Source organism: Leopardus geoffroyi, chromosome C1, assembly GCF_018350155.1.
Source record: "Leopardus geoffroyi isolate Oge1 chromosome C1, O.geoffroyi_Oge1_pat1.0, whole genome shotgun sequence".
Lineage (NCBI taxonomy): Eukaryota > Metazoa > Chordata > Mammalia > Carnivora > Felidae > Leopardus > Leopardus geoffroyi.
In genome coordinates this window covers 29,933,238-30,187,579 of record NC_059328.1, presented here as the reverse complement: position 1 = coordinate 30,187,579, position 254,342 = coordinate 29,933,238, and the positions used below count along the sequence as shown (strand labels likewise).

At 44.8% G+C, this 254,342-nt stretch overlaps 4 protein-coding genes and 2 long non-coding RNA genes across 13 annotated transcripts; 5 read left to right on the top strand and 1 right to left on the bottom strand.

Annotated features, from left to right (window-relative positions):
• The first annotated feature begins 17,523 nt into the window (after positions 1-17,523).
• Positions 17,524-72,293, top strand: RHBDL2 (rhomboid like 2). Of its 7 annotated transcripts, XM_045476808.1 has the most exons (10): positions 17,651-17,764; positions 21,683-21,776; positions 35,076-35,215; positions 40,954-41,220; positions 44,875-45,023; positions 48,784-48,896; positions 62,412-62,512; positions 64,979-65,039; positions 69,021-69,082; positions 70,306-70,872. In XM_045476808.1, the coding sequence occupies exons 4-10, from the start codon at positions 40,975-40,977 to the stop codon at positions 70,483-70,485; spliced, it is 912 nt and encodes a 303-aa protein (XP_045332764.1). In that variant the 5' UTR covers positions 17,651-17,764; positions 21,683-21,776; positions 35,076-35,215; positions 40,954-40,974; the 3' UTR covers positions 70,486-70,872. The 7 variants fall into 7 exon arrangements, with proteins under 7 accessions (XP_045332768.1, XP_045332764.1, XP_045332763.1 ...); XM_045476807.1 differs by lacking the exon at positions 35,076-35,215; XM_045476812.1 differs by lacking the exons at positions 21,683-21,776; positions 35,076-35,215 and having other exon boundaries at positions 17,524-17,764.
• LOC123597663 lies at positions 62,033-90,627 on the bottom strand. The gene is made up of 3 exons (XR_006712201.1): positions 90,299-90,627; positions 66,067-66,223; positions 62,033-62,692 (listed from the first exon to the last, which is right to left on the bottom strand). It is a non-coding gene; the product is annotated as an uncharacterized LOC123597663 (long non-coding RNA).
• GJA9 (gap junction protein alpha 9) lies at positions 77,165-79,479 on the top strand. The gene has a single exon (XM_045476804.1). The coding sequence runs from the start codon at positions 77,234-77,236 to the stop codon at positions 78,770-78,772; it is 1,539 nt and encodes a 512-aa protein (XP_045332760.1). The 5' UTR covers positions 77,165-77,233; the 3' UTR covers positions 78,773-79,479.
• Positions 79,976-87,656, top strand: LOC123597662 (MYC binding protein). Its single transcript, XM_045476813.1, has 5 exons — positions 79,976-80,110; positions 80,306-80,378; positions 84,759-84,807; positions 85,052-85,181; positions 86,431-87,656. Exons 1-5 carry the CDS (start codon positions 80,027-80,029, stop codon positions 86,473-86,475), a joined length of 381 nt encoding a protein of 126 aa, XP_045332769.1. The 5' UTR covers positions 79,976-80,026; the 3' UTR covers positions 86,476-87,656.
• Positions 90,628-90,768: 141 nt separating the features above from the next.
• Positions 90,769-105,608, top strand: RRAGC (Ras related GTP binding C). Its single transcript, XM_045476805.1, has 7 exons — positions 90,769-91,112; positions 92,882-93,085; positions 94,076-94,275; positions 96,811-96,925; positions 97,924-98,066; positions 99,761-99,909; positions 104,067-105,608. Exons 1-7 carry the CDS (start codon positions 90,876-90,878, stop codon positions 104,216-104,218), a joined length of 1,200 nt encoding a protein of 399 aa, XP_045332761.1. The 5' UTR covers positions 90,769-90,875; the 3' UTR covers positions 104,219-105,608.
• A 33,327-nt stretch (positions 105,609-138,935) lies between these two features.
• LOC123597657 lies at positions 138,936-225,955 on the top strand. 2 transcript variants are annotated; one of them, XR_006712199.1, is made up of 4 exons: positions 138,936-139,241; positions 142,437-142,676; positions 182,519-182,653; positions 225,698-225,955. It is a non-coding gene; the product is annotated as an uncharacterized LOC123597657 (long non-coding RNA). The 2 variants fall into 2 exon arrangements; XR_006712198.1 differs by lacking the exons at positions 182,519-182,653; positions 225,698-225,955 and adding an exon at positions 167,192-168,799 and having other exon boundaries at positions 138,949-139,241.
• The last annotated feature ends 28,387 nt before the right edge of the window (positions 225,956-254,342 follow it).

Here is a 254,342-nt window from a genome sequence, read left to right as displayed (position 1 = left end):
GAGTAAAAACGCAACTCACAAAACAGGAGAAAATATTTGCAAACCATTTATCTTGTAAGGGATTAATATACAAAATACATAGAGAATTTCTAAAACTCTACAACAACAAAAAAATGTGATTCAAAAATGGACAAAGGATTGGAAAAGACATTTCTCCAAAGAAGATATACGAATGGCCAAGAATCATATGAAAAGAAGGTCAATATCACTAATGGTTAAGGAAATGTGAATCAAAACTATAATACCAGGGGTGCCTGGGTGGCTCAGTTGGTTAAGCATCTGACTTCCGCTAAGGTCATGATCTCACAGTTTGAGAGTCTGAGCCCGGTATCGGGCTCTCAGCACAGAGCCTGCTTCTGATCCTCTGTCTCTTTCGCTCTCAGCCCCTCCCCTGCTCCCATTCTTTCTCTGAAAAATAATCACCTGCATCTGGTGAGCCCCGTTTCTCTCTCTCTCTCACCCTCTCTCTGCCCCTTGCTCACTTGTGCCCTCTTTCTTTCAAAAAACAACAACAACTACAACTGTAATACCACCTCATACCCATTAGGACAGCTAATAGAAACACAGAAAATATCAAATGTTGGTGAGGGTATAGAGAAATTGGAACCCTTGTGTACTGTTGATGGGAATGTAAAATAGCATAGCCACTGAAGAAAATAGTATGGTGGTTGCTCACAAAATTAAAGATGGAATTACCACATGATCCAGCAATTCCACTTCTGGGTATATACCCAAATACTTGAAAGCAGAGTCTCGAAGAGATATTTATACACTCATGTTTGTAGCAGCATTATTTCACCACAGCTAAAACACGGAAGCAATGAAAGTGTCCATTGACCGATGAATGGATAAGCAAAATGTGGTATATACAAACAACACAAGGCTGAATATTTTCAGCCTTAAAAAGAAAAGAAATCTAAAAAATAAAAATAAATAAAAAAACAAGAAAAATTCTTTTAAAAAGGAAGGAAATTCTGCAATATGTTACAACATGGATGAACTTTGAGGATATCAGGCTAAATGAAATAAATCACAGAAAGATAACTACTGCATGATTCCATTTACAGCAGGTACTTAGAATAGTCAAAGTCGTAAAGACAGAAAGTGTAATGGTGGTTGCCAGAGGTGGAGGGGAGGAGAGATTGAGGAATTATTGTTTAATAGGCATGGAGTTTCAGTTTTATAAGATGAAAATAGTCCTGGAGATGGGTGGTAATGATGGTTGCACAGCCATGTGAATGTACTTAATGCCATTGAACTATGTACTTAAAAATGGTTAAGATGATAATTTTAGTTCTTCAATTTTTTATTTTTTAAATTCCAGTATAATTAACATACAGTGTAATATTAGCTAAGATGGTAACTTTTATGTGTATTTTGCCACAATAACAAACAAACAAAAAAACACCTAAAATTAAGTTGAACAAAGTCAGGGGGCCTGGGTGGCTCAGTTGGTTGAGCGTCCGACTTTGGCCCAGGCCATGGTCTTGTGGTTCTTGAGTTTGAGCCCCACGACAGGCTCTGTGCTGACAGCTCAGAGCCTGGAGCCTGCTTCAGATTGTGTCCCTCTCTCAGCCCCTCCCCCACTCATGCTCTGTCTCTGGTTCTCTCTCTCTCTCTCTCAAAAATAAATAAACATTAAAAATAATAATAAAAAAATAAAAAATAGTTGAACAAAGTCACAGGTCATATATGAAGAACATGGTGAAATATTATTGAACAACACAAAATTGGAGCTAGACAAAAAAGCAAGTTTTTGTTCTTGGGTAACAATGTTATGAAAACAAAAAATATTTTTATTTTTTAAAGTTTATTTATTTATTTTTGAGAGAGAGAAAAAGAGAGAGAAAGAGAGCTGGGGAGGTGCAGAGAGAAAGGGAAAGAGAATGCTGTCAGCACAGAGCCCGATGCAGGGCTCAGACCCACAAACCACGAGATCATGATCTGAGCCGAAACCAAGAGTTGACGCCTAACCCACTGAGCCATCCAGGAGCCCCCATTTGGGAAATATATTGAATTGAATTGTTAAAATAATCTTAAATCCATATGGAAGAATATAGGCCTTAGAATAACCGAAGAAAGTATGACAAAGTACAGTGAAGGGGGACTAGTTACTTTATCAGATGTCAGAGTATTCATAAAACTGCTGTAATCAAATTAATATAATGTTGGTATAGGACTAGTTCGGTGGAAAATAATAGAAATCTAGAACTAGATCTTAGTGTATTAGACAGTTCAGCATGTGACAATGGTATCATTTGTCATAGAGGGAAAAACATGGTTCCTTTAGTAAATGATGCTATTGAGCTGGCTCTGTATATGGAAGAAAATAATTTGACCCCTATCTTGTACAATTTTGAAAGATGACTTGAATATTTACAATTAAATATAAATATAAAATAATAAAAGTCTTAGAAGAAAATGTAGGAAGGGATCTAATGTACAACATGGTGATTACAGTTAGTATTACTGTCATGTATACTTGAGGTTTGCTTAGAGTAGGTTTTAAAGCATTTAAAAACTTTTTTTCAACTATTGAATACTTTTTTAAATTTAAATTCAAGTTAGTTAACATACAGTGTAGTCTTGGCTTCAGGAGTAGAACCCAGTGTTTTTGTCTCTTACATATGACACCCAGTGCTCATCCCAAAAAGTCCCTCCTTAATGCCCATCACCCATTTAACGCATCCCTCCACCCGCCTCCGCTACAGCAACCTTCAGTTTGTTCTCTGTACTCAACAAGACTTTTTTAAACCTTATTTATTTATTTTTGAGAGAGAGAGAGTTGGGAGGAGCAGAGAGAGAGGGTGACAGAATCCCAAGCAGGCTCCGCACTGTCAGCACAGAGCCTGATGTGGGGCTCAAACTCACGGAAGTGTGAGATCATGACCTGAGCCGAAATCAAGAGTGGGGAGCGCCTGAGTGGCTTGGTCGGTTAAGCGTCCGACTTCGGCTCAGGTCATGATCTCACGGTCCGTGAGTTTGAGCCCCGCGTCGGGCTCTGTGCTGACAGCTCAGAGCCTGGAGCCTGTTTCAGATTCTGTGTCTCCCTCTCTCTCTGCCCCTCCCCTGTTCATGCTCTGTCTCTCTCTGTCTCAAAAATAAATAAACGTTAAAAAAAAAAAAAAAGAGTGGGATGATGAACTGACTGAAGTACCCAGGCACCCCTGTTCTCTGTATTTAAGAGTCTCTTATGGTTTGCCTATTTTTAAAAAAATATTTATTTATTTAAAATTATTATATATTTTTTACATTTACTTATTTAAAAAAAATTTTTTTTACATTTATTTATTCTTGAGAGACAGAGAGAGACAGAGCACAAGTGGGGGAGGGGCAGAGAGAAAGGAGACACAGAATCTGAAACAGGCTCCAGGCTTTGAGCTGACAGCATAGAGCCTGACGCGGGACTCAAACTCACAAACTGTGAGATCATGACCTGAGCCGAGGTCGGACACTTAACCAACTGAGCCACCCAGGCGCCCCTGTGTTTACTTATTTTTGAGAGGGAGAGAGAGACAGAGCATAATCAGAGGAGGGGCAGAGAGAGGACACAGAATCTGAAGCAAGCTCCAGGTTCTGAGCAAGCTGTCAGCACACAGTCCTACGCAGGGATCGAACCCACTAACCATGAGGTCATGACCTGAGCCAAAGTTGGACACTCAACCGACTGAGCCACACAGTCTCATTTCTATTTATTTTTGAGAGAGAGAGAGCACGAGCAGGGGAGGGGCAGAGAGAGATGGGGACGGAGACTCTGAAGCAGGCTTCCCACTGTCAGCACAAAGCCTAGTATAGGGCTTGAACTCACGAACTGTGTGTGAGATCATGACCTGAACCAAAGTGAGACACTCAACCAACTGAGCCCCCTGGGTACCCTGCTTAGAGTAGACTTTAAAGCGTTCTCATCACACACCATGACTATGCGAAGTGATGGATGTATTAATTACCTCAGTGGTAATCATTTCAAAATGTTTACGTATATTAAATCATCACTTTATACACTTTTAAAAATTGTATTGTACAACCTAAAGATACAAATGTGTATGTCAATCATACTTCAGTAAAGTTGAGGAAAAAAAAGTCACCTTCCCTGATAAAGTACCTGCATAAACTGCAGATGCTCAAAACATTTTGATAAAATTTGGATATGTTACATAATTTAAAGAGGAAAATATTTATTTATTTTATCTATTTTTTAAATGTTTATTTATTTGGGGGGGGGAGGGGACAAAGAGAGAGAAAGAGAGAGAGAGAGAATCCTAAGCCTTGCTCTCAGCACAGAGTCCTATGTGGGATTCGAATCCAGGAACAGTGAGATCATGACATGAGCCGAAATCAAGAGTTGGATGCTTAACCAACTGAGCCACCCAGGTGCCCCAGAAAATATTTTTTTTTTTTAATTTTTTTTTCAACGTTTATTTATTTTTGGGACAGAGAGAGACAGAGCATGAACGGGGGAGGGGCAGAGAGAGAGGGAGACACAGAATCGGAAACAGGCTCCAGGCTCTGAGCCATCAGCCCAGAGCCCGACGCGGGGCTCGAACTCACGGACCGCGAGATCGTGACCTGGCTGAAGTTGGACGCTTAACCGACTGCGCCACCCAGGCGCCCCGAAAATATTTTTTAAAAAAGCAACTATTTGGGGGCACCTGGGTGACTCAGTCGGTTAAGTGACTCACTCTTGATTTTAGCTAAGGTCAGGATCTCATGGTCATGAGATTGAGCCCCACATAGGGCTCTGTGCTGACAGTGCAGAACCTGCTTGGGATTCTCTCCTTCTCTCTCTCTCTCTCTCTGCCCCTCCCCAAATCACATGCACGCATGCCCTCTCTCTCTCTCTCTCTCAAAAAATAAGTAAGTAAATAAATAAACATTAAAAAAAAGAAAAGGGGTGCCTGGGTAGCTCGGTTGGTTAAGCGTCCGACTTTGGCTCAGGTCATGATCTCATGGTTTGTGGGTTCAAGCTCTGCATTGGGCTCTGTGCTGACAGCTCAGAGCCTAGACCCTGCTTTGGATTCTGACTCCCTCTCTCTCTGCCCCTCCACCACTCGCACTCTCTCTCTCAAAAATAAATAAACATTAAAAAATTTAAAAAAAAAAACAAGAAAAGAAAATGTAGGAGACCATATGTATAACCTAGGTATGAGGTAGACCAAGGCAGCAAACTCAGCTGTTAGAAAAGTAGGGGCGCCTAGCTGGCTCAGTCTGCAGAACATGCAACTCTTGATCTTTGGTTGTGAGTTCAAGCCCTATGGTTGGTGTAGAACCTACTTAAAAAGAAAAAAAAAAAGTAGGAACTACTTGACTAAATGAAGCTTTTTGAATGAATTTTTAAAACAGGCAACAAATTTGGGGGGGGGAAATGCAAAGAGTGAACAGACAGTTAATATCTACAACATAAGAGGAATTCTTGCAAATGAACAAGGGGACTAAGAACTGAATAGAAAAATGGACAAACGACATGGAGAAGTAATTCACAAATCTAAATGCACAAGAAGCATAGAAGAGTGCTCAGACTCACAATGACCAGGGAAATGCAAATTAAAGTAACAGTAAGATTTCACTTTATACTTACCAGATTCTGAAAATTCAAAAATTCAGGTGATATTTATTGCTGATGGGATTACTAAAAAAGAGGCATTATTATATATCGCTGTAAAGTAGTATGGCCTTTTTAAAATTAGGTAATCTCTATGCCCAATGTGGGGCTCAAACTCATGACCCTGAGATCAAGAGTCACATGTTCTATCAACTGATCCAGCCAGGTGCTCCTGCTATAGCTTTTTTGGAAAGCATGCCAGCAACACATATTAAAAATAAAAAACAGGGGTATGTGGGTGGCTCAGTTGGTTGAGTGGCCGACTCTTGATTTCAGCTCAGGTCATGACCCCAGGGTCATGTGATCCAGTCCACGCTGGGCTCCGTGCAGAGTGTGGAAACTGCTTAGGATTCTCTCTCTCTCCCCCTCTACCCTTCTCCCCCACTTGTGCACTCTTTCTCTACAAATAAAATAAAATAAAATAAAATGAAATAAAATAAAATCATACCCTTTCATCTACAAATCCCACTTCTGGGTAGAAAAGCACTGGCTATATCTATAAGGATGTTTATTGCAGCATTGTGTACAATGGCCAAACACTGAGATTAAAGAGAATGTTTATCTTTCAAGCAGTGATTGGAGAAAGTATGCTACATCTAATATAGCTATTAAAAAGAATGGATCGGAAATATGCATATTTACACGGTAAGATTTTAAAAAGGCAACTAAGATATGGGGAGTGTATGTAATTTCTCCAAGATCGCACAGCTAGTAAGGAGTAGGGCCAGAACTCAAAAGGTCTGGGTCCAGAGTCCATGACCTTCGCCACTGTACTATGTTATTTCTGAGGGGAAGTAAACAGAAAGTTGGTGGAGGATGACAAATAAAAGGGAGAAAAAGAAAGATAAGCTAAATACCACAAACGTCAAAGGAGCATAGAACAAAAGGGGAATAATCATCTGGTGGCAAATGTTTGCTCCCCATCCCCCAAGACAGGATGGGATAGCAGAGGCCACCCTCCCTAACTTGCAATACGGTATGGGAATGGTGACTTTTCTTAGGCCACCAGAAGACATTCTGGCTTCTTTTGCTGAGATGTAAACCCGTTTTAGCAGGTATTAGCAATTTTAGCAACAGGTATTAGCAACAGGTACCGCATAGCAATTTTAGCAACAGGTGTTATTAGCCACAGGTACCGCAATACTTTGCGTCTTCTTGCCATCCCTCCCTGAGCTGAGCCTGAGTCTCCTCTCTGCTGGGGTGGCCCTAAATGCCATTGCTGCTGGCAGCTGTTCCTAGAAGTGGGATGCAGCAGAGGCCTCTCTTCTCTCTGGCCAAGAGCGGCATGATGTGGCTAAAACACAGATCTGAGGATCCGGCAGATGTGGGTTCAAATCCCAGCTCTGGTTTTGACCGTGTTGGGTAAGCCTAGGCCAGTTGCCGCCTCTCTGAACCCAGTTTGCTCACCCGTCAAATGAACTTGTATCACTGGTGAATTACCAGAATTAACTGAGATAATGCGTCTCAAATGCCAAGCACAGCTCTTACTAATAAAGTCAGAAAGTATCTCTCGATGCAGCCACTTATATTCAGCTAGTTTTCCTTTACTTTTCAACTCAGCTCTCCTTTTCTTTCCATTATTTGCTGTGGGACCCCAACAAAGAGAGAAGCTGGACATAGAACCACCTGTTTTGCTTATAACGTCTGAAACAGTCTTGAAAAATTGTGTACTCCTGTACATACGTTTTAATTGACATTTAAATTTTTTCATTCTAAGATTGAATACTGCAAAGGAGAGGATTTCCAGCATTTTGCAAATAACAGCATTTGAAAATTAAAAACCATTATGTAGCTGTTTTTTGATATATTGAGTGCAATCTAAACACTGTAAAGTGGCCTAGAAAGACAGCTCTAACCAATAAGGGTACCAGATCAGATAGTGCTTGACCAACCTCACCATATCCCTTTTGGGGACATTTGACTATGCGTGAAACAGTAGTTGAGACACAGAAGGAAAAAGTTCTAAGGAGAAACCATAAGATAGTAGCATCCATGAGAAAGAAGAAATCAAGCAGAAGATGGAAGAACAGGGTCAGAAGAGATCAGTAGAAGCAGCAGGAAGAAGCAGGGGCAAGGACAAAGATCAACTGTGTTCACAGAATGGAGGAGTGACTTGGGTAGGAAGCAATACATAGAGGACCTCCTGTGAATGGGGGAAGGGAGCGACCACTGGAGTCGTGTTTGTGCGCTAGAGCTGTTACTGTCTCTTAAATGGCAAAGAACCATGGTTCAGTTGCACAAAGCCTGAACGTACAGCCCAGGATGGTTTTTGTGCTTCTTATCTGTGAATCTTAACACCAATTTCCCATTTCCTGTGGTAAGCTAGGGATGCCTTTGTTTCCTGTAGCCTAGAAGAAGTTAATGCAGAAATCAGCACCCCCAGGAGGGTGCTGTGAAGAAGTGAATGTGGCAAGCGCAGCACGTTGGTGAGCTGTGAGAATCTTCTTTCTGTTAACTATAGGACAGTGTAGCCATTAGGAGCGTAGGCTCTGGAGCCGGGTAGCCTAAATGTGACTTTGTCCTTGTTGCATGATTTGGGGACAGTTCTGGGCCTCAGTTGTATCTTTAAATGAGATATGTTGGTTTCCGATGGCCGCTATAGCAAATTGTCGCAAACTTGGTGGCTTGAGACAGCAGGAATTTATTCTCACATAATTCTAGAGGCCAGATGTTGGAAATAGGTTTCACTAGGTCAAAATCAAGAATCAAGGCCTTGGCCAGGATCTTCTCGATCTAAACACTCCAAGGGTAGAATCTGTTCATCGCCTCTCCCAGTTTCTGCTGGCTGCTAGCATTTCTCAGCTTGTGGCTACACTAACCTACTCTTTGCATCTGTGGTCACATTGCCTTTTCTTCTTCTGCCTGTGGCAAATATCCCTCTGCCTCCCTCTGCCTCCCTCTTACAAGGATACATGTGATTGACTTTAAGGTCCACTTGGATGATCCAGGTGGATTATCCTTATCTCAAGATAGCTTTAATTTAATTACATCTTTTGCCATATAAGCTAATATTCTGACACCAATTCGTGCACTAAAATAAAATTCTGGCACTACCCCTCAGGAGTTAGCACAGAACCCATGATTAAAAGGCATGGTCCCCAACTGCTTTCGCTTCAGATGCCACCCAAACTTCAGTCATCCCCAGGCCACCCCCAATTAGTATGAACTGGTTACAAATGTGAGGGTTCCCACAGCCCCCTCCAGTTTGAAAATTTGGTAGAATGACTCAAATAATTTAGGAAAGTTCTATACTTAAAATTAAATTTTTATTATAAACAATACAAGTCAGGACCAGCCAAAAGAAGAGATTCAGAAGTCAGGATGGCCTCAAATGGAGAACTTTCATGCCCTCTACCTGAGAAGTCAGGGCGTATCACTTCCTGACACATCAATGTTTGCCAGCCAGGGAGGTCTACCAAGCTTCAGAGTCCAGAGTTTTTACTGGAGCTTCATTATATAAGCAGATTGATTAAATCATGAACCACTGGTTGTCCATCAGCCATTGGTGGAACTCAATGTCCTTTCCTCTTTTGCTTCCCTAGAGGTCAGGCTGATGTCAGGTGGGTATCTCACTGGGGTTTTTATTTGCATTTCTCTAGTGACCAATGATGAATGATGTTGAACATATTTTCATGTGCTCATGTCATTTGTATATACTATTTGGAGAAGTATCTATTCTAATTCTTTGCTCAATTAAAATTTTTTTTTATAATGTTTGCTTATTTTTGAGAGAGAGAAAGAGATAGAGAGAGAGAGAGAGTGCATGCAGGGGAGGGGCAGAGAGAGAGGGAGACACAGAACTCAAAGTGGGCCCCAGTCTCTGAACTATCAGCACAGAGCCTGACATAGGGCTCCAACTCATGAACTGTGAGATCATGGCCTGAGCCGATGTTGGAGGCTTAACTGTTCTTTGCTCGATTAAAAAAAAATTTTTTTTTAACGTTTATTTTTGAGAGAGAGAGAGTGAGGATGAGAGGCAGAGGGGCAGAGTGAGAGAGGGAGACAAAGGATCTGAAGCAGGCTCCGTGCTGTGAGCACAAAACCCAGCGTGGGCTCGAACCCATGAACTGTGAGATCATGACCAGAGTCGAAGTTGGACGCTTAACCGACTGAGCCATCCAGGTACCCCTCTTTGCTCAATTTTTGATTGAGCTTTCTGTCTTTTTAATTCTTGAGTTCTAAGAGTCCTTTATGTATTCTGGACAAACCCCTTATCAGATATATGACTTTGGAAATATTTTCCTCCCATTTTGCGAGTATTTTCTCTCATTTTTCTTTTTTGGTGGTATTGTTTGCAGCACAAACATAAATTTTGAGGTAGCCCAACGTACCTATTTATCCTTTTGTCAATTGTGCTTTTGCTGTCACATCCAGGAAACTGTTGCTTAACCCAAGGTCACAAGGACTTTACTCCTATTTTTCTCCTAGGAGTTTTATAATTTTAATTCTTATACTTAAGTCTATGATCCATTTTGAGTTCATTTTGTGTATAGTGTGAGCTATGGGGCAAACTTCATTTTTTTGCATGTGGATATCCAGTTGTCTTTGTACTACTTATTAAAAATTACTACGTTTTTGAGCCAGTTTCGAACAGTTCCAGAGTGCTGGATACAGGAAGAAAGGTTTCCTGCCACACTTCATGATGGTTCTGAATTTTATTTTAATTTTTTGATTTTTTTGATGGTTCTGAATTTTAAAATTTGCTCTGATCTGGGAAATTTAAACCAAAATTTTCCCTGTCTCGCTGTGGGTAATATAATCAATTATCTCTTTGTTACATTTTCCAACTTCATGAAATTGTTCTAATCATGTCCTCAGTGTCTAACGTCAGGGGGCACATCATCAGGAAGTCTAATAAGCACGGTTAATTAAGTGTCACAAACAGCAGACCAGTAGAATTCCAATAAATATTAATCGGGGTTGTCAGTTGCAACAATAGAAGCCAAAAGTGGCTAACTTAGGCAGAAATGAATTTATTAGAAGGATATTACATAGCTTATAGAAAAGAAGGGAAAATAGAAGAAGTAGGCTTGGAAAAGGAACAGCTAAAAAAAAAAAAAGCTAGACAGCATTGATCATTTCTCTCTCTACAGTAGAGTCTGACCACAACACCACCACGGGACATTTGTTGCTTCCAGACACTTGACATCATTGTTACAGCCCTTAATGGTTTCAAATTGAGTCTTTACAAGACTCCAGTGTCACAGGTATGAGCATCTTATTGGCCAAACCCTGGTTATTGGCCCATGGCCTGGATGATAGGAGATAGGAAGGGCAAATATTTGTCTCCCCTCAAACTTTAAAAAAAAATTTTTTTAACGTTTATTTATTTTTGAGAGAGAGACAGAGACAGAGAGCAAGCGGGAGAGGGGCAGAGAGAGAGGGAGGCACACAATCAGAAGCAGGCTCCAGGCTCTGAGGTGTCAGCACAGAGCCTGACGTGGGGCTTGAACCAACGGACCACGAGATCATGACCTGAGCTGAAGTTGGACGCTTAACTGACTGAGCCACCCAGGTGCACCTCCCTTCAAACTTTCGTAACACAAGTTGGGTTTCTCCCTTCTACTGAGACCAATAAACGAAACCATTTCTCAAAATTAGAAGGGTGTTCAGACATGAGATGGCTAAAAAACCAATAAGGTACATTATCGAAATGAATAATAATAAATACAATAGCCAACATTCTTTGGGAGCTATGTATGTACAAACTCAGATACGGCTCAAACCAGCTGTATGAGGTATGTCCCATTATTAACCTGTGTGGTAGGCTAAATAATGCCCCCCCAAAGATATCCACTTCCTAATCCCCAGAACCTTGTGCATGGCAAAAGGGTGAATATTACCTGTCATATAATGAAGAATTTTGGGGTGCCTGGCTGTCTCAGTCAGCGGAACATATCACTCAGGGGCATGAGTTCAACCCCTACATTGGGCATAGAGCCTAGATGTAAACAAATGATAAAAATTGATCTGCATTTGTCTCTGTTATGCCAATTGTGTCTCAACAAGCTGTTAGAAAAATTTATTAATGCACGGTAAAATTGCTATGGAAGATAAATCTGACTTCACCATGAAGGTAGATCTGTGGCTGCCAGCAGTTCCAGACTCCCGTAGCCACAATTTTTTTTTTTTTTCTTCCAGAAAGGAAAAGAGCATATTCCTCCCAACTTTGCTTTGAAGAATCTCAGGGAAAATGCTGATTAACCTTGTCTTGGGTTATACTCCCATCCTGTTTCCCAGGGACATCACAGGTCTGTGATCAGGAAAGAGGAGCCTAAGAACAATCTGGGACAATGAAAACAAGATTCTGCTGCATTAGGGAATATATGCAGTGTGTATTTACAAAGATTGGTTCCCGGCCAAGCAGTGCTACAGGGGTGATGAACAGCCAGTATTCAATGCCAAGGGTACCACTGGCACAGCCGCGTGTCCAGAGCTCCGCAACCACAGCAGGTGTCCTTACCACCAGTTCCATTCTGCAAGTTGACTTTGGTTGTTTCTCATTGTGTAGCCCAGAATGTGATTCTTCTCTTCAGTCCTCTCCTTAATTCTACTAGCTACTTAATGTTCTTTTAATAAATTGCTTTTCTGCTTAAAATACCCAGAGTTGGTTTGGGTTGCTTTCAATTTAGAATCCTGATGGATGCAGATAAAGAAGACAGATTCTCCCTCTTGCGTAGGGCTTTTGAGCAAGATTTTCGGTTTAAGGAACACCCTCTGCGCTGACAGAGTATGGCAATAAGTGATAGAATGGATGCCTTGGTGCTATCAGATATCTTGTATTAGGGCATTCCAGATATAGACAAACACATATATGATAATTTTTTAATGTTTATTTATTCTTGAGAGAGAGAGAGAGAGAGAGAGAGAGAGTGTGAGCAGGGGAAGGGCAGAGAGAGAGGGAGACACAGAATCCGAGGCAGGCTCCAGGCTCCGAGCTGTCAGCACAAAGCCCACCCAACATGGGGCTTGAACTCAAGAACTGTGAGATCATGACCTGAGCCGAAGTTGGACGCTTAAGCGACCGAGCCACCCAGAGGCCCCTGTGATAATTTTTAAATTGAAGTATAGTTGACACACACAATGTTACACTAGTTATATAGTGATTGGATAAGTCTATTCTATGCTAGGTCTATTCCTTATGTTAATGCTCATCACAAGTATAGTTACCTTCTGTTACTATACAATGCTATTACAATACCATTGACTATATTCTTTATACTATACTAGGTTTTTCTTTTATAAGATCCTAATAACAAAGTTTTCCTATATATGTCTCTAGGTATCCATCTATCAATCATACATTTGGAATTATAGTAGATTCTTGGTAAATCAAAACTCTTCAATTTATAATAGCCCTCTTTATCTCTGATAATTTTGTTAACTTAAATTCTATTTTGTGTGACATTAACATAACTATATGAACTTTCTTTTGGTTAGTTTGACGATATGCTTTTAGATGCTTTAAAAAAATCTTTTGTGGGGCGCCTGGGTGGCGCAATCGGTTAAGCCTTCTACTTCAGCCAGGTCACAATCTCGCGGTCCGTGAGTTCGAGCCCCGCGTCAGGCTCTGGGCTGATGGCTCAGAGCCTGGAGCCTGTTTCCGATTCTGTGTCTCCCTCTCTCTCTGCCCCTCCCCCGTTCATGCTCTGTCTCTCTCTGTCCCAAAAATAAATAAACGTTGAAAAAAAAAATTAAAAAAATCTTTTGTATACTTAATTAAAAAAAAGTTTTTTAATGTTTATTTACTTTTGAGACAGAGAGAGACAGATAATGAGTAGGGAAGGGACAGAGAGAGAGGGAGACACAGAATCTGAAGCAGGCTCCAGGCTCTGAGCTATCATCACAGAGCCCAACATGGGGTTTGAACTCACACACTGTGAGATCATGACCTAAGCTGAAGTTGGACGCTTAACCACCTGAGCCACCCAGGAGCCCTGAAAAAGAGAATCTTAAGTAGGCTCCACACTCTGTGTGGAGCCCAATGTGAAGCCCGACACAGGGCTTGATTCCCTGACCCTGGGATCATGACCTTAGCTGAAATCAAAAGTAAGACTCTCAAGCGACTGAGCCACCCAAGTGTCCCTCTGTGAATGGCTTATAGGTCTTTGTTTCATAAACAGAATACCTTTTTAAAAATTTATATTTCCTTTAGACATATAATGCTAAAACCGAGAAGGAAAGCTAACTTAATGGGATATTCATATTTGTAGTTTATCTAACATATTTAGGAGAGAATTCAGCATTTGGGAAACATGCTCCAGGGAATCTGGAAGAACATAATGAGTAACTTTATGCAGCCTAGATTATATTGCTTCCTGTTGAGTGGCCTGATACTCTGGGGCCTTGAACTATCCCACAGACTCTGCACACCTCTAGGGAACAACCTGCAGTTTTACCACCCACTATGGATCACAATTCAGATGAAGAGCTTGATGGCCAGAAGCTACAGAGATATGTCCTGACACCTGCTGGTGGCTGAGGGAGCCTTCACTTGCGACAGGGGGGAACTGTTGATGCTCTTGAGTTCAAAAGTTAAACAAGCACTTACTGTTTCATACTTTGGTGTCATTGCATGGATACAAAGTGAAACAGAGTAGGTGACTGCTCTTGAAGAATTCATCATCTCAGGACATGCCCTTTAGCAGGGAAAGAGAAAGACATATACACAGATAATTTAAATGCATTGTGGTAGGTGTTACAATGTGTGTAAGATAATAAAAAATATATACTGGTCTCTCCCAAGTTCCTGGCACAAAGCTCCTAAAACCCTTGTAAGTTCCTAAGTGATAAGGACACTAGGAATATCTTTTGTTCTATTGAGGCGACCCTGGGTGGGCTCCTGGATGGCTCCTGGTTGGGGCTGGCCACCAGAAAGAACAAGCCTTTTGAAGCTTGGAATTTTCAGCCTTGCCCCTCGCATTTCTGTAGAGAGGGGAGGGAGTTGGAGCTTCCAGGTCGGTGAACCAACCATGAATTTGGGAGGGTACACACCCCTTCTGTTTCCATGAGGAGAGAGCTCCTGTGCTTAGGACTCTCTCAACTCTGGCTTGATGTATCTCTTCATCTGGTTATTCATCTGCATCCTTTATCATATCCTTTCATAAACAGGTAATGGTAAGTATTCCCAGGAGTGACCCACTCTAACAAAACTAATCAAACCAGAGGAGAGGAGTATGGGAACCTCTAATTTGCAGCCAAGTAGAACAGAAGTTGTGGGTGGGGCACCTGGATGGCTCAGTCGGTTGAGCACTCTTTTTTTTTTTAATTTTTTTTTTTTACATTTATTTATTTTTGATAGACAGAGAGAGACAGAGCACAAGTGGGGGAGGGGCAGAGAGAGAAGGAGACACAGAACCCGAAGCAGGCTCCAGGCTCCGAGCTGTCAGCACAGAGCCCAATGTGGGGCTTGAACTCACAAACCGTGAGATCATGACCTGAGCCGAAGTCGGATGCTTAACCGACTGAGCCACCCAGGCGCCCCAGTTGAGCACTCTTGATTTCAGCTCAGGTCATGATCCTAGGGTCTTGGGATTGAGCCCCTCTTAGGGCTCCACACTGAGCATGGATCCTACTTAACATTCTCTCCTCCCCCTACACCTTTTTCTCTCTCTCCCTCTGCCCTCTCCCTCCCTCCTAAAATTAAATTTAAACAAAAAGTTAAAAAAAGAAGTTGTGGGTAACATGGGTACTGGTGATGGGCATCTGAAGTGGACAGTCTTGTGGGACTGAGCTCTTAACCTGTGGGATCTGATACTATCTCCAGGTAGACAGTGTCAGGCACTCAGCTGGTGTCTCAGAGAATTGCTTGGTGGGGGAAGACCACATAGCTGGTGACCAGAAGTGTCAGAAGTGAAGCATCATGTGTGAGTACTAAAGGAGACACACAGGAAGGAAAGACTTTTCTCCCCAGATGATATGGTAAACTCAGAGTGCACGGAGATTAGATATGGTAAACTCAGAGTGCACGTGTATCTCCACATGAGGAACTCTCTATAGCTCCCAGATTTACTGCTTTTCATTTTAACTACAAGAGTAGAGTCTTTCTGCCTCCAATGCAAATTTTTAGGAAAGGGAAATGAGTTGGCCATCCCCTGATGGTCAAATGTCCTTCTCTGGTCCAATCACTATGACCAATGTTGGTCGCAAAATACATATACGACAGCCAGTCCCAAGGGATGGTGTGGGTAACAGCAGTTCTCGGAGATTTGGTGCTGGGACCCTGGTGGCAGGGTGCTTGGCCCTTGTCTTTCTGTACTTCTCAAACCTGAATCAATCCTACCACCTTCTTTGCATAAGCAGCTAAGAGCTGCTGTAGGAAAAAAAGCCACACAAACATTTGTAGAAACTTCAAACGGAACCTCCAACTAGGAAAATGTCCATGATGGTGGTTGGGTGGGGAGGGATGGTGCTAGCTGGGGTAGCATTGAAAAGACTGATTTGATGGCTCCAAAGGGACATGATCTTGGTGAATTCAACAAGTTCAGGGTCAGGCTCCGAATTTTGCAAGCTTAGAAACATGAGCATAACATCTCCGAATTGAGATTTGTAGGTACTGATTCACATTAACGAGGGTCACAAGCAACTGATATACAAATCCTAAATGAGAATTTATTAATTTACAAAGAATATTTAAGGGCATATCCTTCCCCAGCGCCTACTACACTTGTTGCAGGATTTTTTACCACAATACCTGAGATTCGTTGTCTCACCACTTGGAAGAATGAAGAGGTGGACCCAAATGAGCAGCAGGCAAAAGTTTGTTACAATATACGATTAGAAAGAAAGAATAGTAAGAAAGCTCTCTTTACAGAGAGGGGTCATTGGAAAGTGAATGCCTGCGGACTATAGGAAAGGTTCCTCGATTTATAAGGCTCTGGTGCTCCCCCCCCCCCACATCCCCCCCTCCACATCCCCCCCCCCCTTACTTCTCAGGTTCTATCCTTATTGGCTAGATAGCTTTAGGTGCTGGGTTGTCCATTCCTGATTGGCTGGTTTCCATTGTAGGAGGGGTGGTCTATGGCCATATCGTTCCTTGTGGGTCATACATTCTATGGCCTACTACTTATTTTTAGTTAGGTCTTTAGTCAAATTCCTGAGGGAAACCTGAGGGGGGAGTAGATGGTGTCTGTTATATTCTTAAGGGGAACCTTAAGCCGGAGGGGGTTTGCTGTAGTCAGAAGCTCCCAGCACTGTTTCAAAGTACGTTTTTCCCACCCAGGGACCTCAGGTCCCAACATTTCCCTCTCTGCCTGTTTTATCCTATCTTTATTATACAATGAGAGTTATTCCCAAAATGCATTGAATGAATAATCAGAAACTGGTAAACCTATTTCACCAGGGGCCAAGATAGAACTAGTTTTTTTTTTTTTTTCTTGTAGTTAAAAAAAAATGTTTAATTTAATTTTAATTTGATTTTGAGAGAGAGAGAGAGAGAGAGAGAGAGAGAGAGAGAGAGAAGCTGGGGAGGGGCACAGAGAGACGGAGACAGGATCCAAAGCAGGCTCTGCCGTGTCAACGCAGAGCCCGATGCAGGGCTGAACTCCGTGAGATCATGACCTGAGCCCAAGTCTGAAGCTCAACCTAATGAGCCACCCAGGAGCCCCAGAATGCGTTGGCCAGACGGAACCCAGGGGCCTTGTCACTAAATCTCTGCTGAGGGTCATCGAGTCACTGCACTCTGGTGTCCAGTACCAGATCTGGCTTCCGGCCACAGCACAACCAAAGACCACCCTGCTGAGGTCTTCCCCGTGGGGGCCGAGTAGGGAAGGAAACAGACGCAGACCTAGCGCAGGACGGTAGGAGGAACGGAGTTCAATGCCAGGGCCACAGAGAAAGAGCAGAGCCTGTCACAGGCTCCCTGGCTCAGTCCCAGGCAGGCGGAGGGGAGGACTCATTCATCCAGGGCCAGCCCAGGAGTGAGACTGCAGAGCTGGCTGGCCCGGCCCAGGCCGGGTGTCAAGGCGGGGAGGGGATTTCCTCAGCCTCCCTCCCCCTGGGCTGGGCGGCTGGGAACCTGTTGGGACGATTTTAGTTTGGGGGAGGGACCAAGAAGCTCCTGGCAGGGCCGGAACTTCAGGGCAAGGGAGGCAGCCCCTTGGCCCAGGCGCCCTGGAACGCGGGGGTGCAGCCTGTCCGGGCTGGGACTGCCGTCGGCCTCCCGAGGTAAGCAGCGGGAGCTGGGACGGGTGGAGGGAGGTCCGCGGTGGGGAGGAGGCTGCGGGGCAGGAAGCGCCAGGGGGGTCAAAAAGGCCGGAGGCCGCGGGGCTCTTGCGGGAAGGAGCCGGCGTGGGGTACTCTCTTGGCAACCTCTCTCCGGGAGTATCCTTCAGGATGGCCGCTTGGGATCCTGCAACTTTCATTTTAAAAGTAACATGTTGAGGGGCGCCCAGCTGGCTCAGTCCGGGGAGCATGCGACTCTTGATCTCAGGTCGTGAGTTCGAGCCCCACCTTGGGTGTAGAGATTCCTTAAGTAAATAAATAAGCTTAAAATAAATAAATAAATAAAAGTAGCATGTTGAGTCAGGAGTGGGGGGGGGGGGCTGTGTCTGGCTTCTCCCCCAGGGACACGGTTGGCGGCGACCAGGTCACGCCACTCTCCTTCAAGGTTCTGGTCGATCACGGGCTTTCTCTCCCTTCTTCACGTTTCCCCCTGGAAGCAACCTCCCTCCCCACGTCTGTCCCCCAACTTTTTTCTCCCTCCAACCAAGCCAGTTGCTAGACCTCCTTCCCCACATTAGAGACCACAGCCGTGGGAAACAGCCTCTCCAGCTTCTTCCTGCTAGGCGCCTCCCCAACGTTATTTGTTTCCTCCTTCCTGGTACCGGTATCTGAGGGATTTTGCTCATTCATTTGTTATTATTCATTTGTTTATTCATCACTGTTTGAGCCTGGATTCGGGGTGGGGCGGGGGGACACAGTCTCTGGGAATAGGAAAACTGGTATGTATTTCACACGCGTTTAATAATTATAAGCTGGTGGGCAGCCTGGCAGAGTGGAAGATTATTTTGGGGTTGCTCAGACACTTGGATTCATATTCCAGCTCTCCTGTTCACTTCCTGAGCCCCGGCTTCCTCATCCCTAAAGTGGTGTTGTTATGACCGCAGGAGACAACGCATATCAGGCACCCAGCTGGGTGCCCAGGAAGTAGTGGGGGCCTCAATAAACGCCTGTGCTCTTTCCTTCTTTGGCTCCCTCCCTGCCCTGCTCCTCCCTACCGCCACCTCCCCTCTCTGTAGGGTTGTAAAGATCTGTGAGACAACCCCTGGCCTTGAAAGCACTTAGGCAGACTTGTAAACCTAGAATGGGTAGCGAAGGGGAAGGTGGAGATGGGAGAGGGAGGCTCAAAAGGGGTAGGGGTGGGACTGGGTAGGGAAGAACTGGACCAGGGCTGGGACTGCAGTGGAGGGAAAAGATGTTCCCAGCAGGCTCTCCTGCAGTTTCTGAATTTGCACTCACATTGAGCAAGCGATGGGAACTACCAATTCCTAAAACCAACTCTGCCTGGCCTCAGACTAAGGGCTTTTAAATTAAAAAATAAATAAATAAACATTTTTAAAATGTTTATTTATTTTTGAGAGGGAGAGAGAGAGAGTGAGTAGGGGAGGGGCAGAGAGAGATGGAGACAGAATCTGAAGCAGGCTCCGGGCTCTGTGCTGACAGACCAATGCCGCTTGAACCCAGGGACTGTGAGATCATGACCTGGGCTGAGATCTGATGCTCAGTCCACACTGAGCCACCCAGATGCCCCTAAGGGCTTTTAAATGCATTATCTCATTGAATCATAACCCTTGTTATGATATTATTATTATCCCCATTTTACAGATGAAGAAATGAAGATACTAACAGGCTAAGGGATTGCCTAAGGTCACATGGCTAGTAACTAATGGATCCAGAATTCAAGACTAGGTCCATGCTAGACTCCATGCTCTTTGTTCAACTCCTTGTCTTTCAAGTTCCTCTGTACGGGGAAGAACAAAAGGACATGATCATTCTCCCAACTTCCTAGACACCAGTTTCTTAATTCCTGGACATCTGCTGCTCTGGGCTGCTTCGTCCCAGCGGGGAGGAGCACACCTCTTCCTGATTCATGAATTCATTCACTTATTCATCCATCATTCATTCAGTCAAGTGTTCTGTTGGTCCCAAGAGGGCAGGGACCATGTCTGTTTGTTCACAGTTGTGTAACCAGCACTTTGTATATCCCTAATACAGAAGTGTTTGGGGTTGCCTGGGTGGCTCAGTCGGTTAAGCCTCCTACTTCAGTTCAGGTCATGATCTGACAGCGCAGAGCTTGCTTGGGATATTCTCTTTCTTTCTGCCCCTGGCCTGCTTGCACTCTCTCTCTCTCTCTCTCTCTCTCTCTCTCTCTCTCTCAAAATAAATAAATATACTTTTTAAAAAATTAAAAAAAAAAAAAGAAATATTGCATGAGTCCTTTGTGGCTAAATGGCTCCAAGAAACATTTTTTGATACATTCTGTGGGCTCCCTGATAGGGATTCAAAGATGAATAAAACTGAAGTCTTATCCTCAAGGCACTCACAGCCTTGTGGAGGAGATGGTGATAACACAAAGAAGACATGGTACCCTAGACAGGAGCAGAGCCTGGAGAGGGAACTATGAGGGGCATTTAATTCTACCATGTTGGCTTTGTTCTCTACTGTAACCAGGGCCTAGCCAATGGCAGGCTCATGGTCGATGTTCGGTAAGGCTTTGCAGAGGAGGTGTTTAGGACAGGGTCTTGAAGGGGTTGTTAGAACTTCACCAGGTGAACAAACTGGGGAGGGAAGATTCTGGCAGAGAGAGATGCTCATGAAAAGGCTTAGTGCAGGGTGGGAGCTGGGATCACTAGGGACTCAGTATGGCTGAAGCAGAGAGTATATATGGAAGAATGGCAAGAAATGAGGATGGATAAATAGGCAGGGTTCAGGTCATGAGCCTTCTCAAGGACACTAGATTTTATCCCAAGGGTATTGGGTAACTATTGAAGGGATTTAGCAAAAGGAGGACACCATCTGATTTGTATTTCAGTAGTGTGGCTGATGCATGGGGGTCACGGAAATGGCACTAAGATCTCTAGGCCTAACAGAGTTCCTGCCTGTCTGAGCAAATGAACCTTTCTTTTTAGGATCTGGGTTAGGACTTCCTTTTTTGGGCTTCATAATGGTTCATGAAGGGCCTCCTAACTTGCCTTGTGTCCTGATCTACTGGTGCTTTGTCCTCAGCTGTTTGCTGGATTATAGCCAATCCATTCTTTTTTTTTTTTTTTAAAGTTTATTTATTTTGAGAGAGAGAGACAGGGTGGGGGGGGGAGAAAGAGAGAGAATGAATGGGGGAGGGGCACCGAGAGAGGGACAGAGAGAGAATCCCAAGCAGGCTCTGCACTGTCAGCGCAGAGCCTGATGCGGTGCTCGAACATATGAACGGTGAGATCATGACCTGAGCCAAATTCAAGAGATGCTTAACTAACTGAGCCACCCAGGTGCCCCGATCTATTCTTTCTAATAAAAGTATTGAAATATACAAATGATTTACATTTGCATAATTGGGAGCAAATTTTGGGGTATACTGCTTGCTAATTTGTGCTTTCTTACATAAAGGAGAGAGAAGGAGTTGTAGGCGGGACACCAGGAATTATATTAGACTCTGAATATGCCCTGGAGTTTGTGTTAAATATGGAACTGGGGGTACGTGGGCATGGATAGCTTTCAGAGAATCAGTTTCCAGACCTTCAGATTCTATAGGTATTTCCTAACAGCAATCTGCTTGACTGGATTCTTTTAAGTTATCCTTGTGAACTCTCTTCCTTCCTTCCTTCCTTCCTTCCTTCCTTCCTTCCTTCCTTCCTTCCCTGCTTCTTCCCTTCCTTCCCTTCCTTTCCCTTCTGGCTTCCCTTCCCTTCCCTTCCCTTCTGGATTCCCTTCCTTTCCCTTCTGGCTTCCCTTCCCTTCCCTTCCCTTCCCTTCCAGCTTCATGTCCACTGTGGGGCTTAGACTCAAGACCCTGATATTGAGAGTCACGTGCTCTACCAACTGAGCCAGCCAGGAAACCCTAACTCTGCTTTTGTTGTTTCCCTTCTCTAGCTTTACTAGATTTGTCCTGAATCATTCTATGGTGCATTGCTTGGAGATTTAAAAACCAGGACAATTGGAGAATGCTTTGTTCCTGAGAGATTAGGTAAGATAAACTGAAGGGGTGGTGCCTTACTACAGACTCTTAGAATTTACTTTTCATTTGTTTTATTATTATTTTTTAAGTAAGCTCTACACCAACTTGGGGCTTGAACTCACAACCCCTGAGATTGAGAGCTGTGTGCTTTACTGACTGAGCCAGCCAGGGACCCCAGCAACCACAGATTTAATAAGTCACCCAAGGTCACAGAGCTATTAAGTGGCAGAATCAGGACTTGAACTCCAGAACCTCCCCTCTAGAATTTGTGCTTTTAACCATTATGCTACTCTACTTTAAATGTATGTGCCTTAGCTCTTTTTCTATTGTATCGTAGAGTTAATTGGGACCTGAGTTAATTGTCATGGGGATATAGATAAACTCATTTGTAGAAATTTTAAAAATGAAGGTGGATTTTCTTACAGATAGAGAATTATTCTGGTTTGGCAGATTGGTTTGACAGTAAGGCCTGACTTTAACAACTGGATTACATGGCAGACATTTTTCATAAATTGAGTCAGCTAAATCTATAGCTTCAAGGTTTAGATGCATGTTTCTAATAAGACTATGCCAGAAAATTCTCTCTTTTGGTATTTTTAAAAGATTTTATTTTTAAGTAATCTCCACACCCAACGTGGGGCTCGAACTCACAACCCTAAGGTCAAGAGTTAACTTGCTCTACCAACTGAGCCAGCCAGGCACTCCCCAGAAAATTCTATCTTGGAAACTATTTTAACTTGTGAAAAATAATTTTAGTCATTATCATAAAAATGTGTGAAAGGGTCATAGCTTTTTCAAAATCTGATGGGGGGGGGGCACCTGGGTGGCTCAGTCAGTTGAACCTCTCCCTTCGGCTCAAGTCACATCTCATGGTTTGTGAGCCTGAGCCCCGCATCAGGCTCTCTGCTGTCTGCCCAGAGCCTGCTTCAGATCCTCTGTTTCCCTCTCTCCCTGCCTCTCCCCTGCTCACGCATACTCACTCATTCTCTCTCTCTCTCAAAACTAAATAAACATAAAAAAAAAAAATCTAATGGGGATTCGTGAGCAAAACAATGTGAAGACTTCTGGCATATGGTATACATACACATCACTGGCCATGTGCATCATGGTGGTGATGAGGTTCGTGGTCAGGACTCAGGAGCTGAAGTGGCTTGTCCGCAGGTAAGCAGAGGCAGAAGTGAAGCAAGATCAGGGTTTTCTGATTGCTGTGATTTCTATTACTCCATACTTCCTTCCTTCTCCATTTCTCGATGGCTTATTTAGCAAACTTTTACTGAGCACCTACAGTTGGAGTAAAAAATACACATTTTCTATTTTTTCTGCAGTTCATATTCGAGTAGAAAAGACAGACAATGAATAAACACATCAGATATTTTTAGATGGTGACAAGTGCTGGGAGCAAATAAGCTGAGGAATGTGATAGAATATCTGGGGTGAGCAGAGGGGTGGGTCAAGGAAGACTTCCTAGGGAGGTGCTCTTTGTTATGAAGGAGGTAGCCTTGTGTATATACATTAGGGTGTGTGGGAGGGGTGAAGGGGTGAGGGAGAAAGGTTTAGGTCAAGGGAACGGCAAGTGCAAAGACCCTGAGGCAGGAGAAAGCTTGGGGTGTTCCTGGGATAGAAAGAAGAACTTGTGGAAAACATTACGGAATTTCCTAAAAAAAATTAAAAATTGAAATGGCATGTGATCCAGAAATTCTTATTCTGGGTATTTACCTGAAGAAAATGAAAACACTAATTCATTTTTTTTTAATGTTTATTTTTTTTATTTTGAGAGAGAGAGGAGCAGAGAGAGAGAGAGAGAAAGAGAGAGAGAGGGAGAGAGAGAATCCCAAGCAGGCTCCAAGCTGTTGGGGTAGAGCCTGACACGGGACTTGAACTCATGAACCATGAGATCATGACCTGAGGCGAAATCAAGAGTTGAATGCTTAAGAGAAGCAACTGAACCACCCAGGCACCCTGAAAACACTCATTCAAAAAGATGCCCACACCCCTATGTTTATTGTAGCACTATTTACAATAGCCATGATAGGGAAGTAATCTCAGGGTCCACCAGTAGATGAATGGGTAAAGGAGATGTGATATATATAATGGAATGCTATTCAGCCATAAAAAAGAATGAAATCTTGCCATTCGTAACAACGTGGATGGACCTAGAGGGTATTATGCTAGGTGAAATAAATCAGACAGAAAGACAACTACTTTACTTATTTGTGGAATCTAAAGAACAAAGCAAATGGATGAACAGAGAATAAACTGGTGGTTGCCAAAAGCAGGTGGAGGTGGGATAGGTGAAATAAGTGGAGGGGATAAAGGGGTACAAATTTCCACTTATAAAATAAGTCATGGGGATGAAAAGTACAGCATAGGAATATAGTCAATAGTACTACAGTAATGTTATATGGCGACAGGTGGTAACTACACCTATTGTGGTGAGCATTTTGTAATGTATATAATTGTTGAATCATTATTTTGTATGCCTGAAACTAATAATACTTCAATAAAAATAATATTTCATTAAAAAATTTTTTTTTAATGTTTATTTATTTTTGACAGAGACAGAGACAGAATGCGAGGGGGTTTGGGGGCAGAGAGAGAGGGAGACACAGAAACAGAAGCAGAAGCAGGCTCCAGGCTCTGAGCTGTCAGCACAGAGCCCGACGCGGGGCTCGAACTCACCAGCTGTGAGATCATGACCTGAGCCGAAGTCGGACGCTCAACCGACTGAGCCACCCAGGTGCCCCAAAAATAATATTTCAATAAAAATACATATATATAAAAGGGAAACAGTGTATAAAAGAAAAAATAGAGGTTGGGGGAGAGTGGTAAAATTCTACAAAGAAGGCAGAAGTTAGGTTGTGCAGGACCTTACCAGCCTTGATAAGGATCTTGTATTTATCTGGAAGACAGTGGGAAACCATTGAGAGGTGTTTTCTTAATGTTTATTTATTTTGAGAGAGTGAGAGTATGAGAGTGCGAGGGGGGGAGGGGCAGAGAGAGAGGGAGAGAAAATCCCAAGCAGGCTCTGTGCTGCAGCCCAACATGGGGCTTGATCCCACGAACTGTGAGATCAAGCCCTGAGCCGCAATTAAGAGTTGGTCGCTCAACCATCTGAGCCACCCAAATGCTCCCCTTTAAGAGGTTTTAAGGAGAGAGTTGCTATATTCTGCTAGACTCTGATTTATAGTTGTGCTTGTTTTGGAGGGCGGGGGCAGGAGTGGAAACTGAGATGGAGACTATTTCAGGTAAGACATCAGCAGTCTACCCTCTGGAGGGATACCAAGATGGACAATGCTAATGGGAAGGTGGAATGGTATGGGACGCCATTCTGTCTTTTAGTTCTGGTGATGTATGTTGGTAACTATTGCTGTGTTAACAAATCACCCCAAAATGTGGTGGCTTAAAACAACAATCATTTTATTTTGTCATGATTTTGTGGGTCTGGAATTTGGGCGGGGTCCAGCTGAGCCGTTCTTCTGCCCTGTATGGTATTGGCTGGCGTCACTGACTTGGCTATATTCAGTTGGTGGATGAGCTGGGCTATAAGGTCTAAGAAGGCTTCACTCACTCATAGGTCTGGCACCTTGGTGCTCTTCTACATGGTCTCTCTCTCCATATGAGTAGCTTGGACTTCCTCATAACATGGTGGCTTCAGGGTAGTCAGCCTCATTATTATTAGTTTTTACTTTTAAAAAAAAAAATGTTTACTCATTTTTGAGAGAGAGAGAGAGAGAGAGAGAGAGAAGGCTGGGGAGGGGCAGAGAGAGAAGGAGACAGCGGATCCGAAGCAGGCTCTGTGTTGACAGCAGAGAGCCCGCGGGTGCGGGGCTCAGACTCATGAACTGAGAGATCATGGCCTGAGCGGAAGTTGGATGTTTAATTGACTGGGCCACCCCACGTGCTCCTTTATCTTCTGTTATTATTATTTATTTGTATTTTAAAAGTAAGCTCTATGCCCAACATGGGGCTTAAACTCAGGACCCCGAGGTCAAGAGCTGCATGCTTTACAGCCAAGTGCCCCAGTAGCCAACTTTCTTATATGGAATCAGGTTTCCAAGAGGAACAAGAGTGGGGGGCTGCAGGCTTAAGGCTTGGCCTTGGGAGGTGCTACTTCTACCATGTATTATTGGTCAAAGCCTGTCACAGGGCTAGCCCAGATTCAAGGACGGGAGAAACAAATCCCACTCTATCTATCTATCTATCTATCTCTATATCTGTGTATCACACTAGGTTTCTGTGAACAGATTAACTGTAATCACCCTGCTGGTGCTGACTCACTTTATAAATCTAAATCACAGTATACCGTGTTGGAACAATGTGTAGAATTTTATTCCTTTCTGGGTAGGGAGGGCCTGGAAACAGGAAGTATTTTGTTTTGTTTTGTTTTGTTTTGTTTTTTTTCTTTGTGTTTCCAGAGCCCAACATACAGAAGGCATTCAGGGAATGCTTGTCCAGTGAATGCATACATCATGTAAGAATTCATTGGTCATTAAACCACGGTGTACCTAAGAATCCCCTGGGGAGCTGTCAAAAAGGCATGCCGATTCCTGGGCAAGACCCCAGCCCAGACCCTCTGAATCCAAATCTCTAGGGTATGAGCTTTCAGTCTGGGTTGCACATTAAAATATACAGTATCCAGGCCCTCGCTCCAGAGGCTCTGATGCCATTGTTCTGGGGTGAGCCCAAACATCAATATTTTTTTATAATCTTCTCAGATAATTCTGATGTGTGGCCAAGGTTAAGAACCACTGCCGTAGGATTAGAACTAGCCACTTTCACCTGACCTCCCCGAATGATTCTGATGTAGGTGGTCTATGACAGGTGACTGTCCTCAGTTTGCCCAGCACTGTCCTGATTTTAGCGTCCCAAGTTCTACATCCCAAGAAATCCCTAGTCCCGTGCACACTAGCACAGTTGGTCATTATCAAAAGACCACTGTTCAAGAAACATTGCCAATGAGGTACTAAAAGACCTTTTGAAAAGTACCTACAAATATCTAATGAAAGCAATGATTCTGCCTCCTTACTTAAGGCACTAACGTAGTAGTATCATAATGCTATCAAACAGAGTCCTCTCCTTGAATTAAGGAAGAGGTGGCTCAGGGTCAGTGTCTCTCTTGAGCCCTGCACTCTGGTATGCTAGGTCTGTTAACGTAGCTAAATAGGGTGTCCATCTCTGGGAATTCTTCCATATTCCTTAGTGTACACGAGGCAGCTTTGAAAGCCTGACCACAATCAACAAGGATGATGTGTTGAGGACACTATGAGGTACAGGATGAGGTTCTTGTGTCTCTACACCAGTGTGTATTATTGTTACTATTACTTACATTACAATAAGGTACAAAAATATATGTCATATCTTAGATAGCTCTGGGGAAAGTAGTATAGTATAGTGGAGAGCTCAGGATCGCCTCAGAAAAATGGCCTTATGTCCCAGCTTTCGTGTGACTGGGTAGGTATATGATCACAGTTGCCTCTCTTGCTTTCATTGCTCATCTGTAAAATGGGAATAATAATGATGTCGTCTTCACAGGGCAGCTAGGAGGATCCACTGAAATGGTATAAGTAAAAGTGGTTCTGTAGACTAGGAAGGGGGAGATATTACAATTGCTGTTAATGGGAGAGACACAAAAAGACATTTTCCTATTGAGAGGCCTGGCCCATGACAAAGGCCCCGGTTCCCCACCCCGAATCGCAGCCACGGTTGTGTGGGATTCCAAGGGAGAAGCTTTTAACACATAGTGGGTGTGCAGAGACCTTGGGAGGCAGAGTGTCTCTGCCTTAGTTACCCTCAAAGTTGAGTGCAAGTTTGCTTTGCTTTAGGAATAAGAAAAACTTCTGGGAAAGGGGGTTTGTGAAAGCATTTTTTGTTTTTAAATCTTTTGCTTATTTGTTCCAAGTGTATCCTCAGAGATGTAGCAAAAAGAAAACAACCACAGCCACAAACCCATAATATTGAAAGGCTGGTTCTTAATTTCTGTAGCTAAAAAAGCGCTCTTTCAGGCTAAACCACAGAGATTGCTGCAGGCCCCTGGAACTGGGCATAATGATGGTTTGCAGTGCGATGAAGGAGGCTGTTAATCTCTGTGGCCCAGAAGCCCAATCTGTGGCCTCTCCAATTACCCAGGTTGCCTAGCAACGCCACCAAAAGCCTCCCCGCCAGGTCCGGCTGGGCAAAAATTGGATACACCCAGTACTGCCTGCCGCCCAGCCTCCTGGGCTCCCAGGCCACATCAAGGCAGGACTCAGCCTTGGCAAGGGCCGGCCTGGTACCAATGAATGGGTGGGGCCAGCTGTTTAAAGAAACAATTCAGATATTCAAAACCTACTCATTTGAATGCAACTAGCAAAACAGCACAAACTAATGATCGAAAGTCTCTTTCTGCCAAAGAGGAGTTGTCCTAAGGCGGGTGGCTGTGCCTGTGCTCTCCTGGGTGAGATGAAGAAGGGAAGGTGAGCCTGACTTAGTCCTCTGGGTTTTCAGAGAGGCAAATCCCATCCCTTTCCTGGGTGCCTATTTCCATCTTGACTCCCTGTGGCAGCAGTGGGAATGGTGGGGATTCCCAGCCCCATCCTCTGGGCTGATGGCCTGCCACTTGGAAACCCCCAGGCTCTGGTGTGGGTCTGTTTGGGGAGCTGGGGGAAGAAGAGGGAGATTAGGGTAGAGGGAAGGATGGGATGAACATAATCAACATAAAGATGTACGCTTCTTTAACACCTGGTGCACAGAAATCACAGGGCCGAGGAGCACACAGGGTCTGTGGGTCAGACACCCTGGGTTCCTCTCCCAGCTCTCCCCTCACTGGCTGCGTTACCTTGATCAAGTTACTTTGGAGCCTGAGTTTCCTTATCTATAAAATGGGGGTGTTATTATCCTGTTTTATTAAAAACAATTTTTTTTGTTATTATCCTATTTTATAAGGTCGTGAAAATTAATGAAGAGAATGCTCATTGAGTGCTTAGCATAGAATCTGGCAGGCAGTAAAGTGCCCACTCTTATGGCAACTCTTATTTCATTTGCTTCTTACAATAATTCTGTGAGATACTAAGGAGAGAAAGGGGGTCTGTTTGACAGCTGAGGACACTGAGGCACAGAGAAATGAAGGACTATGCTGGGAGCAGAACTCGATCTTCACAAGTCGGCTGACAAGTCCTTTTGTAGCCATGAGGGCGCGGTGGCTCTGTGGGTCTCCTCTGACAGGTCAGCGATGGGAATGATAATAAGATGGAATGTAGAGGAAAAGGGTAGTGGGAGGCGCTTTTCAACAAAAAGTGATGTAAGAGTTTTGGTTAAGGTGGTCTGGATAGATTCCCCTCTCCTTCCTTCCAGCATCCGTTTTTTGTTTGTTTGTTTTCAATGTTTATTTATTTTTGAGAGAGAGCAAGCAGGGGAGGGACAGAGAGAGAGAGGGAGACACAGGATCTGAAGCAGGCTCTGTGCTGTCAGCGCAGAGCCTGATGCAGAGCTTGAACTCAGGTGAGATCATGACCTGAGCTGAAGTTGGGCGCTTAACTGACTGAGCTGCCCAGGCTCCCCTCCTTCCAGTATTCTTTGAAATAAACTTTTTATTTTGGAATAATTTTAGATTTACAGAAAAGTTGCAGAGTTTGTTTACCCTTTACACAGGTGTAAGTATTTTCCAAACACCTCCTGTGTGCCAGGAACTCTCTGTTGGATGATCACAGAGTTTGTCAGAGGACTGGACCCTGGAGTCCTTACTTTGTGGTCTCCAAGGTGCTGCTGTCTCTACATCACTTGTCAGAGATCTGCTAAATCTATCCAATTAGTGTTTTCAGGAGTGGGGCCCAGGAAGCTGTATGGAAACTGATGTTGAAAAACAAATGCTCAAGGAGATTCTAAGGCATAGCCAGTTTAGAGAACTACTGGTCTGGGGGGCAGACTGTCCAATTCACTGTGCACGTGAGAGAGAGCCATGGTTCAGAGCATGGAAGGGACAGGCTCCAGCTCACACAGCCAGGAAGTGGCAGAGTCTAGACCAAAAAACAGGTCTCCTGGTTCTGTGCTCTCCTTGCACTGTGTCTCCCTCACACAGAACAAGAAATGAGTTTAACTTATAACAGGAAGACCGCAGGTAGAAGAGTTTCTTGGCTATTCAGGTGTTATTAGGTTCTTGGTTGCAAGGGCAGAGAGTGATTCAGGTTGATTACACCAGTAAATAAATTTTATTGAAAGCACATTGGGTGGGAAAATAAAAACTATTTCTCGACTCCTATTCACACTTCTGACACCAAATATGTGGGTTTTTCACGCCAAGCAGTTCTGCCACTAACTTCCCCACTGGCTAAGGGCTCAGTTTCATATGACTGCTCCCCACTTCAAACCCCAGTTGCAAGTCTGGACTTCCAGTACTTTTGATCAACTGGCTATAATTTGGGGTTTCTGTGACCCCCTCCCCCCGCCCCACTTCCTTGGGCTTAATAATTTGCTAGAAGAGCTCACAGAACTTAGGAGAGGGCTTTACTTATTAGTATTGGCTTACATAAAGGATACAAGTCAAGAGCAACCAAATGAAAGAGATGCATAGAGCAGGGTATACAGGAAAGGATGTAGAACTTCCATGTCCTCTCTGGGTGTTTTGTTCTCCCAGCGCCTCACTGTGGTTACCAACCTGGAAGCTCTATGAACCTTTTGCTTAGAGTTTTTATGGAGGTTCCATTACATAGGCATGATTGGTTATTGACTGTTGGTGATGAAGCTCCATTTCTAGCCCTTCTTCCATTCCTAGAGGTGGGCCTGCAAGTTCCAACCCTCTAACCTCTAATCCCGTGGTCATTTCCTTAGGCAACCAGCCCTATCCTCCAAGAGTCACTTCATTAGCATAAACTCAGGTGTGGTTGAAAGGGGCTTATTACAAATAATAGAAGATGCTCCTCCCACCCCTGTCACTCAGGAAATTCCAGAGGTTTTAGGAGCTCTGTGCCAGGAACTGGGTGGGAAAATATTTGTTTTTTAGTATTTCACAGTATCACAGGTAGGTTACAAAATCACTGGAAGGCTGCAGAAACAAGGTTTGGGAAATAAACCGAGACCAAGGGAGACCTAAGAGTTGTCCTAAGGCGGGTGGCTGTGCCTATGCTCTCCTGGGTGAGATGAAGAAGGGAAGGTGGGCCTGACTCAGTCCTCTGGGTTTTCAGAGAGGCAAATCCCTTTCCTTTCCTGGGTGCCTGTTTCCATCTTGACTCCCTGTGGCAGAGAACTACACCAAAATCATCACAGAGCCAGGTAGGTGAAAATGGCCCTATTGCCTCTGCAGCTCCATGTTCATTGCTGCAGCCTGTATCCAAGATACAGCTGGCCTTGGATGCTGGATGTCAAACTGACCCAATGGCGAGGCTGGACAGTGGACACTGTTGCCCCTGCTTTATCGTCACCACTGGAAAGAACTTAACCAGTCTTGAAGCTCCAGCCTCAAAAATCCTAAGCAAATGCAGCTAATGGGTCAAGCCCAAGTTACATACCTGAACCCCAGTTGCCTAGGGACCTGGAACAGTTAGGATTGGGAATTTTTACCTTCCGTAGTGGGAAGTGGTCCCTGCTGCCCATCGGGATTCATGAGATTGGGAATTCTCCAAGAACCCTGACAAATGACCATTATATAAGCATTATCAAAAGAATGTACTGGGAGTCCTTGACATGTGCAGATTCAACACTTAACAGTTTTCGTATTTCATTAGCTACCCTCAAAGGCCCGTTGTGAATGAATGTGAACTGAATGATTTTGCTAGTCATTTAGTAAGTGAGCCAGGCCCATCATTCCACTTTGACATCTCACGTGACTTCACTCTTCTCTACTAGTTACAGCCTTTATGTAACCTGCATGTAGTGACTAAAGTCTTTGTTTCTTGTTGGAGTAGAAAAGACTCCTAAAAATAAATCACTTGGTAGTGCCAGAAATAGAAATGAGAAGAAAGTGAAGAGGTTTGAGAAAGTGACTTTTATTTTTTATGTTTTGCCACAGGTAGAAGTCTTGGGTACATTGGCATGGAATGTCAGGTTCAGTGGTGTCTAGGATCCCTGACACCAAGAGATGTATGATGTGCGTCACATAGATACAAGGAAAAGTGCTTTGGCAAGTTGTTTTAATGAGTGCTTCTGCCAGTGAAGAAACTAGTCTTCAAGAGAGAGGTTAAAGTTTACATAAAGACGAAAGAGGCACAATTAATGAACCAATGTTCTATTTTCTTTTCTTCTTTGGGACCTTGGGTGCAGAGTGTTGAACATAGTTAATTGATATTTCTCACATAACAAACTTTATAAATAACCTTACACCTGCAATTATAGAATTATTTAGGGTCTGAAATGCAATCGCTTAAAATTTTTTGGCCATAATTTTAACATAATTTTGGGAGACACTATATGGTTTACTAAGGCTCTTGAAAGGTCTTTAAAAAAATTTTTTTTTTTAATGTTTATTCATTTTTTGAGAGACAGAGACAGAGTGTGAACGGGAGAGGGGCAGAGAGGGAGGGAGACACAGAATCCGAAGCAAGCTCCAGGCTTCGAGCTGTCAGCACAGAGCCCGACACGGGTCTCAAACTCGTGAACGACAAGATCATGACCTGAGCCGAAGTCAGACACCTAACCCACTGAGCCACCCAGGTACCCCAGCTCTTGAAAGGTCTTTGGAAAAATCTCTTGCCATTGTCAAGGGTCTCCTGTGTAAATCTCCTTACGGAAATCTCTCTCTACATTAAAAAAAATTTTTTTTCATGTTTATTTATTTTTGAGAGAAAAGAGAGACAGAGCGTGAGTGGGGGAGGGGCAGAGAGCTGGAGACACAGAATCTGAAGCAGGCTTCAGGCTCTGAGCTGTCAGCACAGAGCCTGATGTGAGGCTCAAACTCACAAACCGCTAGATCATGCTAGATCATGACCTGAGCCAAAGTTGGACGCTTAATCCACTGAGCCACCCAGGCGCCCTCTACTTTTTTTTTTTTTTTTTTTTAAGGCAGAAGAGTGTTCTAGGTAAATGAGCATTGCCCCACCCTTTCCAATCCTTGGCCAACACAATGGCTCCATGATTCATATCATGAGCAATGCTTATTCCACACAAAGACAGGATGTAAGGAAGTTCTTTTCAGTTTTCCTCTAATTTCTTTTTAAAGTTCATTTATTTATTTATTTTGAGAGAATGAGAGAGGGCCGGGGGAGGGGAGAGGCAGGGCAGAGAGGGAGGGAGAGAGAGAGAGAATCCCAAGTAGGCTCTGCACTGACAGTGTGAAGTCCGATGCAGGGCTCAAACTGAAACTGTGAGATCATGACCTGAGCGGAAACCAAGAGTCAGACGCTTAGCCGGTTGAGCCTCCCCACTTTTCCTTTTCTTGAGAATCCTTGCTGGGGTACCTGGCTGGCTCAGTTGGTAGAGCATTTGACTCTTGATCTCAGGGTTGTGAGTTTGAGGGCCACATGGGGCATGGAGCCAACTTTAAAAAAAGGAATACTTGGCAACCATGAAGAGAAAGTCTTTGATGCACAGGGGGAATATCTTCATTTTAACTTGAAGAACATGAGTCTTTTCTACTCCTCCAACATTCTTTTTAACAGTCCACCTTCGTTGTTCCATACTGGTAGGATGAGGACTTTTCACAGCAGCGCCACCTGATTTTGATCTGGGTGGGGGGGTGGGGCGGAGAAGGAGAGAGAGAGAGAGATTTCAACAGAGTTGACAGCCACCTGCTAAAGATAAAAGGAAGGAGGTGAGGCACAACATCAAGCCAACATTAAAGAAAGCTCAAGAAACCTGGATGATTTTTGCTTAGTAAGAAACACAATCAGTGCAGTAAATAATGCCTCTCAATATATCACACTGTGATGAGAGTGACAAAGTGAATAATTTGATAGCTGCAGATGCATTTATATCTCTTTAAGACTATGATGTGTTGTATTCATTGCTGACTTGTTTTGAGACTCCTGCTTTATTTAATTGGGCCTCCAAAAATTCCGCTAAAGTATGCTTCCAGAGACCCTACCCCAACTTTGACCTGTAGAGCCCATGGAATATCCGGGCCACGCCCATGCAGGGACAAAATTAACGCCATAAACTTAGATTAGCCTAGGGAGGAAAACATTGGACCCGGGAGCAAATGTGCTGGTGAGCAGATTTCAGCACAGTGTAAGGAAGAACTAACTACCTAAGGATTGGAACGGGCAGGAAATGCAACAACCCAACTGAAGTACATTCTAGTTCTTTGTGATTTTTCACTGCTGTAAATAGTTCTGCACTGAACATCTTTGAAATATAGCTTTGTATACTTGCTCAGATACATTTGCAGGATAGATTTCTAGGAGGAGGGTGGTTCTGTTGAAAGATATATGCTTTTCTATTTTGGGCAATTACTGCCCAGTTGCCTTCCCAAAAGGCTGCACCTGTTTCCCACAGCCCCAAAAGTATGGATAGTCTTTTCATTGTTTGATTAGTAATGTTTCCAGGGTGGTGAGCTGTGCTCAGAAATTCAGGTGTGGGAGCAGAAGATAAACAGGAGTGGGAGGGACAGGGAATGTCAGAGACTGGAAGTATTGAGCAGCAGATGTTGGAGAGATGGATGAATCAGGGAGAGGCCCCTGTCTCCAAGCAACAGGGCACACAGATGGGGAGGGAAGTCAGAGTGTGACCGTCATTGAGAAGAGAGGTAAACCCCAAACCCTGCAGTGGCCACCAACGTTTTCATCTGTTGCAAGAGGCTGATGTAGCTAGAACTACATGTCAGATCTGTCTACTCTCCCTGCCAAGGAAGAAAGCACACCCACAGTGAGTCCTGCCTAAACCGAATGGGGCAGATATCTTTGCAGCACAGGAAATACATGTCATTAAAATACCTAAAGTGGTGGGGTTGACTTCGTAAAATTTCTGGAAAGTTTGAAGTCTGGAGAAAAGAGAAAATTTTGAGGAAATGTAAGCCTTAGTTTTCTAGTTCCTTTTATAGCTATCGAGTTATATTAACATTGTAAAATTTTATTTCCTCATAAAGTGATCATGTATGGTATTTCAATTTACAGTAGAGCTTATTAACACAATGTTAATCATCACTAGTTGAACTTACTTTTAAAATGCTTTAGGGGTGCCTGGGTGGCTCAATCGGTTGAATGTCCGACTTCAGTTCAGGTATGATCTCACAGTTTGTGAGTTTGAGGCCTGCGTCAGGCTCTGTGCTGACAGCTCGGAGCCTGGAGCCTGCTTCGGATTCTGTGTCTCCCTCTCTCCTGTGCCTCTCCCCTGCTTGCGCTCTGTCTCTGTCTCTCAAAAATAAATAAATATTAAAAAATTTTTTAAATGCTTTAATATTTGCAGTTAAACACTGTGAGTCTCCAACCCACACTGTGTTTTGCCAATCGTGAGAAGTCACAAAGCTGGAAATAGTCAACAGCATTCAAGGAAAATTAATGCAATAATTAGGTCTCCAGACTTAGTGTCTGTCCCTGGGAGGCTGGGTGAGTGGGAAGGTGGAAGATGTAGGGGAGGGAGGAAGACTTTCTTTTCAGAAAAGTTGCTGGGGGAAAAGTCACATGGAAGGGGAATTCTCTTCTTCCCTAAATTTTCTGAATATAACCTATTGTAATGTGGGAACTGCCTAATGAAGTATTTTTAAGAATAAATTCAGTATGAGTTGATTTCCAGTAACTTGCAGTATGAAAATAGGCCCTAGACTCAGCCCATCCCTTTCATCTTTCCAGCCAGCCAACCATCCATCCATCCATCCATCCACCCACTCATCTGTCCATAGCTAATAATAAAATTATGGAGTGTTTCCCATGTGCCAGATACTATTCTAAGTGCTTTACATGCATTACCTCAAACAATCTTTTCTTAGGATTTTTCAAAATGCTTGTTTATTTATTTATTTATTTATTTATTTATTTATTTATTTATTTGAGAGAGAGAGAGAGAGAGAGAGAGAGAGAGAGAGAGAATGAGTGAGATCATGACTTGAGCCAAAATCAAGAGTTGAGGCTTAACTGACTCAGGAGCCCCCATTACCTCCAACAATCTTTCCAACAATGCTACAAGGTAAGTTCTATCATTATCCCCACTTTAAAATGGAATCTGAGAGTTTCCCAATAAGTTAAGTATAGAATTACTATATTAATTATTATACTTAGTTATATACTTATATTAATTATACTTATTATTACTATACTTAATTAATTACTATACTAAAGGAATGAAGTCCTGGGGCACCTGGCTGGCTCAGTAGGTGGAGCATGTGACTCTATTTTTCCTTCTTCAAATTTATTAAATTCCAGTTAGTTAATGTGCAGTGTAATATTAGTTTCAGGTGTAGAATTTAGTGATTCATCACTTAAATACAACACCCAGTGCTCATCACAACAAGTGCCCTCCTTAATACCCATCACCTATTTAACCCATCATCTCCGCCTAGGACTCTTGATCTCGGTTGTGAGTTCAAGCCCCACATTGGGTGTGGTACCTACTTTAAAAAAAAAAAAAAAAAGGAATGAACCTTGAAGACTTTCTTCTAAGAGAAGCCAGACTCAAAAGGCCACATATTGTATGATTCCATTTTCATGAAGTCCCCCAAATAAGTAAATCCATAGAGACAGAAAAGCGGTTGCCATGGGCTGGAGGGAGATGGCAATGGAGAGATTGCTTAATGGGTTTGGAGTTTTTGTCTGGGGTAATGAAAAAGTTCCTGAACTAGATGGTGGTGATGGTTACATAACATTGTAAATGTACTTAATGCCACTGAATTGTATACTTTAAAATGGTTAAAGTGGTAATTTTTTTTAAGTTTACTTGTTTATTTTGAGAGAGATTGAGAGAGAGAGAGAGAGCGAGTTGGAGAGGGACAGAGAGAATTCCAAGCAAGCTTGCACTGTCAGCATGGAACCCAACGCAGGGCTTGAACTCGCAAACCCATGACATCATGACCTGAGCTGAAATCAAGAGCTGGATGCCCAAACAACTGAGTCATCCAGGCGCCCCTAAAGTGGTAAATTTTTATGTTATGTGTATATTAGCACAATTAAAAAAAATGTAATCTGAGGCCCAGAGAATTTAAGTGATTTACCTAAGTTTAAAGTTCATAATGTAGTAGAGCTGTGTTTTAATCCCAGTCATCTGGCTCCGTGGGTCATATTAAAAAAAAAAAAAAAAAAAAAAAAAAAAAATATATATATATATATATATATACACACACACATATATATATATACACGTATATATATATGAAAAATAAATATATATAAATATATATATAAAAAAATATATATACACATATATATATACACGTATATATATATATACGTGTATATATATATATCTCATTGATGAAGCACATATGGGTGATACACTGTATCTAATCTTTGCAATGACCTTCAAAGTTTTGCATTATTGTTTTGTGTGTGTGTGTGTGTGTGTTGGGGGTGGTGGGTAGAACGTACATAACTTAAAATTTACCATTTTAGCCATTTTTAAGTATACAGTTCATTGGCATTAAGTACTTTTACATTGTTGTGAAACTCTTAACACCATCCATCTCCAGGACTTTATCTTCCTACACTGAAACTTTGCACCCATTAAATCAGACAACTCCCCATTTTCTCCCTTCCCCCCATGCCCTCGCAACCACCATGCTAGGGTTTATGGTACCAGGCCCGCGGCCATTGCCTGGGGTTGCAAAGAAAAATAAGATGGAGCCATTCCCCAGTCTGTCTAGCGTCAAAGCCTGTGTTCCTGTCCTCTAGTGACCTTGCCACTAGTTCCTCTTCACCGAGTTAGAGAAGTCCAATTGCAGGACAAGAGTGTTGTTGAAGCATGCAGAGGGGATGCCTGTGGCTTGGGGGCGGGAGAAGGAAGTCAGTGAATGAAATATGGTTGAGATGAGAGATGGATGAAAGAAGGTCTGTTAGGAAGGTTGAAGATGAGGAGAATTGGGAACATAACCCTTGCCTTCTTTTTACTTCAGCTTATTCTGAGGAGTATGTGAGATTTTGCGTGGGTATGTGCTTTGAAATGCCAGCGGTGCTCTGCCTACGTGATTGGGACTCATATCACTCCTTAAGTGGATTTTTTTAATTAACTTTTTTTTTTATTTTTTTTTCAACGTTTATTTATTTATTTATTTATTTATTTATTTTTTAATTTTTTTTTTCAACGTTTATTTATTTTTGGGACAGAGAGAGACAGAGCATGAACGGGGGAGGGGCAGAGAGAGAGGGAGACACAGAATCTGAAACAGGCTCCAGGCTCTGAGCCATCAGCCCAGAGCCCGACGCGGGGCTCGAACTCACAGACCGCGAGATCGTGACCTGGCTGAAGTCGGACGCTTAACCGACTGCGCCACCCAGGCGCCCCTTAATTAACTTTTTTTTAATGTTTATTTATTTTAAACATTAGTACATGTTTAAAGTTTATTAAATTTAATAAATTAGAGAGCGAGACAGACAGACAGAATGCGAGTGGGGCAGGGGCAGAGAGAGAGAGAGGGAGACCTAGAATCTGAAGCAGGCTCCATCTGGGCTCTGAGCTGTCAGCACAGAGCCCGATTCGGGGCTCAAACTTATGAACCCTGAGATCATGACCTGAGTGGAAGTCGGGCGTTTAACCAACTGAGCCACCCAGGCGCCCTTGAAGTGGATTTGTCTGAAGGGTGTAACTCAGGAGATCATTCCAATGGAGGATGCAGATGGCCATCTGGTTAGGGGTACAGACTCCTCCTTCAAGATATTAGGCCACAAAGGGGAGGGGAGAAATAGTACAGTAGTTGAGACTTTAGGATCAAGTCAAGGTGTCATAGATATGGCTTTATTTATTTCTTTTCTAATTTATTATTATTTTTTAAAGTTATTTATTTATTTATTTTGAAACATAGAGAAAGCTTGAATAGGGGAAGGGCAGAGAGGAGAGAGTGAGAATCCCAAGGAGGCTCCACGCTGCCAGCACAGAGCCTGATGCAGGACTGGAACTCATGAACTGTGAGATCATGACTTGAGCTGGTTGGACGCTTAACTGGCAGAGCCACCCAGGCACACCTTTATTTGTTTTTTGTTTTTTAATTAAAATAGTAATAAAACCTTTAAAAGTCAAATATAAACAGAGACTGCCTCTGAAGCTAATAAAAGCTTAAACTTCAAGTCTCTTTCATTTCCATGGGCTCCTTCAAAGGCCAGTATCTACTTTTGCAATTTTTATATTTTGTAACTTTAATTTTATATTATTTTTTTCCAAGGAAAACCCCCCAAATTGTTTACACTTTAGGCTCCATAAAATCTGGGCCCACCCCTGCACAGGAGGCAAAAATCTCCTGAAATCCCACCCACCATGCAGATATAATCATGGTTAATTTTCCAGATTTCTTCCTGTGTATCAGTATGTTACTTTTTGTGTGTGTGTGAGGTTGACTTTATTTATTTATTTTTGTTACTTTATTTTATTATTACTTTTTAATTTACATCCAAGTTAGCATATAGTGCAATAATGATTTCAGGAGTAGATTCCTTAATGCCCCTTACCCATTTAGCCCATCCCCCTTCCCACAACCCTTCCAGTAACCCTCTGTTTGTTCTCTATTTTTAGAGTTTCTTATGTTTTGTCTCCCTCCCTGTTTTTATATTATTTTTGCTTCCCTTCCCTCCTGTTCATCTGTTCTGTGTCTTAACAGTATGTTACTTTTTACAAAAATTGGATTGTACTCTACAACTATTTTGCAACATTTTTTCCCTCACTATTCCAGCCCTTCCCCCCACTTTTGACCACAGAAATATTTGAATGATTTAAGTAGTTTAACCAGGAGTAAAAAATAACAGAACTAGGAGTGCCTGGTTAACCAGGGTGGCTCAGTTGGTTAAGTGCCCAACTCCTGTTTTCGGCTCAGGTCATGATCTCACATTTTGTGAGTTCAAGCCCCGCATTGGGCTCTGAGCTGACAGTGTGGAGCCTGCTTGGGATTCTCTCTCTCCCTCCCTCTCTGCCCTCCCTCTGCTTGTGCTCTCTCTCTCTCTCTCTCTCTCTAAATAAATAAATAAGCATTAAAAAAAAAAATAACAGAACCAGACCAACAGGGAAAGGACAGTGCATGGCACAGGGATAAGAAAGTATGTGGATCAGCCGTCTCTGTTACAGACATGCTGCCTTGGTATCTCATACACCTGCTTGGTGTCCCCTATCACAGTGTAATGATACAATTATTTGTATGATTTTTATTGACCTCTGTTTCCTCCATTACATTGTCAACCCTTTGGACTAGGGATGGTGGCCTGATACCTAGTAGGTGTTCCATAGATGTTTACTGAATAAATACTTGAATAATTGAATGTTGAGGATTGAATTCAAGGGAATACCTGATGTGGAAATTAGGAAGAACTCAGCCAAGAGCTTTGGATGTCAGAGCATCGTTGGGGAGATGTGTTTCAGCAAGGGTATTGACCTTGTGCCTGGAGGACCAGCAAGGAATGGCCTTCCTAACTCGAGTGTGCTACTGAATGGGCAGTGCTGGTTTAGGAAGAGAGCTGGTAAGATGTAGGTTTGATTCTTCTTTGGGGAGCAGAATGGGCAGCTCAGTTTTTTTATCCATAAATGGGACTACAAATCCCCACCTCCTGGGGTTATTGTGGAAGTCCAATGAGTCAATAGATGTGAAAGGCTCCAGCATAGTGCCTGATACACAGTAGATGCTCAGTAAACTATTTTTGATTCTGAGTCAGAAATCTGAGACCTGTGTTTGGCCTGGGAGTAGAAGCGAGATGAAACTAAAATGGGAAAGGAGACCATTCACTTTAGCTGGACGAGACCGGGTTCAGTTATGCGGTGTGCATGGTTTGGGCTCTGAGATGCATCACTTCATGGCCAAGGCATCTCTTACACTGATGGTTGACTTGACAGTCAGTGGCAGAGGGGAAGGAAGGGACATACAAGGTAGGGTTTCTATTCCAAGGCTCTAGTCCATTCTTTGGGTGGTGGTGATAGAAGTGACCCCTGGGAGCCCTCTCCCTCATTTGGGGAGACCCTATTGCTTTGTCACAATTACATGCTAGGGATGAGGGTATGGATATTGTGAGTATGTGGGCACCAGATCTTCAACTGCCTTCTATTAATATCCAGGAAAGGCCGAGGAAACAAACCAGTGGTTGTACCAGACAGCTCAGGAAAGATCTGTGGCCCAAGGACTATAGAGTCATCTGTTTTTCCTTGACATTCATGTCCCTTTTAGGTGGAGGGAAGACCCAGGACAATGGCTGCTGATCGCGATTTGGAGATAGAGGATGTGACTCTGCATTTGGATGGAGACATGAAAGGAGGGCTGGAAGAAGAGAAGGCAATGCGAGAGGATGGGGGAGGTAAAGATCCCTTCAAGAATAAAAAGGTCCACAGGGTTGTCTCAAAATGGATGCTTCCTGAAAAGGTTCGAAGAACATACTTGGAGAGAGCTAACTGCCTCCCACCCCCTGTGTTCATCATCTCCATCAGCATTGCTGAGGTGAGTGAGGTGGGTGGTGGGCACTAGTGCAAGTACCCCTGGGGAGTTGCAAACACACGGGGGCTTCGATCACATCTAGAGAAGAGAAGAGAGCTTGGTGGTGGCAGGCACAGCCCACGCAGAACTCAACTTCACCCTCTCTGAAGTCTCCTTAGGTCCTTCCTATGTTCCCAGTCACTTTCAGCCAAGGGTGAGTTTTATTTTTCAAGCAAGTCCCCTTCCCAGCTGTGACTACTATTTCTGTGGCTTCATTTCATTTTAGATGTTGGGCCTTTAGAAACCAAATAATCTTGGGGTCACAGATTGGTTTGATCTCATGAACTGATCGGTTCTATAGACTATAGGCTGCCGCCACATTTCAGTAGGGAAAAAAAGAATGGAATCCTCTAATGATGTCTACTGTGGTAGCATGTAGTGTGTTTTCAGACTCTGATCAAGTAAGCTCTTTTATTTTCCAGAAAAGAATACAAGGCTCAGAGAGGTGGAATGAATTGCCCAAGGTCACATATGTATGACTGGGCCAGCACTGGGCTTTTCCTGAGCCTCATCTTACCTACCTTTTTCTCCTACACCATGATGTCTCATAAAGAAATTGGCAGAAGATGCATGTGTGTGGGGGTGTGACTTCAGGGACATTAGGAAGTCTCTGATCATTCCCACTGATGTCTCCACTTCCTTATCAAGAATGGTATTAGTCAGTGTTCTTTAGAGAAATAGAAGTAATCGGGTGTGTACACACACAAACACACACACATTATCCATCCATCCATCCATCCATCCATCTCTACATAGATATGGAGAGAGAACTTGATTGATTTTAAGGAATTGGCTCATGTAATTGTGGAAGCTTGGCAAATTCAAAATCGAGGGTAGGCCAGCAGGCTGGAGATCTAGGGGGATAAGAGTTGTAGTTGTAGTTCAAAGGCAGTCATACTTTCCCTCAAAGGCAGAATTCCCTTTCCTTCAGAGGAGGTCAGTCTGTTCTATTAAGGCTTTAAACTGATTTGTTGAGACACCACGCTATGGAGGGTAATCTGCTTTACTCAGAATCTATTGATTTTAACATTGATCTCATCTAAAAAATATCTTCACAGAAACATCCAGAATGATTTTGATCAAATATCTGGGTATCATGGTCTAGCCAAATTGACACATAAAATGAACCGTCATAGGGACCTAGCCTCTTATGGTTCAGATAAAGAAAAGGGTAATGAGTAAACACTCCTGGCACACTCTACCAGGTTATCCTTCCAGCCTATGGATTGGCTGCCTGCCCATGGTCCAATCAGGTGTGTGAGTGCTGGAGGTCTGGGGGAATTGGGGCATAATAGGATAAGGTCACGTGATATGAAACATGACTGTTGTAGTCAGTGCTGTGGAAAGGGCAGTTTTCCCAGGAAGGGTTGTAGAGTGGGTGCTAAGATATCTGTCTCTCACAGAAAGATCAGTTTCTTTTTTAAAAATCATTGATTGATTGATTGATTTTCAAGTAATCTGTACAACCATTGTGGGTATTTGTCTCTCACAGAAAGATCAGTGTCTTTTTTTAAAACTATTATTTATTTATTTATTTATTTATTTATTTATTTATTTATTTATAAGTAATCTCTATACCCAATATGGGGCTCGAACTTAGAACCCTGAGATCAAGAGTCTCATACTCTACTGACTGAACCAGCCAGGCACCCTGAAAGATCAGGGTGTTTTTTTTTTTTTAATGTTTATTTATTTATTTTGAGAGTGAGAGAGAGTGAGAAAGAGACAGAGAGAGAGAGAGCAAGTGGAGGAGGGATGGTGAGAGAGGAGGAGAATCCCAAATAGGCCCTGAGCTGTCGGTGCAGCACCCTGCATGGGACTTGATCCCACAACCGTAAGATCATGACCTGAGCTGAAATCAAGAGTTGGGCGCTCAACTGACTGAGGCACACAAGTGCTCCAAAATCAGTTTTTAAAATAAAAGCTTTATTTTTTTTAATTTTAATTATTTTATTTTATTTATTTTTAATTTTTTTTTAATGTTTATTTATTTTTGAGACAGAGGGAGACAGAGCATGAGTGGGGGAGGGGCAGAGAGAGAGGGAGACACAGAATCTGAAACAGGCTCCAGGCTCTGAGCTGTCAGCACAGAGCCTGATGCGGGGCTCAAACCCATGAACCATGAGATCGTGACCTGAGCCGAAGTCGGATGCTTAACCGACTGAGCCACTCAGGCGCCCCTAATTTTTTTATTTTAGAGAGAGAGAGCATGAGCAGGGGAGATGGGCAGAGGGAGAGAGAGAATTTCAAGTAGGCTCCATGCTGATGTGGGGCTTAATCCCACAACCTTGGTATCATGACCTGAGCTGAAATTAAGAGTTGGATGTTCAACCTACTGAGCCACCTAGGTGCCCCTTAAATAAAAGTTTTTATGTATGTATGTATTTAAAAAATTTTTTTTTGAACATTTTAATTTATTTTTGAGAGACAGAGCATGAGTGGGGGAGGGTCAGAGAGAGGGAGACACAGAATCCAAAGCAGGTTTCAAGCTCCAAGCTGTCAGCACAGAGCCTGACACGGGGCTCGAACCCACGAACCGTGAGATCATGACCTGAGCCGAAGTCAGTCGCTCAACTGACTGAGCCACCCAGGCACCCCTGTATGTATGTATTTTTAAATCTTTCTTATTTTAATGTTTATTTTTTGAGAGAGAGAGAGAGAGAGAACGTTAGCAGGGGAGGGGCAGAGAGAGAAGAGAGGGGGAGAGAGAGAGAGAGAGAGAGAGAGAGAGAGAAGACAGAGGATCCAAAGCAGGCTCTGCGCTGAGAGCAGATAGCTGGATGCAGGGTTTGAACTCACAAACCATGAGATCATTACTTGAGTCTAAGTTGGATGCTTAACTGGCTGAGCCACTCAGGCGCCCCTTAATATCAATTTTTACTAGCTTTCCCATTAATGTCCTCTTTCTATCCCTTCTGTATCCTGCAACCCAGAGTTATCACATTCAGTTGTCATGTTCCCCCAGTGTCCTCTAATCTGTGACAGTTTCTCAGGCTTTGTTTTCATGACTCTGATAATCTTGAGGAGTATGGGCCAGGTATTCTGTAGATTATCCCCCAATGTGGGCTTGTCTGATGTTTTTCTCATGATTAGACTGGAGTTACGGGTTTTAGGGAGGAACACGCAGAGGTGAAGTGCCTTTCTCATCCTATCACATCAGGGAGTAGGGGACCTCCACATGACGTCCCTGGTGACGTGAGCCTTCATCACTTGGTTAAGGTCTTGTTTGCCAGGCTTCTCGGCTGTAAAGTTACTATTGTTCCCTTTCCCTATTCTTTGGAAGCCAGCAGTGACTTAATATTACCGTGTAAATGAGAGACCAAATGGGAATGGAAAGATGAGGGCAGAGGGTATTTAAGGGGGGTAGGGGGCTCGGAAAGCATTTTCTTCGTATTTGGTGTGGGGCTGCTCCTACTCACTGGAGGAAGTAGGCTATGACCACGGTTACGTGGGCAAATATGCAGCAGGGAAATTTAATTCCTGTCATCTTTTGAGCACTTGCTACGGAATGCCCCCCTTGAGAGCTAATCATTTGGAACCAAGGTAGTGCCCGTGGGCTTTAATGGGGCCACTCTCTGCAGAAGGTGGTTAACATTCCTGTCTGCCCCTCCCGGTCAGCTGGCAGTGTTTATTTACTATGCTGTGTGGAAGCCTCAGAAACAGTGGATCACCCTGGACACAGGCATCCTGGAGAGTCCCTTTATCTACAGTCCTGAGAAGAGGGAGGAAGCCTGGAGGTTTATCTCCTATATGCTGGTGCATGCTGGGTAAGGAATGCTATTAAGTCGCTGACGGAGGAGGTTGACTGTGAGCACTCGTCACCCCCAACATTTGGTTGGTGCTTTATTATTGATAAGACACTTACATGTCCATAATCTAGCCAGATCCTCACAGGAACCCTAGGAGGCAGGTGTTATTACTGCTGCGTCGTGTCTGAGGCTTAGGGGATGTATTGCTCGCGCCAGGTCACGTGGCCACGTGGCAGCGCTGGAACCTCAACCCATTGGTGCTAACCCCCAGTCCAGTGTACTTAGTGTTGCGTATGGCTGCCTAATCCTGGTAATTATATAGGAACAGTAATGAGAAGAGACCCGATCATTACTCAACCACACGTATGTTCCCACACGTATGTTGTTTGATGTTGTTAAAATGTTCCCTTTAGGACATGAATCATCAGTCCCTCCCAACCCACCCCTGCCACACACTTAAAAAGAATTAATTCACGAGCATTTTGCTGAGTGTATAGTACTGTTTTATTCCATCTGGAATAATACAAGCAATGGGCATTGGTTTTCGTTGATAGCTTCTTCTACGCTAGTAGTCTTTTTATGACCTCACTCAGAACCCACGACTCAGAACCCACCGCAGACAGTGAGCAGCTTGCTGCTGGCCCCCACCCTCCCCACTGAACGCCTGGGGCTTCAGATGAGGCCAACTTCACCTATGTGACCTACCCAGCCCTGGACCTTGAAGGATGACTCTGGCCAATGGCTAAATAGGTATCCATGGCAGGACACAGGGCTCAGAGGCTTGACAAGTCAAGGACAAAATTGCTAATTGCTCAGTTTCTATGGATACTTTCAGTTTGGTCTTCCATCTACCATGTTCTGAACAAATGTGGTTCCTGTACCACATTTAAATTTTATTATGAGGGGGACAGTCAGTTAAATAGTAATGCAAGGCCACATAGTATTACAGAGTAGTTACTTAACATCTTGCTGCCTCAGTTTCCACATCTGTGAAGTGGGGTAGTAAGTACCGACCTCACAACATTGCTGTGATTAAATGAGACACGGTTATAATGTCATTTTTGCAGTGCCTGATACATAATAAGACCCTCAGAAAGACTTCTCAAGGAGGCGTAGGACAGGTCACATATGGGATTGTATAAGTTAGGAATGCTTTTGGATGGAAGTAATCAAAAATCGAACGGGGGCCCGAACAAATGGAGGTTAATTCTTTACCGTATAAGAAGCCCAGAGGTATGTGGCTAATTCGTCAGTTTAATGAAGCCAAGACTCTTGGTTCTGTGCTGGCATCTCTGCTTTTCCCTTGACCTTTCTCTCATGGTTGCCAGTCGGCAGCTGTAACTTGGTATTAAAAGCAGGAAGGGGAAAGGTAGTACCAGGTGCTGGTGACATCAATCCCTTTTGTCAGGAAAGAAGCTCTCTTACCAGTCCCCCGTCAGCGCCACTCGTACCTGCATATCATTAGCCGGAACCATGAGACACAGCTACCCCTAGCTAAGAGAGGTTGGCAAAGTCAACATTAGTTCTTCCGGCATCACTACGGGAGGCAGACAAGTGGTAAGGAAATGGATATGGGATTAGCTACTGTAACATAAACAGAAAGATGGAAAGATTGGGATGGGGAGGGTCTCACAGATGACATGTATTCAAGTTGTACCTGGAAGGGTAGATAAAATTGGGCTGAGAAAAGTTGGGATTTCTATTCCGAGTATATGGCAGGATCTCATCTTTATGCCACTTCTACTCTTGCTATTGAGCCACAGAAAGAATGCTGAGGGTGATTCTTTGTTTTTTGTTTTTGGGTTTTTTTGGTTGCTGTTGGTCACTTTATCCTCAAGCTGTTCCCAAAGGATAAGATGAGATGGCTTCCTGTGACTTTGCTCAAATTCACAAACTGCACGTATTTCCAAATGCTCTTTCTGAGGTCTCCTTAAGACTAGTGTAACTGTCCTTGCTAGACTATTTTGTGCTGAATTACATGTTACTTCTTGGATATCTTTGGAGATGACTTGGACAGTGATAGTTGTGGCTGGGTACACATGTGGCCAAGGAGGTAAGTAATCTGTTCTGCAGGGTGTGCCCTGAGAACCTCTGCTGGGTAATTTGTTAAGTAAATTATAACCCAAAAACACAATCCCTAAAACAAATATGAAAGCTCTTGCACTTTGTGGAAGATCCAACACCTATTTTGTTTAAAAAAAAAAATTTTTTTTTTACATTTATTTATTTTTGAGAGACAGAGGGAGACAGAGGGTGAGCAGGGGAGGGGCAGAGAGAGAGGGAGACACAGAATCCAGAACAGGCTCCAGGCTCCCAGCCGGCAGCACAGAGCCTGATGCGGGGCTCGAACCCATGAACCGTGAGATCATGACCTGATCCAAAGTCAGATGCTTAACTGTCTGAGCCACCCAGGCGCCCCCTAACCTTTTTGGTTTAACCTGAAATCTCCTTTAAAAAAAAAAAAAAGTCTTGTGCTACATAGCAACTAAATTAAGGATTACTGTAATATGGGAATGTACCAAAATACATTCAGAGATTCTCCAGAGATACCTGTGGAGTTTGACAAGCAAAAGAATACGAATTTTTTTTTTTTTTCATTTATTTATTTTTGGGACAGAGAGAGACAGAGCATGAACGGGGGAGGGGCAGAGAGAGAGGGAGACACAGAATCGGAAACAGGCTCCAGGCTCTGAGCCATCAGCCCAGAGCCCGACGCGGGGCTCGAACTCACGGACCGCGAGATCGTGACCTGGCTGAAGTCGGACGCCTAACCGACTGCGCCACCCAGGCGCCCCAAGAATACGAATTTTTTAAAAAAATATTTTTACCTATTTAAAAACTATAATAAAAACCACCTGTATAGTCAGTTATGTTCTATGCAAACTGTAGTAATGGGAGATACTAAATTTAGCTAATATTACTGGGTAAACTTTCTTTTTCATTTTGGTAAGCTTTGTTTTTCGATTTTTTAATGTAGAAGTGGGAATAGGGGTTTCTCTTGCCATCTCTATTTTATTAAAGAATAGCCTGGGGCGCCTGGGTGGTGCAGTCGGTTGAGCGTCAGACTTCAGCCAGGTCACGATCTCGCGGTCCGTGAGTTCGAGCCCCGTGTCAGGCTCTGGGCCTATGGCTCGGATCCTGGAGCCTGTTTCCGATTCTGTGTCTCCCTCTCTCTCTGCCCCTTCCCCGTTCATGCTCTGTCTCTGTCCCAAAAATAAATAAACGTTGAAAAAAAAAATGAAAAAGAATAGGCTAAGATTGCAAGACTTGTTTAAAAACCTGAGCCTGGCTGGCTCAGTCTGTAGAGCGTGTGACTCTTGATCTTCAGGTTGTGACTTCAAGCCCCATTTTGGGTGTGGAGCCTACTTTAAAAAAACAAAAACAAAAACAAAACAAAACAAACTATTGAAATTTAAACTCAATATGAGTGAATTAGGATTTTCTCAATACCATGCAACTGAAACAAAATCAGATGCTGGGGCTGACGTAAGATGGCAATTGTCATCTAAACCTAAATTCAAGTTTATGTTCCCTAAGCTAGCCTCATCACTCTCTGTTTGACGTTGTCAGTTACTGTTATAAAATAGAACCTATAAATGTATACTTCTAAAATGTCCTTTAATCTTACATATCGAAGCTCCGTGTTGAGATTTTATTTTTAAAAAGTCACCTAAAAAAATTAGAGAATGGAATTTGAGTTAAGCAAGTCTGTAACTACCTTGTTAATGTCCCAAAGAAATAACTATGTGGGTTACTCATAATGTGTTTGTCTCCACAGAGTTCAGCACATCCTGGGGAATCTTGTTATGCAGCTCATGTTGGGTATTCCCTTGGAAATGGTCCACAAAGGCCTCCGAGTAGGGCTGGTGTACCTGGCTGGAGTGATTGCAGGTTAGTGTTCTGAGGGTAATACAGAATCCGTGTCTCTTAGGAAGCAATAAACAAAGCAAAAAGTAATAAACATTTCAGTCAAGATTTATTGCACTCCTAGTCTGTGCTAGGGAATTTGATAAGCGTTAGAAATAAATTAATTAGGGGCGCCTGGCTGGCTCAGTCAAAAGAGAATGTGACTCTTGATCTCAGGGTCATGAGTTTGAGCCCCATGTTGGGTGCAGAGATTACTTAAATAAATAAAGCTTTAAAAAAGAAAAAAATAAGTTCGAGGGTTGCCTGGCTGGCTCAGTCAGAAGAGCATGTGACTCTTGATCTCAAGATGGTGAGTAAAATAAATTCAAAAAAAAAAAAAAAAAAGAAATAAGTTGATTAGAATTAAAATATTTGAGGTAAAGTAAGTAGATAGAGGGGCGCCTGGGTAGCTCAGTTGGTTGGGTGTCCGACTTTGGCTCAGGTCATGATCTCCTGGTTCCTGGGTTCGAGCCCCACGTTGGGCTCTGTGATGACAGCTCAGAACCTGGAGCCTACTTTGGATTCTGTGTCTCCCTCTCTCTCTCTGTTCCGCCCCCACTTGCACTCTGTCTCTCTCTCTCTCAAACGTGAATAAAGATTAAAAAAAAAAAAAAAGCAGATAGAGGGGCACGTGGGTGGCTCAGTCGGCTAAGTGTCCAACTCTTGATTTTGGCTCAGATCATCATCTCATGGTTTTGAGATTGAACCCAGCATCAGGCTCCATGCTGGGTTGCAGATTCTCTCTTAAGATTCTCTCTCTCCCTCTTTCTCTGCCTCTGTTCTGCTCATGAGCTCTCTCAACAAAACAAAACAAAACAAAACAAAACAAAACAGATAAGCAGATAGAAGTCGTTGTGCCTGTCCTCAGGTATGTCACAGTCAGACAGGGTTTTGTACAGTTGGAAGTCATGTGTAGTTTGGTGTCCCGGCACATATATTGGGGAGAGACCTACAGCCAGATCATGAAGGCCCAATGTGTCAGACTAGTGATCATGGGAAGTAACATGAGCAAATTTCCATTTAAGAAAGAAAGCTTGAAGAGAATGTAGAGAAGAGCTGGAGGGGCCCAAAACCTCAGTAGGAGCTAGCAGCATATGCCTGTGATCTCTGAAACTGGGTGTGCCTTAAGATGACCCACTTTGGTCTGAGCAGAAAATATTAGAATTTCCATCCATCCACTTATTTATTTATTGTAAACATTTTTTTTTTTTTTTAGTTACACTTTTTACATCACAGTTGTAAGAAATAATACCTAGGGATCTCATGTATCCTTTAACCAGTTACTTCCAATGGTAACAGCTCGCAAATTATGTACAGTATCACAACCAGGAGATCCACATTGAGACAGCCACGGTGCAAAACAACGGATTCCTCACGTTGCATTTTTACAGCCATACTCTCTTCTTTCCCACCCCACAGTCTCTTTCACCCCTGACAACCACTAATCTGTTCTCTATTTCTGTAATTTTCTCACTTCAAGAATGTTGTATGAATGGAATATATATGTATATATACATATATATACATATATGTGTATATATATATATTCCATATATATATTCCATATATATATTCCATATATATATATTCCATATATATGTATGTGTGTGTGTGTATATATATATATATATATATATTGTGTATATATATATATATATATATGTATATATATATATATATATCACCTTTGGGATTGGCTGTCTTCACACAGCATAATTCTCTGGAGATTCATGTGGGTTGTTGCATATAGCATTAGTTCATTTTTTTTTTTGAACAATTAAAAAAATTTTTTAAGTTTATTTATTTATTTTGAGAGAGAGAGAGAGAGAGAACAAAGAGGGGAAAGGCAGAGAGAGGGAGAGACAGAATCCCAAGCAGGCTCCGTGCTGATAGTGCAGAGCCGAACATGTGGCTTGAACGCATAAACTGTGAGATCATGACCTGAGCCAAGATCAGGAGTCAGAGGCTGAACCGACCAAGCCACCCCGGTGCCCCAACAGTTCATTCATGTTTATTGCTGAGGGGTATTCCATGGCATGGATGTACCACCATTTGTTTAACGCTTCATTCGTTGGAGACTACCTGGGTTGTTTCCAGTTTGGGGCTATTACAAATAAACCTGTTAGAAACCTTTGTGTACAGGTTTTTGTGAACAGAAGTACAGAGTTTCGTGAACATAGGTTTTCATTTCTCTGGGATAAATGCCCAAGAGCACAGTTTTTAGGTTGTATGGTAGTTGCATATTTAGTTTTTTAAGAACCAGCCAAAATGTTTTCCAGAATGGCTGTTCCATTTTGCATTCCTCCCAGTATTGTATAAGTAATTCCGTTCTCCACATCCTCATCAGCATTTGGTGTTGTCACCTTTCTTATTTTTAGCTGTGCTCTGTGTAGTGATATCATGATCTTAATTTGCTTTTCTCCAGTGACTAATGATGTTGAACTCCTTTTTGTGTGCTTCCTTGTTATCTGTATAACCTCTTTAGTGAAATACCTGTTCATGTCTTTTGTCCATTTCCTAATTAGATTTTTTTAAACCATTGAATCCTAAGAGTTCTTTACATACTCTAGATCCTAGCCCTTTACTGAATATGTAGTTTACAGGTACATTTTTCTCAGTGTGTATTTGTCCTTGCATTGTTTTAATAATCTTTCATGGAGCAGAAGTTTTTAATTTTGATTAACTCTGATTTATCAATTTTTCCTTTATGAATCATGCTTTTGGTCATATCTAAGAATTCTTCACTGGGCCCTAGGTCCTGAAGATTTTCCATTATCTTCTAAAGTTGTAGTTTTACACTTTATATTGAAATATGTGACCCCTTTTTGAATTGGCTAATTTTTGTATAAGATGTGAGGTTTAAATTTTTTTTTTTTCAACGTTTATTTATTTTTGGGACAGAGAGAGACAGAGCATGAACGGGGGAGGGGCAGAGAGAGAGGGAGACACAGAATCGGAAACAGGCTCCAGGCTCTGAGCCATCAGCCCAGAGCCCGACGCGGGGCTTGAACTCAAGGACCGCGAGATCGTGACCTGGCTGAAGTCGGACGCTTAACCGACTGCGCCACCCAGGCGCCCCAAGATGTGAGGTTTAGATTGAGATTCTTTTTTTTTTTTTTTTTTTTTTTTGATATCCAATTACTTCACAACAATTTATTGAAAATTCTACTTCCTTCATTGAATTTTTTGGGCCTTTGTCAAAAATCAGTTGGCTGTATCTGTAAATAAATAAATAAATAAATAAATAAATAAATAAAAAGAAGTATACCTTTGTACTTCAGGGTTGTGATATTTAATGAGGATTTTAAAAAAAGAATGAGGCTTATTTTAAAAATCTGCTCATTGAAAGATTTTATAAGTTATTTTGATTTTTTAGAGTGGTTTTAGGTTCATAGAAAAATTGAGAGGAAAGCATAAGGATTTCCCCTACATCCCGTGCCCCCCCCACATGCATAGCCCCCCATCATCAACATCCCCCAACAGAGTGGGCATGTGTTACAATTGATGAACCTCCATGGACACATCATAATCACCCAAAATCCAGAAGAAAGTTCACTCTTGGCATTGTACATTCTATGGTTTGGGATAAATGTGTAAAGGCACGTATCCATCATTTTAGTATCATACAGAGTATTTTCCCTGTCCTAAAAATCCTCTGTTCTCCACTATTCACCCCCCACCCCCAACCCCTGACAACCACTGATCCTTTTACTGTCTCCATAGTTTTGCCTTTTCCAGAATGTCAGATAGTTGGAATCGTACAGCATGTAGCCTTTTCAGATTGGCTTCTTTCACTGAGCAATATGCATTTACGTCTCTTCCTTGTCTCTTCATGGCTTGATACACATTTTTGTACCATTAATAAAGTAGAAATGATTTAAAAATATCATGTAGTCAATGTTTCATCCTTTAAAAATTCTATTTTTATATTAAAAAAAATACTAGTCTATGAAAGAAAACCAATAAAATGTACCCACCATTAACAAACCTGCATGAGTGTAGTAGTACGTATATACACATACTAAGTCCATAAATAAGTTCAGATACTTCTACTGCAGTGGGTGCTTGTATACGTTTCCTGGGGCTCCTATAACAAAGAATCACACACTGCATGGTTTAAGCAACAGAACCACACTGCCTCACAGTTCTGGAGGCTAGGAGTCTGAAATCAAGGTGTCATTTAGGGCCATGCTCTCCTCTGATACTGTGGGGGAGAATCCTTCCTCTCTTCCCCCTGGCTTCTGGCCGTGGCCATCAGTCCTTGGCACCCCTTGGCTTGCAGACGCAGGAGTGTGATCTTTGCCTCCACTGTCACGTGGAGTTCTCCCTTCATATGTCCCAGAGGAGTGGGGCCACAGAGCAGGAAGCATTCATGAGATGTGTTAAAGGCATAGAACTGGCAAATGCTTAGTGATACAGCTCACCATCCTGCTTCCCTCCTACTTTTGTGGATCCTGTTTTTCGACCTTCTGTTTTCCATTGCTGCGCACACCTGTTTTTCCATTCCTGTGTACATCCTTGAAAACCTTTGTGCTGATGGGGTCCTGCCTGGCTCTAGCATCAGTGCCCGTTTCCCCTGCAGCTTGATTTCAACGTGTGGACTCAGCCTTTCCTCGGTTTCAGAGGAGGGAGAGAAGAGAGAAGGTGAATAACCTGTTCACATCCTCTGCCTATTTTTGCAACAGCTTTTTGGCAGGTATCTCTTTGCCATTCCAGTCTACCCTTCACACTGTTGGCTGGGTCACCTTCCTCAAACATAGATTAGATGGTATTATTTGCTTCCTAAAACATTGCCAGTGCCCAGAAGAAAGTCAAAACATCCAAGATTGCTTGTCACCCTCCACTATGTGGATCCATTGCCTTTCACTTCTTCCCTTTTCTTGGAAAGCATAATCTTTATTAATATTCCAAAAAAGAAATTATACATGAAGAGGTTAGGGGGAACTTGATGTAAAATGTTTTTTTTTAAATAGTTTTTTTGAGGTATAATGAACAGACAAAAATCGGTACATATTTAATGTATACAACTTGATGAGTTTGGAGATAAGTACACACCGTTGCTTTTTTTCTAGATTCCTTAATATGTCAAATAACTTTCGTTTCCCCATCCTTGCTCCTGGCAAAGGTGGTCCATGGAGCAGCAGCATTGGTATCACCTGGGAGCTCGTTAAAAATGCAGACTATTGGGCCCCACACCAGACCCACTAACAGAATCTGCATTCGAACACATCCACAGGTGATTTGTATGCACATTTAAGACTGAGAAGTGCTGTTCTGCAGTCCCACCCGTGTTCCCCAGGCTGACTGATCATCACATCACCTAGAGAGCTTGTCCTAGCTAAAGCGACCCGGATCCCACCCAGATCTACTGAATCAGAATCTGTGGGCATATGGCCCTGGGATCTGTGTTTTTGTCTTGTTTTCTATTTAGTGGGGTATAATTAACACATAATAAGCTGCACACATTTAAAGTATATAATATGGTAAGTTTTGATATGTGTATACAATCAGGAAACTATCACCACAGTGAAGATAATAGACATATCCATTGCTCTTTATGACCCTTGGGAATCTCTCTCTATTGCCCCTCCTTGTTCCTTCCCTGGCAGTTACTGGTCATTATAGATTAATTTGTATTTTCTAGAATTTTATATAAATGCAATCATAGAGTATGTACTCTATTTTTGTCTGGCTTCGGTCCATTGTCATAATTATTTTGAGATTTACGCATGTTATTCCGTGTATCAATAGTCGATTCCTTTTTGGGGCACCTGTGTGGCTCAGTCAGTCGAGTGTCCAGCTTTGACTCAGATCATGATCTCATTGTTGGTGGGTTTGAGCCCCATGTCAGGCTCTGTGCTGACAGCTCGGACCCTGGAGCCTGCTTTGGATTCTGTGTCTCCTTCTCTCTCTGCCCCTTCCTGCTCATACTCTGTGTGTCTCTCTCTCAAAAATAAACAAACATTAAAAAAATTTTTTTTAAATAGTTGATTCCTTTTTATTGCCAGGGATATACCACAGTTTGTCCATTCTCCTGCTGATGGACATTTGGGTTGTTTTCAGTTTGGGGCTATTGCAAATGAAGCTACTTAGAACATTTGTGTGTATCAGATAGTTTTTTTTTTGGGTAACGAAGTATTTGTGTAATCAAATATTTTTGGGTTTCTTGGGTAAATACCTAGGAATGGAATGGCTGGATCCTATCAGAGGATATGTTTAACATTTAAGAGACTGGTAACATTTTATTTTATTTTATTTTATTTATTTAAAAAAAATTTTTTTTAACGTTTATTTATTTTTGAGACAGAGACAGAGCATGAACGGGGGAGGGGCAGAGAGAGAGGGAGACACAGAATCGGAAGCAGGCTCCAGGCTCTGAGCCATCAGCCCAGAGCCCGACGCGGGGCTCGAACTCACGGACCGTGAGATCGTGACCTGAGCCGAAGTCGGATGCTTAACCGACTGAGCCACCCAGGCGCCCCGAGACTGGTAGCATTTTAAAGTAGATTTACTGAGATGTAAGTCATGTATCATACAATTCATTCATTTAAAATCTATAATTCAGGGATGCCTGGGTGGCTCACTCAGTTAAGTGTCCAGCGCTTGGTTTCAGCTCAGGTCATGATCTCACGGTTTTGTGGGTTCCAGCCCCACATTAGGCTCTGGGATGCCAGCACAGAGCCTGTTTGGGAGTCTCTCTCTCTCCCTCTCTCTGCCCCTCCCCCACTTGTGCTGTCTCTGTCTCTCTCAAAATAAATAAATAAATAAATAAACTTAAAAAGTATATAATTCAATGTGGGTTTTTTTTTTTTTTTTTAATTCACAAGGTTATATACCCATCATCACAATTGAATTTTACAACATTTTTGTCTGCCAAAGAAACCCTGTACCATACCCCCTTCCCCAGTCTTAGGCAACCATTCATCTACTTTCTGTCTCTTTAGATTTGCCCATTCTGGATATTACATATAAATAGAATCATGCCATATATGGTCCTTTGTGATTGGCATTTTTCACTTAGCATAATATTTTCATTGTTCACCAATGTTGTAGCATATATCAGTGCTTCATTCCTTTTTATTATTGAACAATATTCCGTTGTGTGGTTGTACCACATTTTGTTTTACTCATTTGTCAATTGATGGACATTTGGGTTTGTTTTCACTTTTTGGCTATTATGAATAACACTGCTATGAACATTTGTGTACAAGTTTTTGTGTTGCTTTCTTGGAATATATATCTATAAGTGAGATTGTTAGGTTATGTGATACATGGTATAGTTCACCCTTGAACAACTTGATGGGTAGGGGCACTGACCCCCCTCACACAGTTGAAAATCCACATATAACATTTGACTCCCCCAAAACTTCACTACTAATAGTCTACTGTTGACCTGCAGCCTTATTGATAACAGTCAAATAATGCATATATACATACATATATATGTATGTATATATGTTAAGTCTTTATTTTGATAGAGAGACAGAATGTGTGGGTGCACGAGCAGGGGAAGGCAGAGAGAGAGAGGGAGCAAGAGAATCCCAAGCAGGCTCTACACTCAGAGCAAAGCCCATGAGATCATGACCCGAGCCGAAATCAAAATGCTTAACTGACTGAGCCACCCAGGCACCCCTATATTTTGTATATGTATTATGTACTGTGTTCTTACAATAGAGTAAACTAGAGAAAACATCTTGGGGTTGTGGGTTTGGGCCCCACATAAATAAAACTTAAAAAAAAATCATAAGGAAGATAAAATACGTTCACAGTACTGTACTGTATTTAATGGAAAAAAAAAAAAATCTGCATAAGAGTGGACCTGAGCAGTTCAAACCCGTGTTCTTCAACGGTCAACTATAGTACCATTTTGTTTTAAACAAAAATTTTTTTTTTTAACGTTTATTTATTTTTGGGACAGAGAGAGACAGAGCATGAACAGGGGAGGGGCAGAGAGAGAGGGAGACACAGAATCGGAAACAGGCTCCAGGCTCTGAGCCATCAGCCCAGAGCCCGACGCGGGGCTCGAACTTGCGGACCACGAGATCGTGACCTGGCTGAAGTCGGACGCTTAACCGACTGCGCCACCCAGGTGCCCCAACTATAGTACCATTTTGTACCTCCACCAGAAGGTCCATCTCCTGTACATTCTCAGCAACACTTGGTATCATCATTCTTTTTAATTTTAGCCAATCTATTGGGTATATAATGGGATCTCACTGGGTTTTAGTTTGCATTTCCTAACAATGATGGTGAACATCTTCATGCACTTGCTTGCTATCCACATGCCTTCTTTGGTAAAGTATCTATTTAAATCTTATGCCCATTTAGAGGCACCTGGGTGGCTCAATCAGTTGACAATCTGAATCTTGAGTTCGGCTCCTGTCATGATCTCAGCTTGTGAGACTGAGCCAGTGTCAAACTCTGTGCTGATCATGCAGAGCCTGCTTGAGATTCTCTCTCTCTCTGCCCTCCCCCATGTGCATGTGCTCTCTCTCCCTCTCAAATTATATTTAAAAAAAAATCTTATGCCCCATTTAAAATTGGATTGTATTTCTTATTATATATAATAATGTATATTCTGATTGTAAGTCTTTCATCAGATATATGACTTGCAAATATTTTCTCCTAGTCTGTTGCTTGTCTTGTCATGCTTTTAATGGTATCTTTTGAAGAATAGGAGTTTTAAAGTTTCGATGAGGTATGACTTATCATTTTTCAAATATTAGGAACTGTGCTTTCAGGGTCAGCCCTTGCACATTTTGGGGGGATCAGATTTAACTCCACATTTCATATTTTTGATGTGCTGTGAATGGTACTGTTTAAAAAATTTTCCATTTCTGGTTCCTCATTGCTATGACATAGAAATAAAGTTGATTTTTTTTTTTTGTACATTGATCTTCTATCCTCCAATGATGACAAATTCACTTATTATTTCTAGTAGTTAAGTAGGTAAACTGTTAAACGGGTATCTTCTACAGGGCTTCTTATTAAATTAATTAATTAATTAATGTTTTTATTTATTTTTGAGAGAAAGAGACAGGCAGAGTGCGATTGGGGGAGGGGCAGAGAGAGAGGGAGACACAGAATCCGAAGCAGGCCCCAGGGTCCAAGTTGTCAGTACAGAGCCCGACCTGGGGCTCGAACTCATGAACGGCGAGATCATGACCTGAGCCCAAGGCGGACACCCAACCGCCTGAGCCACGCAGGCGCCCCTCTTCTACAGGGATTTAAGTAATAAGTCAAAATCTTGTGGGTTCGACCATGTTCTTACCACTTCCGGTGCCCTTCATTCCTTTGTGTAATTCCGTATTTCCATCTGATATTTTTCCTTCTGCCTGAAGATTTCCTTTAACATTTCTTCTATGGGTCTGCTGGTTATCCATTCTTTCAGCCTTTGTGTGTCTGAAAAAAGTTCTTATTTTGCCTTCACTTTTGAAATATATTTTTACTCGGCATAGAATTCTAGCTTGACTGTACTTTTTGTTCAGTAGTTTAAAGACAGTGCTCTCCTATTTTCTCATTTGCATTATTTCCAATGAGAAATCTGCTACCTTTGTTCCTCAGTATGAAACATGTCTTTTTACTCTGGCTGCTTTTAAGATTTCCACTGCTTTTGAACAATTTGACTTTGTTGTGACCTGGTGTAGTTTTATTCATGTTTCCAGTGCTTAGAATTTGTTGAGATTCTTGGATTGGTGGGTTTATAGTTTTCATAAAACTTTGGAAACATTTTGGCCATAATTTCTTCAATTATTTTTTCTGTACGTGACTTCTCTCCTCTGCTTTGGGGACTCTAATTATGTATTTAATAGGCTGCTTAAAATCGACCCACAGATCATTGATGCTATATTTCTTTTTAAAAATATTATTCTCTGTGTTTCATGTTGGATGCTTTTAGTGCCATATCTTCATGTTTGCTAATCTTTTCTTCTGCAATGTCTAATCTGTAATTAAACTCAACCAGTTTATTTTTTTTCATCTTAGACATTATAGTTTTCTTTATTTTTAAAGGAAGTTTTATTTATTTATGTACATAATTAATCTCTACACCCAGTGTGGGGCTCGAACTCATGACTCTGAGATCAAGAGTCACATGCTCTTCTGACTGAGCCAGCCAGGTGCGTCAAGACACTGTAGTTTTCATCTTTAAAAGTTTGAGTGTTTTATATCTTGTATGTCTCTACTTAACTTTTGAACATATGGTATACAGTTGTAATAATTATTTATTAGCATTATCTGCTAAAACTTACACTTGTGTCAGTTTGGGGAGGTTTGAATTGATTGATTTTTCTCTTCATTATGGGTCGTAGTTTCCTGTTTCTTTGCATGTCTGATAGTTATTGTTTGGATGCTAGACATTTAACCTTTGGATGGTGAATATTACTGTATTCCTATAAATATCCCTTGAATGTGTTCTGGAACACGGTTACTTGGAAGTAGTTTGAAACCTTGATAAGATTTGCAAGGTGAAACTGTGTTTTTGAGTCATGTTTAGTGCTATTACCCACTACTGGTGCAGGACTCTTCTGTGTACTTTAACCAATGCCCCAAGAATTATGCAGTTTTCCAGCTTGGAAAGTTACTTAACCTCTCTGGTGCTGTGAGAGCAAAGCTACTTACTCTTCCCTTTACTCCTTTCTGGTGGAAGTTTCCTTGGCTCAGGTAGTTTCCTCACATGCTTCTCTCTGTGCAGCTCTTTTCCTCTCTGGTGGTCTCTCTTGCAAATTCCAGCTGCCTAGCACTATCTGGACTTTATTCATTTTTTAGTTATTTAATATTTGTTTTACTGTTTATTTTTGAGAGAGGGGGGGAGAGAGAGAGAGAGAGAGAGCACATGAGGGCAGGGGAGGAGCAGAGAAAGAGGGAGATGCAGAATCTGAAGCAGGCTCCAAGCTGCAGCTGTCAGCACAGAGCCCGACGTGGGATCTGAACCCATGAACCATGAGATCACGACCTGAGCTGAAGTCTGACGCTTAACTGACTGAGCCACCCAGTGCCCCTTATTTATTTATTTTTAATGTTTATTTATTTTTGAGAGAGAGAAAATGCGAACAGGGGAGGGGGAGAGAGAGAGGGAGACAGAGGATCTGAAGCAGGCTCCAAGGTGTCAGTGCAGAGTCCAACATGGGGCTCGAACCCTTGAACTGTGAGATCATGACCTAAGACAAAGTTGGACACTCAACCTACTGAGCCACTCAGGCACCCTACTATCTGGACTTCAAACTCTATCTCATCAACTTAAAGTTCACTGAGATCTACCTGGATTCCCCCTTCACACATTATAGCCTGTAATCCTCTCTCTCAAGGCAGTAAGCTGGGTGATCGGAAAATTCACCTCATTTATTTCTTGCCTCTGAGGGTTTACTGTCCTTTCTCATCTGATGTCCAATATTTTGGAGATCACTGTTTCATTTTGTCCAGTGCTTTTAACTGTTTCAAGCAGGAGAGAAAATCTTATTCTTGTTACTCCATCATGGCCAGAAGTGGACATTTGTATCTGTATTTTATTTTATTTATTTTTTCAAAGTTTATTTATTTTGAGAGAGAGAGAGTGACTGAGTGGGGGATGGGCAGAAAGAGAGAGAGAGAGAGAGAGAGAGAGAGAGAGAATCCCAAGCAGGCTCTGTGCCACCAGCCCAGAGCCCAATATGAGGCTCGAACCCACAAACCGTAAGATCATGACTTGAGCTGAAGTAGGTCATGTAACAAGTTGAGCCACCCCGGCACCCCTGTATCTGTATTTTATTTTATTTTATTTTTTGAGAGAGAGCATGAGTGGGGGGTGGTGGTGGTGGCGGGGCAGAGGATCCGAAGTGGGCTCTGCCCTGACAGCAGTGAGCCTGATGCAGGGCTCTAACTCACTAACCGCGAGATTATGCCAGAAGTCTGACGCTCAACCGACTGAGCCACCCAGGTGCCCTGTATCTGTATTTTAAAAATAAATTACTCATGTAATTAAGATGCAATCACTCCAATCCTAGTCTGAAGGTTAACATTTGAGGACCACTGCCCTAACCCTACTGGACTCAATGATCTTTAGTCATCCATATACCTTTGTTTCTATGCCTTTGCTTTTCCGGTTCCCTAAGTTCTGAATATTTTCTCCTCCTTTGTTTTCCTTCCAAATCTTAAAGGTATTTTAGGTTGTTTTTCTTTTTTTTTAATTTTTTAAACATTTATTCATTTTTGAGAGAGAGAGAGAGGGACAGAATGCTAGCAGGGTAGGGACAGAGAGAGAGGGAGACACAGAAACTGAGCAAGCCCCAGGCTCTGAGCTGTCAGCACAGAGCCTGACGTGGGGCTCGAACTTCCGAACAGTGACATCATGCCCTGAGCCGAAGTCGGTGCTTAACCGACTGAACCACCCAGGCGCCCCAAAGATATTTTAGAGTTTAACCAAAATGTTATCTCCTCCTTCTCAGAGTGCCAGGGCCTCCACACCTCTGCTGAAAAAACCATTCCTTCCTAAGTGCTTCCATAGCAAATTCATCACATTTAAGAAATCACAGTAGTTGTTTTATTCTGCATCTTATGGTAATTGTTTACTCCCCTGTTTGTAGGATTCCTAAGGCCACTTTGTCTTTCTTGCACGAAGTAGGTATCACATAGTATCCTAAGGAATGAAGGAAGGTCTTCAAAGCAAAAAATCGAGTAGTAGAACCGAGCGGTACAGAGAGAACATCTTAGAGTTTGCATAAAGTGGTTTTAAAGCCTTTTTTGGGTTAGTAAACAGTTTCATCTTTCTTGGTGGATCTGATTGAATGCTGTGTTGAGAAGGGTTCCGAGGCTACATCTTGACTCCATGAGAAAGCTAGCCATTAGATAACAAAATGTTGGAATATCGGGGAGCTTGGGAGGCTCAGTCGGTTGAGTGTCCGACTTTGGCTCATGGCATGATCTCTGGGTTCATGAGTTTGGGCCCTGCACCAGGCTCCCTGCTGTCAGGGCAGAGCTTGTTCCCTTCTCTCTCTGCTCCTCTTGCTTTCTCTCTCTCTCTCTCTCTCTCTCAAAAGTAAACAAACATTTTAAAAAATGTTGGAATGTCTCAGGTATTTTGATAGTTTTGGCTAAAGGTATGCAATATTTTGAAACAATAACTAATAAGTACATAACACGTCAGGCAGTGTTTACATCAACTAATTTACTTCCCCGACAATGCATTGAGGTAAGTTCTATTAATATCTCCATTTTTTAGGGAAACGAAGGCGCAGAGAGGTTAAGAAACTCGCTCAAGCCACACAGCTGGTAATTCTGGCTCCAGAGCACCAGAGTCTGTGCTTTTTGTTCTTGTTATTCTGTCTTCATGTTGTTTAATATTTCAGAAAAAATGGAGGTAGTTAGCCCACACGTCTATACCTTTATAGTATGGAAGGGACGAACAGAATAAATTTGTTGCTTGTTAATATGGTAATGGTCCAAACGTCCCAACTTCTACATTATAGATTTGCTTTTCATGATTCTTACAGTTATGTCTGATCCTTTGTGTTTTTCTTTCTTTAGGGTCCCTTGCCAGCTCCATTTTCGACCCACTCAGATATCTTGTGGGTGCTTCAGGAGGAGTCTATGCCCTGATGGGAGGCTATTTTATGAATGTTCTAGTGGTAAGAACTTTGGGAATGGAATCTATGGACTTTTTTCTTTTAAACGATAACTGGTATTTGGGAATCATGGTATCTTCATTTATCAGTATTCGCGGAGCACTTATCTTCCTTCTTGGCACCAGAATTTTTCTTTCATCTTTCATCTTTATTTTTATTTCCTGACCTCAAAAATTACGCATACTAAAAAAAAAAAATTTAGTTGAAAAATAGAAAGTCAAAATCTCTAACACAGTATCTGTTAACAGTTTCATATACCTCCTTTCAGACCTTTTTCTTTTCTTTTCTTTTTTTAATGTTTATTTTGGAGGGAGGGGTGGGAGAAGAGCAGAGATGGGGAGACAGAGGATCCGAAGTGGGCTCTGTGCTGTTAGCATGTGGGGCTTGATCTCATGACCTGAGCCGAAGTTGGATGCTTAACTGACTGAGCCACCCAGGCACCCCTCAAACCTTGTTCTGTCTGTATTCAAAATCCTGCCAAAATTAAGGCTACCAAAATGGACCAACTCTTAAAGATACTGTTGTACATCTTAATGTAGAATTATCTTGGCCCCATCTACCCATATCAGTACACAGAAATCCACTGCAGCCTGTTCAAGGGCTCCAGAGCATACTGTATAGCTGTATCCTGATTTAATCCTTCACCGAAAAAAAAATTGAGGTGACTAGCTTCTCACACTTGTAGATAATGCTGTAAGAATGTTCTCTTATATTTATCTCTTTGTATTTGTGATTTTTTTTTTAAGATAAATTCCTAGAAGTGGATTTATTGGATGAAGGCTTTACATTTTCATAGATAAATGCTAACTTGCCCTCCAAAGTTGGCATACCATGTTATACTCCCGTGGTATAGTATGTGTGAATGCCAACCACTTTTATTTATTTATTTATTTATTTATTTATTTATTTATTTTGAGAGAGAGAGAGAGAGAGAGCGAGCAGGGAGGGAGGAGAGAGGGACAAAGAGAGAGGCAGAAAGAGAATTTTAAGCAGGCTTCATGTTCAATGTGGAGCCCAACTCAGGGCTCTATCCAACAACCCTGGGATCATGACCTAAGCCGAAATCAAGAGTCGGACACTCAGCCAACTAAGCGACCAAGGCGCCCTGCCAACCACTTTGTCAAAACAGCCTCAGCCTAGTGTTAAATCCTGATTAGTTGTTAACCCGTTAACCACATAGGTATACTTTAAAAATATTCTAGGAGGAAAAATATGAAGCAGTTATAAAACTATTCCACAAATATGTCATTTAGAAAAGTGTTTTTCAAACTTTGGATTGCAATCCCATTAGTGGTTTGAACATAGTTTCAGGGATTGTGACCAAAAATTAAACAAAAAGAGGGGCACCTGGCTGGCTCAGTTGGTAGAGCGTGCAATTCTCAGTCTTAGGGTCATGAGTTCAAGCCTCATGCTGGGGATGGAGCCTACTTGGAAAAAAAATAAGAAAGTAAATAAAATAATTTAAAAAATTTAGTTTATAGCACACGTAATACTGTTTGATTTATATGTGTCCTGGATTTTTATGCAAATTGTTTCCTACTGTAGGTTGTGACCCCAACAGTTTGAAAATAATTGATTTAGAATAAACATGGATATTTCACTATCTTTACTCTTCAGGAAGAGAATTAATAACTTGGAAGGGAGATGTAACTCAATAAATTTTAAAGTGGAGATATCTTTTTTTTTTTAATGTTTATTTATTTCTGAGGCAGAGAGAGACAGAGCATGAGTGGGGGAAAGGCAGAGAGAGAGGGAGACACAGAAGCAGAAGCAGGCTCCAGGCTCTGAGCTGTCAGCACGGAGCCCGACGTGGGGCTCGAACCCATGAACTGTGAGATCATGACCTGAGCCAGTCCTTCGCTCAATCGACTGAGCCACCCAGGCGCCCCAAAAGTGGAGATATCTTTCTGACTCAGCAGTTCTTTGGTAACACAGGAGGATACTGTAAACTGGATTGAGATTTTTCAAAGCTAAAACTTTATTTTTTTTAACCAATATTTTAAATTTGGGGGAAATTATCTAAAAAAATTAAGGTAATACTCAAAGTTTAGTTGACCCTTAGCTAGCCCCTATTTGGAAAGAGGATAAAGCATCGAATGTATATTAACAAAAAAAATCATATTTTCTCAGACTTAGTTTGACATCTATATCTATCAATCATCTCTCTAACTATGACATGTTAAGTGTTGATTTCATATTATTTATATTTAGATTATTTCCTGCTAATTCAGTTATGTGTAGTTTATATCACAGAGTTAAATATCATGCTTCATTTTGTTCTCCAAAGGGCACCACCCTTGTACTTCCCAAATGCGTTTGAAAACTGGGCTGTTGCCGTGTTTCTTTATTTTGTAAATACTGGACACTGAAACTTTAAACAAAAAAGTAGATGAAGAGAGAGCACAGTTGGGGTTTCACTTGCCAACAGATAGCTCGTATTATGACTGTTATTATTTATCTCTTTGCAAGAATTTTCGAGAAATGATCCCTGCCTTTGGAATTGTCAGACTCCTGATCATCATCCTCATAAGTAAGTTTGTTTTGTGAACACTTCGCACCTTCCATTTTATTGGTTTGCCCTCCAGGAGGCCTCAGGCTTCCTAAACACTGGCAAGGAGTGACAAAGAATTGTGGCTCCCTAGCCTTAAGCAGAAAGGTAAATGGAGGAGTTTTCACAGAGCTTCATGGGTGGTTTTTAGCGGTGCCTCAGTAATGAGGTTTTGCTTTTTTGTTTCTTTCTGGAGTGGGGGAAGTCAAGAGAGTCAGATATTTTGTCTACTTCAACCACAATAACTTCCTGTTTTATATTCTGGATTTTTCTCATTCGTACATTGGATTCTGTATATGATCTTGTCTGAGGAGGGAAAGCTTGAAAACCACTGACCTAATCTATTTTTTCTTCAATTTCTAAATTCTCAGATTAAAAACAAACAAACAAACAAACAAAAAACCCCAAACAGATCTAGGATCCAAGCATGGGGTGCTGGCTGAGGGCTGAAGACAGGAGCAGGGGGTGAAGGATTTGAGAGGTCAGGGAACTAGCAGGACGGCGGATGTGGCTTTGGAAATCTCCAAGAATTACAGTAGAGAATTACATGCTGAAAAAATTTAGGAAGAGTGCTCAGTCTGGAGTGGAGGTGGAAATTTTAGCCGGGTCTGAACGTCAGGGGGGATCTTGGGTGGTGGCGGGGACACACTGGGTAGAAGACAAAGGGAGCCAAGGCGAGCTGGGGCCTTGTGTCTCTGAACCTGCTCCAGCTGAAGCCGGAGCCGCACAGAGGGTGTGGGGAGAAGGCAGACCCGGGGGTTGGACTGTAGGCTCATACTTGATGGCCAACACGGAGGTGACGCTTGATAAAACCCAAGATCTGGGCCGTCCCCATGGTAAGCAAAAATGGTTCTGCTAATTGGTATCGAGTTCAATTATCCACATTGCTGGGAACAGGGCCAACTACCTCTGAGGAAAGAGACTAAATCCAGTTTATGGACAGTTTAGCTGTAAAAACAGTATTTCATCCTGGGAGAAGATAAGTGACTTGTTTATAGCTTATACATACTCTCTATACTATTTTTGTCCGTGGGAAGCTGAAAATGTGAGGTAAAGTTGTGAGCACAGAAAGGAGAGTGAGCGCCTGGGGTCAGTGAGGAGAGTTGCTGTGGAGAGAGCGGTCACCTGAGCTGTTGAGCGTCACTATCAGGACCAAGGGACAAGTCCTGTGACAAAAAAAAAAAAAAAAATGTTGCTACACACAGGTTACCTGGGTTTCAGTCTGTTTCTTTTAGGTAATTATGAATGACTTTTGTAAAATGAGCCTCAAACCCTTGATGGGGAAATGGTTTTAATACTCTTCAATGTTGGAGTAAAAACCCTTTCCTCATGCACAGGGAATCTCCAAAAATAGTTTATGTAACATTTTGTCATTCCCAAGGGAAGTAATAAAGCGGCTTCTTTATCTTACAGAGGAGGTAAGAGCCGCTAATGTTAGCCTTCCCCACCTCCTGGCACGCTTCATTTCTAAAGATTCTTCCGCCTGGTTTGCCTACTATTAAAGATGAGAAAAGTTAACACACGCCAGATTAACAAAACACAAGTACAGTTTTATTTTAAACCTGTTTCCTTGCGAAATGTATAGTTTTAAAACAAAATGTTTAAAAACTGGTAAATATTATTCTTAACTGTGAAGGACAGTTGGCCTGGCCTTGAGGACCTTCCTTCCTGAAGCATTATTTGTTGGATATGTCTTCTAACAAAGCAACTGAGCTAACCTTTGGAAAAAAGAAAGCTCACATTTTCTCTCTTCGAAAAAATCAGCATAAAGGCAACTCTTTTAAAATTAGTGACAAACTTTTAGCAAGGACAATAACTTGGTTCATTGGAATAGGGGCTTCTTTTCAGGTGGGAAGACATGTCTCAGTGTAGAGACTGCAGCAAGGCAGAAGCAAACTCCCCTAGGAAGCAGAAAGAGCTAGGCAGAGATCTGCAGGAAGGACATGATCAGAGAGAAATAGATTGGAGAAACTGACATGCTGAGGGTTACAAAAGCTTTTTGAAAGGAGGCTTCCCACTGTGCAAGACTAGACCAGAGGAACTGTTTCCAGTTGTTACCCCCTCCTCCAGTGGTTTTCTTCCACTTTTCTAGTTCTATCTCTGTTATTTATACTGGATTAAGAAATTCAAATGATTGAAAATAGGACACAGCCACATTTATCCAGCATTTATGTGTACTAGTCATTTATAGTTAAATTGAATACTTCCTCGACCTCAATTCCTGTCTAGTCACTTGAACGCTGATCAATACGGTATTGAAAGGGGAACTGGGCAGAACACATGGTCCTGATGCTATTTTCCCAAAGGCAAGGACTGGGTCTTTCCATCTCCGAGGACACAGTGGTTCACTAAGTGGAGCACAGGGAGTTGCGGTGTGGAATGTGACAGCTGCATGAGATGTTTCCAAGTGCAGGGCACATGGAGGGTGGACTTCTAGGCCAAGAAACCCCAGGAGCTCTTTCTGCATCATGGATCTGACTTATTTGAAGAATGTCTAAGTTCTGGGCTCTCACTGTTCCACTGGAGAATGTGGACTCATTTCCTTTCTTGGCCTGGTGGTTCTTAGAGGCAGTTGGTGCGGTGGGTGAGAGGCAAGCCTCCATAGCCAGACTTCTTTTTTTTTTTTTTTTTTTTAACGTTTATTTATTATTGAGAGAGAGACACACATACACAGAGCATGAGCAGGGGAGGGGCAGACACAGAATCCGAAGCAGGCTCCAGGCTCTGAGCTGTCAGCACAGAGCCCGACGCAGGGCTCGAACTCACAAACCGCGAGATCATGACCTGAGCTGAAGTCGGACGCTCAACCGACTGAGCCACCCAGGCGCCCCTCCATAGACAGACTTCTTAAGGTTCAAATCCTGCCCTTGCCTCTGAGCTGTGTGGCCTTGGACAAGCACTTACCCTCTGTGTTTTTGTTTCCTTATGTATAAGATGCCACGGTAATTCCTCACTTGGATTACGGCAATATCAATAATCTAGGTGGTCTTCCTGCCCCTGGCCTTGCTCCTTTACGCTCTTTCCTATATAGCAGCCAGAATGATCTTTTAAAAGCGTAAGTCGGATCATATCACTCCTGTGCTCAAAGGCTTTCAAAGGTTTCCTACCACTTGGAGTCAAAGTCCTTACACTGGCTCCTTAAAGGCCTTCCATGATTGGTCCCCCGCCCCTCACCTATAATTTTATCCCAAACTGTAGTCTAGAATCACCTGGAGGTCTTGTTAAAACAGATTTCTGAGCCTCATCTTCAGAGTTTCTGGTTCAATAAGGCTGGGGGTGGGCCTGAGAATTTCAATGTTTAGTAAGTTCCCAGGTGAATGTTAATGCTTGGAGGGGCAGGGAATCATGCTTTGAAAACCACCCATCCAGCCAGCAACTCTGCTTTGGGATTCCTCCAGCACCCCAGGCACATTTCCTGCCTCAGGGACTTTGCACCTGCTCTTCCCTCTGCCTGGAAGACTCTTATTTCAGATGTCAGCATGGCTTGCTCTCTTATCTCCCTCAAATGTCATATTCTCAGTGAGACTGTCCCCGACTCTGTTAAAAATTACACCCTACTCCCAGCATTCCTAATCCTCCTTCCTCTCATTGCATTTTCTCTATAGCCCTTACCACCATTTGATGTATTGTGTGTTTTACTTATTTGTGTGCCTCCCCCGCGAGACTGTCAGCTCCATGAGGCAGGGCTGTTCACTGCAGTATCTCTACCACCTTCTCTGGCACAGAGAAGATAACCAATAAATACTTGTTGGATGAATACATCTGTAAAATGGGATAGTGATATACTTATTTCCTAGGGTTGTTGTGAGGATTAGTGAATACTCATAAGGTTCTTACTACAGCACCTGGCACAGAGTAAGTCTCCATAAATGTTAGCAGCTACCATTGTCAGAAAGGAATCAAAAACATCTGGTGCACTATTGTGGCGATTCTGGGGCTTCACCAGGTTGTTTTTCTTTCTAGTTGTGTCGGATATGGGATTTGCTCTCTACAGAAGGTTCTTTGTCCCTGCAAATGGGTCACCGGTGAGTTCAGTTTATTATCATTATTATTTTAAGTTTATTTTGAGAGGGAGTAGCAGTGGAGAGAGAGAGAGAGAGAGAGAGAGAGAATCCCACGCAGGCTCCATGTTGTCAGCGCAGAGCCCGACTCGGGTTTTTTTTTTTTTTTTTTAATTTTTTTTTTTCCAACGTTTATTTATTTTTGGGACAGAGAGAGACAGAGCATGAACAGGGGAGGGGCAGAGAGAGAGGGAGACACAGAATCGGAAACAGGCTCCAGGCTCTGAGCCATCAGCCCAGAGCCTGACGCGGGGCTCGAACTCACGGACCGCGAGACTGTGACCTGGCTGAAGTCGGACGCTTAACCGACTGCGCCACCCAGGTGCCCCCCGACTCGGGGTTTTATCTCACGAACTCGTGAGATCATGACCTGAGCCGAAATCAGGAGTCATACGCTCAACTGGCTGAGCCACCCAGGCGCCACCAGCTTATTATTTTTTTAAGTGAAAATTGTTTATCAGTAGCTTAAAAGGGTCAGCAAATGGGGACAACAAGACTATGACTTAGGGCAGCCAAATTTCCATTTGGAAGTTAAGCAAATTCCTGAAGACTTTTGGATTGTCCTTTTCACTTAACTGTCTCAGAGCCCTGACGTCGGCTCTGCTTCCCTGCACCTGACCTACGGGTGGCTATTGGTAGCGAAACAGGAGAGAAGGGATTTTACTGTCCCTAGAGAATAAAAAGCAGATTGAAAACAGCAAAGAAAATTTGGGTCTGGATGAATTTGCAATACAAAGAAAACTGACAAAGATTTCCAGTTTCGTGGTGATTAGTTTTTGAATTTGGTAGTTTGTTTGCATATTTGTGTGTATATTATCTATGTTCTCATTCTGACATTCCATTTATGTGGGGTCAGACAGCGCTCCCACAGAGATCCCTTGTGGCGATGCAACACATTCTCTCAGGATTATGTAGAACCATCCCCAATGCGATGATGATAGAGAATGAGAAACACGGCTCTCTTGTGTACTCGGAGAGTTGATGAAATAACATGTTTTAGCTTTGTATGTTTTTAGAACATCTCTTTGCACATGCAGCTTTGTGTCTCTTTGGCCTCACTGCCTTGTTCCTCAGGCTTTTAATGCTCTTGTTTGACTCTGATGGTACTTGTTTTTTTAGAGATGCAATTGAAATATGCAATTAGCATGTTCTTCACTTATTTCCATTTCTTCCCCCTTCCTCCCAAGGTGTCTTTTGCAGCCCACATTGCGGGTGGATTCGCTGGAATGTCCATAGGTTACACTGTGTTCAGCTGCTTTGATAAGGCACTGCTGAAGGACCCAAGATTTTGGATAGCAATTGCAGCTTATTCAGCGTGTGTCTTATTTGCTGTGTTTTTCAACATTTTCCTGTCCCCAGCAAACTGACCTGCCTCTAGTCTAAGCCAAATAATGAAAAGAGCTATCTGGGAAAAAAAAAAAAAAAACTGAAGTCTACGAAGAGACAGAGAAGTCCTTGCAAATGCTAACAGTTTTATAAAGAGGTCAAAACATGATTCAAGTCATCAGTTGCAAAGACTGTTTACAAAGGAATCAGGGTTAGGGAAGGGGCTTCTGAATGCAGAGGGAGGGAAAAGGAAGAGAGAAAAGGGGAGGGACAGAAAAAGCAGGGGTTGGCTCTTTCCAGACATGCGGTGTGCATTGTATGTATCCTCTAAAAGAGACTTGGTCTCCTTGGAGGATATATTGTAGAGACTGCTTGATATAATCCACAAATACTGTACTGTGCTGATAATAAAAACTTTTTGTACCTGTGCCAGACTATTGATAATCACTTTCAATCACCTTTGGGGTGGATGAGGTGCTTTATATACATTATTGCTAATCTTTTCAACAACCCAGAAAGGTGGCTATTACTCTGCATCTAGAGAGGAGGACATGGAAACTCATTTAAAAAAAAAAAGAAAATCAAGTAACTTGTCTAGGAGGGAGCAGGATTTAAAGGTTGGTAATGACTCAAAAGCCCATACTATCCTTCCTTACTGGTCTAATGATGCTGTGTTCCCCAAACACTTAACGTTGAGAGTATCTTGGAGTATACGAACAAACATTACTGAGAGCACCCCATGAATGGTAGAAATACCTTATAAAAGAAGACTGAAAATTTCCCGGACTGCTAGTTTAAGATTCTAGAAGTATGTCTAGGATCCCAAGGGACCTAGAACTAGCTTTCTTGTGCACACTGGGTACCTGGACTTTTGGTATTCTCACCCATAAGATATTTTCATCCTTTCCATGGCTGGTGGCTTTCCTGGGAGTGGGCAGAATTTATTTACAAAAGGTAAAATGTCATGTCTGAAAGCTGAGTAGCCTGTCTCCTTTCCTATTATAGAACCTGGATTGTTGGCCATTCTCTTTCCAAAATGGTAGTTTGGGGCCACCTGAACACAGGGAATACATGTTTTTTTCTTTCATCATTGACCTGTTTCATTATTTATTTATTAAAATTAAAAAAAAATGTTTATTTTTGAGAGACAGAGACAGAGGTGAGCAGGAGAGGGGAAGAGAGAGAGGGAGACACAGAATATGAAGCAAGCTCCAGGCTCTGAGCTGTCAGCACAGAGCCTGACGTGGGCCATGAACCTTTGAACCCACCAACTGCGAGATCATAACCTGAGCCGAAGTTGGACACTTAACCGACCGAGCTACCCGGGTGCCCCAACATGTCTTATTTATAAACAACTAGCTAAACACGTTGCTATATTCTGAAAGGAGCATCCATACTTACTTAGATATATTGAGAAAAGTAGTTCAACATTTTGAGAAAAACGGATCTGAGATTTGTTAAAAACATATTCTTTGAGCGTGAGAATATGCATGTGTTTTTGCTTAAACAAAGATTCGAACAAGAACTTAAAAGATAAGAGTCCCTTTTATCTTCCCGTCCCAAACCCTGCTCTTCTCCCTTGGTGGTGACCGATGTCAACAGCTGGGTGTGTATTCTTGCAGACCTTTTTCTGTCCAGCGTGTGCAGAAAGGATTTCGTTGATGCCTAATCACTCACTGCGCTGAATGGCACTGAATCTGCTCTGTACCCCCAAAGGGACAAGTTCAGAAAACAAGTTGAAGATGACTGTGATCGAACTTCGAAGGAGAATTTGCTTCTCGGATTTACCTCAACTAAGCTTTGGGTTAATCTCTCTGTTTTAGCTAATTAAATATACATATGAAATGTATGTTTTAACGAGATAAGTGAGATTATACTACATGGATTGTTCGGTCACTTGCTTTACAATGTGACATAGGGACCCTATTTTCGGAGTTGCTGAGTGAGAAAGTTGTACTGTAGTTATTTAACCACGTCTCTACTGGACATTGAAGTTGCTGCTTTTGTACTATTGTCTACAGTGCTAGGTGACCTTCCTAGTACATGCAGTGTGTCTTTGAGTATGTTTGCTGAGTGAATATTTTGAACATCCAGAAGCAGAAATGCTATGTTAATTTTGATAGATTTTGGGGGCACGTGGGTGGCTCAGTTGGTTGAGTGTCCGACTCTTGAACTCAGCTCAGGTCTTTTTTTTTTTTTTTTAAGTTTATTTATTTATTTTGAGAACTCAGCTCAGGTCTTGATCTTAGGGTTGTTGAGTTCAAGCCCTGCGTTGAGCATGGAGCCTACTTAAAACAACACCAATGACAAACAAAAAACCAACAAAAAACTGCCTTTTAAGTAGCTGCATCCATTTGTTGACAGTATATGATAGTAACAGATTCCTTACACTCGTGCCAAGAGCAGGTATGTCTTTGAAAAAGACGTCAGCCCAGAACCCACTTTGGATCCTGTGTCTCCCTCTCTCTCTGCCTCGACCCTGCTTGTGTTCTCTCTCACTCGCTCTCTCTCTCTCTAAAATAAAACATTAAGATGAAATAGCCAATGTCTAAAAAAATTTGCACTTTTGATAGTTAAAGAAATACTTCATTTAAATTTGTATTTGACTACTAATGAGGCTTAGTGTTTTTCAAGTTTATTAATAATTTATGCATAGTTTATGTATTACACATAATATGTAAGTTATATAACACATAAATACAAATATGAATATATATGTATAATTTTTTCCCCTATGAAATAGTTGCATTTAATCTGAAAAGTATGTGTTAGTTGGCAAAGAAGCCCAGGGAAGGAGCACCTGGCTTGCTCAGTTCCTAGACCATGTGACTCTTGATCTTGGGCTTGTAAGTTTGAGCCCCATGCTAGGGAGTAGAGGTTACTTAAAAACAAAAAAAAATCTTAGGAAAAAAAAAAAAAAGCCCAGCAAAGAAATAGTCTTTTGTCATGGCCATGGCCAACCCATCAGGTCACTAGCTCTGAAGAGAGACCTTTAATGACCTAAATGGAAATGTAACTGTATGTAACAGAAAACTAGACAGAGAAACAGAATTCATTTAACTATGAAATTGGACATGACCCATTGATTATTAAGATTGATGACTAAGAAGTTACTATTTAGTCAGAAAGACTTTTTGGTACCAGCCACATCGTTCACATAACCAAAAACAGTGATATCTAATTTCCCCAGGAGGCAAAACTACTGTAAAGAAAAACAAAATCACCCAAACATCTGGTGTTCTAAATTTAGCATCTCTGAATTATAGAGGAACCACCTATTCAGCTTAATTTGGGGCTCGTAACTGTAGTCTTCTAAACTGCTGTGTTATTGGAAATATTGGAAATATTCTTTATCTGTCCTGTCCAATAAAGCAGCTACTAGGCACATGAAGCTTTTAAATTTTAGTTAAAATTAAATAAGATAAAAAATTCAGTTCCCGTGTTACACAGACACAGCACAAGTGCCCGGTGACTATACATAGCTAGTGGCTACCTTATTGGACAATGCAGAGTTAATTTCAACATCACTGCAAAAGTTCTATTGGATGCAGCCAACTTAGAAGGAGGAGCACAAAAGGATCTTAGCTGATGGCTGACTCAGTGCATGGAACTGAACCTCTCTACACCTGCAAAGGGGGGCACATTCAGAGAATAAGCATGATTTGCTTCTCAGATTTATCTAAACAGGTTTGTGTTAATCTCTGTTTTAGCAAATTAAGAAAGAGTTGTTTGAAATGTTTTTATTTTTTGCTTTTGGGTTCTATGGGATTGAATCTATGTAGACTAGTATTCATGTCATTTGTTATGAAAGCTTCAGAACCTAAGATTTGTAGCTGAATAATTTACTGCTCCTTCTTTCAGGAAATATTATGCTCTTGTCCCTTAAGGAGAAGAAAAACATTTTTTTGTGTGTGTGATTATAAAAGTGCTCATGGTAAAAACAAACTAAAATACATATTACAAAAAATTAAGTTAATTGTAATCACACCATCCAGAGATAATCATAGTTAATATCTCGATGAATATCCTTCTGGGCTTTTTTGGACGCATCTCTACCTATAAAAAATATATAATTATGGGGTCATACTGTTCTATTTTATAAACTGAAACAATTTATCAAATGTCTTTTTATATTAGTATATATTTATCATTTTTATTGGTTGCATAGTACCATACCATGGATGTACTGTTATTTATTAAGTGCAATGCTGTCTTTCTTGTATTGATAGTTATTTTGGACATTTTCAATTTGTGAGTATTATAAACAACACGAATAATACCAATTTCTTACACTTGAAAGTGTTTTGGATTGTTGGATCAAAGAATATACTACTATTAACATAATAAAATAGAAATTTTCTCTATCTCAGGAATACAACTAAATTTTAGAACATTGATGGTTTTGAATCTTTTCAACTGTATGAAGCTTTTAGAAAAGGAACTAAATAAAGACTTTTGAACTAATTGTTTAAAAAGCCCAACTACCACTATTTGACATACCTAATTTAAATAAACTTAAGGGAAAACAGATGATTTCTTAATGTTTCAGTGCAAAGAGGAAAAATAACAGTTTAGGAGAATAGGAACTGATTTTAGAGCTACACTGATTTTTTTTTTTTTAAATGTTTATTTCTGAGAAAGAGAGACAGAGACAGAGCATGAGAAGGGGAGGGACAGAGAGAGAGGGAGACACAGAATGGGAAGCAGGCTCCAGGCTCTGAGCTGTCAGCACAGAGCCTGACGTGGGACTCTAACCCACAAACTGTGAGATCATGACCTGGGCCGGAGTCGGATGCTTAACTGACTGAGCCACCCAGGCACCCCTACACTGATTGAGTTTTAATGCCAGTTTCAGCTGTGTGACCTTGCGTAATTTAAGGTGTGCCTCAGTTTCCTTGTCTGTAAAATGGGGAAACAACATATCTACCTCATAAGATTTTTATGATGAACATGTCGTGTAGCTACAGTATCCCAGGATTTTACTTGCATATGTAACATTTCCCTTTAGATGAGGGATATAGGATATATATTGATATATATATTGATATATATTTTTTTCAGTTTAATTTTTTTCAAAATTTTATTTAAATTTTAGATGGGGCGCCTGGGTGGCGCAGTCGGTTGGGCGTCCAACTTCAGCCAGGTCACGATCTCGCGGTCCGTGAGTTCGAGCCCCGCGTCAGGCTCTGGGCTGATGGCTCAGAGCCTGGAGCCTGTTTCCGATTCTGTGTCTCTCTCTCTCTCTCTCTCTCTCTGCCCCTCCCCCGTTCATGCTCTGTCTCTCTCTGTCCCAAAAATAAATAAACGTTGAAAAAAAAATTAAAAAAAAAAAAATTAAATTTTAGTTAACATACAGTGCAACATGTGTCAGGAGTAGACACCACACTGATATTTTATACCTAAGTGATGAAACCATTCCCTCTTTTTAATCTTTCCCATGGGATATATTTCCTCTTCGATACCCTAGTATATCTACCTTACTATGGAACATACTATCTGATAATCCAAGCATCTGAATTATGATTTACCCACCTGCTCCTTCCTCAAAAGCAAGATATATGTCTTAAATATGTCAAATATTATTACAGTGAAAGTATGTATAATACAACCACCACATCAGCCATCTATTTATTTCAAGAACTATCTAATAACATTCTGGTGGTACAGAAATAGTTGAGAATTTTTGGAGTTCATTTTAAGATGATAAAAATGTACAAAATTTTTCATAGATAATTAAGAATTTTACGAATATTCATAAATATTACTGAAATTTCTGATTTCTGAAAATGCTCAACAGCTGCCAGAAAGCAATTTAGACATTTAAATGTGGATTAAAAACAAATCTAAATTCCTATAGCAAGAGCCAGATCTGTTTTCTCTGGTTTCGTTAAATGCTGTATCTTAGTGAACTGTTAAATGAAACACGTTCATTTTCCTTTGTGTGTAAATGAGATTTAAAAATCACTGACTTTGGTTATAATTAAAAAAAAATTTTAATGTTTATTTATTTTTGAGAAAGAGAGACAATACGAGCTAGGGAGGAGGAGAGAGAGAGAGAGGGAGATACAGGATCTGAAGTGGGCTCCAGGCTCTGAGTGGTCAGCACAGAGCCCGATGCAGGGCTTGAACTCACGAACAGTGAGATCATGACCTGAGCTGGAATCAGACACTCAACTGACTCAGCCACCCAGGTGCCCTGGCTATAATTTTTATATAATCTTAATAAATAGGTTTGTAAGATCATGTCAGTAGTTTTAGGAACCTCTTCAGAAGTTCTCAGTTTAACAAAGTAAAACAGTAAGCTTCAGCTAATAATAACAAGACTCCTTTCTTGTAGGGAATCCTACAGTTCTATTCTTTATTATTATTTTTTTAATTTTTATTTACTTAAGTAATCTGTACACCCAATGTGGGGCCCGAACTCATGACCCGCAGATCAAGAGTCGCATGCTGTTCTGACTGAGCCAGCCAGGCACCCCATCTACGGTTCTGTTCTTCATACAGAATATACACAACCCCTCCTCCAGGTATCTTTTTTCCCCTTCTTTGTTGCAGTATGAGGTCTAAACATAAGTGATTCAAAATTCCTGGTATCTTAAATATATTCTTCATAAGATTATCACAGATCTCTAGGAAAAAATTAAAGCAACCAGCACACTAAAAGAGTGATGCTTTGTTCATGTTTTAGCCATAGGTTTGCTTTACGGAATAGCATGCCCTTCAGAATGGAAGAATGTATCTGCCTCCTATTTGATGGGATTCAGAGCTAAGATGGCTGACTAAATAAACATGGGGAACTGGAATTTCCTTGGAGGCATCCTGGAGGAAGTTCACATCCACTCCACCATAATTGGAAAGATCTGGCTCACTATCCTGTTCATATTTCGAATGCTTGTTCTGGGTGTAGCAGCTGAAGATGTCTGGAACGACGAGCAGTCTGGCTTCATCTGTAATACAGAACAACCCGGCTGCAGAAATGTATGCTATGACCAGGCCTTTCCCATCTCCCTCATTAGATACTGGATCTTGCAGGTAATATTTGTGTCTTCACCATCCCTGGTCTATATGGGCCATGCTTTGTACCGACTGAAAGTTCTGGAGAAAGAGAGGCAGAGGAAGAAAGCTCAGCTGAGAGGGGCACTGAAGGGGATGGAGTGTGAAATGCCCTGGGACAGGAGGAGACTGGAGCAAGAACTTTGTCAGCTGGAACAAAGGAAACTAAGCAAAGCCCCACTCAGGGGGACCTTGCTTTGCACTTACGTGATACACATTTTCACTCGCTCTGTGGTAGAGGTTGGGTTCATGATTGGACAGTACCTTTTGTATGGATTTCATTTAGAGCCTTTATTTAAATGCCACAGCCACCCATGTCCAAATATAATTGATTGTTTTGTCTCAAGACCAACAGAAAAGACAATATTCCTGTTATTTATGCAGTCTATAGCCACCGTTTCACTTTTCTTAAATATTCTAGAAATTTTCCACCTAGGTTTTAAAAAGATTAAAAGAGGGCTTTGGGGACGATATAAACTGAAGGATGAGCACAATGAATTCTTTGTGAACAAGTCAAAACAAAATCTTGCCAAATATCAGAGCACATCTGCAAATTCACTGAAGAGACTCTCTCCTGCACCTGATTATTATTTGTTGATGGAAAAGCAAACACACACAGCAGTGTGCCCTAGTTTAAATTCACCTGCATTTCAGGCAGATCCTGACCATCACAATGGAAATGATGAGAAATGCATTTTGGATGGGCAAGAAACTGTACTTTCTAATGAGATGTGCACACTTAGCGCAACCTGTAGTCACCTTCAACACATCAGCTCATGTAATAATGAAGACAGTCGCAAAATATTTAGAAAAGAAGTGGGTAACCCATTAAAGGGAAAGAAAGAAATCGATGGCAAAGACAGCAAAAGGAACCACTACTCTAGAGGTCAAGGTTCTATTCCAGGTGTTGCTATAGATCCAGACGACCACGTGGGACAGTCGCCTCAAACAGCTTTCTCTCTGCCAGCTAACTGTGCTTGGAAACGGAGGTGGCTTAGTGCTACATGGGGTCCCTCTACAGAAGGTGAAAATCGGACGTCACCTCTTAAAGGAAACCTCAAGGGCCATTTCAGAGAGGGCACAAACAGAACCCTTCCTCCTTCCCAGGGAGACTGTCTGGACATTCCAGACACTCCTGATTCTTCGGGACGGTTGTCCTTAGAATCTGATTTGATCAGAAGCTGCAATAATTCTACTGCTTGCCCTCCAAATCATTTAGCGCTGCTGACAAACAACCTCATCGGTAGGCGGGCTCCCACAGACCTTCAGATCTGAACAGCTGTTGACTTCTAGACATCTTGCATATTATAGTACCCTAGCGTGGTGGTGGTGGTGGAGCAGGCAAAACAAATAAGGGCAGCTCTAAAGACGAGCTGTTTAGGCAGACAATTGCAAACCTACTTCAAAAAGGAAAAACACATTAATTCTAAATGGTGATGGGGCAGTTTTAAATTCAAGGAGGGCTACCGGATCAGGATTACTTTTTTTCACAGGCTCCCTTCAGAATTCGTGAAAACTGATTCCGGGAACGTCACGTTAAGAATCCAGGCTTAATGGTTTGGAACTACGTTTTTCCTTGATGGGAGCAGAGCCTTAGGAGACTATACTGATTCTACATAAGTCTCCCTTTTAGTTACTAATCTTTTATTTCTGGACAATGGTTAAATTGTTTGTCCCTGGGACTTAATTTCGTTTCCTTATATAGACTGCAACCTGATGTCTCTTGAGTATAATCAAAATGTTGCTATCTAGTAAATAAAATTTTAAAATGATTGGTGGCTTTAAAACATCGTGATTCAGTGTCCAGATTGGAGTTGTATCTCTACACTCCCTAGTCCTCTAACCTCGACACTTTACTAACTGTAGCTACCTTACAGGGATAGTGTGAGAATTAAAATAAGAAACGTTGTGTTTAGTACAGTACCAGGCACACAGAAAGAGCTCAAAAGGCCTATTATTAGCACGTTACTGCTCACCCTCCAAAGGCCCACATCAAGCCGGCCACAAAACAAACTGCAAAAGTAAAAGCTGGAGCCGAAACATACGACTCCAAGCGCTCTTCTCAAGCCACTGGAAACCCAAGGGGCGCCCTGCGTCGGTCGTGCGCACCTTTTCGGGACGAAAGCCAAGAAGCCAGCACGTATAGGCTACCACACCTAATAATGATGAGGCCCGGGTTGAGACTGGTCCGCTCCCACACCGCTGCCCAGAGATCCCACCCAGCTAGTCCCAGCGCTCCCGGACTCCGCAGGCCGCGCCCCCGGGCGCCACGCCCATCCTTGGCCCCACCTGGACACCCTCCCCGAGTTACCAAACCCTCGCCTCTCGCTAGGCAACCGAATTGCCGCGAGGACCGGAAGAGGAAGGAGAGGTGTTGAGCCGGGAGCGGAGAGGCGGGCGTACGCAGCCTCCCTCGGCTTAGCTCACTATGGGGCAACCAGAGCGTCCTGGTCGCCATGAAAACAGGCCACACCCCCGCGAGCTCACACCGTGGTTCGCAAGTGCGCAGGCGCGCGCGGCCTTCCGCGCATGAGCAGTGCTGCTCAGAGCCCGCCAGCCACGGTCTCGGGCGCCAGCTACGCCGCTGCCGCTGTCACTATGGCCCATTACAAAGTGAGGGGGGCGCGGCGTGGCTGGGGGCGTGCGGGCGGTAGCCAGCCGCTGGTCGGCTCCGGGTGGGAATGGGGGTGCGCGCGCAGGTTTTGGGGGCCTGCGGCAGCGAGGCGGAGGCGGGGTTGCCGGACTCCCAGCGCCTTCTTCCTGCTCTGGCCCCTGGGCTTCGGCTACTGACCCGCCGTGTCTCCTCAGGCCGCCGACTCGAAGCGGGAGCAGTTCCGGAGGTACTTGGAGAAGTCGGGGGTGCTGGACACGCTGACCAAGGGTGAGCATGGGCTAGGAGAGGGTTCCTCGTGTCCACGTCGTGCTCCTCGGCGCTGCGTCCCTGTCGGGCCAAGGCGTGGGAAAGGAGGGAGAACAGGTGGGACCTGTCTGGGGTCCAGCAAGGTGGGCCTCGGGGTCCAGTAGGGACTGGCGCACGTCTGGCTGCTGGCTGTCGGACGCCGCTCGAGTGGGATAGCCTTGCTCACGCTACCACCCTCCGGGCGGGGAGTGAAACTCCTGCAGCTGTTGCAAAGTCCCTCCAACTTCCGTTGCTTTGCCTCGAGTGGCCGCAGCGAGTATGTTTGATAAAGACCTTGAGATCCTAACTCCTCCCTCCTTACAGTTTTTGCGGACCCCAAATTACGTAAAGAAGCATTTTCCTTCGAAAAAAGGGCAAGTAGGAAAATTAACCAGATTTCAAAGCTGTCTATGAAATAACGAAATGAACTCAGTCCCCAAAGTAGGCGATTCATAGTAAATTTGGCTGTGGTTTTCAACCCCGGTTTCGTAGGCTATACCAATTCCTACTTTGTGCAGATTTCATAAGTAGGATTACAGTTTAAAGAGCTTGAGGACACATAAAAATGGTTATATTGTTTTCACTTTTTAAAATAGAAGCTATTACACTGTATCTGTTTCTGGGAGGGGGGGTTCAAGACCTAAGATGAGTAAGGAGCTTGAAACTGGAGAGTTCCAAGAGGTGGTTGGGGGTACTACTTATTTCATTAGCTCAGCAATAACGTGAATGCCTGCTATGCATCATTCAACTCATTGGCTAGAACTTGCAAGGGTGTAGAACAGAAGAGCTGTCAGGGATAACGACGTGGGTCCACATGAGAGGTGTCTGGGAAAGAAAGAATTTGGTAACTGCTCTTTGGCCAGAAGCAAAGGTTAGGAGACAATTTTGGGAGAATAATAACTTTGGGTCTTAGCAGAAAGCAGGGCTTTTAATTCCCATGCATGGGCTGGTAATTTTGAATTGCTGCCTACGTTAGATTCAGGTACCAGTTTCCCTATCTCGTTGCAATTACACTTCAGCAAACATACAGGAGTACCTATGAAAGTGCTATGCTCTGTCCTCTCTTGAAGTGTCACAAATGCTTGAAATTTCATTGACCCCCCCCCCCTTTAAAAAATTCTGTGGGTTCATTTCTTTCATTTATTTAACCATTTTATTCAAGTCTCTGTTCTAGACACTGGGGATACAGCAGTGGAAAAAAATGTCCCTGCTCTAAATGAGCTTATATTCTAGTTGGGGGAGACCTAATAAATAAATACATAGTGCCAGCCACTGTCAAGTGTTATGAATAAGAAACATAGCAAAGGAGGGGCGCTTGGCTGGCTCAGTTGGTTGAGTATCCGACTCTTGATTATGGCTCACGTTGTGATCCCAGGGTTGTGGGATCGAGCCCTGTGTTGGGCTCTATGCTGAGTGTGAAGCCTGCTTGATTCCCACCCCCCACCCCCCGGTTCCTGCCTGTATTCTCTCTCTAAACAAAACACCAAACCAACCAACCAACCAACCAACCAACCAACCAGCAAAGGGGATAAAGAGCTATGGATGTGCCATTTCATAAGAGGTGGTGGTTACTTCTCTCTCAAGAAGTAACATTTGAGTAGAGACCTGAATGAAATGTGATGTTAAGAGTTCCAGGAAGTTCAAGGAGGCTGGAGTGGCTAGACCGAGTAAAAGAATGTTAAAAGGTAGAGAAGTGACCTTGGCAGGAGGTAACTGAAGATGTACAGCCTTGTGCCATACATGGATCTTCCTTCATGAGACTGGAAACCACTGAAGGCTTCTTTTCCCTTGCTCACATCCACTGGCATCTAACTCCTCAACCACTGCAGATTTCCAGTCTCCTAAATAATGCCAGACAACATAGTACCTACTGATGTGACGTATTTAAAATCTGATGTTTTTCAGCTTCAAACATATGTACTTTACACATATTTAATTTAGAATTTTTATCCGGCTTATTTCCAAGAGGATCTGAAATTGCTTCTAACATTAAAACACTATATGGCTAAAGATAAAGATAAGTCATTTGGAAAAAGAGGCATTTGAGTTATTTTGAGTACCATTTCAACCTCTAAAAATCCCGGCTGCTAAGGCAAAAAAGGGAAACGCGGGGTATGGCATGCTTCTTGTCTGATTAAAAGGAAGTATATTTCATCTATAGAAAAGCACAGGAAACTTGCTATTTACATTATGTTCTGTAATTATCAACCTTGTAGTACCACTGACCAATTTAGAAGCTGAAAGAAACGGGGTGGGGAACAAGAGGTAGAAAAGGTAAGAGTATTCATGTCTTAAAAGTTAGTTGGCAGAGATCGGTGGAAATCAGTGGAAGAAAAAAACAAGTTTGAGTATGTTATTTAAAGAAAAACACTGAGAAATGGGAACCCTCTTGCACTGTTGGTGGGAATGCAAACTGATACAGCCACTCTGGAAAACAGTGTGGAGGTTCCTCAAAAAATTAAAAATAGACCTACCCTATGACCCAGCAATAGCACTGCTAGGAATTTACCCAAGGGATACAGGAGTACTGATGCATAGGGGCACTTGTACCCCAATGTTTATAGCAGCACTCTCAACAATAGCCAAATTATGGAAAGAGCCTAAATGTCCATCAACTGATGAATGGATAAAAAAATTGTGGTTTATATACATAATGGAGTACTACGTGGCAATGAGAAAGAATGAAATATGGCCCTTTGTAGCAACACGATGGAACTGGAGAGTGTTATGCTAAGTGAAATAAGCCATACAGAGAAAGACAGATACCATATGTTTTCACTCTTATGTGGATCCTGAGAAACTTGACAGAAACCCATGGGGGAGGGGAAGGGAAAAAAAAAAAAAGAGGTTAGAGTGGGAGAGAGCCAAAGCATAAGAGACTGTTAAAAACTGAGAACAAACTGAGGGTTGATGGGGGGTGGGAGGGAGGGAAGGGTGGGTGATGGGTATTGAGGAGGGCACCTTTTGGGATGAGCACTGGGTGTTGTATGGAAACCAATTTGACAATAAACTTCATATATTGAAAAAAAAAAAAAGTAAAGAGAAACACTGAAAGGAGGGGGGAGGAGAGGGTGGTGGTGATGTAGACATACCGACTTCTCAAAAAATAGTGTTGTAAGTACACTTAGAAGAGTAACTATCAGAACTCAGTGCTGGTTGTTAAGTCATTGCCATTTGATTTTTTCTGTGTATATTTTGATGAGTTATTAGAGCTAAAAAACTAAAAAGGAAGAGTGTTGTCTTACAACAGTTTCTTGACTTGGGGTCTAGAGATGCACATTTTTTTGTGTGTAGTTACATTTTTTTGGCTTTTATCACTTTTCAGAGGGTTCTTTGCACAAAAAAAACCTTAACTACTGGTTTAGAGAGATTTATATCTGAGTAGTAAATCCTAGGAGGAATTTATTCAGTAGAAGATGAACAAGTCAGTGCTGATGTAAGCTTTTGGATATGAACTGAAGTATGTATTTTAATGTTGATTTAAGCATGTTGATTACTGGTGAAGTTTTTGGTTGGTGGTTATTTAGCATGTTGTGTATGAAACTCTATCCTTGAAGCATATTTTCAATTCAAAGCTTCTTCCAGTAATTATCATAGCCCTGTTGATTCTCTCCAAAAATTTTCTCAAATTTATCTTTGTTTTCACCCCTCCATCACTCTAGTGCAGGTTACTATCTTTTTCAGCTGAATTACCACATCTGCCTCTTAAACTGCTCCTCCTGCCTTTATCCTTGTCCCACCCTGGATCTTCCACACAGCAGTCAAGAGTGATCCTGTCACTCTCCTGCTTAAAACTGTTTAATTATATGCCTGTTGTTCTTAGGATCAAAGTCCAACTGAACTTGCAGGATCTTCCCTGGTCGGCCTCCTGACCACCTTGCCAGCTTCCTTTCCTGCCACATTGTTCACAGCTCCATCTAGCCATACTTGAATTTTCAGTTCCTCAATATGTGTTCTCTTGCCCTCCCCACCCCCTCACCTTCCCATTTTATCTGAAACCCTCATAGCCCAGGTCTCAGGTCTTACTTCCCCTTGTTAGGATGCCTTCCTTGGTGCCCTAGGCTGAGTTAGGTGTTTTTCCAATGTGCTCCCATAATCCATCATCCTGTATTGACACTTGATGCTTCTTCTTCTTTTTTTTTTTTTTTTTTTTTTTGGTTTAGTCCTTTGCTTATCTTCTGCACTAGAGTATAAATTTGTTGAGAACAGGGAGGTTATCTGCTGTGTGTGCCATGGCATGGCAGTCCTATCAATGTGCTTGGCGTATAATAGGCACTTAATACTTACTGGGCTGTGGAATATAATTTCAGTCATTCAAATTTAAGACTTTAATTATTGCTTTTTCTGCTTTTTGATTTGCAGTATTGGTAGCCTTATATGAAGAACCAGAGAAACCTAATAGTGCTTTGGAGTATCCTTTTCATCTTTCAAGTCAGAAAAAGGACTTATTTTTGGAACTCTTGTTTTTTCACATAGATACTATTTAAAATATTTTTGATGATTGAAAAAGTTACTTTCTGTTAAGTTTTGCGATGATGATCTCTGGGTAAATGCTGGCGGTAAGATGCGGTGACTGTGATCAGAGACATTGATACTACTCTGAGCTATTTCATTAGTTTCATTCAGCTCAAGTAAATTCTTAACTTTGATATTAGTTTTTTAAAGCATCACTTAGGAGCTGCTACCCCAGAAAATCCAGAAATAGAGCTGCTTCGCCTAGAATTGGCAGAAATGAAAGAGAAATATGAAGCTATTGTAGAAGAAAATAAAAAACTGAAAACAAAGGTAAATGTTTTAAAAGAATTCATGTTAAAAATAATTTCACCTTTAATGATTATAAGATCAGAACCTCACTAAAATGGATAGTAGGGGAGGGAGGAGGAGAAATAATCTCAATTAACTGCAAGGCTGAACTGACGCCCTAATGAGAAAACCACAGGCAGACTGTAAATAGGACAAGCAAAGTGTAGTCAAGAAGAGGTTCTTGGGAACCTGCATCAAGAAAAACTTGAGAACATTGGTTAATGCTGCTTATGAGTAAATGGAAATTTTGGGGAATCATAAGCAGTTGATGTAAGTAGGTCAGTGTAGGGTCACTGCTTTGTGAAAGGCACCTCTTACAGTTGTGTAGTGTGCAATGTGCACAGTCGTATTGTGGTGGCCCTGTAATGTGTTAATTTGTTTGCATTGAGTTTTGTCTATTGCTCAAGTTTTTTCTTTGTTTAAATTCCTGTGAGAATCTTCATAAGCTTCAAATTAGTCATCTCTGAGCCTTTGAGGTTTTACCACATTCTGAATCACATAACTTATTTTACATTAGGCAGTTCTCATAATGTGATTTATCTTCTCAACAACCTTGCGAAGTAAGTGAGATAGGGACACAGACCATTTTGTAGGTGAGGGAACTAAAGCACAGCAAAGTCTCTCTTCTCGCATCTGACAGCTAATTCGAATAATCTCAATCTCAGCCTAGTGTTCTTGCAGAGAACCAGTTTAGAATAATAGAAAATGCAGTACCTTAAATTATTCAAGATTCCACAACACAAATACCAGTTAACTTCTTGGTTAAGTTAGACCTTTTAAGTCAGACATGAGCTGCTTTTCATTGACTAGCTAGATTAATATATATTACATTATTCTTTTTTTTTTTTTTTTTTTTGCTTTTTGAGAGAAAGCTCAGTAAAACTTTGGTAAAGACGAAGAAAGTACCTTATCAGAAGCCACAACATCCTTGGGAAGATACAGATAGGTTGTTGCCTATCAAGTATTTGAGCAGTGCGGTGTGAACTGGAATTCAATTTTGGGTTCCCAGTAATTTTAAAGGTTTATACGAAAAAGAGTTTTCCTCAGACCTGATTGCATTAAATCTTAAAGTGTATTAATTTTAAGTGGCTTAAAGAGAGTAGAATATTCTTATAAAGTTACTGATTCAATAATTAAGTTGAATATAATAGTTAACTTGTTTTGTTATTATGAAGTTTTTTACCCGATTTAGAATAAGATTCACCTAAACTCCTCTGTCTTTGCCCTATAGCTTGCTCAGTATGAACCACCTCAGGAGGAGAAGCGTGCTGAATAGGAGTCTTCTCAATTGAAAAGACACTGACAAAATGGTTTTGTATGACTTGAATAGTTTGTATAGTATATAATCTTTTCTGAACAGATGCTATAGAACTCTTTTAATATGTTGAATTCACCTACCACACTTTAACTGTTATAAACACATATACTTAGAATCACCAATAAAAACTCAATATAACTTTCTTTGGGTCTTAAAAGCAGGAGAATCCAAAGTGAATCCTGAAAAAAAATCTAAACACAGCCATCTAATTCATTAACTTAAAAGACATTCTGTTTATTAGTCTGACTAGGAATGATGGTACTGGTGGTATTTTAGCCAAGGAAGTTCAGCATGGAGCTGTTCCTTGGTTTAGTTCAGGATATGAGCACAGGTACCTTCATTCTTTAAAATGAAGCCGACACTGTTGTTTATATCCTCTGTAGGCAGCTGGAAAGATGTGTGTGACAGAAGATGCTTTTGCACGGGTTCCCATGAATCTTCTGCTCTTGTTTATATAACGTGGAACAAATAACTCTTCTTTGCCACCACTCTGCCTTAGATAACTGTGTGTGTGCCAGTGTGAACTCTGACACCACGTGTCCTTCTATGCAATCATGCCCTACCTGATAACGTTGCCTTGCTTTGCTCTGTGCTTCAGTGGGTCCTAGCTGCACATTGGCCTGTGTTGTTTTTCGATTTGCCATACTAGCAGTTATCCTGACTGTAATTTATAATAACTTAAAGCAGGATCACACTGTTCCCCTGCCTTACTTGTTGCTTAGCTGAGCACAGAACAGAGGCAATCTAAAATTCTGGGTTCATGCACAAGCTGGGATAAGAAGGGGAATGAGCCATACATCGTGGAAAATTATAGTTTGCGGGTATAATTATACAGTGCTTTTTCCCCCTCAAAGTATTTTTCTAGCCTTGAATTCATTTTATCTTCATTATCCCTGTGAAGTAGGTAGGGCAAGTATGAGGGGAGGTTGGGTGCTGAATTTTTAGGCCAAAGACTGATATTAATACAAATTATTTACTAACTGTAGAACCTTGGGCACATCAGTCAACTGCTCTGAGATTCACTTTCCTCATATGTTAAATGAGAATAGTATCTGTGCTGCCTACCTCACAGGGTTGTTGTGAGGGTCAAATGGAATGTATGTGAAGATCTGTAAATGGTAAAGCACTATATTCTTGTTTGTTAGTCTTTTTCCTTTCTTTTAGAAGACCTGCAATCAGGTGTTTCATTTTATTGGTCACTTATTTTCCTTATTGCTGACTGACATTATTAAGAATCCTGTTTCATATATTCTAACCCTATTGTTAGAGAACCTGTCTTTACGCTTTGGTCAAAACACACGTAGAAAACAAAGCGAACCGATGACAGCTGATTTAACTAGCAAAAGCGTCAGCACTTGCTGGAAACTGTGACCAGGCAATTGTAAGGGCATTTTAATCAGTCATGTTGGCAAGAATGTGGCAATGGTCTGTCTCTTTTAGTCACAAGTTCGTTTTTGGAGGGGGGCCAGACACTACTGGAAGAACATTCACTGGAATTGGTTTATCTTTTACCAATTTGAGGGCCTCCTACATGCTCAGCAGTGGGCTGAGTGCTGGGTATTATAAAGATAAATGACTTGAAATTAGTTATAAGACATATACATAAGCAATTACAATGTGGGATAGGAAGTGCTGAGAATCATAAGAATAATAAAACATGGCCCCATGGGGATTTTGGAAGGGAGGGAGACTTGGCTTCTTTAAGCAACTGGTATGACAGCCCCTTTGTGGAATACAGACAAGCAGATTTTTTTTTTTTTTTTTTTTCTGGCAGCCAACCCTCATTTGCTTTTTTCCCATGGGACTAGTATTACTATTTATGTAACTCAGGTTACTGTCTCTTGTACTATCCTTTTGGACAGAATGGCAACCTGTGGGTTGGTTAACTGCACTTTTACGGAGGGCGGGGGGGAGCTGACCTGCTTCAACTGCTGTACCAGTCAGTGCTATTTAAGAACTCAGAGTCAGCCTGGCCTCTGGAGATCTTCTTCATCATTTCTATCAAGGATCTGGATGAAGAGACTATACAAGAAGTTGCTCAGTGGAGTAGAAAAAGGATCTCATCCATTCAGTTCCTGCTGTACTTTAGCTGCCTTGTCCATACAATGTAGATTTCATATCTTGCCTACCTCACAGGGTTGTTGTAAGGTTCAAATTAAATATAATGGATGAAAAGTGCCTTGTAAATTGTAAAAGACTACACATGGGTCGCATGGTGTAATACCAAATCTGTAAATGCCACAAAGTTGGCTGGTTAGTGGACTATATTGAAACAAACTTGAAAAGAACAACTTGGAGTACCCAAAATTCGGGGCCTGCACCAAAAAGCTGAAGTGTCAAGTCTTATGTTTAGGTTAAAAAAAAAAAATGCAGTAATACAAGTCTAGGCACTAGGATTGCTGACAAAATACTAGTTCCAGTGATTATCAGTATGAGCCACATATACTCTGGATACATATATTAAAAAAATCCATTCTGTAAAGCATAATAGAAGTATTGTCCAGATGCTAAACAGTCATCCTGACGGCTGTATTGGTCATTTTGCATTGTGGGTGCCAGACATTTGGTAGATGTTGACAAGCTCACGTGCATGTAAAAGACAGTGAGCGATCAATAGAGAGAGGGCTTTTGAAAATATAAGGTTGTGCTGCCCAGTATGGGAGCTGCTAGCCACATCTGGCAATTAAAGTTAAAAAAATTCAGTTCCTCACAGTAGCAACATTTCGAATGCTCAGGCCACACTGGCTTCTACATCGTTGCAGAACATTTCTATCCTCACAGAAAGTTCTATCGGACATCACCATAGAAGCGATGGTCGAAAGAACAGAGTACGTTTTATGTGGGACAGAGAAGATTTAGTGGATAATGAAGACTGCAATCTAATATTTGAAGGGTTGTCATTTTAAGCTCCAAGGAGTGTGATTTTTGGTCTGAATAGGAGACTTTCAAACAAAATCCTACCTCAGTGGAAGCGGCTGCCTTTTGAGATAGTGAGCTCTCCTCCCTTGGAACTATTGAGGTGCATGTTGCATTATCAACAGCCACAGGTGTCATAGGGTGGATTCTCTTTAGGCGAGAGATTGGACTAGATGACTTCTAAGGATGTGTCTGTCCTACCTTCCACTTACAGATTCAGACGTAGCCAAGTCCCAGACTTACAAGAACATGCTTTCTTTTCACAATCTAGAAGTTCGTTTCTTTGGAAATTCAGTGCCACCACCACCACCTCCATTTTAAGAGGATCTTGGTTCGTCAAATTTCCAATTCTAACTCCTGACAAGGATGAAAAATCCTCTAGCTATCTCAAACGTATTTGGTGAAAGCATTGGCTTTAATTTGCTTTCATTATTCATTCCTTTGGTTTGTGAACTGAAGGTCATAGAAGATGCAATGTTCTATTGGGGGCGGGGGGTAAATTACATGAAAAGTAGACTGACTAGGTGGGAAGGAGGGAAAATTGAGTCCTATTGACTTTAAAGTGGTGGTGGTATCCACTGTCTGTTTTGCTGAAGGAGGATAAGCAGTTCTAGCTTGGCTGCATTTGCTCTCCTCTCAGGGTCCCGCTACCTGCTAGAAGGAACTGCATCACACCCATGGCTCTGCCTTTGGTTGAGGCTTTACCCTCACTCAGACTGGCTGCTCCTCCCTACCTACCAGGTCCATCCATCTAGACCTCCTGAGACACCACCTCCTTACAGACTTTCTCACCCTCCCAACTCCCGAACATTGTTATCTTCACCTTTGACCTTTCCATTTCATACCTCGTACCGAAGCTACTTACGCAGAGATCCGATCTCTATCAATCTTCGAGCAACTTGAGGGAAGGCAGGGTCCGAGTCGGTTTCAGTTTTGTGTCCCTTGTCCCCCCAGGGCATCGCGGGCATCAATAAATACTGGTCGGGCGAGTACCATTGTAGGAGCACAACTAGTTCTTCCCCCAAATGCCCAGAGAGCATCTCCCGTTGCGATGGCCTCCAGAGCTCCTAAGAAGGCAGGGGAGCGGCGAGGAGCACCGCGCGTGGCTGGGCAGCACCGGGGTGCTCGCTAGGGCGGAGGGCAGAGGGCTCGGCCGGCCGGGCCACCCTCCTCGTGACTCCTCCTCCCCCCTCCACCGCTCCAAGTCAGGTGATTCCGGGCACGTGACGGGCACCACCTACCCTGCTGCTCCCGAGTGGCAGCTCGGGCGGCCAATGAGAGGCTGGGCCTCGGCGCGGAGCCTATGAGAGCCGGGTTCCAGGGGGCGGGCCGCGCGGCGGTGGCGGCTGCCGGGGGCGGCGGCGGCGGCGGACTGGGGAGGCGGCGGCCTGGCTTGGCCTGGCCTGGCCTGTCAGGGCGCGGGCGGCGGCGGCTCCAGCACCATGTCCCTGCAGTACGGGGCGGAGGAGACGCCCCTGGCCGGCAGTTACGGCGCGGCGGATTCGTTCCCGAAGGACTTCGGCTACGGCGTGGAGGAGGAGGAAGAGGAGGCGGCAGCCGCGGCCGGTGGGGTTGGGGCGGGGGCCGGCGGAGGCTGTGGCCCGGGGGGCGCTGACAGCTCCAAGCCGAGGATTCTGCTCATGGGACTCCGGCGCAGCGGCAAGTCCTCCATCCAGAAGGTGAGTGGGGCCGCGCCGGGTCCCCCAGGCCCTCTCTCCCCCTCCCGGGGGCTCGGGTGGCCGCCGGGCGGGGGTGGGGGGCCCCGAGGAGGGCGGCGGCCGGGCTGGCCGGTAGGGCTACCCCACCGCGCGTTTTCTTGTCTTCTGGGGAGCGGGGCCAGAGGCACGGCCCGCGGAGGACCCCGACCTGAGAGTCCACGCCCAAGTCAGCTGAGGCCGAGCGGGTCCCCGAAAGCGAGACTGGCTGGAGGGAGGCAGGTGCCGGTGCCACCACCCGGGACCTCCGCCCCCTAGGACCCAGCCCCTGAGTGCTTTTCCGAAACTGGGACGTACACTCCGGTCCCAACTTGGAGAACTTGTCCGACTCCCTCCCCTACCCGGTTTTTGTGTATTCCTCTCACTTCAGGTGGCCTGAGTTTGCAGGGCTTCCCAGGTGAGCCCCAGGGAGCAGCGTCTGGAAGAGCTGTGACTAAGTCACTGGCCATCTTAATGCTTGCTCTTCTTACTACTACGAAGGAGAATTTAACTTTCCTGGGGCTCGGGGGCTGTTATTCCTCCAATTTTAGTACTGGTGGCCAGGCGAGTGTAGTTACTCGTGAAGTCCTCCCGTATGTGTGCCAATACAAAAATCTTCTGAGACCTCGAGAGTATTTGCAGACCTAGGTCAGCCCATTTGCTTTCACTTCGGGTCTGCCAGGAACAGATGGAGGGCTAGACCCTTCTTAGTAAGGGGGAAATTGAGGCAAGATTGACCACCTCCCCTAGCCGCCACCCCCCACCCCCCACCCCAACACACAAGTGAGCTGGTATTAAAACGCCAGATATCCGGTCTGTTGCCCTTTCCAGTCTGTTGCAAAGGTCTGTCCACAATAAATCTGTGATATTTTGTAAACGTGATGGCTTTAAAAAGTAGCCTTCTTCCGAAATTACTGGATTACTGTGTTGTGTTTACTTCCCAATTTACTGGATTGCTGGGTTTTATTTATCATCTCACTTATTGTAGCAAAATGTGAGTACATTTATGGTAGGGCTTTAGCAAACTGCATTTCATTCTTCTCAGTTGTTACTCATTGACTAGACCTTGGGAGTAACCACCTATTTTCCTTTTCTAGAAAGTGACAGGGACAAATTAGCTTTATGTTAGAATTGTATGGATTGTGATTATCCTGATTCTTAATCATTACCTTTACTATTTCTTCTTTCATGGGAGCTGTTTTTCCTTGTCACCTCCCCTCCCCCCATGTATCACTATTTCCCCCCATATATCACTTTCTACTTGGTATAATTACTGTCTGTTTTATTTCTTCCACAAGACTGCAAACTCAGTGAAGACAGAGTCTAGTCAGTTACGTTTCTAATGATTTCCCAGAGCCTGATATAGGCATCCCAGTAAGTTTTCAATGAACAAAAATTCTTAAACTTTAGCTGTAAGTTTTTGTAATCTTAAAGCAGATTTTGGCAGAATTAATAAGTTTAACAGAAAACGAAATTAACACGAGAGACATGGCAACAACTAGGATTGAATATGGCGCAGAGAAAATAGCAGAAAAGTTTAGCTCCAAAATAGGCCTGATGGAAAGTAATTTGGTGTCTTCTCATCTCTCAGAAGCCAAAGGGTAGTGAGTACTGATGGATACACCATTCACTTTTTTATCTCTTTAAACATTTTTGCTGTAGGATCACGTTTTTTATATGTAAATTCAGAGTGGAACTTTGACCTTGAAGTACAAAGTTGAATAGTTATAAAATTATCTTCTTTCTTTTAACAGGTGGTGTTTCATAAAATGTCACCCAACGAGACCCTCTTTCTGGAAAGTACCAACAAGATCTATAAAGATGACATTTCCAATAGCTCCTTTGTGAATTTCCAGATCTGGGATTTTCCTGGGCAAATGGACTTTTTTGACCCAACTTTTGACTACGAGATGATCTTCAGGGGAACCGGAGCGTTGATATATGTCATTGATGCACAGGTAGTTAGGAATAATGATGTTTACTTCTTTTTTCTGCTGTCAAAAGATGTAGAAACAAAGGAAAGTTGTTTATCTTCTTTTATCATGTGCTTCTTGCTGCTTATTTCTTTGCCTGTAGATGTCTTTGCGGTACGAGAGATGCAGCCACAGAGGTGTGTTGGGAGCAGGCATGCCATTGTGCGAGTGCAGAATAAGAGATGATGAGGAGATAGTGGCTTATTTATTATCTTTGAGTTCCAGTTAATGAGCAGGTTTCCACTTTTATTTGTTAGTAGTGGATATTGCTGTACGTCATTAACTATTATAATAGTGATGTCACTTGCTGGAAAAATCTCCTCTTTGCCCTTAATATAAGGAGGACGAGGAGAACTGAGTAAATATTAAAGTGACTGGTTTCCTTGGCTGTCCAAATTGGGTTTAGCTCAACAAGCATTTATTGAGGGCCTAGCATGTGAAAGGCACTGAGAAGGATGGGACATGTCCCTGTCCTTAAGAAGCTTACTTTATATAAGCTTAAACATCAGTCGGGAATGCTTTCTGAGTGACAGGCTCTGTAATGGATGCTTCCACATACCTGGTCCAATTTAATTTATTCTTCACGATGCCGTGAGGTAGGTATGGTAAGGCCAATTTTTATGAAGAAAACTCAGATCACAAGTTTAAGCAACCTGCTTAAAGTCACACATCTAATAAATGGCAGAGCTGGGATTACTTTTAAAAAATTCTCTTGGGAAGACATGTCCATTTCCTTATATTACCAATATTTAAAAATTGCAAGCTTTAACTTGGTAATTACATTTTTTATCTGGAGAGATTAAAGATTTAGAGAGATTAAAGTATGTTAGTGTATTTGAATGTTTTGAGTATTTGTGAATAATTAGAATAATATATTTTCTATGGTTGGGGAAAGAGGTGGTTTGAGGCTTTCTTAACTCGTTACTGACTTTTACAAGATTTCTTTTTAAAAAAATATTTTGTTCTGACTTACAGGATGACTACATGGAGGCTTTAACAAGACTTCACATTACTGTTTCTAAAGCCTACAAAGTTAACCCAGACATGAATTTTGAGGTTTTTATTCACAAAGTTGATGGTCTGTCTGATGATCACAAAATAGAAACACAGAGGGACATTCATCAAAGGGCCAATGATGACCTTGCAGATGCTGGGCTAGAAAAACTCCACCTTAGGTAACAACATGTGTGTTTGATATGAGAGCCCTGAAAAATGTGTAAATGTATTCCCATCTCTGTCATTACAAACACGTAGTTTTCTGTTACTGGTATATCCTTCCCAAAGCTGTAATGTTCTTGATCTCTTCTATGTCGAATTCAGTTTTGGGAGCCTGATGTTATTGAGAAGTTACTTTCCTGGTTTTTTGCATTTTCCTGGAGATTGAAGTCATGTTAAGTGTTTTCGTTGGTGCTTGTAGAAATTCAAGAGACTGGGATCAGCCTGTTTCCTCATGGCATAAATCTGCTTTGGGACTTCCCTCTCTTGGTTTCATCTTTTTTTTTTTTTTTTTCTTTCTTTTTGCCTTCATTCAAAGGCTCTCTGTCACATTTGTTGTAGAACTGTGTAGCTTGATTCTTCACAGTATATATGTATATGTATATATATACTTTTTTTTTTTTTTTTCGTCCCCAGTAGGAAGGGTCTTTTAAAGAGGATATGGTTTCAAATCTGGACTCTAATGTATCTTTTGTATGTTTTTAAAACCAGTTTATGCTTTTATGAATCTCTAAAGCTTGGGTTAGGTGAGTTTAGTCTATAAATCTGTTTAGGGCTCCTGTTAAGTTTAAAGAACTGATTCGTAGTTAAATGTAATTAAAAATTATTACTTAAAAAAACACCTACTAGATAGGATTGATGGTTTATGTGCTTGTCTTCTGAAAGTATATGAGGGATATTCTATATTTTGTCATTTTTTGGTGGCATAGGTAGATACGAGTGATAAAAAGTACCCAAGAAAATGTTCTCTTGATGATGTAAAAGCTTAAAGAGGAAGCAGGGAGACACACGTGTAGCTATTTCCTTATCCCTGGTCTGTTACAGTGACTTCCTTATAGGCTCAAGCCAGTCCCCATCCCTATCCCTAATATTCCCTAGGGTCTCAGGCTCCAAGGTCTTTCAGTTATTTTTCTAGGAGGTCCTGTAGAAAAAAACCTCATTGGTCTATAGTTTGCCTGGATTAAAATTTTAAAATATTTATTAGTAAGTCACACTTAAAAAAATATTCAACGTTTGTAAGAGAAAATGAAAATGCATCCCTATTAAATTCCTCAATCTTACTTGTTGGGAATCTACTATTAACAGTGGATTTTAGGCCGTGATTGTCCTGTGTTCCCTAGTGCCCATGGGAATTCTAATCTTTACACTACTTCTGTGTCCCTTTCTGGGGCAGCCCACCCCAGTGGTACATGCCATCCCTTTCTCTAGTTCCTTATAGGGCCTTAGGCCTTGTTAACCTCTGTAGAATTTTGCATCTAGCTTTTGTTAATTACTAGCATACCTGCAGATTAGGCTTCATTTGATTTCCAGTTACTAGAAACTCAGCTTACTAAATGCCCTGTGTGTCTCAGGTTCTCCATGTCCCCATCTACCTCCAGGTGTCACAGACCTTGCAGGATCTTCTCACATTGCTAACCTTCTTGCCTACAGGAAACAATAAAATACTCTTTTGTCCTTAGTGCCTTTAGGGGCTCATCTTGGTCTCTCTCTTTCATTGCTCTAACATCTAAAGGCAAGCCCCATCTTGCGTAGGGTTAGGGTCCTAGGTCAGCTCCTTGAAAGTATTTTTAAGTTACCCGTAAAGTGTGAAATCCACAGTTCTGTGTTTCTGACTTTAACATAAGCTTGTAAATAAATAGAACAACTGTGTAATGAAAAGTATACTTCCTGACCTAAAAAGCAGGTGAAATTGTATTGTTTAAAATGTTAAAAAGTGTCTCTTTCTCACATGTGTTTTGTTAAATCTATAGATACTACTTCTCCGCTGTATGTCCTTTTAGGCTACCAGATTCCTGTTCCATTCTCAATAGGGCCCTAGCTCCTATCTTTCTAAATATGTTATTTATATAAATTCTAAGCATCAATTGTGTTCATTTGTGTATTGAACAAATATTTATGAGCACTGTTGAGGGCATTGGGGTTATAGCTATGAGCAAGACTGTCAAATCTCTGTCCTCGTGAAGCCCGCATCCTGATGAATAAGACAGCTCAAAAGTACTTACAAATAAGTGTATAGTGTAATTTTAGGTACTTAACAGTGCTATGAAGAAAATTAAATTAGGTGAAAGGGGTGCTGTTTTAGGTGGGGGGGTGGTCAGGAAAGAGCTTTCTGAGGAGATGACATTTTAGTAGAGACATGAATTACATTCTTATTTAATAAATGTCACCCTTCTCTGTCATCTCTTTTGGTTTTTATCTTGGTTTTTGTCAGTTATTAGCTTAAGAAATCAAGCTGTTTGGATCAGGTTGCAAAGAATTAGGTGAATATTCAGGTTTCTGCATCTGGAAATGCTTTTCTGGGTACTAGGGAATTGCCCTCTGTGTAAATGCAGTAACGGGATGGATGGTTACAAACCAAGTGGGGAAGCTGCATTTGTGTAAAAAGGCTTTGTCTCAACTTCCTGAAATGAAATGATAAGAAACTTAAAATTTTATATTTTATGATAATTGTCACTTTATTTTCCAAAATAATCAAACTGTGTTGTGTTTTTCAGCTTTTATTTGACTAGTATCTATGACCATTCAATATTTGAAGCCTTTAGTAAGGTGGTGCAGAAACTCATCCCACAACTGCCGACTTTGGAAAACCTATTAAATATCTTTATATCAGTAAGTGAGCTAATTCACTACAGTCTCTGATTCCATTTTCTTGAATATATTTGTGTTATCAAATTGTGTCTCCAAAAACTGGCTTGAATTAGTCTGAATCAGGCCGAAAGACTAATGACACACTTAACATGTAAAATAAATCATAAGAACATTAAAAAAATGGCTTGAGTTATTTTCTGAGCACTTTAGTGCTCACCCTTTTGGTCTTAAAATGGACTAATGAAAAATTTCTTCATGATTTCTTAATTAATAAAAAATCTTCATGAAAAATATCATAATATCTGTTTCCTGCGTGAGGAGTAGTAACTGGAAAAGACTGGGTTTTGGGAATTTGACGCCTGCTTAATCTCTGCTTTATTGGAGGTCACATTGAAAAATTGATCTTTTCCTTTCCTTGCTAACTGTAATCTTAGTATCATATTTCACCTTTCTTATTTTGAGGATTCAGCTTAATAAAACAGGATATTCCTTCAATAAATTTAACATTCAACCTTTATATTTCCCAGACATTACTTTGAAGGACTCAGCATGTAGTGATCCCCAGTTCTTTGGGGCTTTGGGGTATGTTAGATGTTGACATAATATTAATTCTTTTATGTTTTGCTAATTGCCACAGAAAGTCTTTCTGGTAGCAAGGTCATTCAAATCAGAGATTGATTATTGTAACAAGAGAGGATTATTGAAAATGTAGGATGGCTTGATTTTTGGAGGGTTTTTTTTTGTTAATTTTTTTGGTGGCGTCTTAGCAAATGATCCATTTAAGTAAAGGAGGAAGAAGAAACAGATTTAGTGCAATCAAGTTAGTAAATCAGAGCAGAGAAATAATTCCACTTTTATTCCTTGGATAACAGAAGTGTCTCTGAACCAAATACCTTTTGATTTTTTGGTATGGGGTGGTACATTTAAAAATGTCCTTGTGTGTTAGTCATTCAGGATATTAGGTAAATTACAAATTTTGATTCTTAAAACTGACACTTGCCCAATTTTGTTTTTCCAAGAATTCAGGTATTGAAAAAGCTTTTCTCTTCGATGTTGTCAGCAAAATCTACATTGCAACAGACAGTTCACCTGTGGATATGCAATCTTATGAACTTTGCTGTGACATGATTGATGTTGTAATTGATGTATCTTGTATATATGGGTAAGTTACGTACATATTTTTGCAAGATCTCAGACAGATGGAAAACTACCTGTTCAGTTTGTCAGAGGGATTAATTTCTGAGGCTTCTAGCAGGTACTGTGTGGAGTGGAATTGTTCTGACCATAGTTCTTCAACTTGGAACGTGATTTCTCTGTAGATGGACTGCTATGTCTTACTCCTTCAGAGAGGATGGATAAGAGCAGTTGAAAAGGTGTGCTAATGCCAGACTTCATTATCACTGAAAGTTTCTGCCATTATTTGGGGGCTTTGCACTGTGTCTTCTCCCTTAGGGTCTTAGCTAGATCAAAAAAGTAGATTTATTTATTAAAAACATTTGGAATAACAGAGTAAGTCCTGGTTCCTAATTTAACTTCAGGCTTTGTGGGAATGAGGGATCCTTAATCTTTCATAGAGCTCAGAAACAGGAAATCAGAATTTTGGATGTCAGAAGGACTCGCAAATAGAAAAATTTGACCCACACATCTACGTTTCCAAAATAAATGTCTAAAAAAGTGTGTGATTTTATAGAATAGTCCAGAGGATGAGTGAAAACTCTGGAGAATTACTGTTATTTCAAAAGCCAACAGCCTCTGTTGCTTATAATAGCCCTGATCCCCCTTATGTATTAACATCAACACTCTCAAGGCACTTTCTGACGCTCTGACATTACCTTTGTTTTCTGGTACCTGTGTCCTTTATCTGTTCCTCTCTCCACCTGATCTGAACTCTTTTTTCATTGCTCTGTTCCTGCCCTTCACCTTGGTCTCTCAGCCTGATTTGTCCACGTCTTTCTCCAGCTGCCTCTGAGGAGGAGAATGCATTTCTCTTACCTGTTCTTTACCTGTCTTCTATTTCTATTTTCCACTGTTGTGCTTACAGGCTCTCCTTTGTTCTTTTTTTTCCCCATAGTAAAAACGTGATTTTTGTTTATTATATTATTCAGGAAAGTTTCTTGTTCCCATTCCTAATTTTAAAAATGGACAAATAGAACATTTGCTTTTTCTTGAAAATAAAATTTCATAACCCCTTTTTTTATAATTTAAAAATCAAATTTAGTTGCAAAAATTTTTTTTAGTGTAAAGTACATTGTAAAATACATTATACATCATAAGGCATGTTATAAAAGAGAAAATCTCCATTATCATTCTTCATACAATCCATGCACACACTTTGGTGTGTTTTATTATTATATTTGCTTCCTACTTGACTCTTGATTTACATCTTTTGAAGGATAACTACGTATAATTCTGACAATTCTAGTAAAATAAAATAGGTTTCAGACCTGAAGGCTCGCTTCGTAAGCGAGGATTAGGATTCCATGGTGCCTTTGACAGACTCTATTCATTTTAGTTTTTATGCTTCCTCCTTTTTCCCCGATGGCAGCCCTCTTATGTTGGGGCCTTTTTTATTTGCATGCGGTCAGCGCAGATGAGTTATGACTGACGAAGATTTGAAACCTGTTGAACTCCATGTATCCTAGGTAAACAAGATGATGGTGTGAACACGTGGAATACTGCATCCTAGTCTGAGAACCGTATTTCTTAAATGAGAAGCTCTGTTCCAGCATATTTAAGCCAGTAATTTTTCTCAAAAGACACTTGGGAAACTGGGTAGAAAGACTCGTCATTGTGCAAATTAAATGTGACAGAACACCTTGCTGGGAAACCTGTAATGAATATTTTCTTTTTAAACAGGTTAAAGGAAGATGGAAGTGGAAGTGCTTATGACAAAGAATCTATGGCAATTATCAAGCTGAATAATACAACTGTCCTTTATTTAAAGGAAGTGACTAAATTTTTGGCACTGGTCTGCATTCTTAGGGAAGAAAGTTTTGAACGAAAAGGTAATGGCATTTTAAAAGGTTGTTTTTATTGGAAGTTCTTTGTCCTCATTTGTTAGGCTCTTGAAATAAGGGAAAATAATATTGCAGTGTTAGAGGATTATCAGCTCAAACTACTCTTGTCCCTTCCTTTCCATGTATAGTCCAGACTTTATCCTTCTTTTGATCTTTGATGTTGAATCAAGTGTTTAATTCCAGCCTTTCTTATTTGGGGTCCTTTTAATACATGTCCAAGTGCTTGTTGTTTGGCTTCCACCCGAGTCTGTGCACCGAGGTTTCTTTGGCAGGTTCCCAGGTCCCTTCCTGCTACGCACAGTGGCCTTTCTTCATTCTGTAGCCTCTTCAGCCTTCGGAAGCATATGGCCCTGCCAGTCCCTCCTTTCTGTAAGTTTTCCTCTCTGTGTGCTTCCCTAACGCTGAGCTCTCCAGGTTATTTTATGTATTTGTTTCTCTGACCACCTCTCAAGTTTCTTCCGGCCATTTTTCTCAGCCTGAACATTCTTCAGAGCCAAGTCTTTCTGCTCGCTTCTTCACTTTCTCTCCTGGCCAGCGCATGCAAGCCGTGGCTTCAGTTAATTTTCTCTATGTAGCTGATTGAAATATTCACATCTCCAGCTCTGACCTGGGCCCATATTCCAGTTCCACGTTTGGAGCTGTCAGTAAGACATTTTCACTTCATTTGACTATTATTGTACGTGGTGTCAAAACTGATGAATACTTTCACTTCTGTTTCATGACCCTCTTGGCTACCTACTTTTGTTACTAGTTATGACGGTTTCTGGTGTCCAAGCTCAGATATCTTGTAGTCAGGTAACTGTGTGGTGGCATTGCTGAAGGGGCCCTTGCACATCATTTCACAGAAGGTATTCTGTGTTCTCTTTTTTCTATTTTCCTATACTGTTGACATTGAATTTTCACCCAATCTTACTATTTGTTTCTTGGGTTTCCTTTCTGTTGCTACTGTCAGTGACTCCAATCCAGGCCTGTGGTGCTGCAGTAAAGTCCTGTTTGAGGTTATGCACTTGGCATGTGTTTTCAGAGCTTTGGTATGTGTTGTCTTTTATTCCAAAGGCAGACTAGCTTTCAGAAAACGACTTTCATCATGTTGTTCGAGTTCTCATGGATCTATAATAGCTCTCTGCTGTTCACTGTAACAAGTTCCTGCTCCTTCTGCATTTTTAGTAGTAATTTAATGTTGAATGAGTGAATATCATTTCACTAATGTTACTAAACCACATCAGATACACAAAATTTTGGGGTAAAACAAAAACGTGTGTATTCACCTTTGAGCTTCAGAACTAAAACATGGTAGAGACATACTTGTCTTTTATGTATTTCTCGCTTGAAGTCTCCTTGGCACTATGTTGAATGTAGTATTTAGTTTTCCTATGTATGGTTTATTCTTTACTTTGTATCTTCCTTAACATAGAGCTTCGTATTGTGTATCTTTGTGTAAATGATGTAAAAACGTGAATGGTCTTCGGCAACTTGCTTGTTCTTTTCACTCAAGATCTTTTTTGAGATTTATTTGTATTGATAACATGTATGTTCAGTTCATTCATTTTCTCTCCACACCATACTATATGGATTGAATATACCACAATTTATTTTCTTTTTGCTGGACATGTAGATTATTTTTAAAATCACATACAGTTTTGCAACAAATATGCAGATGTGACAAATGACCACATTTGCCTTTGCATGTGTGGAGAATTTCTCTTAGGTTGTATTTAGTAGTGGAGTTTATAGAGATGTATTCATACAACCTCAGCTTTATTAAACATTGCCTTCCGAAGTAGCTTTACTAGTTTCACCCCTGGCAGGACTGTGTGGGTGGGAGTTCTTGTCACTTCATGTCCTTGGTAATGCCTGTCAATCTGGTAGGTGTGAAATGGTATCTTATTTGGTTCTAATTTTTACCTTAATTACTGGTTAAGGCAGACATTTTCTTCGTGGCAAGTAGCTTTTATGCCAGTTCTTATAAGTGCTTCGTTTTTCTCCATTATAATCTTAAAAAACAAAACCAAAGAAAAAACAGCCAAACTTGGAAAAAAGGGGGTGCCTGACTGGCTCAGTCACAAGAGCGTGTGACTCTTGATCTTGGGGTCATGAGTTGGAGCCCACATTGGGTGTAGAGATTACTTAAATAAAACTGCAAAAAAAAAATGAAAAAACAACCACTTTTTGGTTATGGAAACTTTCAAATATATGCAGAAGTAGAATAACACAGTGAATGTCCATGTGCCCATCTTCCTGCTTCCTGCTTTTCTGTTTATCCTACCAGCCAAATCGTTATTATTTTTTACTCTCTTGTTGTGGAAACTGTCAAAAAAGTAGTGAAGATAACACAATGAACCCCTTTTATTTATCCCCCAGATTGGATGATTCTCAAAATCATAGCCAATTGTACTTCATTTCTGTACTTCTTTCCCTACCGGATAATTTCGGAACAAACCTCTGGCTTGATCAAATAATTTTGTCTATACAGATTTCAGCAGGTATCTCTAGGAGACAGTGTCCTTTTAAGAACATAACAGTAACATTAATAGACATTAAAAAAAATGAACGGTGGTTTCATAATATCACCAAATCTCTGGCTAGTGTTCAAGTCTCCCTGATCGTCAGTTTTTTACCGTTTTCACAGAAGTCTATTTTAATGTAATTGAACTTATCAAAAACTTTTATAGTTTTTTTTTTTTTTTTTCTGAGTCTGAGAGACCTCCCAGATTTGGCTGTAATCTCCTTATTCATACTTGATTCCAGCTGCTTCCCAGTGATAATTCTCTGTCCCTGTCTGCGGTCATGCCAGCGTCTTCCACCTGTGCTGTCTTCTCACTTCCAGCTCCCTGCTGGTTTTTTGGTGATATTGCCCCTCTTTCCTGCTTAATTAAGTCTTGCCTGTACCCCCAAAGTTCTGCCTCCTCCCTGAGGCTTTTTCATTGGCTGCTTTTGCCCTGCACTGGGCTCTCCCTCTTTTAGACTTCTTTGACATTTGTAGTCATTTTGACACCATATCGTGTGTGTGTGTGTTTTAAGCAGTTTGTTTATTTTGAGAGAGGGTTGGGGAGGTACTGAGAGAGAAGTAGTAAATGTAGGGAGAGAGGGAACCCCAAGCAGGCTCTGCGTGGTCAGCACAAAGCCCGCTGCGGGGCTTGAACCCACAAACCATGAGATCGTGACCTGAGACGAAATCAAGAGTTGGACCCTCAGCCAGCTGAGTCACCCAGGCGCCCCTGACACCATGTTGTTTTGATTGGTTTCTTGTGTGGTTGTCTGTATGTCACACTGTTCTCAAGGGCATTGATGCTTCTTCTGACCTCTGTTCTTCTCACTGGCTCCTATTCTCAGCTCAAGGTCACCTCATGGTCCAGAATGGCTCCTGGAACTCTGTATTCCACACAATAAGGAGGAACAGGGCTGGGGAAAGAATGCATCCTTTTCCTTCTAAGGAGATTTCACAGAGGTCCCACGTGCTTTCACTTATCTCAGTGGCCAGAATTGGTCATGTGGCCGTACATAACTACAGGGAAGGCTGGGAAATGTAATGTTTTAGCTGAGCACCACTGTGCTCATCCAAAATTGGGTTTCTTTTACTAAGGAAGAATGGATTTTTGGTAGGTAACTGGCCATTTCTGTCACAAACAGAACTGTTTGACCAAAATCTTGTTTGGAAACCATTCAGGAAACAGATGCAGAAGGCGCTGCCTTGCTGAGGAGCAGGTGGAGGCTGCCTGAGGATCTGCCTGACGGGCCTCTCTGGTACCTCCCAGACCCCAGGCGTCTCCCGAGCAGTGTGCCAGGTTGCTGCGCCGAGCCGTCCCCTTCAGCCCTTCGTTGGCCACCCGAAAGACTTGTAAAAGGCAAAGCCTGATAATTTGAAAAATGTGTTACTTTCACTTTAGATTTTATTGTAAGCTTTCTTAGCACATTTACCTTCCTGGTTGTTTTATTTATTGACCTGCTTTATTCCCAGGCCCCAGAGGTAACGAGTGTTAACAGTTTGGGCACATGCTTTAGCATAGAAAATTCCTCATAAAATTCCCATGCTTTTTTTTTTTTTAAATACATACCAATTATTTTCTTTTGTCGCTAAATATTTCCTAATGGATAATTTCACCATTGATGTTCAGGGGGCCTGATCTTCTTTTTCTCTCTTGCAGGTTTAATAGACTACAACTTCCACTGTTTCCGAAAAGCTATTCATGAGGTTTTTGAGGTGGGTGTGACTTCTCACAGGAGCTGTGGTCACCAGACCAGTGCCCCCAGCCTGAAAGCATTGGCACACAATGGCACGCCGCGAAATGCCATCTAGCCTGAATTCCAGCTGTCGGGGCTCTGTGCCAGCTTACTCTTCACTCCAGGGTCAGATGCCACGTGCTACAGGACATGGGAGTTGCCGCTTGTGGGAATCCTGGTGCCTGTCCCACTAGAGACGAGGGGTCGAGTTTCTCATTTGGATGAAAACCCCTTCAACCAGTGGTGTGCAGCTGAAGCTACTATTTCTTTTTTTTAAAAATGGCAAGAAAGAATTCTAAAGACCCCAGAACTCAAGTGTGTCATTCTCCTCTTTGGGGTCCTGTGTTAAGTAGTTGGGATATTTTGGACCTGGAGATAACACCACTTACCCATCCTTACCGGAGAATGTTGCTGTCAATTACCAGTTGGAAATAATAGAAAGAACTGAATTTTTATATGCTTCACTTAGGTTTTCATTTGAGTAGTCTCTAAAAATCCTGCCTTGCTTAAGTTCTAACACTGCCTCTCAGATTTCAAGTTTGGACGTTGCACACCTAAGACCTTTTAAATGCATTTGCTTGCTAACTCAGAAGACACATGGTCTGACCGCAGCAAAGGACATTCCTGTACTTGTTACCGAAGAAATGAGAAGGTTTTATGCTGCATCAGGTCTAGAGCAAGGCTCCACAGTGGCTGCTGCATTAGTTCTCTGGGGAGTGTTGAGGAAGAAACTTTAAGACAGAAGACAGATCTGCACCTGTGTTTCGGGTACCAGATACCTGGGTTCTTTCTCCTCCATTAGATAAGTGATCATGGTCGGTGTAACAATGGGAATTGAACAAATTTGTTTTCCCCACAAGCTCCTCCTGCCAGGCAGGGGAGAAATTTCATCATGTCGTTGAAATACTTAGCTCACTTTTCTTTAAACTTGGTACCAGCCGCTACACACCTTTTGTTCTAAGCTGTTTAGATTCTTTAAGAATTGCTGTTTTGTTAACCATGAATGACCCTAAGGCACTGGTGGGCCGTCCACTGGGAGTCGGAGAGAGCACATGGCGCCACAACATGTGTCATTAAACATACTTTGTCTCCAGTATTCTGACACCAAGTGTCAACTGTGGTACTTTCTTCGCTTAGGATATTAATTCGTAATTGTTTCTTTTTGTTGATGGTTGATACCCTGTCCGTTGATTTAAAGTTACACATTATTTTTACTCGACATGCCCAGTAGTCCTGTATCCAAAGCCACTGGACCACTTGAGTACATAAGTGCCACTGTTTAATGAAATATGTATATTCAGGTCTGTAAACCTAACAGTGTGACTTGAAGTGCTTCCTGCAGATGATTCTGACTGTTGAGTATTTACATGGACCATGGCGATATCCAAAAGAAAACGCTTTTATATTTATAGATTATTTCACTGAAGTATATAAAATGGGTATCAATAAATGTATTTACTCCAAAACCTGTTTTTTATTTTGCCTCAGCCACGAAGAGGGTGGGGTGATGGAGCGTTGGGTTGTCTCATTTTACCCATTTCTTTTGCTGCCACGTATGGTTGACATGCCATATGTTTTCGGATTTCAAGCTCTGTCCTGATGCAGGAATTTCATACCTGTGTCCAGACCTCTCTCCTGGCCCCTTTCTGCTTAGGGTGGGGAAGTCTAGGCCTCCGTGAACGTGGTTTTTTGGTTGTGTTTCATACCAACAAATTTCTCTCATGGTGGGGAGTATTCAGGGTTGGCATGACTGATGTGTTCTATCTAAAGCCAGGAAGGGGTAAGGAGATGAATTAAGTACAACGCCGTATACAAAATTTGTGCCAATTCCAGGTTTGTTCATTTCTTCTAGTGACTGGGATACTCTTCTTTTTCTTTCTTTCTTTCTTTTTTTTTTTTTTTAAATTTTAGAGATGGAGGGGTTGGGGGGAAAGCAGGAGATGGGGGAGTAGAGAGAGCATCCCAAGCAGGCTCCACACTCAGCGTGGAGCCTGATACAGGACTTGATCCCACAACCCTGGGATCATGACCTGAGCAGAAACGAGGAGTTGGACATTCAACTGAACCACCCAGGTGGCTCGGGATACTCATTTTTTAATTTTTATTTTTTTCAGTGTTTGTTAATTTTGACAGAGAGAGTGCAAGCATGAGTGGGGGAGGAGCAGGGAGAGGAGAGAGAGAAATCCTAAGCAGGCTTTACATTCCATACTGAGCCCAACGTGGGGCTTGATCTCACCACTGTGAGATCATGACCTGAGCTGAAATCAAGAGTCAGATGCTTAACTGACTGAGCCACCCAGGTGTCCCCTAGTATACTCTTATTGACCCTTAAATGTTGGTTATGTTGATCTAGTTAGGTGGGATCTAAACTGATTGGGGTATACATTCATTTATAGAAGGGAGGAAGGTGGATAGAAGTTGAAAGATTAAAAAAAAAAAAAAAGTTTATTTTTGAGAAAGACAGCAAGAGCGGGAGGGGTAGAGAGGGAGACACAGAATCTGAAACAGGCTCCAGGCCCTGAGCTGTCAGCACAGAGCCCGACGCAGGGCTCAAACCCATGAGTCGTGAGATCATGACCCGAGCCGAAGTTGGCTACTTACCGACTGATCCACCCAGGCGCCCCGAAGTTGAAAGATCTTTTAATTTTCTTGATCAGATGACTTTAGAATTCAGTTTTAAGACTTTGAAACGGAAAGCACATAAACATTACAAAAAGAACCTCCTAAAATACCTCATCCTGTATCCTTTTTCAAATTCTGGAAACTGAAGTCCAGAGGAGTAAAGAATCCTTGTCTGGAATCGCAGATGGGATGACCATATAAATCAAACTCCAACCCAGGATGCTGTTGAGAGTGGAAGGGATGCCATCAATAATTATGCCAGAGTGATGGGTGTAAACTGGCACTGCCTTGGTAAACCAAGGTTGGTCAACGAAGTCCTCGATGTCATTAGCGTGCCATGGGGCCTGCGTTCCGGATGTGATGGCCCAGGGCTGCCTGCCCGTGTCTCCGGCCTCAGGCTTCTATCGGTTAAACAGAAATAATGCCTCATGATGAGTACACCATGGCCCACAGGCGCCCGAGAAAAAATTTTCTCCTACTGCTATGGAAAATTATAAATTCAGGAGTGACTAAGGAGAAAAGTTGAAAAAGGGTGACATAGAGACAGTGAATGAGGGAGACAACTCAGGATGTTGAGGAAATGGAAGAATCCTATAAAACTATTAGGAAGGGGTTGCCTGCTTATCTGTTCCAGGCTACCTCAGAGAGAACTGCAACCTCTCTCTCTCTCTCTCTCTCTCTCTCTCTCTCTCTCTCTCACACACACACACACACACACACACACAATGAAGTCCCAATATAGATGCTGAAGGTATTTGTCAGTTAATCTACCTTCTACATTTTGAGTTCTGTGCATTCACAGAGAAACAAATGATTTTAAAGCTAGAATTATGATATTTGCAAGCTTTATAGTTGGGGAAAGCAATGCCTGTGATTTGTGGATTTTGTTAGGGTTCTCTATTTGTCCTGTTTTGCAAATGCTGAAAGCCTTTCTGGTTTATCCAAAAGAGGTTATTCGTGAACGTCATTATTTTCCATCTAAGCTAGTAAAGTAACTTAAAGCACTCCCCTGTGTCCCCCAGAGACCCCCAAAGGAACATAGTTTTTAAAGGGAATTGGGCAGCAGTTGGGCCTGGCTGGAGTGTTTCTGTGAATAGCATTTTCCCTGAACTGCTGGCCCAGAGTTGGAAGCCTGTGGACATGAGGAGCCGCCAGGAGAGACATGAAGGGGTAGCCACTCCTACCAATTGTTTTAGGGGGTATATGTGTATTACTTCGTGGAGGTACTCTATTCCTTGTGAAGGTGGTACTATATTCCTATTTTGAGGGTGGAAAAAAAGGCATAGAGGGACTCCATGGTGGGTGGTGGAGTTAGAATTGGAATCCATGCAGCTTGATTCTAGAACTTGCGTCTTTAATTTTTTTTTAATGTTTATTTTTGACAGAGAGAGAGAGAGAGACAGAGCATGAGCAGGGGAAGGGCAGAGAGAGAGGGAGACACAGAATCCGAAGCAGGCTCCAGGCTCTGAGCTGTCAGCACAGAGCCCGACGCAGGGCTCGAACTCACGGACTGCGAGATCATGACCTAAGCCGAAGTCAAATGCTCAACCGACTGAGCCACCCAGGCGCCCCTAGAACTTGCGTCTCTAAACCACCACTTGGCCTTGCTTCCCTAAGTAGGGAGGCAGGGTTTGCCATGGGAATGTTTTGGGGAAAAAGAATCCTATAGTCAAAATTTGGAAGGAACATTCTGTAGTCTTTTGGAGAATGACTATTTTCAGTCAAATATTAAAGGTTCTGAGAACACTGCAATAGAGAAGCTTTTTACGTTGGTTTATACCCCATGTTCTTAAGCTTATGTGACCCTCTAAAAAATGCCTACTCGGGGTGCCTGGGTGGATCGGTCAGTTGAATATCCAACTGTTGATTTTGGCTCAGGTCATGATCTCAGGGTTGTGGGATCGAGTCCTGCATCAGCTCCGCACTGAGTGTGGAGCCTGCTTAAGATTCTCTATCTCTCTCTCTCTCCCTCTGCCCCTCTCCCCTGCTCACTCACTCGCTCTCACCCTCTCTCAAGGGAAGAAAAAAAAAGGAATGCCTACTCAAGCAGTGTGTAATGAATACACTGAAGGGCACCTTACTGAAATGTTTTCGGTGGGTTTGTAAATAGGAGTCCATTTCCAAGTGTCTTTAAAAAAATTTTTTTTTTTCAACGTTTATTTGTTTTTGGGACAGAGAGAGACAGAGCATGAACGGGGGAGGGGCAGAAAGAGGGGGAGACACAGAATCGGAAACAGGCTCCAGGCTCTGAGCCATCAGCCCAGAGCCTGACGGGGCTCGAACTCACGGACAGTGAGATCGTGACCTGAGCTGAAGTCGGACGCTCAACCGACTGCGCCACCCAGGCGCCCCCATTTCCAAGTGTCTTAATACAACCTTCGGTGACCTGGTTGTGTAAGAGAGTAAAGCCTGTATATTTTCACAATCGCGGTTCTTTCAACCTGGAATCAGCTTCCCGTGAGCTGTAATGCCAGATCCTCCGTAAAAAGCACTGTAACCACTGCCTTTTCATCTACTCCCCCATCCCTGCACCTTGTCTGCTCCCCGGCCTTTTCTTGGTGATTTGCTCAGCACCTGCTCTTGTCCGTTGTGATGGGGGAGGCATATTTTTCTACTACGCAGCACTTCCTCAATATCTCATAAAAAAAAAAAAAAAAAAAAAAAAGCCTGTGCTCATTTAAATCGCCTTTCATTGCCACTTTGATGCGAAGGAGGGGTTGCCTCTCTGGTCCCGGTAGCGACAAGCATAACTTTTCCCTTGGTTTGGCCCTTGTGTCCAATCCCGAAGGGTTTGACCTCTAGGTGGCGGTGTTGTACTATTTAAACACAGCGTTTCGCTTTCCTGCTCCTACATTTTTGCCCTGCCTGAAAGTTTAAATTGTCTGGATCACCCAGGTGTACATCCAACTTAGAGATCCAAAGAATTGCTGAAGTTATTTCCCCTGAAATAACATTCAGGACTGATCTGAGACATTTTAGAAGGGCAGCAGTTTGTGATTTTCACTTTTTGTATCTACCATCAGCTTTTTAACAAGGGGCGGGATAGGCCAGAGGTCATAACATCATTCACTTTGGGGATTATGAGTTTCAAAGGGGCTTTAACAAGGCGGCTTTCTCCACATTCCACATACAGCAGACAGGACTACGTGCTTCCTAAGCCATCTGTCGTGGATGTGTGTGCTCTTAAAAACTCCCATGGAAGGAAAAGCCACATATCTGAATTAAATTACCTGCTTTCATCAGTTTCCTTTGCCTCAAATGAGGTCTGTTGTAATTATTTCACTCTTGAGAGCTAAAACACTGCAAGGGAAAAGGCTGCAATACATTATTCTTCCACAGCCTTTGTTTTTCTTTCTTCTGGGGCCATAGCATCTCTCTCCGATCCCCAGGTGTGACCCTGTTCTGCAAAGACAGATTAAAAAAAAAAAAAAACTTTTAAAAAACGTTTATTTTTGAGAGAGAGATAGAGCACAAGTGGGGTTGGGGGCAGAGAGAGAGGGAGACACAGAATCCCAAGCAGGCTCCAGGCTCTGAGCCGTCAGCACAGAGCCCGACGCAGGGCTTGAACCCACGGACCATGAGGTCATGACCTGAGCCAAAAAGTCGGATGCTTTAACCGACCGAGCCACCCAGGCGCCCCTGCAAAGACAGATTTTAATGTAAAAAGAACTAGATACATCGGGGCGCCTGGGTGGCGCAGTCAGTTAAGCGTCCGACTTCAGCCAGGTCACGATCTCGCGGTCCGTGAGTTCGAGCCCTGCATCAGGCTCTGGGCTGATGGCTCAGAGCCTGGAGCCTGCTTCCCATTCTGTGTCTCCCTCTCTCTCTGCCCCTCCCCCGTTCATGCTCTGTCTCTCTCTGTCCCCCAAAAAATAAATAAAGGTTGAAAGAAAAAAAAAAAAGAACTAGATACATCAATTTATCTTCAGAACTGTTTAGAATTGTGAAAATCGCAAAAGGACAGTTATAATGAGGAACTGAACTGAAGGAAAATAGTGGAAGGAAACCACCCCCCCACCAGACCCCACTTCAAAGTGCCTGTTACTCCCAATATGTTGTTACACAAGTGTTATAACTTCCACTTTAAGACATTTACACTTTGTTTTTTATTTGTTTGAGAGAGAGAGAGAGTGTGTGTGTGTGAGTGGGAGGAAAGGGGCAGAGGGAGAGAGGGAGGGGGAAAATCCCAAGCAGGCTCCACACTCAGCATGGAGCCTGACTCGGGGCTCCATCCCCCGATCCTGGAATCATGACCTGAGCCGAAATCAAGAGTCGGACGCTCAACCGACTGAGCCACCCAGGTGCCCCAAGACCCTTACCTTTGAAAAGCATCTTTTGAGCTAAAGTGACCAAACATCAGAAGGCACACGGCAGACAATTAATTTGGTTTATTTATTTATTAAAAAAAATTTTTTTTAACGTTTTTATTTATTTTTGAGACAGGGAGAGACAGAGCATGAACAGGGGAGGGTCAGAGAGAGGGAGACACAGAATCTGAAACAGGCTCCAGGCTCTGAGCTGTCAGCACAGAGCCCGACGTGGGGCTGGAACTCACGGACCGCAAGATCATGACCTGAGCTGAAGTCGGCCGCTCAACCGACTGAGCCACCCAGGCGCCCCAATTAATTTGGTTTAAAACAACATAACCTGCAGAACAAAAAAGCTTGGGCTACTAAAATGGAATATTAATCTTCTACAATGTTGTTATTAAAAAAGTTTTTTAATGTTTATTTATTTTTGAGAGAGAGAGATCGAGCATGAGTCGGGGAGGGGCAGAAAGCGAGGAGACGCAGAATCTGAAGCAGGGTCCAGGCTCTGACCTGTCAGCACAGAGCCCGATGTGGGGCTCGAACCCACAAACCGTGAGATCATGACCTGAGCCGAAATCTGACGCCCAACTGACTGAACTACCCAGGCGCCCCTGTTCTTTGTTATTTTTAAAGACAAGTGCTGGTACATTCACTTTGGTAATGGTCCTCCCTTTCCTTCCATATCCTTTCTCCTCTCTCTATTTAAATAGGCAAAGCAAGCTTTGTGTTCCAGGTAACGAGTCAGCTGAGAAGGGAGTGTTAATTGTTTTGAGCAGACTGGGCTTATCTTATTCTGAAAAGCTGTGCTGGAACTCTCTGTTCTGGGGCTTTGTCCCAGAAAAGGCATTGGCTTTACAGCTTTGGAAGATGAACTGAGAAGTAAGCTTACAGCCCCACTGGCTATTTCCCTAACACCTGTCTTGACTTTGGAAATGGAACTGTTTGCCATTTCTGTGCTTGGAGGGTGCTTTTGTGCTGCACTGTAGCTCCTTCTGGTTAGGTGTCTAAGACCGAAGGTTCTTTGGGCTCTGTTTCCTCACTATGTGACCCCAGTGGCCGTCTATTGATGGAAATGGCGTAATTGAGAAAGGCAAGCTATTTGGCAAAAAGGAACTCATTCAGGTGCCAGGGGGCCCAGGATCTCAGGGCAAGTGTTCTCTGGAGCTGGATGGAGGGGAGAAGGCTGAGCCGAATGAAGACTGAGCTGGCATACTGAGGGGGCGGGGGCAGAACCTGGGGAAAGCCATGGTCAATCAGCAGGAGGAGGATGGTTGGGAAAGAAGTCAGAATAATTCTTGCAGCAAGAAAAAAACAGGTAGACTGTGAAATGCGAAATGCAGCGCAGATACCTGAGGATGAGAATAAAGAGACCTTAATTTTGCTTAGGGGTATTGGTGACGTTGAAAAACCTCCAAACTGGAGATCTGGGCCACTTTATGCTTTTGTAGGTCCTCGACTCTCCTCTCGCAATGTGTTATTGGATCCTTAAATTATTTATTCTTGATTTCTTTCAGATTCAAGAGAATGGTTATAACAGTGCTTAATTGGTATTCTTCTTCTTCTTCTTTTTTTTTTTTTAATTTTACCCCAGGCCAGACCCTTGTCACATTTTATCTCAATTCTTACAGGAATCTGTGTTTGTCTCTCAGATTTGTTTCTTCATTTTCAAAGCCTATAAGAATGAGAATACTCTTTTTGTTATAATTATTAGCAGTAGCATTGGCACTGTAATATTTGAGTGCTTACAACTCACCAGCCGTTGTACTAAGAGCTTTACTTATGCCTTCTCATATAATCTACCCGATGTCCCGAAGTTAGAGCTATTGTCGTCCGTTTTACAGTTGAGAAAACTGAGGCACAGGGAGGCTAAGGAACTTGTAGGGACATATTGCTAGTTACCGGTAGAGCTTGGGCTTGAAGTCCCATCTGTCTGACGCCAGAGCAAAGGTCTGCCTTCTTAGTAGTAGCAGAGCACCTTAGAGGCTGAGTCTACAAAAGGAGGAAGGAAAATGTCTACTTGAGGACTCTCAACAGCTTTCCCCAGAGCTCTTTCAGAGTAGCTGTAGGCACCCTTTGTGGCAGAGGGAGGACACCTGTTCAACAAACAGGCTGTCTCTTCTCCTTGGGCCCCGGTTAAACATTTCCAGCCTCCCTTGCAACTAGGGAGGGTCAGGTGGCTAAGCTCTGGCCAACACAATGCAAGCGGAAGTGACGTCCGCTTCCGGGCCTAGCCCATCAAAATCCTCTCAGGCATGAGCCTCCGCGCACGATGCTTTCTCCTTCCGCCGGATTGCTGCCGATGAGTACAACGCTGTCACAAATGCAGAGCCTCGACATGGAAGGAACCTGAATCCCTGGATCACCCTTTTGGGAAGGGCCATCTGATGACCAGAAGCACTTGCATCGAGATGTTACATAAGCAGTGAATAAACGTCTCTGATGTGAGGTCTTGGGATTATGAGCTTTGTTTGTTACAGCCGCTGGTGTTGTCCTGATGTATATACACCGATGCATTACGTAGGTCATGATTCTTGGCCGGGGGCTCAGTTTGGTAGTGAGTGAGAAGGCAAATAATGTCTGGAAAGAAGTGAACTAGAAAGATCCAGTCTCAGGGCTCCTGGGTGGCTCAGTTGGTTAAGCATCTGACTCTTGGTTTTGGCTCAGGTCATGATCTCATGGTTTGTGAGTTCAAGCCCTGCACAGGGCTTTGTGCTGACGGTGAGAAGCCTGCTTAGGATTCTCTCTTTTTATTTCTCTGCCCCCTCCAGCTCACATTTTCTCTCTCTCAAAAAAATAAATAAACTTAAAAAAAAAAAAAAAGATCCAGTTTTTGTAGCCAGTTGTGAAATGCCAAAAGAATAATGTTTTTCAGGCCATGGAAATTATAATGATTACAGAATTTGAAGTCTGGGGTTTGCTAGATATTCTTCAAGGCAAACTTCTTTTTTTTTAAAAAAGTTTTTTCGTGTTTATTTTTGAGAGAGACAGAGACAGAGACAGAGACAGAGTGCGAGTGGGAACCGGCAGAGAGAGAGAGGGAGACACAGAATCCGAAGCAGGCTCCAGGCTCTGAGCTATCAGCACAGAGCCTGACGTGGGACTCAAACCCACGAACTGCAAAATCATGACCTGAGCCAAAATTAGACGTTTAACCTACTGAGCCACCCAGGAGGAGCCCCCAACGCAAACTTCTAATACAGGAAGCTCATTGCATGACCCTGGGAGTCAGTGGAAGTGTTTGGAGAGTCCTGAATTTGTGTGCAAAATCCCATGTACCAACTAAGGGAACCTGGCCTTCCCCTCATTCCCCAAGCGGTCTGCACTCAAAACAGTGAAGAACCAGTTGTAAGCTGAACACAAACCACTGAGGAGTCTTTTTTAGAACAGAAATTAAAAACCCAACTTGGCTGAATGTTCTGGATTTCACACGTTTTCCTGGATTTTCCATTTCTCCCCCTGGTATATGTAAAAGTATAAAAGGAGAGATTTTCTTAAACCCAATACATTAGCATGTGGTACAAGTGTCAATGAGCAAGTTAAATCGTCCGGATGAGGGAAATCATGAATATAAAACATAATTGCCTTGTGGTCAAGAAGGAATAAAAGTAAGCCTAGGTCATGGTTTTCCATCTGGCCTACCAGCTTCCTCTCTCCTATACCAATAGCTTTTCTTATCCACAGGAGACTCCCAGTGGATGCCTGAAACTACAGATAATACCCACCTCTACACTTACTATGTTTTTTCCTATCTGTACGTACCTATAAGAAAGTTTAACTTACGAACTAGGCACAGCAGGAGAGTAACAATAACTAATGATAAAATAGAACAACTAGAAAAATATAATGTAATAAAAGTAGTGTGAATGTGGTGTAGAGATCTCAAAATATCTTACTGTTCCACACTCACCCTTCTTGTGATGATGTGAGATGATAAAATCCCTGTGTGAGGAGATGAAGAGGGGTGAAATGATGTAGGTGTTGTGACATAGGCTACTATTGACCCGAGGATTCGTGGAAAGGAGGATCATCTGCTTTGGGACCATGGCTGACAATCGCCACTCCCCTCCCCTCCCTCCCCTCCCCCCTACCGCCTGGTAACTGGACGCTGCAGAAAGGGAAACTTTGGAAAGAGAAACCGTGGATAAGGGGGGACCCCTGTGTGTCTTCGCCCTTCAAATCCCCTGGTGGGCACCTCCTTCTGTAACACGCCTTCCCTGATCCTGTTTTTCCCTTCCTTTTTTTTAAGCCTATTTATTTATTTATGTTTGTTTGTTTGTTTGTTTGTTTTGAGCGAGTACTTGTGCACGAGTAGGGGAGGGGCAGAGAGAGACAGAGGGAGAGAGAAAGAGAATCCTGAGCAGGCTCCATACTGTCAGCTTGGAGCCTGACCTCACGAATCATGAGATCATGAAGACCTGAGCCGAAATCAAGAGTCGGATGCTTCACCGACTGAGCCACCCAGGTGCCCCTGCTTTTCCCCTCTTGATCTCCTGGCCCATCTCCTCCCCTTGTTTAATTGTTCTGTATGTACAATGAAATCCCGCAAGGGCCATCGCCAGGCTGAAGAGCTGCCGGGTCTGTGTGTTAGCCCTCTTTTGTATCCATCAGGGGTGCTCAGGAGAGGCCTGGCCTTGCACTCCACGCTCAGTCCATACGTCACTGTGGCGGGGCATCATAGGAAAAGTACAAGCAGCAGGACTGGGAGATACAGCTTCCGATCCTTGAGGACCTCTTGGGAACAGCGCAGTCCGGGATTGCTGTTGGTGACCAATATTTACTGCCTGCCTGCCTGCTCTGGGCTAGGGTCCAAGCCAGATGCTTATTCATTCAACAAATATTGAGTGCCTATGGGTGCAAGGCTCTGTTCTAGGTTCTGGGGATATATCAGTGAATAAGCTAGCAAAGTCCTCGCCATTAGAGTGGTGAATTTCATCCTGACAAAAGTTAGCAGGCAGATGGGCAAAGGAGAGGCTCCGGAAGTGAAGGGCGTGCCCTAAATCACGCAGCAGGAGAGTGAACCTTGATCTTCTGACTCCAAGTCCCAGGGGCTTGTCAGCACATTAGGAGGGTAGGGAAGAGAGAAAGGAAAGATAGTAGAGGCAATTTAATGAAGAGTTCTGTTTATTGTTCCTTTTTTTTTTTTTTAACATAAGAATGAAAAACTGCTTGGGGCGCCTGGGTGGCTCAGTCAGTTAATCATCCAAGTTTCTTTTCGACTCATTTAAAAAAAAAAAAAAAGAATGAAAACTTTTTAATGTCAAAATAGACTACTATAAACAAAACAGGAGAAACTAGGCAAACCTGTTTGCTGAGGTGTAATACACAAAGTCAACATTCTTTTTTTTTTTTTAAGTTTATTTATTTATGTACTTATTTAAGTAATCTCTACACCCAACCTGGGGCTTGAACTCATGATCCCGAGATTAAGAGTCATGTGTGCTCTTCCAACCGAATAAGCCAGACATCCGCAAAGTTACATTTTTTTTTTAAGTTTATTTATTTATTTTGAGAGAGAGAGTGTGAGAGCTCATGCGTGTGAGTGTGGGGGAGGGGGAAAGAGAGAGAGAGAGAGGGAGAGAGAGAGAGAGAGAATCCCAAGTAGGCTCCACATAGTCAACAAGGAGCCAGACTCCGGGCTTGAACTCACTAACAGTAAGATCATGACCTGAGCCGAAGTCGGAGGCTTAACCAACTGAGCCTCCCTGGTCCCCCAAAGTTAACGTTTTTAATACAGTTTTACAAATCAGTAAGAAACACATTCCAAAAGAAAGTAAGGAAAAGATATTAGTGTGTGACATGTATGTACAAAGAAGCCAAAAATATGAAAACTGATAAAACCCCACAAGGACGAGAAGAAATGCAAATTAAAATAGCAATGGGCTTCCCTTTCCCTTTTCAAATGGACATTTCTCTAAGTGGTGATACTCAATGTTGATGGGGGTACAAGAAGAGGACCTTTCGTTCCTGCTGTAAGAATCAAATTTAGGGTGTTTCAAACCGATTGATTTTTTTTTTTTTAATTAATTCATTTTTGAGAGTGAGAGAGACAGAACATGAGCGGGGGAGGGGCAGAGAGAGAGGAAGACACAGAATCTGAAGCAGGCACCAGGCTCCGAGCTGTCAGCACAGAGCCCTGCGTGGGGCTCAAACTCACAGACCGCGAACTCGTGGACCGAGAGATCATGACCTGAGCCGAAGTCGGACGCCCAAGAGCCACCCAGGAGCCCCTCAAACTGATTGATTTTTATACCTCTTTAAAAGAACAGGGATTTGAAAAGCCCCTTTTTCCCCCTACCTTTTTAACAGTGTTTTCCAATTTTTTTCTACAATGAATATGTATCCTTTTCTATAATTAACAATATACATACATGCATTTTAAAAAATCCTATAAATATTGAAGAGAAGGTGAGAAGGAGATTTTATTGGTTTCTTAGTAGAGCATGGTCCTAGCCTCAGAGCAGGGGAGCAAATTTATCGTCTGCAGTTTCCAGTGTAACCATTTGCCCTTCTTTTATGCATCCTCATTTGGCCCAGTCTGTGGCTCTCTTCCTGAGAGGTGGTTCTCAACCCCAGCCACACTCCAGAATCACTTGGAATGATTCTGAGAAATAGTGATACCAGGTCCGTTCCAAACCAGTTAAATAAGGCTGTCGGTGATTTAATGTTAATTAGTGTTGTTGAGAACTACTGGCCTACAGGCTGGACCCAACCACTGGCCTATAGGCTGGACCCAACTACATCTAGTTATTTTGTGTCCCCGGGCCTAGGTCATGTGATATGATACAGGCTTGTTGCATTGAGTTAAATAGATCTGGTTTCCTTGGTCCTCCAGCATAAAGAATTCTGATTTTGCTGCTTCTCCCTCTCTCTTTTTTAAAAAAATGTTTAGTGATTTATTTTGAGAAAGAGAGAGAGAGACAGTGGGGAGGAGCAGAGAGAGAGAGAGGGAGAGAGAGAATCCCAGGCAGGCTCCACACCGTCTGTGCAGAGCCTGATGTGGGGCTCAAACTCACAAACCACGAGATCACGACTCGAGTGGAAACCAAGAGTCAGAACACTCAACCGGCTGAGCCACCCAGGCGCCCCTCCCCCTCTCTCTTTTTTTTAATGCTAATCCAAGGGGTCAAACAGGGACACACAAGAGGTGTAAGATGTCTATCTGTTAGTACACCATTTTTTTTTTAATTCTAAATTCCCGGGTGGTAATAGCTCAAAGCACCTGCAGTTAGTCCCAGGTTTTCTGTGAAAATTTCAAAGCAAGATGAATTTTGATTCATTTGGTTAAACAGGGAAGCTGCACGGCACTATTTGATAGTATCAGCAGCCACCAAAGGGGGGTTACTCTGTCCATCTCTGGCACTTGGTAGGTGCCCAATAAATACAAGATGAATGAATGAATGGATGGATGGGTAAATGACAAAATGGAAACCAGGGCAGTACAGCGTCTTTAACTTCAGACTTGTCTCTTAGAAGGGTTTCTAGCTCCTCCAGCTACTTCCTATTCTGTTCTTCACCACGAAATTGTTACTTGGAACTTGAGTTGAGTATCACTGTTCCGGTGAGTGTGTTACTCAAAGCAACTTGCAAGCACTAAATCTTGTCTTCCAAGCAAACCAATTTAGGGGCTAGGACAATGTCCAAGAGCATTCACTCCAGAACCTGGGCACCTGCAGACGATCGGTCAGTCTCCCAAATGCCAGCATTTGCTCTGATACAAAACTCCCCCTTCCTCTCTGCTCTGATCAAAGCCTCTAAAGCCCAGGTATGAGCCTCCCCAAGTTTCTCTTGTTGCATCTGTCGACAGGCATGGCACTCTGAAAGCAAATGTCACTGCCGCAGCCATAATTTAAGACGTCCTTTTAAAAAATTTCAATTTCATCATTTCACAGAAGAATAGATCAATATTTCTACAGTTAAGAGTTTAGTTAAAAACCCTGCTGTGCAATGAAATAATGCATCTGCTATTGGCGTAGAGCGACTGGGATGTTAATTCTCTGGTTTTGTGTCAGTTAAGGGCAAATTAGCCTTCCAGCACCAGTCATGACTCATTATGTCATTATGTGGAAGGCACTTACTGTACCTCCACTACTATGCAATTTAGATCCAATAAAAATTGTGACAGCGTTTTTATCCACTTCATTAAGCTACTAATTTCTTGTAAAAAAATGTACATTAATCTTTTTATAGCTTCATGCAGAGTGGCATATTTTTAGACTCTAACATTGATTAGGTCCTGGTTAAGAATAATTTTCACAGTACTTTTAAGAAATGTAAATAAAGTTACAATAATTTAATTTTTCAACATAGTTATGACAGTATTGATCTTAAAATGAACATGTTGGCTGAATTAAACGTGTAGCCCAAATGAAATACAGACTGAATATTTAAACATGCAACAAATTACAAAGCGTGGCTTAACAATACCCTGCAAACAGAATGAAGAGAGGGAGCATGAACCTCCATGGAAAATATTAATTGCTCACATTTTAAAAGATGTAAATGGGGATTTTTTTTTGACATCTGACTTTTCTTACCCAAATGTTTAAAAAATACAGTAAAAAATTGTCTCCCTCCTTTGATTTTTCCGTCTTTGTTAAGTATTAATGGCTCTTTTGCCTGAATGCATTAGGGAAAAGTAGAAAAGGAAAAAGTTCCCTCTGCCAAGGTTGTGCTATTAGTAGACGGGAGTCAGAGAAGATGTGCCCGAGGTTTACGGAGGGTTCTGTGGGCAGTCTAGGGTACTTGGTGGCCAGAGCCGCTCTTAGTCACTCCAAGCACCCACCCTCCCCGGGGTGTTTTGAACAAGGCAGACCAAGCCCTAAGTCATGTCCTCACTGGCCATCAAGGCGAGTTCTAAATGCTGGCTGCCATTTGATGCAAGCATTTGGACCTCCCATTAGATCCTGGACTGCCTTGCAGGACTCAACTCCTTGCTCTGGACTCTTTGAGCTGTGTTCTGACTCTGCCTTCCTTCTGCTTTCCCACACCAGGGAACCCCAGCTCTGTCCTGGCCTCTGGATCTACTCTGTTCTGGCTCCTTGGCAAGGGTCCATCCACCATGTCAGCCCCAGGGGGCCTGCAGGGAGGGGGAGAGGGTGTGGGGCTGTTTGACATTATCATAGGGGACACAGTGTGAACAGTACCGCACCGGAGTCTAAGACTTCCATTTTCCCAGAGAAAAGCATTGTCCCCTCTCCAAGCAGGTCCCCATCTCCTGTAAGGAGGCTTTGTGCTGGGTGAGTACAAAAAGCCGCTCTAGGACCAAAGTCCTGGGACCGAAGGCCTCCCTCCCGATGTTGGAATTCTTCCCTGGGACATCCCTGGCCGGGTGTGTGGATGCATCCAGTGTTGGGAAGCTCACTTAAAAAAATTTTTTTTTTAATGTTTAATTTGTCTTAGAGAGAGACAGAGCACGAGCAGGGGAGGGGCAAAGAGAGAGGGAGACACAGAATCCAAAGCAGGCTCCAGGCTCCGAGCTGTCAGCACAGAGCCCAACATGGGGCTCGAACTCACGAACTGCGGGATCATGACCTGAGCTGAAGTTGGACGCTCAGCTGCCTGAGCCACCCAGGCACCCCAGGAAACTCTCTTAAATTTTTTCTTTTGAATTTATTGAGTCCTGTGTCTTTCTGGCAGGATTTAAAGTCGGGGTAGAGAGAGCTTCTTGCCTCCTAACATCCTCACGTTCACCGAGAGGGTGCAAATCAGAGTAGCTAAGTGCTGCTGGTGGCCCATCACGTCTCAGGATGCAAGATACTGCAGCTGCTGTGAAGGGCAATCGTATCCTGTTACCACTGCCCAGGTCCCTGGTTCTGACCAAGGGTGTGGTTGCCCCCAAGTGGGCTTGTGTGGGGCCAGAGGCATGTCCTTAGCCCCCGGCCCAAGCAGCATCTCTCTAAAGAGCCCCAGTGCCTGGAGATGGTCACTCTGATCTTTGGCTGCCCCAGACCCTGGGCTTGTGCAGAGCCTCCTTCCCAGGGGTTTCTCCAAAGCCACTCCTCTCTGCTGCTGCCACTTCCCTGCTGTTTGCGGCTGATCCACTCTGCTCCTGATAGGGAAGCTCGTTTCATCGGAGCAGGCCTTTACCCATTAGGAAGAGCAGTCAGGCTCAGCCCTCTTCTCATAAGAGCATCACTGCCTCTCTGGGAGGCAGCCAGATAAACGGAGACCCAGAGAGGCAAAGTGACTAACCTAAGGTCACAAAGCTAGGAGACAGTGGAGCCAGGACTAGAACCCTGGCCTTCTACCTCCAGATCCTGTGCTCAGCTGATCAGAACTTACAAAATGCTTTTGGCAGTGGGGCAGGATGGTGGTCAAGAGCTTGGGCTCCGAGGTTGGGTAGATTTGGGCTCAAACTCCAGCTTCCATTTACTAGTTTACTTGGCTCGGGTAGATTACCTAACTTCTCTGAACCTCTGTTTCATCTGGTATGAAAAGGGGATAAATACTTTTTAACTTCACATGGTTGTGGGGAGGATTCCACAAGATACAATGCAAAGCCCTCAGGCTCATACCTGGCGTGCCCTGAACCCAATAAATGGATAGCTGCTATTATTATTGTTACTATCGTTACTATTATTTCATCTGAATCTCACCATAACCCCATGCAGCACATATTTATTTGTAGATATTCATAACTGTAACAGCTGAAACTGACAGGGCAAGACAAGGCTCGGGGTTTGTTAGGATCTCCCTGGAGCCTGCTCCTGTATTTCTTCCTGCCTGTGGCCAGCACCACTTTGTGAAACCCCAACCCTAGAAGGCTTCTGTCTTCTCTCTCGCACACACTCAGGCTCAGGGACGCCGGGCTACATGGCTAGGCGGCCTCTGGTTCTCAGGAGGCCACCTGGGAGGCACGGATTCAGTGGCTGGGGCAGCAGGATCCGGCCCAGAGGAGGAGCTCAGCTGTGCCCCGCGCCCCCCAGCCTCTCTCTCCAGGAAGAACCAGTGTTCTGGGGTCAGGTAATTACTCCCCGCAGAAATCTCTTTCAACTTAAGTATAGGGTTCTGTGTGTGACGCTGTCTGCCAGGCAGCTCTGAGGACCGGCGGGAGGTTAAGTTCCGTTTCTCTTCAAAACAATGATCTCTCTGAGGTTTTATATAAATACTCAATCAGTTTCCTATTATGACAATGGGAAGGAGCGCTTGGTTGCATCCTCATAATTAAGACTTGAAGAAAAGTCAATGACAGTGAATAAATTAGGCTTGGAGTTTTGTCGCCCTCCTTGTCCGCACCCCCCCCCCCCCCCCCGCCCCGCCCCATACACGTTGGTGCCCTCCGGGAACCAGCCTGCGGGCCAGGCCCTGAGCACAGGCTGAGTGGGCCCCCTGCCCTCTCTCCCCACCCACCAGACTTCAAGTCCCGGAGTAGGAGGAGCTTAGGCCTGCAAAAGCTCTTTTGCCAGATGGCATTTGATACGAATATTGATGTTAATGGCGTTTGGATAATGACGCTGTCTGTGGCAGGGGCTTTATTACTGTTACGAACGGTGCGGTCCTGGAGGGAACCATTCCGTTTAGTTACCTTTGTGTGCGAGTTGCAAATGTTTAACAGATAATTGTCGGGAGACGGTGTTCTAGGGGATTTGGGTTATTCCTGGATTCCCAGGCAGAGTCTGAAATCGGTGCACGCCGCGGCGCTCAGGCGCCTTGGAGGAGTGGGTCGGGGCTGCCCGAGATCATTTCCCTTCTGCAGAGACCGGTCACCCTAGTCTTTCCCATTGTCCGAGGGTCCGCTTTGTCGCAACCTCTCCATTCCAGATACATCAAAACCCTACCTTTTACACTTCCTGGGGGGTTTGAGTTTCTTCCTGTTAAAAATGAATAATAAAACCCTCCGCTTTCATCCTAATGGGGTTAGTAGGAGGTGTTTAGCTTTTTATAGCTACCTAGATGATTGAAGGAGGCAGATGAAGCCATCACAAAATTAAGGAAGAGGTCATCATTAGAAGGCCAGAGACCCAAGTCTTTTAAAAGCATTTCTGGTCTTAATTCAAAGCGCCTCTCTGGAGAGCCTCAGTGAGCAGAGGCTGTGGGTTTCCTCTGTTAGAACCAAAGCTTTGGCAGGGTGGGGACCGTGTGGCAGGCTTCTCTGCAGGGCCTGTGAAGGGCCAGTCCCTTTAGAGCAAATATGACACTTGAGAGACGGATTATCTGGGGGATAGTCCGGCCTGTTGCCCTACATCAGGCAGAAGCCTCCTGCCCTTGTGAGAAACAGATGAATCAATGAGTGGAACCTCAGGTGTTTTTGGGGTCCTGGAAAATAGCTTCAGAGGCCGGGCTGGTAGCTGCTTCGGACAGAATGCTCCCGGGATCTCAGATATCTGGCAAAATGGGAAATTGGGAGGCTGAGCTGAACTTCTGGAAACAGCATAAAAATGGATTGTTGTGTGTGCTCCCAGCGCAGCTCTGAATCTGAATACAAAACAGAGAAGATGCTCTTTTGCTCCTTTCAGACTAATGATTTTGTCCTTTTTCCCTCTCCTCCTCATTTTATTTCTTCATCTATAACAGCTGCAAGAGGGCAGCCAGACTAATAAAACAGCGCTAAGCTTGCCTAATGCCAGCCATTGATCCAAGGGTGGGACCCGATTAATCAATGGGATTTTAGCGGCGCTCACGTCCCCAAGGGACATCAGGCCCAAAGACAGCTCTTGGCTCTGCAGAGGGGAGGAACGAAGCGATGGAACTGATTCTGCGTACGGGTTCTAGGAGGTGGTGAGAGGTGGGGTGCCCACCCCCTGGGAACAGCCTTTGAGGCAGTTTCAGATTGCCACCTTGGATGTTTGTTTGACGGCCTGGCTTTTGGGATGCTTGCTTGCTCTGCAGTGTGATCTCCCTGCAGGATTTTCTGGGCTCCGGGGGTGGGTCCTGCAGGAGGTGGGAAGAGGGTTCTAGAACAGAGAAAACCTCACCCAACATACTGGGCACCTCTCACATAATTACAGGCCTGGGGAATCATCTCGGACCTCCTTGCTGTGCAGTAGAAGAAACAGGCCCTGGGAGGGAAGGGACTTGCCCAAGGTCGCACAGCGAATTGGAAACACTGCAGAACTAGAATTCAGGTCTCCTGGGCCAAGCTCTTTGCCTTCCCTCTGTCTGTAGGACTGAGTCAGGAATCTGTCGCAGCTGCATGAAAGACTGAAAAGCGTTGATACAAGTGGTTATAGAGAATTCAGGCAGGGTATAGACCCCCAAACTGAAGAATTCAGTTTGAAAAAATTGTAATATATTTAAAAGCTACGCCAGGTAGTCCTTTTCCTTTTCCTTGAATATGTTTTTCTTGTGACTATGCTTTCTAATATGTATTTTTATGTTTTTATATCACACAGACATAGAAACGTCTATAAGACACAGATACAATCCGGCAAATCATTTCTAGAGGAAATACCTTTGCAAACGCCATGCAGTTCAAGAAATAGAGTATTGTCAGAGCCCCCCCTCAAGCCCACTGTGTACCCCTCCTTTATCTCAAAGCCCCTCTTTCGCAGAAGTAATCCTTATCTTGACTACTTTGAGGACCACTGACTAGCTTTTCTTCATAGATTTTCAACCCAAATAGTTTCTTGCTAGCTCCTGCTTTAAAAGCAAAGTTTAAAACTTTATATAAATGGAACCACCCGTGATGTGTGTGGTCTTTTGTCTTGTTTCTTTGATTTAACATTATGACATTTGCCCGTGTTATTGCCCATAGCTGAATTTTATTCATTTTTTTTACTAGTAATTTTTTTTACATGAAAATTATTTTAAAGAAACCACTGGAACTCTGCCCTGTGAAATAAAGTGTGATTTTTGATATAGTTCAGTCTTTGGGGTGGGTTTTGGGACAAGGGTACCCCGAGGAGATTGGTTGGTTGGTTGGTTGATTTTTTTATTTATATTTTGGTTCTGGTTGCCCTGACCAAATACCGATCTCTTTTTATAGTTTTCGGGACTTGTTTTATAAATTCTCTCAAAACATACACTAATTTCAGCTTCACAGGATTGTTCTGGGATCCACTGCTGGGCAGGGGAGGGAACCCCAGAATTCCTCACTTTGCAAATTGAGGTGCTTCACTTAGACTGTGAGCCCCCTGGGGGCAGGGGCTCTTTGATCCTTCTTATATCCCCAAAGCCCAGTAAAGAGTCAGTCCCTAGCAGGAGATCAATAAATATTTGTCCAATAACGAAAGAATGAACGTCATTCAGAATGGCCCTTCGCAGGGTGGCTGAATTTCCTCAACAACATGGTCTTGGTTGACCAGTGACCAAGGAACTATTTCGTTGGACTTACAGAGATCCCCCAAATGCAAGAAGCCAGCTTAATGGTGTAGGCAGGAATCCTGATCATCCTTAGTACATTTGTGTCTTACATTCAAAAGGACCTTAAGAAGGTCAGCGTTGACCAGAGATTCACCAGTTTTCAAGAAGTCACGTCAAAGAGAGTGTGGGAAGAGATACGCATTAAAAACAGTATGTAATGTGCATTTGCAGGTTACTGCTGCACGGCTGGGTGAGGCTGCTCTGGGTCTCCCCTTCTGAAGGGTAGGATTTGTGGCCACTGTGAAGCTTCTCTGGGTGGCTCTGAGCCTCTAGGAGGGTCTTGCACACCTCCTGCTTAGTCCGCAGAGGAAGCTGGAAGTGAGGCCATCTCTGCTGCTTTGGTGGGTTGGACTGGCTGGAGAATGGTCTGCCCTTTCTCTTCGTTTCTCTTTGCTTTACATCCCCACCAGCTGGTGCTCAGTGAGCCTGCTTTACCCAGCCAGGTCAGACATCATGGCAGCTGCAGATACATATGCATATTGTTTGAATTATTTTTGTTTTTAAAAGCTCATTATTTAAATAAATGCCTTAAAATATTTAGGACACTAAAGGCTTATTGCAGGATCATGCCTATGCCATCCTTAGGGCCCATGGAAGCTCTCACAACTTTCATGGTATCCATACTGGAAGTTAGAAAAAAATCTGTACTTTTTTTTTTTTTTTTTTTTTTTTTTTTTTTGAGGCACTGACTGTGATTTGCATGTATTTATTTGTGCGATTGTTCACTAAATCAACCTTCCCCACCAGATGTGAATCTCAGGTCTGTTTTGATCACCAGTATTCAGCGAAGGGCTTAATAGGTACTTGGTGATGGGTAAATATTTGTTGAATGATGGGTGAGTGTTGAGGGGTTTGGCTCAGTTGTGGATTGAAGGAGAAGGATGGGTCCTCCTCTGACCCCATCCAGGCCTCAGTGAAGGAAGGCTCAGAGCTCTCAGAAGATAACCACCGGCCCCGGAGCCCCCGAGAGCCCTGGAAGGCGCCGCGGGGAGGCCCGCCTTCCTGGAAAGCCTCTCTTGGAATTGTCTTCAAAAGCTGCGACGCAGCCCCCGGAGTTTGAGCACGAATAAATCATTAGCATTTTATTTACAATTCTAGGTTTACAATTCCTAGAAAAGGATCCTGCTGTTCAGTGCGGATTCCTGCTTTGCTGCCTTCCCGCAGCGCCTCCTTCGTCTCTCGTCTTTGGGGGAAGGCGTTATAGCTCAAGGCTCATTTTGGACCGGCGTGGGGTGTGGAGCCGACGCACCGAGGGGGTGGCCTCGAGGTGCGCCACTTTGGGGGTCTCGCGTTTCCCGACGACCCCGAGCGGAGAAGCCCTATCCTCTCCCTTATCACCGGGAAAGGAGGTTTGATTCCAAGACGGCCGGAGACTTGTCCAAGGTCACACAGCTCGTGCTGAATTTGCAGCCGAGTCCTTGGCCTCCAAGCCCAGCCTCGCTGCCGCAGACGCCCCGAGCCCTCTCCGCCCCAGCCTGGCTCCAGTCCCCCCGCGGCGCCGGCCCGTGGCGCCCGCTAGATGGCAGCCTTGGTCTCCGCCGCGCAGCGCGGGCCGCGAGGGGACTCAGCGGGCGCCGCCGCCACGCTCTGGACCGGTTGGCCTCGCGGGCTGCTCCAAGGGAGGCGCCTCAGTTGGCACCCAGGCCCGGGGTTGCAGGGTCCATGCGACCAAAGGAAGAGAGTTGCTGGAAAGCAGTCCAGGATCCCCTGCCTGGGCTGGAGCGAGGGCTTGCTCCAGGCTTTCCCGGCGCGGGGTCCGAGGGCTCCGGGAGCGCTGCGGGGCGGCGGGCGCTTCCAGCCCCGGGGCAACCCCCTGGGCAATGCGGGACGCGAGTCCAGGGCCTGGTTGGGCCGGCCCTCGAGGCCAAGCTGGGTGAAATCGGCGGCCGGAGGTCACCTGGCCTAACCCGATCGGGCCCTTTAGACGTGGCCTGGGGTTAAGCCTGCCTCCTGCTCTCATCCCCAGACTTGGTTGTGAGGAGTCTCGCACTAGCTGCGCAGCGACCTGGGGTTAGTCACCGCGGGCCTCTTAGCCACAGCGACAGTCCTCCCACCCAAGAGCCACAATGGCAGGTGGAGTCATACCTGCCCCTCCCCACGGTCCAGCCACTGGAGAGAGGCGGCCGTTTGTGCAGAGGAGGCAGCCTTGGTGCTGGTGGTGGCGACAGTGGGGCAAACGCTGCCTTTCCCAGAGTAGAGAGAAGGTGGGGCCCAGGGGGCTGGGGTCAGTCCTGTTGTCCCTAGAGAGTATGATAGGAAATATGGATTGATTTTATTGCCCCTTTTCTTTCAGGCTCCAATTCTTAGGGTGTCTGCCTTCCAGGATCCTCCATTACTCTGCTGGGAGCTGCCTCCTGGGCAGGTGAGGTCTGCAAACACCTCCCACCTCCCTTCTCCAGGGAAATTCTTCCTCTGGAGGTAGCTTTTGTGCTTTCTAGGAAGGAAGGGGGCTCAACCGGAACTTGTTTTGACCTAGTGGCTGTTCTTATGCATCTGTCGGTGACATGGCTTCCGGTTCTGGGACACGGGGCCTTGCCTTGGGGCTTGGACATGGGGACACTGAGGCCCAGAGGGGGAACACCTCTGTCAAGGTCACTCCAGGGCAACCAGGTGTTTCAGTCTGGGATTCTTGCTGCCAGCAAGTCTTGCTCAGAAGGCTTTTCTATTTAGTCCTCGCCAAGTTCTGCAGTTTGCATTGATTTTGAGAAGCATGGAGGCTTTGTCCCAGAGCGAACGGACCATTAGGGCCTAGGAGCGGGGTCAGGCATTGAATGGGCGTCCTCTCTCCTGTGGGCCTCTAGGCCACGCCTGGCCCAGTGGGGCCCTGCAGGCCAGGTCTGATGAGGGAGGGCCCGCTGCGCAGTTAGGGAATGGTGGTGTGAACGTCCACTGATCCTGTCACCGGGGAAGGTGGCCTGCCTGGCGGTGGAGGGAGTACCCACCACTTGCCCCTCTGTTAAGATTACAATTTCCATGAAGGAGACGCTTTCTAATGGAGGCTGTCAAGTCGGCTCAGGCCGCAATGGTTCAGAGCACTCCCGCCACCGAGAGCCCCGCGACTCCAAGGGGATCCCAGGCGTTAACCGTGCCTTGCGTACCAAGGACGCAGAAGGCGGCCAATTTCGATTTCGAAGGGGACTCGGATCTGGCACCTGTCAGGCCCGCCGTCAAATTACTCGGTAATTATTCCGCACAGCCGTGCAATCGGCGGGGTCGCGGCGAGCCCGCCAGCCACGGAGGGGGGAAGGCGAGTGTCCCCGAGGCCCCGGGGCGCGCTCGGGCGGAGAGGGGCCTCTCTGGGGCCGCCGGGCAGGGCCCCCTTTGACCGCGCGCAAGCACCTAGAGCGGCCGTCCTTACTGGCAGCGGGAGAGTCTGTGTGTGTGTGTGTGTGGGGGGGGGGGGAATGGCAAAACTTGTGTCGGCGGCGGCGTCAGTCTTGCAAAGGGGGGTAACCAAGCGGTTTGCAGCGCGTTCCGTTCCCCGCGCGGCCGCCACCGCCTCTGCCGCTCCGCGCCTGCAGGGGAGGGGGAGGGGGAGGAGGTGACCGAGTTCACGTCCCCACCGCTGCCTCTCCTGGAGTGATGGATGGCTGTCTACTCAGGCGGGGGAGCGCCTGCACAGCTTCCTCTGCAGGGAGCCGCGCTCGGCCTCCCACCCCCGGCGCTGCGGCTGCCGCAGGCTCCCGGCCCCGAACGCTCGCGGAGGCCTGGCCCGGGGTCCCTTACCCAGGTCGGTGGTTGTGCGTTAATGAGACCCGTCGTCTTTGGTTCCATCCGAATCCGTGGCAATCTTGCACAAACGTCCATCCCGTCTTCCGGGCTCCGGGGTTTCGGGCCTAACCTTTTACAACAGACCCACAGTGGGTTTTCCTTCCTCACGTCTCCGACGTGGAGGAGGTGGCGGGACTCGCCCGAGTTTTCTCTGGGTGGCATTTTGTGCTTGGGTTAGGGAACAACTTACCTCCTGGGAGACAGATCACAGAGGCTGGCTTTTTGTCCCTCTCTTCTTTAAAAGAGAGTACACGAAAAAGTCCATCAATCGGAGGCTGTGGCTAATCAGTTAATTGTAGGACTTCGATTCGATTTTGTCTTTCTCCTCTCCCTCCCTCAAATGTTCTTTGTATATCTTCTGTAGTTGGGACTTCTGAAATCAAACCCTGGGGTGGGGAGGGGAGTTTGGGTAGATTGGATTTAGAGGTAGATTGGGGAGAAGCCTCTCCTGTGGGAAGGGGCCTTTATTTTGCAGTTTGCTTCATTCAGGGGATCCTTGGGTCCAGTTCATGATGCAAAACCAAACCCCAGCTGGGGCTTGAGGGCAGGATGGGTAGATGCTACTGCACCTGGGGCCCAAAGTGCTTTAAAAAATGCATTAACAGCAACGATGATGCAAATAATAATGCAGGGCAGCCAGCATTTCTTGGGCACCTAGTATGTGTCAGGTACTGTGCATTTAATCTCCATTATCTTCCTTAATCTTCAGAGCAGTCCTTTGGACGTAGGTGCTATCGTTCTTCCCACTTGGTCGAGGAGGAAACTGAAGCTCAGAGAGGTTAATTAACTTGCCTCAAGTGACACAGCTGGAAAGGGACAGAGGCAGAACTCCGCCTAAGTTCTGACTTCAAAGCCTTGGACTTAATTACTCTATTATTGCAGAAACTTGGAGTCATCTTGCTGCAAAGCACATTTGTATGTTGGGAAATACCCTTCAAAATTATTTTACGGTTTTGCAATGAGTGGATATTTGGCTTTGCTGCTTCTCTCTGTGTTTGAAAAGCAAACCCAAAACCATTCTGTCACTCTCCAACGGGTCAGCCAGGTTAGAGAAAGAAACCGCTGCATTTCACTGCTGGCTTACATAAAAGAGAAGTTGCCCTAGAAGTATTTGTCTTAAGAAATGATGCGTTCATGTAACTAATATTTAGTGCACTTACTGTGAAGTCGCCTGGAGTGTCTTCCTTTTCCACCGTCCTCTCTTCCTGGCGTGCCCCAGGATCCCGGACAAATCTCTTCTCCCTTGGTACCACATTGTACCTGCCTTTCACCTTCTGTGAGGACGCAGAGGGCTATCCCATGAGGAGGCTCTGCACGGACTGCTCAGCAGAGTTGGCCCAGAGCCACGGAGAGTGAGAAACTTTCAAATTTCAAAACTGCCCTGGGCCAATTTAATAAACTCTTGCCACCTCCATTCTTTCCACATTTTTGAATTCTCAAAAATTCACTCCCATCTAAGATGCGTACAAGAGTGGAAGGATTTTGGAATGTTAATAATGCAGAATTTTATAGCGTAGCAAGGTGAATTCTCAAGGGGGTAGTGGTTAACATCTGCTTTCTCTTCCCAAGATAACAATGGGGGAAACCTGTGCTCTGCACACACACACACTAAGCCAGGATTGTGAGAGCTGAGTTTCCCTCTCTCCTTCTCAGCAAAGAGGTAAATTGTCCCCAGATCCAACACTGGGAACAATAACCAGAAAACTTGGATGTGGCAAGAGTGACAGTGATAGGACACACACACACACATACACACACACACACACCCCCACCCACCAGTAATCCAAAACAAAACCAAAGCCAAATCTCTCAGGGGCACTTCCTGGGCTGTGAAAAAGACTTTCTTCCAGGGGGTCTGGAAGATGGCAAGAAGCTCTCCGCTTCGGCCCAGTGAGGCAATTCTTAGCAATCAGCATCAGAGCTGTGGTCCTGACATGTCACCCTAACCCTAACCCTGGGAAGTAGCAGGATGCTTTGTGACTGAGAGAGCTCAGTCAGTCTCTGGTTCTAGATACAGGCTCTGGAGCATTTGGGGAAGGGGTCCTGTGCTTGTCCTCTGAAGGTCTGTGCTTCTGTCACCCTATCTGCCCTCCACCGTGACAGATAGCGACTGCCAGTGAGCTCTGGAAACAGAGGCGCCCAGGTCTCAGTTTCACGTCTGCCCATGTGAGCCTCCCAGGCTTCTCATTGTAAAATGGAGGTAATAGGACTGGCCTCATGGGTTTTGGGTTGCTTAGCATGGCTCAATACATGGTAACTATTTTAAAAACACACACACACACACACATAAATATAGTCCACACTTGTTTTCTAAGACCCATTTCACACCCTTTGAGCTGCTCATTTTAGGGAATAAAGTGCTCTGTGACTTGGAACCAGGCGACCCAGAATATAATTTCTGATCTAGCCTTGCCCTATAGACTCGCTTGGATAGCTCTATGGAAATGATCCAGATTCAAATCTAGGACCAGTGCAGACATGCTTTTTTAAGGGAATCTCTTGGTTAGTTTTATCGGTTAAAAAAAAAAAAATGACCCAGAAGTTATTTTTAAAAATGAAGGATGCCAACCTTTTGCTTGCAGCTACCTAGGGATTTTTATCACGGGATTTGGGAGCTGAAACAAATGTTCCTGTATGTTGCAACAATATCTTCCAGCTGGCAGAAATGCAGGGAAGTGGCCAGGGCCTCATTGTGTAGATACCATTTTAGCCGAATATTGGAAACCCTGAACTGGTGCACCCGCCCGCTTCTCTCTGTCGCTTGCATAATGCAATTTAAATCCCTTGTTAATTTCCAGGTCGAGTTTCATTCATGAGGATAATCTTTAATTGATGTTAAATATAGGGATCAAGTTAAGTGCATTATTTCTTTTTTACAAAGTGCTAATTGTTCATGTTCTCATAAATTATTTTCTCTTCTCATGAAGCAGGTTTTATGAAAGAACTTTTCAGCCAGTGCTTTTAACCTCATTGTATGAATATTATCCTGTAATCAGGAGGTCGCTCAGGTCCCTCATGTGCTGATGATCTCTATGTCACCCTTCGGAGCAGAAAGGAGAAGAAAAATGAGCTCGTTTTGAGCGTATCTATATATGGGTGGCTCACAGACATTAAAACAATATTTGTACTCAAACATTAAAAATTTTTTTAATGTTTATTTGTTTTTGAGAGAGAGAGAGAGAGAGTAGGAGAGGGGCAGAGAGAGAGGGAGACACAGAATCCCAAGCAGGCTCTAGGCTCTGAGCTGTCAGCACAGAGCCCAATGCGGGACTCGAACTCACAAGCTGTGAGATCATGACCTGAGCCAAAGTCGGATGCTTAACTGACTGAGCCACCCGAGTGCCCCCCTCAAATGCCGCTTACTCATTTGTAAGTGTACAGTCAGCAGTGAGTACATTCACAGGGTGCCACCAATCGCCAGAATGCTTTTCATCTTGCAAAACTGAAACTCTGTACTCATTAAATAGCTCCCCATACCTCCCTTTCCCAGGTGATGGGCACTGGGGCGGGGGAGGGGGCACCTGTTGGGATGAGCACTGGGTGTTGTATGGAAACCAATTTGACAATGAATTTCATATTAAAAAAAAAAGAAACCACCATTCCACTTCTCATGTCTATGAATTTGGCTACTCAAGGTACCTCCTATAAGTGGAGTCATAGAGTATTTTTTTTTTTTTTTAGGTGACTGGCTTATTTCACTTAGCATAATGTCCTCGGGGTTCATCCATCCATCTGTCAGAATTTCCTTCCTTTTTAAGGCTGACTACTATTCTGTTTTATAACTATGCCACATTTTGTTTTTCTACTCATCCACTGATGGACACTTGGGTTACTCCCACCTTTTGGTTGTTGTGAATAATGCTGCTATGAACATAGGTGTAGAGCCTGAAACTATTTCTGATTGTTTCATTTATTCTAAAAATGTTTAACCATGTTCAGGAAGCCCCTGTGCTCAGCTTCCATAAGGAGATGAGAAAGACGGTATGTCTGCCCTCAAGGAGCTTGCAGAAAAAGAAAGACCAGACGATAGTATTACCAACTACTTCCCGAGTTCTTACACGCATCGTCTTACTTAACCTTCTCTATGACCCTCTAAGGGAGGTACTGTTTTATTCCTATGTTACACATGAGGTAAGTGAAGTTCAGGACCATTAAGTCACTTGCCCAAGATCATCGCACTTGAGGGAACTAGGACTTGAACCTAGGTTTGTTTGACTCCAAATCTCGCCCTTAACCCAAACAATATCCCGCCTCGTATGGGCATAAAGCCCCATAAAAAGAAAGTAGGGGAACTGTGTTCCTCAGGATGGTGGTGGACATTGGGCTGGGAGGGCTCAGACGGGATGAGATGACTCCTCTTGGGATCAGAGCAGGCTTCTTGGGGAAAGTGATGTTTGGGCTACAGCTGGGAGGGGGAGGAGAATGTGGGTGGGCAGAGATAAGAGGGAAGAGGTTTTATGGGAAGGGACAATGAGAACAGAGACCCAGGGGAGAGAGGGCAGGAGGAAAGGAAGGAAAGCAGTTTGGGTGGAGTATGAGGGCACTCGCTGGGAGATAAGGCTGCAGGGATGTGCCTGGAGTCAAGCCATCTGAACAGCAAGGGCTGAGAGATGCGACTCTCATTGGGGAAGCCGAGGACCAGGAGGAAAACCAAGTCAGGTCTCCAGACTCTAGGCCGGTGCTTATTCCACGGGAGTTGGGAAAGGTGGAGGGTCTTGTTATGGAGGTGATGGGAGAGCACTGAAGGTGCTTTGGCAGAGGGATGATGTGGTTAGGACTGTCTTGGGCATTTTGACCTTGTATACTGAGCCCCAGAACCACAGGGCAGTCTTAGATGTGAGGATGGTGTCAAGGGCAGTGGCACCTACTCAAGGGCCCTGCTGGTTTTGGCTGTGGGCCTATGCTGGGCGGATGGGGCGGGCCCTTCCCTCAAACTGCTGGAAGCCAGTAATTGTCTCCCTGCAAAGCTACTGAGTTTGCTCCTTCCATCATGGGTAAATTTCCAGACCTTTTTTTAAAACAACTGGAGGCAGTTGGTGGAAGGGTGGTTAGGAGCACAGGCGTTGGAGACAGACAGGTGTAGGTTGGACCCACCTCTTGGTGCTATAGCTGTCTCAGTGCAAAAGGAAGAATGCAGCAGGACTCAGGTGCAGATTGAATGCAATACAGTGTGGACGCAAGGAGGGGTTTCTGGCTTCAGGAAGCACTCGCTCAACGCGAGTACTACCACGGGTGTTCCCAAGATGGCTCAACCAAGTGTTTTCTCTTCAGTAGCAGCCCCACTGGGGGTGGTCAGCACTGGCATCCATGCTGCAGATCCTGCCCTTGATCTAGAACAACACAGAAACCAGACAGGGCCAGAGGCCAATGGTGGGTGTTAAGCATCCAAAACTGGATTTTGTCAGCCCTGCTCACTGGCCGATCAGGAAAGCTGGCTGTTTGGGACTGAAGAAGTCAGACCTTTCTGTTCGTTCATCCATTCCACAAATTATTATTGGTCAATGGCCTGCTTTGGCGGAAATTTCCCGAGTGATATCTGCACGTGGAGGTAGGCGAAGCCCCACACAGGCTGGCCTTGGCATTGTACCCAACTTCTACCCAAGGCTTGGCCCTTCACAACCCATTAAGGCTTTTTGGTGCATGCTTGTGGCATGATGTATTTTTGACATATGAGTGCATCTTGTTTATTTTTTTTTTCTATTCCCCGATCTCTGTGCTCCAGTAGCCTGGCCCTTCGAATTCCTCTGCCTCATGGATTCTTGCACAGGGCAAAGCAAGAATAAAAGCCAAGGCTCCTTGAATAAATGGTGTCTCACAGAGTGGGGATTGCATTGGAAATCATCAAGAGAAGACGGAGACTTCATGGAGCTAGAAAGGGAGAGAGCAGGGGGTCCCTCCAAGAGAATTGCAGGGCCCCATTTCCAAGAGAGATAACATGACCTCAGAAGGCTGGCTGTGTGGCCTGGAGATAGCAGAGCTGGTGGGGCTGTGAGGTTGGGCCTCCCCGGCATGTCCTTGGGAACAAGTAGGGCAGGTGACTGCTGGTGACTGGGGGGGCCTCTCTGAGGCCCAAGACCCCAAGACCCCGGAGCAACCCCGGGGCAAGGAGAACCCCAAAAGTGAGTGATAACATCGCCATGGCTTAGAGGGCTGGGCCTTCAGAGCTGGGCTTAAACTTATTTAAAGAAAAGACATATACTCCTTGGACACTCGAGTTTGAAGATTGCACTGAGTATCTGCCACACTCCACCTTAGCCACACGGCCCCCAGAGGGAAGCCAGGCAGGCATCGATGGCCCCTGGGACTCGATGGCTCTGGGGCTCTGGGAGGACAGAGGTGGAGATGTCCTAGGCTGGAGAGGGATGGAACAGGCCGGGGGGGGGGCAGCGGGGAGGTTGGAGGGCTGGTTTCCAGAGGCTGTGGCGGCACAGGAAGGTATCAGCCAGGTGGATGAAAGGATGATGGGAGGTCCCGGCAGAAGGAAAAGCACGTGTAGAGGTAGGAGAGGGTAGTGTGTTGAGGGATCTGAGGGAGACCAGGTTACGGGCAGTTGCAGATGGTGAAGGTACGGGAGGGTGTGAGTCCGGGTCCGTGCGAGTGCGTGCCTCTGTCCCCCTCGCACGCTATTCTCCAGCCCTTCCGACTTCCTCCATGTCCCCCCCTCCACCGTGTGGCTCTTCTCTTGCCGTCAGATCTTGGATTCACACGTGCCGTTCCCTGTGCCTGGAACTCACTTCCTCCTTGTCCCCCAACCTGCCTAACTTTGAAAATGATTTGTACTGGCACAAGTAATGCTCGAATCCCTCCTCTTTTCAAAGATAGTTTTATTTAGATATAATTCACATACCATAAAACTCAGCCTTTTAAAGCCTACCATTTAGTAGTTTTTATATATTTACAAGGTTGTGGAACTGTCCCCACTGTCTAATTCCAGGACATTTTCACCACCACCACCACCACCCCCCCTCAACTCCCCCAAAGAAAGTTTGCACCTATTACCAGTTATTTCCTGTTTTCTGTTCTTGTCCCCATCTGAGCGAATGCCCTCTCCCCAACTCCTGGTGACCACTAATCTTTCTGTCTTTATGGATTTGTCTCTTCTGAACATTTCATATAAATGGAATCATACAATACGTGGGCTTTTCTGACTGGCTTCTTCCACTTAGCATCATGTTTTCAAAATTCTTCCATGTTGTAGTGGGGGGTCAGTACTCCATTCCTTATTGTGGCTGAATAATATTCCACGGTGCAGATATCCATATTTGATTTATCCATTCATCAGTTGACGGACTTTTTTGTCCACTTTGGCTATTGTGAAAAACGCTGCTGTGAGCATTCACATACAAGTCTTTGTGTGGACCTATGTGTTCAGTCCTCTTGAGTATAGATACCTAGAGGTAGAGATGCTGGGTCAATGGTAACTCTGTTTAACTGTTTTCCAAAACAAGTTAAATGGCTGCACCATTTTGTGTTCCTCCTGGCAGTGTTGAGGGCTCTAATTTCTGCCTGTGCTGTGGGTCTGTTTGGTTATCGCCATCCTAGTGGGTGCGAAGTGGTATCTCCTTGTGGTTTTGATTTACATTTCCCTAATGACTAATGATGTGAGTTTCTTTTCATGTGCTTATTAGGCATTTGTATACCTCTTTTGGAGAAATGTCTGTTTATATTCCTTCCCCATTTAGAAAATTCAGTTATTTGTCTTTTTATCATTGAGCTGTAAGAGTTCTTTATATATTGTAGATACAAGTTCCATACTAGATATGTGATCTGCAAATATTTTGCCCTATTTGTGGGGATTGTCTTTCCTTCCTTTCCTCCTCCCTTCCTTCCTCTTTTTTCTTTCTTGCTTTTTCATTCTTTTTCTTCCTTCCTTCCTTCCTTCCTCCTTCTCTCCCTTCCTCTTTCTTTCTTTCTTCCTCCCCCCCTTTGTTCTTCCTTTCTTTCTCTCCTTCCTTCCTCCCTCCTTCCCTCTCTTTCCTTTCTTCCTTTCTCTCTTTTCTCACTTCTTTCTTTCTTTCTTTCTTTCTTTCTTTCTTTCTTTCTCCCTCTCTTTCCTTCCTTCTTTCCTCCCTCCTTCCCTCTCTTTCCTTCCTTCCACCTTCCCCCTCTCTCCCTTTCTTTCTTTTTCTTTCTTTCTTTCTTTCTTTCTTTCTTTCTTTCTTTCTTTCTTTCTTTCTTTCTCTTTGTTCTTCCTTTCTCTCCTTCCTTCCTCCCTCCTTCCCTCTCCTTCCTTCCTTCCTTCCTTCCTTCCTTCCTCCCCTTCTCTCCCTTCCTCTTTCTTTCTTTCTTCCCTTCTCTCTTTGTTCTTCCTTTCTTTCTCTCCTTCCTTCTTCCTTCCTTCCTTCCTTCCTTCCTTCCTCCCTTTTTGCAGCATGGAGGCTTTTAATTTTGGAGCAATTCAACTTCTCTTCTTTGTGCTTGTGAGCTTTTGGTATCGTACCTAAGACACCACTGCCTAACCCGAGGCCACAACTATTTACTCCCATGTTTTCTTCTGAGTTCTACAGTTTCAGCTCTTATATTTAGGCCTACGATCCTTTTTCAGTCAACTTTTGTACACCATGGTGTGGCTACCCCATAGTACCAGTACCCTTTGTTCAAACAACTGGTCTTTCCCCACTGAGATATCTTGACACCTTTGTCAAACATCAACTGGCCACAAATGTCAACACTTAATTCTGGACTTCTGATTCTATTCCATTGATCTGTACGTCTATCCTTATGCCACTGTCACACTGACTTGATTTGTGGTACGTATGGCCCCCTCCCCTCTCTCCCGTCACCCCCAGGCAATTGCAGTGCTCAGCACACACATGGCGCATGAATGGTAGAAAGTGACAGCCATTCCCGCTGATGCTGGGATACCAGGTGCCTGCACGCATACACCCGAACCTCAGGGCTCCTTAGCTTCTTCTTAAAAGGTGCCACCCGGAGCACAGGCTCCTTCTCCAGCCTCCTCTTTTGAATTCACTCGTTCCTGAGAACCTTCCTGGGCCAGAAAACTTTAGTCCTACGAAGTGCACGCCTCAGTCTACAGAGCAAAGTCCCAGACAGACTTTGCTCCCGGCTGCTTCCCCCGGCAGTGCGCGAGCTTCCTGGCTGTCAAGACCTCTGCCACTTCACCCCTCGGAGCCCCGTTTACCGTGACAGTATTAATACCCACCTCTCAGGGTTGTTGAAGAATAAATTAGATAACGTGTCAAGCACTGAGATAAGTGCTTTCACAAGCATGGACTCCTGTGAGATACGTACCCAGCTTCATCTGTAAGGGTGGGGAAACTGAGGCACACATAGAAGAGGTTGTAGACCAGGGCCCCGTATCATTGCACTCAAACCCGCGCCTGGCGCCAGAGCCTGTTCGTCCGGTCCGGAGCTGCAGGGACGGAGGGCAGGGGGCTTCCCGGGGAGAAGACCCCCGATCGGGGTAGGCTGTGGGGCGAGGCCTCGCCCCTGCCCCGGGCCCTTCCGGCCTCTCCTTGCCTGGCACGCCGTCCCAAAGTGGGGGGTCTGGCCGGACAGGGAGACGGCAGGGGCCCCCCAGAGGCAGCCGCGGGCCGCTGCGTTCCGCTCTCGCTCTCGTGGCCCCAGCGCTCAGTCAGCGGCCCGGGACTCGCGGCGCGTTCGGGCTGGAAACTGACACAAAAGAACAAACAGGGAGGCGTCTAAAATGCTAATGCGGCGCCCGCGCGGCTGGCGGCGGCGCAGCCCGGGGCCGCGGTCACGCCGCCGTGGCTCATTATTGCCGCCGGGGGCCCGCGGCCGGGAGCAGCGGGACGCGGGGCCGCACGCGGCGCGGCTGATGGCGGCGCTGATGGCGCGGTGGCGCGGCCCGCGGGCGCAGCGGGCGCCGGGCCTGCCGCGGGCTGCGCGCTCCGGGGCCCCGGGCCGAGCGGCGGGCCCGCGCCCGCCGCACTCCTCGTTCCCAGTCATTTTCTAATGAAAAAGCCTTGGCTTCTTTGAAAATCCAAAGGGCGCCGGACGCTAGCGGAGAAGAGCCCCAACAAGACGGCGAATGCAGAAAGTAAAAGGCCGGCGTCCCTCCAACCCGTCCTTCGCAAATCTCTCCAGAGAGATCCAGCCTTTACAGATCGGAAGGTAGCCCCGCCGACTTTTTTAATGCTCATAACAATTGGATTTAAAACAAAAATCAAAAGGGAATCGTAGTTTATTTCCCTCACCCCTAAATGCAATCCTGATAAACATTCTGGTCTCTCACTTGCTTTTTTTGAAGTAAGAATGTGACTGGAGATCTTAACCAGGTTATCAGGCCTAGCTCGATCTAATTCTCCCCAAAAGTCCTGTGATATTCCAGGGTATCAGGGTACAATAGCCAATATAACCTTTCTTCCGTTGCCACGAATTAAATACTTGCTACATGCCAGGCTTTTGCATAAGCACCTTACCTGTACGGTGTCATTTTTTAAGTTATTATAACAGAGGCAAGTGTAATAATTCCCTTGAATTAATGAAGAAAGGGGCACAGAGAGGTGAAGGAACCTGCCTGAGGCCACACAGCTAGTCAAGTAGCAAAGGCAGGAGTGAAGCTGGGTGGATTTGACTTGGAAGTCTCGCCCTTCTCCCAAAGCTCAGTGCCCAGCCAGGTGGATCATTCAGGTCACTGAATACTGGTAGGGGGCCCTTTCCCTGCTCTGGTAGTTCTTTTCCCACAAAGTCTACTTCAGTGCTTCTGTGGGATTCTGCTGATTTCTTCCTGGTGATTCTACCCCAATTATTTTGATCTGGGGATCAAAGCATTGAAATTATATATATTTGGTTAAAAACAAGTCCTAGTGGCTATGAAGTGAAAAGTGGTTCTACCGTCCCAGATTTCCAGCTTCCTTTCAGAGGAAACCCTTGTTAGCAGTTTTTGTGTGTCTTTCTAGACATTTGCAGTGCCTGTGCTTTCCCATACAAGTGGTGGCATACGAGATAGGCTTCTGTAGCTTGCTTTTTCCAATTAACATTATATTTGCAGATCGTTTTGTATTGGCAGAGATAGATCGATTCATTCTTTTTCTTGTTGTTCTAAAATTCAGTTTTGCTTTTTGCAATAGATAATACATTCAAAGCATTCAAACATCAAAATAGTAGAAATAAGAATGCATTGAGAAGTCGATTCCAGTCCCTGTCTCCTCTGTGGGGGTTCCTCTCCCACCTTGGGCATCTGCTTTTATTAGCGTCTCTTTATACAACATTTACTGTACTTCTGATGTATTTAACTATCCTATTGGTGAATGTTTAGGGCTTTCAGGGTTTTTTTTCTTTTTCTTTTTTTGGCGATCGCATAAAGCTGTAGTGACTATTCTCGTACGTACTTTTTGCACACGTTTGTGAGTGTATTTGTAGGAAACATTCTTTAATTTTAATTTTTTTAAATGTTTTACTTATTTTTGAGAGCAAGTGAGAGACAGTGCATGAGTGGGGAAGGGGCAGAGAGAGAGAGAGAGAGAGAGAGAGGAGACACAGAATCCGAAGCAGGCTCCAGGCTCTGAGCTGTCAGCACAGAACCCAATACAAGGCTCAAACTCAAGAACCCGCAAGATCATGACCTGAGCTGAAGTCGGTTGCTTAAGAAGTTGGTCGCTTAATCGACTGAGTCACCCAGGCGCCTCCTGTAGGAAACATTCTTAGAGGTCAAATAGCTGTATCAGAGGTGCCTGGGTGGCTCAGTTGATTAAACATTTTACTTCGACTGAGGTCATGATCTCGCGGTTCGTGAGTTCGAGCCCCACATTCGGCTCTGTGCTGACAGCTCAGAGCATGGAGCCTGCTTCGGATTCTGTGTCTCCCCCTCTCTCTGCCCCCTCCCCTGCTCACACTCTGTGTCTCTCCGTCTCTCGATAATAAATAAACGTTGAAAAAAGTAAAAAAAAAAAAAACAAAACACAAAAAGATCACTGCATCAAAAGACACGTAGGTTGAAAATTTTCAACTTCTTGCCAATTTGTCCTTCAAAGAACTTGCACGAATTTACACTCCTATTGACAGTACACGAGCATATGTTGGCATCTTCTTGTTTCCACCTGCAAATGGTATTGTTACACTAAATTTTTTTTTGCCAATCTGATAGATGAAAAATAATCTGTTGCAGTATTTCATGATGATCGAAGCAGAACATCTTTTCAGGTGTTTAAAAGTGATTTCTATTCCTTTTTTTGTTTGTCACCATTTTTCTTTTTCTTAAATTTAATTAATTAATTTATTTTTACCATTTTTCTATTGGGTTGTTGGACATCTTCTCGATCTCTGAAAGTTCTTACATCATGTGGACATTAGCCTTCTCTCAGTTTGCCATTTTCTTTTGCGTTTGTATTTGTTTTGTCTGGTAGACATTTTCAAACTTTTGTGTAGTTATATTCGTTAGTTTTGAAATAATTCGTGGAACATGTATCTCACTTAGATCTTAAAATCTTTTCAAAATTTCAAATGTTTTTCATGTTTTCTTTTGTATTTTTATAGTTGTATTTAATATTTAGATCCTATATCTATCCAGAATACGTTTTAGTATAAGAAGTGAGGTCAGGATTTGACTTTTCCCCTCAGTATGCATAGCCAGCTGTCCCAACACTAGTTATAAAATAATAAAAAATTTCCTTATTGTTTTGAAATGCCAGCTTTTTTAATACACCAAATTTCGATATGTGTTTATTTCTAGACCCTCTATTCTTTTCATTGATTGGTTTGTCTATTCATGATTCGGTACTGAATTTTTTTTTTTTTAAGTTTTTATTTATTTATTCAAGTGATCTATCCCTACACCCAACATGGGAATCGAACTCGTGACTCTGAGATCAAGAGTTACACGCTCTTCTGACCAAGCCAGCCAGGCACCCCCAGTACCAAATTATTTTAATTACTGATGCTCTGTAATACGTTTTCACATGTAGTAGGGCTAGTCCCCATACCCGTTACTATTTCTTTTGCCAGAATTTTTCTGGCTCTACTTACATGTTTCTTTTTTCACATGAACTTAAGATTTACTTGTTTTGTTCCAAGAAATATCCATTGGTACTTTATTTATTTATTTTTAAGTCCTCTCTACACCCGACGTGGGGCTCGAACTCAACATCCGTAGATCAAGAGTCACATGTTCCACAACTGAGCCAGCCAGCCTCCCCTCCTGTTGGTACTTTAATTGGGATTATATTACACTTATAGCATTAACTTAGGGAGAATTGATATCTTCCGTGAGTCTTTTAAATCAAGATCACATTATGACTTTCATTTACTCTGGGGCAGGCGCAGTAAATTCTCAGCAAGTATTTAATTCATTCCTTCTACGTTTTGCAGCTTCTTGTACATGGCAGGGCTACATACCTGGTTCTGGCTGGTGAAATATGAGCAAAGGTGACATGTGACACTTTGGAGCTGAGGCAGTGACAAACCCAAGCGTGGTTCTCTGCGTTCTCTTCCCTTGCTTTGGTGATCGTGGGAGCATGAGGCATCACGGGATGAAGGCAAGCCTATTGCTGAGCCACACGTGGAGGACAACTGTCTCCAACTCTCACCCAGATACACAGCTGAGTTCAGGTGAGAAAAATAAGCTTGTGTTGTGTTAAGCCACTGAGATTTTGGTGGTGGTTGTTTCTGCAACGTTTAGCCTATTCTTTCTCTCTTTTTCTCTCTTCCTTCCTTCCCTCCTTTCCCTCTCCTTTCCCACCCCTCCCCTTTCTTTCTCTCCTCTATGCCCAACATAGGGCTTGAACTCACAGCCCTGCAATCAAGAATTGCACGCTGTACCAGCTGAGCCAGCCAGGTGCCCCTAGCCTATGCTTTCTGTTACACCCTCAGTAGAGTTTTAATGTTTTACTCATAGATCCTGTGCATTTCTTATTAGGTTTATTTCCTTTTATTTTACTATTATAAATGAGGTTTCCTCCCTTCCTGTATATTTTTCTAATAGCTTGTGGTTTATGTATAGGAAAGCTATCAATTTTTATGTATTACGTCTGTAATCAGTCACCTTACTGAAGCTCTTGGATTTTTGAATAGATTTTTAGTTGATTCTCTGGGGTTTACCTTTCCTTTTTTCCTTTTTATTCTTATCTATTTGCTAGAATGGAGGTTGAAAACTAACTGCTGTAGGACCAGGTGTATTTTCTGTATTTGCAAAATAATTCAACCATCTTTTTAAAAAAATCGAGAGTTTGTGCCGATATATTAAAGCTGAAATTCCAGCTTCACTTGAAATTTTAGGTGGTTAGACAACACTGGGCTGGTATTCCTGCCGGGAAAAATACACTGGAGCGCACGAGCCTCTGCCCTGAGATAGGTCCTGATTCTAGAGTTTAGCCAGTCCCTATTTTTTAAATTTAATTTAATTTTTTAATTTTTATTTTTGAGAGAGAGAAACACAGAGCGTGAGCGCGAGAGGGGCAGAGAGAGAGAGGGAGACACAGAATCCAAAGCAGGCTCCAGGCTCTGAGCTGTCAGCACAGAGGCCGACGCGGGGTTCGAACCCACAAACCATGAGATCATGACCTGAGCTGAAATCAGATGCTCATCTGACTGAGCCACCCAGGTGCCTCTAACTAGTCCCTGTTTTTAAAAACCTAATTATCTTCACTTTTAAAAATTACCTGCATGACCCCTGAAGGCATTTGAGTTTGTAACCTTGCTGGCACTTTCAGAAAGAAATTAAATAATACTGGTGATAGAAAGTATCCTTGACTTATTTCTGACTTTAATGGCAGGGCTTCTAGCATTTTACTGTGAAGTATGAAGTTGGTTCTTTCCTCTAACATTTTATTATGAACAAATTCAAATACAGAAAAGTTGAAAGAATTGCGTAGGGAACACTCATTCCCAGCTCCTACTTGGCTACAATTAACATTTCATTATACTCGTTTTATTACATTTTTATCCATTTACCCTTCCCTTCCATCCATCAATCCATCTTATTTATTTATTTTTGATGCATTTCAAAGTAAATTGAAGACATCAGTACACTTTACCTCCAAAAATTTCAGCATACATGTCATTAACCAGAGGTCAATATTTGCTTGTTTTTTTTTTTTGAGGTAAAATTTACGTACAACTTAATGCGCAAATCTTAAGTATGCCATTCTATGAGTTTTGATAAATTCATGTTCTTGTGTAACCCAAACTCTTATCAGGATTTAGAATATTGCTATCATTCCAGAAAGTTCTGTTGTACTCTTTCCCAATTCAGTCCCTATCCCCCAACCTCAGGCAGCCACAGTTCTGATTCTTTTTCTACCACAGATCAGTTTTACCGATTCTAGAACTTGCTATAAAAGGGATTGTACTCTTGTGTAACTCTTCTTTCACAAAGCGTGTTTCTGAGACTCATCCATGTTGCCACAGATATCAACAGTTCTTTTTATTGTTGAATATTGTTTCATTGGTATGGACTGAATGTTTGCATCTCCCCCCAAATTCACATGTTGAAGCCCAAACTCCCAATGTGATGGTATTTGACTATGGGGCCTTTGGGCGGCAATTAGGGTTAAGTGAGGTCATTAAGGTGGAGCCCTGGTCTGATGGGATCAGTGCCCTTACAAGAACAGACACCAGAGAGCTTGTTGTCTCTCTCCTCCATGTGAGCATGCAGGGAGAAGGCGGCCATTTGCAATCCAACGACAGAGCTCTCACCAGAACCTGACCATGCTAGCGCTGTCTTCTTGGACTTTCAGCCTCCATCCAGGACCATGAGAAAATACATTTCAGTTCTTTAAACTGCCCAGTCTATGGTATTTTGTTATGGCAGCCTGAGCAGATTCAGACACGCATTATATGACTATATCACCATTTGTTTAACCAGTATCCTGTTGTTTGGTCCTTTCCGGTTTGGGGCTAATATGAATAATAGTATTATGAACATTTATGTATAGGTCTTTTGGGATATTTGCTTTCATTTCTCTTGGGAAAATTCTTAGGAGTAGGATTGCTGGATTGCAAGGTTGGTGTATATTTAGTTTTATAAGAAAGTAACAGACATTTTCTCCCTTTTTAATTTTTTTTTTTTTTTGAGAGAGAGCGTGTGAACAGGGGAGAGGGGCAGAGGGAAGGAGAGAGAATCCCAGGCAGGCTCCATGCTCAGTGTGGAGCCTGACGTAGGGATTGATCCCACAACCCTGAGATCATGACCTGAGCCAAAATCAAGAGTCAGACAGTCAACCGACTCAGCCACCCAGGTGCCCCCAGACCTTTTCTCCACGTGTTTTGCATGTCCACCAACAATGTGTGGGAGTTCTGGTTGCTCTGTGTCCTTGTCAACACTCAGTGTGGTCTGGATTTTGTTTTGATGCTCAAGGTGTGTAAATCATGTTCATGAAATACCCATCTATTCCTATTTTATTATGAGTTTTTTTTCCTCTGTTTTTAAAATCTGGAAAGAATGTTGAAATGTATAAATTCTTTTCTAGCATCTATAAGATGATCCTTATTATTATTTTTTATTTGTTGTTATAGTGAATTACAGTAACAGATTTTCTAAAATTGAACCAGCCTTGCATTCCTGGGATGAACTCCATGTAGTCATGGTGTGCTGGCTTTCTTTCTTTCTTTCTTTCTTTCTTTTTTTTTTTTAAAGATTTATTTATTTTTGAGAGACAGAACGCAAGTGGGGAAGGGGCAGAGAGAGAGGGAGACAGAGGATCCGAAGTAGGCTCTGTGCTGACTGCAGTGAGCCCAATGCAGGGCTCAAACTCAGAGCTGTGAGATCATGACCTGAGCCGAAGTCGGATGCTCAACCGATTGAGCCACCCAGGTGGCCCTGTATGCTGATTTTCTAATATGTGGCAGCACTCTGGTCGCTCGTCCTCTATTTAGATTGTTAATCACTATTTGTAAGTAAGACAAACCAGCTTCATGTTGGGTTTTTCCTTTGTGAGTTTTTAATGTTATACTGGCTTTGAAAATGGATTCAGAAGCTTTTTTTTTTTAGCATCCTGGGCTCTGACCCGGTGATTTTGGACTTGTGGTTTCTGTATGATTTTCTGTCTGTCGGTTGGTTGATTTTGGCATAAAAAAAATAAATAAACGTTACTAGCAGGCATGCTACCCGTTGTGTGGTCATCACACAATATGCTGTAGCCACAATATGCTGGGGCAGCACAGCTATTGGTTAAGAGCACAGGCTCCGAACCCTGACGGGGCCACATTCTAGCTCTGCCGTTTTCTGGCAGCGTGGGGGCAGCTGGGGCTCCAGGAGCCAAATGCCTGGGGCACGGTAAAGAGACAAAGAAATTCTCATCTATGACACGGGGACAGTAATAGTATCTACTTCCCAGGGGGAGTTAGGGGATGGATGCAGTGCCGGGTGAGGGTACCAGCTGAGAGCCTGGTACACAGTAAGCTTGTGGGAGACACTATGGTGAAGCTGGTTCTAACCCCTCAGTCAAGTGGAATCAGTCAAACACTTGCAGTTCTCTGTCAATCCACAGAATTCATGTCCTTTCCTTGGGAGCAGCTTTTTCTTACCGTTTCCCCTAGACACAGGGTGAGGATGTGAGAAGAGCCAGCCCAAGTTCCCCGGGAAGTTCACCTGGGTTGGTGATAAGAGCCGTCTTCTAGATGGGTGCAGCCAGACTTGCTCGGACCCACAGAGATTAGGTACCAGGCGTGACGTCTTCTCTGTCACCCATTTCCTTGCCCCGCTCCCTGCTTTCCTTGAAGGTGTGAAGCTGACGAGTGCTCTGGAGCAGGCTAGGTTCCTGGATGTTGCTGGATTTTCTGTTTTTTTTTTTTCTTCTTCCTGTATCGAATGATTCTAGTTAATTAAAAACGTTTTTTTAAATGTTTATTTATTTTTGAGAGACAAAGACACAGAGTGTGAACAGGGGAGGACAGAGAGAGAGGGAGACACAGAATCGGAAGCAGGCTCCAGGCTCTGAGCTGTCAGCACAGAGCCTGATGTGGGGCCCTAACCCACAAACGGTGGGATCATGACCTGAGCCAAAGTCGGATGCTCAACCCACTGAGCCACCCAGGCGCCCCAGCTAGTTAATTTTTTTAGAAGCTGGGTTTAAGACTTTCCTCTTATCATCCTGCCTCGGCAGGGTGGGGTGGGGGGGTGGATGGCTTCCTGGCTCTCCCCACTGAAGAGGCAAGAAAGCATGGGAGGTGGAGGGGGGACAGAGGATGCTTTGGAAGGGCATGAGCCCTCTATCCCAGCAGGTCTTTGAGAAGAGGCAGGACGGCCACTAGATATGGACACTGCGGTAGGGATTCAGGCAGTGGATGACGGGGGTGTCTGGGGAGTGAGGTGGGGGACTGTGATTAACTAGTGGAAAGGTCTTAGAAGGTGGATGGAACTGGGTACCTGGGTGGCTCAGTCAGTTCAGCGTCCAACTTCAGCTCAGGTCACGATCTCATGCTTCGTGAGTTCAAGCGCCGCATCAGGCTCTCTGCTGTTAGTGCAGAGCTGGCTTTGGATCCTGTGTCCCCTCTCTCTCTCTCTCTGCTCCTCACCACTTGCCCTCTCTTTTTCTCAAAAACAAATGAACGTTAAAAAAAAAAAGGTAGACAGAACTAATAACACATTCCATAATACAATAGTGTGATCTCTGGCAGGTAACTGCTTTTCCGTGCTTCAGTTTTCCCATCTGTGAAATGGGTACAATAATGGGCTAAAATGCTGTTTCTTTTCACCCAGAGATTCTGTGAAGCAGGAAGGATTTTTCTGATGTTTAGCCAGAAGAACCCTTGTTTTTAGCACCTGCCTCACCTTGCAGCTCACCCCTGTCTTTCCCACGAAGCACAGAGTGTGCTTGGGTTTAGAGGTTTCCACCTTAGAGATGATCTGGGGGCTATGGCTACAGGGCCAGGGACACATGTCACTGTGAGTGCGTCCTGCTGTGGATGCAGGAGGTTTCTGTTATATTTGGCCTCATTGACTACTTCCCCCCAATTCTGTAAATCAGATATACGGGCATCATTGGAGTGTCCACTTTGGCAAAAAGACCTTCCTTAGACTAGAAATGCAGCTGCCTGGTGGCTTCCTGGGGGCCTGAGGAAAGTCAGGTTTGCGTGTTCATTCCATTGTGCTGGGGACAAAGAGAACACAGTTGAGGACCAGTGCGAACCTTTGCATTTTTGGGTGTTCAGCTGATGATTTACGATGCAAAAATTTCCAAGAGAGGAAAGATTTGGAGCTTGATGTACAAGCCTGTCTTGAGGTTTGATGGTTAAACGTTATATTCTAGAACTACAAGATGTAATAATAAAAAAATTTGGGAAAATTTCCCTATAATGGCAGATGGAGATTAAAATGCATTTGGGGACATTTCCAACATACATGAACATAGTGGATGAAAGCAAGTCCTCAACAAGCTAACCTGTGGGAGCCAAGCTCTGCCCTCACACCTCCACCTGAGGGGGCCATTTAAGAAGCATAAAGGCCTGTAGTTAATTAGATTGTAAGGGAGGGAGGGGTAAGAATCAAACAGTCCCCAGGAGCAGGTTGGTGAGATAAAGCCATCCTGAGACAAAAGTAGTTTTGGTTTGGAGTTTCGGAGTATAAAAGATGCCAGTGAATATCTAACCAGAGCCAATATGGACAGAGAATGTTGCCCATTCTGCAGTGGCGGTAAACCGAACTTGGAAACACAAAGATTTCTAGAGGCTATCTAAGGAGTCAAGTGTCCTTGAGAAAATCATGCCCGTCTCTTTGCCCCGGACTTCCACATGGATCCTCTCCATCTGGATCCAAGCACCCTGTTATTCAGGCTGGGCTGGCACGAACACCACCAGGATTATAGAATCACCTTCTGCAGGTGCTAATTAGCAATGTGGAGGAGAGAAGCCTTAAATCCTAGCCACTGGCAGTGTCCCATGAGCCGCATGGGAGGGAGATCTGGCTGTACCATCAGCCCCGATCCCTAAAGCTGCCCCCCCCCCCCGGGAGGCTGCAGGTGTGGATGATTCAGGGTGCAGAAACAATTCAAAGACATGGGTGCCTGGGAGAGGAGGCATCGTTGGGGTGGTGGGATCCTCATGGCCGCTTGGCAGCTGTGAGATGCTCCATAAGCTGGGACTGAGGGACGGCGTGGGGGCACGCTTTGTGCTGCCTGATGCGGCCCCTCCCTCTCCCCACTTCTCATGCCGCTCCCAAATCTTCATAAATTCTACTGGAACTCGTCAAGTGCTCGGTGTGCATAGATTTCCAGGGGACTCTGGTCAAGGGGCTGAGTTTTGCACCTGGGGGGATGTGGGACAGAACACCGACATCAAGGGGAACAGAATCTGGACCACAGGCACAGTTGAATCTGGGGACTCAACTCACATCCTGGGAAGGCTTGAAAAGTCCCCATGTATGTAGATACGTATGTAAACCCCAGGCTGGGACTGCACCTATGTTACATTATCAATACCCCCCCCCCCCCCATTTAGAGTGGAGGAATCGGGAGTCTCGAGAGGTTGTTAGCTGGCTGGCCATCTTTTCCCATCTGGAGCTTTAGATCCGGACAGCAACACTCTGGCCTGCCTCTCCTGAAAGTCCTCATGCCTGGAGAGAGAAATTGGCCTGCTGTTGGGGGCCAAGCGGAGACCTTCTGAGAGGTGAGCTGTGAGAGCAGGGAACAAGGGAATTCAGGAAGCAGGACTTTGTTACGGGCCAAGGCCACTCAACTCGCTGCCATCTGTGAGGATTTTGGAGGCTGCTTTCTGGAAGCCCAAAACACAGCTTCCAGAGGATCTCATTGTTCCTGGCTGGCCAAAGGCCTGACCCCTCCAGCAGCAGCCTGGGCCTCCTCTCCCTCTCTTTGTACCTTGGGCTTCCAGCCCTAGAGGTTAGCTTCCCTTCCCAGTATCCTCAGAGGCCTTACAGGTATGCATTTCAGTGCCCACAGCAAAAGCACTACAGGACAGGGGACTCTTTTCTCTAGAGCATTTATTATTAGGGGCCAACGGTACCCGGAGAAAAAAAAACCCACCGACTTCCAAATTCTGCTCTGGAAACCAAACCTAATTTAGGGAAGTACAATGTGCTAAAGAAAGATTGCCTCTTAATTTTAGATTCATGCGGAATGCAGGCAGGAAGGCAGAATCCCTTAACATAACACAGGCTTTTTGGTGGTGTAACAGAATAATAAATCCTTGAGGAATTCCCCAAGCAAGGTAAAGTAGGATAATATACATTTCTTAATATTGCAGAAGTTCCCTTAATCTTATTGTTTAAACTTTTCAATAAACCGTAATGTTTATTAGTAGTTTTTCATTTCCAACTGTCAGATAATTCCTCTTGCTAAGTTGGGATAAACAGGGTCCCCCAGTGCCTCTGGTTTCAGTTTCGTGTGATATATATCTGACCAGACACCTGATATAATAGAGAAGTATTGTGTTTTCCACTGTGTTGAACTTCGAGGTTCAAATGTGTTAATGCAATTGAATTGATTGTAATATTTTATAAAAGTTTCTCCAACGGAAATATGGTTAGCGATCTGAGTTGTCAGAGGTTATGAGAGCACAGAGAGACTTGCTTGCAGTGCTAGAAGCTTCTGACTAAGTACTGGGGGAGGGGCAGGGAGGCTTGGTGTCGGGGAGTTCGTTCCTTGTCTTCTAGGAAGAGATTCATCCGGGGGGAATGATGGCCAGGTTTTCCCCCAGAAAGGTCTGCTAGAGGGACAGAATGCATTTGTGTTGTCTGAAGGGCATGCATTTGTCCACGGTGAGCCTGGCACGCTGGTTCCTCCCCGCAGCTGAACACCCCGAAGTGAGGGAGTCGGGGAGTCCAGGAGGCTACATTAAGCTGGAGACTGAATGGAAGAGTTCTGAGCCCCTTTTGCAGGAAAAAGTGGGAGATGGCAACGTTAATCGCCACAGAGAGAGAACTTTTTTCCTTATCAAATGCCCCAGAAGTACTGTTACTCTTTGCTGTATTCCCCGCAGGGGAAAATCCTATCTTAAGTGATCAGCACACACGATGAAGAAATTCATTTGTTACCCTCTCCCTGACTCTTTTTTTTTAATTGATTTTTGTTCCCTCTCAGAAATGGCAGTAATCTAACCTTGTTGCAGAATTCCTTCCACTCAGTAGTAGAGGGAGGACCCCCACCCCCCGTGCCCCAGCCCCAAATCACAGTAAGGAAAAGGCGAAAATCCCACCTGGCTAATGAGGTCTATAACTGAGCCATTAGTTCTGCCTAGAGCCCCGGTCAGCCTCAGATGAAGTCGATGGCTCATCCCGGTGTTCTCAGATGCCTTTGGTAGCACGCTCCACTACCTGCGGGGGGTGGGGGGCACCTGCAGGGGGGCTCCTGCAGTCTGGTCTCTCAGAATTAAAGGACAGACAGTTGGCCCGGGATGTTTTCTGCTTTCTGGGCAGATGCTGGGATGATGGAGAGGATGCTCAGGGAAGAAGCCTGTTGGATTTCTGACGCTGAATTCCAGCTCCCCGACCTTCTTTTTTTTTTTTTTTTTTTTTTTTAATTTTTTTTTTCAACGTTTATTTATTTTGGGGACAGAGAGAGACAGAGCATGAACGGGGGAGGGGCAGAGAGAGAGGGAGACACAGAAGCGGAAACAGGCTCCAGGCTCTGAGCCATCAGCCCAGAGCCTGACGCGGGGCTCGAACTCACGGACCGCGAGATCGTGACCTGGCTTAAGTCGGACGCTTAACCGACTGCGCCACCCAGGCGCCCCACCCCGACCTTCTAATATTTAGCGAGAGAAGCAGTCTGAATATAATTTTCAGAAAAGACTGGATTGAATGGAGCAATCAGTAGGGAAGGGTTACGTTTTGTAATTTCTTCTTTCCCCTTCTTTAAGTGATGTCCAAGCTGTTCAGGACCCATGGGGACTGGAGGCACAGAGGTGAGCCTGTCATCGGTAGGGTTGTCCTTGAGCAACCTCTTTTGAAAGTCTCTTTTCTGCCTTAGGACTTAGAATCTGCTCTAAGGGCTGAAAAATGGAAATCTGTGCTGTCCAATATGGTAGCACCTAGCCACATGTGGCTGCTTAAATTTAAGTTCAATTTATTTATTTATTTTTATTTTTTTAAAATATGAAATTTATTGTCAAATTGGTTTCCATACAACACCCAGTGCTCGTCCAATTTAAGTTCAATTTAATCAAAGCAAGCTAAAATGAAAATTTAGCTCCTCAGTTGCACCAGCCACATTTTAAGTACCCAGTAGCCATGGGTGGCTCATGGCTACTGAATTGGATAGCACAGAACATTTCCATCATCACAGAAAGTTCTAGTGGACAATGTCTGCATGAAGCCCCAGGTCCGGTCACCCGAGCAGGAGGGCGTGAATACACTTGGGGCATAAAACTGGCGACTCCACAGAACCGGATGTTGTTTAGACAGCAAGTCTTACTGTTTATTGGCCGGGAGCTGGAAGGAACCCATAGAGAACCTGTAGAGAAAAGAACAGATAAACCCGAGTTCTCCTCCAGCAAGGCTGCTGGCAGCCACAGGCTGGGGTACAGTGGGGCTCTGCCAGGTGACCATGATACGGTGCTGTGATTCATTTCATCCCAGTTGGCCCTGAGGATTCCTAGCAGGGGGAATGGAATACACCAAGGCCCTGAGGCAGGAGGAGTTTGGCGTATCCCAGGAACTGGAGGGTGTCTCTCATCTCAAGGCACTGGCAGGGTAAAAGCCGGCAAAGGCATTGGCTGTGACCGAATCCACTGTGTACAGAAGAGTCGGAGCGTGATGTCAAGGGAGCGTCCTCAAGACCTCTTCCCACTCAGGGTGTCTGTCCTCTGTGTGATCTTCAACTCAGATCCCAGTTTTTCACCCAGCTCCAGAGCTGGAGTCACGAGCCTTCCCTGACAATGGTGTGTGTCTGGCTTCCAGCCTCCAGGACAGTGCTCGTAGCAGGCGTGACAGATGATGATTTCCAAAGATGGCTACACCAGTATACATCTGACCCATGCTCTTCTTACAATGTGAGCTTGATTTTCCTCTTGAAACTGGCCGGAGCTTTGCAACTGCGTCGATCAAGAGAGTACGATCAAGGCAGCACGAAGTGAGGCTGCCTGACTTGGGACGTTAGGTCATAGAAGGTGACGGGTGGCATCTCTTCCTCCTCCCTTTCCCTGCTTCTTCTTCCCCTTCCCTCCCCAGCCTCTCCTCCCCATGCCCATCGGGAACCTGGGCTGCAGTGTAAGCAGTCTGACTACCTTGGCGCTGATTGGGTGCTGGAGAGATCATGTGAAGGGGCTACAAAGGAGACAGATGACTGAGGAGCCCTGGGGCTCAAGATGATGGAGCAGACAGGAGCCACCTCCACAGTGTTCTGTCTGAACTCCTGACCCGCGGAACCCAAGAGCATAATAAATGAATGTTTTATACCACCTTGTTTGGGGATAATTTGTTACACTGGCGTTGTAACTGGAGCAGGGGGTCTGGTGGGATCTTTGGGGGTTAGGGAAAGCACCAGCTTTTCATCTTGGGTGGCCTGGAGCATCCCCGGCAGGTGCTGGAACCGGTGGGGTGCTTTTGCAAATGCAGTCAGATTTTGTGATTTTAGAATTTGGAATTTGCTTTGTTTTCTAATCAGGGTTGGGCTAGAACTCCCCAGAGCCCCTTCCTTCGAGAAAGCAAATAGGAATGGCAACCGAAGTGAGGGGGAGTGCTTTAGTTGCCTAAGAGGACAACTGATTTTGAAGAGACCCAGCCACAGGTGCATTACTGTTTACACATAAACGATTGATATGCTTACCACAAATCCTTGTCAATCCACCAAAGCAGGCCCCTGAGGACCTAGTTATGGGAGCTACAGCTAGCTTTGTTAGGCTTAGAGCTTGGCTAACGTCAATATAGTCACTTGCACTTAAAAAAATAATAATTGATGAGCATTTCCCAGTAGATCTTAAAATCCAATTTTTACTTTTTGAGATGAGACCAGCCCCTGCACTGATCTGGTGTGAACCGTCGTGGCTTTTATTTATTGAGACCTTCGAGTGTGCCGGGCAGGCACCATGCTGGGTACTTTAACCTGGAATGTTCTCGTTGAACTGTTGCAGCCCGCCTTTGAGGAAGGTTCTGGAGGTATCCTTGTTTGGCAGATAAGGAAATCATGGCTCAGAGAGGGAAAGTGACTTATCCAATGGCACCCAGCAGTCTGGACTCCAGAGCATGAGTGGGTGGCCGCCAACGCTGGTTCAGCCGCTCCAGGGGACGTTTGTCCATCTGCCCAGGCGGTCTGGTGGAGGACAGTGGGTGCAGCAGCCAGGAGCTCCTGAGCTCCATGTATGTGCACCGGCGAGAGCTTTCCCTGGGGTGCCGGCGCAGTGGGCTGTGTGACCTCGGGCAGGTCACGTGCCACTGTGGGGGAGCTTGGCCTTGAAGCTCTCTAAGCCCCTTTCCCAGTCTTGTCACGGAGAGGCTCTCTGAACCCAGGGTAGCAAATATCCCCTTAGGTTGCAACTCCTGTTTGCAAAGCCTGCTACAGATGCCTTAATTAATTATTCAGGCTGACACATCTCCAGCTCCAAAATCAGAGGGTTGAGAAAAGATCAGAGGAATATAATCAATGTGAACTCGGCTGATAATCGCCGGTCCCAGGGTGGTGTGAAGAGAAGAAAACCCTCCAAATTGGTCTTCTTTTACACTTTGGCCCTGTCTCTGCCAGCGGCCAAGATACAACCGTCCTTCCTCAATAATTAATGAGCGGCAGCGCCCCCGGCCCTGGGGCCCCGGGAGGAGGCCCCTCACGGTGGCTGCCCTCGGGAAGCACGCGTGCCCGTGCGCACCCACGTGCGCCAGGCAGTTGGGGGCGGGGTGGCGAGAACACTGAGTCACGCCGGCTGACCCAGCAAAGTGCTGGGAGTGTGACCGGAATGAAGGGTTGCTCTGTCTGTCTCGGAGGTGGCGTGGCAGATCAAATCACAGCGGATCAGGCGCCGAGATGTTGCCTTGCTCTGAGTGACAGAAGTTAATAATTAGTGACAATGATTGACAGATACACTCCATCTGCTGCTCCGACGCCTAGGAGCAGTTATTCCACAACTGTCTGCGGGCACAATGAACCCCCCCGGGAGCGCGGGCTGGCCCGTGATTGACAGCTGCCTCCAAGAGAGACAGGCCACTGACGGGAAAGTCGCTGTCAGCAGAAGCGCTCAGGTCCCCCCACCGCGTTCCCGGGGAGGCTCAGTCTCTGTATACATTTATTCTGTTTCATTTATCATGTCAGCCGTGGTTTTAAATAGATTACTAGCTGGCCTGTTTTTTTTTTTCTTTTTCTTTTTCTTTTTTTTTTTTTAACTGGAGAGTTTTCTATCGGTAAATTAGAAATATCCACTATGTCGACGACTCCCCGGGACGCACGTCTTCCAATACTTTGTTCTCCTGGTAGATGGAGGAGGGGAGGTGGGAGCTGGCCTGGGTTGGAGATTTCACTGATCTCCCCATTAAAATCAAAATGGAATCTTTAACCAGCGGCCCCGTAAAATGGTGCTGAGCATTTACTTGGTAAACTCGGTCTCAAAAGTCCAAACGGAAGCTCTAAAGTTCCCTGGTTTTTTTCTCTTGCTTTCTCTTTTTTCCTTAAGAAATAAACATGTCTCTGAGGTGCCTTTCGATGACACAACTCACAGTTGCTCCTAAAACGATATTTGCATTTTTTTAGACTATGGGAACAATTCCTTGGCAGTTCAGAATCCCCGCTTTCTCAGGGCGAACTGTTTATTCCCTGGTGCCTTCCTGGTCAAAATCTGGAACGTACTAGCTGGGTAATCTTGACTGTGGGTTACCGTTCTATCTAGACCAAAGTCCCTGCTCCCGTTCCCTGAGTATTTTTATCCTAAATTAAAGCTCGGCCTCCGTGCGGCAGTAACCGGAGGACTGACACCTTGTAGCCCTGTTATAAATAGGAACGCAGAAATATATATGCATTTTTACTAGCGGAATTGTCATTACCTAATTGTTCCTACTTATAATTTGTTTAGCTTTCTGGAAAAATGCATTTCAATTTTGCTTCATTTAGGATCCGGCAGATAGGCTTTCCGGACCATCACTTAACTTCTCTCGCTCCTTTTGTCCCCCTGATGCTTCAGCATAATTTAAAGGACTGTCCATTGCCGTTATGAATAAAAGCCTACTTAAGTCTTGCTATTTAAAATACAGTGAACTCTGCTTATATTGATCTCATTCAGAATGTTCTCCCGCATATGATGTCCATCTTTTAAAGTATGGGTCATGTTTCCTCTTAAGATGTTTTCTTATCTTATTCCTCTAAAATGATATAAACAGTTTCAGCATTCTTGATGATTGGGTATGCGGGTAAAGAAAAGACATCCTGCTCTTTTTTAAGTTTTTAAACGATCAGGATACCAGAAAATGAAGTCATAGGGAGCACAAATGTTTGCCTCTCGTCCAGGGGTCTGTTCTCCTCCTTGTTTCTGTAACAAGATGGTACTTAGCCGACCTCAGGCAGGCCTGAGCTTGCCTCGGTGGTGCCCCAGATGGTCCTAGCTGCCCTGCCCCAAAGGCTTAGAGTAGGAGTGGGGTGTGGGGGGTGGTGCTGAATATCGGAGAGGAAATAACGAAGTATGATTGTCCCTCCGACTGCCCATCCCCATCCTGGAGTTAAATATGTACCCACCTGCTCTATGATAAATGCATGCACAAGTTTGTGTGGTTGGTGTCTCTCATATCTTTAAAAAAAAATTTTTTTAATGTTTATTTTTGAGAGAGAGAGAGAGAGAGGGTGTAGGCGGGGGGAGGGACAGAGAACGAGGGAGACACAGAATCTGAAGCAGGCTCCAGGCTCTGAGCTGTCAGCCCAGAGCCCGGCATGGGGCTCGAACCCACAGACTGCGAGATCATGACCTTGGACGCCTAACCAACTGAGCCACCCAGGCGCCCTCTCCTACCCCTTCTAGGGAGACTTTGCAGAAGGTGTGTTGATGGAGCTTGTTTGTTTAGCTGTTTATTTTTGGCCCGTCAGCTGGAAGGTCAGCACGCTCCATTTTCTTACTTAGACTCTGCCCCAGTTAGAGCTACAATGGCCTTAAATAGCCAGGCACTGTGCCGGTTCCAGAATGTGGTGGGGAGCACGGAGACACCCTCAGTAGCTTACCACCTGTTGAGGGACTGGACCAGCGAACAGGGATTAGACATCTCATGACCGATGCTGAGATGAGGAGGAACAAGGGCCGATGGAGCCCAGAGGAGAGGGGCCCCCTCTGGGTGTGGGGGTCAAGGAAGCTTTCCAGGAAGAAACTACTGAAGGGGAAAGCGGTGGGAGCCCCGGGGTGCTTCGGGCACCAGGAATGGCACGTGGCAAGGATCTAGACAAAGCTCGGCGTGGTCACCACACGCCGCTGGAGCAGGTCACATCGTCTGGGCCTTCTCTGTCACGTCGAAGAGCGTGGACTTCATGGTAAGGATTTGCGCTTCAGGAAGATCTCTGTGCGGTGATCTACGGAAGGGCTTGGAGGCGGTGGGAGACGGGAGGCAAGGAGTGGGTAGGAGGCTGTCGGCCCAGGTTAGGGCAGCCGCAGAAAGGAGCTGTGCAGACAGATGGCAGAGGCCTCTGGGAAGTGGACTCCATAGACTTTGGCGACGGGGCTGAGGCGAAGTGTCGCACAGTGTAACTCGGCTGACCGGGTGGATGGCGGGATGTTCTTTGAATGAGGAACTTACGAGAAGGAGCGCGTTGGCATGCGAGAATGATGGCGAGTTAAACCTCGGACTGGTTTGAGTTTCATGGCTGCAGTCAAGGCTGGCTTTGTGGGTTAGCAACCTTGGGCAGTCGCCCTGCGCTCAGAAGGGTTCTGCACTTGGTTCAATGCTCTGCTGCCATGGTCTTGAAATTCACAATAAAGTTGGAGCGAGGGGCCCCGTGTTTTCATTGGGCACAGGTCCTGTGTACAGCTCATCCAGGCAGAAAAGTCAGGGAAGCAGCTTGCTTCCCCGGTGGAGACAAAGGGGTCCGGGAGGCTCCAGCACAGGGAAAGGTATTTAACACCCGGGGAGGGTACTGGCTCAGGAGGGAGAACATGAGGAAAGAGAATCCACGGTAGGACCCTGTGACACACAGCCTTTTAGGGACAGGACCGAAGGGGGAAGAACCTCCAAATGCAAAGACCCTGTGACCTATTGCCATGTTTTGCCTTGGAGGTGGAGCGTGCAGTGAGCCGTTGCCTCAGGTCTGAGGCGTGTCTGGCTGTGTCTCAGGTTATCAGCTAAATGCAAACTCAATCAGCGAGTGCAAAAGAATCTTACCAACAACTATCTATGAGTCATTATAGACATTTGTAACTTTCTCCAGGTTCCAAAGTACTTTCATTCATTCCTTCAGCAGCTATTTAGATATTTACTGAGCACCTACTGTATGCCAGGCACTGCGCTGGGTGCTAGGGATGCATCAGTGAACAAAGGACACAAAGACCCTACCCTTGAGGAGCTTACATTCTAGGGAGGCGACACAAACAGTGAACAATAAACATGATATGTAGGTTAATCGTATAATAGATTAGGTGGGGACTGCAGTAGCCACTTAGGTTGTCCGTGCTTGGTAACATTTACCACCTGGCTAAACGCCATCATGGGTGGGTTCCATAAGGAGAATTCTCCGCCGGCCACCCACCTTATTATCATTTGTGAATTCATCTCTCCACTAGCTCTTCTTGGTGACGGTAATAATGTCCCCTTCTTATTAAGCCCTTACTGCACACTGGATATTATGCTAAGAGCTTTACTTGCATTGTCACATGTAATCCCACCAGCCACTCCAAGAGGTAGGTACTATTTCTAATCTTTTACAAGCGCTCCGGCGGAGCCTCGGCGGGATGAGGTAACTTGCGCTCAGTCATGGGTAGTGAGTGGTAGAGAGCCTGGACTTAAATCCAAGTACGTCTGGTTCTCCCACCCAGGTTTTTAACCTCTGGCAGAGCAAAAGTTTTTCTTTTTCCTTTTAAAGGAGAACATGAAAACTAGTAATGGAGACAAAGTATGGCTTGTCACTTTCCCAAACCCTACAAGCACTTTTTTTTTTTTTCTATTTAAGGTGGAGTCTATTCCTGCTGGGAATAGCAGCCATCAGTTTAAGTAGCAGAGCGCAGCTAATGCCTAACGTGACAGAGGCTCAGAGCCAAAGGCCTTGATAAGGTGTTTGGTTCAAAGGCACTTTGAGGCTGTGGAAGCGGAAAGCTACAAAGCCCTGGGACAGAGCCCCTCACTACCCTGTGGGCTGTGATGTCCCTGTTTGGAGGGGATTTATGCATCTGTGTCAAATGCACGGTGTGTGCAAGGTTTTCCCGGGCTTCACTGTCATCAAAAGTGCCAAGAGAATTACTGACTCAAAATAATCATAACAGCTACCACTTATCGAGTGCTCCTGTGCCGGGACTGGCTAAGAGCTTTATGTAATTACCTCCTTTAATCCTCATAAGAGTTGGTGGGAGAACAGAGGTAGGTAGGTCCTGTGAAGTAGGCACAATTACAATCCCCAGTTGAGATACAACAAGCTCGAGACTTGCTCAGGGACATTGGAGATGACCCTCTAAGGGTGACGGTGTCTAAGTGGTGGAGATGGGATTTGAACCCGGGAAGGGCTGCTGTCTTAGCCACCGCCCTGTGAGACCTGCCGCAGGCCCGGAGACACTTGCGAGGTCGCCGAGGCTAACGAGGCCAGAGCAGGGCAGGGGCCTGTTCAAGGTTGGGAAACAAGCCTCGGGCAGAATGGGGGCAAGAATCAAAGTGTCCTGACCCCTTGTCTACACCCTTTCAACATGCTGTCGCGCTTCTCTAACAGCTTGTGCAGCAGGGATTCCTAAAACTGACCTAGAGGAAAAATTGAGGAGAGTTCTATTCCTAAAACACTTCCGTAGCTCTATATGCAATTAGCCATTATTACTCAGAGAGCTTGGCTTTGACCCTGCCCACTGCCCTGCATTTCTCAGCTGTTGTCGATGACCTCGTCTACCTCGTCATGAGCTCATCTTTGTTGAGAGGCAGTGGTGTGCTCGGCCAGCGAAACTTCCACCCTGTGTGCACCATGTTGTTCCCAGCAGGGAATCTCTTTGGGGCTCCAGAGACCAGGCCCAGAGATACGGTTCTAAAACAGGCCACCGCTTCTGTGCTGCTTTGTCACTGCGAATGTGCACACTGCCAACAGCAGCCAGTGTTTATTGGCGGTTGACTATGTTTCAGGCTTTCTATAGAACGCTGTTTAATCTTTGCAACTGCCTTTGGAGGAAGTATCTCTTTTAACCCCATTTTACAGTTGAAGAAACTAAGGCCCAGAGAGACGATGACACTTGCCCTAAAGCATGGCCGGGAAGCAGCAGATTCAGATCTTGACCCTCTAGGGTTTGTATGACTTAAGAGTCTGTACTTTGCCCCTTGACTCTTTTTTTTTAATTTTATTAAAACAATTTTCTTAAAAAAATAAATCTCTATTTATTTTTGAGAGAGAGAGACACATAGAGTGAGAGCAGGGGAGGAACAGAGAGAGAGGGAGACGCAGAATCTGAAGCACGCTCCAGGCTCCGAGCTGTCAGCACAGAGCCCAGCGCGGGGCTTGAACCCACGAACCGTGAGACCATGACCTGAGCTGATGTCGGACGGACGCTCAACTGACTGAGCCACCCAGGTGCCCCGCCCCTTGACTCTTGACTATACTTTTGGGAAGGTTGTCCCAGATTCTGGGGGAAAATCTAGGGAGCCATTTTGCTTGCACATGGCTCACCTTGTTCTTTGGACACGAGGCCAAGGCTCCTCCATGCCCTTGAACAAGGACAAGCTGATGCACCCGAATTGTCCACCTCAACACTTGAAGATGACTGAACTGAATTGCCAAGCTCGCGCTCCTAGACCTCAGTTAAGTGACCTTATGTCTTCTCCTGGAACACCCAGCAGCTACTATTTAAGGCCCTTGCATGTGGTGGGCACTGAAGCAGTTACTGGGGATGGTGACAAGGTTCACGCTCCCTGCTTTCCCTCAGCTCATAGCCTGGTGTGGAAGACAGACAATGAAACAAGTAGTTTCAATATTGCGGGGTGAGTACAACAATGAGGCAAGGACAGACTGCTCAGAGGCACACAGCAAGGAAATTGAACCCAGCCTGGGGGGTGTCATCAGGGAAGGCTTCCTGGAGGAGGTGAGGTTGAAGCTGATTCCTAAAAAAAAGTCAGGCCAAGAAGGGATGGAAGAATGTTATAGGGAAAAGCCTGGGGTGAGAGAAGATGGGGGGCTCCTTTTAAGACAGTCCATTCCATCTTTGCTGTATCTTTGCATGTTCTTAGCTTGCCTGGGGTCATACACCTAGGAGGTCAAACTGTTTGTCTCCGGAGACAACGCTTCTAGCTTCTCTACTCCTTGTGCCCTTTCTTCCTCTGGAGATTGTTGTGTCTGCCCGTGATGCCTGGGACTGTTGCTGCTGTCTTGGCACCATGAGGGGAGCCAGCCCGAGGGCAGATTCACTGAGAGGGCACAGCAGAGAGATATAAAGAACCTGAGTTCTTTTTTTTTTTTTTTTAATTTGTTTAAATGTTTATTTATCTTTGAGAGAGAGAGACAGAGCACGAACAGGGGGAGGGGCAGAGAGAGGGAGACCCAGAATCTGAAGCAGGCTCCAGGCTCCGAGCTGTCAGCACACAGCCCGACGTGGGGCTTGAACCCACAAACCGTGAGACCATGACCTGAGCCAAAGTCGGAAGCTTAACCGACTGAGCCACCCAGGCGCCCCAAGAACTGAGTTCTTGGTGCCCTCATGTAGTTTCTGAGTCAGCCAGCTCTGGACTCTGGCTCACCTCTGCTGCCCTCAAGTGACACAGTGCTCGAGAGCATAGGGGGTACCTGCCTGCTCTGTGCCTCGCTGGTCATGTGACTTTGGGCACGGTAACTTCTCTGAGTCTCAGCTTCCTCATCTCTAAGATAGGGATCATAATAATTGATCATAGTTGTACTTACCCAGCAAGTGACGTTGTGAGGAGTACATGTGTTAATGCATGTCACGAGCTTACAATAATGCCTGGCCTTAGGAAGTGCCAACAGATGGAAGCTATTAATATTGCCAACACATATTTCCGTAGTCGGCTCACACTCCCAGCCTTTTTGAAGCTCTCAATTAATAACAGAGAGACTCGGGCTAATCACAGTGCAGGTTGATCAGCTCTGTGATAGAGCCCAGAACGGGGAGCAGTTAACTTTTGCAGGAGGGAGCAGGTGAAGGTCCATCGAGGCCATGTGTTTGAGCAAGGGCCTGAAACATGAGTAGAAGTTTGATGGCAAAGAGGAGGAGGAGAGGCGTCCGTGGCGGTGGGCGCAGCCTGAGCAGGGCATTGAAGCCTTTCGAGGGCTTGGTAAAGGGCAAGTAGCTGGTGCGATTAGGACGTCACGAGTGGCCGCATGTGGAAATGGGGGTTGGGGCTGGGTGTGGAAGGCCTTGAGTACCAGACTAAGGGGTTGGTCCCAAACAGGGTCCATGGGATCATAGTCCTGAAACAAGGGTTCCGTGGCGGTCAGGTCAGGGATGGAAGGGCTGCACACATCACAGTCCCAGCAATGGCCGGTGCTCATTAGCATAATAAGGGCTCTGAGAAGTCCTGTAGGAAAACCTGTCTGACTTGGTTTCACCCAGTGTTTTACAAACTTATTCGCAACAAGGAGCCCTTTATTTGCCCAACAGCCATTGCTGCAGGTCACACTTTGGGGGATGCAGTTCCAGACGCTGGGGAGCTGACAAAAGGTTTGAAGCATGGGAGTGAGGGGGTCAATTGTGTTTTCCAAAGATTCCTCCTAATGATTTAAACAATAACAGGTCAAATTAAGTCAGAAGTAAGCTGTTTCAAAGAATTGGCTTGCTCGGCTGAGGATCTTTAATTTTAAATGGGTGACTTCTCTCGACTGTGTCCCTCTCTGAAAGTCTTCTACCTTTCAAGTATCCAAAGCAGAAAAACTTCCTGCCACGTACTGTAGTTTTCCTTCTGACCTTTTTGCTCTGGTTCTTTAAAGCTGAAGGTTAGATAATTCAGGGGGCTCAGCACTTGGATTGACACTTGAAAGCTGCTGTGATGCTTTTTTGGGGGTTAGAGGTTAGAGTCACTGGAGCTGCAGTCTGACTTGAAAAAATTTTTGAAGTTTTTAATTTTCATTCCTTTCTCCTCTCCTCTCCTCTCCTCTCCCCTTCTCCTTTCCTCCTCTTTCTCCTCCTCCTCTTTCTTAACATAAGGGACAGTTGAAAATGATGCTTTCCAACTCGGCAACTCCTGCTGAAGGCAGAACGTATGATAAACATGCCCCTTTGGAAGACTTTGGCTGAGGTTGGGATGTCTCAACTGCTGGGCAGTGGGGAGGGGGACTTATGAAAAATACAGATTCCAGGGAATCTGCATTTTGGGTGATTTGGATGCACAGTAAAGTTGAAAACTACAGTTGGAAAACTTCAGATGTTACACATCCGACTTACAGATACTCTCTAGGTGGGAACACCTCTTCCTTATTCATGTCCCCTCCGTGCTGCCCATCTGTCCAGCCTCCAGCCCCAGGGTGCTCCCCTAGGATGGGCCCTATCCCAGACCACACAGACTCTGGTCCCACCCCCTGGATCTCTACTCCCCTTCCCTGCTCTCTCACCCCCCTGCTGTAGCCAATGTCCTTGCTCCTAGGGTGGTGAGGAATGAGGCTCAGGTGCAGGAGCAAGGACTTGGGGTGAGGGAGGTGGTGGTGAGCATTTTCAGGGACTAACATCATCGGTGCTGGTCCAGCCCCGGGGTGCTCTAAGTGGTTTCACGTTATGGGTATCTGACTCCCATATAGCTTCTGCCCTAGGAATGGCCACGGGGAAATTTTCTCTGTTTGGGATCTCACGAGCTCCTCTTCCCTTCTGGCTATATCCTTCTCCCCTTGCTTTTTTTTTTTTTTTTTTAACCTTTTCATCACTGCAATATTGCCTTTTTTCTCTACACTGTGACAGATCACCTCCCGGGGCTAAGTCACTGGTGACAACACTGGTGACAACAAATCCTTATGACTATTCTCATCTTCCACCCCAGTTCTGCTCTTAAAAGAAATATCCTATCTCCTGCCACACCAGGATCCCCACTTAGGAGGCCTTATCTTGGTCCTTCTCCAGGAGAGCCATCCCAGCTCTTGGGAGGAAAAGCTCCAGGCTGGGTTAACTACTAAAGAGATCAGTAATACCTTCCCCAATGGGAGGTGTTGGTGCCCTGGAGCTTTTGGTCTCTGTCTTAGCTGGGGCTCTCATAACAAAACACCAGAGACCGAGTGGCTTAAACAACAGGAAGTTGTCACAACAGTTCTCACTGTTTTGGGGACTGGAGAGTCCACCATCACGGTGCCAGCAGGGTTGATGTCTGGCTAGGGCTCTCTCCCTGGGTTGTAGATGGCCACCTTCTTGCTGTGTCTTCACACGGCCCTTTGTCAGTGTGTGTACACGGAGAGAGAGAGGGAGAAAGCTCTTGGTTGGTGTCTCTCTCTTTTTAAAAAAATTTTTATGTTTATTTTTGGGAGACAGAGACAGAGCATGAGTGTGGGGTGAGGGGGAGCAGAGACAGAGGGAGACACAGAATCCGAAGCAGGTTCCAGGCTCTGAGCTGTCAGCACAGAGCCCGATGCGGGGCTCGAACCCACGAGCCATGAGATCATGACCTGAGGTGAAGTTGGACGCTTAAATGAGCAAGCCACCCAGGCGCCCCCAGCCACATGACCTTATAAATATTATATATATTAGTCAGGGCTTCTGATTGTGAGCAACAGAAAGGAACTCTGGCTGCTGTGAGCAAAAAGTAGATCTACTGAAAGGCCATTGGAGCCTACGTGGGATCTAGGAGACCAGGCTGGGAAAAGACGTGGGACTTTGTAGTAGGAACTGTAGTGAAGGTCAGGCCTTGGTGAGAGTCTCCGCCTCACACACACTAGCCACCACCATGACTTTGATCTTGGAATGTGCCTTCCTTCGTTGAGGCGCTTGCTTGAGCTTTCAAGAATCAGGAATGAGGGTCTGATAGGCCGAACTTAAATCATATGCCTGCCTTGGGAAGTCGGTGAAGATGCCAAGGTTTTCAATGACCCGACCGTCTCTTCCCCAGCTCAGTCCTCAGGTCAGGGCTGCAGTGGACTGGGAATTAGCCTCCTGCCGAGTTGATAGGAGGATTCTATTATTAAAAAGGAGATCTGGGTACTTTTTGGGAAGAAGGTGGATAGTTGGATTTCAAGCCACAAAGCAATAAATATGCAGTATTCCATTTGTTTGCAGAAAGCTCCAGATTTGTACCTTTAGCTCTGGACTCTTCCCTGAGGCCCAGTGCCCCTAGGATGTCTGATAACCACCTTGGACTTAACATATCTGAACTAAAACATTTGATTCTCTTGCTCTTGCCCAAATCATTCATGCCCACCCCCACCATCTTCCCCATCTAATTCCACCATTTGCTTAATTTCTCAGACCAGAACATGAGGAGTCACCTCTGATTCCTTGCTTGCTCTTGCTTACTACATCTGTCCATTGGTAGGTTCTGTAGGCTCTACCCAAAAGATAGCTGTGTATCTTCCACTTCTTGTCATCTCCATTGTTTTGTTTGTTTTTTAAAGTTTATTTATTTTGAGAAGGAGGGCGCGGTAACAAGAAGGGTAGGGTCAGAGAGAGAGGGAGAGAGAGAATCCCAAGCAGGCTCCTCACTGTCAGCACAGAGTCCAGTGTGGGGCTCTATCTCACAAACCATGAGATCACGACCTGAACTGAAATCGAGCCAGATGCCCAACTGACTGAGCCACCCAGGCGCCCCATCATCCCCATTGTTACTACTCACATCCAGACAACTACTATCTCTCATTGGACCACCTCAGTAGCTTCTAACCTGGATTTCTTGGTCTCTTCATGCTCCCCTATAATCCGTTCTCTATGAAGTGTGATAAGGCATGGACCATATCAGGACTGTCTCTCATAAACTCCAAGCTTTTGGCCATGGCTTCAAGGACCTCTTCCTGATCTGGCCCTTCTCCATTTCTCCGACTTCTTTTCACACTGCCTTTCCCCATCCACCCTCCTATTTGTTGCTCTCCAACCGTGCCAGTCTTCTTTCCATACCTGTAATATGCAGCCTCGGCCTGGCTCAGTCCTTGACTCCTGCCATTGTCTCTGGAATGCTCTTACTCCAAATCTTGGCAGGGCCCCTTTTCATCATGCAGATCTAGAATCAAATGTTTCCTCCTCGGAAAGTCTTCCTCTGACCACCCAACCAAAGGTGCTCCCCATCTGTACTTTCTGTCATATTACTGTTTTGTCACCTTATGGCACCTATCATTATCGGAAATTATCTTATTTATAGTTTACTTTGGTTATCTGCCTCTAATTAAAATATGGACTCACCCAGAGCCGGATTCTTGTCTGTTCACTGCCGTGTTCCCACTGCCTAGGAGAGTGTCTGACACATGGTGGGCACTCAGTTGCTATTGATTATTTGTGAATGATGGTCCGGAGCCCTCCAAGCCAAGGGTCCCACTTAGGGCGAAGCCCCATGTGTGTAAGGGGGGGATGGATATGGCAGCAGCCCAGAGGGTGCAGCCCCAGTCTCTATCCAGCCATATACCAATAGCCCCATCTGGACACTGTCCCCTCAGTGCTTCCCCGCCAGCGAATGGCCCCATGGTCTCCATGTTTGCCCAAACTTGAAGACCAGGTGTGACTTTTAATTCCCCATTCCCCACATCTAATCAATCACAAAGTCCTAAAAATCAATAAAAAGACAAATAACCCAACAGAAAATCAGATTAAAGCTGTAAACAGGCAGATCACAGAAGAGAAATACAAATGGCTATAAACACATGAAAAGATGCTCAACCTCATGAGAAAGGGCTCAGTAAAATGAACTTTCTCTTACCCCCTTAAGACTGATAGAAATTTGCAAAAATAGGTAAAATATCTAGTGTTGGGAAGGGTTGAGGAAATGAGTGCTCTCATGTACTGTGGGGGTAATATGAGCGGGTTGAGCCTCTTTGGAGAACCACTTAGCAGCATCCATCAAAAATCGAAATGCATGGCGAGCATGGTGCAACTGGGAGCAGCTCTTCCTGGCTCCCTAGGGAGCGTCTGGAGGAGACAAAATATCCCAAAAGGCATAAGAAGGATCTAATCCAGAGGTCTTCCTTCCCTTACAGCCAGCCAGTTGAAGAAGGATCTAGTTTCTTTGGAGACTTGTTTGGTTTGAGTGTTCTTCCTCCACCTCTGTCCGCTGAAAATCAACACATCCTGAAGTTGGAGATGTGGGAAGACCCTGAACTCACTTCCTGCCGTGGACACACCAAATCCATAGCTACGTCTAGAACAGTTGTCTCTGAAAAAGACCTGAAAGCTAGCTGCGTAGCTCCTCCACAGCAACGGATAAAAAGGCCACACTGAGATGGATAGAAAAGACAGAGATATGGTCTTGCTAAAGACCCCACTCCCAGTGCAGTGACCCATAAGCAGGAGGGTGCCCACCCATATGCACAAATATGGTGCATATCCCTGAGAAGAGAATTTGACCCCCACACTAGGCACCCCAACCCTTTGCTGAACATCCGGCTTTGAAAACCAATGAGACTTATATCCAGGAGACCCAAGAGGTTGTAGGAAACTGAGACTCTGCTCCTGAAGGACTCAGACACAGACCCACTTGTCCTGGGACCCCGTACCAAAGTAGCAGGTTGGAAAATGCCCAGACCATATGTGAAGGAGGTTCATTGGCTAAGCTTAAAGTATCTGCCAGAGGGCCAGGGGTCTGTTGGAACTCTCTCTGGGGAGGGAGGCTCTGGTGGGTTCCATTTTTGCACTCTGTATTCTACTTTGCTAGTGGACACCATTTTTGCACTCTATCTTGCTAGTGCCATGTCCCCTGGCCCAGTTCTGTCCTGTGGTCCCACCCTTCCAAACCTGGTGGGCTGGCTCACCCTGACCCAGTACACCCCCGTGTGAGGCTGCTCCACCAACCTGGTGGGCAGATGTGGCCCCACCACTGCTGACAAGTGCATGCAGTCCACACAGGGGATGTCCCTTGAATGCTTGGCTCTGATGGCCAAGGGGGCTTGCATTTCTGGGCCCCATGGGACTGAAGCAATTGGATAGACAGTTTTGGGCAAGGGAGCACCACAGGGCACTGAACAGACAGCAGACTGAAACACATTCCCAGTTTTCCTGTGATCACTCCTTCAAGACTGGGAGAGACAGCCATTTCACCTAATGCATAGAAAGAGACACAGAGAGTCAAGCAAAATGAGGAAACAGGAAGATGTTCCAAATGAAAGAATAAGATAAAACTCCAGAAAAAACCCTTAATGAAATGGAGATAAGTAATTTACATGGTAAAGAGTTCAGAGTAATGGTCATAGAGACGCTCATTGATCTTGGGAGAATGAACACAGAGAGAACTTCAACAAAGAGACAGAAAATAGAATAAAGTAGGAAACATAAATCTCAGAGCTGAAGAATACAATAACTGAAATGAAAAATACACTGGTGGGATGCAACAGCAGACTAGATGAAACAGAATATGAGATCAGTGACCTGGAAGGCAGGGCAGTGGAACTCACCCAAAACGGAGCAATAAAAAGAAAAAAAGAATTAAGAAAAGTGAAGCTAGCTTAAGGGACATATAAACAACATCAAATGAAACCACATTTGCATAATAGGGGCCCAGAAGGAGAAGAGACAGAAAGAGGACACTTATTTGAAGAAATGATGTGTGCAAACTTCCTTAACCTGGGGAAGAAAACAAGACATCCGGATCCAGGAAGTCCAGAGTTCCAAATAAAATGAACCCAAAGAGAATCATACTAAGACACATCATTAAAATGTCAAAGTCAAAGACTCTTAAAAGCAAAAAGAGAAAAACAACTTATAACATACAAGGGAACCCAATAAAATAATCAGCAGATTTTTTTTTTCTTATAAAAATTCAAATTTTATTTTATTTTTTTTTTGTTTTCTACAACCTTTATTTTTTTTTTTTCTGGAGTTTAATTTTTTTTTATTTTTATTTTTTTTAATATATGAAATTTATTGTCAAATTGGTTTCCATACAACACCCAGTGCTCATCCCAAAAGGTGCCCTCCTCAATACCCATCACCCACCCTCCCCTCCCTCCCATCCCCCATCAACCCTCAGTTTGTTCTCAGTTTTTAACAGTCTCTTATGTTTTGGCTCTCTCCCACTCTAACCTCTTTTTTTTTTTTTTTTTCCTTCCCTTCCCCCATGGGTTTCTGTTAAGTTTCTTAGGATCCACATAAGAGTGAAACCATATGGTATCTGTCTTTCTCTGTATGGCTTATTTCACTTAGCATCACACTCTCCAGTTCCATCCACGTTGCTACAAAAGGCCATATTTCATTCTTTCTCATTGCCACGTAGTATTCCATTGTGTATATAAACCACAATTTCTTTATCCATTCATCAGTTGATGGACATTTAGGCTCTTTCCATCATTTGGCTATTGTTGAGAGTGCTGCTATAAACATTGGGGTACAAGTGCCCCTATGCATCAGTACTCCTGTATCCCTTGGATAAATTCCTAGCAGTGCTATTGCTGGGTCATAGGGTAGGTCTATTTTTAATTTTCTGAGGAACCTCCACACTGCTTTCCAGAGCGGCTGCACCAATTTGCATTCCCACCAACAGTGCGAGAGGGTTCCCGTTTCTCCACATCCTCTCCAGCATCTATAGTCTCCTGATTTGTTCATTTTGGCCACTCTGACTGGCGTGAGGTGATATCTGAGTGTGGTTTTGATTTGTATTTCCCTGATAAGGAATGACGTTGAACATCTTTTCATGTGCCTGTTGGCCATCCGGATGTCTTCTTTAGAGAGGTGTCTATTCATGTTTTCTAATCAGCAGATTTTTTAGCAGAAACTTTGTAGGCCAGAAGGGAGTGACATGATGTATTCGAAGTGCTGAAAGCAAGACTTACAATCAAGAATACTCTACCCAGCAAGGTTATCATTCAGAATTGAAGGAGAGAAAAAAGTTTTCCAGATAAACAAAGACCCAAGGAGCATATCATCACTAAAGCAGCCTTATAGGAAATGTTAAAGGGACTTCTTTAAGCTGAACAGAAAGGGCAGTAAGTAGTAACAAAAAAATATATATGAAAGTAAAAATCTCACTGGCAAAGGTAAAATATATAGTAAAGGTAGTGGACTAATCACTTATAAAACTAGCATACAAAAGTAATAAAAGTAACTATAGCTATAGGGGTGCCTGGGTGGCTCAGTCAGTTAAGTGTCCAGCTTCAGCTCAGGTCATGAGCTTGCAGTTCATGGGTTTGAGCCCCGTGTTGAGCTCTGTGCTGACAACTCAGAACCTGGAGGCTGGATCTTGCTTCAAATTCTGTGTCTCCTTCTCTCTCTACTCCTTCCCTGGCTCGCACTCTGTCTCTCCCTCTCTAAAAAAAAAAAAAAAAAAACATTAAAAAATTTTAAAAAATAACTACAGCAATTAAAGTATATACACAGAATAAAAAGATGTAAAATGTGACATCAAAAACAAATGTGGGAGAGTGGGAATAAAAATATAGTGTTTTATTTTATTATTATTATTTAAATGTTTATCTGTTTTGAGAGAGAGAGTGCACATACACGTGCACGCAAGCACGGGAGGGGCAGAGAGAGAGGGAGAGAGAGAATCCTAAGCAGGCTCTGTGCTGTCAGTGCAGAACCCAATGCAGGGCTCGGATTTCATGAACTGTGAGATCATGACCTGAGCCAAAATCAAGAGTCAGACACTCAACTGACTGAGCCACCTAAAAAATGTAGAGTTTTAGAATGTACACACACACACACACACACACACACACACACACACACACTTAAAATTACTTAGCCATATAAAAGAATGAAATCTTATCATTTGTGACAACATGGACGGACCTTGAGGGTATTATTATGCTAGGTGAAATAAGTCAGACAGAGAAAGACAAATACTGTATTATTTCACTTTATGTGGAATCTAAAAAACAAAACCAATGAACAAACAAAAAAAGCCAAACCAAACTCATAGATGCAGAGAATAGATTGATGATTGCTGGGGGGGGGGGGGGTAGGGGGATGGGAGGGTGTAAGCAAAATAGGAGAAGGGGACCAAGAGGTACAAATTTCCAGTTATAAAAGAAATAAGGCATGGGGAGGTGCTGTACCGCCTGGTGACTTTAGTTAATATTGGATTGCATATTATGTAACTTTATATGCTGTCAGGAGGAAAGTAGACTTAGTGTGGTTACCATTTCATAGCGTATCCAAATATTCAGTCATTATGTCGTACCCCTGAAACTAATGTTATATGCCAATTACATATACCTCAATAAAAAAGGTGGAAATGCAAAGAAGAAATAAAATAAAATAAAATAAAAATGCACACCCTGCAACTTGCCCATGCCACCTGTAGTTATCTTTCCCAGAGCAATACTTAGGGAATAATCAGAGAGCAAAGATGGTCACTGCAACATGGTTTATAAAAGCAAAAACTTTGGAACAACCTAAGTACTCACCAAACAGAGGTATAGTTAAACAAGCTGGGTACTTCCCTCTTATGGTCAGTAGCCAGTGCTACAGTGGTTTAAAAAAGAGTAAGATACATCTTTGAATATTGATGTGAAAATGCATCCAAGAAATGCAAGACACATTGTTAAGTAAATCACACAGGTTGCAAGGGTGCCTGGGTGGCTCAGTCGGTTGAGCGTCTAACTCTTCATTTTGGCTCAGGTCAGCATCTCAGGGTTGTAGGATCGAGCTCTGTGTCAGGCTCTGTGCTTAACCTGGAGCCTGCTTAAGATTTTTTTTCTCTCTCTCCCTCTGCCCCTTGTCCTGTTTGCACTCCCTCTCTCTAAAAATAAACCAAAAACACGGGTTGCAGAATGTATTGACAGTATGATATTATTTATGTTAAATAACCACACAATGTATATTTATACTAATAGCTAATATTCACTTGTTAAGTAATAATAACTGGTAATATTTACACAGTGCTTACTCTGTTCCAGGCACTCGTCTAAGTGATTTAGTTACACTAACTCATCTATTCCTCATAATAACTCTTTTTTTTAAAGGTTTTTTCTTTTTCTTTTCTTTTTTTTTTTTTGAGAGAGAGAGAGAGAGAGAGAGAGAGAGAGAACCAGAAAAAGAGGGAAAGAGAGAATCCCAAGCAAGAGAGTCTGATGCAGGGCTTGAACTTACCAACAGTGAGATCATGACCTGAGCCGAGATTAAGAGTTGGACACTTAATTGACTGAGCCACCCAGGCACCCCTCCTCATAACTCTATGAGGTAGATACAATGGTGAACATCAGCCCCACTGCTAGATGAGAAAATTGAGGCACAGAGATGTTAAGCGATTTGCCGAAAACTGCATAGCTAATAGGTAATGGAGTTGGGATTGAAAACCAGATTGACTACTTCTTTTAACTATTGCACTGGTGTAACAGGCACTGTGAGAAGCACTTGGTATATTTTTGTTGGTATTCTCCTATTTATAGAGATAAGAAAACTGAGCTACAGAGAGGTAAAACAGTTCACCCAGAGTCACCTGGCTTGTGAGTAGAGTCAGATCTGAACCCAGATGTCTTACATCAGCACCTGGGTTCTTAACCACTACCCTCTCCGTAGTTACAAAGATTTATGATAAAAGTCTAACTTCCAAACAATTGAGAAGAACAAAGGGTAAAAAGAGATTGTGTCTTTTTCCTCCTTCCCATTTTTCCTTTCTGTCTTAGAATTCTGGAGGGAGCCAGGTCAGGCAGGACAGACATTTGCCGCCTCAGCCGGGCAGAGGTGGGGCTGGGGCTGAGACTGGAGGCTGGGGTCAGAGTAGACCTAGTTGGTCCTGGACCTGGAAGGACTGTCTGTTGGTGGCTGCCCACAGTGGGAGGGGCCTTGTCAGTGTGATTGGAGCCCTGGGGGACCTGGCAGGTTGGGCAGGTGGTTGATACAGAAACACCATGGGATCCGGGAAGTGGGTGAGAATATGACTGTCCAGTGAGGCCAAAGAGGGATCTTCAGGGAGACCAGTGAAGGCCCCTATGCCTCAACTTTCCTCAGGGAAGCTTCTAGAAAAGGCAAGGAAATGGATTCTTCCATAGAGCCTCCAGAAGGAACCAGCCCTACTGACATCTTGCCCTTAGCCTCGTGGAACTGACTTCAGACTTCTGGCCCCCAGAGCTCTGAGGGAATGAATTCGTGTTGTGTTAAGCCATCAAGAATGTGTGGTCAGTTATTAGAGCTGCTGTAGGAATTGAATACAATCCGTCTTTTAGGTGCCTCTTCAGTTTGTCCTCTTTTGCCCCATTCTTGCTTCCCCTCACGGTCTCATCCGTACCTGTCCCTTAGTCTCACAGCAGACATCCTGTGATGGCTTTCATGACCCATATTGACAGCAGCCCCTCCTACTCACAGCCGAGCCCCAGCCCCCTGATGTGACATTCGGTGTCCACTAGTTTCCGGCCTGTGGTCCCAGCTTCATCTCCTGCCTCACCTTTGTGATTCGGCACAGCCATTCTTAACCTGGGGTCCATGTACTCACTCGCTTCCTCCCCGCTCGATTTTTTATGACTAGCTTCAGAAGGTCTGTGAACCTCCTGGAATTCAGAGCCATACTTGCCACGCACACCTGTGCTCATGTGTATCTCCTGGAGACAGGATCTACAGGTGGCCCTAAGCAGGTTCTCATGCCCCCAAGACAATGACATGCTGGTGACAGGTTCTTGTTCCCAGCAAGCATCATGCTGCTTCACCCAGCAGCTTACTCCATGTTGCATCCATCTGCAGTGCTCTTCCCCCAGAATTCTTTCATTCCATTCATGTCTCTGCTCTGTGCCCCCTCCTCAGAGAGGACCCCGGGGGGGAAGCAGTGAACAGGAGGACCCTCCCTCCCCTCCCCGCCCCCCGGAACACAGGTAAGAACTCTTCACCCCTCCCTCCTGAATCTGTGAACCCCAAGGGAGGGACCTGGGGGGCTAGAGTTCAAGGTATTTTCCCAAAGGACAACATTTTCCTCCCTAAGAGAAATTCTGGTGTCAGCCGCTAGATAATAATTTCCCCACCTCATTACCTAAACCATAAACCTGGACGAAATAAATGTTACAATGCTGGTATTAGAGCTCTGCTTTGGAAGCGAAGAGAATTGGGTGATTAGTTCCAACCTGGGGAATTATGGCAACTCCACGGAAGAAATGTCATTTGAGCCATTTCTCATTGGAGAATGGGAAGGATTTTCAGAAGGGGAAAAGCAAGACAGAAATGGGAGGAAGAAAGGCACGGGGTGGGGGGGGGCAGGACAGTGCTTGGCATGGGGGCCAGTGAGTTGTCTTGTGATGGCTGAGCCTTTGGGTTCTTGGAGGGAGCTGTGGCCAAAGAGGTGACCCTGTGGCCTCATCGTGGGAGTTCTGGCCTGGGTTCCTCGGAGCGTGGGCTTCACGGTGAGGCGGTGGAGAGCCATCACCAGGAAAGCAGTAGACGCAGCTCTGTGTCTTGTTTGCTTTGATATTCTCGTCACCGAACAAGGTGTGCAGTGCATAGTAGGTGCTCGAGAGATGCTTTGCCCGAGGGAGTGAGTGTGTATGGGAAAGCTGATTTCGCGGGAGGTGAATTGAGTTGGGAAGAGGCTAAAAATGGAAGCACCAACTGAGAACAAACTGAGGGTTGATGGGGGGTGGGAGGGAGGGAAGGGTGGGCGATGGGTATTGAAGAGGGCATCTTTTGGGATGAGCACTGGGTGTTGTATGGAAACCAATTTGACAATAAATTTCATATATTAAAAAATAAAAATAAATAAATAAAAACAAAAATGGAAGCACCTACGAGATGCTTTCCCAATAGTTCAGATGGGAACGATGAGGCTGCCCCAGGGTGGGCACGGGGTGGAGAGTGAGGAGCACGCAGGGAATTATCACAGGAAAGACAGGACTTGTTGCTTTTGGGGTGGGGGAGCGGTGGGGTGGGGGAGGGGGAGAGACTGGGGCAGGCTGAGGTCTGTGACCTGTGAGGGGTGGGTGGTGGCATCATTCACCAGCGGGGACCCAGGAAGAGGAGCACATTTGGGGATGGAAGGGTGGAGAAGAAAATGAAGCCTTAAGGAGGCTGGTGTTCTGAGTTTGCTCAGGTGTCGGATGCACAGGGTGGGGTTGGTGCAGGGAAGGCAGGGAGGTGGCATTGTCAGGGGTGGGGGGTGGGAGGCGGACAGTGGTGTAAGTTTTACAAGTGATTCAGGTTATGCCTGCCCTTCCCGGTCTCTCTTCAGAGAACACTCTGAACGGTGCTTTTCCAAGGGCGGAAACCTTATTTGTTCTATCTCAGAACAAACCAACACCAAAACCAGCTGGAAGCAGCTATTTTTCATCCCTGTCCTCAGCCACCAGCTCCTCCTGGGAGCCCTCATCCCGTTATCTCTCAGCTTGGCATGACCATCAGTTTGGACTGGGACAAGGCACTGTATCTCATGGAGATTTCCCTGATATGCTATCAGCAATGGGCTTTCACTTCGAGTCACTGTGCTTCGAAATGTCCATGAGAGGACCAGGCCAGCCTGATGGCATGTTAATTATTTGGAGATCTTGAAGGCATTTCTAGATCATAGTTAAACTATGAGGTAACCCCTAATTCCTTATCCTGAATCTGCCCCAAGAGCCCCAAGGCAGTGCATAGGGAAAAATCATAGCCATTTGGGGGGCATAGACAAAAATCTTGGGGGTTTTAGAGGGGACTGTGGTTCAAACAATTTCCCTGGGGTAACCCTGGGTATGAGCTAGTGATTTGCTTTTTTTCTTTTCTTTTCTTTTTTTTAAAAAAATTTTTTTTAACATTTACTTATTTTTGAGACAGAGAGAGACAGAGCATGAACGGGGGAGGGGCAGAGAGAGAGGGAGACACAGAATCCGAAGCAGGCTCCAGGCTCTGAGCCATCAGCCCAGAGCCCGATGCGGGGCTCGAACTCACGGACCGTGAGATCGTGACCTGAGCTGAAGTCGGACACTCAACCGACTGAGCCACCCAGGCGCCCCACTAGTGATTTGCTTTTATTCGTATTCATCCATCCATCCATCCATGCATCCACTCACCCTTTCATTTCACAGATGGTCACAACAGGCCCATGCTAGGTACTAGGAACACACATGTGAGCAAAATGGACTTGTATATTTTGTTGCTCAGGCAGAATGAGTAAATGAGTAAACAGGCCTTTATAGCACTGAGTACTGAGATGTCAAGTGTAGATCTGGCAGGAGACGGGGGGTGGGGGGGTGGAGAGAGAGAGAGAGAGAGAGAGAGAGGGAGAGAGCTAGGGACCAAGGGGTGAAGGGTAAAGTATGCTCCATAAAGAGGATGCAACAGGTACAAAGGCCCAGTGGTTTGGGCAGTGTGAGGTGTGAGAGAAGGAAGCATGATGAGTTCAGGAACTCAATATGACTAGAGTGTAGTGGGCACGTGCACGTGTGTATGTGTGGGTATGTCACGCCGGGTTATGTGTTCATAGAGGCACACCCACTCGAACATGCATATGCACACATATGCATATACACACACGTGGACTAGTGTGTGTGCACACCTATGTGCATGCACGTGTGGCTGTGCACACACGTACGCACACATGTACATGCATGTCTGTGTGTGTGCCTGTGCGTGCACATGTACCTTGGGTAGGGGGACTGGAAAGAGAGGAAGCTGGATAATGTGGACAAGGAGATAGTTATAGTCTCTTTTCCTCAAAGAATTCAGGATTTAGGGGCACCTGGGTGGCTCAGTTGGTTGAGTGTCTGACTCTTGATTTGAGCTCAGGTCATGATCCCAGGGTCATGGGATTGAGCTCTGCTGTGAGTGTTGAGCCTGCTTAAGATTCACTCCCTTTCTGCCTCTGCCCCCTCCCCAGCTTGCGCTTTCTCTCTAAAAAAACGAAAAACAAAAAAAACAAAAAACAAAAAAATGCACTACAACCCCCATCCCTCTGCCCCAAACAGAATTTAGGGTTTAAGTAACAAAAGCCAGGAAGGGGATTGTTTTGCAGGTAAATTTCTGCCCCCTTTCTGGACCTCTTGTGGTCAAACAAAGCTCCCCGAGGAAAGGGGGCACTGAAGGACCTGGCCACCTTCATGGCACGATTAGATGGAGCCCAACAATACCCACAACATAACCACTCAATACATTAGTTTGCCCCACACCCCTATCATTGCAAAAGGAAAGAGTTAAAATATTCCTGGTTCCTAATTTCAACCCTTGCTCTTGGGTTGCATGAAGACCCATCAAGTGGAGCTCAGAGAGCAAAGGTATGTCAGGTCTCTGCCCCAGGCTGTTTCTCTCAACAGAAGAGAATGATGTTGCTAAACAGAAATTTTCCAGGCCAGTGGCTGACAACCCAGTCGTGCATTTGGACAAAGAAACAAACGCAGACCAAGCTCCTGCTCTGCTCCAAGCACGGCTCCTGCGCATGCAGGTTAATTGTTTGTGTTGAACATTTCCTCCGGAAGGCTGATATCTTAGCGGGGAGCAGAAAAGGGAGGGGTCATGCCACTCAGCCTCCCCAGCCAAGCTCAGAGGACTGACGGTGGCTAATCCCAGGCTGCCGGTGAAGGTTGGATGGTGGCCCCCACCTTTGTCTTGAGAATCAGAGCCCCAGTTTCCACCCCCAACACTATGCCCACCCCCTGAGCACCAGAGGGTCTAGCCCTTACTCAGCCTTTCCTGGCACGTGTTCTGGGAACTCACTTTATGGCCGGCCCTGTGGGAGGCCAGTGCTGCCTCCTTGGCGTTGCTCTCCTTGAAGAGATGGGGGAAGAGGCATGTAACCAGCTAAGTACAATATAGCATGACAAATGCCATGGTGGGGGGATGGTAAGGTACAGCCCCAGGAGGTCCAATGACAGTATCAGCAATACGATCTCATGAACACTTATTTGCAGTAGGTATAGGCTGGAGGTTGGGAGTATAGCAGTAACGATAGTTAGTATCTGTTGAGGGTTTACCAAGTCCTGGCCATTGGGCTTAAACTGCTTACATGAATGATTTTATCTAATCCTTAGACACGATCCCATGAGATACCTGTAATGGGCAAATTAGTGGCCCCCAAAGATGTCTACGTTTTAACCCCCAGGACCTGCGAAAATATTGTCTTATGTGGCAGAAGGGACATTACAGATGCGATTAAATTAAGGATCCTGGGGCGCCTGGGTGGCTCAGTCAGTTAAGCTTCCAGCTTCAGCTCAAGTCATGATCTCATGGTTCATGAGATTGAGCCCCACATTGGGCTCTGTGCTGACAGCTCGGAGCCTAGAGCCTCTTCAGATTCTGTCTCTCTCTCTCTCTCTCTCTGCTCCTCCCTTGCTCACGCTCTGTCTCTCTCTCAAAAATAAATAAACATTAAAAAATAAAACATAAATAAATTAAGGATCCTGAGATGGGGGGATTATCGTGGATTGTTTGAGTGGGCTCAATGTAATTACAGTCATCCTTTTAAGTGAATGTGGGAGGCAGAAGTGTCAGAGTCAGAGTACTTCCATGTGAGAGGGATGTGGCTGGCCATCACTGGCGGAAAGGTGGGTATGTTGTATGCTTCTATTTACATTTGGAAATATAGAGTGTATCTAGGGCTGGCAAATAGTTTCATAGTCAAATAAATAGTCTGTAACAATTGCTGGGAACACTGTGTTGAGAAAGATTGGACGGCTGTGTTGGAGCGATGATGTGGTACTCAATTAGCAATGTCTGGCTTGGATGTGGAAAGAAAGAATGGGGCATGTTTGTTGGCTACTTGCCGTCCTGTGATCACTGCACTCTTACACAGATGAGAGAAATGGGACCCAAGTAAGGAAACTGACTTGCTCAGGCCTTCGCTTGTCCCATAAGAGCTGCATATTGCTTGTGGTGACCACATACTCCTTCCTGTCTGGAATGCTGGTTTAAGAATGGGCATATCTCAGGGTGCCTGGGTGGCTCAGTTGGTTAAGTGTCCGACTTCAGCTCAAGTTGTGATCTCACAGTTCAGAAGTTTGAGCCCTGCATTGATTGGGCTCTGTGCTGACAGACCAGAGCCCGAAGACTGCCTTGGAATCTGTCTTCCTCTCTATCTGCCCTCTCCTGATTGCTCTCTCTCTCTCTCTCTCAAAAATAAATAAACATTAAGAAAAATAAGAATGGGCATATCTCTGTGCCATCAGATTCTTCTAAGTCTTGGAATCTAACACCCACCTGCGTGGGCTGAGGGCCATATAATCTCTGTCCCAAGACTTCTGTGGTTTTCTGTCAGAGCTTCTCCAGTTGAGGCTGGTCTACTGTGAGGTAGTGAACTGCTTCCCAGCAGCTCGGGAACCATGCAGGGAGTGCTGGACTTGGTTAACGGGTGTGGGTTACTACCTAGACAAAGCGCTTGTTTTTTCCGGGCCTTGGTTCCTTGTCTGTAAAATGAGACTGATGATGCTAATCTAGCAGGTGGCCAAGAAGATTGCACGTGATGACTACAAGTGGAGATGTCTAATGCAAAGCTTAACACACAGTGGTTGCTTAATAAATATTTAATTAAAAAAAATCTTAGGGTGCAGTGGAGAAGAGCGTGGGCTTTGGAGTCCAATCCTGGCTTCAGCTGAGTGTTCATGGGCAATTCATTTAATTCCTCCGGGCCACAGTTTGAACTCTGTCCTGTGAGGTTAACAGTGACAATGGAATGAACACCACAGGGCTGTGGGGACCCGTGCTTGGGCACCGTGTATAAGGCACCTAGTCCTGTCCTTGGCATATTGTGCGTCTCAGTAGATGTGAGTGCCTTCTTCCTTTTCTGGTCACTGGAGGAGTCAAGTGAGGCTTTAGAGAGTCCCAAAGCTTGGATTTGGTGACCTTTGACATCCCTCTTGTTTCTGCACAGAGGAAACAGACAGGCCCCTGGGCTCAGCCCACCCTCTCCCAGCCTCTCTTGAAGTCATAGCTTGCCTGGCTCTCCGGACCTCAGCTTTCCTCATGGCTTCTGTTGAATTCATCCCTACTTCCGGTGTTCCAGAGTCTCGAGTGAGGCTTCCCCGAGCTCCCCTGGGCACCATAAGGTCCAGCTGGGTCAGGCCAGCCTTCCCCACGCAGGCACTCAGAACTGGATTATGGGGGGGGGGCAGCAGGGCAGATGGCAGCTGTATAAGGGGCATCACTGGAACTGGAAAGTGATGGAGAAAAATCGCATCTTCTTGAAATCCTCTTGGGAAGAGGACAACGTAGGAATACTTTGGTAAGCTGCTTGTTGGTGGGGCTGAGACCACAGGTGGCATGCTGATAGAACAGATGGTCTCCAAATTGTCATCTAAGGGGGCTGGCCTGGGTAACTGCAGGGCTTTGACTTTGGGACTGAGGAATGCAAGCTCAGGTTTCTCTTTTTTTGCTTTGCTTTCACATGGTACCTGGTTTCATGGGGGTTGAGAAAAGAGAAGAGAAAAGAGGACATTCTTGGTTGAAGGTGGGCATAAGCAAAGGCCCAGAGGCATGGCCACTGGTGGAGGTCTCATAATACACGGCAACCACCAGAGCTAGTATAAGAGGGTGCCAAGATGGTACCCCATTTTGGCATATGGTCTAAGACAATCAAGAAATCGTTCTCCTGAAAACGTTTTTCGAGTGCTATGGCATTTCCCCCCAGTGACCCCATCCATAGAGTGGGGTGTGTGTATATATATGTGTGTGTGTGGGGGGGGATTATCCTAAGCCTAAGTCTAAAAAGAAGACCTTACATGCCCCTGGAGTTTGAGACACAGTGCAGTGGTGATCAGCATGAGCTTAAACATAATGTACAGCTGCAAGGCTGGTAGGGGTGGCTGTGACCACACTGAGCTTCCACAGGCCAGAGGGGTGTGACCAGGAGCCTATGTCCCATGTAGCAGGGACATTTAAAAATAGATACCACCTGTAATGGTTGACTTTGTGTTTCTCCAGAGAACTCTGACTAATATACCATCCACAGGGCTTCCTGCCAGGGGTGAGGCCATCTCAGCAGAAAAGGCTGGAGGGGTAGTGCTGGATGTAGGTTTGCAGGGGGCGGTATATGGGCCATCCATATAAGCATCCACTGGGTGACCAGTTGGATGACTGGCATTTCCTACATCGAGGGGTCTGCTCTTTCGTGTTCCCAGTGAGAATCCACTGGGAAAGCCACTCACTCAGGATGGTTTGTGAGAGAAATAATCATCAGGAGATGGGACATCTCACAGGCCCCAACAGCAGCAGGCCTGGGGAGGGGTCTTGAAAGAGAGGCAGGAAGCCCGACCCATCCTTTCTCCATCTCCATCCTGTGGTTCTTGTGTTGCTCTCTCTGTGAGGTGACTCTTCGCTCGCTCGTCATTGTACCTTGCCTCAAAATGTCTTCTCCGTTTGCGGGCTCAAGACTGTCTGCCTACTAACTGTCACTTGTGTCTCTTAGTTCAAATTTTCAAGAGAAATCTGATTTGCTGATGGTTAGCTAGTGGCCTGTCTCCTCTGTGTCAGGAGCTCCCTTCCTCCTCGACAATAAGCAGAGGCTGGGAGGTAAGCCCCACCTTGCAGTGGATGGTGCGTGGGGCTTCTCTCTCCCAGGGCTCTGAGTGGAGCAGACTGAGTGAACAGAGCAGGTGAAATGTGGCAGGAAGATTACCAGTGGTCATCAAAGGTCCGGCGTGGCTGCAGCCTGCACACCATGGAAGGTTGTACTGAAAGATGAGGTTATGGAGGGCATTTGAAACTAGCTCGCGGAAGGTCTTGAATACTGTGTCAAGGACTTTGAACTTTAACTCCTGTGACCAGGACCTGCGGAGTAACACTTATCACCAGCTCCATCCTCAGGTCACTGCCAAGTGGCCCATTTACCTGGCTAAGTAGTACGATTTGAAGGTGGCAGATAGCTGGGGAATGCTCTGAAGAATGTGCTTTTTTTGATGGACGCTTGAAATGATGCTCAGGCTTTGGAATGATTCACTTCAAGGACTCTTGGCTTTTGTATGTTTCAACTCTCAATTGCAACACTACACTAATGTGGTTTTTTGCATTGAATTAAAATTAATCTAATACTTGACAACTCTGGCTGGACGCCTGCCAAATATGGAGACTGGAGATGCTTCCTGTAAATTCTGCCACAGAGGATTCTTACGATTCAGGGAACATCCCATTTATCTCACTGCTATGCACTCATGACCCTAATTCTCTAGAGATTCCCTTCGTAAGATCCTCTTGCATAAACGTGAGCGTGTTCCTTGGCAGTTACTTTTTCAAATCTGTATAATCTCTGGGGACCAGGATCATCTGAGGTGCAGGGAAAGGGTCATTTAGATGAACCAACTCTGCTCAAAGTCAGTCTTGGATTTTTTCCAGTAATAATCTCTTTCGTCATTAATGGCCTGCTGGGTGAATCTTATTACATCTCCTTAAAATAATTTAGATGCTAATATCTCCCATTGACCATTATGTGGGGAACGCAGGGCTGGAGGTGGTGGTGAGGACTGAAAGCTGTCTTAATTCTATGCTCCTTTTCACAGCTGGAGACTCTCGGCCAGCCGATGGGCTTGGAAAAGCTGCCTTAGCAACCAGGATTTTCACGCCTTTGCCCTTAAAATGCCTTTGATCGCTGTCCCAAAAGTTCTACTTTCCCAGATGAGGAGCCAGGAATCTGGGTGAGCAACCCAAGGGGATTCTGGGTGAATATTCCAAGAGGATTGTGGGTAATCAATGGAAGCGCAATTGTATTTTTGATCAGACGTGAGCTTGAGGGTGGGCTGGGGGAGGCATGAAGGGAGAGGAAGGACCTGGTAGTCGGGAGGTTTGACTTCCAGTTCTTGGTTTGTTTATTTATTTCTATTTATTTTTAATTTTATTTTTAAGTCATCTCTACACCCAGTGTGGGGCTCATACCTACAGCCCTGAGATCGAGTTGTATGCTCTACCCATTGAGCCAGCCGGTCGGCCTCCAGTTCTAGGTTTATTATGACTAGATGAATTCCTCCCTCCCTTCCTTCCTTCTTCCCTCCCTCCCTTCCTTCCTTTATTTATTTAGCAATGATTGATGCCTACTCTGTGTTGGGTCCAGTGCTGGTTCTGAGAAAGCAGAGACTAACAAGCCATCATTCCTGCTTCAAGGAGATCATAGTTTGCATATAACTTTCTCCTTCTTGGGTGTCAGTTTCCTTATCTGCACAAGGAAGAAGTTGGAGAAGTTTTCAGAGTGTTCTTCCAGGGTCCGTGTTTGGGGACCATACGAGCACCTTTCCTTTGGTCTCCTTCACTATGATCCCCCATGCATTGCCTGGGGGGCCAGGGATCCTGGCTTGCCATCAGCATCTTGCTCTTGGGGAGCTCAGGGTCAATTGGAGCAGTGTTACATGGCCTGGGGGTAATTGGGCCAGTGCGTGTTTGTGCAGAGCCCCGTGACAAAGCTGAGGAGGGAACAAACTGCTTTGCTTAGAGATGGTGCTTGAAAGGGTTCCCAAGCTTCATGGGTCCCGACCTCTAAGAATGCCCAGAAAACCCCAGCCTGCTTCCAGCTGAGCCTTTAACTCTTTTTCACTGGATGGAGGGTTTGTGTGGCTCTTTCTAACTCTTTGGAACTCGGTTTCTGATTCAACTCTGGAGAACAGGCTGATTCTGCACCAAGGTTCTTGATGGTGAGCACTAGGGAATATGCCACCACTTAGAAAGAAAGTGATAATGCTGTTGACATTTTCACAGAAACATTTCTTGTTGGGTGCTCGAGAGTGCGCCAGTGTTGTCTTCTTAGAACAGGAGGAAATGTGAGGTGTGAGTATAAAGCTTGGTTGTGTAGCAGATGGGCCCTGCCAGCCAGGGGGGCGGGGTCAAGATGGCATCCCAATATTGTCCTGAGGGTGCTATGTCCCTGGCTCTGTCTCAGTTCACCTGGGGGGACTCCAGGTCTAACCGATTCATCCCAATATATCCTGGGAGTTCCTGGCTGTCTGGGTTTGGGTTCCCCCAGAAGCAGAATCTGAGACAAGGTATATGGGTGAAGCCTGTCGGAGAGGTGCACCTGTCACTGCGAAGAAGCGAAACACAAAATGCATCTCCTAGTGGGGGTTTGCCTGGATTCTGACACACTCTGTCTCTGATTTTTCTTCTGGAGCAATACATACCCACATTTAAGGGAATTATTATAAGGACCGACCGGACCTCACACATTGTGGGAGTCTCTGTAAGGCTGTGATCGCTGTGCCTGATACTGGAGGCTGAAATCCAGCAGGCAGACAGGAAGGGAGGATGGATGGAGAGTAAGGGACAGCAGGAATGAGCTGGAACCCTATGAGAACTCTGGGAAGTTGGGGTCGGTTCTTGTTGCCCCTGATGGTGTGGGGTGTCCTGCAGAAGCCAGGGCCCCGTATCACAGCGCCGAACACGTGTGCATGAGCTGGTGGTCAGAGAAGCTGAGGGGAGGTCCAGGGAGAGTGCAGCAGGTGTGGACCTTATGCCAACGGGGCCCAGTCACAGAGTGTGCGAGCTCCAAAATGGCTGTGGCTTCCCTACTGCCCTCCCAGTCTTCTGTAAGAATTCCTCTGTGGCCCACATTGGCCGGAAACATCCAGGAAATGGAATTCTGGGAAGTGTAGTTTCACTTAGCCTGTTGCCCCATTACCAAGTCCCCAAACAGGGATTCAAGTCCCAGTAGTTTATTCAGGAGCTGATCCCAGGAAACATGGGAGGGGGACAGGGAAGGGGAAGGATGGCCAATTCCACTGTGGGCACCTGGAGCCTGAGCCCCCTGGGAACTCTGGAAGACAGTCTGCCCACGTCTCAGAGCTATCTCGCTTCCTGGCTAAGGAAACTGGGTATTGTCTCCGTCATCGGTTGAGGGCTGCTTCCAGCCAGAGAGAAGGTGTTTGTGCAGAAAGTCGCAAGTGTTTGTGATATGCAGCCTTTGGGGGGCAGTGGGGCTGCAGGAGGCCATGCTGGGAGAGCCCTCCTACACGGGAGCGTCACTTCTGTGTTCTCAGCTGCCCAATGTCCCTCCATTTCCTTTACTGTTCTGTCCTCAAAGTGGGGCTGATGTGAGTTCACCCTCAGGCATCACGGAGATTTTAGGGTAAGAGTTTAGTATGTATCAATGTGTCCATGTCTGACTGTCTCCTGGACCCGGCCAGGCTCAGGAGCGGAGCCAGGGACGTCTGCTGGTGGACACGGTTGTGTTGTTTTCAGAACCGAACCTCTTTTCTGAGCGAGACCCACTGCCCATGGGCTAAGGGTGCACTCTGTTGGGCAGATCGGGGCTCCCCTCCACTCAGGGGGAGCAGGACCACAACTCAGCGGAGACTTGGGGTGTTAGAGCCCCTTAGAATCTCAGCATACTAGAGCTGGAAGGGGCTGTGCCCAAGTCAACCTGCCTTACACCCTCACTTCACAGAGGAAGAAGTTGAGGCCCAGAAAGGAGACGGATCCTCCTGAGGTCACACTGTTTAATGGGACTCCAGGCTGAGTTCAGGCCAGTTGATTTTCCATTATGTCATGCTGTCTACCAGGACTAAGTGTCTGAGTGGCTGTTCCATCAAGAGGGAGCTCATCACGGTTTTGGAAGGCTCTATGCGGCTGACTTTGAGTCTGTTTCACATCCTTGCATTACAGCCAGACCTTTCTTTCCCTCCTGTGCAGGTTCACAGATGTGCCCTTATGGACAGTCCCTCCAAACAAAAAGGGCAAAGACTTCAGACTTGGGTAGCCTGGGGTCAAGTTCCAGCTCTCTGCCTGCATGTCTCTGGGAAAATTACTTAAGCTCATGTGCCCCATTTCCTTATCTGAAGAAAGAGGGTAATAAAATATACTTCTGATGCCTATTGCACGGATTCAGTGTGTGGATATGCACAGAACACTTGGCCCAGGCTTTCGGACATAGTAACTGCTCAGTAAGCAGTGATGGCGATCGTCATAACTGTTGTTGTTGACGTCAAGGCCGTTTGCCTCTATTATAGGGGCAGCTGATTGTGCTGCCTGTGTAAGTCTGTCTTTTTTTTTTTATTATTTAAAAAAAGGTTTTTATTTATTTTGAGAGAGAGACAGAGCATGAGCAGGGGAGGGGTAGAGAGAGAAGGAGACACAGAATCTGAAGCAGGCTCCAGGCTCTGAGCTGTCAGCGCAGAGCCCGATGCAGGGCTCGAACTCACAAACCTCCAGATCGTGACCTGAGCTGAAGTCAGATGCCCAACTGGCTGAGCCACCCAGGCACCCCTCTCAACACGATGTATGCTATGATGTACTGAACCAGTCTCCTGCTGGTGATATGCCAGCTATTTTCTGTTCTCCCTCAAACATATGACAACACTCTTCACCCTTTGTATCCTCTCTTGACTTCCATGGACCTGTCAGCAGGCTCCTCTGCCTTGAGCACCGTGGGTTCCTGGGGGTGGCAGAGAGGGGGGCAGAATGCGTTGCTCTGCCAGCTGGAAGACCCTGACGAGTAAGAGAGGGACAGAATGGGCTACATAAGATTGTTCCTGTCTTCAACCCACCCATCCAGGTGGGGAGGGAAAAGGGCCTAGCACAAAAAACCCCAAAAGCAAAAAACAAAACAAAACAAAACAAAACAAAACAAAACAAAACACCCAAACCAAAATAAAACACAGGACTATTTAGATAGACTTCCTTTGTCTAGAACCAAAAGGAATGGGTAAGAAAAAAAAAAGCCATGTAAAAAAAGTCACAGTTACACACCTCATTTCGTTTAATCCTTACAACCAACTTGTGAGGCAGGTGATGCTATTGATTCCCACTTTACAGGTAACACAGAAGCTCAGACAAGTTAAGTGATTTGCCAAAGTCACACAGCTAGTAGGTTACAATGTTTGGACCAGAAGCCGTGGCTCCTGACCCCAAGTCCCCCCCTCTCTGCATGGATCAGGGATGTTTTCAGATGTTTGAGGTAAGGTTGAGAAAGATCCAAAGTGGGGTGGGCCAGACTCTTGACAATTCTAAGGCTCTGGGTGACAGGGAAAAGTAATGGCCGTGAGCAGAACTGCAAACCCTGCTCTATGAGGGAGCCCATGGGAGCCTCAGCGGAGCCACTGCACTCCCCGCGAGCCCCAATCTCACCTCTCCCAGTTTCCCCACGTGCCCCTGTGCGCCGCCCACTTCCGTGCCTTTGCACCTGCTGTTCCCCCTTCCCAGAATGCTTTCACCATCTAGCATCCCTTGTGGAAATGTTCTGTCCTCGAAGGAACAATTGAAATGCTCTCTTCTTCCCCAAAGGCTATCTCGACCCTTACAACTGCGTGTGCTCTCTCCCTCCTCCAAATCTCTTTTATTTCTCTGTGGAACCGGACCGTGAACCCCACGGGAGCCCGGGGCAGAATCCCTGCCCCTGGCTTCAACCGCAGCTTGCCCTGAGAGGGTGTGCAGCTGTTTGTCAAATCACATCAGAAGCAAGGAATTTTGCCTTTTAACATTGCCCGTGCATTCTGAGATACAGAGGCTCGGGTTCTGCTCCAAGTCTGCAGCAGCAACTCTAGGGGGCTCCCCACCTGCTCCCTCCACCCACACAGAGGCCCTAGCTGCAGGTCTGGCATAGTGCATACACTCCGTGTGCACAATTTTCATGAAGTCTGACCCTCATGATTATCTCCCCCCTCCTTCTCCACCTCTCCATCCCTTCAGGTGTCAGTTAGCTATTGCTATGTGACAAAGCAAACCAAAACCTAGTGGCTTAAAAATGAGAATTTATTATTTCTCCTGATTCAGTGGGTTGACCGGGTCCAGCTGAGTGGCTCTGCCCCCACCAGTGTAACAGAGGTCACTCACGTGGCGGTATCCCGGTGCCCAAGACGGCCAGTGGGCTTCCTTGAGTTTCTTTACATGCCACCTGGCTTCCAGAGGGAAAAGTAGAAGGTGCCAGCTCTCTTAGGGCCAAATTCTATGATCAAAGCAAGTCACATATCCACCCAGATTTGAGGGAAGGGGGATCAGTCTCCACCTCTTGATGTGAAGAGCAGTTTGTGCATAGAGGGGTGCAAAGAGTTGTTGGTTGGAGGCCATGTTTAGAAATCGGCTTCCCTCCCCTGCCCCCACCTTGGGTCCAGCTTCATTATGCGACAGCCCCCTTCCCCCACCACAGTCCCAAGCGTCTGTCTCTTCTGCAGAGGGATCACTCCAGGATGCAGATCTGATCACGTGATTATCTTACCATACCTTGTAGTTTATTAATTTCCTCCCACGTAAGACTCACCGAAGTCTTGACTATTTGCCAGGTGTCCCATGATTCTTCATGCTTCCATCTATGGCACAGGCTGTTCCCTCAGCCCAGGATGCCCTCCCCTGACTTTATGGTGCATTCCTCTTTATGCTTCGGGCTCCTGCTCAAAGGCTACCTCTGCCACAGGAGTAGGTTCTCCTTCAGCTTCTAGAATTGTGTAAGTCTAGTTAGCCCAGATCACACTAGAGCCCAATTACCAAACTACTGGAGTTCATTGCTTCTAAGATTTTCCACACGTTCATATTTCTGAAATCAAGATGCATTTTCTTAAAGTTTGTTTTTTTGTTTATTTATTTATTTTGAGAGAGCAAGAGAACAGGGGAGGGGCAGAGAGAGAGGGAGAGACAGAATCCCAAGCAGGCTCCACACTGTCAGCGCAGAGCCCGATGTGGGGCTTGGTCCCACGAACCGTGAGATCATGACCTGAGCTGAAATCAAGACTCAGACACTTATCCAACTGAGCCCCGGGATGCATTTTCACCAGGCATGACACTGTCATAGTTACTGTTGGAGAAGTAAGAGTCGCGATGTGGTTACCATTGTCTGTGCGTGCTGGACAGTGATCATTATTCTTTGTGACTTGTCCTGACCATATCCACCTGTCCGTGTAAAAGTCATAAGCCAGTTAGAGGCCATTCAAGGAAGGAATATGAGTCTGGGTTCTTGTCTGTAAATCTTCGGTTGACAGCCTTCTGGTAAGACCAAGACAAGTCCAGAACTGGAACTTGTAAAAGTGGATGTCGGCAGCAGGGAAGAATATCCCAGAGATGGCAGTGGAGTTCTCTTTGAAGGAACGCACCATCATCTATGCTCTTGATGTCAGAGGATGACATTATATGACAACAGCCTGGCCATAAACCATTCTCAGTAGAAAAGTGATTCAGAAAGGTTGGGCTCTGAATGTGTTTAGAGACCATAAGCACATAATTTTGCTTATGGTTTTCTTTTTATGTGTATGCCCCAGAGTGATATATAATTAAAAAAAAACACATCTGATGAGGTCGAATAGAGCTCTTTTGATAAGAATAAAATAATTCTGTGATAAAAAGTATTGTACCTTAGTTTCATTGGCAATATTTTTTCCTTTCTTATTAGTAATTAGTAATTAGCATCTAATAATCAATGCTGTCATATATTAAAGGAGAGATGGTAATTATCTGGGCAAATGTCAGGGCACCAACCGAGTCCCCCTAGGGCAGGGACCATGCCATTCATATTTGCAGCCTCCAGACTAGGTATCCATAAGTATTTGTCATGAATAAGTTTAACTATATTCCTACAGGAAGACAGGAGGAAGATGAAGCTCAGAGAGATCTGAGGACTTGCTCAAGGTCATACTCCAGAACTGGGATTTGAACTTGAACCAGTTTGAACTCCAAGATCAGTGCTTTTCCCGCAATATGAATCAGTTAGGTCACTTTTAGCTATGAGGAACAGAAGACCCAACCAAAAAAAGTTTAGGGAAGTTTAGTGTTTCATAAGAAGCAGCCTAGAGTTAGGGGAGTTTCAAACTTGGTTATTTTTGCCATTCAGTGCCCTCATCAGGGACTCTTTTGTAAGCTATTTCCCTCGTGGTCACAAGAAGGCTGCAGCTGCGCCAGGCATCTCCCCTTGAGATCAAAGATCCCAGAGGTCCTCGGGCAGCCTTCCCCCTTATGTCTCATTGGCTAGAACTGCATCCTATGCCCATTCCTAAACAACCGTTGGTCAGAGGGTTAAAATGACCTAAGTTGGCTTAGGTCAATCAAAATACAGTTGCATGAGTTTGTGACCTCCTGATGCACTTATAACCAACCAACCAACAAACAAACTATAAACCAGGGATGGGGGGTGACATCAGAGAACCCACAGAGAATGCCACACCATGCCCAGACTTGCTATGCACCCTAAAAGCCCTCACGTATTTGAGGAACAACAGAAAATGTTGCTACATTTAGAGACCTTACCAGCGTCTCTGCTTTCTATCTGTATCCTGAGAGGCCTGATTCCCCCTGGCCAAGCGGACTGTGCCTTGAGCACAGCTGCCTTGAGCTGCCTTGAGCACACCGCCTGGGTATGGAAGGAGGAAGGCACTTCCCTCTCTGGGACCCAAACATTTTAGACAATGAAATCTTCATTTCCCCTCACTGTGCACCCCCGTCTTGGAGGTCATACTCATCTCTAACCTTCCTTATCTTCCCAGCTTACACACTTGACAAGTGAAAATTTTACTTCCTTCTCTGGCTCAGATAACAGGTGAAAGAGGTTTGGCTTCTTTAAGAGTGATTGCTTGGGGCTTTATGTGAATATATTTTAAGGGTGTAACGATTCAACTTTTTCTCCTTCCACTTCTGAGAGGCAGCTGCATGCTTATTTTATGTCTTGGTGAACTTGGTCTTGCACACAGAAGATCCTTACAGTCTGTCTATCCAGTTGGGTTTTCCCAGGAGGCAGCATACGGTATTGGTTGAGAGCCCAGACTCTGGACTCAGACCTGAATTCAATTCTCACTGCTGCCGCTTATTAGCTGTGGGACCTTGGACAAGTCGTTTCCACCCTCTGATTCTCAGATTCCTCAACTGGTGCCAGTGATGGTCTCTACCTCATGGCATTGCCATGAGATTAAATGAAGCATCATTGGGGCGCCTGGGTGGCTCAGTCAGTTAAGCGTCTGACTCTTGATTTCGGCTCAGGTCATGATCTCACATGGGGCTCTGTACTGACAGTGCAGAGCCTGCTTGGGATTCTCTCTCTCTCCCTCTCCCTCTGCCCCTCCCCAGCCCATGCACACACACACACACACACACACACACACACACACACTCTCTCTCTCTCTCTCTCTCTCTCTCTCTCTCGGAAAATTAAACATTAAAAAAGTGCCATTTGTCTTTAGTGTCACTGAAGACAGTCCCAGTGTCTCCATTGGCTCATTGAGAAAAGGGGAGGCAGTTCTTACAAGACAAGACCTCCCCTTCCTTCCTTCTCTCCTTGTTCTCCTTTTTACTTTCTTTCTCCATCAGATAATTATTGATCTCTATTATGAACAAGATTCTGGGCTTGGAGTTAGGGATACAGTACAGTGAAGAGCAAGGCAGACACAGTCTCTGCCTTCCTGGGGCTTATAGTCTAGCAAGGAAGATAGATATATATAAGAAGTTAAGAACAAGGCCAGTAAGGATTCCACAAGGGAAATGGAGGAACTAGAAGGTAGAACAGGGAGCTCATCTGAGACCAAGGGTGGGAGAGCGATGGTTATGGAAGGCCACTTAAGGGCACTGATATTTAAGCTGAGCCCTACAGGATTACAGTAGTTGGTAGAGAGTTGGGAACGATGTTCAGAGTAGCGTGAACAGCATGTGCAAAGGTCCAGAGGTGAGAGAGCAGGTCATATGTAGACCAATGGAAAGAAATGCACTTTAGCTGTATGGGAGAGGTGTAAGACTCAATCAGGGAGGACCCTTGGGGTCATATGAAGGAGTTCAATTATTTTCTAGAATAATGGCCACTTATTAAAGGGTTTTAAGCAGGGACACAATCAAGTGTGCCTTCAACAGATTTCTCCCGGTTGCCTTTTGGAGAATGGACGAAGTGAGGGGTCGTGGTAGGAGGAGGTAGAGAGAGAAGTTAGGTGGCTGCTGCCGCGATTCCGGTGGGGAATGATGGGCATGTGGCCTAGGGTGGGAGCAGCCGATATGTCACCTGAGTTCAGGTGAGCAACAGTGAGGACAGTCAACTAATTGGGCAGCTGGAATTGGAGACCGCGGTGCAGGGGCTGTCTCCCTAGCAGTTTGCAGGGCTGGCTGAATGCTCAAAATCCTGGTAGGATTCCAGGACCCATTCCCTGGGTTCGGCGCCCCCAGGCTTTCTTGTGTTCACGTGGCTTCCCAGAGGCCACATTCACCTTCAACGCTGAACTGGGCTGATGTGGTACCAAGTGATAATTCCAGTTACGCTCACTGCGAGAAGAGCCTGTTTCCCTCATCTGGAAAATGGGATCAGTAACAGTTCCCCCCATTTGGGATGGCCGTGAGGACAGAATGAGGCAGGGCTGGCAAAGTGCTGGCCCAGTGCTTGGTACCCAGCAGGGGCTGTGATCATTTCCGCTCTTCTAAAGGTGGACGCCGTGGCTGAGATGGTATGTGTCTGTGTGTTGAGGGAGGGCTGGGGTGACCCCTGTGTCCTTTAGTACCTGTTTCATAGGCGAATTTTGTTCTGGGAGCTTCTGATGGTCAAAGGACAGACTCTAACCCATAGCTCTTAGGGGGATGTGGATTGGGTTAGCAGACAGACAGTTAACCAGAGGTCAGGAGCCTGGGGTTCTGGCCTCAGATCCACTACATGACTTGGAGTAAATTCGTTCCTTGTCTGCTTTCGGTTCCCTCATCTGACCAAAGGGACAGACAGCTGCTGCCTTGCTGTATATGGTGTTTGTTTATCTTCTCTCTTCTCAGGGGTCTGGAGATTGCACAGGGGGAGTGGAGGGGGTGCCCGTGTCCATGCCGTGAGGCGGGCTTGGAAGGCAGGAGCAGATACGCAGCACAGCTCTGCCCTGCTCTCCCCTCCTTTCTTCCTCAAACCTCACGGGGCCTACAACAGGTCACGCTGGTGTCCCTGCCGTCAGTGGTGTCCTGAATGCAGTCATGAGGAGCTGGGGTGTTTTTCTGGGGTCTCCACTGCTAAAGGAGGGAGAAGAGGTGGGGGGGTATTCGGGTTCTGAGTGTGGACAAAACACAGATGCCTCCGCGTGGCCCGAGGCGCCTCACAGCCCACCGGCCGCCTGCTCCCTTCGCCAGGTGTGACACTTACTGTTCCAGCTCCCCTGGAACCCGGGAAGTGCCCTCCCGGCTGCAGGCCTTTGTTTGGGTCTTCTCACTGCCTGGCTGCTTCTTCCTCCAGCTTCACCTCATGAACTCCTACTCACGTAAAGGCCCAACTCGAATGTCACCGCCTCTCAGAAGCCCCCCCTGCCTGACCCAGGTAGCACGCACTGCTCCATCCTGCTCTCTCAGGGTCAGTGCTTCCGGCAGAGACTGGGGAGCATTTCCTACAATTTTTGGTTCATCTTCGCCTCCACTAGGCTGGGGACCCCTTGAGCGTAGGAATGGTGCCGGCCTCAGGCCTGTATGCCCTGGGTGCAGGGGTAGGTCCGCAATGGCTGTCCGCACCAGCTGGGTAATGCGAACATCCCATGGGCCTCCCAGCCTTCGGGGGACAAATGAGGGCCCCTTACCATGGAGGCCTGGCTTTCCTGTGCCCCGCAGCCCCTGACTGCAGAACAAGAACTCGGGTCCTGTCTTTTCTGACACCCCTAGGGGCTTCAGCAGACAGCAGTGTCATGCTGCATTCCCACAATGCCCTCCGGCTTCTTCTTCTAACCACAGCACTGTGACAGCCACTGTTTCTGCCTCCCCCACCCCCCTACACCTCCTGGCAGTGCTTCGTCTGGTCCCGGCTGTGCCTCCGCCTCCTCCGTCTGGATGGACCACCACAACCCTGTCACTTCCGAGGCAGGGGTGCCGCTCTGGGCTGTGCCCATGCTCTTCTCTGGAGGCCACCATCCCTGCCCCCTTGGAACCGTACCTGTCACTCTGCTGCCAATCGTGGGGAATTTTGTCTCCTTTGTTGTGTTTTGCTTTTTGGGGCCCCAAAGTAGGGGTGCTTGGGCGTCAAGCCTCTACACCTCCTGTGGTCTTTGGCCCCACAGCCTCTCCCTCTCCTCTGGGTGGCTGGCTGGGGCAGGCTGAAGAAGCAGCCACCCAGAAACACCACTCCTGCCTGGTCCTTGGGCCCTTCCCTGGGGTGGATTCTCTCCCAGGACCCCATAGGCCCTCCTTGGGATTTGACTTCTGCAGAGCTCCAGACTCCTAGGCACACCTGCAGACCGCCTATATAGTTGTGCCCCAGGTGCTGACATTCTTGGAGTCCTTTTCCAGAAGTCACCTCCGCTGCTATGTAAATCAGTTGATGGAAAGTTGTGTGTGTGTGTGTGTGTGTGTGTGTGTGTGTGTGTGTGTGTGTGTGTCAGGGTCCTTGATCACTCCCCCAGGCCCTGCTTAGGATCTGCTGGAACATCCCACTACTGTTGAGTGAATGAACACCTTGGTCCCTGCCCTGGCTTCTAGGGCATTGCTGCTTGAACAGCTGGTAAGAGAGCGTGGGGGCTGGGAGGTGGGGGGGAGGGTGGTGGTGAAGGGGGATGTTACTGGTTTTCACTGGCAGCTTTAAGGCAGGCTCTGTTTACAACTCTTTCTGGCAGTTACTAGCTGGGCACGCTTGGGCCGATTACATAGCCCCTCTGAGCCTTGGTTTCCTCTTGTGCAAAACAAATGAACAAGTATGGCATGCGCAGTCTCCGTGCACGGTGCGTGAAGCCCTGCTTACTTGCTAGGGTTGTGGTGGGGAGAAGACGAGATACGCAGGGCGGGAGATCTCCTGGTGAAACACAGCCTTGCGTGGAGAGGTCTGGCTTTGGGGCACGATGGGGAATGTGGGGCCGGGAAGAGAGAGGATTACTTGGGGCAAGAGGCCAAAGGAGGGGCGTGGGAGGACAGCATGGAAAGTCTCGGGGATCTGTCCTCCGGGAGCTGAGTCCCACTAGCCCTGAGTCCCAAGCAGAGGGAGGCGGAAGCGGACGTGGAAGGTGTGGTGTCAGCAGGAGAGCCAGGGAAGTCCCAGCTCTTCAGTGACACCTCCACCTCTGTGCAGTCTCCTGGCCTCCGTGTCTCCTGAGGCAGCCTGAGAAGGGCTCTCACCTGCTCCCACCTCGGTGCCTCTCCATCCCCCGGGGCCTGGGGTGCCCTCTGGCAAGCCAAGGGGTGGGGGAGCGGTGCAGTCAATGGGGGGAGTTTGGTCTAAGTCTCCTCATTGATCAAAAACAATTTTTCCTAGTTTAGTCCGATGATTTCCTTAAGAACATTCGTGGTTCTCTAAATGAGTACATTTGCATAAGCTATTCCGTTGTGACCTCCCCTCACTGCCCTCCCCCCCCTCCCCACACCTACTCCACCCGCACCCACCCCTCTCCGCCTCCAGGAAGCCACACAGCTTCCGGGCTAATCTGATCAAGAGGAGTAAAAGCAAAACCATCTGGTTTCCTTCGACAGCTGATTCCAGAATCGCTATTGTAAAAGACCTGTCTTCCAGGTGGGCCTGCCATGTGAGGGGTGTCTCTCTTTGCCGAGATGAAAGGGCTCGGCCTGTTACAGAATACCTCAGCGCAGGCATCAAGCTTCCAGTGAATCACATCAAAGGCCTCCCTGCCAGTGCTGGCCCCTTCCAGCTGGGGGAAAATGGGCTCATTAGAAGCGGGAAGAGTACACTGTTTACATTAGGCGGTGCTGATTTACAAGCCGGAGCCACCATTTCCCTCTCACCTTGAGCTCCCGGCTCAGGAGAGCCCTCCACTTGCCTGGAAAGGCTCCTTTGAAGGTGCGCAGCCTCCTGGAAAGGAGGCTGTGACGGCCCCGCTCCCTCCCTGCTCTCCTTCCTCCGCTAATTAGGTTGTTACCAATTGAGCAGTATCTGGGGCTTGGGTAGAGACTGGCAGGGGGACTGTCGGCAAAGGCCTCTGCATAATTGTGTTGATTAAGAGGTACAAGGCTGGAAATGTTGTCTTCCTTCAAGATCAAGTCCCTGCGCTTGTGGGAGCCTTGATTTTCTGGGCCAATTTGTTTGTGTTGGCCTAATTGCTCAGGAAGGGCCGTTTTTTCACGGATGCTTCGGCCTAGATGATTTGGTGTAGTTCTGCGGCCCAGCCCCCAGGACTCCCAGGGCTGCGGGAGGGGGCCAGGGCTCTGGTGGTCTGTGGGGGGAGCGGGTGGGGGGAGCTGTGGGGCCCTGTCCTGGAGGAGGCGGTGCCTCGGTGTGGGACAACTTCGGTGCCCAGCCTGGGGGGTGTGGCTGCAGAGGCGAACTGGGTGATTTTTCCTCAGGGCAGGATAAACAAAATGTTCACCGGGTCTCCTGGGTGCGAGGCTCTCCATTAAAAGCCACACTACTGGAGGCCTTGGAGAAATTCAAAAGAAGTGAGAACTCCGGCTCAAGTCCTATATGAAGGTGTTTTTGATTTCATATGGCTTCCAGCGGTTGCTGCTCCTCGAATAAGCCCTCTTCACACATTTTCCAGCCTGCTTTGTATGTGGGTGGAGGCCACGTGACTAGTTCTGGCCAATAGATTTTGAGGGGAAGTGACGTAGGGATTAAGGCGGTGGCCAGCTGGTGCACCTGCGCCATCTTTGTTTTTGCCTCTGCTACGGAGAACTTGGAGACTGTCAAGTACTTTGTAAGACAGAAACTTTATTGTATTATGCCTCAGATTTCATGGTTAAGGGCTTCCTGCAAACTAGTTTGGTCTGTCCTAATACATGCCTCCCTCCCGCCCCCCACCCCTTCCATGTTGCCCCAAGACACCTTCTGGGCATAGCTAATGTAAGAAAGAGAAACCTCCTTCCCAAACTTGCATTGTGCCTTTCTGTTTTACCTAGGGTATGTCAGGCTTCCTCATCAGCAACTGGGAGGGTCGGCCTGCTTGGGTCACGTGCCCACCCCTCCCAGGGTCACTGAGTAGCGGGATTGGGGCATTTTGATTGGCCATCCTGGGCTGTGGAGGTGGGGCCATATGATTGACAGTCCCAGCAGGGGAATGGGACAATTTGGGAAAAGAAAAGATTCCAAGCAGCTGAAAACGTCTATTGCAAATGCTGTTCCTTGCACCACCGTGAGCCAGACAGCTAGAATGGCTCAGATATTTCAAGAAGACCTTACCGCCAAGGCCCCAGGAAAGCTGTCTGGCTAGGTACAAAGAGGGGATGTGTATGGGTGGGTGGGTCATGGTCTAATGGACTTGTGGCTAGAGGTGTGGAAGGAGCGGTTAATGAGAAAGGATTTCCTTGTTTTGATGGTCGAACAGTTTGGAAGCAAGGGGCTGCCGCTCTGGAACTGAAGGCATGTCTGTGGTGGGTGTGGGTGCTGGCAGCTGGGGAAGATAGGAGGCATCGTCCAACGCTTTTGTGGGGGATGCTGAGGCTGTCCTGCCGGGCTTCACCACTGGAGAGGGACTTCATGACGTCTCATTCTGCAAGGTGTCTTCATTCTCTTTTTCCACAGCCCGACTTCTGGTCACACGTCTGTCTGCACAAAGCCCATTGTGGTTCTTTCAGAACGGTGGGAGCATGGGCCCTGCGTCTCCTGACCTCTCAGCTCCACTGCCGGAGCTAACACCACAGGCTCTGGGCCTCATCCCAAAATCTCAGGAGGAGATAATCCACATTGGGCCTTCTTGAGTCAGGTGTCTGTCTGTGGCCAATCAGCTATGGAGCACAGTGGAGTACCTGGCACCATAGGCTGACCCTTCTAGGGCTGTGAGTGTGGCCAGTGTTGCGAAAGGGGCTTAGGAGAGGAGCCGATTACTGTCATCACTGGCGTTGACCAAAATGTAGGCCTCTGGACTCCCATTCCCGGGCTCTGAAAAATGGAGTAAGAGAGAGGCAAGAATTGGGCTCCAAGAGATGGACTGTGAGAGAGGTGAGCTGCTCAGTCCAGCCACACCCTGTGTCGGGACACACAGCAGTGTTTCTGAGTTCACTGGAACCTTCAGGACCCTCTAAAGGGCCACCACTGGGCTTTCAAAGCAGGAATGCTCTGGAAGTGATACCCTCATCTCCCCAGGATATCTCTGAGCAGAGCTTAACTCTTTTTTCTTTTTTAAATGTTTATTTTTAAGAGAGAGTGCAAGCGGGGGAAGGGCAGAGAGAGAGGGACAGAGGATCTGAAGCCGGCTCTGTGCTGACAGCAGTGAGCCCAATGCGGGGCTCAAACCCACAAACCACGAGATCATGACCTGAGCTGAAGTTGGACGCTCAACCAACTGAGCTACCCAGGCGCCCCAACTCTTTTTTTCAATTTAGCATAGCTGTGGACATCAGTTATTCTGTCTAAATCTTTTTATAGACATTAAGAAAAAATTTTTTAACATTTTTATTTATTTTTGAGAGACAGAGATGGACAGAGAGTGAGCAGGGGAAGGTCAGACAGAGAGGGAGACACAGAATCCAAAGCAGGCTCCAGGCTCTGAGCTGTTAGCACAGAGCCTGACGCAGGGCTCGAACTCACAAACTGTGAAGATCATGACCTGAGCCGAAGTCTGACGCTAAACTGACTAAGCCACCCAGGCACCCCTATTCTGTCTAAGTCTTAAAGTATTTCTCTGACCCTGGAGGCCACCATCATTGACCATATATACTTTGCTTACCCTGCACCGCTGGAATGATTGATGTGGATAACAGAGCCCTGGGCTGGTGAGCCTGGAAACATCTAGGCTTTGCCACTAGTTGTGTGGCCTCAAGAAGTCAAGTTCTTTCTCGGAGCCTCACTCCTCTAGCTGCACAGAGATGGGCCAAGTGGTATTGTGTCTGGGGTGGCTGGTGTCTCTGATGATGGGAGAGCAGTGTGGTATCGTGGTCGAGAGTGTGTGCTTTGAAGTCAGATGGCCCTGGGAGTGAATCTCAGCATCCCACCTATTAGCTGTGTGATTCTGGGAAAGTAACTTGCCTTCTCTGAGTTGCAGTTTTCTTGTCTGTAAAATGAGGCTACCTCAGAGGTTTTTTTTTTTGTTTTTGTTTTTTAATTTTTTTTTTTTTTTACATTTATTTTTGAGAAACAGAGTGAGACAAAGCGTGAACGGGGGAGGGGCAGAGAGAGTAGGAGACACAGAATCTGAAGCAGGCTCCAGACTCTGAGCAAGCGGTCAGCACAGAGCCTGATGTGGGGCTCGAACCCACGAACTGTGAGATCATGACCTGAGCCGAAGTCGGACGCTTAACCGACTGAGCCACCCAGGCGCCCCTGTTTTTTTTTTTTTAAACAAGGATTAACCAAGATGATACTAGTAAAGCATATAAGCTGCAGTTGGTGCATTGTGAATGCTCAACAGATTTAGCTATAAGAAAAATCTATGTTTTTTGAGAGAGAGAGAGAGAGAGAGAGAGAGAGAGAGAATCCCAAGCAGGCTCCACATTTAGTGCAGAGCCCAACATGGGGCTTGATCCCACAACCCTGAGATAATGACCTGAGCCAAAATCAAGAGTTGGATGCTCAACCAACTGAGCCACCCAGGCACCCTAAAATCTATGGTTTTAAAAACTATTTTTCCCAGGGGTCTCTTCTGCAGAGTTGGATTGGGTTTTCCAGTGATGTCCTTAAGAGGATGAGCTCTGGATTTGGAAGAGGGCTGTGGAGAAAGGGAGAATGCCAATGTAGAAACCCACTGTGTTCTTCTGACTCAGGTGGGCTCAGGGATGATGTACGGGGATAGGATTTAGGCAAAGGCATGGCTAGTGAGGGGGCATCTGGGCCCAGGCCAAGTGGCCAGGTGACCCGAAGCCTTGGTCCGAAGTGTGGACCAGTGCTTATGGGACACTGGTCCCCGTGGTCCTGGGAAGGCTAGTGGGTTGGGTGGCAGGAAGGCAGGTGGTGGTGGGGGCGCCTGTAGGTGGCTGTGGCCCTGTGAGATGTTACTGTGCTGTGGCCCTTGAGCAGGAGGCAGGTAGGAAGGATTTAAGCAGGGGCCAGGCCCAGGCCACCAGTATGTAATCACCGTGCTGGGGCAGGAAACCTTGAGGTTCTAGGCCAGGCAACAGCCAGGTCTCTGAGGCCTGAGAGGGGCCAGTGTGGAGTGGGGCGGGGCAGGAGGTGGTCCGGACTCCTGAACCTCTGAGCAGCTGTGGAGCCCAGCGGTCATGGCTGAACCACTGGAATCAGGGCTGTGGCTCTGGCTTTATGCCAGCTCTAGAGGCGGCTGGGGCTGCCTGAAACAGCCAGGATTGCTGCTGGGGCCAGAAGCAGGAGGGATGCTGTGCAGGTGGGAGCCCCAGTGGGCCCAGGTATGAAGCAGAGGGAGAAGAAATGAACAGGAGATTGACCTGCAGAATAACTGAAAGTGACAGTTCTATCAAAGACACAGGGCTTGGGCTGGGACGTTAGGGGTCAGAGTGAGCATTAGGAAGTTATACCAGGGCAGCTGGCACAACGGAAAGATACAGTCCGGCCACTCCCAAACCATCGGATGGTGTCAGCATCAACACTAACTTTCATCCATTGAATATTTACTCTGGGCCATTAATGTGCCAAAAAGGCACTTCTTGCATCTTACACAGAATCCTGACATTGACCCTGAGACACAGGGATTATTCTCCCCTTTTGTGTGTTTGAAGAATTTGGCTCAGAGAGGTAAAGTCACTTACTCCAGATCGCACAGCTAGTTGCTGGTAGAGTCAGGATTTGAACCCACCTCTGGGTTCCAAAGCACAGGCTCTTGGCATTTGCACCCTGTGCTGCCTCCTGGGCCCCGGCAGCCCTGCCCGGGCTGCTCCTGCCCTTGCCCACAATGCTCCAGTCGCACTGCTTTCCTTTCTATTCCCTGATTGTCTGAAAGGCTTTTCTAGTCCAGGGCCTTGACACGTGCCATTCCTTAGGCCTGCAATACTCAATTCCTCCCCGTCCTAGGTTCCCATGCAAAGCCACTTCCCTGAGGAATTCTTATCCCCGGTCTGCAGTACGTTCCCTGGCCGTGACTTCTCAGAATATCCTTTTCCTTGGAGCTGCTACCACATATTTTTATTTGTAGTATTTGTGTCCTGTTGGTTTTCCCCTTCCCTACAGGCTATGAGGCTTAGGAGGGTAGGGACAGGTTGTTGTTGTTGGTTTTTGTCACAGCTGTCCCCAGTGCTGGGGACAGGAGGCCCCTCACATATTTGCTCTTATCTCTGGTCCCCAGTTCTGTCCTTGCTGGCTCTGGGAGCTTTTTTGTGGCCTTGACATCCTAGCCTCTTACCCACAACTTGGCTCTGGAGGTGGGTTGTGTGCAGACAAGTGGATTGGGCACCAGCCCTGCATCCCTCGGCCTTTGTCTCTGCCTGAGGAGGAGGGGCAGACCCCTGAATTGTTCAGACAGCTGGCATTTCTCCCCACCCCCTGCCAACTCCTTCCACTGGGGGCCTGGAGCAGAGGCCTGGGGCTTGACACACCTTTAGGCTGTTACCCACCTCCTTCGGCTGACACCTACCTCCTGTGTGACTTGGAGACAAACATGCGTTGTCTGGGTGAGAGAAATTGCGTGCTGACATTTTGCACCACGAAGGTCTGTGACCGGCTCAGGCAGGAGACACTAATGTTATTAAGTCAGTTTTTAAACTGGACAACATTCTTGACATTTCGGCCGAGATGCGGGAGCATGAAAAGCTTCTCCCTTCCTGTTGTGCATCTGCAAACAGTAACTCTGTAGCAATATGACTTGACTTAAAAGCCTGGGGCAGTTTGCTCATAATTCTAATAACCATCCAGAATTAGATCACTTCACATTCACCTTATTTCTTCCCTCATTCATCTTCTGGTCAGGTCATTAGGAACTCCCTGATTCTTCCCCCAACCTCAGCCTTCTATTATTTATACATTATACACATTTCTCTATAGAGTCCCCGGAATGCGGTGAAATGACCACAGAGGATGGGCTTTTTGCCCTGATGACAGCTATCTTGGTTCCATTCGTGGATCCATTTGGATCCATTGAGATTTTAAGACTTCCAGCTAAAAATATTGCCCAAGGGCTTCCTCCTGGGGTCCCAGTAAGCTTGGGACAAGTCAGGGGGATGAGCCAGTGACCGCAGCTTGACAGGAGGGTGGAGGTCAGAATGTTGTTCAATGCCTTCTGTGACCCCAAGGGAGCTCGTGGATGTCGCCATGTTGATGTGGCCATATTGTGGTAAGAGATCTTTATATGTGCCCATATCAGCTTGGTTTGACAGGTTGGAAAACCACCGTTTAAAGATGACATTTATCTTTATTGTGTGTTTGTTTTTCCTGATGACAACAGAAATACTTGCTCATTGAAAATAACTCAAACCCCAGAAAAATATATAATGTAGAAAGTGAAGTTCCCTTATAATCCTACTACTCCTGGAAATGACAATACTATGCATTATAGTCTACATTTTTCCCCCTACACATATACAAACATAAGTGAGAATATATAATTACATACAATTAATTTTATTTTAAAAAATGTGTGCCTCAGACATCCTGGATCCACGCTCCATTTCTGATTGTTAAATTTCACTAAACTCTTGGGGCTGAAAGCTAGAATTTGGTTCAGAATTAGGCAAGGATGTTCATCACCCACTATGCTGGTGATTAAAGGAGATGAAATATTAATGGATTATGTTTTATTTTTTAAAAATTTTTATTTATTTTTTGAGAACAGTTTTTTTTTAATTTAATTTAATTTAATTTTATTATTATTTTTTCAACGTTTATTTATTTTTTTGGGGACAGAGAGAGGCAGAGCATGAACGGGGGAGGGGCAGAGAGAGAGGGAGACACAGAATCGGAAACAGGCTCCAGGTTCTGAGCCATCAGCCCAGAGCCCGACGCGGGGCTCGAACTCACGGACCGCAAGATTGTGACCTGGCTGAAGTCGGACGCTCAACCGACTGCGCCACCCAGGCGCCCCTTAAATTTTATTTTAGAGAGAGGGTGTGTGAGCAGGCAAAAGGGCCAGAGGGAAAGAGAGAATCCTAAGGAGGCTGCACACTCAGCATGGAGCCCAAACACGGGGCTTGATCCCACAACTCTGGGATCATGACCTGAGCCAAAATCAAGAATCAGATGCTCAATCGACTGAGCCACCCAGGCGCCCTTAATGGCTGTGGTTTAGTCCATGCCAAAGTGTCCTTTCGTCTGAAGACCAAGCCTTCATCCTCTGCTAGCAACTTGCTCCAAGATTTTTCCACCAGAGAGGTTCCCTGGATCCTCTACCCTGGACCCCTCCCAGTCTGCTTGAAGTCCAGAAGAAGGCAGAGTAGAGGGAGCAAGCCGCCTCTGAGATTTAGCACGGCTCTAAAATTTCACAAGCTCCAACTTTTTCCTTGAAGATTTGCTCTCTGCTATGGTCTGAATGTTTGTGTCCCCCATCAATTCATATGTTATAACCCTAAGCCCCAGTGTGATGATATTAAGAGGTGGGGGCCCTTGGGGTGATTAGGCCATGAGAGCATTCCCTCGGGATGGGGTTAGCGTCTCACAAAAAAGGTCTGAGAGAGCTCCCTCTGCACTTCCATCATGTGAGGACACCGTGAGAAGGCAATGGCCATGAACCGGGAAGGGGGCCCTCACCAGAACACGACCATGTTGGAGCCTCAATCTTGGACTTTTGGCCTCCAGAACTGCGAGAAAAATAAACTTCTGTTGTTTATCAACCACCCAGTCTGTGCTATTTTGTTATGGCAGCTGAATGAACAAAGAGAGTCATCTAAACAATGGGATGGAACACCTTTGTTTCCAATGTATTTCAAAGTTGCATTTTAAAAGTCTTCCTAATATGCAAGGTTAAGATAAATGATATTTGGTCTTGGCTGGAAGGGCCAGATTTTTCACCTCTAAGTTTTAGTCCACGCATTGAGGTGTTAATGCATCGAATGGCAGAACAGATGAGCTCGCCGTGCAGAGTATTTTCTCCAGGAGGGAAACGTATTAACAACAACCAAAATCAGACAAATGATGTGCAAATAAGTAAGTTTAAGAAGTACTGTATCTGATGATTGGGATAGTTGCTCTTCTTCCAATAATTCATTGCTCAAATGAGAGACATTCATTGTCAATATTTTAGAGCATCAAACCACAAACAGGTGGTTCCGAGTAGCAGAAAGAGCTCATCTCTCCCCCGAACATCAGTGCGGCAAGTTAGTTACTCTCTCTGAGCCCCAGTTTCCTTGTTGGTAAGATGGGGAAGAAGTTCTGCTCTGCTACCTTCTCAGGGTTGTTGTGGAAGTCAGATGAAGCCATAAAGATCAAGGAGGTATACAGTAGATATTTGTCTTCTGGGAATGCCTAGTATCCGAATACTCTTCCGATTTGGAGGCTAGGTGGGAAGGAAAGCCATTCCCGCCCCCCCCCCCCCCGCCCCCTCGCTGCTTGCCAGTACAGAAAGGGAAGGGTTCAGGTGTCCATGTGAATGGCCATGTGGCCCATGCTCAGTCAATCATGCTGCTATTGCTCCGTGCAGTGACTTCGGGATTGAGTGATGCCCGGAGGTGGGAACAGGTCAGAATTCATCTTGGTGGCCATGGGGGCTGCAGATGGAGGCCGTGGCTCCAGGAGTGGCCACAGCTATGTTCTACTCAGATTCCTGGATTTCTACCTGCTTTTGAGCCTGCTTCTCCCCATTGGTGCTGTGAGCTGTCAAATAGTCTTCCTTTGCTGCAGAAGGTGCCTACTGTTGGCTTCTGTCATCTTCAGTGAGGAGTCCTGGCCCTATTGTGCACCTGCGAGAGATTTCTTTGTGTGAGATGTGGCTCCTTCCCTGGAGGGTCAAAAAATACAGATGACTGGGATTCCAATTATGGATAATTTTGGTGTTAGGGTGTTCTTCAAGCCAGAAGGTACTGAGAAGTGACAGTCTTGGTCCTGTTTTATAATCTGTCCAGGGCACCAAGGCAACATCTTCTTTTAGAAAACGTGCTCAGTTGTGTCCATTATCTTCCTCAGTTGCTTCTCCCTTCTAGTTAACCTGATATATGGAGACAGGGTTATGCGAGGAGAGATGGGCATTTAACAATATGGAGATAGGCCTGATTGCCCCAAACGAGGTTAATGGTTAAGTAAGTCATGGCTTATCCTCTTGAATGTTACGCAACCACTAAAAGTGACATTTGGGCAGAGGGTTTCAGTACCACCAGGAGTTATCTGTAAGTTAAACCTGCTTAACCAAAAAGATGTAAGAAAAGCCTACCAACATATTTATAGCGCAGGAGAGTTTTTTGACAAAAGGCAGCTTTCTCCTTTTTCTTTTCCTTCTTCCCCTTCACGATGCTCCATTCAAACTGGTTTATATGTGTAGAGAGTTTCCAGCAAATTACCGAGAAATGTTGGCGGACAGGACAGTGGCCATTTTAAGGGTGGCCATCAGGCCTAAACGAGTCATGGGCTAATTGCTCCCTGCTTGGCTTTCTGTCTCCTGCTGGGAAGTTGCCACCCATGGGGGTGTGGGTGGAAATGCCAGGCTCGCCCCAAGCACAGAGAGCATTAGGATGTATGACATGGTCCAGTTACTTTAGGATTTCCCTCTGTGACTTTGTATTGAAGTGAAGCAAATGTTGGAAGCAAACTCTATTTTTCAGCTTGAACTAATGTGGATCAAGATAATAATAGATTCCTAGGTAAAATGTAGTATCTCTATTCGTTAGAAATTATATATTTCCAGTCTTAACTCTTTTTTGAAAGTTGCCATGAATAGGTAGAAAATATTCATTCACGAGTGCGTTCGGGCGTTCATCATACGTTTGCTGAGAACAGAGCCGGAACGCCCTTCCTTCTCTTGCATTGTTTCCTAGGGTCGGAAGAAGCTTCTAGTATTTGTTCAGGCTCAATCTGGCTGTTTGGGGCTTTTGGATTCTGCTTTTGGCTCAGGTGGTTTAGCATTTTTTGGTCTGTTGAGGGGTTTTACCCTCTTTCTTCCTCGTGCTTGGCTGGGAGGGGCAGTTCAGTCAGGTTTAAGTTTCCCCCCCAGAAGCCCTGGGCATGTTCTCCTGCTGCACCTACCCTCAGCCTTGGCAGGCAGCATTCTGCCAGCCACCCTCTCTCTGTTAGGTCTGTATGTTAGGTGGTTCCTAAAGAATAGAAAGTCTGGGGCGCCTGGGTGGCGCAGTCGGTTAAGCGTCCGACTTCAGCCAGGTCACGATCTCGCGGTCCGTGAGTTCGAGCCCCGCGTCGGGCTCTGGGCTGATGGCTCAGAGCCTGGAGCCTGTTTCCGATTCTGTGTCTCCCTCTCTCTCTGCCCCTCCCCCGTTCATGCTCTGTCTCTCCCTGTCCCAAAAATAAATAAACGTTGAAAAAAAAAATTAAAAAAAAAAAAAAAAAAAAGAATAGAAAGTCTGCCCTATCCCATATCAGTCTATTCCCGTTCAACCCATTACATGGGAATGTTATAAAAAATGAGGAAGTCCTGCCATTTGAGACAACACGGATGGACCTTGAGGGCATTATGCCAAGCGAAATAAGCCAGACAAAGACAAATATCATATGATTTCCCTTATATGGGGATCTAGCAAGCAAACAACAATAACAAAGCAGACAAAAAAAAAAAAAATCAAATTCATAAAAAAAAAAGAGAGATCGGATTTGTGGTTACCAGAGGTGGAGGGCAGGGAGGTAGGGAATTAGGTGAAGGTGGCCAAGAGATACAAACTTCCGGTTATGAGATTAAGTACTGGGGATGTCATGTATCACCACATGGTGACTATCGTCAACACTGCTGTGTGATATATTTGAAAGATCTATTGAGAGAGTACCTCCTGAGAGTTCCCATCACAAGGAAAAAAACATTTTTTTTTTTGGTATCAAGGAGATGATAGATGTTAACTAAACTTATTGTAAGTATTTCACAACATATGTAAGTCAGTTCATTCGGCAGCACTCCTTAAACTCACACAGTGCTATCAATTCAATTGTGATAAAACTGGAAAAAAATTTTGAAAATTAAAAAAGTACAAAAACAAAAACAGGAATGTGGCCCTGAGCCCAGGCCTGTGCTGGGGATTGAGGTGGGTATAAAGGGTTAGGAGCTCTCAGCTCTTTTGGAGGCAAGACAAGCATACAAGTAGCCAAGTTCCGTGAAATCCTCCAAGGACGCTTCTTGGCATCGAGCCCCAGCCTGCTGGTGCCACTTGGTTAGTGGTTGTGACTCAGTCATTCGTTAGTTTCTTTTTTCAGCACACCTGCTGTGCTTTGGGTGGGCACAGTGCAAGCCCTGGTAGCCCAGGAATGAGGAAGACAGAGCCAGAAGCTCAGAGTCTTGCAGAGGAGATAAGATGTGCATAAATAACAATGTAATAAAATGCAGAAAGTTGTCCTCTCTGAATTTCTGCTGATCCTGCTTCCTTAATAGCTCTTAAAATCTTTTCCTCCTCATTCCCGCTGCCATTTCTTTTCTCTCTGGGGTGATTCCATAGACTTCCTAATTTGACTTCCTGCCTCCAGTCCAGCCCCCACATGCCCATCAGATAGATTTGTCTAAAATGTAGACATATATTGCCTAGCTCCAAATCCTCCAGTCTCTATACAAGGCCATCCATGGGATGGCCTCCATCTTCCCTTTCTAGCCAGCCCTCTTGTCCCCAACCTGCCTCACGGTCTCTGTGGTATTGGTGCTATGTGCCTTCATGTCTTTGTACTTGTTATTCTCTCTTCTAGACACTCTGTCCCAACTTGTTCTCCTAAAAGACTATTTTGTACTTCAAACCTCAACTCATGTACCAGCTCATCTGGAAAAGCTTCCCTGGCCTCCTGTGTTTCATTCATTCATCCAACATCACTTCAGTGAGTGTCTACTAGGTGCCATGCATGGTGCCAGGAACATAAAAGTGAGTAGGACCAACTTGGTACCTGACCTCATAGAGCTTCCAGCTGACTGGTTGAGAGAGATACACATTAAACGAGCTTACAAATAAATGTAGGACCACCAATTGTTATAAACAGTATGAAGAGTATGAATGCAGGTTGCTCTGAGAGAGGAGAGCCAGGGCTCCACACCTGGAGTGCTGTGTGGCTGTAGGCTGTCAGTCCTGACCAGGCGCCAGCTTCTCTCTCTAAGGAGATGGTCTGACCAGAGGAACAAAGGGAACCATTTGGCTTGGCCTTGACCCTGTGTGTTGGGCCCAGTTAGTTGTCTCTGGTTATGACAATACAGTCCTTTACTGGATACTGTCTGGAGGGTTCTGCCCGGCTCACAGTGATCTTCCTGCATTGCCCTCCCCATCCTTGGCTACATACTCCTGTAGCTATATCTCTACCATGTGACCAACCTTCCTTGGTCATGGTTCGATGTATCAGAATGGATACTTGACCCAAATTTGGTGACTTCAATTCCTTCTCCTCAGAATCTGAGATTCAAAGGTTCTAGTAAAGGCTGGAATGGAACATATGGGAACTTGGGAGGAAGGGGTGCCTATTTTCTTCTGCCTCGTGAGCTGAGAAGCAAATGTGCTGAGGAGAACAGAAATGAGACACAGAGCAAGGTCTTTCTTGAGGTCCAGTGTTGTTTGTGTCCTTGAGTTCGTGGAAACATACATTCCTTTAAACAATTCCCCTTTGCTGGCTAAGCTTAGCTTATGTTGGTTTCTATTTCTCAAAGCTCAAGAATTCTAGCTAGACAGATCCCAAACAGCTGATCATCAATGCGGGCAAGTTGAAGAAAAATCAGTCACCTCAGCAAAGACTTGGATGGAGCTACTCAATGAACGTGAATCAGTGGAGTCAGGTGTTTAGGACTGGCAGCTTCTTGGCTGACCTTCAAACGTTTTCTTGGGTAGTTTTGGCATCTTGTACACCCCAAGTCTCCCCCAAAATGATATCACCCAGATAGCTGTTAACAAACGCATTGGTACCTGGTCTGCCAAGTTCTAGTGGTTGGTTGGCACCCGTGTATACATGTCCTGTGTCTATCTTGGTAGAGCCTTCAGTCTTTAGGGAGTAGTTGTTAACTCTGCCGAGCATATGGTCAGGTTCTAATCCATGCAGGGATATTGATATTCTGTAGATGTATGATTTGCCAGGTCAAATTTATTTTTTCTTCTTCTTTCCTCTTGAGAAACCAAAATTTTTCCCCTTCTATATCACAAAGAGAATTTTTTTTTTTTCTAATTGGACTTTTAACAGATCTTTAGGAGTAAAATTAGCTGCGTTTGACTTCTGGGATTTACTCTCCTCTTGGGTTAATTTTATCAAATTGGTGGCAAAATAAGTCTTCTAAAAATCACACTTCCTCCACAGTCTTAGAAAAATAAATGAAAAGAGAGGCCCTATTTAAGTGGCCTTGTTATTTCTCTTGATTTGCACAGCCTTAGCCTCTCGCTTTTGTCCATACAAACCATAACACGGAGGTCACAAAAGTCCTTTGACTTATTTAAATGTGGTAATAGCATCGTTGATGCAAACATGGGGTTAACCCAAATATTTCATAGTTTGGAGATTTTCAACTAATAAGAGGAATCAAGGACTATATTTGGGGAGAGATTAAGGTCACTGGCCCTCATTTGAGTTGATTGGTCTCTCGAAATGAGATGCTAATTGTGAAATTGATAGGCAGATTTCCATTTGATTTTACCACCAATAGTTTATGTTTATAATTAAAATAATAAAAATGGAAAATGTCCAGTTCAATCAGCATAATCTCCCATCTATTCTCAAGCAACATAACTGAAGTCAGATGCATCTGTGCGTGTAAGTCGCAAATTCCTTTTCCTTTGCCTCTGCTGGCTGGAGGGAAGGGGAGGAATAAATTGCTTAGAGTCTAGATACGTTGACATCTCCTCAGAAACTAGAGGAGACCAACCACAATGTTAGAATAAAAAGAAAAACTAAAAAAGAATTAGGGCCATTTTTATATACATCGCAGAAGATTCTTGTTTGCAATTAAGGTTATTATTTGATTCATTCATGCAAGCAATATTTACTTGGGTACATACTCTGCACCAGGCACTGGGAATGCGGAGGTGAATATAACAGTTGGATCCCAGGTCTTATGGTGCCTGCGTTCTGGTCAGGAAGGGTTTTAAGCAGGGGAGTGGTATGATTTGATGCTGTTTCTGGTGGCCAATCACCCTGGCTGTCCTGTGAAAAATACACTGGAGGGAAGACAGGTAAAAGGAAGCTAGAAGATTAGTCAGAAGACTCTTGCAGTGGTCCAGGTGGGAGATGACAGTGGTTTAGAACTGGTGGTGACAGCGGCGAAGGCAAGAAGTGATGCATTTAGCATACGTTGTGGAAGTTGAGTGGAAAGGACTTACTGATAGATAAGATATGAGGGGCAAAGAACAGAGAGGAATAGACTTTTTCCCCTCTCATATGTATGATTGTGCCCTATGGCAGGTGGGAAGACTGAGGGGGGATTTACAAGTTCCATTTTGGATTTCTTGGCTGTGAGATGCATCTAAATTGACTGACAGGTTGCTAGTTACCTGTGTTCCGGAGGGGTCTGGGGAGTTCAATCCTTGCTAAGGGCTTGCTTCAGTGACTGAGGGAGGCAGAGTCTTCCTAGCTATGGGGAGTGCTAGAAAGTGATTTGCATGACAATTTAGAATAGGAAAACAATCTTGGCCAGCTGGTACATTGGGCAGCACCTGAAAAAAGAAATTCAATAAAGATGAATGAACCCAGAGACAGAACGGAGCTGGGGAGGTGGGGAGGGAGACAGAGGTATTTTGCATTACAAAAGGAGGGGTTGGGGTGCCTGGGTGGCTCAGTTGGTTAAGCAGTTAAGCATCTGACTTCCACTCAGGTCATGAGGTCATGAGTTCAAGCCCCGCGTTGGGCTCTGTGCTGACAGCTTAGAGCCTGGAGCCTGCTTTGGATTCTGTGACTCCTTCTCTCTCTCCCTCCCCCACTTGCACTCTTTGTCTCTCTCTCTTTCAAAAATAAAAAAACATTAAAATTAAAAAAAAATAGGAGGGGTCTAGGGAAGAGTAGACTCCATAGAAACCTAATGTGAAGAGTATGAAAAATGCATGTGTGTCCTCTTTCTGATTCCAGAGCGGGAAAAGTCCTGATTTAGGAGTCGGACAGATCTGGGTTCTAATCCAGATGCCATCACCTATAAGCTCTTTGTCTTCAGGCCAGTTCCTAAAACTCTCTGCACACATACTTTGGAAGATTTCTGTCTCCCCAAAACATTGAGGTCGTTAGATACGAACTAATTTGTTTCCCCCATCTTGTGTTGAGCAAAGATATATCAAGCTGCAGCTTGAAATGTCAGGTCAACTTGAGAGAGTGTGACCACATGAATTGAAATAATTGCAGCCAAAAGCAAAGGCAGTTTTCTTTAGGCATGGGTCTTATCTTGCATGAATGGGTCATTTAAGCTGTGATTTTTAAAACCTTGAGACAGGCTTTTGTATCCTTCAGGCTGTCTTCTGAGATACTGAGAGAGGGACCAAGGGGCCATTTTCCAAGAGTATTCCAGGTGATAAGCTCAGGGATGTCCAATAACCTTGACTACTTCTGCAGGAAATAGAGGTACACTCCCAAGAAATAAAAGACCTTCATAGCAAAAGCAACAAAAGCCAAAATTGACAAGCAGGACTCCATCAAACTAAAAAGCTTCTGCACACCAAAGGAAACCATCACTAAAAATGAAAAGGCAACATACTCAATGGGAGAAAATATTTGCAAATCCTATATCTGATAAGGGGTTAACATAAAAAATATATAAAGAACTCACGCAACTCAAAAGCAAAAAACCAACCTAGTTACAAAATGGGCAGAGGAACTGAACAGACATTTTTCCAAAGAAGACATACACCTGGCCAATGGGTACATGAAAAGGTGCTCAACATCACTCATCATCAGGGAAATGCCAATCAAACCCACAGTGAGATACCACCTCACACACCTTTTAGAATGGCTAAAATAAGAAAGACAATAGATAAGAGCTGGTGAGGATGTAGAGAAAAAGGAACCCTCATGCACTGTTGGTGGGAATGTAAACTAGTGTGGTGGCTGTGGAAAACAGTATGGAGGTTGCTCAAAAAAATTAAAAATAGAACTACTATACATCCAGCCATCCCACTTTTGTGTATATAGCCAACAGAAGTGAAAACAGGATCTCGAAGAGATACCTGCACCCCCATGTTCCCAACAGCCAAGATATGGAAACAACCTAAGTGTCCATCAACAAATGAGTAGATAAAGAAGATGTGGTATATGTCTTCTCTGTACAGAAACACAGAGGAGAAAAGTGGTTGCCAGGGGCCAGGGGGTGGAGGAAATTGGTAAAAGGGTACAAACTTTCAGCTATAAGATGAATAGGGTCTGGGGATCTAATGTAAAACATGGTGACTAGAGTTGATAACACAGTATTGCATAATTGAAATCTGCTAAGAGAGCAGAACTTAAATGTTCTCACTGAAAAAAAAAACCAAGATAAATCTTTGAGGTGATGGATGTGTTAATTAACGAGATGGGGATTCCTTTCACAATGCATATGTGTATGAAGTCACCATGATGTACACTTTATCTTGCAATTTTATATGTAAATTATACCTTAATAAAGCTGAAACAAACAAAAAAGGACCTTCAGATTTCACGAAGAGGTATGCAATGCTTCCCCTGTCTACATTCTAGGAGTGTCTTTAGCAAAGAGTATTGTCATACCCTCCACCTCTATCAATTTTTACATCCCATTGGGAATAAGAAGAGATTTTTCTGTTGGTGAATGTCTGCGTGATATCACGGCATCTCATCTTAATTCTAACTCTAGTTGTTTGGTTCACGTGATGCCAAGTAATTCTTGATACTTTTTCACCACGGGTTTTTCCGGTTTGATGGCTTGTGCATGGACGCTAACCATGATGAGTTAGCCATGCTTCCCTAAATGTATATCATAAACCAGTACTTTTCAAACTTTACTGTGCTTATAGACCGCCCGGGCATCTTGTTAAAATGCAGACTGGTTCAGCAGGTCTAGGTGGGGTCTGATGTTTTGCATTTCTGACCAGCTCCCAGGTGATGCCTGCTCATACCTGAGTATGAGCCCTCACACCTGAGTACCAAAGTTGTAGAATTCTAGTCTGTTAGTGGGACCCAAGTTGCTGGAAAAAGAGAGAGAGAGACTTGGGGGAAATTGTATATTTTATCTCCTGTTGTAGATTTAAAATGCACCTTATTCACATCTTAAAGTCTCTAAGAACTCCTGCAGTTAAAAAACTGTTTATTTGTTTTACTCAATGTGAAACTCATTTGATCATGAAAGTCCCTTTCGAGGAAAACCATCAACACTCAGTAGAATTAATGTTCTTTGTATCAAATTTTGGAGAACAATTCGAGGCACCAAAGATAATCATGTTGATTGCAAACAGTCCCTAGGCAGTCACCTGGGAAAATGCCACAGTGTGCAATAATTAAGAATGTGGGCTCTGAAGTGGGGTCAAAGCCTGTGGTTGAATCTTGGCTTTTCCCTAAGAGCTGTGTGACTGTGGGTCAGTTAGGCAACTGCTCTGAGCCTCAATTTCCTAATGCATAAAATGGGGATAATAAAAGATCCTGAAAATGGAAGCTGATATATCATAGCATAGTTGCCTGGGTTGCAAAACAGATGATGTTGAGCATCTTGGCTACAGCGAAAAGTGTTCAGGCTAGAGGAAACCCGGGGGAACAGTAATATGGGACAGATGGAGGTTTGAGCTACCAGGGCCTCCGGAGACAGATGTAGAGCCCTCCCTCTGTGGGTGGGGAACCTGGGCACACAGTGGAAGGAGTTCACCCAAGGTCAGCAGCAGAGAGCGGACCAGGATCCGGAACTCTGGCCTGAGTGCACCATGCCCTCTGGCCCACTGTGCCGGCCCGTCACTAAGTCACCCAAGTAATGCCTTCCTTGCAAGGAGCCGCATCTGTTCCACCGTAGTGTTTTGGGACGAAAACCTACTTTCATGCATGGGGTCCAGGATCAGCACTGTTTTGTCAGCACCAGTGTTTGAAGCCGTGGCACGGTGAGGGGAAAGAAACAAAGATTTTGCGTGTTGGCACACTTGCCCCACTGCTGCCGGTGAGAATCCTCGGTTACCAGGGTCCCAATGGAAGTGGTGGTGACCTTCCCAGAAAGGCAGTGCCCAGGGGGTAGGAGGGTGTCTGTAGGACATGGTGCAGCATGAGAGGGACCCTGGAGACATCGGGCCAATTTTGTAGAGACCAGGCAGTCCTCTGGCCCACCAGGACACTTTCCTGTGGTGAAGGCGGCTGGGTTTAAGAGCAAGAGAGGTGTGAACGAATTGCCAGTCCCCCAGTCCCCCCTTTTGCTGTGGGTCCCAGGGCTTGTTGCTTACTCCCTCTGTGCACAGGCCAAAAGGACACGAAGGAAACAAACACCCTGCTTTACAGTTCCTGAAGACCTTTCCGTCTGATCTCTACTTTGAGTCTCTGAACATCCCTGGAAGGTGCCTCGCCTTAAAGCGTCCCTCATCAAGGGTCCCTCAGCCAGGAAGAAGCAGATGACACACTCCCGCTGCTGCCAGTGGTGAGGCTGGGACATGATGCCCAGGTCCGCCTGCACCTCTGTCTTCAGCCCCAGCTCTTGTCTTCCCAGAGATGCCTCTCAACAACCCAGACAGGTGCATCTGGTCCGACAGCTGAGGGCTGTTACCTAACCAGGTTTCCTGAAACCTGGTTCTTCCTTATCCCTCTCACTTCAGGCCCCGGGATGGGTGCACAAAAGGACAGACCATCCAGGACAAAAGGACAGACCATCCAGGATAAAACCTCACCAACACCCTAATCACATGCTACTAACATAGGGAGAGAGCTTCCAGAGTTCATTCACATCCATTTTCCTACTTTTTCCCTCTGCTAGCCTCATGAGTGGGCGGGGCAGGGCTTGCAATTCTCCTTTTTACAGATGGAGGAACTCATCATGGGTCCATTAACAAGATGGCAGGGGAACCCAGGGCTCCGGGGTGGGCCGAGCCACCCCAGGAGCTGAACGGGAGGTCACCACTTGCTTGACAGAGCTCCTCTGCTGCTGCCACGTCCAGGAAAATCTGTGTCCCCTGAAGAGCTGTGAGCCCCACTCTTTCCAGAACTGCCCCTTGCCCTGTGCCAGAGGAAAGTGTGGGTTGTAAGAAACATCTTGTAATAGCCCAAGACTCTGCCTGGCCCCCAGGCAGCCTGAATGTGTGCATGTGTGCGGGTAGTGGTGGGCAAGCGAGGGCAGGAAGAACCCCGGGGCTCCGGGCCCAATCTGAGATTTCCCAGGAGGGACGCCGGCCTTCAGGCAGAAAGCCAGGAGCGTCCCTCATCGCTCCAGAAAATGGGTCCTGGAGGAGCCATCTGTCCCTCGTCTCCACTGCTGATGGGTAGCGCAGGGGTGACAAGAGAGGGCCGGCCTGTGCCCCCCGAGGGATGCCACCAAATCCGGGAGGAAGCACGTATTTATCTTATTTCCTGTGCACCATTTTGACTTATTTTCCAGGTCCAAAGAAAGAGCTGCCGCGTAAACTAAGGCTCCGTTCTAGGGGGCCTGTTGGCTCCTCGGAGTCTGTAATTGGGGCATTGAAAGGATACAAAAAAAAAAAAAAAGCCCACAGAGGAGTGAATGATCTTTTATACTTAAAGTTCCCCCCTCTATAAAAGCGACATATTACAAACCTCTTTCTCCTCTCGAACATTTCTTGCTAAGTGCATTCTGATGCCACATTGAAACGCAAAATAGCTGGAATCAAGCAGGCACCGAAGGCTATTTATATGCTAATCTCTATTTCCCAAGCTGAAGCAGGAACCTGGAGCTGGGTGCTGCTTCTAATGATGGCTCAGCTTTAACCTCTCTGGAAGAAAGAAAAGTATTTTCCTTAAGAAAACAACTCAGTTTCTTTAAGATGAAATGTAATTATCTATTATCAGATGTCCCTTAAAATGCAAGGCCTATTAAGGCTGCTAAAAATATTGAAGCCCTAATTTCACCATAATAGCATTTTAATTTCAGCAAATCATGGTTCTATTGTTACAGGACATTTTGCTGTAGGAATGTGGTAAGAGGTCCATCTTAGCATTCTTTTTAACATTTTCCTTTCTTTGAGAAGTACAATTAAATCATTGCAATCACCTAACCTTGCTCGACACAAAATTTTACTTATCAAGTGCGAAAACAATGGTCATTAGCATTTAAAAGAATTTGTTTTAAAAGTAGCTAAAGTTTAATTGCTTTAAATATTCTTGTTGGAGCGTGCAGCCGCTGTTGGTTCAACGTTCATATTAAAGAGAGGCGGTGTTTAATTGATCGCGGAATTTCATTGAAAAATATTTACTTTCTTTCCGGGCAAAGTACGAAAGAGACGTTTCGACGGACCCTCCAGGCGGAAGGGTTTGGGGGAAAAGGACAGGGTGTGGGGAGTTGCTGGCAAAGTGGCCAGCTGGGTGCTCACCTGGGCAATGAATCCATTCTCGGGAACTTTTCCTCTGGAAGTTTCTAAAATGAGCCCCCCTCCCCCCCTTTCCCCGCCCAATCTTGTTCTGAATAGACCTCGACAGGAAGCCTCTATGCTCCACGCAAGATCCTTGAACTTGTAGTCTTGTTTTCCAGAGCCCCTGTGGGTAATGAAGACATTAAAGACAGGGGGCTTGATGTCTGAGAACCAACCTGTCCCCTCGGAACCTTTTCAAACTGGGGCCGGGAGGAGGGCTGGGTACAGGGGCCCCATTCTGTGCTGGGTCTTCTGCCCACACCTGTTGGTGAAAGCAAACTCTTTGACTAATCCAGATCAATCCACACCTCCCTCCTCTCTTACTTAAGAAATTTTAGGCCGTGTTAGTGGAGCTGTTGCCACTGAGTCTCACCAATTTTGTGGAATTTCTGAGTTCCTGGGGGAGGCTCTGGCAGGCAGGAAGAACTGTGATGGATGAACAAGGTGGGGCAGGAGGGGAATCAGCTCAATAGGCTACTGACTGAGGTTGGCAAAAAGGGTGTCATTGGGACCCTCGGAATCAGTACTATTTATTGAGCATGTACTGTGTGCTGAGTTCTTTATTTGCATCATTACCCTTAATCTTCACAATAACCTTCTGATGGACGTTATTGTCCCCAGTTTCCAAATGTGGCTACTGAGGTTCAGATAAGTTAATTTGTGTAAGCAGCCAATGGGAGAACCCCAAATCAATCAGGGATCCATCTGGCAACAACTTCCATGCTAAGTAGCCTCCTATTAGTGTCTATCCTTCGTCATGACCTTAACTCAGGCCTCTAGCTCAGACCCAGTTCACACTAATGGCAAGTTCCCCTGACTCTGTTTTACTTCCTTCCTGCCCCCTTTGCCTTGGGACCCTCTGGGCCCATGTACACATGGGATTTGTAAAGTCTCCATTCTTTTCCCCTCTGGGGCTGTTTGCTGCCTGGAAAATGAGGAACTTGGATGACCCAGTCTTCAAGAGCTCGGCCAGGTCCAAGTTTCTGTGGACTCGGTTCTCTTCCACAAAGATACTGAGTGCCTAATCAGGGTCAGGCCCCGGGGTGTGCGGAGAAGGCTAACGTGGGTCCCTGCCTTCTAGATGAATGCTCTCAACAGCAGCTCAGTGCAGCTGACCATCTTCTGGCTCATGGGGCTGATAGGTGGGCTCATTCAGGGTCTCAGGGTCATCTGAGATTTTGCTTGGTGTTCCCCTTGGTTTGTTGGACCAATTCCTGCCTTTCTTCCAACATCCACCTCAAGAGTTACCTCTTCTGGGGAGACTTTTTGGTCCCTTTTCAAACCTGGATTCTCATGGCTTTTCTAACTTTTCTGTCGAGTAGCACCTCTTCTTGCAATAGAAGAGGAAGGATGTAGCTCGGGTTAAATTCCTGCTTCCGTTATGTACAAATGGATGCTCTCTTAACATCACTGACCCTGTTCCTTTATCTCTATAGTGGGGTAATAATAGTGTCCACCTCCCCCTCTGGTTGTGTCAGTGAGATTTGTACAAAGCTCCTACAATAGTGTCTGGCACATAGAAGCACTTAATGGGCATTACTTATCATCAGTGTAGTGAAGGTACTTATTTATGGGTGTGTGTTACAGCCAGGCTGTGTGCTCTGCCAGGTCGGGCATCACATGGTTGTCACTTTTGTATCTCTGTGGGAAAGTATCGGAAAGTGGCCAAGGGCAGGTGTTCCAATCCGGGTCATGCCACTTACCAGCTGTGTGACCTGGGGTAAGTTCCATGACTTCTCTGGTCTTCAGTTTCTTCATTTTTAAATGGAGATACTTACCATGCCCTCTTTGTGAGATTATCTGGAGGATTAAATGAGGCCACGCTGGTGAAGTTAAGGCCTCGCTGGGCGCAGTTGTAAGAGCCCAACTCCACAGTACCTATTAGGTTAACAGGTGCTCATTAATCACTGACGTCTGTATTCCCCTTTCACATTCTTATCTCATTTAATGACAATGACAAGGCTTCTGGGAGGGGCCTCTATTATCATCTCTGGTTCATTAAGATCCTACAGCTGGTAAGAGGCAGGTCACCTGACCTCACATCCCCTCATCCCCCATTAGCCACCCCCAATACCCCATATCATGAAGTCAGATAGACAAGGGAACGATTCTCAAACAGGCCAAATAATCTTTCATTAAAGTTAGGTGGGGTTTGAAAAAAAAAAAAAAAGTTAGATGGGGTTTGGACTCGTTAAGAATTCCAGCTAAATTGATTTCATAATGGTGGGTCCTGAAATGACACCTCCAACAAGAAACTGCACTTGGCTTTTCATACTCTTCAGGGGCTGTTATAAATATGATTATATCTGAAATAGCAGATTTCAAGTTGAAGTCCCCTTTGTCCACTCTGGAATTCAGATTTATTTCTAAGAGACCAGTGCAATTTTCTTATCTTTGTTACAAATTACCACGGTCTGGGTTAATCTCATGCAGCAATAAAGCTGTTTGCCTAGGAAGCTGCCTGCGGTGTCAGAGCTGATGAATGGCTCAGTCCAGAACGTTGAAGAAACTTGGGTCTTGTGCAGCAACCTCTGCCGATGCGTTTGGCTGCTCAGCTGTTAGAGGTCAGACCCTCTCTCCTGGGTCAGGGCATCGGACCCTTTGAAGCTATGAGGTCTGTGGCACTCCGTGCCGTCCCCTCTCCTTCATAAAGAAGGCATTCCTGTTCAAAGTTTTCTGAGTGTGGCTGTGGATCCGGTGGCCACAGTGGAAGCCAGAACAGGGAGTGGGTACAGACAGGGTGGCCGCAAGAAACAAGGGAGAGAGTGGGCTGGTCCCAGAAGCGGAGAATAATGGGGTACAAGGGGAAGGAGCAGGGGGCTTGTGTTGTGTTCATTCAACAATCGCCATGGTTTTTCTTTTCTAAGTTCACTTATTTTGAGACAGAGACAGCACGAGTGGGGGAGGGACAGAGAGAGAGGGAGAGAGAGAGAATCCCACAGGCTTGAAGCTGTCAGCGCAGAGCTTGACACGGGACTCTATGTCACAAAATTGTAAGATCAGGACCTGAGCAGGAACCAAGAGTCAGATGTTGAACTGACTGAGCCACCCAGGCCTCCCAACAATTGCTATAGTTTTTTTTTTTTAATGTTTATTTTTGAGAGAGAGACAGAGAGTATGAGTGGGAGAGGGGCAGAGAGAGAGGGAGACACAGACTCCGAAGCAGGCTCCAGGCTCTGAGCTGTCGGCACAGAGCCTGATGTGGGGCTTGAACTCACAAACAGTGAGATCACGACCTGAGCCGAAGTTGGACGCTTAACCAAGTGAGCCACCCAGGCACCCCTTAAAACCTAACACACCATTGATTAGAGAATGCACTATAGACTTATAAGAACCCTTTTCGGAGGTATGAGGGAATAAATACAACCACTTTCAATGTACGTTTGGATTTTAAGACCCAGCGTTGAAGGCATTCTAGAAGGATGGATATCTGAAGGATAGTAAGAGATGGTTGCTGTTTGTGTGCATATGTGCACACGTGACTGTGTTTATGTGTGTGTGTGGGTATTTCTGAGCACTGGGGGACGTTTGGGAGAAAGCATTCAGGAGAGCAGAAGCCCAAAGCCCTGGAGACAAGAGGACTTGCTGAAGAAACTTTCTGGGGGTGCATGGGTGGTTTAGTCAGTTGAGCACCCAATTTCGGCTCAGGTCATGATCTCGTGGTTCGTGAGTTTGAGCCCCACATCAGCCTCTCTGTTATCAGCTTAGAGCCCACTTCATATCCTCTGTCTGCCTCTCTCTCTGCCTCTCCCCTGCTTGTGCTCTCTATCGATAAATAAATGAATGAGTGAATGAATAAATAAATAAAAACCATTAAAAATAATAATAAAAAGAAACTTTCTGAAAGAAGGTCAATGTGATTTTGGGAGAGGAGATTGTGGGAAGGTGATGCTGGGGATCAGCAGGGGACAACTCATGCATGCAGGTGGGATGAAGGGTTGAGATGTTCTGAGGACAACGGAGAGGCCCTGAAGAGGTTTAAGTGGAGGACTGATACATTCTGTATGTGGGGCACATGGGAGGCAAAGCAACCACAGCTTGGAAGACAGCTGGGTCATGGAGAAGTTGGAGCTGGGGAGGGCGCACACACCCAGAGGGTATCTCCACCCAGGACAAGCACTGGCTTAGCGGGCATCCAGAAGTGCCTCAATAAGACCACTTAAAGTACAATTTTAGAATTTAGGAGACAGCACACTTCTCCAATTCTGTAAGTCAGAATTAACCTCTTCTGAGTGTCCATCCCTCTAGGCTGGCAAGATCAAGTCTTCATGTGGGTTTCTGTTCCTTTCCTTCCCGCCATGGCTGAGTAGTACAAATGCCCTGGGGGCGGGGGTTTACCCGATCCACTCTGGTCCTCAGTCCCCTCTGGTCACTGTGGATTAGCTTTCTGTTCAAGCCTGCTCAGTATTTAAAAGGTGGGGTGCTCCTTAGCCCTTATGCTACACTTGGTCACAGGGATCTTCTCAGGTGGGTCCAAAGGCCACAGATCTTAGTATTCACCCCTCCCCCTCCATCACACCTTCTCATTGCAGCACCTTCCTGTCATGGGTGCCGTGTACCCATTGGTCTGTGTCCCACTTGGAAACCTCTGAGACACCTACCCTTTCTCTTCTTCCTTCCCCTAATGGCCTAGCCACTTTGGTCCCTTATATTCTAAGCATTCTCCCACTCTCCCAATCTGAGATGATCCAGTGAATAAACTCAGGGGTAGGTTGTCTTTTCCTACCTAGGAGTTTCAGCTTTTGTTGCTTTAATACCAAAGCCCTGAAGGTAAGGGTAAGAGGACACGCTCCCCCGACCCTTTCTTTCAAACTTAAGATATTGTCAGAGTCCTAGTTTAGCTGATAGAGTCTTTTCCTGTAGAATGGGCTGAGCAGGGAAGAGATGGCCTTGTCAAATTTCCACACATCTACGCACCCATCCGTCCATCCGTCTGCTGCTTTTGAGCAGGAATAAACATTTTTTTTAATGTTTATTTTTGAAAGAGAGAGCACAAGTGGGGGAGGTGCGGGGATGGGGGTGGGCAGAGGATCCAAAGTGGGCTCAGATGCTGACAGCAATGAGCCTGACACAGGGCTTGAACCCATGAATCACTAGATCATGACCTGAGCTGAAGTTGGATGCTCCACCTACTAAGCCATCCAGGTGTCCCAGGAGTAAAAAGTCTTCAAGGATGCCATCCAATTCTTTGATGACTGCCCACTTCTGAGGATAGGTGCCTTGTCTCTCCACTACGCACTGTCCGTCGTCCATGATGTCCCAGACCAATACAGTATAATGTTAAAGCCCTCGGCTCTGGAGTCAGAGTTCGTGGGTTCATGTCCTGGCTCCATCACTTGCCAGTTATGTGAATTCAGTCATGCAAACCAGATTTTTGTTATGGAACTTACCTCATCTGTAGAATGAGGCTAACAGTAGCACCTACTTCAAAGGCTTGGTATAAGGATTAAACGAGTCAATATGTGTAAGCCTTTGGAGCAGTACCTGGTATTCAAGAAGTACTCCATAAAAATTAGATATCATGAGTGCTCTTGGATCAGGGATGAGCATCTGACACCAGCTGAGCCAGTCAGATTCTCTCTCTTCTCTTCGAAGTTTGGAATCAAGACTGGAGTGAGTCTGGGTCATACAAAGCTGCTGGCTTGAACTGAGATGTTGTAGTAAGGCTGCCCTGGACTTTGAGCCGGGAGAAGCTGTTCAATAGGGAAGAAAATAGGACTTGAATGTCTGGAGAGGAGACAAGAGGCCTGGTGGATCTGAAGAAGGGAGAGAGAGGAGGAGAGAAAACGAGAGGGAGGAAGGCAGATGAGGAGGAGGAAGGAGAGGAGGAAGGGAAGGAGGAGGGAAGAGGAGACATGTTTAAAGATGCTTAAGTGCTTGGGATCCCAGTCCCAGACTTGCTCCTGATGGTCAGTGTTCACCCTGTGTCCAGGTCAATCCCCATTTGCTTGATTGTTTTTTGATTCAGTTTTACTTTGGAGCGGGTGTCTGAATGGGAATGAAAGAAACCAAGGCAAAGACAAGCAGATCACAGCCCTGCCTTTGAGGAATTTGCCATTGTTGTAGCCTGAGTGTCCCCCACGTTCCTATGTTGAAACCTAATCCCCAGTATGATGGTGTTAGGAGGTGGGGTCTTTGGGAGGGGATTAGATCATGATGTGGAGCCCTCATGAATGAGATTAGCCCCTATGAAAGAGGCCCCAGAGAACTTTCTGTCCCTTCCTCCAGGACTCCATGTGAGGACGCAGCCAGAAGATGGTTATCTAACTAGGAAGCAAGCCCTCACCAGACGAAGAATGTGCTGGCACCTTGATCTTGGATGTCCCAGTCTTTAGAACTGTGCGAAAGTTTGTTGCCTAATCCATCCAGCCTATGTTATTTTTGTCATAGCAGAATGAATGGGCGAAGACAACCATGTAGCTGGTGAGGACAGGAGATACGATGTGGGTATAGCGAATGGGAAAACAAGGATGGATGGGTCTGTAAGAGAGGATGAAGAAGGGATATGCTAACGCTGAGGAGAAAGCCAGGGGGATGGCAGAGGGCTTGATGGGGGAGGTCACAATGGCATTAGGTCTTGGGGAATAGATTTGCCCTAAACTTCCTTTGCAGAGCTGAGCTATGTCCACTGCCTTTGGCCATAATGGCCCACTGGGGCTATGGACAGAAGAAGCAGGTAGACCATGAGAAAAAGACTCTCATAGTAAGGTTCCCTGGAAGATACAGTGTGTGTTTTCCCTCCCCAGTGTGTCAGGGCTTTCCAGTCTGACAAGGTACTGCTCAGTCCTCTGGGGTTCTGCACAGGGTGGCCTTATTTATCAGCATCCTTCGATCTCAAGGAGTGTCAGAAGGCAGCTCTAAGAGGGATTTATAATTTAAGCTTCCCCTTTCCCCACACCAGTCATCTTGAGTATTAACCTCACTGAAAAGGCTGAGGGAGCCAGCAGGGAGTTCCATGAGGCAGGCTCCTCCTGGAATCAGATCAGCTGCCCTGTGGGGTCAGATCTACGGCCCATGAACCCAGTGGGACTAGTTGCTGTTCCCCACATCCGCTCTGGGTAAAACTCCTCACTTCCAGGCCTTTTTTTTGTGCCCCCTCCCTGGGCCCCCCCATGTCCACCCATGGGAATACCACCCATTCTTCAATGCCCATCTCCCTTTGTGCCTTTTCCGTAATGTTCTCTTCGCCCCCCGCCCTCCCAGATGAGGTATGGCTCTGCCCCCGTGCCCCCTCAGTTTGTACCTCTGATGCAGCATCATCAGAGTGTATTCTGAGCTTAACTGTAACACTACGCTGTTGTTTTATTCTCCTTTGTTCAACCCCCACCAGACTGGGACCTCTTCAAGGACAAGACCTATGGTTTATTCATTCTTGCATCTCCAGAACCTCCATAAATGTTTATTGACTGCATAATCAGACTTTGTAGTGCTTTAAAGTTATTGATAAACTACAACCAGAAACATGTGGTGCTAATCATATGCCAGGAAGAGGACTAAGATCAATCATTTTGTGTCATCCTGATGCCAGCCCTGTAGGTAGGTGGCACCATCATCACCATTTTGCAGATGAGAAGAACAGATGGGGCTCTGAAGAATTAAGTAAGGCAGGGCATGCAGCTGGTGAAATGGCAGAATTATATTTTCAGCCCCAGACTATTTGAGGCCAAAGCTCTCAACGCTTGAAAATGGCAAGATGCCGTGACCCTTTTCGAGGACACCCCCTTCCCCAAAGCTAATTAAGACAACGAAGAGGTATCATTTCGATTAACCTATTAAGTGGGTTAAAAAGGTAACATCGGTGTGGACAATGTTGCAGTGGATGCGATAGTCTCCCGCACTTGTGGTGATCATTAATGCCGGGTCCAAATGTGGGTCATTCCCTTGCACCCAGATATTGCATTTATGTGGAAAAGTCATCTTAAGGAAATAATCCCAAAGACTGGGGAAGGACACAAAAAATACAAAGATGTTCATGGCAGCATTGCTTAGGTTAGTGACGTGCTCACCAAAGGAATAGCCGAGTGAGGGATAGCACCACTCCATGGAGTACGAGGCGGTCATTCAAATGACAGTCATGAAGATTGCATATGGTGCCGAAAACATTTAGGATGTCGTATGGGGCCATGAAACACTGGGGACACCGTTGCAAGAGCACCACAGTTACCAGGAGGTAAGATCTAGAGCTGGGGAGAGAGGAAACCTACGGAGAATGCTAATAGGACTCATGTCAGGGTGAATGAGTTATGGCTTATTTTTTGTTTCTTTTGTTTCTTCTATTTTTCACTTCTTCTGTAACATAGTTATATTATTTTTTATGATGAAAATGATGTTTTTTTTTAAACCTGATGAATAATTCCATAGCTGAGTTTTATTAGCAGCCCCAAAGTGACCTTGTCTAAAGAAGATGTTCTTGGCTTTGGACCGGACAGCATGTGGTATGTGCCATGAACATCTTTGTTCATGGGGGGTGGGGGTGGGCACAGGTGGACACCTGTGTGTGTATGTGTGTGTGAGTGTGTGTGTGTGTGTCCCCTTATATGGAACACTACCAACACTGACCCCGGGGCCCCGGAAGGACTGCACACTGGGAAGGTTGCCTAGTTTTTCGGTCAACACAAGCACCCCAAACCTCCCTTTTCTCTCTGAGATGTACCAGCTTGTACACACCACCGTGCCTCCCTGTCGGCTCTAGCCTATGAGTAGCAAGTTCGGAAGCTCAGGGAGGAAGAAGCTGGATACAGCAACTGTATTTTTAAGTAAAAGGAGACACCAACAACAGAAATGAAAGCTGAGGGACTAAAGATGTGATTGACGGTTTGCAACATTTTTATTATCTGCCCAGTTCGTTGAAGAGCGCTCTGTGGTCTCTGACCACTTACAAGGCAGTTGGCCCGTGTTGTTTCTGACTTTCGGCCACTCTCAGTTTTTCCTCAGCTTGTAGGGCTCTTTGGCACGTTAAGAACAAGGTGAAGGAAATGGGTGTATAGAAACTGCCTCAGATTCCCATCTGGTTTATGCTGTCAAAGCCCTCCTCGGGGATGCTGTGCTCCCCTCTGAGGGAAGGTGACACTGTATGTAAGAAGGTAAAGCCAGATGTGAGCTCTGTTTTAGCTGTTTACTAATTGTGGTTAAATTATTTGGGCAAATTCCTTCATCTCTCTGAGCCTCATTTTCTTTATCTGTGAAATGGATGCTAAGGATGGCACCTGCTTCAGAGGGTTGTGATGAGGTAAAGTGAGTTGAGGGTATCGAGCAGTGCGGATCTGGGCCATTCTTCGTGCTTGAGAAGTGCCAGTCCTTATTATACTATTATGCAATGACCACCCCCTCCTCCGTTCCCATGCTGAGATTCATGGGCTTTTTCAAACAGAACTTTGCTATGGCAGAAAGAAAATGTGATGGTAGCAGGAGATGCAGGAGATAACCCACAGACTTCCTATGGTCTTTAACATTTTTGAGCCTCAGACTCTGCCCCTGCAGGAATTCTCTTTCCCAAATATCACCAGGTCTTTGGGACTTTGGTCTGGCTGACACCGTCCTGACCTGTCTCTGTGTTGAAGACGACTTCTTATTTCCCACCAAGAACAGTTGATCTCCTGAGCATTTCTTCATTCCTGCCAAGGACTCAAGACCACGGTGTATCATACACAAGGTACTGTGCTAAGGGCTATACATGCAACTTCCAATTTAATTCTCACAACCTTTGAGGTAGTACTTTTTTTTTTTTAATGTTTATTTGTTTATTTTTGAGAGAGAGAGACAGAGAGACAGAGACAGACAGAGAGAGAAGGAGAGAGAATCCCAAGCAGGCCCCATGCTGTCAGCACAGAGCCCGACTTGGGGCTCAAACTCACAAACTGTGAGATCATGACCTGAGCCAAGATCAAGAGTCAGGTGCTTAAGTGACTGAGCCACCCAGGTGCTCCAAGGTAGCATTATTATTATCACCCATTTTAGAGCCAAGGAAATGGAAGCTCAGAAAGGACGAATACCTTGTCCAAGGTCACACTTTTTTGAGTAAAAGACAGAGCAAGGATTCTAAATGAGGCCAATCTGATCATGAGCTCTTAACAACTGCAGCTATAGACGATGACACTAGTAGCTGCTGTCCAGGAGGCTGTGCTGGGATTATTAGTGAAGGTGAAAAGTACACCATAACCTCTAATGTGCTAGGCAAATAAAAGGGCATAATAATGTATAACAACATAGACAGGAGGAACTACGGGAGGAAGTAGGCTTGTGTTCAAATTCTAGGCCATCCCTTATTGACCCCGTTTTTTTAATGTTTAAGCCTTCTCTGAAAAATATTGACATAAAGGTAGTGTATGTCAATTGCGTTTTTTTTTTTTTTTTTTTTTTTTTAAATTTTTTTCAACGTTTATTTATTTTTGGGAGAGAGAGAGACAGAGCATGAATGGGGGAGGGGCAGAGAGAGAGGGAGACACAGAATCGGAAACAGGCTCCAGGCTCTGAGCCATCAGCCCAGAGCCTGATGCGGGGCTCGAACTCACGGACCGCGAGATCGTGACCTGGCTGAAGTCGGACGCTTAACCGACTGCGCCACCCAGGCGCCCCTCAATTGCGTTTTTTTAAATGTTTATTCATTTATTTTGAGAGAGAGAGAGAGAGAGAGAAGAAACAAAAACCAGGGAGGGGCAGAGAGAGAGAGAGAGAGAGAGAGAGAGAGAGACAGACAGAGAAAGAGACAGAGAGAGACAGAGAGAATCCCAAGCAAGTTCAGCACTGTCAGCACAGAGCCCAAGGCGGGGCTCAATCCCACAAACCGTGAGATCATGACCTGAGCCAAAATCAACAGTTGGACCGACTCAACTGACTGAGCCATCCAGGTGCCCCCTGCTTATTGGCCTTCTCTCACTTAAGCAATGTTGGGCATATCGTTGAATGTTTCCAAGCCTCCATTTCTTTCTCTGTAAAACAGGGAAATCTGATGGGTTTATGGTGACAGATGTGGTAGCTTGGGGGAAGCCCTTAAAACAATGTCCAGCACATAATTGACAATAAATAAATAAAACTCTATAATGTGAACTCATTGATGGGAGAGGGTACTGTTTGTCCATTCATTCTTGCATACCCAGCACCAAGAGCACCCGTGCATCTCTGCATAAATGAATGATGGTGGTCCTAGTTGTAGCCACAATGTCTCTGGTGTGGCCACTTTTCTTCCAGGGATGCTCAGCTGGGTTGGATCTGTATGAAGGGCCAGGGCTGGCTCTGTTACTTTAACAAACAATTTGATGGATGGACCAGGGCAGCCCGTAGACACGATGGCCTGAATGGCCTGATCCAAGGGCAGTACTCAGGGACAGTCACACTGACACTCCAAGGGCTGCTTCTACCTGAGATTTCATCATTTCCCTGTGAGCTAAGTCCATCTAGGCAGCTCTTTCTGGCCTAATTGGAGTTGCTTGTCCAAATTTATTGTCTAGAGTCAAAGGGAAGACCCTTATCAAATTAGGATTACATAGGGCTAGAGAGACCACCAGGGCTTGGGCCTCCTACCCCATTCTTCCCTAATAGGAGGCCACGAGTAGTTAGAATTCAATTAAACCTTGGTGAAGGGAGTCTTCGAGGCAAAGCTGGGGCAGGCCCGTGTCTGGGCTGAACAGAACAACCGATTTAAGCTAAATCAACGCCTACTTAAGTGAGCCGTAATAAGCATTCTGGGGGCAACGCCAGCCTGGGGGCGTCATTTATCACCGGGTAATAGAAAACCGTAATGAATAATAACTTGGGCCCAGCAGCCGGAGCACGCATACATTACAGGTTCGAGCTGCTGCTGTCCACTGAGCCGGGAGGGTGGGGTCCGAGGCCTGGGTGGTGGGGCTTGCATATTGAATTCTGCCTCTTTGCAGGAAGGCCTTTGTTATACATGAAAGCCATTAATCTCACGCCCGCTTTGCCAGTCTTGCAGTTGGCGTGGGGGAACACATGGGCTATTTGCTTGTGTTGTACCAAAAGGGACCAAGATGCCCCTGAGGAGAATACGTGTTCTTGAGAGATGCTAGTTTTGGCTTCTGCCTTGGCCAGTGTGTGAGAACACAGACCTCAAATCAGCTCCCTCTGAGGCCTGATCCCACAGTCCCGTTAACTTACAGTGTGAGCACCAGCATTGCACACAATTCTGCGTGAGCAGTGGTGGGGTGTGGGGGTAGCACGGAGATGGGGCCATAAAGATCTGCATCAGCAGTATCTCATTTGCTGTCAACTAACTGCTTTTGAGATAGATGTTATATACGTGCCCCATTTTACAGACAAGGAAACTGAGAACCAGATGGGTTAAATGGTTTGCACACACAGCTAGGAGGTGGGAGTCCTGGAATTTGGATCCGGGCCTTCTGATGAAAGTTCTGAATCCTTCACTTTTTAGCACTTCCCCTCCAGGAAGTGTATTTGCTATCAGGTATCCAGGTATCTGATACCATTCCCTTGGGCTCTGGATCCACAGGAATTAGTTATTGCCCTCCCTGTCATGTCCTGGCAGACCTCTCCTCTCCTTTTGAAAGTTCTTCTAGTGTCTTCCATAATACACCTCTGCCAGTTCACCTCAGCCTCCACAGCAGGGTAATTACTATGTCTCACTGCTGTTGTGATGATAATGCAGCAATCTGTACTAAGTCAAGATTCTTCTGGTCCCACGGGTCTGGGTGTCAGAGAAGGCCACGAATAATAACCGAACAATGTCTTCCTGACTCAGACCCCACCACAGGCTCGTTTCTAACCCATCCCCTCACATTCTTTGAGGAGTGCTGGGGTACCTCATGTTGCTGGCAGCTTCTGTTGTTTCCAGGGCACCACCGTGATTTCCTCCTGTCCTCTCTGTGAGTCCATCGAGTGGCTTCCAGTTCAGTGTTGGCCTCTTCTCCTGCCTCCAACACTAGCTTCTTGGTTCTGGGCCTTTGGAGTTGTCCTTGGTTCCTCCTGACTGGGGTTGACTTCTCTTTTGCTCTTTCCAAGTACCCACTTCAGATGATGGGGAGGTTGCCTTCCTGCTCATTCACTAGTTCGTTCCACAAATATTTATTCGTCTTCTAGTGGATGGAAATTCAAAGAGGGTTTAGACCGTGTCCTTCTACACCAGACAGATGCCTTCCTCAGGGGCTGCCCCTCCTTGCTCACCTTCATATTTCTTATGGATTCCATAGTTCAACTACAGAGCTGCAGAGTCTTGTGTTTTTTATTTCCTGAAGAATCTGCTACTCCTGCTTTTGTTGTTGGTGTTGACTGGCTCTTGACCATACACTCAGCTTTTCAGTACTGATGATGAGTTCATGGGAGCCTGGAGCAGAGTCAGTGCCATGAGCTATGCTGGGCTCAGATCTCCTTCCCTTCTGACCTCAGCCAATGTCCTCGGACCAAGATGGGACCTGGGCCTGAACTTTCATTGACACCTTACACTGAATAATCAACTGCAAGAGATTCATAAGCCATTGTAAGTAAATGGGAAAAAGTCACCTTGCTTTATTTTTAAGAAAAATTTAAAATTTTTAATTGAAGTAGAGTTGACATATAATGTTATTTTAGTTTCAGACATACAACATAGTGATTTGACAAGTTGATACATTACGAAATGCTCACAGTGATAAGGGTAGTTACCATCTGTCACCATACGAAGTTATTATGATGTGATTGACTATAATCCCTATGCTATCCTTTTTATCCAACCTCATTCTAATCAACCACAAATTGATAAAACCCAGTGGGGCCAGAAGAAAACGAGAAGTGTCCTAACTCTCATGTGAGTTGTAATAGCTTTGCTTTGACCTATTTTCTTCTGGTTTGTTCTCTGCTATTTGAGACTCATCATCCCTTTGACTCTTTCATCCTTTGGCCACCTGTGTAACAAATCCTCTGAGAACAAAGCATCTTTATGATGACGTCAGCCATGCGAAGGTGGCCATTGGAGGTGGGCCACTTAGCTTTCCCTTCAAAAGAGCCATGTGACTAGAGTTGGCTGATGGGCTCCAGGCGCTGCTCCTTTGGACTTGCTGTGATGTTCAGCTGAGGATACATCGTCCCAGGGCTGCTCCTGGCCAATGACTGAGCACCGTGGGGTCACAGAGCTGGGCCATTTCTGCCTGGAAATGCAGGAGCCCTCTCATGGGCCATCTTTGCCCCAAGCTTCCTATTGGCCTGGCCATGACATTCTCAGAGCTGAACTTCACTTTGTGGCTCTTTCTGCCCAATCCTCCTTTTGTCCCCCTCTCCTGTCAGAGGTGTCAGATCAGTATATGAAAGGCTTTCCTTGATCACTCCTGCTTCAGGTCCCCTTTATCCTTCACAGGCATTTTCCCACTATAAATACCTGGCACTTCTAATTCTGTCCTAGCACCTGCTTCCTGGAGACCTGGGCTGACATGCATACCAAGAGAGAAGCAAATAAAAATGTATTTATGAATCATACCAACACTTCAGGTGGCTTCAAGGGACCAGAATAGAGGCTCTAGGGAGGATGGTGCTCTCAGCATCACCAGGGTATCCCCTGAGGTTTCTAGCATGGACCCAGCTTTTGACTGGGACTCAGTGAGTGAGGATCACTGGGACTCTTCCAGCCAGACCACACTTAGGATAAGCCTGTTGTGCCCAGAGGTAGAACTGGGAAGCCAAAAGGTCTTGCTTTGACCTACCTTGTTTAGCTTCCCTTCCTGTGCTATTATCACCAAGAACTGTGTCAGTCATTGATATTAAAGTGGTTGCCTGCATTCTGTATTCCAAGGGACCATGGGACCTCAGGAAGGATTCTCAAGAACCATCTGCCAGTTCTAGCTTCCAGAAGGCCTTGACCTCTGTGGGCTGAGGCACCTGTTGGTCCTTATACCCTGAGAATATGCCACCTCATTCTCCACACCACCATCCCCAATCTTCAGGAAAGTCTGCAGTTCCTTTTGGAGGGAGGCACTGTTCAAAGTCTGTTCCAACCTTGGGGACAGACTGACAGTGATCTGAATGACAGTTGTAGTGGGTGGTAGTTGGCTGGGCATTGGTAAGCAGGGCATGTGGCCTGAGAAGTTGTTAAGGGGCTGCAGGAATGTCCAGGGGGCAGAGACGTACTGCTTCTGGAAGGTAGGAATAGTGGTGCTCCATGTTGCTAACCCCCAGGGTAACATCTCTATCTGCATTTCCCACCATTGCAGCAGAATTCCCCACAGTTGGCACCCCTCCTGTTTGTTAAAGACAAGCTTGTGTCTGTGTTCGTGAGGGATCTTTGTCTGCACTTAATGTGCCCTCAGTAAAAACAACAACAACAACAACAACAACTCCTGATTTACTCCTCTCTTCCCAACTCGTTCATCTCACCATCTTCTTATCTTAGTGATGGGGCTCATTCAGTAACTCATCATTCCTGCGGAGGTTCAAGGCAAGAACTTTGGAGTCATCTTCTTTTTTAAGAAAAAAACTAACACCACTAACAGCTAATCCATTAGTAAGTCCTGCAGACTCTTCAAAAATCTATTGCAGAGAGCATCCACCTCTTAACCACCAGCCCTGCTACCATTTCAGTCTGCGTCATGGCATCTCTTGCCTGGACTGTTACAACGATCTCTTGTACGATGTCCTTGCTCCGCTCCTGCAGCCCAAGTGGCCTCTTTAGAATTTTGATCAGATCATTCACTGCCCTGTTTGAAACCCTCTTATCATATTGAAAATGAAACCCATCATGATGATAAAAGGTAGAGCATAGAGAATATAGTCAATTGTATCGTAAGGCAAAAATAAAATAAGGTCCAAATATCTTACCATAACCTATAAGGCCAAACATGAGGGCCTCCTGCCTATTTGTCTCAATCTCCTAGCATGTCCTTCTACCTACTCCACTCAGGCCCAACTCCTTTCTGAATCCTGAACACAATTAAGATTCTAAGATTTTTTTTTTCTTGTTCAGGGCCTTTGCACATGCTGCTCTCACTGCTTATTGTGCTCATCTACCTAATCTTTGATGCATAGTTGCTCTTTCTTATCACTGTGGTCTCACTTAACGTATTATCCCTTCAGAAAGGTCTTTTCTGATCTAATATAAAGAAGCTTCTCATTCCTGTTGCTTTCTTATTCCATTATCCCCTTTTATTTTCCTTAAAACCCATGTTGTTAATTGCAAAATGGCCACAATTTTCAATCCCTCTGTCTACTGATGCTGCTTTGCAATGTGACTTTGCAACACTTTCCGTTGACAGGTAGAATCAATTTCCCCGTTCTTTGAACCTGGGCTGGAGTTATGACTTTGACTAATAGAATGTTTTAGGGGCACCTGGGTGGCTCAGTCGGTTAAGCATCTGACTCTTGATTTCAGCTCAAGTCAAGGTCTCGTAGTTCATGAATTCAGGCCCGACATCGGGCTCTGTGCTACCAGCTTGGGATTCTCTCTGTCTCCCTCTCTCTCTCTCTGCCTCTCCCCCCCCCCCCAAATAAATAAACTTCAAAAAAAGAGAATGTTTTAGAAATAAAAGTGTGCCAGCTCTAAGCCTTGCAGCCCTCCACTGTTCCTTTTGGACCCCAACAACTGATATGTGAAGAAACCTGAGCCAGGCTGGGGGAGGCTAAGAGAACACATGGAGGGAAAACTGAGGTATCATTGGCCTTACCTAGAAACAGAGCCACTTGGCTGATGTGAGCCAATTGTAAATGCATAAAGGAACCCAGACAAGACCAGTAGGACTGCCGAGCTGACCTGTAGTCTCATGAACAAGAATAAATGGTCATTTAAAAAATCACGGAATATATATACTATGGTTGGTTATGCAGCAAAAATGACTGATATAACTTATGCCATTATTTGAAGCTATCTTATATGTATGCTCATTTCTATATTGTGTCTCCTCCACTCAAATATAAATTCCTTGAGGGTAGGGGGGTTTGCTTTTCATTGCATTGTAGTGGTTATAGCTATAGCATGAGTCAAAATGACAATATGACAATATGGTATTTTGAGAAAGACCAAAATGTTGGCATTTCATTAAAAAAGGTGAGATGTGGCCACCAAAATCTTCTATGCTTTATTCAAAGTTCTTCCTGAGGGAAAGCCAGGGTAGGACCGAGGCAATTTTGTTCTTCCAGCAGAATGATGGTAAAAGTAAAGTACCCAGGGGAAGAGGAATTGGGCACCAGTAGGGGATCCAGCCCTTTCCTGGGAGGGGAGCAGAGCAAATTTAGCCCTGGGGAAAGGAAGCTTGGAGGATCTGAGGACCTCATTCTTCACTTGTCCCTTCCTTACCCCCCAATCCTGCTGCCATATCCTCCTTTTGTTTGACTTAATGGGTTCCCTCATCTCCTATTCTAAGGAGACTCCACTGGGCCCTCAGAAAAACAGCAGAACCCAGACTGGCTTTGGGAACAGTATGACTTACTAATGGCACTCAGCCCAACCAACTGAAGGGAAAAGCAAACAATGACCAAAGACCCAGTGATCCAGGCCATGGGATTTTAACAATACCAGGGGAGAAATACAGACAGAGGGATTTCTGAGTGAGCGCTTCTTGGGCCAGTTAGAAATTTTGATGTAGCATAAAAATTTCTGGGTATCTGTCCAGATGTAAGTAATTCAGATTTCAAATTTTAAAAGATACTGAAATAATGGTCCTGTGCCAACAGAAATATTAATATTTTGATTCTTAAAGCTAGTATGTGATACTGAAATGTCTGAACACCTACAGCCTGACTGCAATAGCCATCACGTCCCCAGCACTTAGGACAGCGCCTGGCAGGTGCTCAGTCTGTGTCTGAGTAGGTGAATGAAGAAATGCTCACCAGGATCCGGCTGTGGGAAGGGGCTGGGTGGACGTCCAGTGCCAAGGTAGGCAGCTGTCCGCACACACACTTACACACCCCTCGAATATACACGCACACCACCTCCCCAAACAATAGTGGCCCCACTGCACAGGCTCCCGGATCTGACAGGGGAGCAGGAGGGACACCGTGGGTACTTCCTAGAACATGCATTCCAGGACAGCATGCCTGGCAGAGGTGGTGATGCAAGGCCTCCGTATCCTCCTGGCTTGGTGGGGCTGAATCTTCTGGCAGAGGAACTGACGCCATAGGCTCCTGCGTCTCCAACTTACTGACTGCGGATCTTGGGACTTTTCAGCTTCCATAATCACATAAGCCAATTCCTTATAATAAATCTCTTCATATCTATATATACATCATCTATATCCATCTATATCATCTATATATCTATCTCTATATCATTTGTATCTCTATCTCTGTATCTCTATATTTGTATCTATACATCTATATCTATCTATATCTATGTCCCATTGGTTCTATTTCTCTAGAGAACCCTGACTCATACATCGAGAGAGGTTGCTTTCAACTGTGACTGCCTATTAGCAGCACTTGGGAGGGCTCAAAATCACGACTCCCTGGGCTCCATCCCCAGAGGTTCTAGTTCAGTCGGTGTGGGGTGAGGCATGGGCATTTCTATTTTTAAGTTTATTAATTTATTTTTGAGAGAGGAGAGAGAGAGAGAGAGAAAGAGAGAGACAGAGAGAGAGAGACAGAGAATCCCAAGCAGGTTCCTTGCTGTCTTCGCAGAGCCTGATGTGGGGCTTGAACTCATGAACTGTGAGATCATGACCTGACCTGAAATCAAGAGTCAGTCACTTAACCTACTGAGCCACATAGGTACCCCATGGGCATCTCTACTTTTAAAAAGCTGTCCAGGGACTCCCTTGTGTAGTTGGGGTGGAGAAGCTCTGAGTTGGAGCATGGGGCTGGTGGAGGAGAGGAAGGCAAAGGATGTGAATTCATTCAGGGACTCTGCATTGCAGGCATTTGCATAAGTTTGCTTGTATAATAGATACAGACAACCACATGTGGCAGTGATAATTCTTTTCCCTATTTTTAAGGTCAGGAAATCAGTTGTTCAGTGAGTGAGTGGGATGTGTCCAAGGTCACAAAGCTAATAAGTGGCAGAGCTGGGATTCACACCCCGGGCTGTTTGACCCTAAAATTTAGAAGATAAGCCTGGAAAGTTTTGCCATCTACTCTGAGAGCATGGAGAACAATGGAGCATGGTGACCCCCACTCTGAGGTCAGATCGCCTCACCCAGAACCCCAGGCTCCTGCCTGGGACGAGCTCTTTGAGCCTGGGGAGCCTGCAGGATTTATGAGTCCCATGATGATGTCTTGTGCTTTTTAGTGTCATGTTAGCAGAATATTAGCATTTGACTGGACCTCAGAAATGAAAGCATTCCCCATCCTCCTGCCTTTCTTCCAGGATAGGGACCGTGTCGCATTCATTTCTTGATTCCTTGACAGCAATGCTTGGCACACAGTGGGTACCCAATTAATGTTTATGGAATTGAAATAAATGGTTTTAAAGGTCACAAAACTGATGCAAAAAAAAACCCGCTCAGTGAAGTTTAATTGTCTTTCTCACACAGAGTGAACTACAGCAGAGCTGGGACTAGAATCAGTTCTTCAGATTCCAGCCAGGTGGCCTTTCCATGCTGCTGTTCTACAGTATTGCTGGTTTCAGAATCAGAGCCTTTTGGGGCTGAATGGGCCTCAGAAAAAGTTTATACAGTATTTAAATAGAGTCTTCACTTTCCACATCCTTGGCAACTCAATAGCAATGGCTGTCTGCTGTGTTATGTAGAGAGAGATTTTGAGACTCATGAGGAAATAGTGACATCATTGATTAGTGATGTCTGCCAGGGATGTAGGAATGGTTATTGGTAGCATGCATACCAGATATTTGCTGTTCCTGATTTGATCCAAACCCTTTAATTTATGGTTAAGAACATCCCGGTCCTTTTTGCCATCCATAGAATGCCATCCAAAAAAATAATGGGAGGCCCTTCTATAAGTAATAGGGGATGGTTCCACAAATCCCAGGTATTCTAGAGGCTCCTTAAGGAAAGCCAGCATTGGGGTTAATGGCAAACATTCTGGACTTGAAACTGAATGAAGAAATTGGTGCACACTCTCTTATGCTCAATGACAGTGTGATCTCACACATGTCCCTTCTTCTTTCTGAGTTTCAATTTCTTCATCTGTAAAATGGAAATATAATCACTATCTTTTAGGGTTGTTATGAGGAATAAATTCAAGAGAGTACGAAAAACGTCTCATCGGGGCGCCTGGGTGGCGCAGTCGGTTAAGCGTCCGACTTCAGCCAGGTCACGATCTCGCGGTCCGTGAGTTCGAGCCCCGCATCAGGCTCTGGGCTGATGGCTCAGAGCCTGGAGCCTGTTTCCGATTCTGTGTCTCCCTCTCTCTCTGCCCCTCCCCCATTCATGCTCTGTCTCTCTCTCTCCCAAAAATAAATAAACGTTGAAAAAAATTTAAAAAAAAAAAAAAAAAAAAAAAAAAAAAAGAAAAACGTCTCATCAGCTATGAAGCATTATAGGACTCATTCCTTATATAGATTGCAATATTGGTCTCACTTCTTTACCTTTCTCTGTATCTCTATGCCCTTTGCCATGTGACTTTGCAGTTCTTTCTGTAAGGCAAAGTATATTTCCCTGGCCCTTAACTTTGGGCTTGGCCATATGACTTGATTTATCCAATGAAAGGGGACAGAAGCCAAAGGGTACCAGCTTGGGCTAGTCCTCAAGAGGCATCAAATGTTTCCATTTGTTTTCTTGTGCTTCTGTCATTGTCATGAGAAGAGCATGTCTCAGCTAGTCTACTGGTCCAGTGACAATGAGAGAAATGAGGAGCAGACTTAGACCTAATTTGCAGTTTATTGCTGCCCAGATGAGCCCAAGCTGACCTTTAGATGCCCGAGCTAAATGATTGCTTATTGTGGTAAGTGGCTGAGATTGTTTGTTATGCAGCAATAGCTGACTGAGGCACCTCTGAAGGTGACATCTGGCGAGAAGTAGATTTCTCTCTCTGGGTTTGCAGTTCTATTGCGGTGTAAGTAAAAGACAATGTGTTACAGGGGAGTAAGGGCACCTTGTCACAGACTGGACTTCCCTCCCTTTTCTGCCTCTGGGAGGTGCCTAGAGGCTCTTGGATGCTACTGACATTGAAATACGCAACAGCTTGTGTGACAGCCTCTCAGCCCAGACATAGCTCCATGGCCTCCTGCAGTCCAGTGGCTCAGTGCAGAACATCAGTGATTTCAGTTTTGTTTCCTCAGTCTTGCAAACCATGGCTTCCCCCAGCCACAACCTCCTTGTACCCACACCCCACCTTCTGGGGTTCTCACTGACTGTTCCCATTCTTCACTCCTCTGCATCCCACTTTGGGCTGGACTTTTTTTCTCTCACTGCAGGAGGAGGAGGAGGAGGAGGAGGAGGAGGAGGAGGAGATGCAGGAGGAGGTCAGTTGCCCCAATTAGCTGTGAAGGGAATGGGCCGGAGCCTCACCAGGGCGCAGGGCTGCTCAGTGGTGGGCAATGGAAGGGCACAGAGGACTGAAAGAGTCCAGGAGAATATGCAAAACTCTGCATTAAAAAGGCAAAGGCTCAGCTTTCCAAGTCCTTTGCTCTGAAGTTCAAGCAGAAAATGTGAGAATTGATATGCTAAACGGATGCAAAGAAATTCTTCCAGCAGGTGCCTGGGTCTGAGAATTTCCCCCTAGATGAAGAAAAGAAAGGTGATGTGTGTTCTGAAGCCATTTTCACTGATATTTCTCAGAGGAAGAGGCCATTTGACCTTGAGATCAACAGGTTGAGAGAAAGAAACTAGGGCCAGAGAGGGTGGGGACTTGTCTAAGATCGCACAGTGATTTGAGGCGGTGCTAGGTCCTGATGGAGCTCTTCCTTTGCTGAGTGGGTTTTCAGACGACTTGGTTCAAGAACAGGGTGGGGTCGCCACCCTTACATGGTTCAATTTTCACTCACCTTCTTGCTGGAATATACCCCTCTTCAAGGTATTCTCATGGCATGGCCCTGCTCTCCTGGGTCTAGAGGGTCACTCCCATGCTCACACTGTTGGTGATGGGGCTATGCACCTGCTGCCTGTGAAGCTAACTGAACACGGCTGCCTTCTCACATGGCTGGTGTTTGGGCTGCTGTCGCCCTTGGCACTGTGGATAAAATGTGGAGGCTTTCTGCACTGCTCTCTCTGGCCCACCTTGGATGGATGAGGGCAGCCCACTCTTCTTCAGTACTTCCTTTCTACAGAGTTTGGAGCCAAAGACGCCCTCCTGCTTTGGTAGACACAAAGGAGTCCCCTGCTCTCTCCACCTACAACGCTGGACTGTTTCTTTCTCCCAGATTAATGACATTGTGGGATAATTGACAGTGAGAATATTTACCCCCACCCAGGCAAAAATCCATTCCTATCCTTGGTGTTTCCCCCAGTCTTGGCAAGGTAATCACAGAATGGTCCCATATTGGTATCTTTCCCAGGGTTGGGTTTTCCACTTAGTTTTATCTGTAGTTACTTTATTATACCCATGTGTTAAATGGGAAGTCCTAAGGGTGTGAGTGGCTTGCCTGAGATCAGGTCACACTATGGGTTATTCTTGGAGTATTGTATTGTTGGTTATTGTATTATGGGCTGAATATTTGTGTCTCCGCCCCCCCTCCCCACTGCCGCCCCAGAATTCATGTGGGGAAGCCCTAACCCCTAATGTGGTGGTAATTTTTTTTAAGTATTTATTTTTTTAAGTTGGGCTCCAGTGTGGAGCCCAACAAGGGGCTTGAACTCATCACCCTGAGATCAAGACCTGAGCTGATGTCGAGTCAGATGCTTAATTGGCTGAGCCCCCAAATGCCCCCTGAATGTGATGGTATTAGGGGAATGTGGTGGTTAGGTTTACATAAGGTCAGGAAGCTGTTGTCTTCATGATGGGATTAGTGTCCTCACAAGAAGAGGAAGAGACATGAGCTTCTGCTCCCTGCATGAACACATGTTGAAGTGCAGACCCCACGGGCACACCGCGAGAAGGTGGGCTCACACGAGACCCAAATCTGCTGATACCTTGAGCTTGGACTTCCCAGATCCAGAACTGTGAGAAGCAAATGTTTGCTTGGGCTGCCCCATTGATGGCAGCCTGAACTAAGGCAGGAAGTAAGAAGTCAGGCCTCCTACCTCTCAGCCCAGCTTTCCTTCTGCTTCACAGCATCTCTGGGGGAAGGTAGGCTGTACAGTCTCACCACCGAAGCCTTCGTTTACCTGGCTCATCACAGGAGGGTGAACTTCATTCTGTCTTTCTGCTGAGGACAATGGAGTGGGCTTTACTGAGATCCATCAGCCATGGTGACACAAAGTTGGAAAAGTGTCTTTCTCCAAGAACACTTGTGACAAGAGAGCAGGAGCAGACATCTTGCTGTCCAACAAGTGAGGTAATTAATATTCCATTAACAAGGCCATTACAACTCCTGAATAGAAATATGCTTTCTCTTAAGGTGTGAAGCCCACTCCTAAGTGAGGTGTAACAGCTGAATAAGCATACCTGCTGATTTATGTCCATAAAACTTAATTTATTAGCAATGTCTTAATTGTGATGGTGCATACCGTCCCTAAGCCATTAGCAAAATCCTCTAAAAGCCGCTGACGAGAATAATATGCCCAATAAATGGGATGAGCAGCACTTTTTCTGCTTCTGAGGCTATAGACTTGCTAATAAGGCTAGACCAGTCTTTTAATGGAGTGGCCAAGTGCATGGGTGGGAGCTCCTGGAGAGTGTGATGGGGGGTGGCCCACGGCTGTGTCTTGAAGGATGGGTGATATTTGGACAAGTGAAGATAATGGAAGAGGGTGGAGGGAACAGCAGCGGATTCTCCAAGGCATAGAGAGCATGGCACAGAGGTGGAGCGGGAGGTGTGTAATGCCGATGAGTTGTTCAGTTTGAGACTAAGTCTGTGACTTTAAGTATTACCTCTTCCCTCCCTCCCTTCTTGCCTTCCTTCCTATCTTGCCTTCTAGTCCTACCAAGAGCTTGGCCTGTATTGAGCACACATAGCACTTTAGTATTTGGGTGTTCGTATGGATGCCAAGAGGTGGACCCTGATCCCTTCTCATGTGGATTCAGGCATACTGGCCTCCTGAAGTACCCGAACTCAGAACGAAAGCCTGGGAGAACCAACAACCCACGGGTTTTGGGTGGCATATTATTTTGTGCGTTGCAATAGATGAATCTAGGTTGCAAAACAAGACGTTATCTCCTCTGGGAACTCTAATGGGCAAAGAAGAATCGTGTTCCTTCTCCCTGTCTTTCCCCCATATGGGAAGGAAAGGTGTTGGAACCCTCATCATTAGGGGAAGGACTTCCAGTTTTCTCTATTTCTTTTTTTTCTTTTAGTTAAATTTATTTATTTATCTTGAGAGAGAGGGAGAAAGCAGGGGAGGGGCATAGAGAGAGGAAGAGAGAGAATCCCAAGCAGGCTCCACACTGTCAGCACAGAGCCCGACACAGGGCTCAAACTCATGAACCATGAGATCATGCCTTGAACTAAAACCAAGTTGGACACTTAACCCACTGAGCCACCCTGGAGCCCCCTTCTCTATTTCTTTCATGAGCACCATTTTCTGAAAAGGACAAATGGAAGGAATGGATCGAATAGATATACTCCTAGGCAAACTTTGTTCTGGAGTGTCCTGCTTGCACCCTCCCTTATCGACTGCAATCCTTACAGGGGCACCAGAGGGGCCCAGGGCTTCAGTGCTCTTGGGATGGAATGCTCTAGAATCCCACAGAGCAACGCACTACAGTTCTACCCAAGATACTCATTTTGGTCAGCCCAATTTTTGTTCTTTTTTTTTTTTAAGTTTATTTATTTATTTTGAGAGAGACAAAGACAGTGTGAGTGGGGGAGGGGCAAAGAGAGAGAGGGAGAAAGAATCCCAAGCAGGCTCTGTGTTGCCTATACAGAGCCCCATGTGGGGCTCGAACTCATGAACTGTGAGATCATGACCTGAGTTGAAACCATGAGTCAGACACTTAAGTGACTGAGTCACCTAGGCGCCCCAGCCCAACTTTTGTTCTTAAGCTAGTTTGGATTGGAGTCCTGTTACTTAAACCCTAAAGAATCTTGATTAACGTCATCTGCTAGGTATCACCCACCGCTTCTTACTAAACAATGTGGGGGGAGGAAATGTGAGAAAAAATCCAGCAACTTGAGGAAAAGATACTGGCTTTGAGAAGTATCAAGGACAAAATCCTGTTCTAATGCGTTTTTTTTTAAAGTCAACTTTACCGAGATGTAACTTACATTAAAGAAAATTGACATGTTTTAAGCATACAAGTTGATAACTTTTGATAAAGGTACACACCTGTGTAACTAACAGCCCAACTGAGATGTAGAACATTTCCATCACCCAGAAAGTTTCCTGTTGCCAGTCAACCACTGCTCTGATTTCCATCCAAGTACTAACCAGGTTGGACCCTGCTTAGCTTCCGAGGTCAGATGAGATTGGGCACGTTCAGGGTGGTATGGCCGTAGATTCAACCACTGTTGTGATTTCTATCACTGTTGATTAGTTTTGCCTGTTCTAGTATATTGTATAAATGGAGGCCTGTAAATCCTACAACGCATGCTGCTTTTTATCTGGCTTCTTTTACTCAGCATAAGTCTTTTGTGGTGATTCATTCATGTCAGGTGTATCAATAGTTCCTTTTTTTTTAATTTTTATTTTTTTTGTAGAGTAGTATTCCGCTGTCTGGATACAGCACAATTTGTTTATTCATTTACCTGCTGATGGGCATTTCTGTTGTTCCTAGTTTGCGGCTATTATGAGTACAAGTGTTATGAACACTTATGTATAAATATATATACATATATAATTATGCACCTAAATTATTTATGTATCACATACATTACATATAATTTCTCTTGGGTAAATAGGTAAGAGTGGAATTGTTGGGTTGTATAAGCATACATTTAACTTTGTAGGAAACTGCCAAATTGTTTCCCACGGTGGTTGTATTGTTATATAGTCTCACCGGCAGTGTATGAATACTCCAATTCTTCCACATCCCCATCATCTGATCTTGGAATTGTCTGGGTTTCAGATTTTAGCCATTCCAGTGGGTGTGAAGTGCTGTATCTCATTGTGGTTTCAATTTGTGCTTCTCTGATGACTAATGTTGTTGAATATCGTTTCATGAATTGATGGGCCTTTTGTATGTCTTTTTGTGAAGTATCTATTAAAATTTTGCCCATTAAAAAAATTGAGTAGTTTGTCTTTTTATTATTGATCCATAAGAGTTTCTTAAGTATTCTGGATGTAAGTAAGCTCCTTGACAAATATGTGTGATACAAATATTTTCTCCCGGTCTGTGGCTTGCCTTTTCTTGATAGTGTCTTTTAAAGAACACAATGTTTTATTTTGATGGAGTGTAATTTATCTTTTTTTTCCCTTTTATGACTAATGTATTGTTTTCCTGTCTTAGAAATCATTGCCTAAACCAAAACTGCAAAGATTTTCTCCTATGATTTCTTCTACAAATTTTATAGTTTTAGGTTTTATGTTTATGTCTCTGATCCATTTCAAAATAATATTGGCGTACGGTATGAGGTAGAGGTTGAATTCCTTTTCTTTTATATGACTATGTTCTGACACCATTTGTTTAAAACATAGTCCTTTTCACATTGAGTTATGTTGGTGCCTATGTTGTTGAAAATCAATTGGCCATATATTGGCCAATTTCTGGATTCTCCAGTCTGTTCACTTGATCTATATGTTTACCCGTATACCAATATCATTTTATCTTGATAACTGTAGCTTTATAGCATAAATCTTGAAATCAGATAATGTAAATCCCCCAACTTTGTTCTTTTTTTTTTTCCTATTTTGCTTGAGCTATTCCAGATTCTTTGTATTTCCATTTAGTTTTAGAATCAGTTTGTCAATTGGTACAAGAAAATCTCACTAGGATTTTGATTGGGATTGTTTTGAACTTATAGATCAATTTGGGGAAAATGAACAATGTTGTGATACAGAATCTTCTAATGTGTGACCATGCTGTATCTCTCAGTTTATTTAAATCTTGCTCAATTTACCCCAGTAACATTTTGTAGTTTTCAGTGTAGTGGTATTGGGATCTTTTAGAAAAAAATGTTTGTTTGTTTGTTTGTTTATTTATTTTGAGAGGGAGTGGGGGGGGTGGAGAGAGAGTGACAAACAGACACAGAGAGAAAGAGACTCCCAAGCAGTCTCCATGCTGTTGGTGTAGAGCCCGATGAAGGGATAGATCTTACAAAGCACGAGATCATGACCTGAACCGAAATCACAACCAACTTAATTGACTGAGCCACCCAGGCACCCCTGCAATCTTTTCTTAAATTTATTCTAAGCATTTTTTTCTGATACCATTACAAATTGTGTCATTTGAAAATGTTTATTTTCCTATAGTTTGTTGCTAGGATCTAGAAGGATAATTGATTTTTGTACATTGATCTTCTGTGATTTTGCTAAATTTTCTTTTTTGCTCTATTAGATATTTTTTGGTAGATTACTTAAGATTTTCTACAATTATGTCAATTGCAAAAAAAAAGATCATTTGACTTCTTCTTTTCTAATCTTTGTACTATCTATTTCTAATCCTCTGTCTTTTCCTTGTCATCTTGGCTGGGACCTCCAATATAATGCTGTACAGAAATAGTGAGAGTGGACATCCTCACCTTGTTTCTGACATTAGGAGAAAAGCATTAATTATGTTAGTTGTAGTTTTTTGGTTTGTTTGTTTTTTCATATATACCCTTTATCAGGTTGAGGAATTTCCTTCTATTTTTAGTATGCTGAGAGTTTCTCTTTTGAATCCGAATCCCCTGTTTGTATTGATTTAAGTATTTTCCTGTATGTTGAAATTAATAAATACTACATCAGGAGGAATCTTAGAATGAAAAATACTAAAATGTAAAAATTAAAGCTTAAGGATAACTAAAAGGAAACATGGGAAAACATCTTTATATCTTTTTATAATTTAGTGGTGTGGAGGTTCTTTCTAAGCATGACTTCAAAAATAGAAACCATAAAAAAAAGTTATTAGATTAGGCTACATGAAATTATAAATTGCTATTCTTAAGATATTATAAACACATGTAGATGGGTAATTACCACCTGGTTAAAAATGTGCACAACATATATATGTTAGGTAAATGATTGTTGTTTCTAACATATGAAGAGTCCATACATATCAATAATAATAATTAGCACAATCTCATAAATAAAAGGGCAAAGGGCACACACGAGCAATTTGCAAAAGAAATAAAAAATATCAACAAAAGTAGGGAAAGATGTTCAGTCTCAACAGTAATAAAAGAAATCCAAATTAAACAATAACAAATGCTGTTTGGCAGCGTGGCAGAGGTAAACAGATTGATAATATTCAGTGTCAAAGAGGTTGTAAGGAAACATATTGGTGGGAAAGCAAATTGTTATATCATTGGAGGGCACGTGCTAATATTTATCAAAAATTTTAAAACATGCATATCCTGGAGCTCTACGATTCCATTTCCAGAATTTATTCCAAAGCAATAATCAAACAAGTGAAAAGAGATTTATTATATAAGGATGTTTATTGCAAGTCATTGTTAACATAAAATTTTGGGTACAACCTAAATACCCATCAACAGGGACCTGCTTATTAAATAAGTAAATTATGCTAAAGCCATTCAGTGGAATGTTATGTAACTATTTAAATGAATTATTTGGATTTTAATTTATCAAAATAGAAAGATGTCCCTTGTTAAATTAAAGATGGCATGGGTATATTAAGATCCTATTTTTTGTATTAAAAAAAGGAAGTACATATATATGCCCAATACAATGACTGGCACATAGTAGGCACTCAATAAATGTTGACTGGCTAAGGTCCAAATCAAAAACAAAAGGCTAGATGTGTGTATATCAAGTATTAATGATGAATATCTATGGGCGGAAGGTGTTAGGTGATTTTTCCATTCTTCTCTATTCATTTCTGTATAGTCTGAAAAAAATTTTAATAAGTGTGTGTTATTTTCATAATCAGAAATTGTAACAGATGTATTTATTTTCTAGAAACTAAAAGAATCAATAGGACTCGATCAACTTTAAGTAGATGTGTTGAGGATGCCGGCCTGTATTTTGGCTTGAGTGACTGCCTTTAGGGTTCTGTTTTCATTGGAGACAGGACTATCAGGAGGAAGAAAAGGAGGAGGAACAGGGTGTGTATGTTTGTGTTGGTCTTTAAATTTTCCATCTGTTGTGTTTGGAGTGCTGGTGGGGCACCCAGTTGGATATATGGATCTGGATCTCTAAGAAAGAGGTTGGATGACCAACCAATGACTGTTGATCATAAGGTGTGAGTCAGCAGCCAACGTGTGGTAGTTATAGTCACAGTCCTAAATGCTGCTTGCCCAGCAGAGAGAGCGGAGTGTGAAGAGGGCAAAGGGGTAGTTCTTCAGAACACCAACACCTTCATGGAGGGTAGGAAGAGCTTCCAGGAAAGGAACCAGAGGAAGAGCAGGGAGTTAGAAAGGAGGAGAACCAGCAAGTAGTGTATTGAAATAATGGGACAATAATATATAATAAATAACAATAAATGCAGCTGGGAAGTCAAGCTAGGTGCAGAATGAAAAGTTCCCAGGGGCTGTGGTGGTTAGCAGAGCATCCATGACCTTGGTGGGAGTGGTCTTGGTGGAATGGTGGGTACAGAAGTCAGAATAAATGAAGTCAGGGGTGAATGCCATGTGAGTCTGTGGGGGCAGTAAGTGTATTTTATTCTTATGAGACACTTGGATGAGAAGGTAAGACCAGACCTACGGTGGTAGCTGGAGGGAGAGGGAAGGGCAAGATCTAAGATACTTTTTCTTAGGATGGGAATGATTTGAGCATGTTCAGAGGTTGAAGGGAAGCAACCAGTCACAGGGGAGCCATGAAAGATCCTGGAGATGACGAGAATGGCTCCTCGTGTGGGTCAGAACAGGTGGCAAGGGACGAGATCTGTGGCACTGTGAAGGTTAGTCCTTGACCAGGGAGGCACCCCTCTTCCACCATGCTAGAGCTGGGGGAGAGGACCGGTGTGGGTGCAGAGGCAGCTGTTAGGGTGGGGGACAATAATTAGAGGTGGTTCGTGCTTGATTTTCTCCAGCAGGCAAGAGATGCACTCCCTCTGGTTGGTGTTTCATCATCTCACCACCAGAAAAACCAGAGTTTTAAGGTTCCCGCTTGATGAAGTTGGCTTGACGCAAAGCAATAATGAAAGTTGCCAATGGAGAATGTGGCAGGAATCAGCCCGGGTGTCAAATTCACTCAGCTCCTGTGTGCAAATAGATAATTACGAGGCGTCTCTACCAGTTGAAGGGATCAAGATTCTTCTCCTGCGTAAGCCGGCACATGTTTAAGATTTCCAGAATACAGATTTCCGAAATAATGATTCTAATAAACAGCGGTTATCTTAACTTTATTTTCAGGCCATAAAACACATCCTTTGATAAATTATTTCGCCGTCTATCCCCAAGTGCACCTCTCCGTGCAAGCCTCCCCTCCCCCGGCCAGCAGCCGCCCGAACGGCAGCTCTCCATATATTATTCATTCCAATCAAATAAGACACAGTGGTGCCTCAGTAAACTTGCTTTTCATATCAGAATTGCTCCTATTGAGTAATACACACTGCAGACCCCAGCTTCCAGCACCAGGCCTGAAATGAGCAATTCTCTCATTGTAATAATGTGCCTCTGTCATCTCCTTATTATCAGCATGATAAAAGATGAAATATTCACAGATGCTGCCCTCCTAACCTGATCACAGCTTGATATTTGAGCTTTGGAAATGAGTTTTATAAGCTTTAATATACTCCTTGGCGGAGTGACCCCTGAAATTAAACATTATTACAGAGCGGATATTTAAAAAGCTGGGGCCGCAAATTACATCAAAATGAAAATATTAAGGAGTATTACGAATATACCAAGTGGGAGCTCACAGCTCTGGAAGCCGTGAACGCCGGAGAACTCCACACGCGAGTGTCAAAAACATCAGAAAAAATAATAACAGCAGAGACACCTTGACTTCGGTTATTTTATACTTAGGACTAAACGAAATTATTTGAATGGATTTTTTTTTCCTCCTGTAGGCTAGCTTTCCAGGAGGAAAAAAAAAAAGCCCATTATTCTCAACTTTAGGTTCCTAATACATTTCACGCTTGGTTTAAAGAGGCACCTTCCTTTTTCCTTTTTTTTTTTCCTAGTGCATGGATAAATAAAAGAAATACCTAAATATAATGAAACCAAAGATCATGCTAAGAAAAAAGTGAGCAAACACGACTAGAAAGAGCCCCTGGATTCAATTTCCCCTGCGATTGGCACGCTGATGGACAGGCTCCCAGCAACATTGGGGCTGCAGGAAACCAAGGAGGAGAGCGGGGAGGACTCACCAGCCTGCAGTAGGACTGTGGCAGCTTCCACATGGGGACCTGAGGATTGCCCAGGAGCACAGGACCGTCTGCTCCAACTTCACAAGGGATTTCTGTTTGCCCGATGGTGGGTCCTGGAGTTGGGTACTATGGGTGCAGACTAGTGATTACTGATTTAATGCTGGACTCTGTTGCTGGATTGAAAGCTTTATGAGGGTAGGGATTGTGTCTGCCATGTTCCCAACTGTATTCCCAACCATAGCCCCAGGACTCGGGTTGTCCTTAATAAATAATGTATTTGATGAATGAATGAATGCAAAAGAACAAAAGACTTCCCAGTTCTTTTCCTTCCTGGCCCCCATGAAGAAGAAGTCTATGGAAGGGTTCTTTGTCTCCATGGACCTGCAGGGAACTCACAATGAATCTTTCCAAGGTCTCATCCTTTTGTATTTACCTGGGGCTATAAAACTAAGTTGCAAATTATAATTGGAGACTATTACAAAAAATTTTTTTTGATGCAATATACACATTTTGCTATTCTGTTTCCTTTTTTTGTCACTGCTTTTTTAATATTAATTTCTCTGAGATTCTGTTTCCTCAGCTGCAGAACTGGGACAATAACACTCAACTTGCTGGTTACTGATAGGATAAAATGAGCAATACCAGACACATAAAAAAGTGCTCAACGTTGCTCCCCGTCAGGGAAATTCCAACCAAAACCACGATGGGATACTGCCTCACACCAGTCAGGATGGTTAAAATGAACAACTCAGGCAACAACAGGTGTTGGTGAGGATGTGGAACAAGGGGAACTCTCCTACACTGTTGGTGGGAATGCAAACTGGTGCAGCCACTCTGGAAAACAGTGTGGGGTTTTTATCCAAAGGATATTTATCCAAATGTATTTATCCAAAGGATACAAAAATGCTGATTTGAAGGGGCACGTGTGCCCCAATGTTTACAGCAGTGCTATCAACAATAGCCAAATTATGGAAAGTGCCCGTGTCCATCAACTGATGAATGGATAAATAAGATGTGGTGTATACACACACACACACACACACACACACACACACACACACACACAATGGAATATTAGTCATCAAAAGGAATGAAATCTTGCCATTTGCAACGACGTGGTTGGGACTAGAGTGTATTATGCTAAGCGAAATTGGTCAATCAGAGAAAGACAAATATCATATAATTTCATTCATACGTGGAATTTAATAAACAAAACAGATGAATGTAGGGGAAGGGAAGGAAAAATAAAGTAAGGTAAAAGCAGAGAGGGAGGCAAACCAGAAGAGACTCTTAAATCCAGAGAACAAACTGAAGGTTGCTGGAGAGGAGGTGGGATGGGCTAAATGGGTGACAGGCTTTAAGGGGGGCATTTGTTGGGATGAGCACTGTGTGTTTTATGTAAGTGATGAATCACTAAATTCTACCCCTGAAACCAATACGACACTCTATGTTAACTAACTTGAATTTAATTAAGATCTTGGAAGAAAAAAAAGATGGAATGAGTAAACATATGCAAAATAGTATGTTAGGTCCCTTCTCTCCTTTTTTTTTTTTTTTTTTTTTTGGCTTGCAGATGGTGCAGATGTATTGACCAGTTTGAAACAATCTTTCTTTTTTCTTTAAAAGAAACAAAAGAAACAAAAATCCTTCTCAGTGGCAGATCAGTTATTTTATAAATCTCAAATGCTTATGTGTGATGGGGAAGAGAAAAGAAATCCACAGCATAGGGGATAAAAATATGGATTTTGGAATGGCGAGACTGAGGTTTGAATCCTGACTATGTCTATCTCTAGCTTTGAGACTGTAGGCAAGTTATTTAATTTTTCTGAGGTTCAGTTTCCTTGTTTATAAAAGTAGGAATGATGGTAATGCTTATCCCATTTGCCAGTTCCATGACAAGATATATATGTAAAAAAATTAAATACAAGGTATAAAGATTAGGAGAGAAGAAATAATAGTTTTATTTACAGGGTCCCCTGGCTGGCTCAGTTGGTGGAGCATGGGACTCTTGATCTCGGAGTTGTGGGTTCAAGCCCTACATTGGGTGTAGAGATGGCTTAAAAATAAAATCTTTTAAAAAATAGTTATTTGCAGATCTATTACTGACTCTGTAGAAAACCCCAAATAAACTATAGATAAGTTATTAGAATCAAAATGAGACTTTAGCAGGATTGCTGGATACAAAATCAATGTACAGAAGTCACTTGAATTTTTGTACATGAATAGCAATCATGTATGAATTTAAAATTTAAAAGAAGGCATTCACATTAGTAACAAGAATATAAAAGTACCTATGAGTAAATACAACAAAAGTATGAATTTTTATGTAGAAAATTATAATTTTTTTGAAATATGTTAAATTACAAGCTAAAAAAGTAGATGTATCATGGTTCTTGGATAAAATATCCAACATTATAAAGATATAAATTTCCCAAACTGCTCTTTCGATTCAGTGCAATTCCAGTTAGATTTATAGTGAAGTGGGAACTTGACAAATTAATTCTTACATTAATAGAGTATAGAAAAGGGCCAAAATCCTTCCAAGGAAGAATAAGTGAGGGGGTATTCCTGTACCAGATTAGCAAGACTTATCATAAAGCTATAGTAATCAGGATAGTGATAGATAAATAAGATGATGGAATAGAAGAAAGAACCCAGAAACAAGTTATGCATACATGGAAACTTGACTCTTGATGGTGTGGACAATGCAAATTAGAAGGGTATGAATGGAATATTCAATTCATGGTGCTGAGAAAATTGGTAATCCTTCCTAAAAAAAAAAAAAAAAAGATTTTGGTTCTTAACCTTACAATCTAAAGATAAATTCTATGTGGATTAAATCATTAGAAATGAAGAGAAAAACTAGAAAATGTTTAGAATAGAGGAATACTTCATAACCTTGAAGTCATGAAGCATACATGTTGTAAAGACAAGATTAATAAATTTGACTATATTAGAGTTAAGAACTCACTCATCACAAGACAACATTGAGTGAAAAGACAAGCCGTACCCCGGGAGAAGATATTTATAACACACAAGACCAGCAAAGGATTGATATCCAGAATATATAAAGAATGACTGCAAATGTGTAAGGACAATACATTTGTATCAGACTAAGGGGCAAAAGACATAGGCAAGTATTTTCCGCAAGAGGAGATATGAACGGGCAATAAACATATGAACAGATGTTCAACCTCTGATAATTAGGAAATTGCAAATTAAAACAATAATCATTACATGTCCGTCAGAGTGCCAAAAATTAAGAATACAGGTAGCATCGGGGCGCCTGGGTGGCGCAGTCGGTTAAGCGTCCGACTTCAGCCAGGTCACGATCTCGCGGTCCGTGAGTTCGAGCCCCGCGTCAGGCTCTGGGCTGATGGCGCAGAGCCTGGAGCCTGCTTCCGATTCTGTGTCTCCCTCTCTCTCTGCCCCTCCCCCGTTCATGCTCTGTCTCTCTCTGTCCCAAAAATAAATAAACGTTGGAAAAAAAAAAAAACATTAAAAAAAAATAATTAAAAAAAAAAGAATACAGGTAGCATCAAGTTTCTGGGGATGTGGGATAACAACTCTCATCTATGACTGCTGGGGGTTGTAAATTTGTGCAACCATTTTGGCAAAATTTTGGAATTACCTAGCAAAGTTGAACACGTCCATATGCTATGACCCAACAAATCCATTCCTAGAGTATATCCTAAACTCTTATACATGTTCACCAGAAGACATGTACAAAATATTCATAACATCATTTTTTATAGTAGCAACGATAATGGACTTAACCAACATGTCTATGTATTGGATCGTATAATGGATAAAGTTATTGTGTTAAACTTATGCAATGGACTGCTATTCTGAAATGAAAGTGCACATATTACTACTATTTGCATTAACTAGGATGATCCTACAATTCAGTGTTGGGTGAAAAAATGAGGTCATAAAGAACATCTATAGTATGATTCCATTTACAGAAAATTCATAAAAATGTAAGTAAAATAATATTTTGTTTAGGGATTCATACATAGATGATAAAACTATAGGGAAAACCTAAGGAATGGTTCAAACAACATTGACAGAGTGGTTAGCTTAGGGTGGGGTGGAATCCATAGGAGAATGTATGAGATGGTGAGTATTTAGGGGGCTTCTAAGAAACTGGCAGTATTCTATTTCTTGGCCAGGGTTGTGTGTACATGGATTTTCATTTTCTTGTCATTATTCACATTTACTTATGTGTTTTAAACCTTTGGTATGATATATTTCATAGTCAAAAACAAAGCAACAAACCCAGAGGGGAGAAGCAACTTGCCCAGAGTAAGAAGTAAACAAGGACATAGACCACAGTCCTCAGGCTGGTGTCCTTTTTAGAAGCATTAATGGATAACCCTTAACCTTCTTTTGACTGTGGCTCTTTCTCTACACTTACACTTATGTGCTCATGACTCCCTGGGTCCTGGGGTGACTTCATCCAATGTGTAGTCTTCCCCATGGGATAAGTAGCGAAGTTATGAGGCCTTATGTCTAATCAGGACTGTGTATTTTCCTTCAATCTGTCATTAGGAGACAACATTGAAACCCAAGTATCAGATGTGTCAGTCATCAGCACAAGGGCAGTTGGCAAGTTCAGTTTCCTCCTATCAGACTGATGGCAATAACACTAATATTAATAAACATCTATTGAGCACCTACTGTGTGTCAGGCCTTATGGTAAGCACTTTTACTTAGTCCTTCCTAGAGTCCCTGAGCATACTATTATCATTCCACATTATTCCCCCGGATCTGGGATTCACACCCAGCCAGTCTGACCTCAGAACGTTGGCCATACTCCATACATTCGACTATTACATGCCTGCTATATTCAAGTGCATGAAGTAAGTAATGAGCAAAACAGACATGGTCTCTGCCTTTTTTTTATATATAATTTAAATTTATTTTTCATTTTTTAAAGTTACATCCAGGGGCGCCTGGGTGGCGCAGTCGGTTAAGCGTCCGACTTCAGCCAGGTCACAATCTCGCAGTCCATGAGTTCGAGCCCCGCGTCAGGCTCTGGGCTGATGGCTCAGAGCCTGGAGCCTGTTTCCGATTCTGTGTCTCCCTCTCTCTCTGCCCCTCCCCCGTTCATGCTCTGTCTCTCTCTGTCCCAAAAAATAAATAAACGTTGAAAAAAAAATAAAGTTACATCCAAATTAGTATATAGTGAAGCAATGATTTCAGGAGTAGATTCCTTAATGCCCCTTACCCATTTAGCCCATCCCCTCTCCCACAGCCCCTCCAGCAACCCTCAGCTTGTTCTCCATATTTATGAGTCTCTTCTGTTTTGTCCCCCTCCCTGTTTTTATATTATTTTTGTTTCCCTTCCCTTATGTTCATCTGTTTTGTCTCTTAAAGACCTCATATGAGTGAAGTCATATGATTTTTGTCTTTCTCTGACTAATTTCACTTAGCATAATACCCTCCAGTTCCATCCACGTAGTTGCAAATGGCAAGATTTCATTCTTTTTGATTGCCGAGTAATACTCCGTTGTATATATATACCACATCTTCTTTATCCATTCATCCATCGATGGACATTTGGGCTCTTTCCATACTTTGGCTATTGTTGATAGTGCTGCTATAAACATGGGGGTGGTCTCTGCCTTTATGGGGCTAACAATCTGGTAGGGAAGGCAGACATTCCTCCAAATATAAAATCACAAATAGTGGTAGGGCTGTAGATGGGAGAGAAATGGGGAGCATGATGACATGGGTTGGGGGACCCATGTAGGTTGGGAAATCAGGGAGAGCCTTACTAGGACGTGACACTCACAATGAAAGTGGGGAGGGCATCAGCCAACCTGGGGGTTTCGTTTTCACACTGACACTGAGGAAGGTGGATATAGGGCAGAGGGAGACCAGGGCAGTGCAGGAGGAGGGTACAAGCCTCTGGGATAAAGTCATAGGGACAGTGACACACTGTTTTCACAGGAGACTTCACGTTCATAGACCACTCCAGACTTAGCAAGAAAAATAAGGGTGCTGAAGAAACATCCTATTCCATCATACCCAAATGGGCTGATGGGATTGAACATTCTAACACCATCTTGGGCAGTGGCTTGTTTATCTGGGATGAAATGGGAAGGCAGGACTGATATCCTGCCCCTTCCAACTTCCCTTCCTGGGCTCAGGGGAGCTTCTCTCAGGATATTGGTTTCCTTCCCCTGTGATGGAGGTGACTGCTTTGGGGACCATGGCTGAATTACTTCTTTGCACCTGGCTTTAGGAGCTTGTTCATACAGGAAGCCAAGACATTCAGTCAGGTCTCAGTGTTATCCAGCCAAGTAGGATGTGGCTAGGACTCTGTCTTTTGTCCTTTTATCCTTTGACTTTAGTCAGAACCAGGGTCTGCTGCTCATTGGGCCATCTCTTCCAAAGTTGCTGTTTTGTAAGTTTATATGAATTAGGACCAATGCTTGCAACGGTCATAAACTCAGCTGGAGCTAGCACAAAAAATGGGGGCCTATTATAAGGGTGTTTCGTGCTTTGGGGTGTTTCATGAAATCTGAAGAGAGTGATGAGGCTGGGTCTCAGAAACAAATGGGCCCACGTGGTGGAGCATTGAGCCCAATCCCTCCCCACAGCTACAACTGACAAGGAGAATGGCTTCTCTGCCTCATTCCCTTGGTCACAGGTAGTATAGAGAACAGGTGAGCCTGCCCAGGAAGCAGAAGAAAGCCCATGCAAAAGAAGAAGGGGGTGTCCTACTTCTTGCCATCAACCACGGAAACTAAGATCATCGATAAAATGTGGCTCAACGAATGTCTAGGTCTGGCCAATGAGATCCCTCATTTCTCTCCAACAAGAGAAGCAAGTGCCAAGATGTGGAGCACAGCCAGCGTGTTGCTAGATGTAGCC

Bases quoted from the DNA above. Each gene is read 5' to 3' on its own strand.
- RHBDL2 (XM_045476806.1), top strand. From the start codon at position 34,488: ATGTCAGATCTGTCTACTCTCCCTGCCAAGGAAGAAAGCACACCCACA. The intron at 34,536-40,953 runs GTGAGTCCTGCC...TGTCCCTTTTAG, and splicing joins AGGAAGAAAGCACACCCACA to GTGGAGGGAAGACCCAGGAC. The intron at 41,221-44,874 runs GTGAGTGAGGTG...CCTCCCGGTCAG, and splicing joins TCTCCATCAGCATTGCTGAG to CTGGCAGTGTTTATTTACTA.
- GJA9 (XM_045476804.1), top strand. From the start codon at position 77,234: ATGGGGAACTGGAATTTCCTTGGAGGCATCCTGGAGGAAGTTCACATC.
- LOC123597662 (XM_045476813.1), top strand. From the start codon at position 80,027: ATGAGCAGTGCTGCTCAGAGCCCGCCAGCCACGGTCTCGGGCGCCAGC. The intron at 80,111-80,305 runs GTGAGGGGGGCG...GTGTCTCCTCAG, and splicing joins TCACTATGGCCCATTACAAA to GCCGCCGACTCGAAGCGGGA. The intron at 85,182-86,430 runs GTAAATGTTTTA...TTTGCCCTATAG, and splicing joins ATAAAAAACTGAAAACAAAG to CTTGCTCAGTATGAACCACC.
- RRAGC (XM_045476805.1), top strand. From the start codon at position 90,876: ATGTCCCTGCAGTACGGGGCGGAGGAGACGCCCCTGGCCGGCAGTTAC. The intron at 91,113-92,881 runs GTGAGTGGGGCC...TTCTTTTAACAG, and splicing joins GCAAGTCCTCCATCCAGAAG to GTGGTGTTTCATAAAATGTC. The intron at 99,910-104,066 runs GTAATGGCATTT...TCTCTCTTGCAG, and splicing joins AGAAAGTTTTGAACGAAAAG to GTTTAATAGACTACAACTTC.